The 269534-nt window shown below is 41.5% G+C and overlaps 2 protein-coding genes across 2 annotated transcripts; both read left to right on the top strand.

The window, feature by feature from the left end:
* Window positions 1-18840: 18840 nt before the first annotated feature.
* Window positions 18841-20792, top strand: VMO1 (vitelline membrane outer layer 1 homolog; the record flags this gene model as incomplete). The annotated part of the gene is made up of 3 exons (XM_082304973.1): window positions 18841-19011; window positions 19668-19762; window positions 20507-20792. The coding sequence occupies 3 exons, from the start codon at window positions 18841-18843 to the stop codon at window positions 20790-20792; spliced, it is 552 nt and encodes a 183-aa protein (XP_082161099.1).
* Window positions 20793-116290: 95498 nt separating this feature from the next.
* Window positions 116291-262805, top strand: GUCY1A2 (guanylate cyclase 1 soluble subunit alpha 2). Its single transcript, XM_082304504.1, has 6 exons — window positions 116291-116407; window positions 132698-133416; window positions 190682-191167; window positions 212735-212878; window positions 249056-249210; window positions 261989-262805. Exons 2-6 carry the CDS (start codon window positions 132715-132717, stop codon window positions 262194-262196), a joined length of 1695 nt encoding a protein of 564 aa, XP_082160630.1. The 5' UTR covers window positions 116291-116407; window positions 132698-132714; the 3' UTR covers window positions 262197-262805.
* Window positions 262806-269534: the final 6729 nt, after the last annotated feature.

Raw genomic sequence — 269534 nt, 5'->3', positions numbered from 1 at the left:
TTTATTAGATTAAGTATATTAAAATATTTATTAGATTACATATTATTACATGGATTATGTTCTACTGTGATCATAACCCTGTACTGAATTTCCCAGCTCTTCTACAAGTGACTAGCAGAATGGAAGCACTAAATAATCTTGAACCTTTATTAATAGAAGCTTGACTAGAGCTGCAGATAAGAAACTGTTGGACATCAAATTCCTGCTGCCTGGGGAGTCCTTTTCCTGACCAGTAATTTGAGCCTAGCAAAGGGTAAATATCTCCCAAGCAGCAGTGAAGAAAACAAACAAGGGAATAAATCCTGCCTAGCACTGACATGCAAGAAATACTATAGAGCCAGTTTTCTAGGGATACTCAGCACTTCCCTCTAGCTACAGCACAGCATTGTTTGTGGAGCTGGGTGAGCCCAAGGGGGCCTGCCAGAGCTCTGGCACGGGTCTGGCCTGGGCTGGGATTAGGAAACACTCTCTCAGACTGGCATCAGCTCTTTTCTAAGGTAGGGATAGGAGGTGAAAGGACAATTTGGGGTCAAAGAGGGGTAAGGAAAGAGAACAGAAATAGTGCTTTACTTGGGCTTAGTTTCTCTGCCATTGTCAGACCTGGAGTAATTATTTAAGTGAACGAGCAGGACTCGCACTGCCTGTGCATCCTGGAAAATGTTCACTTTCATGCAACGTTTTTGTGGGACTGGAAAGCCTCCCCACTGTGGGTGCCCGATGGTGCAGCAGCAGTGAAAACCTGATGTGGGAGCAGGGACACCAAATCTCCAATGCATCAGCAGCAGCCAGTGTGGCGGCAGCGGCTGGCTGATGCATCACTGCTGCTCTTCTCTGCAGAGGCGGATTATTTTCTGGTTAGGACTGTGTGAGATAAGTGCCAAGTAATAACGAGCCTCCTGGAAAATCCTTCTGCTGCCATTGACTGCGAGGGCTTACTTGTACATTTTGTGAAGCTGCTCTAAACCCAGAGAGCTCACGGGAAAAAGCTTCTTCAGACCTTGGAGCGAAGAACAAGGGGTCTGCTAGTACTCTGGACACTGTAGGATACTTGGCCACCCACAGCTACCTGCACAGGAACTGGTTGCAGGACATGTCAGGCAAAAGTAAAATAAGCCATTATCAAGAGCCATGATGGGCAAAATGGCTGTGGTCTCAGCGTGCCGGCCTGGTCCTGGAAAGCCAGGCTGGGAGCGTTGTGGTTGTTGCAGAGGGAAGAGTGGGATGGCTGGATGGTCGCTGCTGCTGGGGGAAAGTCTTTCTGCAATCGCTGCCTCCATGTTTCCCATCTCCTCCAGCAGCAACTGGAGAACTGCTCTGCCCCTCGCCTGTCCCATCCTGTCACCTCTTCCCCAACAGCAGAGTGTAAGGAATTGACAATTACGGCAGGGAAGAGAAGTGTGGCCCCAGTCAATGCTTCCAACCATCCATCTGCCCTGGCACCGGCAAGAATAACAAACCTTCACCCATTTCTCTCCCAGCTCTGTCTCTTTCTCCTAGTCTTCTTTTCCCGTGATAAACATGAGCACATACTATATCCTCCTCTTTGGGGTCTCAGAGTTGAACTTTGCTATGCTGCTAAGGAGATTTGAGGCAGCTCTGATTTGTTTTACCAATGCATGTTCATTTCTTGAAAAAGGATAAAAACTGAGGTTGATGATGATTATTAAACTCCAGGTTTATTATCACAACCTGCCTAGGAAAGATGCCTCCAACACCTGGGGGAAGTACTTTCCAAAGACAAGCACTTTAATGTATCAGATCAAGCATCACAGCATCTGAAGTCTGTCTGTGGTCATGCTTTTCCTTTCTTTCTTTCCCCCTTCTCCCATTTTTTATTATTCCTGACACACATGAAGAAGGCATTTTCAGGGGCAGACATTTGAATTCTGTGCTATCTCCAAGTGAAACTGAAAACCATGAAACACGTGTAGTTTCTATCTACCCTGCACTGCAGCTGTCCCGAGATGGTCTCAGCCAGCTGTTACTCAGCTCCTGGGAAAGGTGCTCTGCGGAGCCTCTTCAGCCATCATTTTCCCCGAGGTCCATCCAACGCCAGGTGCATTGACAGCTCTGCACTGGGAGCTGTGTTCTGCCATGTTGAGACAATAACCTCATCTGTGGATAAATCCTGCTGGTGTGGGCAAAGTCTCTCATGCTGGAGGTGAAAACAAGAAAGGAGAGGCAGCACTGTCTTGCAAACACCACCTACCCCAGGGACACAGAACTACACTAGGTATGGTTTCCCATTTTCCTGTCTCTTGCACTCCTATAGCACCCTCCCCAAGTGCTTTCCTTGTTCTCCTGGTAACCCAGACTGCTTCTTTGCTGATGCACTCTTGTATTGCTTTTCCTCCATCTGGTTCCCTGATGAACTCTATCTCTATTGCTCCCCTGGAGAGGTGAGGGATGTCTGCCTTTGCAGAGAAGGGGCACCATGCACATGTAAGTGCCTGTGACTGTATTTGAGCTGCTGTATGGCAGGAGAGAAGAAAACAAATTGCAACTCATAGCAATGACTCAATGACTTTCATACCTGTGTAGTAAAGACAGGTGTTCTTCACAGCTGTGTCATCACCTCTACTTTTGGTGGACTGAAGCTGGGAGGAAGCAAAGATCTAGTGACAGGAGACAAGACTGGAAGACAAGAAAAAATCACTTCAGTTTTATTCTGGGGTTCAATAAAATTCTGTGCATCCTTTGATTTAAATGAGCCTCTTAAAAAAATTCCATTAAAACTGAAGTTGACACACCACATGGTTTCATTACCAATCCACAAAGCTGACTGTTTCCTGCATATTTCCTTCTCGTCCAGGCTGTAAAGCTGAGGTCCTAGACCTCATCTGGAAAAAAATGAGGGGGCTGCCTTGCCCTTCTCCCCCTCTCATGGGTTTGTTGTCCCCAGGCTCCAGCAGTACATTCATTTCTTGCAGCAACACAGAGATCATAACAGCTCCAAGCAACATGGGAGGGGAGAACCTAGGCTTGGTTTGCATTAATTTATGCACTAAGGATTCCCTTTGTCTGAGGAGCTTTTCGCTAATAAAGCAGGAGCCAAGGTCTAATTGCATGATAAAATTGTGCAGATGTGGCCGTAGAAGAGACATACACTCTTAATAGAGTATTTTTCCACTGTGCCTTGTCCCAGTTTGGAGAAAAAAATAAAGCGTCTCCTTTTTTTTTTTCTTTTTGGGTTGTATAACTGCATCTCATGTAGGCATACAGTTAAACTGAAGAAGAACTCAGCCTCACTGGTGAAGCTATTACGGCCAAGCTGTTTGGACCTGTATTTCAAGAAACTCAGGGGCTTTGCGCTTCTATCATGGGTGAGGAAGGGACAAAAGGATCAAAGCACTGAGGAAATCCCCCAGAGCAAGTGTTACTCAAGTGAATTGTGTAGATACCATTTGTAGTGTTCAAAGCACCTCAAAGACCAAAGATGGTCTTTGAAGAGCAGGTAAAGATGAGGGGAAGAGAGCTTTTGAGAGGCCAACAGCTAGGGCATTTGTATGGGAAGTTAAGAGGGTTCATGCCTTCATGGATAGGGTTTCCCTATTTTTGTGAAAGATTTTCTGGGGAAATGTCTATAAATTTCCAAGAAATGGAGAAAATCCGTATTCCAGCTGCATAAAATTACTGAAAAACTGGACATGCAGGGGGAAATCGAGATATGTGATAGTTTTTGGCATGTGACCTGGGAAATGGTGAACTGCTGCTTTCACTGCAGGTGGTGCTACCTGTGGAAAATCATGTTCTGGGATCAAGGAGGGTTTTCAGAGGGAGTTAATGACATGTGGGTAGCTGGCATAGGATACCACTGGGAGTGGAGAAGACTTTTATCTTCAGTGCAAATCCAACGATATATCCACTAAAACGACAGTGGGGATTCCCCCAGTTTCCCCGAGAACCTCCTCATTAGGGACAGGGAAGACAAAAAAGTGTTCTTGTGCACCTGCTGTCTGGAAGCAGCAGGAGAAAAGGACACCAAGCCCCCGGGTGAGGGACGTGGTGAGTATCTGGGTTTGAGCTCTGGCCTGGTGATAGCACAGTCATTGCTCCTTGACATGTGACCTGAGCAGGTCTTCAATGACCTGTCCTTTCTGTCACTGAGACAAGGCTGTGGAAGGGTGGGCAGTTTGTATATCAGAGTTTTCCATTAGCAGCCTCCTCCAGTCATCCCACTGCCCCACAGCCCCCATGCAGAGCCCTGGGGGTCAGCTTCCTGCAGTTCTGAAGAGAGGGGTGAAAGCCAAGGTGACGTCAAAAGAACGGAGAATTAAGTACTTGGTGAATGAAACCTTCCTCCAAAGAATGTCTCTGTGGTTGTGAACCCTGGTGTGGTGCACACAGGCAGGTCCTGGTGGCAAGGTAAGCGCAGTTTCACAGAAAGTGGTGTATAGCTGCATTTTTCTCACTTTGAGGAAATAAGCCGTCTTTGTGATAGCACTTTTTTGCTGTTAAAATTGTATTTACCTTTTGCCAGCACAGGAGTACATCGCCTAGCTTCGGTAGACGACATGCCATAGTTAAATAATCTCATCTTGCCCAGCACTTAAGGCTTGTTCCTGGCAAAACTTTTCTTAGTTTCAAACTTTCCTTTCTTATATTGCTTCTAATTATTCACCACTATTAACAAGTTCAGATCTTTGCAGACAGTTATTCCATCTCCCCTCCAGGCATTGATTGTCTAGACCATAGTGTTTTATCTCTTTTAAACTCTTCCACCAAGCAAGATGCTGAGGGACTTCCAGCCCTGAGGACCTTGGGACCCTGACGCTAAACCTAACCTCACCCTAACTCTGCCATGGGGCAGAAAAATGGTGCTGCTCAAAAATGCATTAAGAGTAAGAGGCTTTACTTGTTCATTTATACAGTGTATTTCTCTTTCCTAATTTTCTCACGTTTTCTCTTCTTCTTGTGTGCACAGCCCAAGTGTTTGTGTGTACACTAATGCCTGTTAGAGGTCTCTTTGAATGCATTACTTCTTTTTTTTTACAAAATCCTCTTCCAGGGTTCTACGTAAAATAAATTTCAGTCTTTAAGAGGAACTGCAAGATATTTGGACCCAGCATGATGCTAACATTTTCTTCTAGGAAGAGTTATATGTGTTGTTGCTGTGTACTGGCTTGCTAGCAATGCCTGTTCAGATTTCCTACTGTTTGCTTCTGTCAGACTGATTTCAGTTGCTTGTAGCTTTTCCAGTCTATAACCATTTGTGCTGAAATTTTCCATTTGTGGTTGCAATGCCTGACTCAATGCAAAAGTTCTTCTGGAAAGTTTTCTGGAAGGATGATAAGGCTATGGCTTGAGGGAGATGGACAGAAAAAGGTACATACTAAAAATGGCAACTTACTTCTCCTACAGTAGCGATCCCCACTCAGATGGCAGAGGTCTGTGCCATGAATTTGCAAATTTCAACTCTATCGATACCACAGTGTGCATTGCTTGAGGGGTTTAGCTCCTTTTTAAAATTAGTTAGAATATTAGACACTCTAAGAGGTAAATTGGAAGCTCAAGAACTAGTGTAGCATGAGTACCCAATTATTCATTTGATTTAGTATTTTTACATAGTTAATTTAATACTGAGGACAAGATGGACTCAGCAGAGTGATGCAAGAAAATGTTTTTTGAAGGGACCAAATGTGGCAAGACAGGGACACAAAGACCCACTCCAAAAGGATCTGCTACATGGGAGTTTTATCTGAATGCAAAAAAAAGAAGGGACCACAGCATAGCAAATAACTGAGAAAGGGAGATTTTTCACCAAGCCACTCATCTTTTTTCTCTGAAATAAGAAACAAAGCAAGAATCCAGGACTGTAGCTGAAGGCCCAGGTGTGTTTGCTCAGTCAGGGTCACACAGTGGCAGCTGAGGACACTCAGACCTGCCCTTTGGCTGCAGCCCCCACAAACCGAAAGGAGTGAACAGAGTCACTGAGAAAGGGCTCCAGCCCAGAGGTGATGCCATAAAAAGAAAAAATAAGGTGTTTGCTTTCTTCTCTCTCTCTGAGACCATTCCCCCTACATCTACATGGCTGCTCCTGCATGGTGGTAGGGACTCACAGACCAACCTGCAGGCACTCTCCCTGGTATCCCATTTGTCCCTGTGCTGAACATGAGGGTCTCCCCCATGTCTAGCATATGTTATGGGGGATGAACACTGGGGGAAGAAATGGAGACAGCAGTGTCAAGGTTTCAAGTACATGCCAAGAGCAGCATGACTGTAAAGTGCATATAGGCAGGCTCTTTCAGGTTAGAGCAGTGAGATAAACAAGAAGAACAGGCACAGCCACAATGAGTCTTTCATGAGAAGAAACTCTTGGGGCTGTCTGAAAACCTGCATGTGGCAGCAAATGGAAAGAGTTAAGTGGGCTTCCTTCAGGGCTGCTGTAGGAGACATGCTGTGGGCAAGACCCTGTTCAGATCACCAGTTCTCTGTCAATGCTCCACTGCTAGAGTGGCAGGCTTTGGTGGGGACTAAACAAACTTACACTTGCTGGAGCATTTAACTCTTTTTTAATACATGCATATAAATTTACAAGCATGTATAAAGACAAGGTGTCACTCACGTGCACCTAGTCTCTCTGTGAGAAGTTCTCAGGGCAGGTGATTTTCGTTCATACCCACACAGAAATTTTAAGTCTATTCAGAGACTGGCAGTTCCCATCAGCATGGGATGTACCTCCGCTCTATGAGAGGTGACTCCAGCGAGGAGGGGATTAGGAAGCTTGTGCCTGTTGGCTTCAGCAAGGAGGAGAGTGATACAAACCTGCACTGGTCCAGTGCAACTTATAGTGGGTAGGGATGTGGCTAAGTGGCTTCTGCTAAAAAATATAAGATCATCTGAGACTTACAGAAGCAGTAGAGGACTCAGAGGAAACTGTGGAAGGGAGGAAGAACAGCTGTCCCGACTACGTTTCCCAAGTCTTCCTTTCCAATGAGTTTCAGTTGATTGTAGCTCATAAAGGCTTGTGGTGAAACTTCTTGTGCTGTGTATTTGTCCATAAACCTTCAGGTTCAGGCATGTCTGAGAAGGAGGCTAGGGAAAAATATGTTGTTTTGCACTGTTGTAAAAAGTCAACATTTCAGCAACATGTAGTGTTGGAACAATGTGAAGTCTGACAAAATATCCATCATACACATTCCCTCCCCACATCTCTTTATCATCCCTAATCAGTGTGAACATTAAATGTAACCAAAAAATGCATTTTGCACCTATGCAGATGAGCCTTGGCAGCAATTGCATTAAGTGGACTGGTTATTCCAGCTCTGCTGGGTATACTTCAGCCCCGAGCAGAGAAGGATTATTGCTGCAACAGCAGCTGTGTCCTGATGCACACCTTCCCCTGTCCTGGTGCTGGACAGAAAGCAGAGACACCCTGCCTTTTCCTGAAGCGCTACCTGTGCTGTACACAGACAGCATAATATCAGAAGATCCCAAATCAAATAAAGAGGGGCCAGAAACCAGATATGGGAAACGTGAAAAAAATAGGCATAAAAAATGGTCTGAAACTGGAGGCAGAAGCTGGGAGGAGGAAAAGCCATTGCCTTTTCTAGGGTGAAGGATTCCCTTGCGTCCAACATCTCTTCCACAGCAGCTCTTCTTCCCTCCCAATGGTTGCCTGCAAGTGAGCACCCCAGATTAGGAGATATGGGAGCTACAACAAACCATCAGAAGAGAAGCTTCCTCTTACCAGCAAGCACTTTGGTTCCACTGTCTCAGCCAGCATTGCCTTCTCCAGGTGGGCTTGCATGAATGCACATAGCTGAGGGAGGAGATGGGAGAGGGTCCTGTGGCTGCCAGAGCTCTATGGGCAGGTGGATGCTACTCTGTCCAGGGCTAGTAGCAGCTCCCCTGCCTTCTCCTTGTGGCTGTGCTGGCCTCCCCTTGCTTCTCTCCATGTTAATGGTCAGTACCTAGCTGCAAGGAGAGAGACATCCACCTCCTCTGCTTGCCTATCCACTACTCTTTCTACCTCCTGAGGACTTTCCTGCTCCCTGCAGCTCTCACCCACGGGAGTGGGAACTAGTGGGATGAGGCACATATGCACCTATTTATTGCGACACTTTTAATGATGCTCGGGTAATTGCTTCTCTTTTCCTTTTTTTTCCAAGGCTTTGGGCAAGGGACAAAGCAGAAAATGTTGCAAGGGGGACTGGATCTTGGCACCAGGGTCACATGCAGGGAGCCAGTGTCTGGATATGGCCAGTCTAGTATGACTGGGCAGCAAGACAGGGCCTGGGGACTGGAGCCTGAGCCCCCGCTGAGTGTGAATGCTGCCTAGGGCACCTCTATCATGCCTCCCTTGGTGGTTCAAGGTAGATCACTTCAGCCATTCACAGATGGTTTCCTAATCATTGGTTGTTTTCTGAGTTCTTTACACTTAGACACTAGGGTCTCAACTGCAGAACAGAGTTTTCTACAAGCAATTGTAGCTCTGCCTTGAATTTATTATATCCTATGTAATACCTGAAACCCTGAAATCTAGTCAAGGAAATCTGGCACTCAGAGTAAATAGGTTCTTTTTTCTTTAGTCTATGCACCTTGGTGCCTGGACTATTACATGGAGAAACGTCACTCCCTCATTTCACAAGAGAAACTAATGTTTGTGGAGCCCTTGGATACCTCAGTGAAGAACACTATGGAAACCCCCAAAACAAATAACTGGACCTTTCCAGATCAGCGTTTTAACAGAGTGTAAATAATACATAGATCATGCCCGAAACAGCTACGATTGTTTGCAGGTGGTGACCAACTCTTGCTCCTGACGTTTATGACAGAGGCGAGGCAACAGATGGAAGTTCAGATCAATGCACTTGCAGGAGTTGAAGCCAAGCAGATAGCAGGTTCAAAACCACAGAAGAAATACCTATTCATTACTCAGAAGGAATAGCCTTCATGTTTTCACTCTGAACTACACCCAGGTATAGGATATCTTGGATTAATCTGTGCCTAACCAACATTTCCCCTGTAGTCATCTGTTCCTGGCAGAGACCCCAGAGTAACTCACCAGCAAAGTTGCTGATCATGCGTGATGTGTGTTCTGGTTAGTCCAGAGCCTCCCACACGGTGTGAGTCAAGATCCCCAAGCAAAGCTGTTGGGTCCAGATCATTGCGGCTCACACCATTTCGTGACAAAGGAGAACTGAAGCTGTGTCAGGATCAGGGCTGCCTTCCAGGTCAGCAGTCCACTGGTCAATGGTGAGGGCTTTGGGACTGTGGTTTGAAGGTCTGAGCTTTTAAGGTGCTGCAAGCTTAAGCCCTTTAGCACTTGCTGAATTTTAAGAATATAAATGAAGTCCAGAAGATTAATTCTGTGCTTAAAGGCTTTTCTGGATCAATATACCTTGCAGCATCAATTCCAGAGGTGGATGGCTAACTGTAGACAACAGGGTCTGTTTCACAGAAAATTCTCTGGATCAGCATGATTGCCTGTGAAGAGCTCTTGGGAGGGAGAAGTCTTTTGCTTGAGTTGTCCTATCAGTGCAAATGTTCAGGCTGCAGTGGCCAGTGGTAATTCCCAATGACCATCAAGTATTTCTGCGCTGCTCCAGAGTGGAAAGGGATTGTAATTCCACATGTAGGTTTCCTGTAAGAACATTGTCTCTCTCCTATGAGTCTTCATCTTAGGGTGATGGTCTCAAAACTCTTTGTCAAAACATGCAGCCTAGTAGAGACCATTGCATTGCCTGGCTCTGGGCATAGGCCAGGGTGCAATCTGCTTGCATCTCAGAGTGGTGGCTAAAGTATTTTCAACCAACACCTGAACGACCTTAAGAGATATGAAATTTTGATATAAGAAAAAGGTCTTTACATATATTAAACACTTTTAGACATTTTGATGTCAAGGACATGCCCTCTCCTTTCTTTTCATCTTCTTCTTCCCCTGTGCTCAGGATCTGCTAATAAAGCCCTCTTTAAAGAAAAGGTATACTTTGAATGATCTGGTGTTTATCAAAATAGTCTACATATATTAAATTTTCTTTTCAGAGCTTTATGCACAGTTTCTTTCTTTCCTTTCCTCCTTCCTCCCTTCCTCCCCCAACCCTGAGTAGACTTCAGTCTGCTCTTTTTGGCTTGGCGTTACTGAGCTAGCACGCACAGCCACCCTGCCATGGCAGGCATGGCCAAAAACCCAGCCACAGCACATGCTGCCTTTTTCCGCGGGGCAGTTAAAGCGGGAGGAAAGGAACTGAAGAGGATGGTCAAGATCCACCAGTAGGAGCTTGGGGAAGGTGACCTCATCGAAGACATGGTATAGATGGACTTGGCAGTGATAGGTTAACGGTTGGACTCGATGATCTTAAGGGTCTTTTCCAACCTTGACGATTCTATGATTCTATGATTCTATGATCAGTGACACGAGCAGTTGTGAGGTCCCAGCTCTCTGCAGGGAACATTCTGGGACTGAAGTACCGTTTCTGGCATTGCTGTTAGCACCAGGCAGCTTTCCACGGCCAAGTGGTGGGGACTGGCTTGCCTCTGTAGTGCTGATTGATCTGCATCCCAGTGCGGAATACGCTGTAGCAGGTGGCAGCCTGTCCCCACCAAGGGAACCACTTGGTTTACTGGAGAAGAAAGCCCGGGTATGCGCTAGCATGTACACAGTATACAAAGCCAGTGGAGTAGGACCCTGACGGGGAGCAGGGGGATGGATCGCTTTGGACATATTGGATATGCCACAACACTCATTTTCAGGGGACTGAACAGCCTTGTGGGTGTGGTTAAGGCTAATCCTGAGAACTTTTCCCAATGCATTTTCAGAATAAGTTACTAGAGTTTTCATACGTGAAGTGATCTTTAGTTGAAGATATAGTCATAGATTTACAGTGGGTGTAAATTGACTTGGTCTCTGGCTGTCAGTAAATCGGCACTACAGGAAGGTCTGTCTCTTTTTTTTGTTAATTAACAATTGGAATCAATGGTAAAAAATGTCAAAAGCCTGATCCAATTGTAGAAACATATATTGAGCCATGTTCCACAGGAGACTGTTCTGGGTCTGGAATTACTCGATATTTTTATTAATGACTGGCATGGTAGAATAGAGAGTTTGCTTATTAAATTTATAGATGGCATCAACCTGGGAGATGCTGAAGACACTAGAGGATGGGGATAGAATTCAAAATAAGCACAGGTGCAAAGTATTACAGTGACATGAGAATAGCCACCTTCAAGGAGAGTTGAGAGAGAGTGACTGGTGAGGCAGCAGTTCTACACGAAGAGAGGTGCCGGTCCCACCCTTGCTATCTAATTGGGCTTTTTAACTAAATAATAAGCAAGTACAAAGCTTCCACCTTTCAAGTATCATGCTGCAATGGCAAGGTCTCTGTTGAAATGCTGTTCAAAACAGGTGTGACCAGCTGAGTACAGTCCAGAAGAGATCAGCAAAAATGATGAGAGGTCTAGAAAACACTGTATGCAGGATTAAACCTTCAGAAAGAGTCAAGTGTCACTACCAAACGAGACAATGTTTTAGTTTCTGTTGTCACCTGATGGTGTCCTGTACCCTGGGTAGAAATGGACTGAGTTGTCTGGTCTGGCTTTATCTGCAGGTCCCAGCTGTTCTCTTCACAGCTTCCCTCCACCTCCTTCCAGCACACCTGGGCTGCAGCCAGACAGCATCTCTCGCCATCCCAGCTGCATTGTACAATCCTGCCTGAGCAGATACTCCTACTGTTTTAGCTACTATTCTCTGGTCCTTATCTCTGAGCCTCCTTTCCTGCTGATTCTAGCCCCTAACACAGCCTTGAGGAAAAGAAGCGAATGTCTCAGTGCAAAAGGTGTAAATGGCCATGAGACATGAGCAAAACAATTTCTTCGTTACTGGCCATGGTCTCTGCTTTCTTTCTGCTCAACAGGCTTCTTAAGGATATTTGATTTGCTTGCTGGCCATCCTATGCAGGTGGAAATCACAATGAAAGCTCAATGACAAGTGGACCCTTTATGTTTTTTCTGTTCTTGTGTGGGCATGATGGACAGCAAGTAATACTGAAATTAATTTAGCATGAAGAAAAAGGGCAGGGAACCTCTGTAGCAATTCTGAGTGTAGAGGATCATAGCCGGAGCATGAAACAACAGTGTTACACTGTTGTGAAAATGACAGGAATTGTACTGGAATGCTTAAACAAAAGTGCAAACTTCCAGCCACTCTGAATAATCCTTCTTCTCTCCTTGGCATTTTGGTTTGTCTTAGCTGGGATATTGGGTACAGTTCTGGATGATGAAATTCAAGGAAGCTGCCGACCTGCTGACAGAGGAGAGCAAAAAAAAAAAAAAAATCCCCACACCAACCCCACAAACACCAGATCTAGAAAATGACATAAGCAGTAGGACTGAAAAACTGAGATTATTTAGTAGGAAGACAAGACTGAAGAGGGATGTGAAAATAGTCTTCATGTGTGTAAATGGTAGTGAAGGGAAGAAATGAATAAATTATACTATTATGAACAAGAAAAAACAGTAGTCTTTCTTACATTTCAGCAGACGTTAGGAGAGCCAGTCCAACAGTAAGGACAGCTGAGCACTAGGCTGTCTTGCTTAAGGGACCTGCGGTGTGTTTATCATTGAAAGTTTTTAAGGACAGGTTGGACAAACATCCTTCATCCTTCGGGAACACTTAGGTATGGACTAATCCTGCCTTAGGGCTGCAGGCATGGACAAGCTGTCTTGTTATGTTTCTTCAGGTTCTCTATCTCAGGTTCATTTATAGAGAGGATTGTTCTATGGCACTCACTGTCAAAAATAAACAGTTTTGGCATGCTGGCTCCCGGACAGGAATCGGGAACCAAAAGAAATGGAGACCTCCTACTGCAGGGCAATCAGGCTTTCACAAGAATGTGTTAAAACAATATTAATAATTGTAAACAAAAATGACAATGAGCAAATAAAGAATAAGGCTATAGGAAGAAGACGTACCTAATTCATAGATGAAGGAAGTTAGTTCTATTGATAATACAGAGATAAAAAATGTGAGAAACAGTAAAGATTGTAATTTCTGTGTTAAACACTAATGGAAGCTCAGCCTAGTAGATATGATAACTAAATTATCTAAGTTTCCAAGGAAAAGTTTTATATGAAAGTTGGGGGTCATGAGCAGGTGGGAAACTGCCTGAAAACAAGTTCACAACAAGAATAGCACCACCTTGGAGTGCAGGTCATCTTTATATCCCATCACTAATGCAAAACTGTCCCCTCCTACCTCTGAGAAACAGCTATACTTAGTCTGTTGTTTGCTGTAAAGCTTCTTTCTCTGCTCATGCATCTAGAAAATCCTGGCTCTTGTCTCACTTCTGACGTCTCTCACTTGCATTTTTCCTGCTATTCTATTTTCTATTAATATGAGTCAATTTAGCAAATGAGAAAATGAGGACCAGACAGCACATAATTTGATTACTCATGTTCTCCTAAACATTTGCCCGTATTACTGAAAACTAATTCTAATTCAGCACTACTGTTTTTAGCCTACTAAAGCCTAAAAAGAGACTGAGGTTATAAGACTAGTCCAGATGGGGATCATACCTCCCTGTAGTCAGCAGAGATGAATGGGTATTTTTAGGGAGAGTTTCATGTGAAGGTATCTGTTTCTCTCTGTTGTCGTCATATTGTCTCTCTCAGCAGCTATAAAGAGGGCCCGTGGTGATTATTTCAGATGGAGACGTCTGCACTGTAGATGTCTATGTTCATTCAGAGACCCACCTCTTGTTTCTAAATAATACAACCCTTTGCTTATTCGTACTTTTATAGAACAGAACAGATTCTTTATTGCCCTTTCATTTTTCTTTGGCAATAGGTGGGATTTCTGGGGTTGCTGACATACTGTTTCCATAAGATAGTGTGTTCTTTTGCAGGATGCTGTTACCTGTGGAGTGTCTCATCTTCATCCCGAGCTGCAGGTGAGGGAGGTTTGACAGAGTCAGGCTCTGTGATTTACACCTGATTTATACCTAATTGTAATGGCCAGTTTGGACATCAAAACTGCTGAGGGACATGGCTAATGAGAGCTGATGGGTGGCAACCAGTACCTTGATAACTGAGTGGAAGGAATATAAAATGGCCTGGAGCACACAGAAACACACAGTCATTCAGCCAAAACCATCCCTCTGTACTTACTGACTTCTTATTTGGTGGATGTTCTCCACCTCCACTCCTCTACTGAGTTCTTGGGCACTTGTTGCCTTCAACCCTTCCTACAGCTCACTCAAAACACATCACTGAGATTATCTTCATGGACATTTATCCTGACTTCTTGTTCCTGTTGACTTCTCTCTTACAGTTCACAGAATCACAGAGTCAGAGAATCGTTGAGGTTGAAGGGACCTCTGGAGGTCACCTGGTCCAACCACCTGCTCAAGCAGGGTTACCTAGAGCCAGTTGTTCAGGACCATGTCCAGATGGCTTTTGAATATCTCTGAGGATGGAGACTCCACAACCTCTCTGGGAACCTGTGCCAGTGCTCAGTCATCCTCACTGCAAATAAATGTTTCTTGATGTTCAGAGGGAACCTTCTGTGTTTCAGTTTGTGCCCATTGCCTCTGGTCCTGTCCCTGGGCACCACTGAAAAGAGCCTGGCTCTGTCCTCTTTGCACCTTCCCTTCAGGTATTTATAGACATTGATAAGATCCCCTCTGAGCCTCCTCTTCTCCAGGCTAAACAGTCCCTGCTCTCCTGGGCTTTTCTCATAGGAAACATGTTAATCATCTTTGTGGCCTTTCATTGGACTCTCTCCACCAAGTCCGTGTCTCTTTTGTACTGAGGAGCCCAGAACTGGACACAGTACTCCAGGTGTGGTCTCACCAGTGCTGAGTAAAGGGGAAGGATCACTTCCCTCGACCTGCTGCCAATACTTTGTCTAATGCAGCCCAGGATTCCATTTACCTTCTTGGCCACAAGGGCACATTACTGGCTCATGTTCAACCTGGTGTCCACCAGGACCCCCAGGTCCTTTCCTGCAAAGCTGCTTTCCAGATGGCTGTCCCCTAGCATGTCTTGGTACATGGGGTTGTTATTCCCCAGGTGCAGGACTTTGCACTGCTCCTTGCTGAATTTCGTGAGGTTCCTGTTGGCCCATTTCTCCAGCCTGCCCAGGTCCCTCTGGATGGCAGCATGACTGCCTGGCATTCAGCCATTCCTCCCAGTTTTGTGTTGTCAGCAAACTTGCTGAGTTTACACTCTGCCCCATCATCCAGATCATTAATGAAGATGTTAAAGGGACTGGACCCAGTTTTGACCCCTGGGGTACATTGCTAGTTACTGGCCTCCAACTAGACTTCATTCCACTGATCACCACTTTCTGGGTCCAGATGTTCAGTCAGTTTTCAATCCACCTGAGTTTCCTCCAGGTTTTATTCACTTGCAGAGAAAATTAACTCACCAGATGTTGCTTTCACCTCCCCAGCTCAGAGGACCTGCTGGCAGCTTAACAGATGATCTATGAGCAGATGTAGTCCCTGGACTTCAATCTAAGATGCAAGTTCTCTCCTTTTAGCACACAAAGAAGATTTCAAGTTAGAGGAAACCTTTTTTTAATTCCACAGACTGGAACAGAGAAGTTCTTGCTCGTATCTGACCAGCTGATTCAAGTGTGTTTCTGAGTTATGGACATCAGTGTACAAAGTTTGTCCTTTGTTTCTGTCCCTTGGAAAACCATCATACTAGACCCCTCCCTGCTCCTGGAAACTTGTGGTGTGAGCTGGATCCTGCAAAGAAGGGAGCAAGAATGTTCAAGACAGAGGGTAATATAAATAGCTGGAAGTTACAATGCAATGCTCATTTCTATTTCTATGTCTTGTTGATAAAAGAAACTTCAAACTTTTTCTAAATTAATATATTTAATCTTTTGCAGGGAATTCTACAAAACACATAGTAGAGAAGGTGATAGGAACTGATTTTCTTTTCCTGCCACAGAAATAATATTATTTACTAGGTTTTAAAAATGCCCGATCCTTACAGTTTTAAAGAATTAAAAAACCAGAAATGACCCTAGTGCATGACCTTCTACAGAACACAGACAAAGACTACCATACTGAAATATGTCAGGATCTCCACAGGCTTGTAGAGCTCCTGCCAGACCATCAGGAGCAGGATGGAGGTACGTGGGCTGTGAACGGAGAGCAGAGCCACTGGAGACTGAAAGAAGAGTGAGAAAATTGAAGCAGGTGTGGTCTTGCATGACTTCACAGTCTCTTGCTGTGCTTTTCAAAAGCTGTAGGAAGAGGCTGGGAAGCCTCTCAAGTGATCATTGTCCTTTGGGCAACAGAAGATACACATGAATACGAGAAAGTGAGAATATGAGAAAAACAACACACAACAGTGCCAAATAAAGTTTTTATCCCTAAGTGTGTGGTATTTTCAAGGGTAAAAATCAGAAATTAATTAATTTTCAATTTCATGTTAATGTCTCATTTTTTCAATAACATAAAATAAAGCAAACCGTGTATGGTATATATTTTTATACGTTATAGATAAAAATTTATTTTCCGTGTTCTATATAGATTTTAAATATGTCATAACATCAAAATAATAATTTTATAAAATTAATATACTACTTAATATTATATTAATCTGTTTATTTCAAAATTTTAGAAGTACTTATAAAAGCTGAAAAGTAGTGGCATAATTTTTACGCTCCTCTGCTTTCAAAAATAATTGTATTCAGCTGGATGAATAATGAAAGAATGAAATACCCTGTATCATCATCATTTTACTGTAGTCATGTTTTATTAATCAAATTCATCAGTTTGCCAAGTTTCTTTAAAACTGTATTCTGACATTATTTCAAGGATATTAAAAAACAGGAGAGAGAGCGAGAAAGTAGGGTACATGTGTCAGTAAGAGGTCCAGATCTCACCATTGTAGAGTTTTTTATTCTGATATTTTAGGTAAGCTGATCGTAGAAAGCTTTTCAAGGCATCCAAACAAAATTAGCACCATTACATGGTAACAAAAATCACTAGCAGCTCTGCTTTGTACATATTAAGTGCTATGTTAAGCCATGTACTCTGAAATCAAGTCCAAGGCATCTCACATTTGGTATCCCAGCTTACCAGGCAGTTTCTTTGGTTATGAATGGGGAAAATGATACTTCCCAAGCCCCAGAGTGATAGCGCTCATCCTGGGCTTGAGTTTTCTTAGGGGCCTCTGAAGTGCGCGTAGGAGTCATTTCTCATGGTGAAATCCTTGAAGGTGGCCCCATCGCTCTCCTGCCTCACCCCCCTCCCCTGTCACACTGTGGGCTTGCTGTGCCCTGAGATCCTCCCTCTGGGGCTGGGAAGAGATGGGAATCTCCTGATGGGAGCAGCGTCTGAGGGGAGGTGGGTCCTGCCAGGCTGTGGATCTGCATCGCTGCTGCCAGAGGTGAAGCAGCCAAGGGCGATGGTTTCTGGCCAGCAAAGGAGAAATTAATGTGGGGATCTTGCTTCTTCTTTTGCGGTGTTAACACCAGGTCCCAGCTTTTGTTTCTGACTCCTTCTGCTCCTCTTTCCATTCATGTGCAGCCAAGGGCAGGTCTGGGTGTCCCCGGCTGCCACCGTGTGACCCTGCCTGAGCAAACACACCTGGCTCGCCAGCTGTGATTGCATGGTCCTTGTAGGGGAAAGCATGTTTTCCCTGGGCTTTGACACCCCCTTGGAGAAGTAAGGTGAAAGTTCTGGTTTAAAAAGGAAAACAGGCTGTGCTTCCATCATGTGCTGTACTTTTTTGGTGCTTTCCACTGAAAGGCTCGTCCAGCTTCCCATCATCTCCATTTGCAGATATTGCCACCTGTACAGAGCACCAACAAGCAGATGGGGAGTACAGAGCCAAGGGTGGGAAAGGCAACGTCGCCTCTTAATGGGACAGGAACAGAGGGAGCAGAGCAGAGATTGGAACAGAAACCTAGAAGAGGGAAAATCTTTGTCTTCTCACAGATCAAGGTTTGGCACCCCATCTTGCTGTAAAGTCCTGAGGCTCAAGATACTTTCCTAAAATATATTCTCCTCTTTGCCTTCTGAACAGAGAAACAGCTTGCCAGATCCTGCAAGCCTGACTAAGGGCCCTAGGGACCGTTGGTTATCTGTATGTTAAGAGAGCCTCAACTCCTGGGTTTCAAATTCACTTCTCCCTGCATCGTGGCATCCTCAAAGACTGTGAACTCAAGTTCCGTGTCACCTTTCTGGAAAACTTGCCTTCCGCCTTCCCTCCCAATGGCATTTATCTCCGTGATCCCTGAGAATCACTGTGGGCATCCTGGCATGTCTGACTTCAGTTAAGCTTGTCACAAAGCAAAACACAATGTTTTTTACTGAGAAAAAAATAACAGTGAAAAAAAAGACATTGAAACCACAAATAACCTACACATATGTCAAGCTTACCAGAATCCTATTCAACAGAGGGTGCTGGGAGACACAAGGCTTGAGTTTACTTATACTTTGTTCCAGACCAGGTCCCTCATGTTTCTTCGTACAGTTTGACCTGTCTTGCCAGACATCCAGCAATAACTAAAACGGTTATGACAGTTTCTCTCAAAAGGCAAACATCCCCATGGCCAAGTATCTGCACAGCAGGAACTGATATTAAGCCTCTGCCATGAGCACAGCAAGGAGCACATTGGTCTTGGTGTAGCCCTTCAGTGATGGTGGATACACCTGCAGCCACAGCAGCTGCTGCATGTTGGCTGTTGAACTCCCAGGGGAGCTCCTCATGGGCACTGTGAGCAGGTCAGCCAGTGCTGTGTCACTGCCTGGGTGGAAACTATTGTTCCTATGGTGTTTGTCAATGGACTGGTGGGGAAAGGCAAGCTGCCTCGGCAGGGTATAAATTCCACTGTCCATATACCAGCTCTCCTTCAGCAGATGCAGAGTGCAAGAGATGAAGCTCCTCATGCCAGTTATCCTCATCCTGATCCTCTCCCTCTGCACCCCGGGCACAGGGACACGTGAATACACCTCTGTCCTCACTGTGCCCAATGGAGGCCACTGGGGCAAGTGGGGGAGGAGGCAATTTTGCCGCTATGGCTATGCCAATGGATTTGCGCTGAAGGTAAAATTCTCCCTATTTCCCACCATCTTCTGTCCCTGCACCCTGGTCTACAGCTCTCCACTTCCCATGAGGGTCTTCTCCAGAGTCCAAGGACTTGCTGCAGAGTTTTTCCTCTTCCTGAGTATGGTACTCTGTACATAAAACCATGAGTCTTCTGGAAAATTTAGCCTAGAAAATGTTGCCACTGCAGTTACACCAGTAAAGAAAAATATGATTTTTTTTTTTTTTTTAGGGCAAGAGGCCTCCCATTAGATACAGCAAAAACAGAGCTACTGCCAGAATTGTTTTGCTTTCAGTCTGGGTTGAGGTGTGCTGGCAGACGCACGGTCTGCATGTGGCTGATGTTGCTGGGAGAAGCCATGTCAGTGCCGACATCTGCTGCTGGAGTCAGGGAGAGAGGCAGCATCCTCCAGTGTCTCTCCTGGGACTCAGAGTCTCTGCCTTATGTGTTGGGTCAGAAACAGTTAGAAAACACAAAGAACATGTTAGAATGGTTATGTAGGTACGTTGCAGTTTCCCAGTGACAGACATCTTTTCCCATGTGCTTCCCAAGACATTTTCTCTTTCTTGTTACAGAAAGGAGTTGGGATTGTTTATGACTGGCACTTAAAGGACTTTTCCTGGGTCTTCTCCCCTTTGTGTGACTTCTGCTGCAGGTGGAGCCCTCCCAGTTTGGAAGAGATGACACAGCTCTGAACGGCATACGCCTGCATTGTCAAGATGACTCAGTCATCGAGTCCTTGGTGGGGGAGTAAGTAACATTGTGGTTTCTCCCCTCTTTGTCATGCACCAGCTCACAAAATACCCATAGGTGTCACCATTTGCAGGGGTCTCTTCTCTGACTTGCTTTGTCTGCATAGTGCTGTAGTATAAAGTAAAATAAAACAGGTGGTTGGGGTTTTTGTTCATTCATTTTTAGGGTAATTAAACATGGTTACTTCACATTACCTCCTTCTATTTGCTCTTGAAATTTCTGCAGAGCACTGTAAACACCCAAAGTATAGTCCTAGGGATAGAGTCCTTCTTTGGAAATCTGCAACACATGGGGGAAATGTGAGAAAAGGGTTTTTTAACCATAGATTTAGAAACTGTCTAGGTGAAGCCCTGGCCCTGCTGCAGTGAACAGCACTGCACCTCTGGATGGCAGAGTGCCTGCTCTCCCCACTGCCTGGTGTGTACCGGTCAGACAGGTCAGGGATGCATCATAAAACATGTGCGCAGGCTGTCCGTGGAGTTTCCGTTAGAACCAAAACTATCCAATCTCAGACTTCCTGGTGTTTTTCTGATGAGATACCAATAAAGAGAAAAGTACACCCCTGGAAGAGAAGGAAAAAAAAAAAAGGAGAAAGTAAGGGTCCCCAGACTGCAGCAGGATGTTGTGCTGGTCATTGCCGTGAGCAAAGAAGCGTTAAGCTTCAGGGCAGCATGACAAGGAGGAGGAGCACTTCCCCGCAGTTTGCAGAGCCCAGACATTTCTCTGTCTGATTTTTGTCAGGTGGGGTACCTGGACCAGCTTCCAAGTTTGCCCTGGAGGCTACTTGATCTCCTTCTCACTGAGAACAGAGGAGTCCCAAGGAGGAGGTGATGACACAGCAGCCAACAACATCCGGTTCAGATGCTCAGATAAAACTGTGCTAGTAGGTGATGGACTATCGTGGGGTAGATTTGGCCCATGGAGCAAAAGCTGCAATTTATGCGGTCTCCAGACCAAGGTAGAGCCCCCACAGGGGCTTCAGGATGACACAGCACTCAACAATGTGAAGTTCTTCTGCTGTAAATGAGCACTTGCTCCATCTTCATCACTGCCTACGCATCCCATATCCCGCAGCAAATGAAACACAAGTAAAGCTTGGCTCCAGCTTTGTACTGGGACATGCCTGTGACGTTTTGACTGCTTGCATCTTGCTGTACTGGCCAATGCCTTAGATGATGATGTCTTTTACAGTTACTGCTATGTTAGCATAGTTACTGAAGCGTATTATGTTCACAAGAATCATCACATCATGTAACTGCTGGTATATCACTGTGAAAACGCCCAACTTCTGACAGTTGCTCAGAGCTAAGGAACAGATTTCTCTACTTTTTTTTTTTCTCTGACTGGTGAGTTTCTTTCAGGTTTGCTCTGCCCATTTTTCCCTTGTTTGAAATAGTATTTGACCTGTTGACATGACAGCCAGGGAAGAATGGGTATCAGTTTGAATCTGCTTGAGGTTTCTGACCAAGGAGAAAATGACCAATTAGAGCTAAACGCGGTGAAACAGAAATTTGGGTGGGCTCATGGGAAGCATCAAAGGTTTGGTATCATTGCCCACTCCTAACTTTAATTGCCTCAAGACTTGTACATGTTTTTTTCCAAGCAATGTGTTAGCTCATACCTGAGCGCCTGCCTTAGAAAACATGGTTAGAAAGTGTGCTTACACTGAGCATTCATCTAAGTGTGGCTATGGTGCCACCTGGGTGAGCTGTAGCTCCCCAAACCTCCCTCATTGCTGCTTTGTAGTGTGCTCCACTGGCTCACCTAGCTATTAATGCAAAACTCATTTTCATGGGACTTGTTTCTTCATTTGTTGCCTCTGGGCTTCATGCTCTAAATAGAATGGGGAGAATCCAAACTAAAAATAAACTTTATGTCATTCATCCATTTTTTATGCTCCAATTTGCTGTATAAGCTTGAAGTTATTACCTTGTCCTGATATGCTAGATGTAAAGAATGTACTCTGGATTTGGGGAAAAATCATGCCTGGAGATCATTATTGTGCCCTAATGTCTGAGCCACTGGGCCCCTCTGGCAAGAGTTTGAGAAGACTTATTGCCTCTCTGAACACCTTTTAGGAAGTGTAGCTGTTGCTATTCCCTCAAAGCAACGCATTATGCATCTTTGTGTACTTGACACAAGGTAGGGGAATGGTGTTTTCATTCTCTAGGTGACTGGTTAGGCTGTGGGGGTGTCACGTCCAGCACCACAGCCACATGGAGCAGCCCAGAGCTGGTGGACGGACGTTCCTTCTGCCACTTCACATCCTCTGCTTAGCACATACATAGCAACCATCACCACTCTGGCTCTTCATCCCTGTGAAATTTTCTTCCTGTCACTTACCTCAAAAAATACTCGAATAATAACTGTATTTTCTTTTAAGAGAAAATGGAATATAGCAGGCAAAAGAATAGAACAAACATGATATGTACTTTGGTTAAAAGGGTTTTGATAAAAAAATCAGGGGTTTGCTTTTGAGTAGATCACTAGTCTGTCTAACTCTGTGTGCTGTCTCTGGTGGCAGTGCTCAGTATCTAATGCTTGCTGCAATAAAAAGTTTCTCTGAGTCAGGGAAGAGATGAGTATGAATTTCATTGGCAAAGCCAACAGCAATCACTGAATGTTTGGTGTTTGGTAATGTTCTCCAATGCTGCCCTTGGGGGCACACAGCAATTTCTCATGATGCTTGTGTCATTTTGCCTCCCAGTCCCCAATTTTTGACAACACAGGAATTTTCCAAGTGGTGGGTGATGAGCGGAGAAGCCAGCCATACAGAACTCAAGATTGATTGCATCTATTGCAACCAGGTGGAGAATCGAACATTTCTCTTGTCTCTGTCTGTACTGTACGGGGTATTACTTCCCATCTTCTGCTTCCTGAGGCACAGCTGGGGTAAATTGATGCATCTCCAATGACATCATTCAAAGTTACTTCAAGTGAAGCACTTACCAAAGCCTCAGTGGTGCAAGAAGAAATCTTAGAAAGATTCCTGGATTTGAATGATTTTATTTTTAAAAATTTAATATGAAACTTTCCAGCCAGACCTTCTGCTGCAAATTTGCATAGCTCTGATTTATTTAATCTCAGGATCTGATTGATTTCTTAACCTTTTAAGCTGTTTGTTTATAATTTGGTATTTTTTAAGTGATCCTTTAGTTGCTTTCTGTCCTCCTCTTGACTGCAGGCATTTTAAGCATGCAACAATTTTTTTAAAGAAATGCTTATTTTACAAAACCAGCCCAGTCAGCACTTGAATTACAAGGGATTATTAGCTTCAAGGAAGCATTTTGTAACTTTCATCTCCATTTGGGAGCTTCTGAAAAAAATCATTATTTGTCATATATTCAGCTCTCTGTAAACATTCAAATCCCCCAGCTCTAGTACTTAGTAGGAAAAAAAACCTCAAACCCTGAACTAGCAACCTTTTTCTAACAAGCTGAACTAAACTAAATTAAAACTAAATTCTGATGCTATCCCAGTTAACTGGGGTTAACAGTGACCACATAGAAACTTACGTTCCAAAATGACTGTGTTTTCAAAACCCACACGTGGACATATCTTAATTTGCATCTAGTTGCTTGACTTCCTCATTCTTATGAGATGGGGATCATTTCAGCTTGCAAACTGACCATCCAGTATAATCAGTGAGGTGATATTTCAGGACATAAAAATATAAACAATTGCGCTGATCTAAGCAAAACAGGCTTCATTGAATGAGTGAACAGGAATCACGGTGACATTATCTGCATCATCTTCCAAAGCCTGGGGAGTCCCTTTGCTCAGGCAGAGGCAGCTCCGCACACTTCACTAAAGTCTTAGAGGGCCAACTACTGGTCATCTTCCGCCAGAGCAAGTAGGACAAGCAAAAACAGTCAAGGATTTTATATTACAATATTGTATGATCAGTGTCACCAGCAAATGCAGCAACATGACATTTCAAGTGGTTTTTTCGCAGCATGTGAATAAGTTTTGTGTCTTGGAAAGATATGCTGTGTGAATCTAAAAGTTGTGTGTGCAGCCTGCTATGTGTGGGGAAATAGGTCTGGTAGTTTCTCTGTGCTCTAGGTAGAGCTGGTTTCTAAGAGAGTTAATTCTTGGAATGGCCATTATCGCTGAGCTGAAGTGCCTAAAAGAAGGAATTACTTTTCTTTTGAGGGATTTGTTCAAGAAGCAGTGCCTGTTTTCTTATGTGTGTGTATGTGTATATGTAGACAATTGAAAAACTTGAACTTCATGTCACACATTTCTTCTCCAGAGGGTAGGGCAAGCTGGAAGACTCTGAACATCTGCCTCTTCTCTGCAAATGAATGAGTCAGTTAAATTTTGAGGTTGCACTGGGGGAAGAATTATTCACATCATCAGCAAAACTGACCTTTTATGCTTCCTTGTTGTGCCGAGTGTAACATGGCTTCATATCGGTGTGTGAATAGACACTCTAAACAAGAGCTGTTCCAAGAAATGTTTGGAAAACAGAACACCGCCTCCTCTTCAAATACTTTCTCATGTATTTATCAGCAACTTCAAAATCAAATGGGAATGTTTTTGTCATCTGAATACTGATGAAATACTTCCAGCCGGTCCTCCTCTGATGGTCCGCTTGCAAAACATGAGTCATATGCAGAAATAATGGGGTGGGACTGCAATTTAGAAGCTCAAGCCGAGCAGGTCTTTGCCATTTGCTGCACTTGGGGTGGAGGAATCAAACTCTTTCAACTGAAACGAAGGTATAAAAGCATCACCAAAGTGTGCTGGAACTGATGTGGCTGAAACAGTGCACAGCTGGAAACTGTGAGCAGCTATATCTGCATGACTTCAAAAAGTCCCTGTGTGTCCCTGGCATGTCTAGGAGTCAGGAACATGTTGCCAAAGAACTGCCAGCCAGTTCCTGTGGAACGGCAATGGGACCGGTGGCAAGACCAAGGACCAAGCAAGAATTATCCCTCCATCTACTGATAATTTGGGGCTGGAGTATGAGTAGGCTTGGGGAAGGCAAAGAAGAGTTTTCCACCCATCCACGCACATGTGGCACAGCTACCAGGGAGGCTGGCAGAAGCAGCAGGTCTGGAGCTTTCCAGAAGTGATTTTAAAAAGCCAATTCTATTGAATAAGACTGAATCAGATGCAGAACAAACTTGCTGTTAGTGGTGCTCCAGTGAACCAAGCTTTGAGACTGCTTCTAGAAAGTTGACCTCAGAAATCTTAGCCTTTATGGCTGTGTTGTTCCTGCTGCAACAAGGAAAACAAATATTCCATCCATCACAGGTGTTCTGAAGCTGAAGTTATTAGTTTTTGTGAGATGCAGAGAAAATATCTGAAGATGCTTTAGCTACATATGATTGTTAATGCTATACACGATGGAGATGTGCACCATGCAGCTCATGCTCAATCTGCCATAGTTATCTTTGCTAGCCCTTAAAGCCAACCCTAATTAACTAGCATGATTGCCAGTGAGGAAACAACTGAAAACATCTGTTTTAGGATTTTCTGAGTATAATTATTTGGAAATGTTGCAACAGAATGTGAGCAGCAGAGAATATTAACCTATGGGTCATAAAAAGAAAAACAACAGGGCTTTCAAGAGGTGATTCTTGAAGGACTGAATTCTGGCTTCCATCCTCCCCCGCAACACTGAGCCTGTGGGTATGCCCTTGTCCCACAGAATTGCATATCTATAGTATTGTGCTTGAATCCTAAGTTTTTGTCTGAGAAGTTGTTGCATAGTCTGTACCTGCCTACTTTGTCTCCACCTCTGCAGAAATGGAGCCTCCCCGAGGCAGTCCAGGCTCTAGCAAGCGATGTTAGAAACTGTTGTCCTGGCAGGAAGAGGGGGTAGAAGGTACCTCCCCAGCTCAGTGAAAGCTGGGGAGAATGAATGAGCTGTCTGGCAGTTCAGAAACACAATTAATAGCAAGGTGGCAACACCAGATGTAAAGAAACCATATTTCTCTTGAGCACATAATGCGGAACCTTTCTGAGAGACTTTCGCTTTTGGTGCATGCTTCCTGTGCTTTCCATATCCTACCAGAGCAGAACTTGGTAGACCTCAATCACCTCATAGCACCTTACAACACAGACTGACTCTGTATAGCTTGCTAAGGTTTGATGGCTTCTGCAACAGTTCAGCTAGTTGGATGACATTTGGGTGCACTAACAACTGAGCCTCTCCAGCAAAGAGTAACAACTATTTCTTTTTGATCACTCAAAACCAGTTCAACGGCAGTGATGGAGTAGTTGCAGTTTGGTGCATTTCTTAATGAACATAAACCATCACAATGGACATCAATGGCCTCTTTAGTGCTATGCAGCAGAGAAAACAAGTGAAGGTGTTGCAAGAATATTTGCATGAGCTTATTAACTCAGTCTGTGGAAAAGAACATTTTCAGAGTAAACATGACAGTATGAGAAGTTAGGTTACTGCATGAGTCTTTTCAGCATCAGGCCCTGAACAGGTCTGAGATATCCCCTTTGTGTTTCTGCTGATCTCAGGTGGAGCATTCTGGGGCTGTTTTGTGAATGACTTAGAAGCGCATTGACAAAAATGTACGTGACTAGCTTTGTTAAAATCCAGAAAGGGCCACTCATACCCTAAAGGACAATGTCTCTCCATGTTATCAAAAAGTATTTTAACCCATTGCACTATTTCGAGTAGTAGGAGTAGATTAAAAAATTAATCTCCCAATCTGACGCTGTGTCTAGAATGCCTTTCAGTCCTTGCTCCAGCGATTTTTTTTATGTCAGTGAACTTTTTATGGTGAGATAACCAAAAGTAACTTAGAAAGCAACTTGCCTTCTCAGCTTTTGCCAATATTATGATTATCAAATAAGACCAGCTTTATTATTTCTAGTTTACTGCTATAGCATCCACAAAATGGCTGGGAGTGCTCTCTATGGGAAAACATGAAATATATTCTAAAAGTTGATTTGAATGTCTTCTTTTCTGAGGAGAAAATACAAAATAAATTCCGACTCCTGCCAGCTACAGTGTTTGTGCTTCACTGCAACAGCAGCTTCTGCGTTCTTACTGGGAAGACCAGTGTCAAGGGGACAAAGCTCTTCTTAATTTCAAAGGAAACTTGCATCTCAGGAAAAGTAGTAACTAAGTGAAGGAAATACCACTTCTGTTTCTAGGTGTTTGCAAACAAACAGCTGGGAACACTTCAGTGTTTTATGAAAAAAACATAACTATGTTTCTCCTCTGGGTCACACTGGAGTCAGTGAAGTTACACATGTATAAAATAGGGGATAAGTGAGAAAGACATAAACTTAGGAAATCATTACTGCATGATCTACCTGACGAAAAATTTCTTTTCAAGTCTAGCCAAATGACTGCAACTTTCCATGTGAGATTATAACACCTATGCTACCGTGCTAAGTAGTTATCCAGCAGTACCTGCTGAGTCTCACTCCTATTAGAGGTGTAAGAAATCCACTGGTGTCCTCCCAGACTTTAAAACTCAGTTGGAAGTTTATCAATGAGCTATCTCGGAGGTGGCTCACCTTGAATGAGATACAGTGTCACACTCTTGCTTGTTAATCAGGCTTTTATATAAGTGTTACGGTTTCCATAGAAACATAACTAAATCTTTCCTCCAGCATAATCCCAAAGGCTTTCACAGACCTGGAAAATATGCAGTGAATAGTCAAATCATTTTTTATGCTGACAAAAAGAATGCCACAGTTGTCACCCAGTCAAGTTTCTCATGTGGAGCAAAATAAGTTTAAATCCCACATCGCAGAATTGCCTTGCAGCATTCAGACATTTTCTGGAATCCCATTTCCCTGCAAGTTCAGTTTTATAAACCTCTAATGAAAACTTACAGAACTGCTTAAGCTATAGATGGGAAAGACCTTACTCATTTGTCTTCCCAAAGCATGTTGGTGATCACAAAACCCGTGAGAACAGAAACAATAATTATGCTGATGATCTCTTTCCCAGGTCTATATAGTTTCCAGTTGTGCCTTTTCTAGTCTTCTTCATGTCGAGTTTTAAATGTTCCCCTTAATTGTTGGGCCTCCCACCATGTAACAGGGATTTGCCAGGCAGAACCATTTCCCCTGACAGGCAGCCTACAGTGTCCGCTTGCGTAATTTCACCTCACTTCTCTTAGCAGTTTAGGACCCCATTTACTTTTCTAGGCCATGGCTGAAGATATTTCTTGATACTATTCTATAACAGAGATGAGGCTGATCTGTACTAATTCTTTAGTAGTTTGTGAGCATTTTAATACTTTCAACTAAAAGAGAGGCAGGCAATAAACTTGATCACTGGGCCCAGACTGTTAGCTCCTCCTTGGGTGAGTTTTTCCAGCCATCTTTTTTCTTTTCTCTTTTTTTTAGTGTTACAGATGTGGATAATATAAAAGAGTTTTTGGACTGTTTGTGGTCTGCATGTTTTGTTCTTTCAGTGCTGAGGTGTGCTGTTTCCATGCCAGCTGAATGGCCGAAAGAAAGAAAACCAAAAATGTTCAAGGTCTTTACTATCTTTGCACTTCCCTAGCTCATTTTTAATCTCGGTGATACCAAGGTATTGGGAGAGGTCCTTTATAAACTGTTTCCCATCTCTTTACCTCCCCAGTTAGTTTTTCTCTCTCCTGCTTTATGTCACTACAAAGGTAAAGAAAGTTCTTATACAATTTTTCCTGGCGTTGCTAATACAGTGCGCAGAAGATTGATTCTGGATGGGTAACTGGGAACATTTTACACCTTTTTTTTCTCACCATTAGAGCACAAACCCACTAGCGATCTCATCTAAACAGATTTGAATTAATGTTTAGGGTAAGATTTGCTGCAGTACTTTTGCTGGATGCATTAACAAGAATTTCTGTATTTTGAAGCTGAATTAGCAAGGCGGTTTGACTCAACTTTGAGATCCTGAGCTATTTGTCATGACTCCTTCCCGCTCTCCTTATACTTCCACAAGTTTTTTATTGAGTCCCTGCATACTCAGTAACTAATCTGTCATGAGCAGGCTTCAAATGCAGAGTTCATATCCAACAGAGTTTTCACAGATGGTCTGCAAGTATGTAAGGCCAGGAAATGTTGAGCTTGATGCTGTCTGTAACAAGAAGAACATAACAACTTTCTTTGCTCAGGCAAATCAGGCAAATCCCATCCTATGGGTAAAACCTGGGTTAAAAATAGGGAAAGTCCACAACATAAAATACTGAAAAAAATTCCATGTACTGTGTATAAGAATAACGGATTTTAGAAAACAGATCAGGCTGTGCAGTGGGACCCCTGATCTGTCTCCCAGGTCCTGGCAGTGGTCAAGGTGTTCTGTTGGTGCTGACTCCTGTGGTGGACTGTGGGTCCACATTGCACCAGAAAGATCTCTGGCAATGTCGTCCTTCTGGGTTTGTGCACTCAGTCTAGGGAATGTGCTCACTGGAGACTGCATTGTCCCTTCACTCACCCTTTTAGAGGCTCATGAAGGAAGAAGTTCCCATCCCATGAGACATGATTAAGGGAAACCAAAGTGAGATGGTTGTGCACTGTTTTAAAAGTCCATTCATACTCAGTTGGGTTCTGTTTCTTGTAGGAGATATATTCAGGTACTCCTGTCAGGGGGGCTAAATTCTGGCAATATTGAGGTACCTTCTGCCAGCTCTACCAGAGTCTGGTAGAAATTGAGGATTTTTCTTTGAAGCCAGCTACAATTCTCCCAAACCCCCAAGTATAATGACACCTTCCAGCCATCTCCAGTATACTGAAGAGCTACTTGATGATTGTCTCTGTCGAGTGTTTCTTTGGCATAGACAGACACGCGGCCACATTCAGAGCCAGTGGTGACACTAGCAAGGGGATACGGTGGAGGCTGAAGCGGAAAAGCCTGAGGCTGCAGAAGCAGAAAGGGATGAGTGTGCAGTGCAGGAGGGGGGCCTCGTCCTGCGATGGGACAAGAAGAGAAATACAAAATGGAGAGGAGGTGGAAAGGGGCTGCGTTCATGCAGAAGCTGCATTCATGTAAGTACATTTTCAGTCTAGCTCCTTTGCACACGGGGATGGCTGACATGGGGGGGGGTGGGGCTGTGAGGTGCTGTTTGCTGTGGCTGGATCCTGAGACTGCACAGCCATGGGGCAGGAGCTTGAAAAACCTTCTGATGTCTACTCAGGTAGGTATTTGGGACAACTCACCAGCCCTGAGCATAGAGTCCCTCTCCGTTTTCATGGACTGTGTTCCTGATCCACTGATCATTTCTGTACTATAAATTGTCATCCCTATTGCTCTCCAATTTCATTCAAGGGTAGAGAAACATCCTTTTACTTTCAGTCAAATACTTTGATTTCTGATATCTCAAGGATGTTGCTTCTGCCATGGTCCTTCTTCTGCCACACTGACTTGAGGCTCTTGGTGCTCAAATTGCAGTTGGTGCCTCCTGGCTCAGTCTCCTGTTCAGTCACCGGATGTACACACTAATCTGCTGGAGGAAGTAGCCTGTTTTTCTCTGTCACCTTGTGTGGATCATCGTATCGTTGCTAGTCTGGAGGTTTAAGGTTACTTTCAGCTTTGAGTAGGGGCACTACTTTGGCCAGGTGCTCAGCCCCGCTAGAGGTCAATGATAAGAAGACATGAGCGTCTTTTTATTCGAAATCAGGCTTTTTTTATTCATTGCAGTGAGAAGAGCATTTAACTGAGACAGGATTAGACTGTGGCTGTACTTTTCTGAATGTCCATAAGCAGACCAGCTACAGGCCTGTTCCCATTACCGCTATCTCCCGGTAGCAGTGCCTAGGGAACACGAATTATCTGCCATGTTGGTATTTTGGATACAATAAGTGCAATTAGTTGTGTGTTAGGTACAGTAAATGCCACATGAGGTAGTTGCTGCTTCACAGAGGCTGCAGTGCAGGTGGGCACCAGGGGATCCCTTAACGGCTGGGAAGGAGGATCTGGGGGCTTTAAGGAATGGGAGCTTTGGACTGCAATGAGAAACAGTGTGAGCATGGCACTTTTACCTAAATAAAACCTGCTGTCCTCATGCAATGAATGGATGACTTGTCTATTTATAGCAAGGCCTCACAATAGATTTCAAGTGCTGTGAAAATCTTAGACTGCCCATAACCCTTTATCATGATGACTGAACTCTATCTGCCATCAAAAATGCCTTATTTTCCTGCAAAAGTTTGCTCTTCTGCTTATTTGTACTTATGGAAAAAAAACACTCATATTTTAACTCAACTTTTCCTTGTTTAGCTTTCTTCTACTACTTCTTGTCTTGAGGCTCTGAATAACTCTTTTGCTTCTGAGACTATGTATACTGTTTTCTATGTATATTTTTTTCTATGTATATTGTTATCTTGCAGGTATATGCAGTCTATTATTATTGTTCCTTTTATTGCCAATATAAATTTAACTCCTTTGGTGTCTATATGATTTATTATTCTGTATATAAAGCCGTAAGAGCTATGTGGACTTGATTTCTCTTGACTTTGAATTTTAAAAATAGTTACAATATTTCAAACAATATTTCAAGCAACTCTAAAGCACAGAAACTAACCTCAGTTCAGTGCATGTAAAAATTTTGTGATACCTATCAATAGCCAATACCTATCAATACGAATCTAGAGGAGCTGGAAGTATGATCCTGTGAATTCAGATTTTTTTCCCAATCTGAATGGACAGGCACATAAAAGTTGAGCCTGGAAATAAGCATTTCCTTCTGGAATGATGGAGAGGGTCCTTTCAAACAGCCAGCCCAGAGGTTCTTAGAAAATATAAGACGCAGGCTGAGATGAGGATGGCTTATCAAGGATCTGTATTTAACCCTGCCTGCTGTTTTACTCTATTCAGGAATGTGAGCAGAGGGAGCTGAAACTCTACAGAATCCAGACGAAACTATTATGATTCATCTAATTAACACTGTATAAAGTTCCTTTTTTCTGAAGTTTTAAATATACAATGCTGTTGCAATTCAGTTAAGCAACTGAGCATAGGCTTAACGTAGGTGCATGAATAGTCCTGTCACTTTCAACACTTAAAATTAAACATGAGCAGGTGCTTTATTAGAATGGGCTAAATCTGCTTGCTAAAATTATTTATTGTGAATGAAAGGTATCTGAACTGCAGTGCCTTCAGCTGGAATATACCTGAGTGAATATGGACACCTGTAATCTATAGTCCATGTGCTCATGAGTGGCAATGTCCTTGTCTTCTCCTGTTACAGGAGCAGCATCTGAGATTTAGCAATAACCTCACTCTGGTTTTTCTCTGTTTAAAGGGGAAATGCAGCTCTTCCAACTTGGTGTTAGGTGATGTATTCCAGTGAGAGAGAGAGAGAAAAATCTCCTGAGGAGCTGATTTGGGGCTGCTGGCTGTGGGTGACCAAGGTGCATTGATGGGAACTGATGGCTTGGTTGCAGCACTCCAGACACCCTGTGCTTACCGTGCATGCTGTCCCTGCTGCAAAACAGATGGTCTAGTCCACAGTGAGGAGCCAGGCAGGTATCAGAGCCGGACACAAATCTCCCAGACTCCGCATACAGCTCTGCTTCACGTGTGAGCACAGCGCAGTTGTCAGCTCTCATTATATCCCCGTGAGTGAACTTCATGCCTTCCCAGCTCGACCGAAGCCAGACTGGTTGGTGGAGGCCCGAGGAGCAGCAGCTACTCTAGGGACCCTCTGTTTCCAGAGGGGAAAATCCCTCCCCAGTTTGCTGCCTGTCCCACACGCTTTCCCTGGCGCAGCGCAGGGGGGCAGGGAGAAGGGCTGTCCCTTATGTGCTCCTGGCACAGGGAGAGAAAGAGAGGAATGAGCAGTCCTTGTTAGAGCTGCCCTCCTTCATCCAGGCAGTGAGACCCAGCCCATCAGGAGGACCGAGCTGCAGCTTTGAGTTGCTGCAGAAATCATCAGGGGAGTTAGCTGGGCTTGAGAGGGAACACAGACACTGTCTTGAAGCTAAACCAGATGGAGAAGCATCTGTGAGATGAGCTATTGTTTCATGTCTCCGTGCCTACCTCCAAGTATAAGAGTTACTTCCTTAAACTTTGGGTTTTTTTTAATTAATTAGTTTTAATTGTAGTTTAAGATACCTTAATGTTAGAAAGTCCCAGGCAGGCTGGCAGTTGGTGCTGGTTTGCTCTGGCAAGGCCAGGGACCTCTAGGAGCTGGTTGGGATCTCCACAGGCACAACCTACGCATCTCTGCCAGGGTCATGCTCCAGTCAAGCTGCTGAGCTGCCAGATGAGGGGGCTGATGGAGGAGCTGAGCCCACTACACAGAATCATGTAGGATGAGCAGCAAACTGTCCCTTGAGACAAGACCCCAAGCCCTGTGTTGCATGGAAGGAGGGATGCCAAAGAACAATCCCTGAGCAAGTGGAGGATGGAGACTCCCATGGTGGGGATGACTGGATGCTTGTAAGCTATTGCAACAGGAGGTGCAGGTGGTGCAGAGGTGCAGGACCTGAACAGGTGAGCCCAGAAGATTGTGTTGGGGAAGGCATCTGGGCTGGTTGAGCCTGATCCATAACCTGGAGCCAGGAAGATGTGGGTGGCTGTGGTGGGAGACTCCCTCCTGTGGGTGACTGGGGCACCCTTGGCCTGCCAGGCTAGATGTCTCAGGAGGTTTGCTGCTTGGCCAGGGCTGTGTTATGGGATGTACTAAAGAGACTGACAAGACTTATCCAGCCCTCAGGCTACTACCCCTTGCTTGCTCATCCACATGGACACTAGTGATTCCTCTGGGAAGACCTTCAGTATATCAAGAGTGGCTATAGGGCTTTGGTGGAAAGGGCAAAGGTCACAGGGGCCCAAGAGGGCTTCTCCCCAGTCCTGCTGGTGGATGGGAGAGGCTCAGGTCAAAGTGGCTGCATCCTGTGGGTCAAGTTTCGGTTATGCAGCCAGTATCCAAGACAGGGTTTAAGCTCTGATAACTTTCTTTGAGGAATGAGGACAGCAGAGGGAAAGACAGGATCCTTCTGACAAAGTTGTACAAGAACTGTACCAGGAGGCTTGCTATCCTAGTAACTAGGGCTTTATACTGGGATGCCAGGGGATGGTGACCAAAGCCCAAAGAGAGGTGGAGGAATCCATGTATTTATCTCCATCTATTCACCTAAGACTACACATTAACTTTGTGCACACCAAGTTTTTTGGGATAACACAGGGTGCAAAGCTGCAAGGGCAGCACAAGCAGGTACAACTCTTCCCAGAGCCGCCTGCTAGCAGTGGTACAAACAGCTGTGTTCCCAGTTAGCTGTTCTCCCCTGACTCAGACAGGGACAGTTGTGCTGAGTTCCTTGTTATAGTTATATTGGGAAGCACAGGGGCTACGAATAGTAGGTAGACTTACCCTGAAATGCATAAAATACTTTTTCCTTCAGTCTTATTTCTTAAAATGTGCAATAGCATGCAGAAAGCTTGGAGATCTTTTGCCTTTGCAGTACCTGGGTGAGTACGCATGTATCTTACAGCCCTCGTGCTCCACACAGTGACTAACGGCTGGGCTGTTGCCTGTGTTGGCACACAGCAATCATCTCGATGACTCAGGGCTCTGAGGGAGAGAGTAAAGAGGGTACAGGGTGAGTGAGCCCATGGACGGCACATCTCAAACTCGAGTGATGGGTAAATGATTCCTTTTCAGTGAGTGCTTAAAAGGACTGGGAATACACTAAGCAGTGCTTCGTTTGTGGATCACCTGGAGGTAATTCTCAGGGTCTACAGGAGAAAAATACTGTAGGAAATCTCTGCTGAATTTGACACAGCACTTGGTGCCCTCGCAGTGATTGACAGAAAGAGCTTGAGGAGTCTGCTTAATAGATGTCCAGAGAAAGTATCCAAGCTTTAAAGCATCCCCAAACCAAGCTCTGACAAAAAGCTGACCCTTGGCTCACAGGCAGTCAGCAGAGAGGCACTTGGTGCCAAATCAAAAGTTGGTCATAAAAGCAATATTCACTTCAAGCCACAGCAACATGGTAAATAGTCTTCTAGGCTGCTCGTATATAGTTCTGAACATCTTTTCCCAAGATGTTGGACTTCTAGGGGCCTTTGCCCTTTAATATCAGCAGAGATTGGACTTCTTTGTGATTGTCGTTGCTACAAAGAAGGAAAGTATACATCCTTAGTGCTCTGGAAGTACTTGATATGTTATGTGTGCCCCAGTGTCTAGGGGTTTTAAGAAAGCTGGAACGTGCTGCAGGCAGTGAGGGGTCTGTTTTGATCTCAGTAGTAGGGACAGTGATCTTCCTTTCTAAGGTGGATCAAGAATTTCCCTTGTTGCTCCACTCTTTTCACATCTGAAGGTGCTGACCAGCAGTCGTCACCAGATTTTGAATGTCCCTGAAGTCCTATGACTTGGGAGAGCTGGTGGCATTACCTCACCTCCAGAGGAGATGAAGTGTCATCCAGCTTTGGCAGTTTGGGTCAGCCAAAGGATGAGATCTGACTTGCAGCTTACCCTGATTAATAGCTTTTTCCTGGGAGGGAGCTCTAAAACTTGGAAGAGAGTCAGTGGCCTTCGCATCTTGGTCTGCATGCTTCTGGTCTTTAGTAACTGCTGCTTATGGAGTTTTTTGATGCTTTTTCCTTTCTCTCACATCCCAGGAGGTGGCATGTCCTTGCAGTGATGCTAGAGAAGCACTTTCTTTCTGCTGAGCTCTCTGTTCCTTGTTTAATTTGGGTATTTATCCCATATGACAGTGGCTCTTGTTGTTTAATGCTGTCTAGCAGGAAATTGGGGGAAGGTTCATAAGGCCATGCCTCTGAGACATACTTTTCATCAGACATCTCACAAAGCCATCAGAGTCCCTGTCTGTGGCCTGCATTTATCTGCGTTCAGAGGGGATCCTGGCAGGCAGCACAGTTTCGCCAGGCTGGTGCATCCCTCTAGGTACAGCGGAGAGCCTGGGTCTCCATATCACTACCAGTTTGCTGCTGCTCCTTGCAGCATCACTGCCAGTATTGAAATCAAGGATGCAGCTTCCAGGGCTAATGGAAACAGGACACTTGTCATGTTTCTATATGAAATATACTCTAAAATTAAATTACATCATTGTGTTACTGTTCTTTATTTATCTCATGAAGCTTAGTCCCTCAAAGGACGATTATAATACAGACTGCATGCTATAAATACCTATGTGAAAAGAACTCAAGGTGTCCTTGGGAAGAGCATGGGTAACCAGGGAGGTTAAAATATAACTGCCTATTCACTCCTATTTTTCCTGCAGGAGGGTTCAGCTTTTATGCCATAATTTCTTCCACTGATTTGCTGGATACCATCAAACAAATTACCTCACTTCCCCCCATTGCCTGTCCATGTTTTTCCTGTATTGACCCTAGGCTATTTGAGATCAGGATGGTTTCTCACAGTGGGAAGATATATGATGGTGCCTTTGAGATGCCTGCAGCTCACAGAGATGTAGCCAGGTTAGCTTCATGTTAGGTAAGTCCAGTGCTACTAGGAGCAAAGCCACAGCAGCAGGAAGCTCATCAGAAGCGACAAAGACCACTTCAAAAGCTCATGCCGCCTCAGACGTGCTTCCCCTCAGCCCACCTCCAAAGCTGGGCAAACGCTTGGCTCTCCAGCCTGTGCCAAGCAGGAATATTGACTGCTGGAATATTTTGACATGTCAACAGCTAGTTGGGCTAAAGCAGACTCAAGCTTGACTAGAGAGCTCTAGGATTCGTTTCACCTAACCATAACCACGTACAAGTTAATAGAATAGAACAGAACAGAACAGAAGAGTTCAGTTGGAAGGGACCTACAATGATCATCTAGTCCAACTGCAAATGATGCCCAGTCGAAGCCAGGTGTCCAGGTTTCTCTCTCCTTCACCAAGACAGTCACCTCCATGTGATGGTTCAGATCCACTACTTTAGACACTGTCTTCTGTGTCTACAGATGGAGCCCAGACTTGTTACCTGGCTTTCAGGTGCCTACAGATAGCTGAGAAGAATGAAATCTTGTATGGATATTAGTCCCATAGTGTTGTTCTGCTTTCTCTGGAGCTTCCCACTGCTGCTCCAATTCTAGCACAAAGCAGTAGCTTTGGTATGTATATGCCAGCTCGGTGCCCGTGCCAAAATACTGCTTTCTCTGGGTGAGATATTTGTCAAATTCTGATCTAATGTCAGGATTTCTAATTGTCATTGACATTTTGAATAATCACATAAATTAACTGCTCTGAACATGATCTCAATAGGTGTGAAGCTGACATTGTGCAGTGGAGGTTGACTCATCACACATATTATGGGACAATGTTTTTCTATGAGTATTTCACCCTTGTGCACTTATTTGTCCTGTCAGTGAGACTGAGGCAATTTTAATAAGGCAATTGCATTTTATTTTGATACAAAGAGAATTTTATATTGCAGGCCAGATACTTGAAGGTGTCTGTTGCTCTTTGCTTATTTTCCTTCCATGGTTATTCTTTCAAGGACGACTTGAGGCAGGTAATATATTAATATATTTATTATGTCAAGAATGAAAGTGATTACAGTGTTGACAGCTCACGTACAGCTGTATTAGATATGGCAAACACTTCTTTCTTCTTGCTCTGAAGATTTCTGTGGCTGTATTTTCTCCAGTGTTTCCTCTGCAATTAATTATTAAATGACTTGTTTTTTAAAAAGCCTAATTCTTGACACTGTTGAGCATAAAGGAATGGAAGAAGATCCTTTTTGTCCTTTGTGAAGACATCAATGGGAATTTTATGTAAATAAATATATTGGAAAGCTGCCATGGGTTGCAAGGTGATGTAATACCTAATATATCAGCATGGACCTTGGAGTACATCAGGTTCTGCTTTGACTTGTTTTATGGTCAAGGGCTAACGACTTTGACTCAGGCCCTTGACTGCATTCAGGTGCCTACCTTTCACCAACAGAAATGCAATGGAGGAAGTGTGCGGGTGCTCCAGGCACACCCATGTGTCATTTTGTAGTTCTGTCTATCACAGTCTTGGAAGACAGCACCTAAGGGTTGTTTTTGCCGGAGAGCGATTTCTGCATCCATGCAGGCAAGGGGTGGGGACAGGAAAGGGGGTGTCCTGGTTTCAGCTGGGATAGAGTTAATTTTCTTCTTAGTAGCTGGTAGAGTGCTGTGTTTTGGATTTAGGATGAGAATAATGTTGATAAGACACTGATGTTTTGGTTCTTGCTGAGTAGAGTTTACACTAGTCAAGGACTTTTCAGCTTCTTGTGTTCTGCCAGATGCATAAGAAGCTGGGAGGGAGCATAGCTAGGACAGCTGACCCAGACTGGCCAAAGGGCTATTGCATACCATATGACATCATGCTCAGTATATAAGCTGGGGGAAGAAGAAGGAAGGGGGGGACGTTCGGAGTGATGGCGTTTGTCTTCCCAAGTAACCGTTACGCGTGATGGAGCCCTGCTTTCCTGGGGATGGCTGAACACCTGCCTGCCGATGGGAAGTAGTGAATGAATTCCTTGCTTTGCTTTGCTTGTGCGTGCGGCTTTTGCTTTCCCTATTAAACTGTCTTCATCTCAACCCATGAGTTTTCTCACTTTTACTCTTCCGATTCTCTCCCCCATCCCACCGGGGGGGAGTGAGCGAGCGGCTGTGTGGTGCTTAGTTGCTGGCTGGGGTTAAACCACGACAGTCCTTTTTGGAGCCCAACGTGGGGCTCGAAGGGTTCGAGATAACAACAGGTTTGATTGGAATGTGCTAGATTGAATTTATAGCTGTTAGTGCTGTTTAGGTATTAATCAGCAGGCTTCTGTACTTGCCATGGGGCTTGATTGCCTTACTGTATATTAGAGTATAGTGCTCGTTAGTGGCTGCTTTTTGCTTTTGCTACTTGCTGAACTGCTTATCATCTTACTGTGCTGTGCCTGGGAACATTTTGATAACAACAACGGCCATGCCCTAGGCTGGCAGATGGCCAGGGCATCGCTGCTGTTTCTGTGCTGCTGTACTGGACAGGCTGGAACTCCAGTGTGAACTCGAGTCAAAGGGACTGTGACCTGTGGATGAGTCCATGTGGGAGCAGGACACCCCGAAGCGCCTGTGGACGTGGATAAGCCCATACCAGAGCAGGTATGTCTCGAAGAGTCTGTGGCCATGGTTATGTCTGTGCTGCAGCAGGTATACTTCTTGAAGGGATTGTGGCCCAAGGATAAGTCCACGCTGGAGAGGGTACACCTCAAAGCATCTGTGGCTGTGGATAAGTCCGTGCTGCAGCAGGTACACCTTGAAGCATCAGTGGCTGTGCATGAGGTCATGCTGGAGCACCTCAAAGCGTGTGGCCATGGGTAAGGCCATGGTGGAGCAAGTTTACTTCTGAAGAGACTGTGGCTGCGGGTAAGGCCATGGTGGAGCAAGTTTACTTCTGAAGAGACTGTGGCTGCGGGCAAGGCCACGCTGGAGCAGGTACATCTCTGAAAGCATTGTGGCCCATGGAGAAGGTCATGTGGGAACAGGTGCACCTCTAAGTGACTGTGGCTGTGGATAAATCCATGCCACAGCAGGTATACCCCTGGAGAGACTGTGGCTCATAGACAAGGCTCCGCTTGGAGCAGGTAAACCCCTAAGGGACTACAGTCTGTGGATAAGTCCAAGCCGAAGCAGGGGCAAGGGGAGGAGTCCATTGCAGTGTTAAACCCAATGGTCTGGTCCAAAGGGGCCAGGGGTGGAGATTGTAATGGAAATACCTTTAAATTGTTGTAACCCGGGATTTGAGTTGCATGTTATGAGAATTACTATAACAGGAACCCCTAGTTGCTAGCCAGGCTAGGAGCAAGGGGAGGAGTTCATTGCAATGTTAATCCTGGCCCAAAGTGGCCAGGGGTGGAGATTGTAATGGAAATACCTTTAAATTGTTGTAACCCATGATCTGAGTTGCATGTTATAGGAATTACCATAGCAGGAACCACCTGAACAAATGGAGGAGAAGCCTTACAAGAAGCAGTGCAAGTGCAGCAGTGACCCGACCTGAGCTGGCTTTGGTGCCCAATAACTCCATGCAACACACCACCTCTCCTGTCCTGAGTGATCACCATCACCGATGGAGCCCAAAGTCACGGACTAAATGAACTCAATGGACATTATGTGGACATTTGTGGATGTTTATGGACATTTTACAGACATTTTACAGGAGTGGTCCATAGAATAAGTGGGGTGGTGGTTAATGAGGATGTATTGGATAATGTGGGACCTGAGCATGACGTAAATGGTATGGAATAAGGGGTGGATACTGTCCTGGTTTCAGCTGGGATAGAGTTAATTTTCTTCTTAGTAGCTGGTAGAGTGCTGTGTTTTGGATTTAGGATGAGAATAATGTTGATAAGACACTGATGTTTTGGTTCTTGCTGAGTAGAGTTTACACTAGTCAAGGACTTTTCAGCTTCTTGTGCTCTGCCAGATGCATAAGAAGCTGGGAGGGAGCATAGCTAGGACAGCTGACCCAGACTGGCCAAAGGGCTATTGCATACCATATGACATCATGCTCAGTATATAAGCTGGGGGAAGAAGAAGGAAGGGGGGGACGTTCGGAGTGATGGCGTTTGTCTTCCCAAGTAACCGTTACGCGTGATGGAGCCCTGCTTTCCTGGGGATGGCTGAACACCTGCCTGCCGATGGGAAGTAGTGAATGAATTCCTTGCTTTGCTTTGCTTGTGCGTGCGGCTTTTGCTTTCCCTATTAAACTGTCTTCATCTCAACCCATGAGTTTTCTCACTTTTACTCTTCCGATTCTCTCCCCCATCCCACCGGGGGGGAGTGAGCGAGCGGCTGTGTGGTGCTTAGTTGCTGGCTGGGGTTAAACCACGACAGGGGGTCTGTCTTGGCAGAGGGTTAGCGTCGCTAAACTAATTGGCTTAAATTTGTTGATGGCAGTTTTCAGATTTTTGGCACTGATAATCAAAAATGCCTATCACCTGGTGACCAAAAGCCAGTAGTAATGGCAAAACTTTGTATTATTGTCCAGACCTGATTCCCTTTGTTCTTCACTCCTGCTCCCTTTCTTTCCCATCCAGTAGCATGACTGGCATTAAGCTAGTTAATTGCTGGCATTGAATTCTCAGGACTGACCTTTAAAACTGATACTTTAGTGTAATGACTGTGAAATGAGTGAGATGGGTCGGTCATACCCCTCAGAGTTGTTAAATGGTTTTGATTGGCAACGTGGGAGCCAGGTAACACTTACTATGTCTTTACAACCGTGATGATAGAAAATTTTCTCTCTCTTACTCTCTTTAACAGAAATTTATGATTTTGCTGAATCTGATTTTCATGTATGACACATAAACAGATTATATTGACCAGGTAACAACCTGCAGTCTGCATGCATGACCATCCCCTTCCTCCTGCCTTACCAAGATGGATGGATATTCACAGAAAACACGGACTCCTTTGGACCCTGTGTGTGAATTCTGGGTTGGATAATGGGGGTTAAAATAGTGAAGTTCTTGAGCTGTTGCATGATTGGGATGTGTTTTCTTGAGATGATGACTGCTGAGATGGGGGTGACACATAGCAGAGTTGCAGTCTGCAGCATCACATTGTTTTTGCTAGAGCAGATGAGTTGCAGTGACATCCAAATGTTTTCTCATTTGACCTTACAAGTAATCCAGAAGCTTTGTAATTATTAACTGTAGCTTATTTCTCATTCAGAATAAGAATTGGAATATTATATTCCTTAGTAACTGCATTATATTCCCCTTTATTTGTAGAGTCTCAGCAGTGGTTTGATGACTAAGTTCATCTTTGTAGATTTTGCTCTGGAAGGATCCCAACTAAATTCAAGATTAGTTGCCTGGGAGACCAAATAATGCAATTCAGGATGCAATATGGTGCAGACTAGCTGCATGCTGCCTAGTATATGCCCAACTTTTTTCTACAGAAGACCTGGTTTCAGAAATTTCTGGATGCTTCCTGCTCTTACACTTGCTTTTTCCAATGGAATAGGAAGCTTTAATTGTATTTCAAGTCTCATCTGTTTGTTTGTTTAGTGTCTTGTCTCTAAGAAAGGTGATGAGGTTTTCTCCTACTACTGTATTTTTGTGTGTTTATGATTTGAATAGACACCTTCAGCAGTGTTATCAGCTTCTTTTTTAAATGTTCACATGAAGATTTCCAGTGCTGAGTACCATTGGAGCCAATGAAAGCGATGCAGCTCTGAAAAAATAACTCTTTAACACATTAACTGGACTAACTAGGTAAGTAGTATTACTCGTTACTTGTTACTTACTAATGTCCAGAAACACGAATAAGATCCATGCCACATTGCCTGGTAAAGGCACAGGTAGTTCCTGTCTTGAAGAACTTATTGTCAACAGATAAAACAAAAATGAATCACAATGATTTGGCTAACGTGAATTACAGATCAATGGAAGAGCTGGAATAAAGATAAAAATCCTTTGAGCTCCATAGTCCTCTCCTTCCATGCTGCCTATCTGCCTTTTCTGCAAGTAAATGTAGAATTAGTGAGTTTGGGATATTTCTTCCTTTTCTGTTATTCTCTGTAAACCATTCTAGGTCATTCAAATGTGTTGCTGGGAAGAAGAAACGTCCTGAAAATCAGCCTTACCTGCAGGAGCATCTCTGTGATGTGTTGGCTCTGCCAGGTTGTTGCCTGCACCCCCACGCACTGGCATTTTGAAGAGAGGAGCATTGGGTCCCCGATGCCAACAGCTGTCTCATTGTGCACTGATTCATTTGTCAGCAGTGACTCTGACTGCTGGAGCACAATTGTGACCTATGAGCTGCCTTGTCAATGCGTAAATGCTGGCTGTTTAAATTGACAGGAGATAAGCAGCAAGTATCTAACTTCGCAGCCCAGAGCAAGATTCCTCTCTATTGTGCTTCCAGCTGGGGCTGGGGGATCCTGAAAGAGGGTGTACAAACACAGTGTGCAAACAGAGCATGCTTTAAAATCCCTGACATGTCTTGAAATCGTCTGCTTTGTTTTATCTGATAGCATGAAGCATATGTGACGGACGCTGACAATTTACATGGCACATAACCTCTGCGAGTAGCGATCCTGCCAGGCTCACCTGTTAAACAATACCTAGGGAAGTATTGCAACAATTTCTCCTGAATATTGGCCACAAACATGCTTTATATTGCTGGTAGCTTCGGGGTCGTTTCACAGGTCTATATTTAGAGGATTGGGAAAATCTGTCCCGACTAAAAGCCAGGCTTAGTACGATAGAGTAACTCTTCTCAGGAAATATGCTCCTTTAGGTACTATTTCTTTTTGGATTTTACTTGGGTTTATTGTATTAGGTGAAAACAAACAACAGCTTTTTATTTCTATTTGTGTATCTGCATGCCCTTTACACGGTGTCTGAGTGATGCAGGAGCCTGGGATGTGTTGTCCCCACCTGGCCAAGAAGCTCCAGTGCTGCTAAGGTACAGTCACAACAAGAAGACATAATAAAAATGAACATATGCAGGATGAGCTGTGTGCCTAGGGTGAAACATGAAACCAAACGGCATCAACTGATGAAACCATCAACCCAAATCAGCAGCTGCTTGTGATCGGTGGTGACATGCTGAGGATCGCTATCACTGTCTGGCTACCAATACAGAGCTCCTTTGCAGAAGGATGCTGATGTGAAATAAGCCTGTAAGATATAACTGGAGGAAAAAGGTTGAAGGAATGAAAATTGTATGGAAATGCCCGATTAGGGCATGATGGGGCCTGATAAGCACTAAGCAAGGTTTTTATAGACTATGCTCTATGCCTAGCTCTGCAAAATGCACCATCGCTTACCTCTCATTTGTATGCAGAGTGCACTTCTTGGCCCTTTCTCCCTTAAATGAAGATCCAGCTTCCCTTCTGGTCCTTCCAGCTGAAAACACTAGTGAGAGAGATCTGCATTAACACTTGGTATCTGCTGTCAGTCTCCACTGTGTGTACAACCATGCCCGTGCCCCTCTCTTGCTCCTCCAGCAAGCTCTGGCTGCCGCACCACACTCCTGCCCCGAGAGCCTGCAAGGAGGCTCCTCTCCCGCCCCACTGCAGTGCCACCCACCTGCAGGGTTGCCGCTCTTCGCCTTTGCTCTTCGTCTTTCGTGCAATCATCTGCTCTACTCAGACCTCCCTGTACATTGAGACCAACAGGAAAAGCCCTGGCATCCATCAGACATCAAGGCATAGCCGCCATATCAGAGATGAAGATGTGGAGCAACCAAAAATATTCTGTGATACTCTGCTTGTGTTTCACAGCTCTGCTTCTCAGTTGTGGGTGTTTTACCAGCCATTACCCTGTCCACAAATTGTAATAGTGTATACTTATGTGTGTACTTTAACAGCTCAGTGTTTAATTTGTCTTAGTAAGCAAACATGCTCATCTTGTTTAAAATTAAAAATCTGGCTCAAAAAAAAATTAACTACATGAACATAGCAAAATATAGCAAAATCTTATGAAGTATTTCAGGGCTCTGTGGTATTCTGTCTGCAGCAGTTAAACAGTGCTCATGAAGAGCATGTGCGTTAAATGGACGAAGTGCCGGCTCACCAGTGGGCTGCGAGGGGCAGCAGGGAATGGGGAGCAACCACAGTGTGGGCTGCACCCAGTGGGATGCTCCACAGATCAGTACTGCACCCAACGTGCCGCGATGTTTTCGCCAGTGTTCTCAAAGCAAGTCTAAATGCACTGATGATAGAAAAGTTGCAGATGATGCTGGTGCGACACCAAGCAGTGGTAAGAGCTGAGCAGCCATTCAGAGCAATCTGGAGCATTTGGGTCTGCCCAGGAAAAACATTTTCTCTTGGTCTGTGCAGGACCAGCCTTTGAGGCTGGCCATGAGGCCAAAAGCACGGTCAGCCCACATGGCTGAGGCAGCTGTGGGTGCTTGGAGCAGGCTTGGGAAGGCTTGGTCGGTATTCGCCATGCAGGGAGTCCTGTCTACCTCCTGGGTGCTGGAGCGTGCAGAAAGGCAACGTCATGGAGATGCTGTCAAGCAGGCGGGATGGCCTGGGCTTCTTCCCACAAGGTCCCACTGAGAAGAAACCTTGCTGAGATACTGCAGGAGCAGAGAGGATTTGCAGGCAACCAGCATTTAATCGCCATTCAGGTTGTCCATGGAGGAAACATGAAAGGGAGATGGTGGTGCTTTGGTGTACTTCTCAGCTGAGCAGGGCCAAGGTTTTCACAGCAAACCCAGAGGTGAGGGACTGCAGCCTAGAAAGCAGGCACTCGAGAAAGGATTATGGTGACACATGGGTCCAGTGTCAGCCCTCTCTGAGACACTTTGAGAAAAAATGCATTTTCTGTGTGCCTCAAGAGAGGGGCAACAAGTAAGATTGGGCCGATGATTTTATCTCTGCACGGCATTGGGAGACCACAGTGAGGACCTGGGAATGGTTCAGGGAAGGGATTCAGGTGACTAGAAGCAGATTTATGCATCTGAGCCAGGCTTTCCTGCTTTCCTTTTAGTCACTAAAGGCACTTTTGGGGAGTGACATATTGCATCCTAATGTGGGCTTTATAAAGGATGTAGAAAGGCTGCTGAAGACACAGAAAAGACCCAAAAAAAGGATGTAATGTTTAGAGGAAACGCTGAAATGTGTGAGCTTCAAAGGTTTCGGTATGTTCAGACTGCCGGAAATAAAACCAAAACATCACTTGATTGTGACCTGGAAAACCTTGACAGGGAGAAAATATCAGTTAGCAAATGGCTCGTTAAGCTCAGGGCAGAAGAAGGTATAATGAGAACCAGTGGTTGGATGCTGAAGACGGAAAGTTTGAGTAAGGAAAAATAAGGCGCTAATATAAACTTGGCACAAGTAGCTATTAGAGCAGGCAGTCAGGGAAGAAGCAGGCTCTTCGCCTCCTGAGGACCCCCAGCAACACGAGGACACTTCTCTGGAAGACTCTGGTCAAACACAGATTGTTAGGCTTGAGGAGAAACACAAGAATATCATGTGGTAGCTGTGGCACCTGTGGTGAGGTGAGGGAACCTGCTGTTCTCTAAGGGGCTTAAACTCCTTGGATCAATGAGCGAAAGGATTAGGAACTCATTTCATCTTGCAGCAGCCATCGATTGTTTTTTGAAACTCCCCAATTTAGACACATGCATCAAGCAGAGGGACACAGAAAAAGGTTGGTTATGTACACTGCCTATCGCTGCACTGAGCTGGACTCCTACAGGAGTTACAGAAATGCAAAATCTAGTTATTAAGTTAAATCAGTCCCACTGAGGTGTCAATAGACAGACTGGTCCAGTTTTTCAGAAGGAAGACTTGCTGTAGGAGCTGCCATTTTCCTGCAAAAATAAACATCGTGTTCCAAGTATGCCTTTTGCAAACACTCATCCAACAAATATCTGCTCATATCAAGAAATGGTTTGAGTGGGAGATGCAGAAAATAGGGCAGCCTAATCAGAGGTAGGCTGAAATCAAGGTCACCATACCATATTCTGGGTTAAGATATAAAACAGCTATTCTCTGGGACATGAATACAGCATGTTTTTAGCATGCAGTTGATGCAGAATGATGCCGGCGTACCACAAACATTTGTACCCCATTGGTGGTGTCTCCCCTGTCCCTGCCTGCTGTCCCCGACCCTGCAACTCTCTGTGCTGAGCTCTGTGCCAGGCAAAGGCAGGGGCACTGCCTTGCTCATGCCTTGTGAGGGAGCTCAGCGGGGATTTACAGGAAGGACATAGGAGCGCTCTCAGCATTTGAGACTTTATATTTGCATTCTCAGCTTCACTCCAGCATTAACTTGTACCCTAGTTGAATAAACTAGTTTCAGCTTTATGCCAGTGGTTCCTCTACAATACCAAATCCAGGTAAGGACTTAAAATAACTGTGCGAAGAGACAAATCCGTGCATTCAAACATTCATTTGATGTTTGCCTTAGTTTTCTTGCTGACAAGATGTATGCAATAATTTAAGTATAACAAATAAATATCAAAATTTGTAGGGCCATAATGAAATGGTCTGACATTCTCTGGAGAAAAGCTAAGTTTTCTGTTTATTTTTTAAAGAAAATCAGCCAAGGATTTGGGGTGACCCAAGCCGCAAGTCCAGAAAATAAACTGCCAGGGTTATGCTATTAGCATGGATGCCAAGAGGCACTCTGCTCATCAGTTACACAGAGAATGAATGATTTCACATGCTAATGCCCTCTCTCCATCAGTGTCCTACAAACGGAGTCATAGCAGCATCTTGCAGTCTTGCTTGGATGCTTGCAATTGTGTAAAAATCACAGCAGAAATCCACACTAAATCCTCACCCTTGCCACCTGAGAAGAGGGTGGGTTTTAAAAAAAGACCCCAAACCACCTCTGAGCACAGCAGCCCCTGGAAGATGCACTGTCTTGGTGATGAATCATATTATTTCCAGATGGGTTCATGTCAATTTGAAAGAACATTTTAAGAAGACAGAACAGTTCCTCAGTAATTACAGCTACACCAGCTTAATTTACAAACTCATTTAAATCTGTTGACACAGGGTAATAGTGGTATTTAATCATGGTTCTGATATCAGATTTCTACTGCTCTGGTACACTTGGTGCCTTCCATTGCTAATTCTATCCTAAGCACCCTTCCTTTTTCAAAGATGTACAAAGGAAAAATTTCTCTGAGACTTGAGTGTCTGGCAATGCACCATGATGCAGGTTTCATTCTCCTGGAAGAACGAAAGGGTTGTGTCAAAAGCTTTGTATCTTCCAACAGCTTTTTGTTTTAGGAAATACTGAAGAAATGTATTTTAGGAAATGCTTTGGGAAGGGGAGGAGAGGGGAGGGGAGGGGAGGGGAGGGGAGGGGAGGGGAGGGAAGGGGAGGGGAGGGGAGGGGAGGGAAGGGGAGGGGAGGGGCAGGGAGGAGAGGAGAGGAGAGGAGAGGAGAGGAGAGGAGAGGAGAGGAGAGGAGAGGAGAGGAGAGGAGAAGAGAAGAGAAGAGAAGAGAAGAGAAGAGAAGAGAAGAGAAGAGAAGAGAAGAGAAGAGAAGAGAAGAGAAGAGAAGAGAAGAGAAGAGAAGAGAAGAGAAGAGAAGCGAAGCCTCTTTAACTGACAACTGCTCAGGAACTTAGACTTCTCATAAAATGCTGAGCCTCAGCTATACAAAAAACATAGACTCCCTGTCCCCACGGATCCAGAAGGGAGTTAGTTGTTCTTAGATACCCTTGAGAATCTGGGCCTGAAATTCTGATTTGAGAAACAAAAAAATAAAAACTCAGACTTTCTTTTGCATCACAGTTTGCCCATGGGGGAACCAGCAGATGCACTTTTGAGAGTAACAGAGCGCAGGCAGATATCTCAGTACTGAGATCCATAAGTCAACCACATCTGTTTTTGATGCTGTAGTTATTCAACACATTCTTCAAATTATTCATCAATTCCCCCAAAATAGAGCAAATTAAAATCTCTAAAACTCAAGCCCTAAATATGTTTGTTTTAAAAAGAACAACTACCATCACCACATAGAGTTGCTCTCCCTCCTGTAAGCAAGAATTCTTTTAGCAAGAGGAGTAATCAGGCAAAGTATACACGGCCTTGCTGCCCGTGATGAAAATATTAGCTAGCCCAGAGCGCCCACAGAGCTCTGCTGAGGCCATGGGCAATGCTGGGGCTCAAACTGGTGAGCCTGATGTCCAGGTGAGTTTGGCTCCCCAGGACACACAGGGAGCCCCAGGACCAGGAGGGAGGCAGGAGCAGGGGTCGGTGGTCGGATGTGCAGCACAGCCCTGGGATGCCTGCTGCTCCCCCAGACCCGCTCCAGGCAAACCCTGGGAGCCTGGTCACAGCCATATGTCCACATGGCTCCTGCACCCATTGCCAGCTGGAGGAGTCAGAGGTCTCTACCCACACCACTGGGCTGGAGCAGGGGTAGTGAAACCTTGCTGAGAATAATAGGAACAATAAAAAAATCACATACCTAAGAAATTAACTACATGATCTGAAATATTTTGAATACAATTAAATTTCACTTGGAGCTTTCCCTCACATCAGCCAAGCCAGCTATTAAATATTTTTTATGTGAACCTTAGGAAGATCTGATGCTCTAAACCATTAAATCCGAATATTATAATGTATTTCCCCCCATGCCCAGTATGAACACCTTATTAAACATGCTGCACCCACCACAAGCTATTTTTACCTTAGTGTTTTTGTCCAGTCCCCTAAACTATTGCAATCCATCTACTACTTAAATTTCCTGTAATGGAGTGTAAGATGCCTTCTGTGCAGCATGCTGAGTGAGTGATCAGAAGAATTGGATTTTTTCCTGCCTTTTCAACATTTTCATGCATTATGTTTAGTGACTCATGTGCTTCAGTTTTTTTTCCAGGTGTACTTCAGGGGAAAATGAAAATAACCCATCACCTCAGGAGAAACTGCAAGTTTTTGTTATTAGTCTAAACAAGATTTTCTGCTGCCGAAGATCCACTTAAAGCCATTCCTGTTCCCTGTATCCTCTGGGCAGGAAGTCTCTTCTCAGACTATTAATGGCTTGCTATTTTTTTCCTATGGAAAAACAATAAACAAAGAAACAAACAAAGGACTGTCATCAGCAATGCTGTTCATATTGCAAGTTCAATAGCCAGAGGAAGATTTTAATATGAAAATTTCTCTATAAATCTGTATATAAATCTATAGATTTTCATTCCTGTCAGCATAGCCATTTGCAGATCTGCATTAAACAATGAATTTCAATGCCGGTGCTGTAAAAGTGTCAGTCAGCAGCTCTGTTGCTTCTGGGTCTGATGGTAATAGATTGGCTAAGAAATCTGGACACGTTCATTTTGCCAAGGGATCGTGTGCTGCTGGAGGTAATGCACATCAGATGAGATGTCACACCCTCAGAAGAAGTGCAGAGGCGTTAAGACAAGCCAAATTCTGGGCTGTTTATATTCTCCTTTACCAATCAGGATGTCAGGATGGGGACTGAATTTATAAATACTGGAACAGGATTTGTTGCATGACAGAAGCTCTTGGAGAAAAGAAATAGGTTAGACTTTTTGCCTTATTATGTCCCAAAGAAAACTGATTATCTGTGTTCACAGTTTAAATTAAATAAATATGTTTGGACGTGGAACGATAGAGAGATTTCAGAAAAAAAAAGTGCTTCAAACATCACATGCTGAGGGTTGTAAGGAGGGAAGCAGAAAAGAGCAGCCAGCTGTGTTTTGTACTGCACAGGTTTCTGAATGCCTCAGAACAGCCCTGTGAAACTGCAAGTGTTTTAGAAACAACTGTCTCCAGTTAGCACTAGTTCTTGGCTCACATTTGAAAGCTGTTTTCGGGTCAGTGGTTAACTTCCCCAAAGGAGTGAGGGGAAAAAAATCTCTGCTGGAGAACTGGTGAGAGCCAGAGACATCGCTGTGATTTCATTGCAGCTGTGGGGGCACTAGTGGAACAGGGAAGGAGGACTGTGGCGGGACGTTGTTTTGGGTTTAGCCGTGGAAAGCATGTGTAGCAGCAATAAGATACAGTCTAATGTGCATCTCCTTAGCTTTTTGCCTTTCAGTCTTTTTGCCTATCATGATTTGACTAATCCTTTAAATATATTTTGTGTTCATTTCTCAAATAACCAGCAGACATATGGTGCTAATGAGAACTAGAGAGGGTTTGTTTTTTTAATGAACAAGAGCAGCTGGTAAGCAGAACGTAAAATTAAAAAAAGGAGGGAAAAAAATAAGCCCAGGGGGATAGATACAGTTATTAATCACAGCAGAATTCCTCATCTCTCTCCTCTGATGAGAAGAATCAGGTGGAGCGGGACACCGGTGACCTTGAGACAAGTACGTGACAGCCTGTTGCACTAGGTGAAAGATAAATGACTGTCTGATACACTTGACTGTGTCAAGGCTCTCCACGGCAGTAAAGATGCTCTGCCCTGTCCCCATGCAGGCAGCCTCGCTGGCGGCGCTCCCCCCAGCTGCCCAAACCTCTGTCACCGCATGGTCCTTCAGTCGGGAGGGAAGCCTGAGACACCTGTGTGGGTGCAATCTACAGTGGGCAGGCGAGCCCGGACCAGTAGCGACACATCTGAAAGGAAAATATTTGGAAAGGGGAGAAAATTGCTCCAGTACATCCGGGGTAAATTTGCTATTTCTGAGTGGTGCTGCATTGCTGGGAGGGTTTGTAGCAGATGCTCCAGCTTTCTTTAAATGACATCCACTTCATTTTCTGCTATTTAAATATGTCATCCTAACTAACCCAGAACAATAAGGGAACATTCCCGGGATGCACTGACTGAGAGGCTGTAAAGGCAGTCACTTTCCTAACACAAACTGCCATTCTGCCCAGTAGCCCAGAGTTTCTGCTGCACTACAGTGCTATTTTTTTTAAATCATAGAATGCTCTGCGATGGAAGGGGCCTTTAAAGGTCATCCAGTCCATCCCCCCTGCAATTGGCAGGGACATCTACAACTAGATCAGGTTGCTCAGAGCCCCATCCAACCTCTGCTTGAATGTTTTCAAGGATGGGGCATCTACCACCTCTCTGGGCAACTTGTTCCAGTGTTTCACTACCCTAATTGTAAAAAATTTTTGCCTTATATCTGGTCTGAATCTACCCTCTTTTAGTTTAAAACCATTACCCCTTGTCCTATTGCTATTGGCCCTGCTAAAAAGTCTGTCCCCATCTTTCTTATAAGCCCCCTTTAAGTACTGAAAGGCTGCAATAAGGTCCCCCTGCAGCCTTCTCTTCTCCAGGCTGAACAACACCCCAGCTCTCTCAGCCTTTCCTCATAGCAGAGGTGCTCCATCCCTCTGATCATTTTTGTGGCCCTCCTCTGGACCTGCTCCAACAGGTCCATGTCCTTCTTGTACTGAGGACCCCAGAGGTGGATGCAGTGCTCCAGGTGGGGTCTCACCAGGGCAAAGCAGAGGGGCAGAATCACCTCCCTTGACCTGCTGGCCACACTTCTTTTGATGCAGCCCAGGATATGGTTAGCTTTCTGGGCTGTTTTTTTTTTCTTTTTTTTTTTTCCTATTTGTATTGCAACAAATCAAGCCTATTTCATTTAATGACTTGAGGCAGACAGAGCCCGGCTAATGGCTTTAGTACTAACTTACCTGCACCATGAAATACATACTTTTCAAGACTGCTGTGAATCAGTCTGCCCCTTCCACTCAGCAGAACTTGTCTGCAATGCGTTAAAGCCTGTTCCCGCTAGAAACCTCCTGCTGTCAGGGTACCTCATACCCCCTCCTAGACAACACCTGAGTCGGGACTGAGGTTACTACAGGCATTACCCGTCCTGTGATGCAGGGAGCCCCAGGTTTTCAGGGCGCTGAGCACCTTCAGCTGCATTGGCTCCCCAGCCGTGGCTGTCCCTGTCTATCAGACCCCGCACTCTTTGCCAGAGAAAGACGTTCTCTTCGTAGGTGCGGCTAACTATTAAGGCAAGGCAGGTTGTCCTCTGGTATTTGCACATGTCTGGCCATAAAAGATAGAAATTATCTGGCCTAGTTTTAGATGCCCACATGTGACCCAGTCCATAGGTTTCTCCTATAGTCCAAGGACAGAGAAAGAAGGTGTGACTTGTCTCCTCCTGGTACAGACATGATACGCTGGACAGGTTAGTAGCTTTAGAAACCTTTCCCTTCTGTGGCCACATCAAGAAAAAGGACAGTCCCACCCCTCTGTGTGCTTACTGGAGGACCCTTTGATCCCAGTAACCATGAGGAGAAATACTATTGAGGTCCCCCTTCCCTGCTCCCCCTGGCAGGTTAAGGACATTTAGGGACACTGGTGGTGCTTTCAGAAGACAGTGCTGGTCCTTTTGGTGCTGGGAATGGTGGGGAGCACAGGCATGGTCCAGTGAAACCTTTAGCTAACCTTTATTTGAAAGGATTCAGTTCGCATCCACTGAGACCCACTTCATGATGTAAACCAAAGTGCGGGAAAAGGGGCGGCTGCAATGTGCAGCCTGATCTGAACTGAAGCACTGGTGTGGACACACCTGAAGAGCATTTCACGGGCTGCAGCATGAACACTACCCATTGCTGGTTTCTATGGCACTATCGATCTCACAATTATTATGCTGAGAGATAATGATGATTCTACACAACACAAAAGCAGCCTCTTTTCCAAAAAGCATCTTCTTTGGCAGATTCCTAATCCCTCTAACTTTGTCCAGTTCATGCTCTTAATTTTGAGAGTCAAACAGATGCTGCAGTAAAGTGACCGCTCTGAGCGGGAGTCTGTGCCATGTCTTTTCCTCCTTGAACAATGCAGGCACCTGTTACTCCTCCAAGGTTTACTGAAGGTTGCTTTTTCTTATTATTGAGTAAAATGTACATTGTTATAGCTACCAGGGCAGCAGACTGGTCATTGTAACAAAGGATTATGATTTCTTTACAAGGCGAGATAATAAGAATCTGGATATATGGGAGAAATCCCTTGTTTGAACATGTTATTTGCACCAGTAGCAGAGAGAATCCTCGCATCTGAATGACAGTAAGTGGCTTTTTCTGTTTAGTGAAATATAAAAAAAGCTGTCTAGATGAGCTGGATGAGTAATGGAAGTGCTCAAGCCCTCTAGGGACACTCTTGCTGTCTTGCGGGACTGGGCTTCTTGTGCATCTGGGAAAGGAAAAATTGAAAAGATAACAGTGGGAGATGATTGCTGCTGCTAACAGCAGTGAAGAATGAGTGCAGCTGTGTTGGGTTTTGCCCCCTGCATGGTAACAACCTTTCTAGGAACAAAGAGATGCTGTGTGCCATGGGATTTAATGGAAAAGGAGGGGCGTGAAACTTCAGGGGCATAGCTGAAGATGCTGGGTTCAGAGAGAGAAGGAAACTATTCCAAATCCATTTGCTTCTTACGTCAATCTGGAAAGCCTTTGGTGGACATAAGCATCAGGCATGCTGCAGCAGTGCAGCTTTGTGCCTTAAAAATGGTCTCCTGCTGTATGCTCAGCAGCAGCAGTCTCTTCAGGAAAAGGCTCCACATGGCAGACTCGCACGGGGCTGAAAAGTGCTGTTTGAGCCGTTTATGTTGTGAGATTCCCACTAGTTCATTGTGGGGGATGCAGATTTTCAAGATCTGGCTAAGGCAGCTCTATCTTATTCACTCCTCTGTGATGATTATAGTGATATTTTTTGCTACATACTGTGCTGAGAGAGAAAGGTCCCTTGGTGTGCCTGAATGTCTCACAGAGTAACGCAACACGGTGCTCCCTCCCGCCTCTCCCAGACCCCCCATCAATCTCTCAGCAGGGAGAAAAAAGCTCACGTAAAAGGGATGTTTACACTGATGTTATTCAAATGAGCAACGTACAAATAAATGATATTTAGGCATTGCCTTTGCTTCTCAATAAATTTCTCCAGGCAAAATTACCCACAATGGTACTTAAGCCTCCCTGGGGGGTCCATAGCTGTTGGCAGTATTTTCTTTCCTTCCTGCTACAGTTAGAGGAGAAAGAATATTCCTTAATGTACTAGCATAGCCCACAAACTTCCCAAGGCCCAGATGTGAAACACTTGTCTTAAGAAAAGCCAGGAGGAGGAAGAAACCTGAAAAACAGCAAAAAACATGCAAAGGGAGGCATTTGCAATTATACAAAGTTCATCCCTCGGATTTAAATGTTTCTGCAACTTGTTACAAAATTCAGCATTTGTAGGTAAGAATAAAAACTCACTGTATTGAACAGTTGCTGGATAACATGTTTGTGCAGAACAGAAATATTCTAGGGCCAAAAATCAGTACTCAGAGGGGACTGAATGGCTCAAGCTATGGGTTAGCATATGGAGGCTGCTACCAAGAGCTTAGCACTTTCAAATTCACCCAGGTCAGTAGAAACGGAAACTAATTTCCAACTAACGTCTTTTCTGAGGCCATTAGTTAGAACCTGTCAAGTTAATACGACCTCTCTTTCCAATTTCAAGAGGGTAAATGCTTCAATTTCCTATTTACAGGGTGTTTGGCACTGGGGCAAAAGCAGTCTTAGCTATTAGACTCAGAAAAAAACTAGCCACAGAAATAGAAACAGTTCCTCCGAGGCAGGGCAATTGCATATTGTAGGAAATTTGCACAGCCATGGATCATGCCTTGGAGAACAGTGTCAAGTGTAGTCAAACTTACATGAGCTTATGTGAGTACAGGGTTTGGTCTGCTTTGTGTGCACGTCAAAGTAAATGAGAGGTGTTGCAAAGCACAGTCAGTAGAGAGGTTGCTTATTTTGCTTTTGTATCTGCCTTGGTGAGGGGGACCCAGGAATGGTCTTCAGCCACACCACCTGAGCAAAGGACAGCACAGGCATCAAGTGCAGGTGACTGATTTGATTGGTTACAGGATAGAAAGGCAAGAGAATAATATTGACAAAAAAGGTTTTAAGGAAATGAAATGATTCCAGAAGAGCTTTGCTTTTCCTGATTAAAAACCCAAGGGCTGCTGAGCAGGGACTTACCTCAGTCATTCTTTTGCTCCAGTGTAGTCAGTGGTTGTACTCTTCATAGAAAAAAACTCACCAATAAACCCAGACTGTAGATTTGATGACAATTGTAATCTACCAGCCACTGATAGTTTCAGCATATGCTGGAGCCAGGGGATTGTATTTAACTCTAATTGGGAGCTGACAGGTGGTGAGCAGGTCTGTCTTTGCCTGCAGGAGAAAAGCTCCTTTCTGTCCTGCTGCAGCATGATTAATTTACCCTCCAAATAATACCTTCTGCTCAGAAGATCAGATGGAAAGTGTTGGTTGGGAGCAAATCCTTAGACCTGGAGGTCAGCTGTGCTATTGCCTGGGCAAGTCAGAAGTGCCAGAAACAGCAGAATTACAGATGCGACTCAGCTAGCGATGCTTTGGGAGGAAGCCCATTGCAGCAGGGCTGGCCGGCTGTCAGCCCCCATGACCTGCAGTACCACTGGGAATGGGAAGGGTGAAAGATCCCTCTCTGAGTTGCCCAGCTCCAGCAGGAAGATGGCCGTGCCAGGTACGGCTGAGCTCACAGGCAGTGGGTAAGAGGCCTGTCCTGGTCTGACGTGAGCGACCATGTCATTAGCTGTTGTGAGGCACATGTACTGCAGAGCACAGAAACCTGTGAGGCTGTACAAGACCTCACTAGAGTGTTTTCCTTCTCCTGCGGAGACTCAAGCCGGTACTTTCAGATCCAACGAGAGATTTATACACATTGGGTCACCTGGTTTCTCTATAAATAGATGAGTATAAACATATTAAACTCTCTTTGCATGCCCCACTCAGGAGAATACCATAACCAGACACTTCCAGGATCTATAAAGATTTAGAGATAGTGGTTGGTATTTCTTTTTGACTGCTGAGAAGCTGGTTACATTTCCATAGGGCTCTCATTGCCTCAAGCCTGACCTAACCGAGACAGTGGGCAGTCTATCCTGTAGCTGTTACTTGAGCCTTTTCATAAGTCTTTCTCATTTACTTTTGCACAGAGGAACTTCAAATCTTAGTGACCTACTTTCAGCTCTGTTTACCTGCAACAGCTGCGAAGTGGCCCATACCCTTGCGCCTCTGCGCTTCACTGGCTGAGATGAAGTCCTGCATGCGCGCTGAAGTGCACCGGGCCGTGCTCCCTGGGAGACCCCCCCGCTGGCTGCCAGCTTCCCCCTCCTCCCTGCGTGCTCCCGGCGGGAGGGGACACTGCAGCCACCACAGCGCGGTCCCCTGGCAAAGCACAGCCTGGATGGGATGAGGCTAATATCAGCTGGCTATATTAGCTTCTTTCCTGAGCACTAAGAAAAATTATCTTCCTTTCTTTGCAAGCTGACTGTATGTACTGTAGATTGTATCCATCATACTCTTGTCTGTATTACCTGCATTAATCTCGTACAGCGTGGGCTGAAAGTGTGCCCCTGAGACTAAGCATGTACGTAACTTTAACTACCAGCTGCCAACGTGGATGCAAAGTTATCTCTTCAAACTACGCAAAAAACCCTGTGGATAGTGACATTAAGTAGCTATCTTGTATGCAATGCAGGCATTACATTTGTGTTAGTGTGTTGACACATCATTATATTTCCCAACGAGGCAAATTAGAGCAATGATATGAAATTTTGTCTTGAGAGCCTGAGGATTTTTTATGGTTCTGGGAACCAGCATTAAGACAGACTGTAAAATGGGGTGTAAATATTATAACGATGAGTTATTACTTCCTGCTTACTAAGAAGCAACAGACATCACTGGTAGAAGCCAGCATATCACATATGGGTTACTTGTGTTATATTTTAACAACTTCTGCATGTACTGATTTCTTTTAGTTCGTAGGGACCAAAGATAATGTTATGAATACTCAAACTTACTTACATTTCATACATGGCAGCCATGGCTAACCATCTCCTCAGCTGGCTCCTTTGTCCTGCTCTTGCCATGAGGACACCCATATGGGATCTTCCTTTTCTATCTTGTTTTTCTCTTTTTTCTGCCACCAGTTTTGATGCCGCTGTGAATAAGCGCAATAAATCTTGCAACACATGTTTCAGGGTCTAGCTACATGGCACCCTGTGCCTACAAGGATGGATTCCCCGTGTCCTTCAGATTGCTGGGCAGATGATGTGTGTTGCCAGAGTCATTGTGGTATAACCTTCCTCCTCCTCAATGCCAAGAGCCAGAGGCATCGTTTTGTCTGTGGCACCGTAGCCTTTATCAAGAAAGGGGACTGGGATGGGGGAGGACTGCAGCCACCACCCCATGTTACCTTTTTTGGGCACCACCTCTCCCTGCTAGTGCTGTCATCAGCCCAGCTACTCTGATTAGCCAACAGGCATCCCGACTGACTTACTATAGCACACCCCACAGAAAGGACATTTCCACGTGAAAGCTGAACAAGCAAATGTAGAACTTAATATTTCACAGGAACCCTCATTCCCCGCATAGATACCTGCTTGGTTTTCGCTCTTCTTATTTTCAAAGAGGTATATTTAACCACGAAAATAATCAGGGTTTGGCCTCCTGATATCTCCTCCTACAAATTCACTATGTCATGGACATTTGTAGTTTCAGTGGCTATACGTAAGCTTCCATGTTGCTGGAGGCTGGTGCCTGCTCAGACTGCACCCCACCTCCGAGTCAGGGGAGGGGATGGGTGAGCACCACTGTGCCCTGGTTTTCGTACGGAGAAAGCCTGACTACAACAGCAGGGCACAATGCTATGTGCTCTTTGCTCACACAGGTGAGGCAACTGGGGATTATTTCCTTACATACATTTAATAACGTATACATCTAGCAGTAGCTGCTGTTCAGTCAATACTACTGATACCTAGTCTGACCTGCATACCATAGGACCCATCACCCTGCTTTGCACCCAGCAGGTTTGTGTTTGATCACAGTAGAACTTATATTTTGCCACAAATAATGTTACAAAAAGCCATCCAGTCTTCATGTGAAACTACAAAGGGGGAGAGAAAATACCATTTTCCTTGGTCATTTGTTCTGTTGGTTAACCATCTTTGTTCTTATAATTGTATGCCTTATTTCTAATTTAAATGCATCTGACTTCAGTTTCTAGCTGCTGCAACTCGTTTTTTTCTCTGCAAGATGAAGAAGACGTGGTACTGAAGATCTTCTCTGCAGTCAGGTCACCCTCCAACCTCCTCTTTGATACAGGAACCACAATGAGTGCTTTAAGCCTTGTGAGGTATTTTTCCTAGCCCTCAAATAATTTTAATTAATCTTTTTAAAAAATCTCTTGATTTTTTGTCAGATCCTTGAGTTGAGCAAACTATTCCAGTAGCAATTTCTGTAAACAGGAATGCTCTGAGCTGCCAGCTGCTGCTTGCTTCTCTGTGCTGCTGCTGCCATCCCCAGCAAGACCTCACTGGTCTCCAGCTTGTCCACTTTGACCCCTTGTCCCTTCTGTTTCAGAAACCGTGAAGACTGCATCTCTTGCTCCTAGCTACAGAGTTTGATGCTTGACTGTTCCCAACATGAATTTTTTTATTTCATTTACTGATAGTTTCAGGTGAAATCAGATAAACATCTCAAGAATAAGGCCTTGAAATCCAGGTTTCTCTTTGTGTCCTCTACCCTCATTACTGGGCTACAAAGGCTCCTCTTTGTTCATTTGCTTTCTGATTCTTCAAATCCTCACATCTGGTAGGACAGAGTCATCAAGAGGAGTGAAAAGTGATGGTGTGGCAGCCCTGATGCCATCCCAGGGGTTTGGGTACTCCCTTGGCAAGAGGGGGGTCAGCCTAAACTCATCCAGCCCGAGGAGGGCTCGAATTTGTGTCTCCCCCTCCCTGGGCAATTGCACTGACCACCAGCCTTTTCTATCACTTTCAGCTTAAAAACAAGGAACGAGGCAGTGCCATGTACCCAGCAGAAAGGTGACAACCTGGGAGCAGAAGTCTGTTTCGGAGGATGCATCTCAGGCTCCCTTAGGCACCCCGGTAGAGAGGCAACAGACTTAAATTTGTTTCAGACCAGACCTTAGCATTTGTGAAGAAAACATGGGGTATCTAAATCCCAGTTCTAGGTGCTTTCCTCTCCTCATCCCCTGCAGAGGAGTCTCAGGAGGCTAGTCCAGGTCTGTAACCCTGAGCCAGGTGGCCAGAGGTGCTATTTAAGCCCTTTCATGCAGCTGGAACTGAGGTCCCCACTTTAACACCCGGTTCCTTCTGTAAAACAGATCTGGCAATGTTTCCTCACCCCAGAGGAATGTTATTTTAAAGGACCTGAGATGTGCAGACAGGGTGAGTGCCAGTTGTATTTCTTAAATAGCATTTACTTCATATACAGAGAACTTTTCAGCAACAATATTAAAGTGTACTTAAATCCCCCCAAAATAGTAAGCATCTTCTCACTTGATACAATTATTAGTGATAATAAATCCTTAATTAATGGTAAATATAATTGCAAACCCAACACTAAATTCTTCTCTTGTGTGCATCTGTGTAGCTCTGGGGAGTAAAATGGTAGTTTAGTGTTGTGAATGAATAAAATTTGGCCCATAGTTATTTAATCTTGGGTTTGAAATGTCTTCTTCGATCTTTTGTTAGTTATTTTGTTGAGAGACAGGCAACTGCTCCAGAGGTGAAAATGGAAGGACACATGAGGGAACAAACAGTGGCCAATGGCCCACAGCATTCAAGCATTCATGCATTAAAGTATAATAGCCATTGTGCACACTGGCATGTCTCATAAACACCTTTGGATAGAACTGCTAAGGCAGATCACAGCAAACCCTGACAGGTGAACTGTTTGTGTTGTATGTTTTTTGCTTAAAAAAGCTGGAATTGTATAATTTGATTGCATAATGCAACAGCGCTTTGAAGTTTAGGATGCTGGATTGTGTTTTAGGAAAAATGAAACAAAGAGAATGCAGACCAGATTTCTGGATCATAGGGCATAAATGCAGCAGGTTTCAGCTGCGGATATAATTTTTTTCTTCTAATGACCAGCTATTAAGAGAGGTTCAACAGGAAGATCTTTCCTTTGAGTGCCAGCCAACATTTGTTTTCCTTGCCTTATAGTTCCATGAAAATTATTTTTTAAATCTAGACATTTAATACCAATACATGAAACACTGGTTCCCTGTCTCTCTTTTAAAAGCATTTTCTAGTGCTGTTCACATTTCTGACTCAGCCAAGGTCTTCTCAATGAAAAGCTAAAAGGAGACTGTATTGAATTAATCAGTTAGAAGCAGCCTGTAATGTGTACCCTAGAACTGTGATGTACACTGGGGCTGGTTATCAAAACCAGGTGAATGTGCTAGGTGAATGTGTGTCTGTTGTAAAGGAGATTGCTTATAAGGATTTGACTGGCCTGAATTAGGAAGTTATTTTATTTCAGGCACTGCAAGTTTTGTACAAGAAAATTTTCAGATTCTTTCCATCTGTGGTGGGTTGATTCTGGCTGGACGCCAGGTGCCCACCAAAGCTGCTCTATCACTTCCCCTCCTCAGCTGGACAGGGGAGAGAAAGTATAACAAAAGGCTCGTGGGTCGAGGTAAGGGCAGGGAGAGATCACTCACCAGTTACTGTCACGGGCAAAACAGATGCAACTTGGGGAAATCAGTTTAATTTATTATTGATCAAATTGGAGTAGGATAATAAGAAATAAAAACTAAATCTTAAACACCTTCCCCCCACCCCTCCCTTCTTCCTGGGCTCAACTTTACTCCCTATTTCCCTACCCCCTCCCTTCCAGCAGCGCAGAGGGACGGGGAATGGGGGTTGCAGTCAGTTCATCACGCACTGTCTGTGCTGCTCCTTCCTCCTCAGAAGAGGACTCCTCACACTCTTCCCCTGCTCCAGCGTGGGGTCCCTCCCATAGGAAAGAGTTCTCCACAAACTTCTCCAACGGGAGTCCTTCCCATGGGCTGCAGTTCTTCACGAACTGCTCCAGCGTGGGTCCCTTCCACGGGGTGCAGTCCTTCAGGAACAGACTGCTCCAGCGTGGGTCCCCCACGGGGTCACAAGCCCTGCCAGCAAACCTGCTCCAGCCTGGGCTCCTCTCTCCATGGCTCCACAGGTCCTTCCCGGAGCCTGCTCCAGCACGGGCTTCCCCTGGGGTCAGAGCTTCCTTCGGGCATCCACCTGCTCCTGTGTGGGGTCCTCCAGGGGCTGCAGGTGGATATCTGCTCCAGCGTTAACCTCCATGGGCTGCAGGGGGACAGCCTGCCTCACCGTGGTCTTCACCCCGGGCTGCAGGGGAATCTCTGCTCCAGTGCCTGGAGCTCCTCCTGCCCTCCTTCTTCACTGGCCTTGGTGTCTGCAGGGTTGTCCTTCTCACATATTCTCACTCCTCTCTCCAGCTGCAATTGCACAGGGTTTTTTTTTTTTTCCCCTTCTTAAATATGTTAATCCCAGAGGCGCTACCACTGTCGCTGATGGGCTCGGCCTTGGCCAGCAGCGGGTCCGTCTTGGAGCCGGCTGGCATTGGCTCTGTCAGACATAGGGGAAGCTTCCAGCACCTTCTCACAGAAGCCATCCCTGTAGCACGCCCCCCCCCCCCCCCCCGCCCCCCACTGGCATTACCAAAACCTTGCCACGCAAACCCAATACACCATTATTGTTAAATGAAGTGTGTTGCTTGTATAGCTGTATTACTCTCCTCTTTGGAAGCAAAAAAAAATAGTTATTCTTGAGCATTTCCTTTACCTTCCAAGCAGTACAACTGGACATTTAATGACCTGTAGATTATGGCCCGTGACAAGAAAACAGTCACTGACACCTAAAATTTATAAGAATGCTTCTAACAGAAAAGCAGAACAGAAAGTTCCAGGTTTTATTTTGCATGTCTTGTAATTCTAGAATACTGATCTCACCATTTATGGGCTGTCTGGCTCTTCACTCCTGATAATTTCCTAAGTGCACACAGAGGCAGAGCTAAATAAAAGTCAAAGTAATACCAAACAAAGAGATATTTGCCTTCAGCATTGCTTTTCTTTCTCCAAAATGAAAGCATTTAGTGAAAAATTCTCATTAATGCTGAAGACAATACTTCTGTTTATCACTTATTATGCAGAAGAGAAATTATTCAGCCTGTTCCTACTGAAAGCCAGAAGATTATATAAGGGTCACTGGATGTATAACACTATTTCTGACATGTTAGTGGGACCAGATGGACCTTTGACCTGATCTAGTGTGGAAGTTCTTGTATTTTTATTTAACCTAAAGATGCATTGAACAGAACAAGAATTGGGGGGGGGGGGGTTATTGTAGTTCTGCAGACTAAGAAATATATGTCCCAGCTGTTATGTCTTTATATCCTTTCATGAAATATGAATAAGAAATTGCTGTAACATACTTTAAAAGAACATATCTGCATATGTCCTTTGTACATTATACGAAAACAGGAAAAGCCATGCTTGAAAGAATATTTGCTTTTTGTATCCATTTGTCACTATTCATCATTCTCCTGTTGTGTCACGCAGAGAGCGTGGCTGGCATCACCTCACCTACGTGGTCAATCACACAATCCAAAAATCCATTGGCACACATCACAGATGATCAGCCGGCTAAAAATGACTCAGAAGTAATGGATTATATGGATTGCTTCGCAAAACTGCTAACTGAGATAAGGGCCAGATTCATTAGGAACATTTACTTATTGGTGTTGAAAAATCAGCTGGGGATTTTTGTGGTTTAAAATTATTGTGCCTGGGAAAAGCTTCCTCAGCTGCTGCATTTGGGTCACAGCAGACTGGATCCATATTCTCTTTAGTTTTTCCTCATTTGATTTGACTGTGGTTCATTTGCTCCTTTTGGCTTCTCTGCCCAGAACAGGCTCTTTGCCTCTCTCCTTCTCATGAGATGAGGGTTTGCAGCCCAGCAGCCCCAAACCACCTGTATTGAAGTTGTCTCCAGATTGCCAGTTTAAATACATATTTTTCCAAGAGATTCCACCATGAGCAGTCTGAATTTATGATTTTCTCTCCAGGGACAGCTGCATAAGAGCAAACTATGCCCAGGCTTTGTAAGATCTTTCAAAAAAACAGCCCCGCTTTTAACTCAGAGTTGTACAGATTGAGACACAGTTATAAAACACCTGTACACAGTTCAATGCCTCATTTCCCTCCTCCTTCATGAGTCCTCCAGGGAATAGGGTGTACTTCTTCAAGTCACACACGTGTCTCCTGCAGCCCATGTCCTCCCTCTTTAGCTGTTTCTGCAGTAAAAATGACCTCATTTCTGCCAAAGTGGATCCCTCAGCTCTTCTCTTCTACTCGACTTTCCTTGATGACTTGAAGCCCGTCTCAGTTACCATTTGTTGGGGACTCCTTTAATTTCCCTCATCAAGTGACCAGAACAGTCAGTTAGTGACTACCTAGTGAAAAGCCCATTCTTAGCAAGTTATACCCTGAACCATAACCTTTTTTTTTTTGCCTAAGGAAATGCCTCTTAAATAGGCAGTCTCCAAATTTCACTGACCCTTCTCTGCTGGTCCTAGCCAGGTGCAAACACTTCTTTTGTCACCTTTTGGGAATTTGCCTCTGTGTGAAGCACCCCATGGAGAACACACAGCATCCCCTGAAAAAGCTACTGTGTAAAATGCCAAGAATTCAGAAAATTCTTAATTTTTGGTAACTTTAGTGCTCTGTGTGTAGAGTCACAGTGTGTTTCAAGCAGCTGATTAAGACCCAGTCCTTTGAGACTGGTTGAAGTATCAATGTCTAAAGCTTGGTCTTTCTCAAGAGGAACAGCAACAGTTTTCAATTTTCAATCTCTGTGACAGTTTTCAGTGAAATCAGTGTGAATATGTTTTTGACTTTGCCTAAATCTGCCTTCACTCCTTCTTTTGTAAACACATGCCAAGAGCAGCTCAGGCTGGGTTTGATACAACATTTGTTTTTCTTCATTTACCTGTAACAGGATCAACTGCTCTAACATCCTTGATTTGCACATGACTGCTAACATTTGCTCTGCAAAAGGAAAGTTCTGGCCAAATGACACCTTTGCACCTTCCCACTGGCAAGCTTGGCCACCAAATACCTGTTTGTTTGGTATATGCCAGGTTATTTTGTTATAGATGTACGACTTTGTTTCTAAATCCTGACAAAATACCAGTTTCTTTTACTAAGCAGGCATAATTCTCTCATGCTTCAGCCTCATCCTTAGGCAAGCTGCTAATTAATTAATTAATTAATTAAGAAAAACACACAGAAAAGTAAGCAGTGTAGGAATGGGTGACATTCCCCAGCAATCTTAGCTTTTTCATACCACACAGACTTTCTTGTCTTTTTTTCTCAAATCAACTGCCAGAACTATTTCAGACGTCCCAGTAACCTTTGATATTCCCTACAGATCTTCCCATGTCATACAGAATCCAAAAGCAGTACTCTCAAAGAAATCAGAAACCTTGTTTTTTGCAAAAGCTCACTTCTTGATCTTCTCCAAGGGAATAGAGTATAACTGTAAGTCTCTATTCCAGATATAGCAAAGAGCAGCCACTGTGACTAAAAGGTACCAGATAAAAGAAACTTATTTTCTGTACCGCCTAATTTTATTTCTGTATCTGTACATTTATAAATTGTTAGTATCTGCACAACGTAAAAAGTGAATAAAAGGGATATGAGCTATATCTTTTTCTTGTCAGATTCAGCTCTTAGAAAAATGTGAGAGAGATCATGGTTCACCCAATAAAAGCTGAACAAGAGGTTTGGATTCCCTTGGATGTCTGCCAGTGGATATCGGCTGATTCGCTTTGGACAACACACCCATATAAAAAACCTCCTTCTTGCAGCAAATGCTTTGAGACTGTTGATACCCACAAAGTGGTCAGGACCTCAGCCATGCACCTCTCCTGAAGGATGGTCTCTTGTGTGGCACTGTAACTTCAAATGCTGTGTGGAAGCATTAGTTCATAGTGCCACCTACAGAATCAACACTTCCACTTGATAATGAATTAAGGGGACAATATGTGGATTGCCTCTCTTTCCTTTCTCTTTTAGGACCTGTAACTTCATTTAACATTATCAAGAAACTGTGAAACAAAAGCCTCAAACTTTAAGTGTTAAATTTACAAAGATTTTCAAGAAGGCAACGATACGATGCACCTGGGTATTTTTAAGCATCTTCCTTCATTCTAGGCTGTGATGAGAACATTCCTACCCTGGAAAGCAGAATAAAATTGCACACAAATTGAAGGTGGAAGGAAGAAAGGCCTGGGGCATTAATAAAAGGATAACCTTTAAGAGTGACATGTGGACACTGAATTACACAGGAAAACATATATAACTTATTAGGCCTAAAAATTCAGAATTTACTTTTCATATAGAAGGTAACCTTTTATTTTAAAAATATCAACTTGATGAATATACTACATTGTTTTCAACAGTGAAAGTGCACTTTCTATGAATGGAATCCTACCTGCACCAGCTGCTGTACAAGAACGTGTAAAGAAGCGATATGTACATCTGAACAGCTGCAGTCTAGAGCTGCAGTCTAAAGGATACCCATGACAAAAACTTCAGGGACCAGACTAGTCCTTGAAGGAGCTTGAACTGGCATTGGCACATATAACAATGAGAGCTATAGCGGAGAAAGCTATCCACGCAACATATTAGTGTGAAGATATCCTTTTGCATGGCTTACTTTCCTTAAGGTTAATGTATATATATAAAAAAAATTAAGAGAAGTAGACTGGACAGTAACGGGAAGTTTGGACTTCAGACATGTCTCAGGATTCCTCTTCTTTGTTAATTTATGCTTGCAAAAATATGCTCTGTGTGCCACTGCTACAAATATCAAGATCCATCAGCTGAGTTTGAGAGACTCACTGGCATCACCAACAGGACAGTCATATTTATGCCTTACGTGACCAGTTATTATTGTGTAAACTGGGAAAGAGATGTGGCTTTTTCCAAAGATAGGCTGATGCATGATAGAGAATGATTTCAATTTTGGGCATGTTCTCACAATGATTCTGTTTCCAGTGAAAACTTATACAGCAACAAGCACATGGAAATGATGTACAGTGAGGCAACACAAATTGCTTCCTGTTCCAGGCCAGGCCAGGTGCTGGAAAAGGGATAAGATCTGGTTCAGCTTTATTTACTCTTTACTTGCACACTGCACACCACTTCCTGGAGTTAGTCCTTGTCATGTGTTGGAGAAGTCCCATCTGTCTGTCCCAAGGCCATTTACCAACTTCTAGCATCCATGAATCTACAGAGTCCTGGGAGAACTAATTGACTACCTTTAAAGAGGACTAGTTGAAAACAATTACACGTGGAGTCATAGCATACAAGAGTTTGAGAGTTCCTGTTCCACCAAATTTTAGAGTTGGAGAACATTTTAAAGTGATTGTGGAAGCTCTAGCAGTGAATTAATCCATGTATGACTCCTTCCCCCATAGAGAGTAGTATTTGAGTGGGAAATTATTTAAAACAGGCAGAATAGAGTAGATGTTATCAGTCTGACTGTCATTCTGTTCAATTTGGGGAATCTTACTGCTCCCTAAGGAAAGAGAAATCACATTCCTTGACTCACACTGTGCTGGTAAGGGGTGGTATGTTCAAATTATGGGGAATATGGGTTGTATTGGGTAGATAGCAGGGAGAAGGAAGAGCTCCCTTAATTAGCATCCCACTTTCTGGAGTAGGTATAGGTACAAGCTGGGCTGAAAAATTCTGAAATAAGAAACAAAGAACAAAGAACTGGGAGCTAACTTTCTCACCTGCTCTGTGTGTAGCTACAAGCCGCATTTCTACCAGGTTATCAATTCTTGCACCTTTTATGTGTGACCTTTGTAGCAATAAAAGCCAAGATCAGTTCCTTTGGGTGGAACTACTTGGCTTAATATATGACAATATGTAAAATCAAAACACAGAAGGAAAGGCTGAATTAAAAATACCTTTTTAATGCTATAAACCAGAATTAAGTTGTATATCTCTTCTCATGTTTGCCCTTTAGTTTCTGATGCTCCTTAGATTTATGGTGGAATGCTGAGTGAAAATGATAAATGAGATATAGATACTAGAAAATGGAAATGTTGCTTGTCAGCCTGCATAATACGAGCAGCCACTCAGTCAGTGGAAGCAATTCCAGGTTTAAATGTACTTTCTGATGCTTCTTCTACCCCTACACCTTTTCTTTCATGCCTCTTTCTGAGATACTATCTTACCATGAGATACTTGCTGTGTATTTATGTCTATCTCTGTTGAAGGAAAAAATCTGTCAACCTGGTAGTAAGGTCTGTTGCGTTTGCTTTTGTCTCAATGTGAAAACATGTTGTTTGACCTTTTGCCAAGGAGAGTGGCACCTTCTTTTTATTCCAGCTTTCTTAACAGAACTGCAAAAAGCATTTAAAAGAGCCTTTTCACATTAAAAGGGCATTCTAAAGTATATAAAGGGTCTCAGTTTTGTCCTGGCTAAAAATGTGATATTATACCATGGGAAATGGTAACCTCCTGAAAAGAGGTTGTAGCGAGGTGGGAGTCCGTCTCTTCTCCCAAGTAACAAGCGATAGGACGAGAGGAGATGGCCTCAAGTTGCACCAGGGGAGGTTTAGATTGGATATTAGGAAAAATTTCTTCACTGAAAGGGTAGTCAGGCACTGGAACAGGCTGCCCAGGGAAGTGGTTGAGTCCCCATCCCTGGAGGTATTTAAAAGATGTGTAGATGCAGTGTTTAGGGACATGGTTCAGTGGTGGACTTGGCAGTGCTAGGTTAACAGTTGGACTTGATGATCTTAAAGGTCTTTTCCAACCTAAATGATTCTATGATTCTATGAAATGCCACCCAAATACTTGATATATTTGAAACCTATCAGTCGTCTTGTTCTCATCACTAAAGGCAAACAAACACAAACACACTTAAGCAGTGTATTTTCTTCCTGATGATATAGGGATAGATCAGAGAGACGTTGCTAAACTATTCTTTTTTTATTTTGGATTGTTAATTTTTCTCTGCTTCTTTAGCATGTAATCTAACAACTGTAGAGAGATCTGTGATATTTTTCCTGGACAGCCATATATTGGGTGACATTCATCTGACCAGAGGTTCACTTCTACAGGACAGGAATCTACATTTAAGTCTGAGGTATAGATTGCCTTTACTGTCAGGGGAGAAGAATGGACACTAATTTTATATACTTCGAGTGTAACTGAGCACAATAGATGTCTAGCACCATTGGAGATACCCTCGGCAAATCTCCCTGGCCTCCAGGTGCCATTTCAGCAGGATGTGTGTCCCACAGGTCCTACAACACATGTGCCAGCCTCATGTGGGTGTCTTGGCTGTTCTGGGACATCTACAGTGGTAGTTGGCATCTATGTTTAGGCCTTTATCTCATTTGATTATAGGTAGAGCGTGCAGTGAATAAGTAGAAACAGACATCTTTAGCGCGGACAGTCTTTAGTGTGATCACCCTTGATTTCCATGAGAAGTCCAAACACACGGAGTTTCTTTCTTGTCATTTCAGTGACTGTTTGAAACACTGATCCTTTCTTCTGATTATCTCTGTTTACTAGACCTGGTAACATCTGCTGGTCTTGATAGTGAAATGAAAATCTGGTTGTTGAGATGGAGCCTGTTATATAAAGTGTGCTGAGGGGGAGATATGAGCTGTGTTGGGTTGTGGACAGCCAGTAAAGTAGAACAGCTTGTCAAAGTGATGTGGAAAGGTACCCTGGAGAGCTGAAGAAGCCAACTTTATTCCTGTCAAAAAGTGGTAGAGACCCAGCTGCCATGGGCCAGAGGAGGGTGACTCAAGACTAATGCCTGGGTAAACTTAAGTCTGAACATGGGTGCAGCAATGGTACAGGCACAGAAGTGATACAGGAGATCCTTAGTTTGATTGCCCTAAGGGGCTCAGTTTAGCAAGTTTTTCACACTATGTAGTGATAGATCGTGTCTATCAACATCAGTAGAATTGCATCCTATACAAAATTCATCAGCAGACAATATTTCTTTCTGGATCAAGGAATGGCTTTCACTTGTGCAATTGCTTTCTGCATAGATCTTTTGCTCATGGTGGGGAAGGCAGAAAGGATCTCCCTGAGAGGGATCCAACCTGCCTTTTCCCCTTCACAGCAGACTGCTTTAACTACCAGACTATAAGCTCAGTTGCAAAAATTACTTTGCATCGCTCCCTGCAGATGTGTACTTCTCTATAGGAAAGCACTGCAGCTTAATTGGATCAAAACCTTGGAGCATGAAAGTAAGGATGGCTTTGTTGCTAAATAGTCAGATCATTAACATAGAGAGGAATCTTGAGCTATGTTTTTTTGCACTAAGGTGTCCTTGTGCAATTTACCCAGTAACTCTGTAAATGCATAATAATGTAATAGAAACTAAAAATTCCCTGGTGTAAAGATCAGCACTCACATCCCTCCACTCCTAGGTTAACGCCCATGAAGCTTTGGAGTCATGGAAGTGAAATTCAAACATACATCATGTAAGAACGGAGTGCCCTGATATGACAAGGATGGCCATGGCTTTGAGTGAGGAAGGCTAGGCTCAAGTGTCCTTTCTTTTTGAGCTGGAACACAGTTGCAGTGAAGGTCAACCACATCCTTAAGACATGTTTTAAGTGTCAGAACTAGGGGTGGATTTTTCTCATCTGTCCTGGTGAAGCTGTTCCAATTTACGTCAGTATTTAAATGCTTCTGGGGCCACAGAACAAACAAGAAGATTCAATTCTCTAAACTTCACAGATAGGGCACTCAGATGGGGGGAAAGGGAATAGTAACTTGTATTCACCGTGTATTCCAAGGGATCTGTCTATATACTAGACAGAACATCCCATAACATCTGTGGTTGAACATCCCATAATGTCTGTCTTCAGAAAGCTGATTCTCAGTGCAGCTGTTTCTCACAATTCATGAAGGAAGAAGTCTGGTGCTAATCTCAGCCAAGAAAAAAGAGTTGGATCAGTTATGTGGAATTCAGATAATTATACCCCAAACTTCCTGTGTATTCTAGATTCCAAAGGTCCCGAAATGTGAGGGTGTTTGTGAAAGAAAAGGGATTATAAAAGGATTTTTTTTTTTTTTTTTGGCAAAAAAGAAGTATTAAAACTCAACTAGTGCTCAGTTACTTATACACTCCTGAAAACTTGAAATATTTCATTTAAAAAATGTCATTTCCAAAATACTGACATTTCCAAAATATTTTCCTTCTTTTTTGGGGAAAAGAGGGCATGCAGAGGGGAGGGAAATGTGAAGAACATTCCACCCCACCCCCACTTTGCATATAATGCCATGTTGATGAAACCACAAAAATGCAATTTTGGTGAGTAACCTACTTATAGCTCTCTTCCTCCCCTCCCCTCCCCCCTCAAAGTTAAAGAATTGCACAAACTTATAGATAATGTTAGAAGATTATAATCAGGAATGCCAAACTAGACCTAAAAATAATGACATGACTTGCACTTAACGGGTTCCTCTTATTTGCCTCCAGGTTTTCTTTTATGAGTTTCTTTACAAAGAACTTGCCTTTGCTGGGACCGAGTTGACCAATGGCTCTTCAGATCCCATAAGAGTAGCCCCAGCACTTAAGCTAATGGGGAATTTGCATTATCTCTGTCTCAAAATACCATGGTGATGAGCACTGGGGAAATGACTATTAATCATTTGTCAGCAGCAGCAGCAATAGAATTTTTTTTTCATGCATTTAACCATATGAGGACAGGAACACAAAAGTACAAACTTCACCTGGACAGACTGCTCAGTCTTTTATATTGTTTCTCCCACAAATGTCTTGGGTGGTCACTGCTCTGACAGAGAGGAATTTGCTTTGGGGACTCACTGGTAGCAGTTGTGCCTGTGTGCAGGGTGGGTTAGGAGTGAGCAGTGTCGATGCTGGTGTGAGGATGGTGCCTGGGGAATGAGGGTGGCAACGACCTCTGCTTTCCAGGGGAAGGCAGGAGACCAGCTGGATGGTTGGAGGACAATAGGGTTGAATTGTTTGGGAGACCACTGGCAATACAAATCCTAAGCAGAGGACTAAACTCCCTCCAAAAAAAAGAGGGGCAAATAAAGGCAATTTAGACACCAGAGGAACACAGTGATAAAGGCTGATGTTCATGCGGTAATTCTTAGTAAATGTGAAAGAAGTATGAAGCAGGGGTGAAAAAGGCAAAGTTCTGAGAAAAATGACCAATTGTATCCTACAACAGTTATCTCCATGACTTGCAGTTTGGAGGTCTGGCACCGCTACAGCTTCACCCAAATCCCTGGCTGGATTTCATCTCCCATACATCAACACAGTCTCCCCCCTTGCTCATGAGAATAGCAGAGTTCTTTGTGATTCATGACTCCCTAGTCTACCCATATTTACTATACCTGCAAATAACCCTGAGCTGGTGATATTTTTCAGGATATTTTCCACTATGGAGCCATCAGAAACATTAATAAATGACATATTTCTTGTGTGACTTGATTTTCACGAAACCTCAATCAAACCTTCATAGAGGAGATTGAGGCAGAGGTGCACTGAGTACAATCACATGCTCTATCCAGACCACATAATTGGTAGGAACAGGGATTTCTGCAATGGTAGTTCACAAGAAGAAGGAAGTATGCCCAAACTCTTCTAACATATTTTTGGCCACTTGGAGCATCAAGCTGAGACCTTTCTTGAAAATGACCTTTTTTGTGCAGAAGTCATCATTTCCTACAGGCAGAGTGGCAACTCTTTTTAGTAGCATCCCTTACTGTTATTTATCAGGGATGCTTTTCTACCCATGTTTCCTTGAGGGCCTGCAGAGCTGTAAGCATCTGTGTGGGATATTTCTGAGTGGGATGCAACACTTCTCATGTTTCCTGAGCAGCAGCACTATGACACAGAAAAAAATACTGTGCTAAGGAAAGCTAAGAGGTCATCTGCTCCAGGCTCCTGCCCCAATGCATGTCTATCTGTGCCTAAACCCTGCCTGGCTGCTTGACTTCTGACCTACCTTTAAAAATCTTCCCTGATGGAGATTGCGGAGTCTCCCTAGACAGCCTATTCCAGTGCTTAACTAGAGTTAGGCATTTCTTACCTTGCTTTAGCAATAGGGTCTACCCACTATCTCATCTGCCCCAGGTATGGTGGAGCAGCCCTCACTGCTGATGCCCAGCGCCGGGTCTCCAGCCATAGCTCTCTGACCAGCTGGGGCTTTGTGATACGGGAGTGTAAGGCTTTTAAAATGACAGTTAAAAGAGTCCTAATCTTCCTCTCTGAATAAATGAGTAGGCCAAGTGAGTTGCTTAGCTGCCGTGAGCTCTGTCACCTCATTCCAGCGTGGATGACTAAGGAAGGAGTAAGGCAAAAATTCATACATATGAGAACGTATTTGTACTGTAACATAGGCATGAGCTCACCGTGATTTCCAGCCTGTGAGTAGCCGCTCACGTTGGGTCAAGGCGCACTAGCACTATTATTAACCATGGTGTTTTGCCTTTTCTGCATTTGTGTGGGAATGATTTGCAGGTTTAATGACGGACGCTCTCTCTCCCATGGGCTGAGCTCACCTAGTTGCAGACCTGACTAATGCAAGGCTTGTTGGTGACTGCAAGGTGTTACCTTTTTCCTTTTCTCAGCTGCTTGTTGTCTTCAAACTTGATCCTTGCAGCAAACCATTCACTTATCCTAAATTAGCAGTAAATTAATTTATATGCAGACATCATAAATCATCTTTTACAGTATTTTATTAGTCAAAATATGATTAATTAGATTTGAGTTCTTTTATTTCTGAGTAGTTTAAATACTTATGAACTAAAATTTAAATAATTATAGCCTTCTCAGAATATTTTTAAGAAAGATCTATCAAATATAAAGTTGAATTTTCAATGCCTCATTTAGCATGCTGCAAAGAAGAAAAAGAACGATATTAAAATATTTTGTACTGGAGGTTTAGAATTGAAAAGAGAGACCTAGAATTCTGATTACTAATTAAGTTCACATTTAACACAAATAAAACATGCAGGGTTGTAAGAAAGTTTGACAAAAAAAAGCCTACAGAGATCTGTACTTTTTGTGCTATAATTATATTGGTATTTTTATATTATTATAGTTATTATCTTGCCAATACCCATGACAAAAAACCACTATTAAATCCTCTGAAGTTGATAGTGGTTGCATATGTATGTCTGTGTGTGTGTAAAAATGTGAAGAGTTGTAAAAATATTGAACCAGGTTCTGATTTCACATAGTCCCAAATCCTTCAACCACTTAACCGTAGCTACTGCAGCACAAATTTCACCTTGTGTCTGTGAGCAATTCAACAGAGGTCAATTTGAGAAGAACCTCACTCAAGTCATGCATAGCTACTTACCCTTCAGCTTGCAGGACATCCACCGAAGTAATCTGCCAAGAGCAGGCAGGTGAATTATTGGTTGCAAACCCAAAGCCTGATATAGATGTTGAATACTGTAGTACTGTAAGGACGTTGGCTTGGCTTACAGTCCTCAACCCACTGACTGTGAGCAATGTGTCTCCTGAGAGATTCTTCAGCGTTGATCTTGGCTGCAGGAAATGAACAAGAGAGAATGAGGCTGGCAGAGCAAAGTCTGATATTGCTCACCGCTCCTTGCTTGCAAAATGTGTGCAGCCATGGGCAGGTGAAGCCTGGAGACTGCAGAAATAACCAAGTCATAACCTAGCTGGTTCCAACAAGGCTGTTCCAAGGTTACTTTGATTCAGCTGAGGTGAGAACTGAGCCCAGTATATCTTATGTGTTGCTATTCAACAGTCTCCATCATTCTTGTTATTGTTGACTTTTGTTAGTGTAGAAATGTTTAATTTACTAAACAGGATAAAATGGATTCTGAGGCAAGGCATGTCATCATTTTTCAGAATGGACTAACAGTAATTCTTGACAAATACACTTGGATTTTCCTAGAAAGGCCATTTTTCTATTCACATTTAGACAGCAGTATTAAAGTTCTTATTGAGAGCATCATCATGCATTTACAAAGATGCAATGACATGAATTAGGGATGAGGAATACTTTAACTGCATTAGTTGGATAGTGTTGATCAATTATTTGAACTAAAGTTAAAGGCTAACTGGAGTCTGGAGATTAATTTGGAAATGTTCTGTGTATTCTGTTTTCAGGCACCTTTACACATTCAAAGTGTGAATAAACATAGGCCAATCAAGAGGGAAAGCAGCAGCTTGGGGAAGACAAGTCTTTATGATATTTTAATATTAGCATTATACTTTCAGAATGAGGCTCCCACAGGGTGTATGCAAACCTGGTGGGATTTAGTTGAAGAGTTTGTGCATTCAGGTCAAGCCAGGTTTCATTTACATAAGATCTTCCACAGTAGCAGGCTTCATTTACTAAAATTGCAGGAGGGACTCCCCCTTTGCAAACCTGCTCTATCAGTCTCCGGTGAAGAAGCCAGCCACGCTCTACAGGCCTTTCTGCACATCAGGAGAGCAGGGAGGGACTGTAGTGAGGAGCCGATCGGAGTTAAAGGAACACAATAGCTGTTGTTGCTTTAAAAACAGAACTTCTTGGCAGCTGAGTCTCTATAAGCAACATGCAAAATAAGTGAGACTATGCTAATGAACAGTAACATTTTAGTTCTTTTGGTAACAGGGACTGTCCCTTACAGCCTGCACTTACTTTTATGCCTGTTTTGCAAACAAAAGGGAGAAAGTTCGGAAAGATCTAAGTAAGCGATGGGAGAAGCACTGCCTACAGCAGAGCATTTGCCTAGTCTGCTTTTCACTAATGGCCCAGAAACAGCAGTTCAAACTATGTCTTGGAAATAATCCTTTTATGGGATATGGGAAAAGACAAATTTTAAAGTATCTCAGCTTTTGCTTACCAATGGCTTCCGGCAAATTTTCTATCGTCTATGCTGATGCCCTTCCCTGCTTGACGCTGGGGCTTCCAGTTTGGTGGGACAAGGAAGTGCCTGCAAGATGCTGAGCCAGCTGGTTGGGTAGGTTGGAGTTGCAGTGATGTGGTAGCCACATATGTTTTTGCCAGCCCAAGGAACTGGGATTGCCTTTAGGAGGGCTTTGTGGCCATACACTGGTCCTGGCGAGCATAGAGAGAGTAGTCTAGATCACATTTGTAAGGTTACAGCGACTCAAAATTGGATTTGTTTCCAGACAAAAGCATCTAAATGCATCTCAGCTGGTACTAGGTGCCTATGTTTGGATAAATTAATTGACCTAGAGTGATTTAGAGTTTGATTCAGTTCCCTAAACATAGGCAATTCAGATAACTTAAGGTATCGGAGACATCCACATGAGGCTGACAGGTTCATCATATCCTTGTAGCAATGGGTAGCAAAGAGGTAACTTTCACTCCAAATGAGCCGGTCTTGCCTGGTTGTCAGGGAAGGCTTTGCACCAGCCCTGTCCCTGCTGCTGCTATAATTATAGGCATAGGACATGTCAGCCTGCCTAAGAATGAGAGTCATCCCTTACCCCCCAGAACATTTAGCTGTCCTGTCACAGGGCAGGAGCTCCAGGGGTTTTATGGAGCCCCCATGAGCACAAAAGCCATATTTCTGCACACTGATCATTTCTCGGTGGACTATGAGCTCAAGCATAATGTGCAAAGTTTGCTCTACCCTGCTGCCTTCATGCACGCCCCTAAGTCTCTATGTATTCCTAGCTTGTGGTCACTCCTGGCCCCTACACCAGCACCACAAGTAACTTTATGCCCGTAAGGGACATCAGCTACACCTATTGATCACATATAATACATTTAATATATCAGTACAACTTGGCCAGAAGGTAGGCTAAAGCCTCATGGGACGATCAAAGAAGTCAGCATTTTGGCATAGACTCCGTATTACAGTTAGCCACAGATTCACAGCAAGTAATAGTGTGAGCAGAAGGACAGAGGAGGGCTGACTTCTTACAAATCTGTGGTGACTAGCAATGTATGAGCCTCAGTGCTCCCATTGCCTCGGTCAGAGCACCAGCAAAGTGCCCTTCCTCTACCAAACTGCCTTTTTCATGAAATCTTTGAACCTTTCCGTTTCCTATTTGTCTAAAATTGGCCATTGGGTTCAGAGGTCATTGGGGAGACCTAGCGAGGTTCACACCCTCATGCAGACAGTGCAATAGCATATGCCATACCTTCCTTGAAAATCAGGCTAACAAAATGCTATTGCTGTAACAAGCAAAGCTCTCAGGCTGGTTGCCAGAGGGAAGATTCTAGTTTAAGACTTTTTCTTCCTTAGTGCTTGAATGAACGATTTTGGCAGCATGGTCTGTTTCCCAAGGTGTGAGAAGTCTGGGCAGCTTATTATTCTAAATGTCTTTGCTATGGACTGCTACCTGCCTGCTATTAAAATTTACTTGGAAGGAGAGACCAGCCCTCATATCATCTTTGCTCACTCATCCACCTATTCCAAACACAGCTCAGGGCATGAACTCCTGAGGCACTGGGGCTTTTGGTCTCGGGAAACCCAGAACAAATTCTCTTTGGCCAAATAATGTGCTTGGAAACAATGTTCCTGTCTTTGCAGTAGTAGTAAACAGCAAATCAGGGTATAAGACATTTTTCAGTTCTATGTGGCTAGCAGTTGGTAGATATCTCCACTTTGAAATCTGAAGGATCGGCCTGATTCATTCTGATTTCATTAATACTCTCGAAGAGACAGTGCCTGCCTGTCCATGTGGGCAGGTAACCTTCTGTCGCACTGCCACTATGGTCTGTGCTTCCTTTGCTCCTCTCGCCAAGAACCTCCTGCCCCAAGCCTTACTTTATAAGATGTTATTGCAGGGAGAATTAGCTGCAGAGCAGTTCCCCTGCTGGTACCAGAGCTCAGGCCAGCCACAGCCCTGTGGCACCATTTGAGGCTTCTCCTCCAGCAGAGGAAGCGTGTCCCCCCTTGTCATCCATGCTTTGCTGATGTGCCAGCACAAAAGTCAGATAAACAGCAGATGTTTGGGCTCTTAAAACACTCAGAGACCAGAGAAACGTGCCATTCTGGAGACTAGTCCATGGCTTGTAGGATCCGTAAGAGAAAAACTAGACCAAGAGTTGAATACTGGGGCTCAGATGCCTGGTGCCACGCTGACACTCACAAAACACATTTTCCATCTGAAGACATCCTGGAGGGATCTTTGCCAAAGCCATTAGCAGCAGAAGGGCACCAGGATTGCTTTGTTTCACCGAGATTGTCAGTACTTTTGGGTGGCGGGGTGGGGGCTTTCCCCCCCTCCCTGCAGCCCTTGGCAGGCAGAGCCCTCTTTCCTCCCCCTCGCATGCCTCTCTGCAGGGGTGAAGAGCCTGGGGTGATGGCAGGGGTAGGGGAGCGACAGGAGGATTTTGGGCAGGCAGCAGCAGCATCTCACTGCAAGGGGAGTCTGAGGTGGGAAGAGAGGGCAGGCACGAAGAGGACAGAAAATGAGCACAGAGGAGGAACTGCACAAGAGGAGGAAAAAGTGAACAGCTGGAAAGGAAAATGATCCTGGAGAGAACATTTCATCGATTTTTGCCCGGGGAAGAAGAATTCCCCCAGCACAGAGCAAAACTGGACAAGTGTAATGAGGAGCAGCTCGTGCGCGGTGGGCAGCGGGGCTGACCCAGCCTGTGGCGGGGCAGTGACCACCTGCTGGCCAGCCCTGATTTGTTCTCGTACTCTGTCAAATGGTACTTTAAATGTTTAGAGCAAGCCAGTGAATTGTTAAAGGTTACCTGGGGGCTTTTTACACTCAACTGTATGTACCACACAGGGAAGAGCTCTGCTTTCACCTGGCATACCCTTTCTCAAAAGCATAGCATCAGCCTAATGCACAGTTGTGAGCTGCAGGATGTCTCCCTCAATGTTATACATGTGCCCTTCTTAGCTCATTGCCAGTATAGTTTGCTGATTGCTGGTGGTGGCTGGTTGGCTTTTTTTTTTTTTTTTTTAATAATTCTGTGACAAAAAACAGATACAGGTGAAAGCTGCTGTGCAGAAAGCAGCCAAGCACAAAGGGGGAAAAACCGGCATCTCTTCCTGGTGGCAGGGAGTTTCACTGTGATTCATTGTGCCGCTGCTGCGTTCACTGCTCTCTGCTGTTTTTTTAACTGCTGCAGGCAAAAGCCAGATCAATCTGTTTTAGGTATTTGTTTTGTTGTCAGTACTCTGTGCTCTGTCAGTCGCAAAGGCAGGGGATGCTCACCCAGAGACAAACAGATGATGGCAATTCATGGTGTGCCAGATGGGGGTGTGTGATTCAATACTGAGTGAAACTGCTAACTAGAAAGGCCATCAAACAACACAGTATCTACATTTTCCATATGAATATGGTCTGTCAGATCTCTGCCAGCCACAGATATCCGCAAGCATGACATCACTTGCATTTTGGAGCACTTCTCTGCCCAAAGAGGTACCATTTTACGCCTGAGCATTTCTTGGAGACCAGCACATGCGTTATCTGTCTGACTGAAGCATGGGGGAAAACCCAGCAGGATTTTGGCACATGTGAACGACATCTCCTGTTTTGTCCAGGAAATTGCAACTGACTAGGAGAAATTATATTTCTGTTTTTGTGGTAGGAATTTATGAAGTTAAAAATTACCCTTCATCTTTAACACACCTACAAACTTTGGTAAAATATTTTTTTTCACACCGTAATCCTACATTGTAAAAGTCAGCCTGACTTCCTTCTAACATAGAAATAATGGGCTTGATTTGCTGTTCACACTGTTGTTGTATAAGAGCAAGTCCACTGTTACAGAGAGATTGCCCCCAGCTGACACTTGTGGAAAAGTGAGACAGCTGTGCCCAAGGGGTTGGAGTCAATGGGCTGCCATCATCTGAATCCTGTAAAAGACAGATTGCTTTGGTATGCCCCAACACTAAAGATGTGACCTCCCTGGCAGGGACCAGTTCACAAGTTCTTCCACCATTATGACTGCACGACCACTACCTTCTGTGCCCTCCCTGGGTCTTACTGCAGCAGCTCTCCAGCCCAGGAAGATGACAGGAACATGTGGTGGCCCTGGCACAACCATGGAAGCAGGTCTGGCCCTAGCGTGTGTTTGAGTTGTAGCTGGGGTTTCCATCAAGTAGGAAATACTTTCAGATCTGTTAATTTGGATATTGTGCCACTTGCCGTGGTTGTCCATGAAGGTACTTGCTGTGTGTCCTGTGATGCTGGAATGACAGTCTGACCAAACCCTGACTACCTTTCTACCTTTCTCATGGCAGTAGTCCCTTTGGACAACGGTCATTACAATTCATTAGTCACATTAATAAGGTTTGAAGCTTAGGCTTGTTGGTCTGGTTTTAATTAGGCTACAATACTTCATAGAATCATAGAATCATAGAATATCATGAGTTGGAAGGGACCCACAAGGACCATCGAGTCCAACTCCTGTCCCTGCATAGGACAACCCCAAAATTCACACCATGTGTCTGAGGGCATTGTCCAAATGCTTCTTGAATGTTGTCAGGCTTGGAGCTGTGACTACCTCCTGGGGGAGTCTGTTCCACCACCCTCTGGGTGAAGAACCTTTTCCTAATGTCCAACCTAAGCCTCCCCTGGATATCTTCCTGCCATTCCCTCGGGTCCTATCATTGGTCATCAGGGAGAAGAGATCAGTGCCTGCCCCTCCTCTTCCCCTTGTGAGGAAGCTGTAGACCACGATGAGGTCTCCCCTCAGTCTCCTCTTCTCCAGGCTGAACAGACCAAGTGACTTCAGCTGCTCCTTGTACAGCTTCCCCTCTAAACCCTTCACCATCTTTGTGGCTCTCCTCTGCACGCTCTCTAGTAGCTTCGTATCCTTTTTGTACTGTAGTGCCCAAAACTGCACACAGTACTCAAGATGAGGCCACACCAGTGCAGAATAGTAAGTAGTACTTACAGCTCGATGTGAATCTCTGAGATTCATCTTGGACTCTTAAATGGAAAGACATGATACACAGGTGCAAAATAATTCCTTTTTCATACACTCTGCAAAATCTCAGATTTTAAACCTATTACTGGATTGTGGGAGGAGAAAAGAAAACCTGTGGCTCCCTCTCTGCCCCCTCACCTCTTGCTTCTTTGTGGCGCTTCAATTATATTACAAAATCACTCCATTGCTCAGCCTTGATGCTCACAACACTCCTGTGAGTGGAAAGATTCCTTTTGCAAACATGCTTATCTCTGGCATTCCTTTGTCTTCCCCAACTCCGTTTATATACATGGAGTCTGATCCAGAAGACGATTCAAGTCCATGGGAATCTTTGCTTTGGATAAATTTCTGACCCAGCTTATAACTGAGGTGGCTCAAAATATAGTGACTTTAGAGCAGAAAAGACTTTGTGTCATGTGCTTATGTCATTCTAAGTGTCATGGTACAATAAAGTACCAAGGCAATAAAGCCTTGGTTGGGAATCTTACCTGCCACAATGACAGGAATAGCAATAGATACAATAAGAGAAAATTATAGAAAAAAAAACCAGAAAAATATTATTTCCCCCTTCCATTTCCCTTGAAGCTCTGTGGAAATAAAAGTAGTGCTGTCAGTCAGTGGCTGTGGTTTTGTTTCTATTTCTTCCCTGCCCCTGGTTTGGAAAGTCTCTTCTTTCCTCCTGAGGAATAGCCCTTCTGTTTCCTGGGGATGCTTACTTTCTTTTTCTCCTTCTCCTGCTACCCATCTCCACTGATTTAATTTTACACAATTTGTCATGCAGCCAAATACTCCCATAGTCAGATTTTGTCGTCTTGCTCACAAACCCTGCCTTTGCTTGTATGTAAGTATTCCCTTGTTCCCACTGACACAAAGGCTATTGCAGAACCATGACTTGCTTCTTTAGCTGTTTCTCTCTTTTTCTGAGGCTCCGTGACGGCTCCTCTGTGTGAGGGGAAATAATACCTGACAGGAAGGTTAATGTGAACCAAGGATAAGGGCTGTTCCATGATGCAACACCTTGGCTCAGCTGCTGGCATCTACCTGTGCTGAAGAAAGGGAAAGGAGCATCCTTTCCTCCCTTTCTTTGCCTGCTGATCCTTTGCTTGTGTCCTTACCTGATATTACCTGATATACCCTGTGTCACTAGGATAAAAGAGTAAATGGCTCTTTCTCAGCTTAGGGGAAAACCTAGCAAAGAGCATCGCCACTCCAGGGAGCTCTGTGGAGCTGCCTGGGAGAAGAGGAAGAGGACGGGACACTGAGGAACGACCTGGTATGTCAGGTTGTGGTGGAGGTCACAGGGCTGGGGGCTATCCCAGCCTCAGCTGCCTATCCCCAGTGTCCCCAGTGCATGGGAGTCTGGCTGAAGGCAGCTCCTGGTGACTGTCCGTCCTCCTGCCCACCTGCCCTGAGTAGCTGTGAGGGGCAGCGGCAGCAACGTGATGTGGAGGTCTCAGACTCAAGAGCTCCTTTTTGCCACAGGAAGGAACTTGTGCTCTGTCCTTTCAAAGCACATGAAATCAGCAGAAGGGAGCAGAAAAGCTTCTCCTGGTAGCTGGCTGTGGCACCCTGACCTTTCCAAAACAAGCTGTGTGGACCTCAGGCTGGTGAGGCTGAATGGTAATGGTGGTATTTTGCTCCAGAGATGCTGCTTCCCACCATTTATTATCTAATGACGAAGCAGCCTCAGATCAGTTACTGACCTGCTTTAAACGATGGGCAGTATTGTCATTACCAAGTGGTGATATTTGGACAAAACATTTTTTTCCCCAGTAGTTGTTAGAACTAGAAAACAGTGGGCCCGCTGCTGTTTGAGTACCTGACGCTTCAGTAAGCACAAACTGCAGTCGAGCGTGGGAGCACCCCTGCAGCCTTCCCTTTCACACTGTTCACCAGCCTCTGCATTTGAGTGTCACTGTTAAAATGCAACATCTACCAATGGTTGAAATATTTTAAAATATTTAGTATTCTTACAAAATGTCATTGTTTTCACTTACACAGAGATTTTAAATAAGATTGTGCCCCAAATCTTATCCTGTCTCAATATCAACCACAATAATTCTGTGTATTTGTAGTGCTTATATTAAACTCATTACAGGTGACTCATGGAGGCTTGGGTAGTTATATTTGGATTGATCTATAACATCTTCTCAGACATCGTAGTAATTTTTCAGGTTCTAATTTAGTATCTGACTGCAGTAAATATAACTTTTTATTACCTAATAAACATCCTTAATACAATCTATTTGGTGGAGGGGACCAAAATCCAGTCTGTGAGCTGCAATAAGAATCCACAGAGGACCTCCCACTGTCTTCATGAGGCGTGCATATAAAGATGAAGAGAAGGATCTTGTCTTTGCATAGGTGATTGGGGGCAGGATCATCTCATCTAATTACAGCTATATCTGTAGTACAAGCATTTACAATGAAACAAGTCACCCTAGGTTCCTTCCAGAGTCGATTGAGAGAAGTAGGTATTTTCAAGAAGTGATTCACTTGACCTATTTGTAGCCATCTATTTTAGGATGAAATGATCCCCCCCAAGTACCTATTTCTGTGCATTGACTGTAAAGAGCAATGTAGGTACTAGCTGAAAGGTAAATGCCTACATTGCAGGTTTTTGCTTTTGGCCAAATGAATCAGTGGATGTTTAGATTTTATCTTTAATTATTATTGGCTCACAGTCTTACTTTATAGTAATGAGTAGTTTGGGGGCAATATGCTCACACCAAGCAGTGCTCTGTTTCTGCCCATTTCGTCTCTGTCTTTCTTACCTTTGTTTTCTGTTTCTCTTTTCTCTTCCTTGTCTTTCTATGTCTCTTCCTTTTCTCTGCAGTAATTTCCAGTCCTTTCTTATTTTATTTCCTGAAATTGTTTCCAATGAGATAATTAATGTAAGTCCTTAAAATATTATTAAGACTTTGAAGGTAGTATGCCAGTAGGAGTAATGGGAAGTGGCGGAGTTCATAACTACTGTGTTGGTCAGGTTTCAAGGTTATCTTCACAGTCAGGAGGAATGGAAATATGCATTGTAAAATAAAAGCTTAAAATGTTCAGAATCTGAATGAGTCCCGTACATTACACTAAATGTGCCGCTTTCAGACAAAGGTATTCCAGGGAAGAGCTGCCTGGTGTGTTTGCTTGATAATGTCAATATTCTCAGTTGTTGAACATCGCATTTTACTCTTCTGTTTTTATGGTTCCTGTAGTTTGGATACATTTCTTCATTTGCCCTTTGTTGATCTGACTGATGAGGTTACATCCTGGCCTTGCTGAAACCCCTGGGAGTTGACTCTGGACCTAGATTTTAGCTGCTCTCTGCTTAGAGGAGACATATATTTTTAAACTCTATGGGAATGGGCCACATCGTGCCTTGTGCTGTCCTTCTCCTCTCTGCCAAGGACTCTCATCTGTGTGCTAAATAAGAGAGAGCAGAGGACAGAGCAGAGGGAAGAGGATTTAGTGGGAATGTATTTCATAGGATAACCAGGGTGTGCCACAGCTGTGGCTCCCCCAGCCAGCGCAGGGCCATTTTACCAATGTAATTTTCTCTTCTCAGAATGAAAGGTGAGGTCTGAAAAGGAGATTTCCTTTACTGTTGAAATTAGTAATTCTACCACTATAGGATCCTATAAAGACATGAAGGCTGTAGGTCTCACATTGGTGGGCAGCCCTTCTGGGAGAGGCGTACAATGTACAGGGTGTGAAATCATCTGATAGCCACAAAGGTGCAGAAAAGCTGCTGAGCAGGGACGGGCAGAAATCCTGATGTTTTCCCTACCTCCCCCAGAGCCACAGTGACATCCCTGCTTTCTCTCTGCTGCACCAAGCCTGGCAGTGTGAACCATCCAGCAGGACATCTGGGGCTGCAGCACCTGTAAGGGCGCTGCGTGGGCAGCTGGAAGGTGCTGGGTCCTGGGGCAGGCAAGGGTGGGCTTGTACCCCGGGAGTCCCACGAAAGCAGGAACAGCTCTACTTCTGCTGCTGACAACTGTGTCCGCAGCCCGGGGCTGTGATGCTGAGGTGAGCAGTGGTGGTCCCTGACATTTTGGGAGTGGGATCTCCTCTCTCCACCAACTCTACTCACTTCTCCAGGACTGGAGATGGATATTGCTGCCTCTGACTTTTTTCTTGCAAGCAGAGTGGCTTGTTGCTCTTCTCATTTCCACCAAGATTATGCAAAACCTTCATAGCATTAAGATGTTTATCACCTCACCTTTTAAAATCCTGTTGCTTTCATGTTTATGGTTCAGCTGTTCCCAGTAGAGCCTGATTTTCCTTCTGTTAGTCATCTTCATTTTCTTACCCAGAAAAAAGCACTAAAACCTCATAAATTCCAGTCCTCTAAAATAGTAAAACTCTATTATTAGTGTTGTCTTCAATGTAGAGTCTTATGCATGCATTATGCACATTGCTTTTTCGTCAACAGTAAAAGAACCCAAAAGATTTCAGAAGAAATGAGGAACACAAATCTTGTGGCCCTTTCTAAGTCAAATTCTCTTTTTAAGTCAAAGAAAATTAAGGAAGAATGTAGGAGTTGTAATGTTGATCGAAGTTTACTGTGACCCAGTTCTTTCCCAGAATTTGCTAGTAAAGTTAGGTTTTATACTGCTAAATTTCTTAATGTGGAATTATAAACAGCTACTCAGCTTCTGGGCAGGCCCATAAAAGATGATGGGTTTTTTACGGGAAGTAGAGATTTCCGTGGAGTGACTTCTCGTTTCATGTAAAGTCAGAATGTGGCATCTTCCAATAAAGTCCAAAGACAACATGAGAAGTTAACTACGGATTGGCAAGTTTTAGTTGGCAGAACTTTCTCCTTTGATAAGTCATATATCTATATTTGAATCTGTTACCTATCCATTTCTAATTTGCCCCTCATAACATCAAATCTGTCTCTCTGCCTGTCTCTAACACCTATATTTCTGTTCTACCAAAGCTGAAACTTCACTCAACACGGAGACCCCTCACAAGACTTTTCACACTATTTAAAACCCAATTACCCTGAAAATTCTTCTCTTCCCAGATATGTCTCAAGTGTTCAGATTATGATGAAATTGCTTTGCTGGATAATAACAGGTACATTTGCCTAATAGGAGAATAAGAGCTTTTGCTTCTGTTTTATCTGTACACTTATATGAGTCTGCTTGAATCAAAATGTTACTGTTTTCAATATTTAATGAGCTATATGTTGACTTTTTTATGAATAAGGGGGAGCGGAACAAGACAGGAAAGGATGGGAAAGAAGAAGAAGAGGAGAAAGAATTTTGAAACTTGAAATATTTAAGAATTGCTGGCAGCAGTGGACAGGGAGGAAGATTCCCCAGACACCGGCATAGTACTTTCATTACTTATTTCCTGGATTTCCTTAAAAAGTTGTTTATTTAGGAACTTATTTGGCAATAAGATCAGTGTTTCTTATTCATGCCTCTATAATTTGCCTTAGTGTAATTTCACATTTTTCTCTTTGATTTTCAAATCTTGTCTGCATTAAGCCATTTTAATGCTTTTGTGGTAAGTAAAAATTAATTTCTACTATATGATGAACTGCGTAGTTTAACACCACAGTGCCATGAGCTTTTTCCTACTTTTCACCTGCAATGAGTTCAAAGTGCTTCTCAAAATCTGGGGAAGGGTTCAACATTTGAGGTAGTATGGATGTTTTTAATGTTAACCTGCTTCTTTCTGCTGCAATGCATTTGCATTGCATTGCATTTGTATCCAAACAACAAAGAAATTGCTTTTTAACATTTTTAACATCTTGTTCATGTTGAGTCATGTAAAGCATTGAACTATTGTCAGCGGATGGAAAATATCATGCTATTTGAAGACAAACCACATGCATGAAGAAGAAACAGTGTCGTCAGTCTGAGATGATACAGCAGGCATACATTTCACTTCATGGTGAAAACAGAGCATGATATTTTACAGGAGCTTTGTATTGTGCACAGATTAGTACTAAAAATAGTTCAAACCAACTATATGAGCACTTTCACCTTTTTGGAATCAAATTCTCATTGCTTTACAGAAGGTATTTTTAACTTCTGTGGTTTAGCTTTAGCTGAATCTTATTAATGAAGAATGAAGTGAAAAACTGATATTATAGAAAACTTTACTAGTGGGTAATCTGAACTGCAGTGTTCACTCTTTTTGCAAACCAGGCACTTGGCTGCACCACTGCAGTGAGAGCTTAGGTCTACCTTGTCTTTTTAAGAGAAATATTCCATAAATCTGGTTTACCTATCAGCTTTAATTGCAAAATGTTAAATACCATTCTCTTAAGACTCAGTTCCATTGTTTCAGGCTCCTAATGGTACTTTTCTATAAAAATACTTTGCACATCTGTTTTATTTATCTAAAGAGTTATCTAATGTTTTTTAAAACATTATTCCTTTAGCAGCAAACGTTTTTGGTAGCTAGAATCTATTTTTGCATTGCTACAAGCAGTTAAATTCCTATTATAGCAGTATGTACCTTGCCTGTGGATTTTTTTCTCTTGTAAAAGATTTTGAAACACTTTCACCCAGGGCCTGATTCAGAGAAGTCCTGAGGATTTCCTGCAAGGTGCTGAGCACCTCAGCCAGTATCAGTAGGGATGAAAACTACTGGATTTGGCTCACGGTGCTTTTAAATTCACCGTGAAATAGCGGGTGCTTGTTCAAGCTTATTCACATTACAGACATTTGCTCTGTAATTGCTTTCAAATCGCCTTGAGAAGTTTGGAATGAAACATGCTACAAAAGTGAAATATTCATGTTATGGCAAACACATTGCAATCCCCCCCAGATGTGTGATTCCCTCACAGTAACCTACTTTTGTCAGACCTTTTTGCATAAAACATGTTGACATGAAAGAGGACTTGAGAATCAATTAGGAGTTTTTCATAGAGAAAAAGATTGGGCTTTTTTCCCTATATTTTCCTTTTTTTGGTTTTTTGTCTCCTCCCCCCACCCCCCGAACATTTTAGACAGGGTCCAACTCAAATTCTGAAGCTGAAATTACATATATGTATATATATCTGTTTCCAGTTGTGTTACCATTATAAAATATATTTATTTAAACACTCTCAGTGTGCAGCTTTCCCGTTAGTATTCACACTACTCTCTGCATAGAAATATTCCTGTGGGAACCGATGATCTGTTTTGCAAAGAACACAAGAAACCTTGGAATATGAAATTGTGCTATCCTGATGCTAAGTAACATCAACAAGAGTGACAGTGCTCTGAGTAGCACAAGCGCTCGTATTTGAAAGTTGTATTCCTTCACCAAAACAAAGTGACAGGAACTAAATGACAGGAAAATAATTTACCTTGGTATTTACCTGTAGCCTTGTTCTAAGGAGCCAAGCGAAAGCGAAGAATGAGGTAAAAAGAGCAATTAAGTTTTCAAGGACTAAAGATGTAAGAAAGAGAAGAATGGAAGGAACAGAGAAATGGATTCTGAACTGATGCTAAAACTTAAGTCACCATATTTTGCAACTCTTGCAAAAATTTCTCTAGAATATTAGGATTCTTTTACACAAGTAGCTAGAACATCAGCAGTTAGATAGCTGAACATCTGGAAAGGTTCCTGAACACTGCTAAGTGCTTGAAACCTCTATACAACACTAAGCAGAGACAGACTGAAGTTCACTTTGAAGATACAACCAGTGAAAGAGGCTGGGACCGTTGTACCAGCATTGTAAGGAGCGATGTACATTTAGAAACCTGCTTGCAGAAATCGCTTTCACAACAGGATCATTTGCCATCTCTGGGTGAAATAGAGTAGATTTTATTACAATAGATTTACAAAGATTTTTATTACAATAGGATCTTTCATTTGGACAACATCTTGGCTGACTCTGTGTTCAGTGAATAATATCCTGTAGGTAGATATTGTAGATATTTTTTATTTGCTCAGATACTATCTTAATGGTTTTGAATTATCTACATCTACAGGTATGAGCACACTCTCTCTCCCTGCCCCCCCCGCCGTTGCTGAAGCTATATATAAGTAAAACCTCTTCATTCTTTTTCTTTTTATTTTTAATTTTCCTTTTCTTTTTTCTTTTATTTTCTTTTCTTTTATTTCCTTGTTTTTTATTCCTTTTTTTTTTTATCCCTTCATGAGAGCAAGTCATTGCAGACAATTTGTTAACCAGTTCATCCATTATAGGATGCAAAGAAGCTTTCCAAGAGAAGTGTTCCCACTTGTTAAACAATATGAGGTCTCACTTTTAAACAAGTCTGGGTAAAATATTGTGTGATTTCCTGTCATTAAGATAAAAGAGAAAAAGGTAATCTAATCAGACAAGGTGCCAGTGTGAGTTAATCTTAGGCCAGTTGGTGAGAGAACATTAATGACAATGATTTACATTTTGGAATTGTTAAATTGGAAAACATCTGGTAGAAGTTTGTGAAGAGATGAACTATAATAGACGTGTAACATTTGTGGAAAGGACCAGCTTGCTCAGATGACACCAAAGAAGATGCAGTACAACACTAGGTACTATGTACACTGGCTTGGCCTCCTTTGGAAGAACCTGCTGTCACACTCCCAGCCAGGTCCTGGATGAGCTAGTCAAGAAAACCCTCCTCGTACAAGCTCTGCTGCAGGCTGGTCATTTCCCATATGCCGTGCAGCACTGCTTGCCTTGGCAGACTACTCCTCCATCAGGTCAGGTTCAAGCCTGGTAAAACCTGGTCAGTACTTTGTCACTACTGTAATTTTCCCAGGACCTACCTGCTAACTCCTTGCCTTTGCTTCCAGACCTGCTTCGATGTTCTCCTGGCCCATCCCCAGCCCAATGAACACCACAGTGCTGCCTGGTGTGCGAGAGACCGCCAAGGGGAATTCCTACAAGCGAGCCAGAGCCCTGGGACAGGAGGAGCACCCTGCCTCACGGGCACCAGCTCTGCTTTCCCTCAGGAGGTGAGGCAGTCCTAGCAGCCATTTGAGAAACTGGGGGGGTCCAGGTTTAATTCAGCCTCTGCCTAGGACACAAGAAGCTCTTAAAGTCTTTGCTATCTTGGGTTCTCGTGGTGTATGAAGAGTGCAGGGAGCTGCTCTAGAAGCGTAGAAAAATGTCTGTTTGAACTCCTACTACAATACAGAGGATGCTTGAAAGCAAATCGGCTTTAATCCCATATGTAGCTACCATTATATTTTCTTTGGATTAGTCTGATTGATGATATCCATATCCTTAAAAAAACTGCTTATAGCAGGAGGTCTATCTGGAATAAATATGGTTGCAAGAGTGAAAACAAAGTGGCTTCTGTAGAGAGCTGTTCTTCTATAAATAGTGGCTTGACTCAGCTGCAGAGAGTGCTGGAGTGAGGTAGCTCTAGGCTAGCATCTAGATGCCCATCAGCATCTTCTTGTTTTGGTGTTTTAAATAAATTTGTATGGGGTTTATAGGTAACTCTGAGGCAGAACTCATGGGGCCTCTGTTATCTATTAAATACTCAGGACATAGAAGAAATGCTGATCAAGAAAAGGTTCAATTTACTTCACCCAGTGTTGAATTCAGTAAACCTGGCTCTCTGTGCAAGCCAAATGGAAATAAGAGGTTTTGAGTGCTGTGCTATATTTTTTCTTTTACAATTTATAAATTTTTAAGTCCGAATGTTTAGCCATCTGTGTGTTCCTTCTAGACAATTAGTTGAAGCTGTATGCCATCAGAAGTTGTCCCTGAGATTTGCAATCTTAGTTTGACCTAATCATCTGAGTCAAAGAACTGTTATTTTGGCATTCTTTTTTTTTTCACTTCCTCAGCAGCTTCCTCCACCATTTTTTTTTTTTGTGAAATAATGATGTAAATGTAACATATCTCCTTCCACAGCCTTGACATTTTGTTTTGATACTTCTTTAGCAAGCCAAAAGAGTAACTTCAGGACCCTGAATTTTAGGAAAGCAAACTTCCAGCTCTTCAAGGAGTTAGTTAGTCAATAGGACCCCTTGGGAAACTGCCCTCAGGGACAAGGGACCAGAACAGAGCTGACAGATCTTTAAGGACACTTTCCATAGAGCACAAGAGCTCTCGATACTGAGGTGTAAGAAATCAGGCAAGGAAGGCAAGAGACAGGCATGGCTGAGTCAAGACCTCCTGGTCAAACTAAAGGGCAAGAAGGAAATGCACAGGCAGTGGAAGCAGGGACAGGTATCCTGGGAAGAGTATAGAGATGCTGCCCAGTTGTGTAGAGATGGGGTCAGGAAGGGTAAGGCGCGCCTGGAGCTGAACTTGGCAAGGGATGCAAAGAAAAATAAGAAGGGATTCTACAGGTATGTGAGCCAGAAAAGGAAGGTCAAAGAAAGTGTACCCCCCAATGAACAAGATTGGCAAACTGGTAACAACGGACAAGGAGAAGGCTGAGGTACTCAACAAATTCTTTGCCTCAGTTTTCACTGGCAACCTCTCTTCCCACACCTCTCGAGTGGATTGACTGCAAGGCAGGGACTGAGGGAGCAAAGTCCCTCCCACTGTAAGAGAAGATCAGGTCTGCGACCACCTGAGGAACCTGAACATACATAAGTCTATGGGACCTGACCAGTTGCATCCCGGAGTCCTGAGGGAATTGGCTGATGTAGTTATCAAGTCACTCTCCATGATATTTGACAAGTCATGGCAGTCAGGTGACTGGTCCCTAGTGACTGGAAAAAGGGAAACATTGCACCTATATTTAAAAAGGGTAGAAGGGAGGACCCTGGGAACTACTGACCTGTCAGCCTCACCTCTGTGCCTGGGAAGATCATAGAACAGATCCTCCTAGAAGCTATGCTAAGGCACAAGGAGGACAGGGAGGAGATTCAAGACAGCCAGCGTGGCTTCATCAAGGGCAAGTCCTGCCTGACCAAACTAGTGGCCTTCTAGGATGGAGTGACTACATCAGTGGACAAGGGAAGAGCTATGGATGTCTTCTATCTATCTGGGCTTCCTGGGCCTTTGACATGGTCCCCCACAACATCCTTCTTTCTAAATTGGAGAGAGATGGATTTGATGGATGGACTGTTCAGTGGATGAGGTTGGATGGTCGCATCCAGAGGGCAGTGGTCAACAAGTCAATGACCAGATGGAGATCGGTGACGAGCGGTGTCCCTCAGGGATCGTATTGGGACCAGTACTGTTTAATGTCTTCATCAATGGCATAGACAGTGGGATTGAGTGGTCCCTCAGCAAGTTTGCAGATGACACCAAGCTGTGTGGTGTGGTTGACACGCCTGAGGGATAGGATGCCATCCAGAGGGACCTGGACAAGCTCAAGAAGTGGGCCCATGTAAAACTCATGAGGTTCAACAAGGCCACATGTGGGGTCCTGCTCCTGCGTTGGGGCAACCCCCAGTATCAATACAGGCTGGGGGATGAAGGGATTGAGAGCAGCCCTGAGGAGAAGGACTTGGGGGTACTGATATGGGGTACTGGGCATGAGCCAGCAATGTGTTTTCGCAGCCCAGAAAGCTAACTGTATCCTGGGCTGCATCAAAAGAAGTGTGGCCAGCAGGTTGAGGGAGGTGATTCTGCCCCTCTACTCTGCTCTGGTGAGACCCCACCTGGAGCACTGCATCCAGCTGTGGGGTCCTCAGCACAGGAAAGACATGGACCTGTTAGAGTGGGTCCAGAGGAGGGCCACAAAAATGATTGGAGGGATGGAACACCTCTCCTATGAAGAAAGGCTGAGAGAGTTGGGACTATTCAGCCTGGAGAAGAGAAGGCTCCAGGGAATCCTTATTGCAGCCTTTCAGTACTTAAAGGGGGCCTACAAGAATGATGGGGACAAGCTTTTTAGCAGGGCATGTTGTGACAGGACAAGGGGTAATGGTTTTAAACTAAAAGAGGGTAGATTTAGACTAGGTATAAGGAAGAAATTTTTTACGATTAGGGTGGTGAAACACCGGAGGAGGTTGCCCAGAAAGTTGGTAGATGCCCCTTCCCTGGAAACATTCAAGGTCAGGTTGGATGGGGCTCTGAGCAACCTGATCTAGTTGGAGATGTCCCTGCTCATTGCAGGGGGCTTGGACTAGATGACCTTTAAAGGCCCCTTCCAACCAGAACTATTCTATGATTCTATGATCCTCTAAGCCGGTATAGTGAAATCCCTGAAATTACAAATGGATCTGATGCTGGCCATTCATATTTCAAACCAATTGATTCTGAATAAAATTGTCTCAAAGTTAAATTAGGCAACAAGGAATTCCTGATTCTGCTATTGATCTGCTATGTAGTGTGAGATTCATGATATCAGTCACTGGTGCTTTGCTTTTCTCAGCCACGAGAACAAAACCGTGCTGAGGGTCACAGATTAAAGACATTTTATGAGCATTAAGACCCAGATTCTGCTGCCTTCATTATGTAATATCTCATCTCGCAGTGCAAAATAGATTAATTACTCCTTCAGTAATACACCATGCAACATGATGGACTCAAACATCACCTGATTACTAGAACATCAACTTTGGCCAATAAGAATCTCCTGTATCTTGCACATAAACTTTATTTCTGAGTAGTTGAAACATAAAATTGATCTGTTCTTTAAGCCAATCGTAATTCAGCAGATCATTAATGACAAATGGCAGAATGCCCCAGCCATCCTTCCAGGCAATACTCCAGATGGAAGTCACTGGATAAAGAACAGGAAGGTTTGGCAGAATGTGAAAAAAGAATAAATTTGCTACACATCACCCATTTTGCCTGACTGCAATAAAGTAATTGTAATAGAATGTTGTCACAGAATAATGGTCTCCTGCTGCTTTAGAAATGCTTTGCAAAACAGATGTTTACTTTCTCAGTGGGAGACATTGATCCCGGGACAACAATCTTTTCTATTAAAGGAAAATTAAGTACTTATAAGTTCAGCAGTACTATAAAAAGATCATTATAAAAAGCCATATAATGTAATAGGTGAAATGATATGAAATATGTATGTGATGTATGTCATATATGCGACTAATCCCTAAGTGGGATTAATTCGAATAGCTTCTTCCGGCAGCTCTGCGACTAACATTTTCTCAACAAATGCAGACAGGACAATGCAATGCACTATGATGAAGTTGTTTTTGTTATTTTAATTTTCCAAGGCTCTGTGAACTGCAGAAAAACAGCATTTGTAAATAAAAATAATAACATCAAAACTCCAGCATACTCTCTGATGAGAAAAGCTTAGTTAATAACAAATAGGTAAAGATCATGAATAAATAACAATAAAGTAACATGTTGCAATTAATGCAAATTAAAGACCATGCATTTTCTGTCAGTGCTGAACTCAGTATTGTGAGTTTTGCTGACTGGAACCAAGAAAAAAATTTGAAAACAGAAAAAAATTTATAAAACATTTGTGCATTCAAAATAATTTTCTCAGAAGAGCAATTACACATTAGAGATTGTAAAAGAATTAAAAATACTCATATTTTTCTCTGAACTGTCTGCAATACATGTGGGACACATAAATTGCACTCTGCTGTAATATGATAGCAGAGTTACATAGGCACTGTTTTGGTGAACCTTACACATTTTTCAGATACTTCTGCTATTCATCCAATAATGTGCCAACTGCAAATTTTGGGCTGATGAGACATGTATGAAAGAAGAACATTTGTTCTCCTATGTGCTGTAACTGTCTATGTGTATGTGCTGTCAAAGGCATTTGACTGTCAGATGAAGCAACCCTCTGTGGTATTTAGCTTTTGCCAAGCTTGTAGCTGGATCAGGAGGAATAAAATGAGAATAATTAACCAGGGACTGAATGACTTGTTGGCCTCACCAGACTCACCTCCAGGACCTGCATCATCACGGATCTTCTGCTGTCCATTTCTGTTTAGCTCAACACATCTTGTGATGGTGTTTGGTACTTTTCCAGCTGGAGCCTCTATCCAATTCCGTGTATTTTATATCATGAATCCCAAACAGAGTTGCAGTATGCAGATTACCGACATCTTTGTAACCGGACCAGGCAGGTATCAGGCTTGCTTCCACAAATTTCAAAGCTCATAGCAGAGCAGAATAATCAGTGAACAGCGACACTGAGTCTGGGTTTACTCCAAGTGCTGCTTCAGCTGGAGCAATATGAGACTTGAAGCCCTAATTGCATTTTTTACTCTGAATGGTGAACTTCACTATCTAGATGCTGAAGGAAAATGTCTTTTACATTCTTGAGAAGACTTGGTTTGGTATACAAGTGCATTCAGTTATAATAATCCTGACCTCAGGAACAGTCACTGAAGCAAAGCATCTCCCTTCCCATTTCAGGGTCACCACATTACAGACATAAAAGGAATACAGCCCTGAGGGGCAGGAAGAAAGTAATCTTTAATGCTGCAAGGGGAACTCAAGAGCGGTGCTGTCAAATGCTAATGATAAGTTGCATTGGGAAGTGCTACTTTAAACCTTAAGAAAAAGAGGAAACTGAAGACTTAAAAAGTGTCAGTTTTGTCATCTTGAAACCATCTTCCCTTAGTGCTGAATAAAATGCGAATATGCCCACAAGCAAGTTGCTTACCCTACAGCTGAAGTACTGCACATGGAACCAGTTGACACTTCGGTATTTTAGCAGTTTAGACTTATAAATATGCATTTGCATTTCCAACGCTAAACTATGTGGCTCTTACCCAGTTGTCACTGTCACTGCATCAGGAAACCAGTGGAAGTTTGCTTCGCTGAGGACTGTATGATATCGTCTATATGAAGGAAATAAGTTTAATGGAAACTGAAGCATGTGAAGAAAGTTAACATCTTAACACAGAGTACCCTGTGCTAGGGATAGTGTTTGGCACCAAAGGACACCCTCCACACCCCTTAATTCCTGAATCTCCTCCGTGGTGGGAGCTTGGACTGAGGGCAGGCAGGGGCTTGTGCAGCAAATCTCAAAGAATCTGTTAAGATGAGGATTAATCTTTTAAAATGAGCATTTCTTTAGAGGAAAGAAGGAAAAGGCAGTCTTGTCTCTCTGCACTAAGGTACTGAGGAATATTGTTATTCACTAGAGAAGGAAAGACAGAGGAGGTCAACGGATCCGGAGGTTCATATGTGAATTAACTTTCAGGTGAAGTCATGTCTGATTCCTGCCCTAGGGCTGCTGAGGCCACCACCAGGACTGCAAAAAGAAAGTCTCTGCATCCCAAATGTAATATTTAATAAGACAACAGAAGGGAGTATGGACCACCCTGGCTTTATTATACATCCTTTCAAGCCACAGGCTTCAAGGCCCCGAAATCTAAAAAGTATGGCATGACAAAAGGAGATCTGTTGCTTCTCTTACTCCATATATATATTTCTATAGGAAAAAAAAAAAAAAAAAGAAAAGAAACAGAAACTGGGTGAGCCAAGAGAAAGAGGGATGATGACACTGGAAGCAAAGCCCTGGCGAGGGCTGTCGTGTCCTAGTTAGAAGCAGCATGCACACAGACCTGTGCCCCTTCTGAGAGCAGACACTGGGTTTGTGCTGCCTAAGGCCATGCTCAAAAGCTCCTTCATACCTCTGGAAATCTTCACGGTCTCTCCAATGGGTTCTTGTTTAGGCTGCACTCAGATATTTAACAGGATAAGGTTGTAAAACGTATGCCATAGTACAGAGGACATGTAAAGTAAACAAAAAGATTGCCTTTTAAAATAAGTTTTGTTTGAATGCAGATAAAGTAATGACAAGCTGTCTTCCTCGATGGTAGGATGAACGACTACAGCGGAGATCCCATTTCCCCTTTCTGCCAAGAAGGACTGCGCGGGGTTATCACCATTGCCATGAAACTCTCAAGGTGTCTTTAAACTGACTGCACGGGTAGGGAAAGTCGGGCGGGAGACCCCCTGCATGTTTTCAAGGGTGTCACCCTGTATCCAGGCTCCTCTGCTTTGTGTCCTCCACCCCCCCTCCTTTCTGCTTTTGCAAGGCTGTAGCACAGGGCTGCTACAGGGGGGATGAACTTAGTTTCTTCTTTTCTTTTTTGGACGTGACCCGCAATATTAGCGGGAGCAGTGCTCGCACAAAGCTGAGAACATTTGCCTCCCCAAACTGACGGCAGCACCTACCCTTCCCAGCTTTGAAAATGATTTCTTTCCTAAGCTCCGGCTTCCCCAATGCCAGCCAGGAAAGTTCGCTGGCGACGAGCGACCGGCAGGGAGACGAGGACCGACTCCCCCGGCCGCAGCGGCCGCAGCCTCCCCCGGCGCAGGGAGCTGTCCAGCACCAAGGCGGCCCGGCGGCCGCGGCACCGCGGGGCCGGGGCGGCGGCGGGAGGGCCCCGGGGCGCCCCCGACCCCTGCGCGGGCACCGCCGCTCCCCGCGGAGCCGTGCGGGGATACCGGCCCCTCTCCCCGCTCCCCCTGCGCCTGGCTCCAACGCGCAGGGCGGAGAGCGGAGCGCCCGCCCGGCCCCCAGCAGCCGGCAGCGGCGGGAGCGCGGGCTGCGCGCCGGCTCCCGGGCGCGTCCCGCTCCGCCGGTGCTGCGGGGCGGGGGCAGCATCCCCCGGCGCGGCGGAGCGGGGCCGGGCGGCGGCTGCGGGCCGCGGCGTGCGGGGCCGAGCGCGGCGGGCGGCGAGCGGGGCGGGGGCAGGCGCGGGGAGGAGGAGGAGGAGGAAGAGGAGGAGGAGGAGGGGGCAAGGGCTCCGAGCGACACGTGATTCCCGCGGAGCGGCGAGGGAGCCGGGGGAGGGGAGAGCGAGGGCGGGCGGCCGAGGCGGAGGAGGGCAGCCGCCGCCGCCGCCGCCGCCGCTTTAAAGCCTCCCGGCGCGGCGCCGCGCAGCACCCGCTCTCCCCCGGCCGGGCGCGGCGGAGCGCGGAGCCGGGCAGCGGCGCCGAGGGGCGCGGACAGCGCCGGCCCCGGCGCGGCGCCTCCGCCGCCGCCTCCCGCCCAGGGGCACCCGCGGCCATGCGAGGCGGCCGCCCCCGCGGCCCCGCCGTTCGGCGCTGCCCGCCGCGGCTGCCCGCCGCCCCGCGCTGAGGCGAGCCGCCGCCGCCGCCCCGCGGCACCATGTCCCGGCGCAAGATCTCCTCGGAGTCCTTCAGCTCGCTGGGCTCGGACTGCCCGGAGACCAGCCCCGAGGAGGAGGGCGAGTGTCCCCTGTCCCGCCTCTGCTGGAACGGCAGCCGCAGCCCCCCCGGCTCCGCCGACACCCCCTTCGCCGCCGCCGCCGCCGCCGCGGCCAGCGCCGGGGCGCGCCGAGCCCCGCGCCGCCGGCGGGTCAACCTGGACTCGCTGGGCGAGAGCATCCGCCGCCTGACGGCCCCCGCGGTGAGTGCTCCGCGCCCGGCCCCGGCCCCGGCCCCTCCGCGCCGCGCAGGGCCCCCGCGGCTCCCGGCGGCTGCTCCGCGGGGTCGGGTCTGTGTCGGGAGGGCGGCGGCGCTGCCCCGCGCCCTCCGCCCGGCCGCCCCCGCCGGAGCCCCCTGCCCCGCCGCGCCCGCCCCGGCTGCGGTTGCCAGCCCCGCAAACCTGCGGGAGCCAGGATCTCGGCAGCCCGGTGCTGGAAACCGGGCCGGGAGGCACGAGTACGCGCAGCTGCCGGTGCCGCTGGGTTTGTCGTTTCCGCCGAGCCCCTTTCTGACTTAAAAGAAAATCGTAAAATCATAAAGTGCTTATCACTGTCTGGTACTAGCAACATTTCTTTTATAAAAAGTTACATTTATACGGTGCATGGCATGCACATTCTTCCTCCAGCACAGAGGAGACGTGAACTTCCTACATTTGTAGGGCTTTTCCGTACTGAACAGGGTAAAAAAAAAGTTTCGTCTTTGTGTTCAGAAATATTTCAGCAACAGATTTCCCTGTGCCTGCCAGATGTGCTGACACTCCCGAGAGATCAGTTTCTTTAAAGTGTACTTTGAAATCCGTGACTTATGATTATCTGGATAGCTACACCTGCAGTTGAGAATCAGTGAGGCATTGTGTATGCTACAATAAGGAGTGAGTTTGGGTAGAACCCGTAACGTGCGCTGGTATCGCTTTGTAAGACTGAAATCAGTGGCTCAGGAGTTCTGGTAGATTCATGTAACATAGAAGGCTCTTCTCCAGCCTTTCTGTTGCGATTGTGCTGCGCGCCTATAAATACCTCTATGACCATCACTAAATTTTCCTCATAAAGTTTAAGCTGCAACTGGATGCTTGTTTGGCCTCTGGGATATTTTAACATCTTAAGGTATAAAACATTAATTGCAACAAGTAGTCTTAATCTATAAGATGACTATATCTGCTGTTGTGGCATTGGATCGTCTTTCTGCATATTGTTATCCAGCTTTGGAAATTCCTTACGAGTCTCATCACCACCAGCTATCAGTTTGCTTTGCTTTTACAATACTCTTTTCTGTTCACTGTTTCTTGGACTGGCTAGCTAGGAGTGGACAAGCCGTTTAATGGGAGAAGTTAGCAGTGCCTTACATAGCTAACAGTCGTCCAGTTTAAGTTAAGACTTGTCTTTCCCATTGATTTTTTCCCTCTCCACGGGGAACCTGATCTTGTAATGCTGATATTAATAGGTGATATCTCAGGTGACCTGTCTTGTTTTAGTACAAAAAAAAAAAAGAAGCTATTTAATTTGATAATAATACAACGGTATAATTAGAGCATGTGTTACCCAAAATATTTGAAGTATTCTGAAGTAGCTCAGTGCAGTATTTTTAGATAACCTTAGTATTTGTATTTTCCCAGCTTTGACTCTTACCTCCTGTATTGACTTGCTATAAAAGACAGTTATAGTTTTACAGCTTTGATGAATTATTGAATTTTTATTTTAAAAATAAGCACATTCTTTGAATTAAGAGACGAGGGAAACTTTGATAGATCCTATAGTCCTCTTTCCTTCCTGCTCTCAGAGAAATTTCATTTAAGAATGAAAAAATTCCGTCCAACCTGGTTCTGATGTCCCAAACGACACCTTCCATGGCTTCTGTAGGAGATAGGTATAGCAACTCTTATTGCTGAAAAACTGTGGTTTTAAAAGATTTTAATATGTGATACATATTGCTTAAAATTTCCCTTTTTATCTTGGCATCGTAGCTAGTGCTTCATTCCCATCTTACACATTTTGGCATAAATTAATGCAATTAAGTCTAAAAAATCATGTTGTCACAATCGTGGTATAAGAAAAGAATCAGGTCTCCTGTCTTTTCGTTTTTCACTCCGAGAAATCACTCTTCAGGTGCATTGTTATTTTGGTGCATTCTTTTCTCATTGAGGATCTGTTCTGAGATACTGAATAGATGCCTTCTTGCAACAAGTCAAGTTACCATATGTCTAACACTTTGAATCTGATTATTTTCGCACATCTGCTAATATAAATCAGGAATAACTTTAATTAGATGGAAAAAAAAAATACCTTGCCTATAAAATGAGTGTCAAATGAGACTCATTTCCATTATTTGTAAAATTAAAAGGCAAGTCTGAAGGGTGCATTGACACGTGTCCTTTCTGAAGAAAAAGCTTTAATGCTTTTACTGTAGATGTAGATATATTTTCATTCCATGATATTATAGATATGGGTGACTTAAATATATATAGGTATAGATATGGGTGTCTGTTAACTATATATATGTCTCTGTTAAGTATGTAAAGATATATTTATGTACATACAGGTGTGTGTGAATGTATATGCTATATATATTGCCTGCAATGGCTTAATGTTTTCCTTTCCAACATGAATGCAGCAGCGATTTGTCCCCATCCCAGTGCTGAACACTTTCAAAGTTGAAGGATGCTACAGGTTCCTCATGTTTATACTTAGCCTTAATTTTGTGCTTTCCTTTGGCAGTGGCTAGGACTGAAATACCGAGTAAAATATTTTTTTGTGTTTTGACTGAGGAAAAATTCTGTGTGTGTGTTTAATACTACTGTGGCATGCAGAGAGATCACTGGGGTGATGTTGTGTCGATGTGGCAGTAGCAGGGGCTACCGAGGGCTGCTCTGGGGATGTGGAGAGCCTTGAGCTGAGCAGGAGGGAGCATCCAACAGGCGAAGGAGCTGAGCAGGAGCTCTGTCCTTGGGGCAGAGCGGCAAGAAGGCTGTGCAAGCAGGCTAGGTCTTACGGGTGGCAGCGCAAAGATGTGTGTGAAAATATCAGTATCTCCTGTGCAATGTATTCATAAGTTGGTACAACTGTACTGTCAACGGAAAGAGATTCTGTAGAGTAAAATGCAGTAATGAAGTATTTGAGATATTTTATACTAAAATATAGTGAAAAGAAGTTACTGCATTTTGTATCACTTGTAATCTTGTAATTTTGTAATCTTGTTCTCAAGTTTAGCTGAGTGTGACTTTGCACAAATATTACTTTTTGTGGAACTGTGGGAAAAAAATTAAAAAGTGAACCTCCCTGGGTGGCAGTGTTTAATCCAACCCATTCTGGTTGCTCCTGGAGAACAGCTTCTAGCACTTTCCAGCACACATGATTTTCCAAGTTTTCTCTTCAGTACATTCTTAGAGATTTTCCTGCAACGGTTGTAGTAGAAGATGTAGGGTCTGATCCTCAATCAGCACAGGGTCATTTTACGTTCCTGTGGGTTTCTAAACGTTTGCTGACATGCCTAGATGGCTGAAGGATAGATGCTGTTCATCTGCAACTTGCTTCCCCCAAACCCTCTATTTTTTAACAGCCAGAAATAGGAGGATGATAGGGCTCACCTCCCACCAAAACAGCTGCATATTTTGGAGAAAAGTATGTGGTGATGAGGAAGATGAGCCCACCTCCATATGTACCCTCCTGTCAGCATTCGTGAGCAGGGTGTGCTGGGGAAGGTCGGGGAAGCAGGGTGCGCCAGGGAGGCAGAGCAGCGGCAATGCAAGAACAGAGGCAGCTTTTTGTCACAGCTGCACTCAAGAAACTAACTGTGCATACACTAAACACCACTTTGAGTTGCTGCCCTGTTGCCCCCCGAAGTACCATTTTGCTGAGTAAGCAGGAGCACTGACTGCAGGAGGGCTGAGGCTCTCCCAGCAGCCGAGCACAGCCGGGCGCCACAGCCCAAAGGGTTGGGGGAACCGTGCCCAGCCAGAGCTGTGTCCAGTGCCTGAGTGTGAAGATGATGTTTTGTGGGACCAAACATAGCTGCTTAGTGCAGTAAAGCCTGAACATTGCACACACTCAACTCTTGTGACTCCTTTACCTCACGAGGTCATGGCCAACAGTGCTCCATGATTATTGCCCCGTGTCTGGCTCTGCCCTCTCACAGCCTTCATCCCTGTGATGTCCTCACAAAGCTGAGCCCGTAATTGTGTAGGCAGCTCCTATCCACTCTAACATGTTCCTAAATCATGTTCCTGACTGGGCAAAGAGGTCCCTCTTGTCCTCCTTCATCTGAACCACCATCAAAGGATCTTTAGTTACCTACTCTATCAGAGAAATTTGGAGCTAGATCCAGCTGCTGTCAAAACTAATAGGTGCCCTTCTCACTGGGCTGGGTTCAGGTTTTTGGAGATAAATAATAAAATGGTAGGAACCTAGTAGGGACATTGATTTATGACCTTGTTTTTAAGAAATCAACTGCAATAATTGTATGTGCATCACAGCAAATTTAACGATATCTTTTTCCTGTGATTCCAGGTTTCTTGTTGTGTTCCATTTTATAGGATGAATTTTACACCCACAATGACATAAATTTTGATTAATTATAACTAGAGATGATGATACTATATGCTATTCATTATCAACATAAATTTTTCTGCCTTTAAGAACTCTGCTATGTGGGAATTATATCCTGGCATCACTGGGCACAGTTTTATTCTTTAGAAATGCCATTTAGTATCTTACTGAATTCCAGTTCCTTGCAGGAATTTTCACATTTGCTCCAGTTCTGTCTTGACTTGTGTCCAATACCAGGCTGAAAATAGAATCAAAATCAGAAAAAAATAATTTGTCAGTGATTTGGAAAGTCAAATACTCTGCTCCTATCTAAGGGGCATGGACTACTGTAAAGGAGCTGAGAGTGACTGGGCATGCATTCAGAGGAGACTGTGTACCCCGAAGCGCTGTACTGATCTTTCTGGAAAGAGAATTACAGCATGACACAGCATTAAAGTGACTTACATTTCCGTTTGATTTTATTTTCTGAATGGCCTGTGTAACACGTCTCTTGAACTATAAACATTGTTAAGTGAAAATCGCTTCTGATATACTTTTCTGTTCATTTGGAATTATTCCTGCTATTCTTTAAAGGCCCAGTTGAAGACGCATTGAAGTAAGAACTTTTTTTTCCTATTTAAGGTAGGAAGCTGCTACTGGCTGCTGCCAAATAGTTTGAATTTAAGAATTGTCTTTTTGAATACAGACTTTTTCCTGACAGTGGGAGAAAAGTGAACCTAAAGGCAGTCGTTTAGGTTAGCGCGTAGGCTATTACTTACGTCGCAGAACTGCTGTAACTTCAAATTGCTTAATTGCAAGTGAATCCTCCAGTGAGCGGAGGTGGGGCTTCAGTGGAAAAGTTGCAATATAGCAGCTCAAATCGAATCTGGCTCCATCATAAACTTCTACCACTTACTCTCAACGAATAACTACTCTTTTTAGTAGCAATAACAAGTTGTTGCCACTAGCAGGAGAGGTAACACATTGATTTTTACATGAGATTTTTGAAAAAATTTTGCACAAGCATTCTGAGCTCGTTATGACTCACATTAACCCATCAGGTATGTCTAAGCTTTACTGTTGTAGGAATAACTTCTGCCTGTCTTTCTGAATGAAGTAAGGTAATGTCAAATGATAACCATATCAACAGTCTGACGAGCTTATTCACGTAATAGCCCAGGCTGGATGAGCTTTACGTGAGTAACATCCTTCTCAGGAATGCGGGTGTGAAGGAAAAAAAGCATGAAAATGGTTAAGAAAGGCACATCCCATGAGAAACTCCTAATTTCTAATAGCAACAGGCAAACAGGATTAATTTTTTTAAAGTATGATAAAATCAGACTTTTGCCCAGTATCTTTCAACTTAACAGAGAGAAATGCCATTTATAGACAAGGTCACACAAGCAGTCTGTAGCCAGTCAATCTGCTATTTCATAGCGTGGAACAGAGCTGTGGTGTCTTAAACAGGAACATTCTGGAAAACGTTATCAATATGAGCATCACGGTGGGTTTTATTTGTTTGTCTTATTCAGTAGTTTCACATCTCATGCAAGGGAACTTCAGCCTCAGCAAATAAAATATTAAAAAAAATCAGTTTATCTGCACCGGAGGGCCTGCAGCATTGTATTGACCTTGATGAGATTTTATTTAGGATGAGTTTGAATATTTGACATCTAGTGCTTAGAGTGATCATAGTAGTAGTTGCTCTCTTAATGTTTGTATAGTTCTAGGCTGAAATCTTGTCTTTCTTACAGTGCTTAGAAAAAAATGTGTCTCGGAAACATTCATACCTTGCAGGTGTCTTTGCTGCCTGGAAGCAGAGAGCGTATCCCCGCTGGGGATGAGGCCTGCCCACAGGCAGATCTCAACCGCTGGCCGACAAACCAGAGCGTGGCAGCACCAGTGTTAATCCCAGAAAACTGATCTCAGTTGTTTTGTACTTCTCTGCCTCTCCCCTGGCTGAAGTGTCCAGGTGCAAATAATAGAGAAAGACGTAAAGTAGAGGGGAATGTTATGATCATCAATATATGGCCCCAAGTAGCAGTGTGCAGTCGTGGCTACATCAAAATGAGGGTGAACGTCCTTCATTTGCAACTGCTTGAGCAGAGGCAGTTACAACTGCATAGTCGTCCAGTGTACTCCTGGTGAAACTTATAATGTTAACACAGAGAAAAGCCCTCTCTTTCCTTCCACCACTTGTGTTAATGTTAAAGGCTGTTACAAAATGCTTTGGGTAAAATCAATTATTCCATCTCATATCCAAATTCTTTCCAGATATGTCTGCTTGCTAACTCTCAAACTAGGTTTCAAAATGAAGACAAAAAAAATCTGTGGTTTGTCTATAGGTCTCAAAGGGATAAGCATCTTTGCAGCTCTGCATATTAAATTAGGTCCAGTTATACTGAGGAAATTGTGTTTGCTCTATCCCAGCAGAAGAAATTCCTTGAGAAGGACTGATGTGTAAAGCCTTTTATTTCCTGTCTGTCTGCTCGAGTAGCACCGATGGTTTTATGTAGTAGATGTGAGTTGCATTAAAAGATGAACAGGTAGCATTAGCGGTAGATCATCTATTATATTCTCACCTACTGAATACATTCTTTCTGCAGCACTGCAGAAGAACAGATCTTCTATCCATTCCAGACATGGCTGAAATTCAAAGATGAACGAAGTGATCCCAGACGGTGTTATAATGGATAGCACCCTGAGATATTTATCCTTCACTGTCAAGGAGTTAGACTAGATGATCTAATAGGCAATTTCCAACTGTAATGTCTGTGATTCTTCTAGTTGAAAGGCAGCTGGGGATGCAGGAATTATAATTTCTAGTTATTATTTAGTTCTGTTTTATTTCTTCAGAATGTTTGCATTGTTATTGCCATGAAATTGTATGGGGTAAAATTCTTAGTCTCAATTTATTAAATTAAGGCATTTTCTGTGATGTGCACAAGTATTTCTCTGTGAAGAATACCCCAGTTTGCATGAACTGAGGAGCAGAATGGTCTCAGGTTTAGGTGCCGGGTGGTACCGAACTCTGGTCCCATCCAGATCATCGCAGGCTGTTGTAGGGCAGCTGATTTTGCCTTCTGCTATCAGTCATCCCACTCTGGATCCCCAAACAGTCCCCTCCTGGGGATTCTGCATTGTGTAGATGTGGTGCTTAGGGACATGGTTTAGTGGTGGACTTGGCAGTGCTAGGTTAACGATTGGACTTGATGATCTTAAAGGTCTTTTCCAACCTAAACGATTCTATGATTCCCCTCTTGATACCAAATCTGGTGCTAATCACGGAGGTCTGCAAACAGTTGGTGCTTTTATCTAAAACACAAACCTCTGGAATCAGGAAGCTGGTTTTCATGAAGAAAAAATACATTTTTAGCTTGTATAGTTACAGAGAAAAGAATGAGTGCACCCTAAAGGTTCAGAAGCTAGAGAGTAAAAATATATCTTTTCCCTGATTATGTTATCAAAAGCACTATTAAACCCCCAAAGATTATTATTTTTTTAAATTTTCAAATGGTTGCTTATGTTGGGGCTCTGCTTCTCCATTTCTGATTTCTGTCTGTGCCCTTTCATTCCATTCTTCAGCTCTTGGGAAGGGGCCAGGGAGGAATCCTGGCTGTGCAGGACCTGCAAGGACCTGCTAGGGAGCCTTCCTCCTTTCTGCATCATCAGAAAATTGTAGGATGCCAAAGGAGCCTTCCTTTTCTTTTTCAGTTCTGCTTTTCCCTAGTTGCAGCAATTTCATTGCTTATCTCCCCACTCCTGGCATTTGGGGATGTTGATAAATGTTTGTCTTCAGCTGGAGCCTTGATTCTTTGTTTACAGCCTCTTTAACATCAATATTTTGGTGACCAGAAGGACAGGAAAAGAACAGTTATCCACTGCTTTCATGATCATGGGATAAATATTAAAAAAAAACAGCCTGGATGTGAAAATTACTATTTTGCCATTTATTTCCTTCCGGATGGGCCAGGTACACACCTACTCATGTGTGCTTATAGATCTGTAATCCCCCATGCACATAGACTTGACTAAAATTCGTTCTGAAATACGAAAAAAGAAAGGTTTTTAATGAATGAACTATCACCAGCAGTGAAGTTGGCAATTAAAGTCTTACACATCTGCTGGGTTAGTGATTGCACACTACAAATTTGAAGCATGTAAAACTTCCAACATCAGAGTGCTGATTTGGCTGAGGTGTGTGGTAGCTTGCCTGTCCCATATGCAGAAGTGCGGATTCCTCTAGGAAGGACTTTGCAGCTCCCCAGGGCACAAGAGTCTGGAGGAGCCCCCTGACCCGATGGACTTCCCTGAAGAAATTCCAATAGAAGCAAAGTAGTTTCTAGCTGAGCCTATTGTGCTCTTCAGTGCTTCAACTTTCATGTTTAAAATTTTGAGCACTCAAGTTTTTAAGAGCATGACTGCTGAAGCACTTCTGAGGCTCCGCTAGGAGCCACTTAGCTTTTACCAGGAAAAGTCTTTGAAGCCTTGTTAGGGTTAAGGAGAAACTGTCTGTGTATCTGGCTGCTCTCTTGGCTCGGACCTCCCTGTTCTGTACAGGCCCTTTCTTCTCTAATTCTATCTGGTTATCTTAGGATGCAAAAGGAGTGGGATGGCGAATTTGAAACTGCATTTATGTAAATTTAGACTGTGTCATCTGGGATACTTTGTGCAGTTTTGTCACTCCAGGGTGGGGTTTGTCTGTCCTTACTTAAACATTTAAAAGATGTCTAAGTCTAAAGCAATCACTCAACATCTTTTCTAGACAAAAGAAAGAAATGGGCATTTCTAAAGACTGAGTCCTCAGGCATGTATTAGATGCCAACCATAAGATGAAACGAATCACTTTGGGTGCCTATAGCTGGGCAGATGAGCCCTACCATTTATTTCCGAAGCTATTGCAATCAAATGAAAGATGTTTCAGAGGCAACAGAAGTTAGCTAGGGAATAGGCTAGAGTTTCTGTCCTCTGAGAAGAGACTGGAAAGCTTACATTTGATTGCCTTAGGAAAGACATTTATAACAAGGGATGCAATTAAAGTGGAAGTCCTCTCCCCTTTGTCTCCAAAACTGGAGGCAATGAAGTTAAAAGAAAGGAAAATTAAACTGAAAAAAAATAAATTATACAATGTCTTTTTCAAAGGATGTTGTCTGAGTTAAAAAAAAAACAACCTAAAAAATTTCGAGATCATTTAGACAAATACCTTCATAAATATTTTCTTCAGTTAGTCTTAAAAGCGTCTTTGAGGAGCTATTAATTCTCTAGCTTCAGGTCTTGAGCCAGTTTCACACTACTGAAGAGCCAGGTGTGATCTAGCGATGAGGGCAGATTTCTCTACGAGTGCATCCTGCAAGCAGCAGCAGCTGGCGGAGTCACAGCGGCTGTCATGGCAGGGGTGCCGTGTTCAGGATCGCTGCTGGCTGCTGTGCAATGGCTGTGTGCTTTGGTTGCAGCACTGAGTTGCCAGGTGGAAGAGTTGTAGGAGATAGTGAGCAGGCTGTACGCATCAGGGAGGACAAACAGGTCCTTCCAGAGGCCCTGCAGAGTCAAGAACCTGAGCCCCATGTTGCAAGGCAGGAGGGAAAAATAGAGATAACCCTTGAGGGTCAAGGGTGGAAACTCCCGAGATGGAGGAGGCTGGAGGTTTGTTGTACTTTTGACAACACAACTAAGGCCCCTTTTCCACCTGTGGTTCAGCAGTTACAGAGCAGGTACAGTGCCCTGGGAAGAGGTGGGAGAGATGACCTCCCTTGCGATGAGGCATCAGAGCCAGCTGAGCCTCAGCCCTTAGAGGCTTCAAGAAGAGAAGGCTGGTAGGTATCAGAAACTCTCTTCTGAGGAGACAGAGGCACTCTGCTGCCTCAGGAGTTTTGCTGCTTTCCAAGAGCTCGGACGTAGTGTCACAAAGAGGCTGCCAAAACTTGTCTGTTTCTTGGACTATGACCCCTGCTGCTCATCCATGTGGGTGCCAATGATACAGCCAGGGGAGACTGAGTATATCAGGAGTGACTGCATGGCTTTGAGTGCAAGGGCAAAGGGTGTGGGTGCCCGGATGGTGACTCCTTGATCCTGCTGGTGAGGGGAAAGGCTCTGGGTGGAGAGGACACATCTATTAAGGCAGTCCCTGGCTGCGTGGCTGCTGTTGCTGGCAGGGCTTTGGTCTCCATGGGCACGGGGCACTCTGAGGAGCAAGGACTGCTGAGCAAGAATGGGATTCACCTGACAGTGAGGTGAGGGTGTCTTTGCTAACAGGCTTCACAACCTTGTGAGGAGGCTTTTAAACTGTCTTGTTGGGGAAGAGGTTTCATTCTCTGCAGAGAAGGGGGAGCAGTGAAGAAGTATCGGGAACAACAAGATGGGAGAGGCTCTTACGCTCACCTCATGAAAGCAGCATGACTGGGAGCCCATCTCAAGTGCCTGTACCCAAAATGCAGGCAGCATGGGGATAAAACAGGTGGCATTAGATATTCCCATGATGCCACTGAGCTTGGACCTCATGTAGGATTGCACACATCCTTATGTGGAATGGCTCTCAGGATGGGAGTGCTGCAGGAGAGGGACACAGGCTCTTCAGGAAGGACTGGCTGGGAAGGTGAGGAGCAGGAGCTGTGCTCTGTGCAAAGAGGTGGCAGCAGTGGGTGGGCAGTTCCCTTCGGACAGAGCAAGCTGGCCCAGAGCATGGGGGTCAGGAGCAGAGGACAGATGAGCAGGGGTGGTGTGGTGGTACGTCTGCTACCCTCTGGCTGGTCAAGAAGTGAAAGCAGAGGAAGCCTTTAGACAGTTGGAGGAAGCCTCAAAATGGCAGGCCCTGGTACTCATGGGGGGCTTCAGCCAACCCAAAACCTACTAGAAGGGCAATAGGTCTGAGCACAAACGATGCAGGTTTTTGAAGTGTGCTGAAGACAATTCTTAATGCAGGGGATCAGTGAACTGACAAGGGGGGATACTCTGCTGGAGCTATTGCTCACGAACAAGGAAGAACTGGTTGAAGGTATAAAGGCTGAGGGCAGCCCTGGCTACAGTGATTACGAGATGCTGGAGTTCAAAACACTGAGAGAAGTGGGAAAGACAAGTAAGTGGCATCACAACCTCACACTTCAGGAGAGCAGATTTTGGCTTTATAGATCTTCTTGGCAGGATCCAGTGGGCAACTAGCCTGTAGGGTAAAGGGGCACAAGAAGCTGGTTGATATTCATGGACTCTTTGACACCTTCCTCAAAGCACAAGGACAGTTCATTATGATGTGCAGACAGTCCAGCAAGCATGGAAGAAGGATAGTATGGATGAACAGGGACCTCAGCACAGAGCTCAAATGCAAAAAATGATGTCCACAGAAGGTGGAAGCAGGGATGGGGTGCCCTGGAGGGATATTGAGGCATCACCTGAACATGCAGGGATGGAGATAGGAAAGCCTCCCAGTCATGGCAATCAGGGGAGGTACTTGATGACTAGAAAAAGGCAAACATCACACCCAGCATCAAGAAGGACAAGGAGGATCCAGGGAACTACAGACCAATCAGCCTGACCTCAGTCCTTGAGAAAGTTATGGAGCAAATCTTTTTGGAAGCCTTTTCTTAGCACAAAAAAGGATAAGAAGATGGTGATTGGGAACAGCCAGGCCAAATTTTACCCCTATTATTCCCTTTAACACCCTTTACACACTTTTATGGCCTTTACCAAGGATAAATTGTGCCTGACCAACCTGATTGACTTCTGTAATGAGATGACTGGCTCAGTGGATGAAGGGATGTTGTGTACCTTGACTTTAGGAAAGTCTTTGGCATGGTCTCCCATAGTGTCATTAGAGCCAAATTGGTGAGATATGGACTGCTTAAGTGGATGATAAGATGGGTGGAATGTTTGCTGAACCTTAAGGCTCAAAAGGTGGCCATCAGAGTCACAAAGTTGAATTAGCAACCAGTTACCTCTGTATATCCGTCAGGGATTGATACTGGGGCCATCAGAGGACTACCAGGATGGTCAAGGTATGGAGCACGTGACATCTGAGGAGGGGCTGGGGGAGCTGCATCTGCTCAGCTTTAAAGAAGAGACAGCTTTGGGGGTATCTTGTTGCAGTCTGCAGCTACCTGATCAGGGTGTGTAGAGAAGATGGAACCAGATTCTTCACAGGGGTGCACAGCAGAAGGATGAGAGGCAAGAAACCTGGCAGATGGGAAGTTTCAAATGAGTATTAAAAAAAAAAAAATTGTCATGAGGATGTTCAAACAGTGGCACACATTGCCCAGAGAGGCTGTGGGATAGCCATCCTTTGAGACACTAAAAAATCATCTGGAGAAAGACCGGAGCAACCAGTTGTAACTCAAATCACACCATGATTCTGTGATTCTGATTTTTTACAATTTATTTTGACACGTTAGGGTTAGCCATGGCTTGATGTCTGGATTCAGAATTAATTCAGGGAAGTCCTGTGGCCTTTGCCATGCAAGAGATCAGTCTAAATACTTTCAGTTGTCCCTTCTACCTTATATTTCATTATTCCAGATGGAGCTTGGATATGATCTGTTATGGAAATTCTTGGATTAATTTACAGTTAACAATAGCAATACTGGCACGTCTTAATTTGAGTTGCCCTTAGAATTGTGAACTGATGTGACTATTTCTTTTGTAATGCGTATCAAATATTAGTAAATCATTCTAATAAAAATGAATTGTTAAAATTTATTGTTTTAGGTAATAGTCGCTATTTTACATTTATATTAAATCTTTCATTTTAAGTGGTCATGAAGCTTTAAGACCTCTCCAGTAAATAAGCGCCACTGGGTACCTGCATGGCATAGACGTACATTGTGGTAGAGAAGGTGCATTGTTATAGGCTGTCCTTCATCTCCCCGAATGGCAGAAGCTATGTTTCCTGGAGAGGCTACTAGAAGGAGGTTTAGCTCTTTTGCCTCCACCCAGTCTTGCCATTGGATGTAGAAAAGAGGTGGAAATGTTTTCCTGCCCACTCTTTCTCTCATAGGCAATGCTTAGTCAGTAGCGGAAGAAGTGGTACACCAAACTACCCTTGCAGGTAGCTATAAGCAGGTGTTGTATCTCTTCTCTCTGTTTTGTTTAGTCATGGTCATAGTTACAGAATTACATCTATAGCAAAATGACGTTCACCAGTGATGAAATACAGCAAACTGAGAAGGGGAGCACAGTGGCCTTTTAACCATGCGCAGTGACATGCAGTAATTATATTCTTGTCAGAAATGAAGAAAGACTTTGTGACTCCTCAGGTCAGTTTTCATGCAGGCTATGAGCACATTACATAGAGCTCTGTTTATGACCAGTGTTTCAATCGTAAATCCTATTTTTTTTGTCTGTACTTAATTTGTAAGATTTGATAGGAGATGCCGAAGAAAAGGAGTATGAGTTCATGGGATTGTATAAAATTGTCTGACAACAGCTAGTCAGATGATTTAGCTTTCAGAAGAGAGAGTTAACAGTACATGGGCTATTCTTTTTTTAATTCAGCACTGCAGGAGAAGGGATGGTTAAATCTTGAGGTATTCAAAAGGATATTTCCCTGGGTAAGGAGTGCAACATCTGTGCGTCAGGCATGAGAAAGGCAAAGACAGGCCATGGAGGATTGCTCAGGTGTCATAAGGTGCAAAACGTCTTGAGAGGACAAAAAGCTGTTTTCCTTCCTCTCTGCTGTGGTACCATTGCTGCCTTCCATATGCTTACTGTAAAAGCACTTTTGGAGAACCAGAAGGGAGATTTAATTTGACCAAACTTTCCTACCATTCCCTATTTCATGTCAGAGGAGTTGCTGGTGGAACACTGATGTTCTGTGTGTAGGGTGTGGGGCTGAGGGAAATGCTCTGTGGAGATGGGAGATGGCAGCTATCTTGACCTCTTTGCTTAAAGCCATTTTCCTTTGCCTCATTGCTAGCATGGGAAAAGACATCTTTTCTATATGTGAAGAATTAATTTTTCTGCCTGCTGGGCACAGGAAAGCTTCTGAATCTCTGTGACAACAGGCCATGAAATATATTTGTAGCCCATCAGGCTTAAAGACTTCAACACCTGCTGTACCACTGAGAAGGGGATGGTGTTTTGATATGTGATGGTTTCATTCATATGGTGCTTCCATTGTGTTTTGCAAGAGAACATGTAACTTCTAATGCCTTTTAGCACAGGAAACTTAGCTCCCACAGAGAAGAGAAGTAATTATCTGATACAGAATTAACAAAGAAGCGCTCTTTCAAGGTTTACATCTATTTTGAGCTTATTTTTGTTGAGTGCATGCATTTCTACACATTTGAATTCAAAAGGGTAGACACGTTCTTGTAGTTTGGTATTAAAAAAGAAATTTTTACAATTGCACAAACCTAGTGTAGCCTGGTATACGCGTTTTCATACCTGCTGCCATCAAAATGGATACCTCCTTCTGCAAACTCATGGACAATAGTAGGAAGAAAACTCAGCTCTTGAACTGCTGAATCTGTACAGCAGTAAGCAAAATGTGAGACTTTCAAAGATGATGGTGGTTTTAGAATGAAATTCCTCTAATTAAGGGGCATTTCAACTATTACTTTCCAAAACAATTAGATGTCTTTTCCAAAAGGTAGGGAAATACCAAATATCTCTAAAATTTGAGTGTCTGCTACTGCAAATCTGATCAAAATATCCCTGTGTGCCTCTGATCAGAAGAAAGACTTATAAATCCAAATTGGGTACCTTTGTCTGACCTCTCGCACCAGGACAAAATAGACAGGTGAAAAACCTCATATTTGGTACAAACCAGTCATTTTGGAAGAAAGATGTTTTGCCATAAGTGACTTGGAAAATTCCAAAGAAAATGACATGGATTTCACATTTGCTTTATTTACCCGAAGATCTCTCATGAATTATTTCAAAATAATAGGAACAGCAGCAGCAGCAGCAGTAGTAGTAGTAAGGAAAATAAACATATATATGTACATATGTATTTTGGTGAACACTGTAGTAGTAGTAATAATCCAAATAAACACATATGTGCACATATGCAGTTTGGTCAACACCTATTAAATAGCATAGAAATGCTTGAAGCATGTCATGATTTTCTTTTGATGAACTTGAGTTTCCTGATAATTTAAAAGATGACTGGAGAGTCATAGCTTGTCAGGGAAGTAAGCCAAAATAAATTGTATCTTTATAATAGTCTTTAGTACAAAATGCTCTAGGGAGCATGCAGAGTTTAAAACTCCAATGCCTTTTCCTGGTGATAGCTTCATCACAAAATAATAGCATTTTCTTGCAACTATTTTAAATTAATTATTTTAAAGTAATGAGATAATTGGTAGGTGATAGTTTTTGAGAGCTAGTAGTGAAGTGGCTCCTTTGTTATGCACAACTAGTCTTGTAAGCAGTATTAATTATGTCACATTATAAAATTCCTTCCTGTTTAAATGGTGAAGTAAGATATAAGGAATGAGTAATATTTCATATCCATTGCTATGATGGGCACCTAGCAGGTAGAAGATGAGGAGGACTAAGACTGGAGAAAAATAGTGTGTTAAAAGATAATGTTAATTAAACTGTACTGTACTTCCCTAAACTTATGATTTTTTTTATTATTCTTCCATAGCCTCAGACCATTCGGCAAACTCTTCAAAGGACACTGCAGTATTTTGAGCATCAAGTTATTGGGTAAGTGTTAATGTGAGGTAGTGAAAGGTGCATGGTAATGTTTTCCTTTATGCTTCCCAAGTCACAGCCTTGTTTGACAAGCTTTTTAATTTCTCGCACAAATTCTTGGAGATGCTCTGGAGTAACTATACATACTATGGACGTTAATGATAAACTGCTGTCCAGTCCTGCTTCCATGCAATCCCATGAGAGCATGACTGCTCCGTTAACAGTGATGCTTCCTATATAAGGAGAATAGGGAATCTTTTTGTAAAAGTATAAGATCTATTCCAATTTGCTTTTCACAGAGCCAGCTGAGAATGCTGAAAAAGTTATTTATGTAATGACCTGAGGTCCAAATCTTGCAAAATCCTGCATCAGTGCTTGTAACATACATGCACTGTTACATACTTGCAAGCTTTTGCAGAAGCAGGGCTGAAAGCCACCTCCTAAGAGTTCACTGAAAAAATTAATAGATGACTGAGGAGTAAAAAGAAACTAATAGCAACTATCATTGTGAAAACCTAAGACATTCTCACATTGATTAAAATAATCTCCTTTCAACCTTTTCCTTACCTGCACAAGTATTTTCCTTACCTCTGCAAGTATTTTATTGTCACATAACTTTTCCTAACCGAGTCAGAATACAGTGGCTGCATGTCTATAGCCATTAAATGGCTGTGCCATATGACAAATGAAGAATGCTGTCCTCCGAATTTAATTACACAGATGCAATGAAATTTTTTTCAAGCTGCGTTGAGGGTCTTTTTAGAATTTATGACATAGTTTCAAAGCTTGGTGCACTGGAGGGAATTGTCCTTGCCTATTTCTCAGTGTTTGGTTAAAATTCACAGGTAGCCCTAGCTTGGTGGGTGATACCTGCAATATTAGCAGTCTGGCTGGCACCTGAGTGCAGTGAGGGAGCCAGTCTCGGCAGGGAGTTGTGACGTCCACCATGGGGCAGGCAGGGAGGAGAAGCCTTCTGGCTGCTCATTTTTTCAGCTGCTGAAAAAAATTTCCTGAAGTCTTATGTTAGGAGACTTCAGAGGATGAGACAGTGCCTTGAGGAAAGCATGTGTGCAATAACAGTGCGGCTTTTTATTTATGGCCACATGTGGCTTAGATGTACTTCTTTTAATGGACAAAGTTTAAAACCAGGACACTCTGAAAACCTGTAATTTCTGTGACTTATGATATACCGACTCAGTTTTTTGAACATCAGTATGAGTTTGTTAAAGTAGCATCTGTCTCTAACAGATATCCTATATTTGTCCTGCCCCATGATCTTTACTTTTGGTACACACTGTGGTGGGTTGACCTTGGCCAGCTGCCAGACCCCCACCCAGCTGCTCCACTCCCTCACTTCCCCTCCTCAACAGGACAGGGGGGAAAACAAGATGAACAAAGCTTGTGGGTTGAGGTGAAGACCCTCCTGACTCCTCTACCTCCTCCCACTCTGAGTGGCACAGGGTAATGGGGATGGAGGTTGTGGTCAGTCCATAACAGCTCCTCTCTGCTGCTCCTTCCTCCTCACACTTATTCCCCTGCTCTTTGTGGGCTGTCCATGGGCTGCAGCTTCCTTCAGGGCACATCCCCCTGCACCGGCATGGGGTCCTCCACAGGCTGCAGTGTGGATATCTGCTGCACTGTGGTCCTCCATGGACAACCTGCTTCCCCATGGTCTTCTCCAGGGGCTGCAGGGGAATCTCTACCCCTGCACCTCCTCCCCTCCTTCACTGACCTTGGTGTTCATAAGTGTTGTTTCTCTCACTTCTTTTCCTCACCCCTTACACCACGATGAGATGTTTTGCCCTTTCTTAAATACATTTTCCCAGAGGTGCCAACTGCTTGGCTGTGGGGCTGAGCTGTGCCCTGTGGTGGGGCCATTGGAGACGGCTGGAACTGGCTGTGCTCAGCACAGGGCAGCTCTATCCTCTCCTCACAGAGGTCCCTGCAGCCCCCCGGGTGCTGACACCCAATACAACATAAATGTTCATCAAATCTCCCGTCCCAGTAAAGATCAGAGGTGAGGAGTGGCCATCGTGTCATTCTGGGAGTTGGTGATGCTGACTGAAGAGGCCTGGCCTCCTGGCGTGGTGGTGGGCTTGGGCTCTTGGTGAGCTCGGGCAGTGGGTCAGGATGTGGCCTCCTGCCAGGCTCATGGCCTGGCATCGCTGGAGACCTGGGAAGTGGTACAGGCCATGCAGCTTGCTGCAAAGCGCACAAGCAGCCCTGACCAGTGGGTTTTCCTTGTCTAAGATGAGCCTGCTCTTCCCAATATGCTTTACTCCATGTGGAGAACCAGTTTCCCTGTTGGGGGTAACCTGATGGGCAGCTCTGAATCCTTTCTAGTCCTTTTCCACAGGTGCTGGCAACCCAGGTGCTGAGATTTTGCAGGCATTAACCAGATGAAGAGTCCAATCCTTAAAACTGCTCTTCATGATTTATGAACTATAAACAAAGTATGAAAGCATACCAGAACTGTTAATACTCATTAGAAAAGCTTTTCTCTGTGCATTGAGCTAAATCAATTGTATATTTTGCCAAGTGCATTATCACTCTGCTGCATTTTCTTCACTTGTATTCCCTCTTCTGTTGTCATTATCACCTGCATAAAGCTTTGTTTTAAACATAGTTTGAGCTTTTGTTCTGTTCCTGTTGAATTAAGGAAAAACAATCCAGCAAAGCTAAATCAAATAGAATAATTTAGATGGTAGCTGCTTTCTTGCTGGTCAGAGCATAGCTCTGTATCTTTCATTAGTGACGGGATTCTTTTTAATTTTTCTTTAACAGACTATAGCACAAACTTTATTCTTGATAGCATAGTGAGTTGCAGCTTGATATCTTTCTGCTGAGATCTTTTCAGAAGATAATCCACAGAGAAAGCTAGGTTTTATACTTGCAGTGCTAATGTAATGTGATGTGGAAGATTTATTATTCTTATTAGATACGTGGCATTGCCTCATAAACATATTGCTTGGAATTTACTGTACAACTTTGTTATAGACAACACCCCAGTGGGAATGACATATAGGACAGTTATGTCTGATACCCTTCCCTCATCCCTTTGGTACTATTTTTTTCTTATGTCTTCATTCTCATTACAGGTAATATTCTGGATTCTAGTATAATACTTGAGATACCCAGGCTACTAATGCTGTGTCATCTGTGTGTGATAATGCACAAATGGAAAGGGGGTGATGGAGGGGAGAAGAAGGAATAGACAAGGGACACTAAAGGCATCCTTTACCACCACTTCTGAAAGACATTTGTTGACCTTGAGTTTGTATAAGGAGATGCTATAACTTTCTTACTTTCTTTACTGTAGTTACAGGGATGCAGAGAAGAACTTTCACAATATATCAAACAGATGCTCATATACAGACTGCTCTGGCAATGAAGAAACTGAAGATGTCTCAGGAATTCTCCAGTGTACAGCTAATGTTCTTGGTATGTATTTTTTCAAGGGAATTAGTTTCCTTTAGTTGGAAGGAAAGTTTACTGACCATCTTAATACCAACAATGAACCAAGGAATTTTTGCTCCAACAAAGGAAATTTAGGATGTAGGCAGCTACATAATCAGTGCACTGTTCTTACATTTGTCTCCTTTTCTACATGTATTTTGTGCCTTTTAGACAATCCAGACTGATTTTTCAGTGGAGTCAGTGGAGGCGTATTTTGCAATACCCAGGTTGATGTCAGTGATTAGAGAAGTCTCAAAGGCTTTGAGTCTAAATAGTTACCATATTTTTCTTTATTTGCATTTTTAAATAATTGAATGCTAACTCTCAGAAACAAATGCTAGGACAAATGCTGTCATTTGCCAGCTGCTGCTTTCATGGAGTTTGCAAATGGAGAGCTGTTGCGGTTGTTTCTCTGCGGGAAGGGCCCTGGGGGTCCTGGTGGCCAGCCAGTGGGACATGGGCCAGTGGCTAGTCCTGGCAGCAAAGGCGGCCAGTGGCAGAGATACAGATCAAAGGGACTCATTATCCCCCTCTACTCAGTACTTGTTAAACCACATCTGGATTACTGAATCCAATGTTGGGAGCCCAGAACCACAGAGAAGTTGATAAAACAGAGGGAGTTCTCTGGACAGGCTGGATCGATGGGCCGGGGTCAACTGTGTGAGGCCAAGTGCTGGGTCCTGCACTTGAGTCACAACAACCCCATGCAATGCTACAGGCTTGGGGAGGAGGGGCTGGAGAGCTGCCCAAAGGAAAAGGACCTGGGGGTGTTGGTTGACAGCCGCCTGAACATGAGCTGCCAGTGTGCCCAGGTGCCAAGAAGGCCAACAGCATCCTGGCATGTATCAGGAATAGTGTGGCCAGCAGGACCAGGGAGGTGATAGTGCCCCTGTACTCGGCACTGGTGAGGCCGCACCTCGAGTCCTGTGTTCAGTTTTGGGCACCTCACTCCAAGAAGGACATCGAGGTGCTGGAGCGTGTCCAAAGAAGGGCAACAAAGCTGGTAAAGGGTCTAGAGCACAAGTCTTATGAGGAGCAGCTGAGGGAGCTGGGGTTGTTTAGCCTGGAGAAGAGGAGGCTGAGGGGAGACCTTATTGCTCTCTACAACTACCTGAAAGGAGGTTGTAGTGAGGTGGGGGTCGGTCTTTTCTCCCAAGTAACAAGTGATAGGACAAGAGGAGATGGCCTCAAGTTGCGCCAGGGGAAGTTTAGGTTGGATATTAGGGGAAAACTTCTTCACCAAAAGGGTAGTCAGGCACTGGAACAGGCTGCCCAGGGAAGTGGTTGAGTCCCCATCCCTGGAGGTATTTAAAAGACAGGTAGATGTGGTGCTTAGGGACGTGGTTTAGTGGTGGACTTGGCAGTGTTAGGTTAAAGGCTGGACTGGATGATCTTAAGGGTCTTTTCCAACCTTAACGATTCTATGATTCTGTGATTCTATGGTGGGGGCTGGAGCACCTGCCCTGTGAGGAGAGGCTGGGGGAGCTGGGCTGGTTCAGCCTGGAGCGGAGATGGCTTCAAGAGGACCTAACAGCACACCCCAGTGCCTGTGGGGACATCCTCAAGGACAGGGAGCTGCGCTCTTTACAGTGGTGCAGGGTGGGATGGAAAGAGGTAGCAGGCGTAAGTTGAAACAGACTGGGTATTTTTCCCTGTGAAAACAGTCAGGCAGAGGCACAGGTAGCCCAGAGAGGCTGCCTGTGTGCAGCCTCTGCCCTTGGAGATTTTTAACCCCAACTGGGTAAAGCCATGAGCAACCTGGCCTGAATGACCAGGAAACTCATGGGGTCTCTCCCAGCTTGAAAGCCTCTCTGATTCTGGCCCCGCTAACAAGAAGGAGCGGTTGATACCATGATGACATTTTTGCTCGTTGAGTACTGAGCTTTTTTTTCTGAACTTTTCTATAGCATTCACAACACTTGGGGCTGTACTTTTTGTAATGTCGAAAGCCTCTTTGCTCTTCCATTGGAGGTCTCGGTAGGCTGCTGAAGTTGCAGTGGAAGGCACAAAAGATGGCATTCTAGTTCATAATAAGTTTCCTTTGAGCTGGTAATATACAGTATAAACCTGTGACATTTTTATGGGATTATGCAGTTAGAGAGACTTTCTTCAACAGGAGGCACAACACTAAAATCTGACCTTGTATGATAATTAAAGATGTGATTTACCTTCCATGTCCGGGGGATATGGTAAGGTGATATTCTGCCCACACTGGGATCTGGGCCATTGTATCCTGCTGAATTAAAATCCTTCTGGAGGTACATGGATTGCATGTCTGTCTTTTCTATCTCAAACTGTTAAACAGACTTGGTATGCTCTGTGAAACAGCTAACATGTTGTAGCTGAGAGATGACTCTGTTTCCCTGACAATCAAAATGCTTTTTTTTTTTGATGTCAGGTGCCTTGTTCTGCAAGATGCTAGGTGCTGTCAGGGAGGTTCTGAGTGCCTTTAACTGCTGCTGAAATCCCTGGGAAGAGATGGTACTTGGCACTCTGCAGGTTTGGGTCATGGAGAGAATTTAGAACAAATTAAATTGTAAATATGTCCAGTATTAGTTACCATTTTTTTAATTTGCATTTTTAAATAATTGAATGCTAGCTCTCAGAAACAAATGCTATGAGTGATAAGGCAGGACTCATGCAAAGCAATAACTTTTCATGTTATCGTGTTCATATTAATATTATAAAAAAAAAAATTAGACACTCAGTACTTATTTCACCATGACACAAATTATGTGTTCTAAGAAATAATTATGAATACTTTTTCATCTTCAGAGTGCTTTTAAATCAATATGTTAGTCTTGGTCCCTTAGCATGGCTGAGTGATGCGCAGCCTGTTCTTTCAGTGGTATCCTCACAGTGCATGTGTGTCGGGGGCAGATCGGACTGTTGGGATCACAGTGTAGGGGTAACATCTAAACATTACTGTCTTGGGGAATGATTAAAATGGAATTTGTCGAAAAGTTTGCAGACACATACTCCAGGAAAAGCTCACCTTTTAAAGAATGAATTTAAGTTGATAGGGAAGAAAAATTCAATGTGAGCAAAACACTAAGATAATTTAAAAGCAGTTCTTCTTTCCTTCTGCTTACCTGGGACAGGAACATAAGGAAATGAGCAGTAAAACCAGCTTCTTCATTTTAATTGTTGCGCCTATCATAACAGGTAAATAATTAATGGAGGCTGTGTAATTAATTCTCACATACGCAGTTATTTTTCTGGTTGAATAAGGATTAGTGAGAGCTGCTTCTATGCAAAAAGGACGTAACCACTGGGGTGTGTACCTAAAGCAATTGGCATTGCTGAGACAGGAGACAAGAATGAATCTGACTGTGATGGAGGCTAGAGAAACCATTGAACCAAATCTGGCTCTCAGTTTATTTATATGAGCGGTAACAGGGACTTGCTGTCTAGGGCTGGAAGAAGGTGTTTTCTTAAAGGTGCTTGGAAGCAACCTCCTGCTCTCTTACCTTAGATAATGCTGACATGATTCACCTCTCCTGACCCTCTAACTGCCTCTAAAATAGTCATTTGGCATTTCTTATTCATCAGAAAACAGCAAATGCTGAGATCATTAGTAAGCTTGGAAGACTATGAGCAGATGCTTCGCACCATGGTCTTGGTGCTTACACTGCTCACAGCAAAGTGCTGACTGCAAGCTGTATGCTCAGCTTGCTGCATGTGATTTATCATGTATGAATACTGGAATTTTCCTCCTGTGAAGACTTCACTAAAATGTGACACCATCTTCCTGCAGTGGAAGGACCTGATTCTCCTTGTCTCCCTGCTAAGTTGCTCCTGCTACAAGTCTAGACATCAATAGAGCTCTTCCTGCTTTAATCCACTGTAATTAAGGGAGCCATGTCCATCATGCTCACACACTGTAAACTGTTTTTGATGCCAGATCAATGGCACAGCTTTTCTTTGCAGTGACAGCTTCTGTGGCTGGAATATTTAATTTAACTTCGTATCCTTTTCAAAATAGTCCAGACTGCTTTCTTTAATTGGTGTGTGTACACTTTTACAGTGTCCTTCATAAGCATATCATCCCAAGGAAAAACAAGAGACAATATATTGAAAGTTGGGAAAAAGAGAAGAGAAATCCTAGCTTCCAAAGGGAGCCTTTATAAAGTTCCTAGTTTGAAATAAAGTATTTCAAAGAATAAGCACTGGTATGTTTTATCCTGTTGACACACATAATGCTTTTAGCTGGCTAGCTAAGCTGTGTTCAGAGCAGATTGGTGTTGTTACTTTGAACTTATTTTAGAAATAATGATAAGAAAAAGATTCCTATGATGAAGTATATTATGTGCATGACTACCACATTTCTTTATTAGGTGACTATAAATTTATACTGAGGTATGTTAGAGAGAAAGATTGTATCTGAAGGGATTTCTTATTTGACCTTGGGCACATTTTTATTCTTTCTGTGCCTCAATTTCCCATCTGTATAATGGAGATAACAGTTTGGTTTTGTTTTGTTTTTTTTTTTTTTTTTTTAATCCTTTAAACCATATGTCAGTGCTGTTCAGATTTTAACCTTCTCAAAGGAAAGACATTTTCATACCATTTGTACATTCAGCATTTTGAGCAATGACAGCCAAATCTTGTTTGGGACTGCTTTTGTCCCTGTAATCTAAAATAATTTGATTTCAAGTAAGATTAGAATATGCATTTTAATTTATTGCAGCTAGTCAGAGTAAAGCAGAAGACTTCCATGTAGTTGCAAATTAAAACTTTGACAAGAGGAAAATAAGGATGAAAACTTTTTAAAATTGTTAGTCTGTAATTCCTACTGTAAGGAATACATTTTGGGACATAAAGCCTTCATGACCTGTCCTGTGTATCCGTTTTGCAGATATTCCAAGCAAGTCTGTGCTACTGAGCTTTACAAAGCAACAGAGAAATGCCCAGTTTTCATTTTTCAACCCCACTGTGTACTTCTGATATATCACATGATGTTTTGCACATCCCACATGCACAAACTAGATAAAAATTGTACAGCCTTCACCTCATCTCCTCCAAACACTCTTTTCAAACATGCACGCAATTAATGTAGCCGTTGTGGGTGTGAACTGTTCTTCACTCTTATTTCAATCCTTCACAAAAAAAGAAAGGGAGTTTCATGAAGGGAGTTACCTGTTTTCCTTTAAATGTCACCAGTATTTCCTTTGGAGCCTCTTTGCAGCTTGCTGAGGAGCTCTGTAATCTGTCATAACTTTGATAGTAAAGCTAATGAAAAGTAACCTAAATTCATAAATATCTGTAAAAAAACCTGTTGTGCAAAATTTGCAAAGCAGAAGTAGATGTTCATACCCGATCTTTAACAACAGGGAAGAAATGTTGTCTTTGAAAGCGTATTTGTGTATTAGACTACAATATCTAAATTGTATGTACTGCAGCACCTGCAACAGCTTGGGCGTGCAGCCTGAAGTTACAGATGCACATGTAGCAGATATAGTTGTTTCAAGGAGGAGGCCTGGAGAAATAACTGCACCTATCTGCCTTTCCATTGCTTAAGATAGAGAAAAACATTTTCTTCCATTTTTTTTAATTCAAGAAATTAATTTATGCAACACAATTCTTTTTCATCTGTTATAAAAAAATCAGCTCCTAAAATCTTACTACAATTACCTTATTTCCCTGAAAAAATGCACAGCATACTTCAGTGACTGCTAAGTTAGCCCTGCATGCGGGCTTAAATGTGTTGCAGGAATTTTTCCTGTTAGGCATTCTTAACTCACAGGTTAATAATAACACTCGTTCTCTTGATTTTGCTTCTGAGAGTGGTGTGAGGACTTTGCTTCTCTGTCATTTCTAAGTGAATATCTTTTTGGGCATCTTCTGTTTGGAGGATGATAGGGCACAGTGACGAGGATTCCCAGGTCCCCCTGTGATAAGTTATGTGGAATCCCAGCCCAGAGCCCTGTCCTGTCAGGGAGATAAATCATGTTTCTGGATTCAACCTCCCTGAGACACTGAGGAGGAGGTAGAATCCATCGTTGGTGCAGGGGTTTAGAGAGCTCTTGCTCGGGGTGACATTTGCTTGTCACCACCAAGGAAGATGTGTGCTGTAGGCTGCTTTATATAGAGCAAATCACTTCATGCCTAAATATATCTTGCAGGGCTGTTCCTTCATTTAGTGCAAAGGGCATAATTCTATAAAAGTCATTTGTTCTCTGTACATTTGTCAAAGATTAAGATCTGTGTGTCCTTTATGTGAAACTAAGAAAATCTCAGCTCTTACCCATATTCTGTAGTTAAAGAGGAATAAATTTGGGATCATTCTGGTGAACTGTTTAATAGTAACAGCACATCCCTGCTGAGAAATACTAGATTTGAAGAGGCAGGAAATAGGTTGAAAAGGAGCTGCCAGGACAGATGTTAGCCTACAGTGAGATTAGACCAGGTAATGTAATTGGAAAAGATGGACAAGGGTTTAGCACACTGACTGCTTGGCAGGTATCTGAAAACTGTAAATGCTTATATACTTAAAGTACATAAATTACTATCACTTTCCCCTTCCTTTGAGCTAAGAACTGCAGATAGTCATTAGGATGCAACTAATTTAGGATACACAGCCTGATTTATAATTAAAGTTGTTGGTTTACAAATGGCATAAAAGGAAATGTTACATGGCCCAGAGGACTGGTGATACTAATGGATTTTAATAATACTTGGAACTCTATCCTGGGGGGGTCTAGAAGCTATACACACAGGACTCGTATTATTTATCAGATGTTACAGCGCACTGGCAATACAAAAGTAATCTAAAGAAAAATCACATAGTTCATATGATTTCAAAACTGAGATGAATACATCTAAATTAGAAAAGGACAAATGTTTATACCAAACGGCCTTAGACATCCCACTCTGCAAATCAGAGCTATTTATTGTTAGAAAGCAGCTGAACTATCAGTAGATAGTGAGCAGTTTGAAGTTATGATGTACAATAACATCTTGTAGAATTCTATCTATAAAGTAGAAGACATTCTGGGCATGATTCATTGACTAAATGTAGGTGTTTTTGCCATTATTTTAGGTGCTGTGGGGTACCTCGTGTGGCCTCTGTCAAACCTTCAAAAATGTGTAGGTCTCCTTTAAGTCCCATGTCCTGGCAGATGTAACTATCTGTTAGTTCTTTTGTAGATGTCTTGGATGTCTTATGAAGACTCAAGTAGCATAAGAGTTCTATATCTAGTCAGCCGAATTGAGCCCTTTATATGTGAGGAATTATGAGAGATGATTTTGCATTTAGTGGGAAATGGTTTTAGATTTCATTAGAATTTTATTCTTTCCAAGAAGTGAAGTTCTGCTCCCTATGTCAATTCAAAGACATACATGCTTATTTTAATGGAAAAGCAAATTAAAAAACTTTGTTCTTATTGCTGTTTGATCTCTAGAGTTAAGATGAAACGAAGTGGATCTGCCTTCTTTTTAGGAATCACCAACCTAGTGATTGCAGTTTTCGTTTAATAAACCCTGTGCAAATCTAAGAAGTGAGGTTTCCAAGATGTGATGGGAGACACAAAATGATGATAGTCTTGCTTCAGACAGCTTGGCTTTGCCTGTAGAACTGGCTGCTACTCTAAGCGCTATATGGAGGAAAAAAAGAACACTGCCTGTTCTGAATAGCTCAGCTGAGCTTCCTCTGTCAGTAGTTTGGAGCAGAATCTTTCACACGTATGCTGAGCGCAGGTGATCAGGTCCTCACCAAGAGGCAGTAATTGCAATGATATTTCTAAGCATCATTTGTCAGAGGAGACCCTCTCTTTAACAAGGAAAAAAATATGCCTCAATAAAATTGGATAAAACAAGTATTATAGGTGAACAAGTGTGAGGAATTCTTTTTAACAATAATTCTTATTTTTATTTTATTAAATCTTGGAAGATATGCAGGCCCCGTATGGCACTGTGAGACAAGTGTAGTAAAAATTTTACAATTGTGTCAAAACCATATGTAAAGGCATGAAATGGTGTTAATGTATTTATATAAAAACCGCTAAAAATGGTAATATAAAAATATCATCTGGATTCCCGGGATGATATAAATTCACCATCATAATGAAGTAAGATCAAAGTCCTTTATACAGTAATTAGATCCTGTACTAGGCTCACTTACAAGCCATTAGTTTCATCTAATGTACATTCAGCCTGTACACATCAAAACCTTTATTATTGAGAAAATAAACGTTGCTTTTCCTACTATCTTAAATTATGCTTTGGAATTCTGAGCTGCCACCTGGCTTTCTGTCCAAAAGACTGTTTAAGGAAAAGGTCTTACACCAAAAGTCTGCTAATCCAAAAACATTGAAGAGGTATTTGCTATAATTGAAGGTGGCAAATTCTGCTTCGGTCCACAGTATGAGTTCTGGAATTGCATATTGAATTGTACTATCCCCTTAATATTTGACATTTACAGATTCTTAATGGGTATCCCAGAAAAAAAGGTATTTTTCTATGCCAAAGGAGTCAGATGCTGGCCACTCTGCAACCATTGTCTCCATGGTTTACTTTAAGGAGGAACTGGATGGCTTGTAACTGCTTCTGCATGCTCTGCAAGTTAATGGATTGCTTTGACGTTTTTATCACATCATTCATCTTCTAGTTGTTTCTGAAGAGCCTACGATTTGTGATTTTCTTCATGGGAACAGATTCCTATCTAATTTCTCCACTTAGTAATGTACAAATACTTAGAAATACTGTATTAGTTCCTTGATGTTTTGTAGTAGGTTCACAGTTTACAGGAACTGCTGAAAAGAAAATGAAGAAGGACCTTTTACTAGCATGTTATTACAGGATGAAGTCATCTATTTCTGCTCGTGTTCAGTGAAATACTTAATTTGTACTTTGAGCCTATGCTTAAAGACTTTGGTAATTTTGGATCTGGCTCACAAGTACAGGATCTCTTCTCTAAATGTCTTTGAGACACATTTTCAAAGGATAATGATAGACCTTATATAGTACTTTTGTCATAGATCCCGAAGTGCTTCGTAATGGGGGCCCAGAGCAATACTGTCATTCTACGGTTGCTTTGCCTCAATTTCCTTCTACAACGTTGTCGTGGTTTAACCCCAGCCAGCAACTAAGCACCACACAGCCGCTCGCTCACTCCCCCCCGGTGGGATGGGGGAGAGAATCGGAAGAGTAAAAGTGAGAAAACTCATGGGTTGAGATGAAGACAGTTTAATAGGTAAAGCAAAAGCCACACGCACAAGCAAAGCAAAGCAAGGAATTCATTCACTACTTCCCAGCGGCAGGCAGGTGTTCAGCCATCTCCAGGAAAGCAGGGCTCCATCACGCGTAACGGTTACTTGGGAAGACAAACGCCATCACACCCAATGTCCCCCCCTTCCTTCTTCTTCCCCCAGCTTATATACTGAGCATGATGTCATATGGTATGGAATAGCCCTTTGGCCAGTCTGGGTCAGCTGTCCTAGCTATGCTCCCTCCCAGCTTCTTATGCACCTGGCAGAGCACAAGAAGCTAAAAAGTCCTTGACTAGTGTAAACTCTACTCAGCAAGAACCAAAACATCAGTGTCTTATCAACATTATTCTCATCCTAAATCCAAAACACAGCACTCTACCAGCTACTAAGAAGAAAATTAACTCTATCCCAGCTGAAACCAGGACAGTATCCACCCCTTATTCCATACCATTTACGTCATGCTCAGGTCCCACATTATCCAATACATCCTCATTAACCACCACCCCACTTATTCTATGGACCACTCCTGTAAAATGTCTGTAAAATGTCCATAAACATCCACAAATGTCCACATAATGTCCATTGGGTTCATTTAGTCCGTGACTGGGCTCCATCGGTGATGGTGATCACTCAGGACAGGAGAGGTGGTGTGTTGCGTGGAGTTACTGGGCACCAAAGCCAGCTCAGGTCGGGTCACTGCTGCACTTGCACTGCTTCTTGTAAGGCTTCTCCTCCATTTGTTCAGGTGGTTCCTGCTATGGTAATTCCTATAACATGCAACTCAGATCATGGGTTACAACAATTTAAAGGTATTTCCATTACAATATCCACCCCTGGCCACTTTGGGCCAGGATTAACATTGCAATGAACTCCTCCCCTTGCTCCTAGCCTGGCTAGCAACAAGGGGTTCCTGTTATAGTAATTCTCATAACATGCAACTCAAATCCTGGGTTACAACAATTTAAAGGTATTTCCATTACAATCTCCACCCCTGGCCCCTTTGGACCAGACCATTGGGTTTAACACTGCAATGGACTCCTCCCCTTGCCCCTGCTTCGGCTTGGACTTATCCACAGACTGTAGTCCCTTAGGGGTTTACCTGCTCCAAGCGGAGCCTTGTCTATGAGCCACAGTCTCTCCAGGGGTATACCTGCTGTGGCATGGATTTATCCACAGCCACAGTCACTTAGAGGTGCACCTGTTCCCACATGACCTTCTCCATGGGCCACAATGCTTTCAGAGATATACCTGCTCCAGCGTGGCCTTGCCCGCAGCCACAGTCTCTTCAGAAGTAAACTTGCTCCACCATGGCCTTACCCATGGCCACACGCTTTGAGGTGCTCCAGCATGACCTCATGCACAGCCACTGATGCTTCAAGGTGTACCTGCTGCAGCACGGACTTATCCACAGCCACAGATGCTTCGAGGTGTACCCTCTCCAGCGTGGACTTATCCTTGGGCCACAATCCCTTCAGAGGTATACCTGCTGTGGCACAGACATAACCATGGCCACAGACTCTTCGAGACATACCTGCTCTGGTATGGGCTTATCCACGTCCACAGGCGCTTTGGGGTGTCCTGCTCCCGCATGGACTCATCCACAGGTCACAGTCCCTTTGACTCGAGTTCACACTGGAGTTCCAGCCTGTCCAGTACAGCAGTGCAGAAACAGCAGCGATGCCCTGGCCATCTGCCAGCCCAGGGCATGGCCGTTGTTGTTATCAAAATGTTCCCAGGCACAGCACAGTAAGATGATAAGCAGATCAGCAAGTAGCAAAAGCAAAAAGCAGCCACTAACGAGCACTATACTCTAATATACAGTAAGGCAAGCAAGCCTCATGGCAAGTACAGAAGCCTGCTGATTAATACCTAAACAGCAGTAACAGCTATAAATTCAATCATCTAGCACATTCCAATTAAATCTGTCATTATCTCGAACCCTTCGAGCCCCACGTTGGGCGCCAAAAAGGACTGTCGTGGTTTAACCCCAGCCAGCAACTAAGCACCACACAGCCGCTCGCTCACTCCCCCCCGGTGGGATGGGGGAGAGAATCGGAAGAGTAAAAGTGAGAAAACTCATGGGTTGAGATGAAGACAGTTTAATAGGTAAAGCAAAAGCCACACGCACAAGCAAAGCAAAGCAAGGAATTCATTCACTACTTCCCAGCGGCAGGCAGGTGTTCAGCCATCTCCAGGAAAGCAGGGCTCCATCACGCGTAACGGTTACTTGGGAAGACAAACGCCATCACACCCAATGTCCCCCCCTTCCTTCTTCTTCCCCCAGCTTATATACTGAGCATGATGTCATATGGTATGGAATAGCCCTTTGGCCAGTCTGGGTCAGCTGTCCTAGCTATGCTCCCTCCCAGCTTCTTATGCACCTGGCAGAGCACAAGAAGCTAAAAAGTCCTTGACTAGTGTAAACTCTACTCAGCAAGAACCAAAACATCAGTGTCTTATCAACATTATTCTCATCCTAAATCCAAAACACAGCACTCTACCAGCTACTAAGAAGAAAATTAACTCTATCCCAGCTGAAACCAGGACAAACGTGCATATTTAATTTCTCTCCAGTATGGGCTGGAATAAAAATGGCATTGTAAGAAAAAGCAACGAAAAGCAACAAAAAGAAACTACTCAGGAAAAAAACTTAGTAGAGTTAAGACATGTGATTTGTACTCTTGAAGAAGTGGATTAAGTAGTAGGAACACAGTAGAGCACTTTCCAAGAAGAAAGTAAATTGAGACTGATAAATTTTTAGAATTTCATTCAGTATATTAGTAGAAGGTTGGTAAATAGCAGAAGCTCAAAATAACAAATGACTTCACTTGGGCCACAGCAGAGAGTGTTGGGTTGAATTTTCATTTATTTTGTATCACTACTGTTCAGTGAAGTGTCTTGGTGAAACTAAGGAAGACTTTTTCCTACTTACCGATTGCAAGCTAGTGCCCATTGGGAAGCTGTGTCTATGGTTGTCGGGGTCACGCATGAGACAATATGGGACCACAGTGGCCTCTGCGTTTGGGAGTGCTGGGCACGCATACAGATCTCAAATACTAGTTTTTTTCTGGGCAGCCGAATGAAAATTTTGATTAGAGGTCCATAGTGCAAAAGAAAGAATGGAAATGCCAGCTTTTCAGAAAGGAGTAGCAAATCATCGATTTTGATGAACAGAAGTTGACTCACATTTTCAGTGCCATCTTCAGTTCGAATTATTCCACTGCAAAATCAAAATGAAAACAAAATTAAGATGCAGAGAAAGAATTTAATGTGAGACGAGTTTGAAAAGATTAGACTGTTTATGCAGATGTATAACCTGAAGGTTATAAAGAAGAATATTTTGATGATTTTATTTGTCTTTTCTCAAAATAAAAGAAAAAACAAAGGAAACACTGAATATGTTGGAATTGGAAATCATACCAAATGTAATTTTTAAGGATAATAATTATACGTGGGAGTCTCCAAATGTAGTAAAGTATGCACTATAGAGACAATGAGTTCTGGGTATTTTTTTAAGCAGGTTTTTCTATATGTAATAAAACTATCTCCTGATCTGGTAGTTCTGTCTATTTCAGTAAATAAGCCAAATATCTATTGTAGCAGTTAGGGAGGAGCTTCCTCAAAACCATGTTTTTTCATGATTTTCCATCAGATTTTACAGTTTTTCTGTAGCATCTGATACCAGTCACTGCTGAGACAAGATCTCAGAGCAGCTGAATAGCGATCTGGTGCAGTTTGACATTTTCTCTCCTTGTGATGATGATGGCCATTTCTATTGTCTCTTGAAAGCTAAACATATCAGTATGTATAGAAGAAGGGGTAGGGAGAAACTCCACAGAAGATATTAAAAAGATTGGGATCATTTATATGGTAGAAAATGAAAAGGTAATGATGAAATATAGAGAAAGTTAATGTTAGGTAAGTGTGTGCTTCTGTTCATCATTTGTTTCAATAGGAGAGGCAGGTATAAGTCAGTAAAAATACAGATTAAGTATTTTGTGCAACTTCATGCAGATACATCACTGAAGCCACGACCTTTGTAGGAATACAGAAAAAAAATATAATATATATTTGTATAATAGGGATTTAAATAAAGATTTTTGATTTAAAGAAAAACCATCATGCTTCAGGCAAAAATTGACCTCTTATTGGTGAGGCTTAGGAAGAAACTTCCCCAATACACTTGTTTGTTTTAGGAGGTTGTTTGACTTTGTTTAATTTTCTCAGTATCTCATAGTGCCTATTATTAGAGAGAAGATTCCTGACTAAGACAGAAGAGCAGTTTGGTTGAGCTTGGGCATATCCATGTTTCTATTCTGAGCTAATCTAATTTTCTGCTGGTACTGTGTGTAACTCAATTCAAAGCTAAAATGTTTTTAAAAGTAGTGGCACAGCCTCAAGCCAGGTCCTTGACCTGAATTTCATAGTATAATTCATGTTTCTTGGAGTGAGTACATTGTGTCCAGATTGAACAGCCAGTCCTCCAGGGTGGACAAGACCAACCAAAGACAATGAGCAAAACCTTAGGCCGAATACTAAGATACAACTCCCGATAAAGATAATGAGGCAAGGCTTACGTATGTAGCAGTAAAGTACATGAGTGATCAGTTCTGCATATCCTATTTTCAGTTTGTGGTGCCAGGGCAACTGACTGTTTTACTGTAATTTTATACTTTAAAGACAGCCCACCTGTGCTATCGTTTTGGGCAGCTTCACGGGATGTCACATAGTTCTGTAACAGTATTTGGTCATTTCCACAAAGGTCCCAGGGGTTTCTGATACCGTCCTGTTCCCACAGTTTCACGGCCTCTGCAGTCTTACAGCCTTGGGTGCCCCTGCTAGACTGCTCGCTTTTACACACAGACTTCTAAAGCTATTCACAGTTCACTGTATAGAACAATGAGATTTGAAAGTATGCATGTGTGTTTGTGTATACATACGAATATGACAATTTCTTAGCTCCTTGCTATTAATATCCAGCTATGTCAATGTTATTGGTACGGGTGTCGTGGTTTAACCCCAGTTGGCAACTAAGCACCACACAGCCGCTCACTCACCCTCCCCCCAAATTTGGAATTTAATTCTTTTTGGGTTATAGTGACTACTTTTATGGACGAGATTGCAATACTAGTTATGCAGACGTAGTGGTAATGAGTCAGGAATTGGCACACTGTCCTCTGAGTCAGGATATTAGGGGGCATTGTGTACCAGAGGTACTTTCTTTTGGCTTAGCCGCAGATCTGACCATCTGTGGTCATAAAAGATCCTGGGAATATTTTTGTAATAACCTAGTTTAGTGACCAAATTTGATTATGAGTAATGGCATTTGAATGAACTTTCCCAAATTATTACTATTACTTCTTTCATAAAATATGCTTGGTCATGTTGTCATGTTCTCCTGTTTATATATGCAATTTTATGCATTTTAATCTGCTATTAATCATATCGAAGGTCCAAACAAAACTATTGTTGCAGGTAGTTTTGCAGAGCTGTGGAACGCTCAGATTCCTTGTGAATATTGATTGTTATAACTTTGCCTGTGTGCATAGGCAGTTCAGATGCTGCCTTGAGATGATCAAAGGTTATTGTCTGCAAACAACAGATGAATGACTTCTTCTGTCCCCTGTTACACCTCTTGGGCATGAAGGTCACTAATCACACTCTTCTTCCAAATTTAAAAGCCTACAAGCAATTTAAACAAACAATGAGAAGTTTGATGATCCACTGGGATCTTATCAATGTTATGAAGCATGCTGAATACATATTAAAATAAAGAGCCAGTAGTGCCCTTAGGAAATAAGTAACTGCCCTTCATTTCTGTTAGAATTCAAGATAAATTTTAAGGTGTTTGACTGTTTCACTGAAATTTGATGTATTTCAATACACTGGAGGAACTATGTTGTCAATTCCTATATTAATCCTTTGAAAACTCTTGCTGGATATTTTTAATTCGCATACAGCTGATTCATACTTCTTTTTCTTCTATTACAGCTTAGAACAATACAAACATATCTGATAAATTTTGTAACCCTATGTGATACAGGGATTATATACAGATGAGATTTAACAGAGCATGTCTTCCCTAAAATAAGTCAGAGGAAAATATTTAATAACCATCTCAAAATTATTTTTTCTAGGTTATCCTTAAAATGACAAATAACAAACTGGAGTAGGATTTGATAAACATTTGTATCCAGGGACTTCTGTCACTGGTATTTTTTCATCCCTTCAGCAACACCAGCCTTATCACCTCTGTAAATCAAAACCTTTTGAATTTCTGTGATGGAGACTTGAAGTGACGTTGTGAGATACCACAGAGCCGTCCCATCTACTAGCAGTTTAGATTGCTCTAAGAGGCGGGGTTGTTTTTTTTTAAAGATGGGTGAGTGTAGAAACCGAAAATAGAAAGCCTTTGCTCTCCTTTGCAGGCAACAAAAAAGAAGTAATTATTCCTTTGTATCTTCTGTCAGTGCCCAATAGCTATAATGAGAAAAGTATTTTGTCTGAAAAAAAATCCCAAAACCCACAGCTCTCCTGCCCCAGCTACTGAAGTGTCATCTGACTGCAGGGCTTTACATTGCTTACCAAAAGCCAAAGGCCCTAGCAGCTTATTCTTCAAGCTGGTAAGAGCTGGATCCCTTGCAGAGGCAGTGAACAGAGGGGCTACAAAAGCAGAAGCCTCGTTTGTGTCTAGGTCAGCAATGGAAGGGATGCAGCCATGGCTGGGTGCATTCACACAGCGGACTGCATGTGACATGCAAATGTCAGGGAAATTATCATGTGTTCTGGCTTCCAGCAGGGAAGGGGAGACAGGCAAGTGTAAATCCCACAAGTAGCTGGTTGGGACAGCGAGCTGAAAGCATGAGGACTTAAAATGACAGGCAAAAATGGCTTCTAGGGTTATTTGCAACCACCAGAGAAAACAGAAGTCCCGTGGGTAGGTATCCAGTGAAAAAGCCACTCTCACTGACCTGGAAAAACACTGGGCAAATAGAGAACAAAGGGAAAATGTGACACAGTAGCAATACTATGATGTTGTTAATATCAGTGTCTCATTGTCCTATAGGTTTGAAGTTTGAGGAAATGCAAGAAAAGTTTGGGGAGGAATTCTTCAATATCTGCTTTGATGAGAATGAAAGAGTTCTTCGAGCTGTAGGTGGGACCCTTCAAGACTTCTTCAATGGCTTTGATGCTTTGCTGGAGCACATTAGAACTTCATTTGGAAGACAGGCCACCCTGGAATCCCCTTCTTTCCTATGCAAAGAGCTCCCTGAAGGCAATCTCATGCTTCATTACTTTCACCCACATCAGATTGTGGGATTTGCAATGATGGGAATGATAAAGGCAGCAGCAAAGAAGATTTACCGCTTGGACGTGGAAGTAGAACAGGTCGCTAATGATAAGTTGTGTTCAGAGGGGACGAACCCAGGTAACTGCAGCTGTCTGACTTTCCTTATCAAAGAACATGAAAATGCAAATATCACAAAAGCACTTCCACCGGGAACTTCCCAGTCCCCCTTAGACCTGAGGATTAGCATCAACACCTTCTGCAGAGCTTTCCCCTTTCACCTGATGTTTGATCCAAACATGCTGGTTCTCCAGCTTGGAGAAGGTCTTAGGAAGCAGCTCAGATGTGACACTCATAAAACTCTGAAATTCCAAGACTGCTTCGACATAGTTTCTCCTAAAATCAGTGCCACATTTGAACGAGTTCTCCTGAGATTGTCTACGCCCTTTGTCATTCGGACCAAACTTGAAGACTCTGGCTCTGAAAATAAAGATAAGGTAAGAACATTAATTTGGAAGGGGATGTGTGTATATGTGTGTGATGGGAGAGGATTATTTATTCAGAGAGAAGCAGCTCAAGTCATGTGTACTCTGGAAGGCTCACTTACGCCTTGCAAACAGGGGCTAAGTGGTATTCCCCAGCCAAGTTAATATTTTCCTAAATTATTTATAAGCTTTGCCTGTGATGTTGTAGCAAATCGTGACGTTGCCATACAGAAAATTCTGTGCTGTGGAGTTGAATAGTGCAGTTTAAATCAAAAGGGTGAGGAATTTTACAAAATGCCCATATCTAATCCTTAATTTCACTCCAGCTATATTATGACAACAATAATAGTTATTAAGCCATTTACTAGGGAATAGCTTTCAGTATGTTTTCTGAAACACTCTCACTGCAGGGTTCTCACTGCCACTTTATTACATCCTACTTCCCTATTTTGAAATGCTGCTTTCCTCTGTGTTTCTTCTTATCTCTCACCCTGCACTCAAGGGAACGAGAGCTGTAAGTGGTACCAGGTATAACTTATGCCAGTTTTAATGCTTTCCAGTCATTTAAATAGGCACTTGTCCTCCTACACTGCCCCTTTCCTCAGTGTTTTAGGAGAGAGCTACCTTAACTAGTGAGCCCTATGTTGAGTTCAGTGCATCTCGGGTGAGTTAGGTGAGAACATGTCTTCTAGAGCGGACCTCTCCAAAGGCTGAATGGAGTTTGTCTTACTGAATATCCTTGAATTATGGGAAAGCTTTTTGGTGTGAAGTTGGGTTCCAGCTGTATGCACCAAATTACTTCTACTTAATGCTTACATTGAAAGCTTATGCGTGGGTGCCTTGGAAATACTGCTGCCCTAAGTGAAGGAATTACTGTTTTTCAGGGGTTTTAAGAGATAGCACCCAAGAACAGTCAATCTCAATCACACTGGATACTTAGACACCTAAGTTCTGCCTATGTGTGCCGCATTTACAGCTTAGGTAGTCTGGATATAGCTTGAGAAACTCAGCCTCTGTTTTGCTGCCTACACTGGGCCAGAGTTTCAGAAAGACTCCTGTGGTAGCTGCCTATCGAGTTCGGGGTTTTTTTCAAAATACAGCCACTTCCGACAGCAGCAATGTTTCCAGCTCCTCTTTGGCTTTGCTCTTTGGCACCAATAAACATGTTTCTGCTGCATTTTCCTGTGGAAACAACATGTTCCCCCAAGAGAAGCAAACTAGTGCTTCTCATTTTGTATGAATTGATGTAATTCAACCTATTTAACACCAAAAGGGAGTTTATTTTTCAGAATCTGTCTTCAAAGTCACCCTAGCCTTTAATTATGAAAAGGAAATGTGTGGAAAGTTTGGAGGTGTTGGCTCTGAGCTACCTTTCGGCACAATCGTTTCTCCTTTGAAAGAGGCTTGTGCCGTGCTCCTTCCTCGCTCGGAGCCTGCCCATCCCTCTCAGGCACCTTCCCCTGCCCTGGGACAGAGTCACAGCCCTTTGACCATCTTCTGCTCCTTGCGGATCTGCTGGAAATCACTCTGAAGAGGAAGAAGGTTTTGGCGGGGCGGGGGGGGGGGGGGGGCGGCAGCCTTTAAAACTTTGTTTGCTATCTAATTACCAGTTAAACAAAAAAACCATTCTCTTACCAGGGCAGGTTTCATACGCTTATGGCCTGCTGATAGGAGAGGTGGCAGGGAGTGGAGCTTGCTGGAGGCAGGTTTTAGCAGCCAGTTTGGGAAGCAACTCTCATTTCAAAAGCTTGTTCTGTACCACCAAGCTGTGCAGCTCTGAGTGCATCCTTGCATCATTGCTGTGGTTTGTACCACGTGTCATTACAGGTGGGTACCGAATCGAATAAGCGGTCACCCAGGGAGATTGACCCTATGTGTCTTAAAGTCATGTGTAGAGTCAGACCCTGAGGAACAAGTGTCAGCACTAGCACTGTAGTAGCAATTCAGATTTTCTTGAGAAGCAGGTAAAAGGGAATGGCAGTAAAGGAAATCCTTTGTCTGCCAGCAATTAGGAGAAAAATTGTGTCTTGAACAGTAAGGTGTAAATGAAAGAGAAAAGGGTGATGGTGAGGTGCAGGGGGCCTGAGGTAAATGTTGTGCTGCAGGCATGGGAGTTAATTTGAGAATGTCGGTTTAGCTGAAGAGGTATTTTCTTCTGACTCAACCATTTTATAAGCACTTTCCAAAAGTTTCTGTTTGTGAGTAGTTAAATGAAGCTTTGTGCGTAGTTAAACAAAGCTCAGCGTGTGATGCATTTTGCTAGATGTTCCCTTTTTTTCCAAAATGAAAGGTTGCACGGATTCAGAGGTTGTGGTTGTCTTGCTTACATAGATTTTGAGAGGAGTGACATGGCAATGCTGTTATGTTGTGCTCAATTCCTTAACATCTCCTGGATAAAAAAAGTAGACTGAGCCTTGCGAACTGCATGCTCTATTATTTTCCCAGAGCTCATGTCACTCATGTAGCTCCTTTTGGAATTCTTTTTGATTTGCCAACACTTGTTTGGAAGTTGAATGTTGGGCAGGTAGATCAGTGGCTGTAAGCATGACCCCGCTTAAACGTCAGCAGTTACTGACTTAGGTATTTCCCTATTTCTCTGTCACACACTCTGCAGTAACCTCAACAGTTTTCGGACTTGGTTACTTTAAATGGCAGTTGAAGGGATGTGACCCAGACAACTCTGCTGCAGTTTTGAAGCTGTTCAGATGTCTCAGTGGTTCCTCAAGAAATAAAAAATGTTTTCAAAGGCTTTGTGATGAACAGGGGACCTTTCAGCTGCTCTTCAAAACACTTTTATCTTCGTTTCAATACATAAATAAGATCTTTTTTCAGGCCTGCAGTGAGAAAGACAGAACAACAAAACAGTTTTCCTTTAGTCCTGACACCAGCTCTGTGTTCAGATAAAAGTGACAAATCATGACCTTTCCCTAACTCAGCACCCAGAAGCAAATTAAAAAAAAACAGCTGTCCTGACTTTCAGGGTGCTTAGTGCTCGTGCCATTTATGCAAAGGCTCATTTGTGTGCTTCGATTTACTATGATTTGAATCACTGGAATAAATGACTTGGCTTTATAACACTATCTTAATTTCTGATGTAAGGCCTATGAGGTTTGGGTGATAGGTAGCACTTCCTGCGGAGATGAATGTACGCCTTTGCAGAAGCACAGCTTCATGCATCAATGCATCAATATCTCAGCAAAGTTCTGTCAATTTGATACGGCACCAGCTGTTCCTTGGAGCATTTCCAGGATTCCATTGTTGTAGGGACCAAACAGGAAAAAGAACTCCCCCCCTGAAGAACATGGACTCTATAGCTTTTATCCCAATTTTCAACACCACCCATACTCTTGGGTCATAATTCTAATGTTTTGATGTTTGCTTGGCTGATATTTCAGTCTCCATTATGCAATGGACACACGTGGACAATGCAAGTATTTATTCCACAAAACAGTGAGCAATTGTATAAATTTATTAGGTTAGCAGTCTCACTGACTTTACCTGAACTTGTAAGTTTGTAACTAAATACACTTGTAAGTCTGTGGAGAATAAGAACCAAGTAGTACAAACTAATCCAGAATAAGACAGGATGTGGTGGTTTACTTCCATCCTTTCTTCCCTCCCTCCTTCTGTACTTCCATTTTATTTTCTGCAGTGATCAAGTTATCCACACTGATGCTTTGGGGTTTTTTTCTTGATTATTCTGCACATTCAGAATTGTCTACATGAACAATTATGACTGTCTTTAGATCAGGTTTCCTAGTGTACATACAGCTCTTCAGATGTATAAAAGCTGAATGTGATCAGACCCTGAGGTTTCCAGTTTTCCCATGCAGCTAAATTCTTGTTATTGTTTGTTGTTTATAGTATGGTACTACCCAGATGCTGAAGGGAGTATTAGGGCCCTGTTGCTCTACTTCTTGTACAAACATTCTGTTGTTTTTCATATTTCACACTAATTTTTATGGAGGGTTTTTTTTTTTTTTGTGTTTAACTGGAGAGCTTCACTTGCATGCAGTCAGATTTTCCAAATTTTGGGTATTATCCCTAAATAACAAGATCACAAACATTGCTGTTTCACCTCTCTAAGGAAACTGATTCTACACCTCTCTCTCTGGGAGCAATTATTTATTGCAACAATCAAAAATACATCTACTGTGGCAATTAACCATTTGGGATTAATTGCTTATAGCTTCACACATGGTTAATACAACTGTACTCCATAAGAGTTCAATGAAAGTTAGTGGAGTCACATATGGAATAAGATATAATTTACATTGAGAGGACTGGGTCTGAACTTGCCTGCTGGAGTGGTCTAAAGCCCCTGTCAAGCCCATCCACTGAGGTTTCCTTTCCATGACAGTGCTGGCATGCAAGGGAGCTGATGGTTGCACAGTGCCATGCAGAGGGGTAGGAGCTGCCTTCCTTTAGGCACCCCACAGTCCTTGGTGGTGGGTCCTCCTGGCCAAGCGGCTGTCTGGGAAGCACCACTACTCCCTCCCTGGCAGCACCTCCAGGTGTCCGCTCAAAGCAGATGGGGTGTTTGCAGCCAAGTCTCTCCCTGACTCTCTCACCTGTGCAGAGAGTGTGTTGACAGGACTGTTTCAGTGTTTTACTTGTGAGCAGTACTTAGACATCTGTGGTATCAACATTGCTGCCTCCCATCTGAACTTCTGCAGGACTTCCACTTTCTTACTTTTCCAATAGAAGTCAGTTCCTCATCTCTGGGAGTCACCATTGTTTGTAAGGCAGATCATATTTTACCATGTCTCTTTGTACATGCTATTTGTTTTCACAGAGCTCCCCAATGGATATTACCTGATTCTGCTGCCTCAGTGACTGCCTTTCTCAAGCAGCCTGGTAACTTCCCCCTCACCTTCATGGTGAGACCTTGCACAAATCTTTCTTTTGCTTGCCACCAAGGCCACATTTCAAGTTTTTGTTGAAAGTGCATCATAGGAATTTTTCACTATTTGTCTATTTTTTGCAGAGAACAAGACAAAATGCAGCTGATGATAACCCAGCAGTCAGGTGCGCATGTAGCATGAGTGCAGGTGGGCAGCCCTCCCACCATTTCTTGACCAGACAAGGGCTGGAAGCTCCTGATAGGTACTTCCTGAGTACAGTAATTTTTGACTATACTAATGAACAAGGCTGTCTGTGACATGATATAAATACTTGCCTCCTTGACAGTGTAGCAAGGTGACTGGAGCTGCTTCAATTTTTGGCTGTATGGGAAGACAAGGACTGACTCTTGGTTTTCCTCTCCTGGGTTACATCCTCCTCATAGAATCATAGAATCATAGAATCATAGAAACAGATAATCATTAAGGTTGGAAAAGACCCTTAAGATCATCGAGTCCAACCGTTAACCTAGCACTGCCAAGGCCACCACTAAACCATGTCCTCAAGCACCACATCTGCCTGTCTTTTAAATACCTCCAGGGATGGAGACTCAACCACTTCCCTGGGCAGCCTGTTCCAGTGCCTGACTACCCTCTCGGTGAAGAAGTTTTTCCCTAATATCCAACCTAAACTTCCCCTGGCGCAACTTGAGGCCATCTCCTCTTGTCCTATCACTTGTTACTTGGGAGAAAAGACCGACCCCAACCTCACTACAACCTCCTTTCAGGTAGTTGTGGAGAGTGATAAGGTCTCCCCTCAGCCTCCTCTTCTCCAGACTAAACAACCCCAGCTCCCTCAGCTGCTCCTCATAAGACTTGTGCTCCAGACCCTTCACCAGCTTCGTTGACCTTCTTTGGACATGCTCCAGCACCTCCATGTCCTTCTTGGAGTGAGGGGCCCAAAACTGAACACAGGACTCGAGGTGCGGCCTCACCAGTGCCGAATACAGGGGGATGATCACTTCCCTGGTCCTGCTGGCCACACTATTCCTGATACAAGCCAGGATGCTGTTGGCCTTCTTGGCCACCTGGGCACACTGCTGGCTCATGTTCAGGCGGCTGTCAGCCAACACCCCCAGGTTCTTTTCAGCCAGGCAGCTCTCTAGCCACTCCTCCCCAAGCCTGTAGCGTTGCATGGGGTTGCTGTGACCCAAGTGCAGGACCCGGCACTTGGCCTTGTTGAATGTCATACGGTTGGCCTTGGGCCATTGATCCAGCCTGTCCAGGTCCCTCTGTAGGGCCTTCCTACCCTCCAGCAGATCGACACTTCCACCCAACTTGGTCTCATCTGCAAACTTACTGAGGGTGCACTCAATCCCCTCATCCAGATCATCAATAAAGATGTTGAACAGGACCAGCCCCAATACTGAGCCCTGGGGAACATGTGCCAGTCCTGTCCCATCAGTGCTGAGCAGATTGAGAGGAGAAAGGGACGCCCTCGCGGGGACCTATCGCGTCCCCGGGCGTCGATCCAGACCCAGTCCTTTTGGCGCACAGATTGACAGGACGAGCTCTGCCACCACTGGTTTGTGGGTGCCTGTCTGAAACTGTGACTTGGCATGCAGTTGACAAGAAAGTTGAAAGTGAATCATGAAAGAAATTATTTGGTTCCCTGCCAGATACTGTGCAGCTGTATTTTCTTTGTAGTACTGCTCTCCTGCTCAGACTAACAGCCCTTTTCCACCTTGGAAATAAATCAGTTTTTATAAGGATACTCGCTGGCCTTTAACTTACTGTTAGACCTGCGAACACTTTAATACAGAGAACCTGAATAAGAATAAAGCTGGCACCTAAAACTGAATTTCTGAAGGTGGCCATAATTTTTCTGGTGGAATATATTCTCTTTGAGTATGCCATTTTATTAAAATCACAACTTCCCAGGGCAAATTTGGCAAAATTTACTTTTATTGTGTTAAAATGTTTTGTTCAATAATTTTGGATTTAAAATACTTTTTATTAGGAAAAAATTTTACATTTATATTATAATACAGCAACATTTAAAAAATATGACACATGTGATTTGACTAAAAGAACCCTCTGAAAATTTTATATTGCAAGAAGTTCCAAATACCGCATATAATTCAGATTTTCAAGAAACACCAGCTCTGTAATGATAAGACGTCCAGCAAAATGGTAGTGTCAGCTTTTTATAGCTCTATTGATTGTGCAGGCTGTCTGAGCCAGCGCCTCAGCTGTTGTCAGTGGGGAGGAGAGGTTTGTGGTAGATGAGCTAGACTGCACCCGCAGGAATTTGTCCCAGTGTACTGATTTAGATAAATGCAAAAATAAATAAAAATAAACCAGTCCAGAGCCAAGATTAAAAAAGTGTATCTAGAAAGTTAGATTCTAAAGTATATAGATAGGCATGTAGTAAATGGCCAGATTTTTAAGAATGCTAAATAGTAAACAACTGTTCATTTGAAAATGTAGGCTGATTCAGTGGAAGTTGGTGGGAATTTCCCCTGTTCATTTCCATTGTTTTGTTTAACCATGAAGTTATTCATCTAGTCCTTCTTCCGCGGTATGAGGAAGTACCATCTCTAGATTAAATATTTCCTTTCAGTCACTCAGCTGCGTGTTTGCCACGTATGATCAGATCAAAAGTCCATCCAGTCCAGCATGCTGACTCTTACAGTGACCAACAGACAATGCTTAATGAAAAATATAAGAAAAAGTTTAAGCCTGCAGTTCTATTTTCTGTAATACACCCTCCCAGCTTTTAGCTCTCCCAGAATGAAAGTGCATCCTCTTGCAGTGGCATTCAGGATGATAGCCCCCGCAGGACCACTCCTCCGTAATTTTCTCTAGCACCTTTTGAACCAGGGGAAGTTCATACTGTCGGTTTCTGTGGCATCCTGTGGACATAAGGTCCACTGTTTACTAGAAACTGTGAAGATGAGACCTCTCTGGTTGGTGGCCACTTGCAGCCACTTTCAGCCAGGCCTGTGGGGACATCGTGTGCAGAGTGGAGCAGCTGGCGAGGAAACCTGCTTACCCATTGCTTCAGCAGAGCACTTTCCTGTTGTGATTGTTGACCATTGGAAACTGTATAAAAATAACGCTTTTTCAAATCCAAGAAGTACATTGTCCCCTTTTTTATATTGAGAGTCTATTCTTTATCTGCTACTTTTAATTTTTATTCTGGACCAACTGAATGAAACGAGCAGTCCTGACACTTGAAACAAATTTAAAACCCACCACACACAATCTTGAAGTGTTTTGCTTTTGCTCTGTAACTGTGTTTTTCCTCCTCTCCTAATAAAATTCAAATGAAGTGGCCTGAAAGTCATTCTAGCATGAGGGACATCTGTCACTTGCGATCTAGAAATTCTGATTTTTCCCAGAGCTGATTTATTCACAGTCAGTCAGCCTTTGACACTAAACTCCCATTGCTTTGCAGGTTCCTGGAGCTCTCAGAATCAAATTGTGTCTTCTGGTTCTGCTAATGCTAATATCCCACCCGTTTGCTTGTCAAAATATGTTTGCACTTTGATGGTTTTCAAGATGAATTGGATTGGCTGGCTTGACTGCTTCTAGAGACTGTGATGGGTTATAAGAAACAACAGATGACGTGACTTTCTTATCTCACTAGTGGTTGTGCATCAGAGAACTTTAATAACACTGTGAAAGCGGCCCAGAATTTTTAATATTTCTTCTTTAAGACAGGCCAATGAAAATGTCATTTTAAAAATGTTTTCAGTGATGGGACTGTAGAAGAAGTGTAACAATCTAAAGATGAAATACTCCCTTTTCTTTTCCATTAGCTGAAAAACAAAGAGGCTGTTTGGAAATTATTTTGTTGAGTCAGGTGGCTATTAAACCAATTTGACTCCATGGTGAACTCTCTTAGGATTTGTATAATTTTTTATGATAAGGAAGCTGCTTGCACATGAAAATGTCCATCTTCCTCTATTTGACTGAAAGCTTTTGAACGGGTTTCTAAATTACACTATGTCATAATCGGAACAAAAAAGTGCGTTTCATTAATTTTTACATTACATAATGAGAATACTCAGGCACAACTTGGTTTGATTTTCAGGAATGCATTTTTTTCTACCTCTCTCTTCTAGTGACTGAAATTAAGTATTGGTTATTCACAATACATTTTTATCCTTTTCCTCATTTGCTCATGTGAGTTCTTGACTGACTGTACTTTTCATGGCATCACAGTCCTCTAATCTGAATAGGTGCGATGTCGAAAAAAATCCATTTCCTTGGGACGGTTGAATTAAAGTAGAAATATCCAGTCACTCTTTACCTTCCTCCATCCTGTTCTGGCACTTGCAACTAGACAAAGCACATAGTCAAGCTAAGGATTCTTTTCTGTGTCTCTTTGCAGAGGCCGAAGTGGCCTTAGAGAGAAGGGAAGGGGGAGAAGCCTGAGTGTCTCCCTGTGGGTTGAGAGGGTTTTGTGCATCAGCTCCCACAAGTGCATGGGTGGGAAGTCAGAGGCTGTGGGAACACCTGGGTGTGCCTCTGAGCATAAACGCGAAATTTACTGCTCTGAGGGGCAGCAAATGCAAGGCCTGGCACTACCTGTGTCGGCAGCTTTCAGTTGTAAGGTCACTTCTACCCAGCAAATGCCAAAACTTCCTGCTAACCCTGCTCCTGAAGCATGCTCCTTGCCTGAGAGCAAGCCTGAGTTCCTCCAGGTTACTTGCAGAGTGGCCCTGCATGGCCAAAGAGCCCAGGGAATGGAAAGGAAGCTTTCCACTTTTTCCCTCCGCCTTAAATTTTGTCTTGAAACCTCAAATTAGGGATTCCCTTCCTATTTGGTTTTGAGTGTAGCTTAGTAGTTTTGGACGAGTTTCTGACTGCTTGGCTTGGGTCCTCCGATCCTATCTCATAAATATCTAGTCTTTTGAGTTTATATTGTAGTTGACAGCATGGATTGACTCTAAATACATTTATTTACTCATGCTCACTGTGCATGCATCTTGTCTTAGATTCTGCATGCTTTATTTCCATGGAGGCAAACCTCTGAAGTTCTGAAACTGTCCATGAAATAGGAACTTTCTTGATGTTTTCCTGGGCTGTGGGCCCAGGCAGGCTAGAGAGCTGACAGAAAATTACTGTGCCTGGGATTTGTACCTGGTTTTGACCCCTTTTATATTCTGGGAATGTAGCTTAATCAGACATCATAAATTTTGGAGGTCGTAAGACTCAAGTCAAAAGGAATACTACTATGAAGTAACACCTAGCTTGTTTTTATGTTGCCCCACTAGTAATAATTAGCAGTAGTATGAAAGAGTAAGATAATAGTGATTTGTAAAAGTCAAAACTTACAAAAGTGACCTGCAAAAGCCAGGTGCTGATTTGCTAATACTTAGGTGCAGTGTTCCTATTATCTTTGAGCAGCAATGGCAACCTTAATGGATGCAGAGTGGAAAATGGCATGATGTGAATAAGTTTGATTAGGTTGCATTTTGCTGCCTTTTAGTCTTGCCAAGGGTGTGCGATATTTACCCTGCTTTTTTCTTCGGAGTCTTCTGAGAGCGGTGACTGACAGTCTCAATAACAGCAGATCACCTGTTACCAATCAGGCGGTCCAAGCTAACAGTTTTAATCATTGTTTTAGCACGTTTTGCAATGGTGAAATGGTGTGTTGAGGAGCCAGGAGTACTCGCTCAGGAAGGATGAGCCTTTCCTTTGCAATTCGTTACACCGCTGAGGATGGAGTCATCATTCAACTGTACAGCCCAGCCAGGGAGATCAGTGGCTGGGTAACTGTGGTTTTGCTGCTCTGGGAATACTCCTTCATCACGTGTGCTAAGACAGAATTTATCTTAGTAATCAATATGTTAGACATAGGAGTTACATAATCCACAAAAGTACTGCTTAGAGGGAACACAGGGATGTGCCCAGGTTCTTCTGCCTGTGCTAAGCCATCACAGGAAAAAAAAATCCAGTTTTATAATGTGCTTTCTTGAGGATTCCTCAAATTTTGTACTTTGTCTTGTTCGTCGTTTTTTTGAATATGCCTTTTATAACCATATATATTCACATTCCAGCTAAAACTATCGATGATACATTTCCTTTCAAAAAGCATATAACACCTGCCTCATATCATCATGATTAAAGAAAGTGAAATGAGTTAACCCATAAAATAATATTTATATTATTTGTTCCTGTCACTAACCTTTGGCTTTTATAAGTGAGGACTTAGAATGAGTATCTGAAAAAAGAATTAAATGTTCTTTTTCCACAGACCCAGGACAAGCATGTAAGATATTCCTAACACATAATTTTGCTCCTGTATTGGTTCAAAACAGAATAAACTTGTTCCTCTTTGCAGATTGCAAATGAATAATAAACATTTGGTACTTTAACACCTCAGAAAGATGTAAACATTTTAAAATTCAGTCCTAGGTGAAGACACATTTAAATATTATTTTGAACATTTTGACCAATGCAGTTTCTGTCTGCCTTGTGAGTTTTATGTATTTTATGATACTTGTTACTCTATTTCTTTCTTTCTAAGAACTGGAATTCATCTGCTTGTTCATACTGGACAGCAGCTTTTTCTGTAATGATTCTCACCCTACTGTGGGACCACTAGCAGAGCAGGGTCTATGCAATTATATCAGGAATATAAATGTATTTCATTTTTATTTTTGCATCCCCTTTCCTTTTCTTCGAAAATTTAGAAATTAAATCCTTTTTGCCCTACCTATATGTCCAAAGATGTTGTGCCTAGAAGGGACTCTTACGAACATATAGTTTGATCTGCATAAATAAGGATTTTAACTATTAATTGCTATGTCTTTCTGACAGCATTTTCCTAGGAATATTCCAGTCCTTCAGTGGATTGCTGTCGTGACTGGAGTTGGTAGGGTCTGATTAAGTCACATCTCAGTACTTCAGTCTAGTACCTCCCTCCTCAAACATTGAACTGGTAGCTTTAAAAATGTCTGTTCTGATGAAAATATAGGTCTAGGGGATCCTCCTTAAGACAGTGCAGATAATATTATCAATGTGTTTAAAAAAGATGGCTTACATTGACAGGTTGCAGAGATAACTGCTTCTGAAAATTCAACATAAAAGCTTAGAGCATAAAAGTGTTTGGCCTGTGCTGTGTTTGGGAGAATTTGAAGAATAACCCCAAATTTGCAAGCAATCTATTAATAAATCTATTTCTTAAGCAGGTATTTTAATGGGCAAAGATATTGAAATTTGGATAACTTCAGAGGCCTTTAGTGGTGGCTGTTGAAGGTCCAATAAGCCTGTTATGAAACAAAAGCAAAGGCATGCTCAATGGCTCGAGGAAGAAAGAAAAAACTGGGCAGACTAACTTCTTTTTCGTTCTGTGTGATGGGGGTAGGCTCCTCTGCAACACCTTGGCATGTTCTGCTGTTTTGGTTCTGTTTGAGAAGGGAAGATCTATGATGCTGAGACATGGGCCCCAGAATAGGCATGAGGTATGAATCAGGGGACGCAGTTATGTCCCCTTCTTCCACTGATGCCAAGGATCTTTGCCACTTAAATTAATCTTTTAATCCTGCCCCGCATAAAGAGTGTTGGATGATTTCAGTCATCAAGTAGCTTCTCCTTATCTGCATGGCTTCATGTAGAAAGGGATGATACTAAAACTGATCTCATATGATAAAGCACAGACTGATTTCTTGTATTAGTGTAAAACCTTCATGGGGAATGCCCAGTGAATTCTAAATTAATTATATTTTAAATGTTTTACTTACATATAGAAGAACTGCTGCAATTTTTTGTAAAACCCTTGGTGCTTTCTGCTTTGTTACCTCAAAGGCATCCAGCAGAGGGAATGTTTGAATGGATTAACAGAGCCTGGGGATAATTCTGGGCTGTGCTTGCTGTGGCTCAGAGTTCTTTGCAGTGCAGGCTTTTGGATGACTCCCCTGTGAAAGTACTTTCTGCCTCCATGGACATTGCACCTGGCAAAAGTCAGACAGAAGGAATGAAGATATCCCCTATTCCCAGAGTTCTGTCATGCCAATAAAGGAGAGCTACCAAGAAAAGAACAGAAGAGGCTATATTTATTTCAGCTCCAATGAAACCCACGGGGAAAAACACCAGTGCTTGGCAAATATTAAAGGAGATACTTCATATTGAAAGAACTTTGATTTTTCAGCTTCATTGAATTGTATTTAGTTTTTCATTTTAAAGGAAAAATATGCTATAAAAATACTGACTAGGGCAATGATGTCAGTGCTGTGCAGACAGGCAGTGTTGTTTAATTTTCATGTGAAAGCAGCATGGAACATATCATTAAAAGGGCATCAAATTTTCTCAGTCATCTCAGTGGACTGCTGATTCAGTCTATTTCCTCTTTGCTCAGGAAGGCTTCAAATTCAGTTATTGGAGAACTTCTGTTCTGTGTCTTGAATATTCAGTTTCTGGCATTTGTTCCTGGGAATATGGGGATAAAATAGCTGAGAATATTTTCTGTCAGCCAAAAATGCAGAAACATCTGAGATGTTTCCTAGCTATGTTCAGCAGCATCAGAGGGTCCTGAAAGGCTTTTGGAGCCATTTTGGGTGATGGGGAACTCCACAGAGAGTTCTGGGGACATGGGAATAACACTGACAAATCCATAAACAGTATTTAAAAATAACTGACTTATTTGCTCTGATTCTGTTTTTTCCCATAGTGTCATATAATCATATATGGGCTCACTGAATGTGACGAACACACCAGGGTACCATACCAGACTAGCAGGACTTGCAGGACCATCCTAGCAGCCCGCTGCTTGCACTGTCCAGTAATTCCAGGTTTTTTTAGTAGAATATTATGTGAAACAACTGTAACAATAAAAAAAAAAATAATTCTGTGAGTATTGGTGTAGGGAGGTGTGCCTGAGAGTATAAAAGCAAAGAGAAGTGCCAGCGGATGTGGTCAGGATCTCCTGACCCCTAACTGATAATACAAATCAACTTACAATTATAAATTAAGTATATCATGCTGATACTGTGGGACCAAAACCTGGTAGCTTTGCTCAGGATAAATAAGATGTTACTTCTTGATTTGTCTTACTAGTCATCATCAGCCCAGTTTCAACAGGATTACTTTGGGAGAAGGGTACTTATTTTGGGTAAGGAGACCAAAATAAAGTCTAATTTGACATTAAATGCAGAAAATAAATTTGGTGACTGCTCCTACAAATGTCTTGAGCATGAAACTCTTTTGGTAGCAGAAGCTGTCCATATGGCGTGTTCAGAAAATTAGACTTTTATTTCTAAATAGGAGGCGTTAACTTCGTCAATACTGTATTGCTGTATTTTTTTAGTTTAAAAGAGAGGCAATCATAAGTAATTATCTTCTTTTCTTTTTAGAAAAAAATCCTTTTTCTCTAAAAAATTAATTTACCATACAACAAACTGTGACTTAAAATATCGTATAAGCTTTATCTTTTTGTATGTGTTAATTTGATTGACATTTTAAGACTCGTTTCTATAGTCACTGTAGAAGTAGAGATTGTAGTATTCATTATGGGAAACGTCCACAAAATTACCAATGAATTAATAACAAGAACTGACTAACACATTGTTTTCTACCTATGTCAAAGCACAGCTCTACAAAATCATGAGGTGAAAGAATTGATTGACCACCCCTCAAGTGTTTATTTCTGGATTTGTTTTCAGCTACAAGTGGCTATTTGTAGGCCAAACCCTAGGCTCCTTTCACTGGCAGATCTTTACAGTGAAGTCGTCAGAGGCTGGTCTGAGTGACTGCTAGGTAAGAATATAAATTCTGTGTTAAGTCAAGGAGAATTTGATCCAGAAATGACTTAACTAAGAAAACAGGATAGATCCAAGATTTTGTGTTAAGATGTTTTAACCAAAATAGGTATATTAAAATTATTGTTAATATTATCTTAATGCAGGTCTCATTTTACAAAATCATAATATACAGGCAATTAACCTGCAATCTGCCAAGGGAAGCAATACCTGACTGAAGTGTATGAGATGAAATGGCAATATCTTGCAGAAAGTTTGATCTGTTGGTTTTTTTTGTGGCACAGATAAAAATGTCCTCTACAAAAAACTCTATCACCAAAAGCTCTTGGTGTTGAAAGAAGGTGTCTATATGGGAATAGTCTTGCTGGTTGAAACTTTGAAGGACACGTTAGCCCATTGCTCCTGTGTATTGAACTCTGCATTGGCAGGACTGGCCAGAAACATAGTGGGTGCACAGATAACTCCAAAATACCCTGTGAGGTATTTTGCTGGAAAATGTGGATGAGCTCCACCTCTAAACTTGTCCGGCCTGGCCAGCTGTGAACGAGGAGCCAAGTCACTGCTGCTAGTGCGACATGATGCCCGAGCCATGCTGGCGCCAGGTGCTGTTTGGCCAAGCAGTGCTGCAGCTTTCCCCGCCAGCGGGTCAACAGCCTATGCAGTATCAGCAGAAAAGCAACCTTGCAAGGGTCCCTAGGGCATGGAAATTACCTGAATTTCCCCCAGAGCATGAGCGGCTGGTTAAGAGCTAATGACCTTACAGAAGTATTGCTGTCTCCAGACTGATTATGGGATAGTTGGGATGTTGTAGATCTGGGTGAGCTCTTGTCTCTCAGCTGACAGCTCCGTTTCAGAGCTCAGGCTTCTTCGGTATCTCAGCTGAGTGAGGACCACTGCTGCATGCCTAAGTCTTGCAGCAGTGCTGTTGTTTTTTGAAATCGTTATATAAATGTTTTTGTTCAATTCAGCCGGTCCCAACCTTGTTGCAGCTGAGCATCACTGAGGCAAATCAGTTATATTCTGTATTAGTAAACAGCTAACACTACTTTCTATCAAAAGAAAGGGCTGTGATGGAGAATAAATATATGTTTTTATATACTGTTATAAATGAACTGTATCAATCAGTAAATGAGCTGACTATATGCAAAGCAAACAGCACATCTGTCTTGTCCCCTGAAGCGGTGCTGTGCCCTCTCTCTCACGCATTTTCATGCTCTCCTCTCCTGCATGACCACCTCCCTAAACCAGGACCCTGACTCTTCACTTGCTTTCTGCTCTCCACATCTGGTCCACTGCAACCCCATTCCTAGGTCCACAGCTGGAGTGTGGAGGTCACACCACATTATCACTGACTGTGTGTGGAATAGTGACCTGAGCACTGCCAGGAAACATTTGGAGGCTCTGCAAAGCAATTGTTTGTACTCTTAAATGGTGAGATGCTCCTTGGCATGATTTTGGCTAGTACCAGTTAGTAATCTCCCAAACATTTCCTGGCCCAGAGTCAAGAGTTACCCAGGAATCTGGATGTGACCGCTCTGTTTTGGAGGGTGAAGGAGGTCAGTTGTGTAGACCCACACAATTCCCTGCCCGTTGGTCACCACGCCAGAGGACGGTCCTGAACATTTTTACTTTATTTACAGAGTTCAGAGTGCAGGAGATCCTGCAGAAGCATGAGATGGTCACCCCAGAAGACCATGATCTGTAGCCCCCACTGTGCTCCTGCAGATGCAATAGGCAACCCTCCGTTGTGCAGGCAGGGATGCCTTTTCCATATGCCTGCCCCCCTGCAGGAACGCTGCTCTGTGCCCCTGGCACTGTACCTGCTGGGGACAACTGATACAGTGAGTTACTGACTCTCCTAGACATCACTTTTAGCTACCACACCAGGTGACTGTTGTTCTTGCTCCATTTCATATTCTAATCCCTTTCTTCCCAAACCATCTGTGCTGGTTTTGGCTGGGATATAGTTAGTTTTCTTCATAGTAGCTAGGATGGGGCTATGCTTTGGATTTGTGGTGGAAACAGTGTTGATAACGGAGGGATCTTTTTGTTATTGCTGAGCAGTGCTTACACAGATTCAAGGCCTTTTCTGCTTCTCACCCCACCTCACCAGTGAGTGGAGTCTTTATCTCAACCCACGAGTTTTCTCACTTTTACTCTTCTGATTCTCTCCCTCGTCCCACCGGAGGGGAGCGAGTGAGCAGCTGGGTGGGGCTTAGTTGCCAGCTGGGGTTAAACCATGACACCTGTGCTGCAGCTAGGCAGTGCTGGTTCTCATCCAGAGTTACAGATGTGTATTATGCTCTGTAACACCATTTTCCCATCAAAGTATTATGTTTCTTCCTAACAAAAGAAGTTTTAAAAGCACATAAAATGTTGTTTGTGGGCTTATGTCCTGTTTTGGATCCAATACCTGATTACTTTTCTCTAAGTCAGCAGTGAAACACCATTAAATCATTTGCGACATTCTCCAGGATTTGATTTGATCAATTAGTCTCTGACAATCTGTGTGCTGGAAACATTATCTAAGATAAGGTTTTCAGTTTGAAACTGTAGTCTGAAGATGAGATCCTTAATGTGAATGCAAGTGGACATGATGTTATGTGGGAGAGGCCCAAACAGTCCTCCAGCTAAGCTCCCTATGTATCTTTTCTATTTGCCTCTATTATTTGTACTTAAACATTACCCAAAAGAGTCTATAGTTCATGCCTGTATGTAGATATGTAGGGTGACGTAGTCCCTGCATCGGATTGCTCAGATTCTAAGCAGATAGGTACTATGTAGGAAAAAATACAAGAACATCCTAATATACCAAGATTGAGAACAGATATATGTTCAGTTTGCAGTTTAAGCTTAGTTTGCTACGATCCCATATATAACATAGCCATTTATGATTAAATTTTTGACATATGCTGTGTTACTCTGTTATTGTGTTTTAACGAATGCCACTGTCCTTACTTTCCTAGTAGTTTCTACCTGATTTTGTCCATGAGAGGAACCCCCAGAACTTAGGCCTGAGCCACCTTGCTCCCTCCTGGGGCTTACCTCTATATTGAAGAGGCCCGTAAGATGTAGGTCCTCTGGGCTTGTAGTTTAATGCCTTTAGCAAGGATGTGGCAGAAATGCAAGGAACATAAGCACAAGAGTTTCTCAAGACAAGGACTTTCTTTCTGATATCACTTAAGGACAACTGGATGTTTTTGAACAAAATATTCTGGAACATGTTCCTCTCTCTTTGTTTGACCACCTTCTAATCCCATTATCTATAACGCCTTCAGTTTATCCATATTTCATGAGCACTTTGGAGCGAGGGGAGTCCTCCCCTCTTTGTGGGCAAGGCTTTCTTGTGCAATGTGCTTTTCCTTGAGCAAAGCACAGCTGTGGTTCTTCAGGGTCTCCAGGTCCTTGCCTGGTGAACCCACTGAGAAGCCTCAACCCTTTAGCTATGTTAGCCCTGGTGTTTGAAAACAATTATGGCAGCAAGTCATCCAAATTAATGGACACACCACTGCAGATTTTTACCCCCGTGAATAGTCTTCACAGTAGCGGGTACTCAGGAGGCTTCTTTAAGCAGATGCATGCGTACTTTCCTACTTAGGGTCCTTTTCTGAAAGGAGAATTTATTGTAACACTTTTCCTGGCTATGCAATATTCAAACTTATGTCAGAAATAGCTAGCTGCCAGATTAGAGATGGCCTTATGCTTTCCTCTGTTAATTGCTTTCTACGGTGTATTATACAGCAAGCCTTAGTGGTTGCTGTTCAAACAGAGCTTTCCCACATGACTGGGGAAGCAGAAGGATTACATGTGGAGGAAAAACAGATTCCATTTTCTAAGAAGCTGAAGAGTTATTAACATTTTTAGCAAATCGGCATGTGTTTGTGGATTGTGTCTGCTGAAGCAAAAATTGTACAGATGATCAGCGTTTGATAACGTGTTATGGAATTAAAAAGAAGAGTGAGTTTCTGATTCCTGCGTAGATTAAAAAGCATGAGGCTTACTTCTTTGAAAGAAGTGCTGTATGAATCATAAAAAAATGCCTTGGGAGCTTAAGCTTAACAGATCTTTCCCTGTGTAATTCTTCAAGCATTTGTATTAAGTAGTAATCTACCTAAAGGCTGCCCGCTGCTTTCCCACTTGAGTTAGAGAAAAAGAACAGAAATAAGGCATTCTGCTGAGCAGGACTGATATCTCACAGCAGATTATAAAGGACTTGAGTAAACCTGTCTTTGCTTTAGCAGCAGTAAGACTGAGAAATGAGTTTAATTTGTAGGTTTATTCCCTTTGAAGAAATGTATCAGTAAAGGATAGCTGTCAATCTGCTAGTGCAGATCTGTGAGAAGAATCTAATAATATAACTCTCTGTTCTTGTTCGTGAAAATGATCTAGATTTAAAATAACCTCTCCCAGAGGAGTGGGAGGGGAAGGATTCTGTTAAACTGGGATCAGAAACATCCTGAAAAGTTTACCTGAGTGCCCTAGTTACTGGGACCCATTTACCATGAATATGTTTGTTACAGACATATTTTTGTAAAACATTGGGATTTGGGAAGAGCTAAAAAGCTACAGGAAACAAATGAGTTCTTATTTACACAAACAAGAGGCTGAGACAGACAGACAGAATCTTCTACTTGACACTGCACTTGCACAAGACCTTGGTGCACAAATGTTTAACTAACGCTGATCTTCATTGGAAGAGAAGTCCTGTCTCTGCTAAATTCAACAGGATTTGTGCAAATTACTATAAAAGAGGCAGGATTTTAGCCAAGGTGAAAACAGACAAAAATGTATTCCTTCAAGTAGCCTATTGCTGGAATGGCAGAAGCACCATACTGTAAAACTAAAATCAAATTGTAATTCAGAAAGTCTAATTTTCTGTGATCTTGCATTTTGTTTAAAAGAGAAAGAACAGTTATATGGTAGCCTTTCTTGTCTGCTTTGCACAGGAATCTGGAAGGAAGAGGTGAAGACATATCTTTTTACTTATGCAATACAATGTTGTTGATAATCCATCAATGTACTTACTTTTAAGAGTACCAGGTTGCTTAATTTTCTTTTTTATTTCTCATTGAAGGGTTTTCATTTTCTGCTTTAAAGATTTCTGCTAAGTAAACAGGAATACATAATAAAGTCGTCAGTACATGTTTTGATTATACCACTGTTGATATTTGGAAAGTCAGAATTTTCTTACTTTTGAATTTATTAATAATATAATATTTTAAAATGATCTCTTAATTGATCTAAAATATGGCACATGGCCATGTTTACTTTTAGAAAAGCATAATATCTGTTATCCTTGTTCATACTATGCTCTTTAGGTAATCATAACATGCACATGACAACACAGTGCACCTTCTGTGGATACGGTGATAATACTTGCACAAACTGCACACTGGACAGTGAGACCATATTTATAATTATTTCCATATGTTTGTATTAGGAAAAAGACCGATAAATGAAAAATAAATATAGATTTTAGGAGTTCACATTGCAAGGGTGTGTAGTGTACCTGTGTCCTGTTAGACATTTGCAAAATTTTACTTTTGAGATGTTTGCCTGACAGTGTCAAATAAAACAGTTCCTTTCTATGAATCCATCTCACTAAATAAAACCTTATTTATTTCCTGTACATTTGGAACATGAAAAGCAATTTGAGATACAGTGCATTAAAAGTGTTCTTTAGATGAAAGAAGATTACCTCCTAGTAATTTAGATTTTTGTTCAGGACAGTAGACCTTGGAAGAAGCACCCTTGAAGTGTAGAATTGCACTTGAAGTTCCATCATTACCTGGCAAATGAGACTGGTTTGCAATGCTATTATTATTGGCTAACATATTTCCCTAATGCTTTTACTAGATAGTTTTAATTAGAGATTTAAAATGTTTTTTTCTCTGTTATTTTTGAAAATACAAGTCTCTTGAGTCATATATATTCCATTTAATGCACGATTTTCTTGCAAAATGAAGTGTTCAAAATCTTCATAGAATTATGCGTAAATCATTAAGAGGCTGTATATATTAGACACTGCATAGTACTAAGTAGAGTGAAGCTATTCTGACTCTATCTTCAAATCTAAACCAAGATATAAACTAATGTTTTTTATATGAAAAGCAAGTCCTGAATCCTTTTTATGCATCTGAGTGGCAATCCTGCCATCTCCTGAATGAGGACCGGTGAGAGAAGAGCTCTAGCCCTTTGGGCTCGCTCGTGAAGCTCAGCACCTGGGCTCTCCTGGGGGATCCCTGTTCTGTAAGGCAGCCGGTGTGATGCGTTGTTGAGATTTCAGTGATACTTCACTCTGCGTGGCTACAGGCACCTGCTAGTGCACCACAAATTAGAAAGCTGAGGCTTTTGAATGTGAAATATTTTTCTTTTCGCTTCCTTACATCCATATTACAGGTCTGCCACAAGCTGCCTTATTGTGCTATGTATCTTAGAAGTTTCACTGACTCTTTAAGTAAAAAATTCATTGATGCTGTAAGTAGGAAGAGAAAAAGAAACAGAAAAATTATTTTAAAAGGATAAAGTTTTTCTCATATAATTTGATGACTGGAGTGAAGTTATAACATTTGACATTTTATGTGTTTTTTCAGTTATGATGTGACTGTCCAAATATTATTTGTTTATTAATGGACTCGTTCACAGGGAAGATAAGCTATAGTGAATGTTACCAGGGTTCAAGCAAGTTTATGTGTTTGGCCATTTCAGATATCCAATACGAACAAAATGTTTTCTTTGTTTTGGTATGAAATTGTTGGCTAAATACAACATCACATGATAAGCCATGCTATGTGTTGACATAAGGCCAAGCCAGCAGTCCTGATATCAGTTTCACAGTTGAAACCATTTATAGTTTGTTCTCAGATCCAGTCAACAAAGACCTTGAACTGAATCCATCCGCTGCGACAATAGAAAGTCCTTCCAATAAAAAATCCTCAAGAATATCTAAGAAAATATTATCATATTAAACCCAGTAAGACTTATATTTAAAAAAAAAAATCTGTAAGACTTAATGACAAGTATCAGAACCCTGCCCCTTGTTGTAAAGCAATGCTGGAACTAGGAAGCACAAGTGTAAAGTGGTAGCACATAAAGAAGCGCATCAGGCAAAGACAGACATGGCAATGGCAGAATGCATTTTGAACAGTAAGTGTAGCAGTGGCGGCTGTCCAGAGTCAGTCATTCTTTAGTACTCAATCTGTCAAGAGAAAAGGCAATAGAAAACTAAATAAAAATGTATCATAAAATTGTATCTAATGTTTTTGAAATCCAAAGCAGAAACAGTCTCTGTATTTTGCATTTGCAGGTTTGTCTGCAAGAGCAAGCCTTTAAAACCAGAAATGGCATCTGAAATCATGGTCAGCGTAGCAGCATGCTATGCTGTGTTCTTGCTCTAGGGTGAGGCACTGAGTATGTGGAGCGGCAGACACATACGTGCATCTTTTTTTGTCCCCTTTGACAATTTAGTTCATAATCCACTGTCTAGATTTACCCAGTCTAGATTTACCATTTCTACAGCATAAAACTGTTATCTTAACCCATGCTTAGCTTGTCTGGATCTTGCAATTTTCTTACTATCGTATCTTGTAACAGATGAAGAAGGTGAGGAAGCAGAAATAACTTTTTGCTCATGGATTAAGGGAGCTCATCTTTCAGTTTCAGCTGAGGATGCAAAGGGTGTGGGCTAATTCCAGCTCCTTCTAGGCTTTATGGGAAGGGACCTGCTGAGATATAGCCCCTATTAGCTCCTCCTCAGGTGAGTCTGTATTGTTCTCACAGTGAGGTTGAGTCTTAGAGGCACAAAAGAAATTCTACTTAAAACTATTACCAGGGTAAGTCTGAAGTGCTGGAACTGAAGTCTCTCCTTTAATTCTTTGTTCAAGTTGAATTGCTTTAATGAAATAAAGAATATTTGTGAGTGATAATTAATGACTGCATGGAGCATGATCCATTTCAGACAGAGTATGAAGGAACAAATGGAATTTAACATAAAAGTCTGACCTTTATATTTGACAGAGAAAAGAAGAAACTTAATATGGACTTCATATTGTTTGAGGCAGGATAATCTTTTTTCTGTTATATAGCACAACAAAGTACCAGTCTAATTAATTAGTTTCCTAGGCACACTAAAACATTAAAAATAACAAACTTGATGGATGAAACCACATCTCTACCAGAATCAAGGAGGGTGTCATCCAGGGACTTTGTTTTTCAGAATTTCCATCCTCATACCAAAATTTATAAATACTAGCAACGCAAGCTGTTTCTTGACTGCTGGTATCAGGAAGCAGCATTCTGGGGTGCTGAGTAAAGGAGCTCTCATTGGGGACGCCCATGAGAGTGATGCTATTCTGCTGAAGGCACCCATTCTGGTTTCATTTTACCACACATGCACCTGCATTTGAATCTGTTTTCAGAAGAGTATTTATGAGTCCGTCATGCCATCATCTCAGGAGCTCTACAGCCTAGCAACATTTAAAAAATGTCTCATTTTTCCTGCTCATCCCTTCACATTTTCAGGGTACTACCTTGCTCTTAGTAATGTCAGTTGATGTAGTAAGTGTTTTCCCTCTCTTCTTTCCAGGATATAAAGCGCTTAGCAGCTTTTCCATGGAAATCTTTATGATTTAAATTGTATTTAATGTTTTAGTGATGTCACTGTATTTCTCTTTTTGAGGGGAAAAAACAGCTTTTTGAAAACCTCAGAATTAATAATACTTCCTTTTAAAATCTGGAGTTTTGGTTTAGAGTTCCTCTGTAGCAAATTAGAGACTGATGGGACACATTAGAGACATTTGCTACTTTTCAGAGCAGCTCTGCCTAGTAAAATAGGCATTAGTCCCACTTGTACTTAACAAAGAAGTAATTTGGAAAGAGTAAATTAGTTCCTCACAGCTATGAGGTGAGTACATAACATATCTAAAAGATTGTAGCACTATGTTCAGTTAATTTCCTCATCCTTTTGGCTATATTCAACTATTTTAGTACCTTTATGTAGTCTGCCTATTACACCAACATGTAATTTACTCCTTCTCCAATGTTCTAGGTATTTTCGTTTTCCATTTCATCCTCTGTAACAATTCTTTCTGTTTCTTCAGTAGTTCTGTCTTTGCTAAAATGAATTTTTCATTTTGTGTTGATTGTTTTTCGTCATAATTCCAGTAACAGTGCATATTTTTAGGACCCCAAAGGGTGCAATTTCCTGTGATTGCAGCCAAATTTTTCATAAAATGATCAAGTGCCATTTTAAATTGGTTAGATTTTATTTTGCCACCAGTTCTCCTATTTGCAAGACTTTCCCAATACTTTACTCCCCTGATGGTTGGAGACATTCTCTAATTTCCTGTTTAAATGTATTTGTTGTTAGCTTGCGTGCATTTATTGTTGTGCAGAAAGTGTTGGAGGCACTCCTAAGCCACAGTATTCTACGTCCTGATGGTTAGGGAACTCTGTTATGAGATATGATGTATGAATGGCCATGCCCTAGGCAGAGAAAGATTTCGTTAATGTAAAAGGCTGTCAGATGACATATGAGACCAGTGGGAATGGCTGTTTTTTTTCTCCTGTTCTGTTTAATCATAGTTTAGCCTATACTTTTTTTGTATCACAACCCATTAAGCCTGTTGAAAGCACAAAGCTTTGAGATGACAGATACGGAAACTGAGGTTCGCTGCATGAGTTTGCCTTTCGAGATGCTTTGCTTTAAGTGTGTGACTGAGTATGTTGTTTCTTTGGCTGCTACCGCTGTGTTCTTTAAAAGCCATATTCCATGCATAGGTTTTTTTATTAATAGGAATTAGCTTAAACATTTTGCCCTGACAGTCTAAGTCTATGAGATTCAGGGTAGGTCAGAACCAAAAAGATTTGATTTGACCTGCTGTATATATGAGCTGAAAATCCCAGTTTGGATTTGTGATATAATTATCCACAAAATTAAAGGATTAGAATAGACCCATTTTCAACTCAAATAATAATAAAAATAAATCTTGGTGAATAAAACTAATTCCATATTTACAATCTGAAGAACAGGTTTTTGATTTTATATTGATTTAATACCAGGATGACTCTTGCTCATTTCAGAGCAATTACTCTGGTTTACATAAAATGTACATAATACTAAGATCAAGCCTTTAATAGAGGTCCTACTGCTGTCTCAGAAAATATTGCTGACTGAAAGTCACATAACTTTTGTTTTGATGTTTCCAAGGAAACACAGCTTGCTTCCACTGCCAGTTGGTTTCACCATGTGGGGAAGATATGTATTTTTTCTCATTGTGTAGTCCTCTGGATTTCTTTAAAATTTCCTTTTGTGATGACTGCATATTTCACTCTGCATCTGCAATGTCTTTGCATTGAATTGAACCATGCTTCCATTCTAATCTTGATTTACCCGTGTATCAGGCACCACACAGATTCAGCTGTCTTCCAGTCATAGCACATTGTAGCTGATTTTACATTTCAGTTTTTGTTAGCCCCCCCCCCCCCCCCCCCCCCCAATGCTTCCATCACTCAGGCTCTTTTGCTCCTACACGCTTCTGCAAAATGGTTCCTATGGTGACACTGCTAAATATCTTTCTGTGTGCCTTGGATTGCCCTCTGTCATCTTTGCCTTGGAAGAAAAGGTGGTATCATGATATGCCATCCACACTGCTTTTATAATAAGGGTAAACAACTTTTTTTTGGTATATATTTGTTTTACAGAGCATTTTCAGTACACTTTTTACTTATAGAGGATCTTAATTAAATAGCAGTATGCACAAATTCTCAATTCTTGTTCAGTTTCTGTTGCTCTGCCCGTATTTCTTCACCTCTGTAGAACTTGCTCTCTGCCTGCAACGCCTGACACGTCTAATGCAAAGGGCACCCTCTAGAAGATGGCCATGCTCTTGACTTTTAAAGTGCTTTCAAGGCTTTATCACAATTTGAGTAAATGGCTTCATGTTTGTGTGTGGTGCACTCATGCATATTTATGTTACTTTAAAGACCATAGTAAAAAGGTGCAAGGATCAGCTACATGATGTCATGAATCAGCTTCATGAAAACATTTCCATAAGGCAGCCAGTATTATTTACAGGGCATGCACTATGCCAACCTAACAGTTCACCTGCATACTCTTAGGAAATGTACAGTAGCTTGGACAGCTTTTACTGAGTGTGATACTGTAGAATCATTGCAAGGTAAAACATGTCCTGCAGTGTAGGTCATGGCATGTCAGCTGCTTTCTTCGTGGTAATTTTTTTCTATAGCCATTCCTATAACTGACTTGCCTCCAAAGCTAATGTTTCTGTGACTTCGTATGCATTTTAAAAGAGAGAATGAATTCTCCAGCAGGATAATAATGCGTCAGCTTTGTCTGCCTATAGATTGTTAAATAGAAGTGTGCCATAGCCCTGTAAAGTATTACAGGCTACTTTGGTTTCTCAGATGGAAAAGTTAATCTTTGTTGTATTTATACCAATTTGAGATTTTCCATTTTCTTTTCATTCATTCTTTTCAAAGGAAAATATTCTGGCAAGGTCTGCTTTATTTAGACATCTTTCGTACTTGATTTCTGTTGAAGATATATTGTGGTGCTACAGCATTGCACATGTAAATCACGATTCCTACTGACTCCTGCGTAAGAGCTTTGGAATAGTTTAAGTGCAGCACAGTTAACTTTTCAGTGAAAATTCTGTCTTGATTTGCTATTGAGAGGAATTTTTTCAGGGGTTTTTTTGTGTGTGTTTGTTGAAACTCAATACAGTAGATGAAATATGGAGAAGAATCTTAAAAGTAATGTGCAGATTATGCATTATAGAAATGAGTGATTAAATTGTGGTCTAGTTGGAAGAAGAGGCTCTGCATGAATACTGCTTTGGGAGTTTTGAACTGCTAGTGGCTTTCATAGATCAGTTGGACAAAGTGACGTCCTATCTCACTACATAATTGCCACTTTTGCAATCAATGTAAGGCTGATATTTTCTATTATTTCTGTGGTTCAAGAGTGAGAATTTAATACAAATAGGCACCTTGTCTATCTGTAACATAGGGAAAATCCTCTCCAAAAATACAGGGGAGTTGTCAAATTTCTCAAAGATTGTCATTGATTTGGTGTTTTTCAGCTGGATCTTTGCTGTAAATAAAGTCTATTAACCTAAATTCTTTGAAAATCGGAGTCAAAAGCTTAGAAGTAACATAGGTCCTTACTGCATCTTCAGTAATATTCTTAACAGTTCTTCATTTTTAACTTTATACTGCTAGTAAGTCTCACATATTTTTGCTTATAAAGGTTATCAGTAAGTGACTCTGGTCTGGAGTGCTTTTGTCTGTGATATGATAGAAATTTGAAAGCTAGAGCTTTGCATTGTTAACTACCAAAAATATAAATAATATTTGTATATTGTAAGAACAGTAGCTTGCTGTTGAGCAAATCCAAGATAACTATGCTCCCTAAAAGTTAGAAATACACCTAAAAATATCTCCTTGGGAAGAGGTAGATTTTATCTTATCTGTATACTGATAAAACAGATTCTGTTTTCATTTTGCCTCTTTTTTTTGTCCAGAAAGGTGGGTAATGATGGTATAAGGTAAGCAATCTCCTCACACTCCGTTCCTGTGTTTTCACCCAGCAGCGCATGTAGTACCCCGGATCTGGAATTGCAGGAAAATGTCTGTTCAGCCCTGGACTGTAGCACACACAGGGCATATATCTGCTGAAATCCACTACCAGCTGTCTGATTGACAAACACTTTTTTAAAGGATCTCTGCATTTCTTAATTTGGATGAATTGATGGAATGGCATAGCCACATGCCTGATAGAGACGCTAAATTTCAAATTTGTGCTCTTATGCACAAAAGTACTAGAAATCACCAGTGTAAGGGTTCTTATTTCCTACCTTATTAGGATTGATTTGCTTTAACCATGGGGATGTTTTATTTGTTTGTGTTTTTTTTTAAATGGCCCCAAACCATTCTGGTGCAAATTCTCTTATTCCATGACAGCCTGAGGGAGACACTGGAAATGGAAAATTTCAGCCTGAATGGTTCAAATACAACAAAATTATGAGCAATTGAAAGTGAGATCTGTTAACGGGAAACGTTTGTCACCTTTAGTGGTAAAAGAGCCTTGTAATATTGCTTGTGATGCAGATAGAACAGTTTTTAGTCATGGTATTTTTTAACTTTCTCAGGATGTGAAGGGTAATGCAACTGAAATGCTTAGATGGTATTGGCTTATGACAGTGAACAGTTCTTTACAGGTGCGGTTAATAAAGTAGATTATGGCCTTTGCCATCTGCCTAAGTTATGTTTATGAGACAAATGCTTTCCCTACGGTGTAGGGACACAGATGATTATGTGTTGATAGCTCAATGACATTTGAACATTCATACTTAAAACTCCTCACTTAAAAAAAAAAAGGCACCAGCAAAACAGCATATGCATGTATATTTAGTGTATTCACTGGAATGCCTTAATTTCTCAAGATATTCGGTAAGCCACATACCTGAGCCTGTGGTGGCTTTGTCAGTGCTTCTGACCTTAGCTTAAAATGTCTGTCTGGGATGGGAAAGATGGCTTAGAAGGTGATACTGAAGAGAAAAGAAGGCAAAAAACTTGAGTCCAAAGGTGATGACTCCATCCCTATTGCTCTCTTCCTGTGGGATTACTGTTTTTAGGAAAGACCCAAGAGCCAGAAGTTGTGAGTCTATTGTCTAATGCTAAGCGACATTACAGGGTGCCTCGTGTGAGGTGGGATGCACATTCTCTGAGCCTCTCTGAATTATGCAGCTGTCACAGAGGTCTCTGCAGTTGTGAGGTCTAGATTCCTGACAGTCCTTTCCAGTCCAGGGTTCCTGGGATTCCTCCCTCCCAATGAGGGTAATGCCAAAGTTGTCTTTAAATCTGTCTTCTAACTACCAAGAAGATGTCTGAAGATGTCTGAGTTATTGGAACATGAAGATTACCAGGCATTTGTATTTTCAGGTTGCATTGCCCGTTTTTCACGGGAATATACCTGTCTGAAGAACAGCAAGAGGTGTATTTCTGAATCATTTGTCTGTACGATATGACTGATTGATTTAATCCAGCATCTTGTCTCTCTCCATGACTGGCAGGCAGTTAAAAGGTGGAATGCACACTAACATATTTGGTGGGGAAATTTTTTCTGACTTTCTGTCTATCTAGTGTGAGGTGTGAAGGCTATCTTATATGGATTAACTTTGGGTGTTTTCATTATCCCTATAAAGGACTAAATGTTTTCTAACTCTTACTAAATCCTTTGCCTGGATGATTCTTTTCAATAGTTGAACAGGGTTATTTTCAGTGTTAAATAAAAAGAATATTCCCTCTCCTGCTTTTAATTCTCTTTCTTCTTGCATTGAATGTTGCCTTCCTCCTTCATTATGAGAGGGGATCATTAAACTTACAAGCTCAATACCTTTAATGTCTATAGTACTGATCCCCTCCAGACTTGCTGGCTGCTTACTTTATAGGTGTTAACTATAAGTTTTGTCATCTCAATATCACTGTGGGTTTTTTTCGTGTTTTTTTTAAGATCATTAAGGAAGAACCAAATGCAATTCCTTTAAATATCCTCATCTTAACAACTGTGCTTTGAAAAACTGGTCACTCTCTGTTCTCCATTCCTCTACCCTTACCCTACTTCTGAACTGACAGAATATTATCCTATACAACAGTTATTTTTCCTTATTATCTTCTTATGAAAACTTTGCCAAGGGCTTTCTAAGTGTTATACATGCTCTCGCCTTTTACTGAGTGTTCCTTTCAATAGGATTCCATTTTCCTTTCAAAAAGTTGTCCTGTTTACTTTTTATTATGCGTCTCAAGGTGTGCAGTAGTTCTATTTCACTCTATTATGAATGAACTGGTTAAGACTGAGGAAAAAGTTCTACTCACCTACAATTCATATGGTCAAACACAAAGCTTTTTAGCTGACTGAGCTGCTAAGGAATAAGGAGCAAAAAATTGCAATATCTTCTTGAACTCAGCTGAAAGTTGGTATCTTAAAAGCTTACAGACCCACTGACTGGGGACCTTCCCAGGCTGCTGGCTGTGGCTATTTAATCAGCCATTTTTTTCCAGTACCAGCTCTTCTGACATATCTTTCTCAGACTGTGCCTCTTTAATGAGAGCTTCTTAGCACCCTTTGTGTGAAGAAAATTACTACAAAGACATCATCTCACCTCCCTGAAAATGTCCTTACTCTCCTTGGTGAAGAGTTTTATATGTTTTACACCACATCCTGGTGTGGTAGACCTATGAATTCATTGCTTCTTCCACAAATAGAAGTGTGAGAGGATGAAGGAACTCACCTGCGTGATTTGCAAAGCTGCTTACCATCTGGTGTGGGCATACCTGGCTGTTGGTATGATGGTGGCAAGAACCCTTATCATGTCCGAGCTCGCCTGGGTCTCCTGTGGAGCTGCAGCAGGTGGAGCTGACATGCAGCATGTGTTCCAAAATCTAACTGCTTCAAAAATGGCAGTTCTTACATTTAGGAAAATGAACTATATGATGCGATTTTCTCCAGCAGCAGGGAACTGGGCAAAATTAAGTGGCAGATCCTTAATGACCTGTGAAGAAAACTAATGAAAGGGACTGAAAAGTGCACACAAAATGCCATGAGCATTTTATATCTATCTTCTCTGCCTTAGTGAAATGCACAGTGAGAATTAGACTGTCTTCGTTTAAGTCTGAGTCTTCATAATCATGCAAAAAAGCATATGAGACTGATGATGAATTATAACTACTGTTCTATAAATAATTTTTTTAAAATATAGATAGATTACTATTACTAAAAAATAAACCTGTATGCGATGTGGAAAAAATACTGCTGTGCCTCAACTTAATGCCTTGCCAAAGGTCTGTAATACTAAATATTGAATACTGGTTTTATAGTGGACTTCATTATAACACAGGAATTGCAGAGCTAGCTGGCTTTGAGGAGATAATAACAAATACTTTTATTTTTTGCAGCCATAAGAACATGGTGTGACAAATTGATACTTGACGTAAGGACCAAAACCTACATGCAATAAAACAGCTTTTTCAGAAGCTGTTGAGTTAAGAACAAAGACCAAACTGATATTTACAAGGACTTGTACTCCTAAAAAATTCAGATGGTTTTGAAAATCCTACCTGTAGTCTATGCTGTAAAACAAATAGAAATCAGTGATCACAGAAATGGATTGTTTTCTGAAGCAGTTACATATTTGCGATAGATAAGCAGCACTTGCTAATGGCAACTGACAGTGTGATTATTTGACAAACAGAAATGATGCAGGGCCTGATTCTCCACTGCTGCCTATCACTCATGGCCATTCAAGCCTGGGTAAAGTGACATTCAGTCTGTCAGGAGTGTGCTGCATTCATTTAGCATTTGAATGAGATGACTGCTGGAGTTTCTAGGCAAGGAAGAACTGAGGTCATGACAATTTCATAGCTGGTTTCCAAGTTTAGCTTTAGGTACATATGCTGGCATGTTGGCATAAATTTAAGCTGGCATAACTCAGGAGCCCTAAATTGCGTGCCAAAAAGGGCATGTCAGACAGATTGGCATACATGAAATTAGCTCCCAAGATTATTCATGAATTTTACTTTATCTAAACATTGGATTAGAAACAAATCCAGGCATGAGAGATAACTATGTCTACGCTAGCAAGCATTGTGGAGCACTGGGAACAGACCGGGGGGGCAAAACAGTAACTGTTGAGTACTTGGCACCTACGTTATTTGTATTTCTGTGGGTTTTACTGTGGACAGGCTCTAGTCTGGTCCTGTGGGCTGACTGCCCTTTGGAAGATGGAGTTCAGCAGGGAAACTCCTGGAGAGCAGTGAAGAATTACCTTCTTGAGGCATACGCATCTCTTGAGGTAGTATACAAGAAAACAGGCACCCAGGGATTGATTCAGTTGTCCACCCTGTGTCGTCGGGTATGACTGAGATGCCCTAAAGCACAAGAGAAGTCCTTATAGGGCTGGCAGGAAGTGTGGGAGAGCTGTGCTTTTTTGGAGCAGCAGTAGGAAGCCAAGAGTGATACCACAGAGCACCTCAAATGCCATTAATAAATGCCAATATGTCAGCCAGTGAATTTAATACCTACATTTTATGCTTTGTAGCACCATGCTTATTAGATATATAAATCCTTATTTGTATGTAACCCCAAAATTCATACCACTAGCAATGCTGCAAACAGTGGTCCTCCACTGTGAAATAATAAGACGGTACACTACCGTAACATTAAATAACACCTTGTCATGATGATGGATCACCATGCATTTGAATGAGTAGTTAGCAGGGATTTGTCATATTCATGACTGTTGAAGCATCCGTTTTACTTACTCCTTTTTCATCCTCTTTTGGTGGCCATTAGCTATTTGTTTGTTTGTTTGTTTTTTTAAAGGAAATCTCCCTCAGTAACTAAGTTATAAGTTTACAAAGACTTACTTCTTCACAGTAGCATAGTTTTAGTGCATGATTCTGAGTCTCATCTACATCTTTTTTTTCAGGTTGGCAGCAGTTTAGTGCTACTAACATTAAATAGAATACTAATGTTATTTAGAAAAGAGTTTATTCCATTATAAATATATTTTTTAACATAATAACATTAGTATTCTGTTAAAATTAGAGTACATTTGTTCCCATGCTATGACATTTATTTCATAATTCAACCAACAAGATACTGAGCAATGGCTTTTCAATGTTTGTGATCATCGAAAATTTAAGTATGAACATCATGAAAATTGAAGACGTCCTTGATGCTCTTTGGCTATACATTAGTGAAAGAAGAAGGCTGTGCAAAGTTTTTTAACATGCTGGATCTTGAGAATGTGTTTTCTAAGAGTGGAACATCCATTCATTTGCTTCAGTTGGCTTTTCCACAGTCTAGTATTGATTTTAGTCAAGTACTGCTACCCATCAGTAGACCAGTTAGATTTAAGTGCATTCTTGAAGCTTGACATATGCTTAAATGGTTCTCCGAAAAGGGATGAATCATCATGAATGCACCAAAATGCAAAGATTTGACCACTGATAATATTTCCTCGCTAAAGATATATTTGGTACAGGACGGAGGTGTGTGGACTCTTTCATCAACTGGACAGATCAGAACATGTTTAAATTATTTTCTACAGAAAAGATAATACAATTTTTGTTACGAGTAGCAAATGATAGACTCAAATTACTAGTCAATCATCTTTGTTATTAATGACAGAATCAAATAGTGCAGCATGTTTGGAAAGTGTCAGCTTGGCATGTTTCATTTTCTGTAAAGAGCAAAGAGAATGAGACACTTGTTTGCAGCATACTTCACTTCCACAGCAAATCCTAATAATGGTGACATTTAAAAATATATTTTTGCAATAACACCATTACAAAACCATCTAGGCTTGATAGGAGTAGCAGAGGTCATAATGAATCCTTATTGTTGTCTGTGGGAATATCAGATTTCTTTTAGAGGAGATGATAAACTGAAATACATTTGTTAAATGTACCATAAAAGCATTGTTACCCGAGGTTTTTAATTTTCCTTTTTAACAGCCAAGTTTGATGAATTGTCCTCATTAGCTCTGGAGAAATTAATATTAAAATTAGGTGGGACTCAAACGGAAAAAAATAGTGACATGCTCGGGAGCCATCCTCAATTTGTATGAGGAATTAGCAGATCTATCAGCTAGGAACAGGTATCATTTAATTATTTAATTTTGTTTACCTCACACCCAGGATCATAACTGGCTCATTAGTGAGATTAAAAAGAGCATATCTTTGCCAAAAATATGTAGTGACCCAAATCTCCACCTGTCGCATTGCGTGTCCTGTGCTTGTGATGCGTTTCCTCAGCTGTATGCTCACCTGAGAGCAGAGATAGCACCCAGAGCGAGTTCCTTGGTGCCCTGCGGTGTCCGTCGTCCCTGGCAGCCTGTGGTGTCCGTCGTCCCTGGTGCCCTGCGGTGTCCGTCGTGGGAGCGGGCTGGCTGCGCACGCAGGGAGATAGGAAAGTGGGGTCTGCCAGCCCTGACCTGCTCTGACCTGCTGGAGGGGACTGAAAACCCAAGCCTGATGTGAAAAGAGAAACGGGCAGTAAAGCATCTACCTTTTAGGTGATACATCCCTCTCTTCTCGAAGGGGGCTGAGAACAGGCCTGGGAGAGGTGCCTGGGCTCCCAGGAGGAGGCGGCAGAGAGCAGTCCAAGATGAGCCCTGTGTTGCTGTGAAGCAGTAGGAAATGCAGACTGCAAGTGAATTGCTGGAAATGCCTCATCTTTCTGGAACCCAGGGCATAAATCAGGGCACAAAGAGAAGACCCGGAGCCTGAACAGGATCTAGGAATCAGAATCCTCTCCCAAAGACAGATGTGAATGTAATACCTATGGGCTGCTGGGAGCTTGGGTCCACATCTATTCTTCTGGCAAGTGTATTTACAGCTAGACTACTATACAAAACACCGCATAACCACCTCCTCTGCTACCTTTTTAAATAGGAGTGTCTGTGAGGGAGAACTCAGTGCTGTCCATGACAGCAGGGTAGTTGAAGAGCACTCACCCTATGAGACTCTGTAGGGATGAAGGCTGGGCTTTGCTGCTTTGTTGCCTTCCATTATATCTTAGGTGGGGGGCTGGCTGCTATGGGCCATGCCGGAGCACCTCTGCGACCTGTACGCAGGCACCTACATGTGTTTAGGGCCAGCAGGGAGATGCTAAGGGAGCTTATGTGCCCCTGACCATGTGTGAGGCCTTTCAGGTCGCAGTTTAGGACATGTGCCGCAAGGCTGCTGAAGTCCTGTTTTACGTGTCTAAATCCTTTGGAGCTGGGTCTTAGTTCTCTCTGGCTAATCAGCAATAATAACTGAGATAAGAGAGATAATGATTTTGTGTACATCACTTCTCAAGCTACACTTTTTGTAGAATGGAGGGAAAATGTATGCTGATGAAAACCAACCTCCTGGTCAGTTCTGTAAATCAGTAACAACAGAACAACTAAGGGATGTTACAATAAAATCAGAATGTACTTTTTAATATAGTTCCCTTCATGCAGTCTGTACTGTAAATGGCAGGCTACTAAAAGACATTCTCCATGTTGTCATGCATTTTAACTCCCTAATTTGGCTATTCAATTTGAACTACAAATGCAACAGTCTCTGGATTTTTAAACCTCTTGGCTAATGGAATAGATGGCTTCAGCATTGTCCTAGGAGAAAAAGACATGCTACAGGCTGTGCCAAATTAACTTCATTTCTTCAATTTAAGGGGCACAGACTTGCTGCTGGATGAAAACTAGTATGAAATTGGACATGGTTGGCTAACAGTAATGATATAATTTCTCATTTTTGCTTAATTATGTCTGCTAAGTACAAATTTACCTTCAGAGTTCAGCCAAGAGGAAAAATATCGACAATATCAGCATCCGACAAAAAGTATATTTGTTCTTTTAGCAGTTCTTTTTCTTCATTAATTGTTTTTTACAGAGACTCAGTTTGAAGAAAGTTAATAGTTCCTTTTCTATGGCTGCAGGGGTTATATTTTATAATTTTCCTTTGAACATTTATAATCTTTTAATAGCTGGTTTTTTTCCAGACAACGTGACAATAATTACTAGATTAAAAAAAGAGCAATTTGATTGAACTTGAATGCTGGCTTGATCCTATTTCCATTGAAGTCAGAGAGACTTCTTCAGTAAGAAGAGAGTTGGAATTTGCTTCATGATTGTTTCTTTTCTCCTGCCAAATCCTCTTTTACTCATCCAAGACAGCGAAGAGTTCTGCTTTCAGTCACGGTGCTGTAAGTCTGGTGTAACTGCATTGACTCAATGGGCTTATTTTTATAAAGCTCAGTATAAATGAGAGAAGGATTTATCCCAGTTGGATTTATGCTTCTTGTTAGTGAGGCAATGTACTATATAATTGGCTCCATCAATAAGACTTTCCCAGTATTATCTTCTTTTTCAGTCTATGTATGGAAACAGATGGAATATATCATAGTCTCTAATAGACAGGAAAAGTACAGTATCCTGGAAAAAAAGTAGTTTTTATTTGGCTGGGGCTTTTCATCTTTTATCCTGAAATGTAAAAGTACCAACAAAGTGACATGTATTGCTATCCATTGCTTGTTTTTTATTGCTTAACTGTCCTAGATGTTGTGACTGCTGACAGAATCGTAACTGTTTGAAGGGTTGGATCCTAAAGTAAGAAGCACACAAGGTGCTGTTTATTATTTATAGCACCCACAAGATACCCACAAGAACCACAAGGTGCTATAGACGGAAGATCTAGAAACACATAATTTGAATCTTAGACAACTCACAGTTAATGGAAGTGAAGAATATGAAGGTAACAGCTTGAAGAACAGCAAAATCTGTCAAAATTCACATGCTCATAGCTGTATTGAGGGTGGGATTTTAGCTTGAAAAAGTTGTAGTTGAGATAACAAATGTTCTCTATAGTTATAAGAAAACAGGAAGGGAGAGGGTCTTTTCTAGACAGAGGGGAGAGTCTTAATACAAAATCTTGTAAGGGGCCTTTACATTGTTTAACTTTGTGGAAAAACAGTTTTGAGTGGGTGCTGTGATAATCTGGGAGCTCTCAGGAGATGTGAATTATTATATTTTAGAGCCAAGAACTTACTTGGCATGGATTTTTAATATGACCCTTGACATATTTATTTTTGCTGCAGTTTTTCCAAACAAGAAGGGACCATGCTTAGGCTGTGCTTAGAAATCAGGAATATATTCAAACAATAAAAGATGGAAAAAGATGATTTTGCTCTCATAAGTTCTGATATGCAAAATAGCTGAAGGTGGCACTGATTTATGTGCTTGGCTCCTCTTTTATATTTTGGCAGATTTCTGTATATATATATTTTAGCTGTCTGTTTTTCACCTGTATACACGTCTTGCAAGAATTCATGCAACATAAATTAAGCATGTATGTCCTGTCTGATACGTTATTTGTGAGGCAAGAGCCATTACACCTTGTCATATAGAGTGTCATATACACTTTCAGGAAGTTTAAATTATACATCTTTACAAAAGAAATACAAAATTTAATTCTGATTTGAGCATGCCATTTCAAACCACCTTGGTTCTCATTAGAGTTCTGATAATCTAATGTTAGATTCATTACCATCTAAAATTATTGCAATCTGCTGCCTTTTGTTTTGATTCAAAGTCCATAATTGTGCCACATGATGTCAGTAATTACTGAGGCTGCTTTAGGAAGATACGCAAAGATATGGCAAGAAAAGATGATCAAGCCAAGTTTAGATTTGTTATGTGGTTGTACATGTGCGTCAGAAACTACATTTTAGTAGTGTATCTGTTTACACTTGATATTGCGTAGGTTCCAGAAAAGGAGGAATTACGCTGGAAGATTAGCAAAACAAATTAAATATAGTCTTGAATCATCCAAGATTAAAAGGAAAGGACTCCTAGCCACATGAGGATGAAGCTTTTATTGTATTTAATCCTTTTTTACTCCAATTTCTTTTAAAGACAATATATGCTTTTCTCTATGTAGAACCTGCTCCTCTTCCATGGAAAACAGAATAAACCAAACACTCATACCTGCTGAAAATAAATAAATGTTGCTGACTCCAAATTATGTTACAGATTAGATAATTTAAAACAAATAAAAATACACTCTTTCTAATAGTAATCCATTTTTGTCTTCTCTTTGTAAATGAATAACACAGTCTTTCCACCCAAAGAGGAAGGATGAAGTGAATTTCATTTCTAGTCTTTTTTTTTTCATATACCTTATTATGAACATTTCACTAATGAAGTGAGATTCTACAAAGAATATAAATGTGAAATGCACATCCAGAATAGTTTACTGTAATAATGTACCATTACATCACAATCTGATCCATCATTAAAAAAATTATAGCTTTGAGGCAGCCTGAATCCACTAATGGGTCACAACATTGTGGGTAATGTTGTGTCTCTACTGTTTTTCATAAGGTTAAAAAAAAGTGGATATGAGAACCAAGATATGCAGGTGTGATGGTGGGTGCTGAACATGAAGTATTGGAAAGGCCCTAATTTTCATCCCATGAAGTATTATTTCTCTTAAAAAGTTCCAATCTTGGTGGCCAGAAGCAGTTGCTTTTGAGAATTTTGGTAATTTTTTCACTTTAGATTCTATTTTTTTTTCATTCTAGTACTCATGACCACCTTTCTCTTAGAAGCTTGTGTTCTTTTGGAGCCAGATGAGACTTTTTTTAGGGCAAATGAAAACAGAATCTCAGCTAGAGAAGCAATAGATCTTGTGTGCTTTAGTTTCTGATCCATCAAATTAAAGGACTTTCCACATTCTGTGATTGGAAGTAGAAAGAAGTAGGAGAATCCTGTAAAATGTTAGAGTTCTGAAATACATGTATATTTATCGGAGCACTTAAAATTAAGAAAAATTAAGGAAAATCAAACTGAAACTTGGCAAAAAAAGCTTTTCCTTTTGGCTTTTGCATGGAGAAAGGAAAAAGCTTCAAGTTTGATGGCAGTTAACAGAGTCAATTTGTGGAAGCAGCTATAAATCAAGTGCTGCTTTATTACACGGCTGCACATTTGGAATAAGTTGGATTACTGCAGTGGGCATTATTTTAAATTTATACTACTGAAAATGAGAACAAGATGTTTCCTGAGATGACCAGCCAAAGTCTAAGAGGAAAACCACAGTTTAGTAAGAAGAAAAAAAGGAAGAGAAAAAAAATCATGTTTAAATCAAATGTCAAGAGATTACAGTAAATAGACTAGGATTACTACTCTTATTTAGTCCTTAGTCTTATTTTGTTAGGTTTAAGTGCTACCATTTATTGTGAATGATATGAAAGAAGGAAAAAAGAATCAAAGCAGGCTGGAGACATGTATGATGACTGAACAGTGTTAGAAAAGCAAGCTTCCTTTCCAGATTAAAGATATTTTTGCCAGATGATACAGGCAGCACATTGTTGTTGATTACCAGTATAATGAGAGAGAAGATATTTGTAAATTGGCCTCTGATCACTTGGAGAATTCAGTAACCAAAGAGATGAAACTAGATTCTCTGAAGGCATTAGGAAACCCTTAATGCTACGGGCCAGAGTAAAAAGTCTTTACTCCCACTGTTGAACAAAAACAACAGTAATCCCATTGAAGAGTTCTCCATCTGGTTTTATAAGAAAGCGAAAGCAATTAGTGGCTAAATCATAACCAGATTACAGAACACCAAAAATTAGCTGCATTGAAGCAAAGCTGAGAACCTCTCACAGCAAAGCTGCTTAATCAAGAGAGAAGTTCTGGTTTTGCTGTCTCAGAGCTCCCAGTGTGACTTTGTCATTAGGATCCCAAAGTGGGGTATTTGGCTTTCTAGCTAGGACATTTTGAAGTCCTGATTTCTTCCTCCTCACCTCAAGCAGCAGTTTTTTAGACTTCCTCAAGATAGCTCTCAGAAAAAACCAACCAAACCAACGACAAGACCAAACAACCCCCCAAAAACACCTCCAAAAAACCCCCATACAACCAAGCACCTATCTTCACCCACAAAGTACATCAGCAGCCCTAGCGACTTAGTCTGGGGTGTCTGGTATTGGCCAATAGCAGATAGAGGGCAGGGGAGTAGAAGGACCATGGATTAGTCTAATACAGCAAATTTAGTACTGTAATTGTAGTGTTATCACAGTGCCAGTACAAAAGTACATTACCAACCTCTTTTTAAAAAGAATACATTGTATTCCAGGGTTGATGTATGAATAAGCATAGAAAAATCATTACTTCTGTGTCAGGAATTCAGCCTGGCTCCTCAGAAAGTGTGTAAAGCTGATGCAGCTTGTCAAAGGCAGGCTGTGCCTGGAACTGGCTGTTTAACGAGAGTGGTAGCACAGCAGCATCAGCATGAGAAAGCATGGCATGTAACATCTGCTGGACTAACTAAGAAAAATAGGGTCTGATGTTACCTGTGTAGGTGTGTAGCGGTCAGAATGAAGATGAAGAGGCGGAATCACTTTGGTGTTGCGTGATATAGCCAACGCAAATGAATCAGTTTCTGTTAGCAGCATGCCAGTTAGATTTGATAAAGAATATCCAGTGGAAATGTATGCCCAGAATTCATCTGAGACGAGTTTTTAGAAGTCTGCTGTTCTGCATCAGGAAGGAGATATTTCTGTTTTTCTTGGCCCAAATATCACAAAACGAGATTTGATTAAAGTATTTGCAACCTGAACCTCATTTCAATCTGATCGTATTGATATATCTGAAAATACAATTTTCTTAGCCTGTATGTGGTAAGAGATATGCCTTCAAGTAATACAATCTTACCACCATTCTTTGGCGATAACTGCTGAAGAGGAAACTGTTTCAGTTAATTACAGCTCAGGGTATAGTGCCCCATAGAGACAATGTGATCTTTTAATTACCTGTCTTTATTAGAAATAATCAAAACTTCAACTTCCTTAACCTGAGAGAATTCTGACATTTCACAATTTTTTTTTCTTCAAAAATTATAACTTTTTTTCCAAAATTTTGAGACAAATTTCAGAATATAGTATTTTTCTTTCAATAAGATTGAAAGGGTTTGTTTCAATAAAGCCATTCATTTTATATTTTATCACTTTATTTATACTCATGATGGAATTAAAGTGTTTTGAATTTGAATCCATCCACGTGGATACACATTTTGTTTTACCCTTTGGTTTAATTAATGTATACCCATGAAATACTTTGCTTTCCTTGAATCATCATTTCCTGACATAAAAAGATACTTCGCCAGGGTATTTTTGACCACCTACTATCACTGTTTTTTCTAAGTATTAAGGATATATCTACCCCAGTCTTATGTCGGGGGGGACTGTATTTGAGGGTGACTGAAGAGCTTGCTAAAGTCAGCATTGTTGGAACTGTGTGGCTACAACAGCTTTGAATATGAAACTGTCACCAAATATGAAAAAAAGTGAAGTTTAAAATATATTTCTCAGATATGTTGCCAAATTTCAATTCTCACTCCAGAAGAACTAATTTGCAGGTTGTTTTACTAATTAACCGCAATGTTAGAGTTATTTCTGGAAGATTTATTCTGTTACAAACGAAAATATTTGGAACAATCTTTCATCTCTAAAATTGTACATTTCTGGTGTGATCTGATTTTAATACAAAATCAGAAATTTTAACTTGTGTAACAAGAATATCCTGATATACCAGGTTAGAAGTTTAGGCACTGTGAGACAGTGATGCTGTTGTCATTTCTTCTTGTGTGAATCCAAGACAATTCTCCTGAGTTCGGTGATTTACACACATGAAACTCTGAGATTTGACTGAGCACGGCAGAATTTAGGCTTCTGGTGATCTGAAGTAAGCAAGACAGCTCTGGGTATATGGAAGCTGATCTCTGGAAAGCTTTCACAGAATAAGCTTTGATTTAATTTCTCAGTTGACTTCAGTTGTTAACTGCTTTTGTGAAATACGAGCATTAAGATGTTGTAAACCTTTGCAATAAGCAGAGACAGTGCATTTTATATATTGTCATCAATGTTCAAATAGTTTATAATTTCATAGTATAGAAAAGAAGCTGCAGTGGAGTTCTTTACATAGGAAAGTTGGCTGTTTAGCCATTTATTTCACCAGGTCAGGATTTTTACTCTGGGGACTTACATGTAATTGAAGTGCCTTGGTAATCTGTGGTCATTTAACATATTCCAGTTGGGTTATTGTGTGTGAAATACAAAGGTGTTTTAGATTGACTGAGCGGCCATCAACCAAAGAAGAAAGCAGAGAAAGAGATTTCATTCTTCCATCTTTTCACAGGTCACTAATACATCAAAATGAGTTTTGGTAAACAATGCCTTATTTTCTTGCCTGTTGAGCAAAGGGTGTTATTTCCTTTCACAAACATGTGTGGGAAGAAATTGGGGAAAATGGCTAGTTACACTGTTTAGCTATGACTGACAAATCACAAATGTCATCAGAGTTGTTTATGCCAGACTGTTTCCATTTATTATAATAAACTGACACAATGTATACTTGTAGTATATGTTGGTAGATATAACCTAGGATCTTTTGTTTCCTCCGATAAAAGATGAATGTATTTTGATTACTGGAGAAAGGAGGGGTTTTCCACTCATTTGTGACCCTCTGCCCTAGAGCATGCTGCTGTCAGAAACAGCCTCCCCATTAACTTCAGATTAGGCCTTTTCATTGCTACAGTTTAGGAGCATCCCTCCCGGAGAGCCATGCATTTTTAAAGCAGTTGGAAAACTTCTTTAAACAAAAGGTAACATACTGTCTTGTGAGAGAATTAGTGTCTTAACACAGAAATAAGCAGTCATCGGTCTGTTTTTCTGTGCCATTTCCCCTTACCTGAAGCTGGGTAATCATTTTCTCTCATTTCCTCGGTGAATACAAGAATAGTTTCTCCTTTTAAAGAAATCAACTGATCTGTGAATAAACCCATTGATTTAAATCAAAAGACTGTTGCAGTGTGATTAAGAACTGCTAAATTTTACTGTCCCCTTTTTTAGGTGATTATTCTTCTGATGGAATACTGTGCAAGAATAGATTATTTGGGAGAATTGTCTTATTTTTACATATTTTAACTTTATAAATCATATGATCATGCATGAGAAGCTGAGGTCCTATATTCTGTATTCCCAGCACATCAACCAGTGTCATTTGGAGGGTTAGAATTTTATTTCATAGAATCATCACCTTGATAATGCAACAACAATTAATATTCCTTAAAGTTCTCTATATACTCTTAATGCTTTAGTAAGAGATTATGAAAAATAATAAAATAAAAAAAATTAAACATTCTGGAGGACACCATGTCTAGCCAAATATTGCAAGTTATATTTGAAAACTAGGGAAGGATTTCTATTTTTTGTGTTTGTGTTAGTTCGAGTACCATGAAACATAAACAGATAACGCTCAGAGGATGGGATTTCCAGTGTAAATGTGTAGGAAAAATCTACATATTGTAGTGTACTACAGCCCTCTAGCAATATCTGGTATCGGTGCAAAACAATTTAAGACAAAACTGTGTATTACTAGGCCCAACATTGGCCTTATTGCTTATTGAATCCAAGTAGATCATGACTTCTGGTGAAGGAGGTGAGTGTTTATCAGTGTGTCTGTGCATGTAAATGAAGTAAGCCTATACTATGTAAGTTTACATGAGTCAATGACGGGCCATGTAAAGCAAACCCCAAATAAATAATGAAAATGCAGTGCAACTAATGAAAACACATGTGCCAGAAGTAGTAGGTACTACAGATGCCTAATGAAACTTAGCCTGATGGTGAATCACCACAGAAGGCTGCAGATTTCCAGGTAAAAACTGGAAAAACTAAGTTAAATTAATTTCCCTGAAGAAAGTCCATTTTCTTTTAAGCTCTTCTCATTTTTCATAAGAGATTCTGGGCAGGGTCATTTGTCTTTCAGGAGCTATTGAAGGAAGAGCATCAAGGAACCCCTGCTCCTCTAACCAAGGGTCAGGCTGGGTTCTTAATAACCCCAGCAGGGACTGGGAAGGGAAGGGGACAGCCCCTGGGGGGAAGCCTGCCGATGACACCGCAAAGCACACGCTGCTGGATTACAGCTAAGGACAGCGTTAGGGGGCTGTATTTCTACGATAACACCCTTGGATGTGGTGCCGGTTTCAAATGACGAGATGAGCGGGAGGCTCGTCAGCCCCTTCCATTTGCAGCAACAGCACTGCATCTAGTCTGGGTATGTCTGGAGAACTTTTGTCAAAGCCCCTTCCTGGCTAGTCCATGCCATGTAACTACCCACTGCCTTTGCAAATATAGCACACAGCTTCATATTTCTATCAGACAGCACAGAGGACTGCTAGTTGGGTTTAATCGCCTTTGTTGAGATGTGATATGAAATGAGGCTGCTGAATGTGGAGCAGTAATACCATCACTGCCCTGCTCTCAGCAGTGGCAGGATCATTTTAGCTCCTGGAGGAATTCCTTTCTGATTTTTCATGCACTGAGAAGGATCTTCTTACGATGTTTTGGTTTCAGGGTTTTTTTTGGCTTTTTTGTTGTTGTTGTTTTTGTATATTTACAGCAAAATACTCCAGGAACTGTTTAAAACTTCCCAGTCAATAGTGTGGGGGACTCAGCAGTCATGAATGAGAAGGAAAGTGCTTCTGGCTCTTCCAAAGGGAACAGATATACAAAGCGTAAAATTTTGAAAGGCATCTCGATCTTATTCTTAAAACTGACTTTTGAAATCAGAATTTTAAGCTTAAAGGACATAATACTCAAAGAATCATAGGAGTCAAAATGCTGAAAATTGGGCTGGTCATCAAATGCTCTGCCCTTTAAGGAATTCACAGCTCCAAATTAGCTGCAGGTCAGTATTTGCATAAATTGGATGAAGCTGGTCCTGTCGATGTATGTACAGATGGCTTTTCATTAGCTCTGCTCAGTCTCTCAGCCTGTCATGGGTAAGCTGGCCCTGATCCAAAAACAAGGTAGCTGTGTTAGCGTCATGCTGCGCCTGAGCAAATATTTTCTGCTTCTCAGCAGGCTGCTTCAGCCGAGGGCAGAGCACTGTGCTAGGGCAGCCCTGTGATTTCTGGGGCTGGGCTGGCTCGCGGTCTGCCTACCCACAGCAAGTACTGAGCAGTTGTGCAAACCTCCCCTGAGGTATCTGAGGACAGAAACCAGCAAGCTGAATGTGGAGCTTCCTAAGGCAGCAGTTTGCAACATTTTTAGACTGATCACTTCCCTTGTCCTTCTTTGCTGTGACAGCTGGGCCTCCCATTTGCATCCACACTCACACTTGCCCCATCCCACCACCTCCCTCCAGGCTTTGGTGGCCCCGAGGCAGCAATGCTGAGCAGCTAAGACCTTGGGGACAACTTCATATTTCTCTCTTGTCAGCCTGGGTCATTGAAGCAACTTGCTTTAACTGCTTTCTTCAGTTTGTGCTAGAATAGTCAAGGCAACAGAGACCATGATTTGGTTTTAAAATACCACCTTCCACCTAATTCTTTTAATTTCCTTTGTTATCATTTCAAGGAAAAATGAATTAATTGCAATAAAGAAAATGGAAGCTAAACAGATATTTTAATGCATACAGAAATGTCAATATTCACTACACCTGGCTGTTCCCTCTCACACTCTATATATGTTCTATTTAAAATTAAGTTAAAGGCATTTTGATGTTTTTGTTTGCTTTTCATTTCTTGATGGGTTGTAAAACATATACATTGTGGAATTTGTTAAAAATCACACCCTTAACCTGGGACTACTAAACCAGGCCAATGCATTCTTCCCAAATTCAGATCTTTAACATGGCCTGTAAGAGACTCCACATGAAGATTGTCTTTTACTGGTACATATCAAATATGGCAGCTAGCAGAAAGTTATGGATGAAAGGTCTCCTAATGCTGTAATGTATTGTGTTGAACAGACTGAAAGAAAGTCAACCTTTTTGAGAAAAATGTAGAATATTTAATTTTAAAAGCCTGGTCCAGTTCCCACTAAAACCAGCTGGATATATTTACAATGACGTCGGTGAGAGGTAGAATGGCTCTTTCTAATTGTATCTAACTTAAGAATGATTGGACTGGGAAAAGAAGAAATTTCTTCTCCTGGTGTTCTGAAAATTTATACTGCACCAAGAGATCAGAATTGATTAATCTTGATATCAAATTCTAATGATGGAGTCTTTTATCAAAGCTGTGAAAGTACTTGATATATGGGGTAATAAAGAGAAAAACAAAGTAAAAATACCAACAGAGGACTCCACATCTAATCAGTTTCCTTGGTGTGGTGCTGGCAGGAGTTTGGAGCAGATTTATATACTTAAGATGAAATAGGGAAAGAGTTGGAGCATATAAGTCCTAAAGGAGAAGAATGTCTGCAAGGTAGTTAGTGCATGGGCTAAGAGATCTTTTAATCACAGAAATTTTAAGATACCTAGGTTGGTGATGAAATGTCACATCTCCTAATGGTTGCTATATATATCCGTTCTGCACAGATCAAAGGGGAAAGCTGCTTCTACTGCTCATTGCCTGCTGTTCTCATGAATAAACATATATTCTCATTTAACCATTTCATTGCATTTTGATAAAAAAAAAAAATTCCACAAAGAAACAACCTAATCTGGATCTGGGAAAGAAAAATATTTAGCAAGAAATATCACAGAATGACTGAGAGTACTTTCTGCTAGGAGGTCGTTTCAGGCATCTGAGACAAATCATGTTCAAACGAGCTATTGCTAGGAGCTGAATACTGCTAGCGGAGGGATTAGGTGCAGGACTGATTTGTGCACCTGCACAAATCTTGCGGTGAATACAGTAGGAACTAATCAAAAAAGTAACAATATGGTGGAAAATGGGACCCTTTCCACTGCCTTCAGTATACTGGCACATCCCTCCGTAATCTTGCTTGGTTGACATTGATAGAAATAAATTAAAATATCTGTCTTTAACAAACTAACAAATAATATTTGTCAATTATAAAGGCCTTTACAGGCATGAGATCCATTAGAATTCTGATCACATGAACATTTCTTTTTAACCAGATAGATAGATAGTCTTTGTGATCTTGTGTCATTATCCTGAGTATTAAGTCAAGAATGTTACAGTGTAAGCTCAGTAGAAAAGCAAAGATGTGATTTGGTGTGTTTGCACAACATACAGCAAAAAAGGGCCCGGTTCAGAGTAGGGTCTCCAGAGGAGTTTCAGCCCCTACTATTTTTTTCCCGTGGCATAACTGCACACTGCTGTAAGGCAGCTGCACCACCAAAAAAAAGGTAAAGTCTAAATGTATGGAACAGGATGAATTCTAAGCTATAGGTAGGATTGAGCCCATCCTTTAGCATCTTTCAATCAGCTACTACTGTTGTTGCATAACTCAACTGTTCTTAAAATTTTTGTTAAATAATTCAAAACAAATTGAAAGATGTTTGATGCTGGGTTTTTGATGTAAACAAAAGGTGAAAATAAAATGACATGTTTGTTTTAAAACAACAAAATGTTGTAACTTAAAGGCAATCTTAAATTATTCTTATTAATTTATGTTGGACTTAAAGCATAAAAAGATCTCCCTGCAGATGCTTTGACTTTTTGTAAAATTGGGTCTAGTGGAATGTGCTGAGCATTACCTTGCTCTGCATGCTGGTCATTATGCTGTTTTCTAAGATAATTTCCAAAAAAGAAGAAGAGAAACAAGGTTTCAAAGATGTACTTGAGCAGACAAAGATACTTAATGATGGTACATTATCTTCTATTCAGAAGCGGAATTTTCTGCTTGTAATTCAGCATGTTCAGAGCTGTCTATGTAAAGGCTAACATGGTAAGGACCAGCCTGGGCACCATTAAAGCCAGTGGCGAGCCAGAGACTCGCCATTATGTGTGTTGAGCTTACCCCCATGGACATGCATCCAGCTGGGGGCTGGGCTGTGGCACAGGCCCTCGGATCTGCTTTTGGGGCAGGAGCCGTGGGCTCATCACATACTCCAGGAGTCAAGAACTGAAACCACAGTTTCATTTTTTCACAGATTCTTTCTTCCCTCTGCCCCCACCCCACCAAAAGCAAAATATGAGGCTCATAACTTTGCTACAAGATTTACAACATTTTCTTTTGACTAACTACATTGTCAGAGTCACGCAGAGAAGAAACATTTGGAAGTCAAGGAATGACTATTATAAATGATATTATAAAAGATAATGTATGTGAATGTTCTTAAAAAGTAAGCAGGTGCAGAAAAAGACATGAAAAGTATTGTATTAGGTCTATACCTATTAGTTTGTCATAATGATGGCAGGTAACTTAATTGTAACAAGCATAATTTTTACCTCTGTGAAGTTAGCAAACTGAATGCGCATTTGTGTCACCTTCCACCTCATTGCCTTATCAGGCTAATGGAGATTCATTTGAACTGAAGAACCAACTTTTCAGAGAGCTTTAATGACTTTCTCAAGTGCTACATTCTTGTTTTCTCATTCTCCATCCCTTTTTTAAAATAGAAAGAAAAATGCAATAAAAATAATCAATTTATTTTTCCCAGGAAAGACTTAAAATAAGTAGTGTTTAACATATTTTCATTGGAAATGTAGTGTAAAACTCTTCCATTTGTCTTATATAAACACAGAGAGAATATTAAATATGGGAAGTTTCCCTTACACTTTGATTAATTTATTGTAATCAGACTGTGGTGGGATCGTAAGTACAAAAACTGCATTTTGCTTTGGTTGTAATGCAAAATTAATACAAGTGTGTGGCTTGGGGACCTCCTGTTTGGAGCATGTTTATTGCTACCACCGTTCTCACAGTTCCTGTCAAGCAGCAGGGCTTCTGGTTTTCAGGAGTTTTTTAAAAAGGCTCTTGGCTGACTCAAAGTTATATGAAAAAATGGTGAAATACTCCGTAAACTGGAATATCCCCAGAATCTGCAACTTCTCAGGGCAGTTAATCCTCCTGCCCATTTTAAACTTCATGTCAAGAATATAAATCTCACAAAGAAGCTTCATGGGGCTCCTACAGTCTGTAACTTCAGGCACTGTGTACGGGTCTGAGAGGAGAAATCCTACAGTTTCTAAACCCCACCATCCATGAAGAAGCCAGGCCAGCTCCACCCAGTTGCCAGAAGCAATCTAATCAGAGCATTGGAGAGAAAGATCTTTGCCTAAACAAATGGGAGATTCTAAGAAAATTGTTTTCACTGCTCTGCTCCTGACCAATACAAACATGTTTTTTAACCCTGATGCTGTAAATTTGTGTTGTTGGAGTAAGGTGGATAGCTGTATATCTGCATAGGGTATGCTGGCTTTTAATGAAGCAACAGAGAGATATATTATTGATACCTAAAACTCTACCCTGCTAATCAGAATGTGTACATCCTAAAAGCAGTCTTAAGGGATTAAATAGATTTTGCAGTGAAAGGAAAAAACATAGAATCATAGAATCATAGCATATCTTGAGTTGAAAGGGACCCGTAAGGATCATCGAGTCCAACTCCCTGCTCTTCGCAGGACTACCTAAAACTAAACCGTATGACTAAGAGCGTCGTCCAGACACTCCTTGAACTCTGACAGGTGTTTTAGGTAAAATCTTTTCTGGGATGCTGTCAGGGTGCAGCGGGGGCCAGGGCTCCCTGGGTGCCAGGAGCTGTGGGGGTCCCCAGGGCAGACGGGCAGGGCCTGGCAGCCAGGGCCTGTCCCAACGGCCCAAGGCAGGAGCCGGGCAGCCTGGGGGCAGCCCCAGCACCTGGCGTTGGCACCTCCCCGGGGATGGGGATGGGCACAGGCCAAGACTGGGCTGGGCCTCGGGCCCGCGAGTGGCCCCGGCTCAGCGGGGCCTGTGGCCGGGCAGGGCAGGGCTCTGAGAGCTGCAGACCGGCCCTGCTGCAGCATCCCTGAGGCAGGGACTGACGGCCCCAGGGGCTGGCACGGGGTCCTGGGCTGTGGGCAGGGTGGGGGGAGCCTCGGGGGACTGGGCAGGGGCACTCAGGCGGATGGTGCCTTCGAGACCCTGACGGATCATTTTAAAGTATATGAAGGTATTTATTAATGAAAAAAGACCCAATCTAATCTCAGCATCTTGGCTTTAAAAGGCATTTTGAAATGATCTTGGAATCAGTGGTAGGTTTCTTCCTCTTGTTTTAGCAACTGTCTTTTGTTCCTCCGTGCCATGCAGCCAGGCACCAGCCCCTTGTCAGGCTGCTCTGCCTGTCTGCCATGTTGAGTTCACCCACTCCTCTGCTTGGGAGCATCCATGAGGGGAACTGGCTCAGGCACACGTAGGACTGAGTTACGGCTCTTTGGTACCTTGTGAAGAAAGGGGTTCTTTCGAAGGAGTCGTTTTACCATGATTTTTATGCCTCAGGGCTAGACTTATCTTGGTCTTATCCAAGGAGCAGTCTGGAGTACCATCTTAAAAGCCATTTCTATGTCTTGAAGCAAGAAAGGAGAAACTGTAAATCATCATGATCTTTTCAGATGTAATCTACTGTTTCCTTTTGTTTATCTGGTTGCTTTGACAGACTAATGTGCAAAGGATAGAGCCATCTCCTTTACCTCTTCCCCTTTCACATTTACTTACAGATGGCTCCATGCTTTGATTTGCCATGCATACTTTTGCTTCATGTGGTCCTATCTAACCCTAATTTGTTTGCTTTTAACCTGCCACACTCCTATTCTTTTGATATCAAGAAATTGCTTTGGAGGTCCAAGTTTACAACTGAAGGATTTTAATAGTTCTGTCATTATTACTCTCTCTTTTTAATGTTCTAGAACATGAATGTATTCCCACCAAAGTTTTGGATTTTCTAAAGGTGGGTTCCCTGCAATATTCATGCTGCTGTTCTATGTTTGTGAGGTATCTATGACATACAGAAAATGTTAAATTTGCTCACTTTTGTCTGGAGACTGTTGCACATTATGTAACACCCCAGGGATTTCTATAAATAACCAGAAATTTGTAACAGTCACTTTGCTGCTGTGTGGAATAATGTTCTTTTGACAATCCATTGAGCTGGAAATCCAAACTTGTAAGCAAATGTTGAGAGTTATACTTTCAGAAGAGTTCAAGCACGTCCTGAGTTGTGCTGAGCAAACACTGACTAGTTTATTCAATTGCATTAGGCATCGATTGAAAAAATATTTTTTCATTTCTGTGGAGATGATATATATTTCTCTGAGCTTTTTCAATAAAACATAGGTGTAATAGAAGCTGGTGTTTTATTGTGGTTGTTACATTGAATTTAGATGCTGTTTTTTTGGCTACAGATAAGATAGCAAATCAGGGCTTCATTTGAATACGAATTTTTCTTATTTGCATGAATCTTTCTCCACAGTTCTGCTGGCTGTAGCTCTGACTTACCCCACTCTGCAGGCAGAGCTGGAGTATTGGAGACGTTGTAATGGCTGTTCCTTTTTCTCTGTTTAGGGTCAGAGTTGTGTTCTGCCTGTGTTGGTGGTCAGCCAACCACAGAACAGAGTTAACTTTACAAGCATATTGAGTTTTTGTTTAACTAATTGAATTGAGATTTGGAGCATTTAAAATATAGAAATTTGTTAGACCAGTAGAGGATTTATACTTGTACTTCCCTCACTTTACTTATATAATGGTATTAAGGTGTCTTCAAATACACAAGAATATCTTTCCTGCTATGAAGTAAGTTTATACTAATAGGGGGTAGACTCATCTGACCAGTGTAGGCATCTATGTCCAAACCTTGTGCTCCCTTTACAACGGAGAAAAGTAGGTATTTGTACACATGGGACACGATTAATTTGACCCTGACTTAGATGTGTCGCATAGATCACAGGAATTTTATTCTAGAAGCATCTGTTTCTGTTGTTGCCTGTAAAAAGAGGAGTGACTAGTTTAGTTGTAAACTGAATGAAGTAAAGAATTCCACACTATCCACACTTATCCCAGAAGTTGTGTAGTTTTTGTTTGAAGACAAAATGATACCCTCCTACCTCTCCTTCCTGTTTCCACCTAGATTTCTGTTAAGTCACTGGTTCATCCCTTTGCTATGCAGCAGGATTGGTCACCAGCAGGTCTCACAGATCTCCAGTAATGGAGAAACCAGCTCCTCACCACTTAATGTTTGCATTCTCACTGTCCCTATAAATAGAAGAATATCCCACATGAAACTAATTTTTTCCAGTTTGAGCCTTTTACTTGTTCCTTTCACAGTCACAGAACAGTTGAGGTTGGAAAGGACCTCTGGAGGTCGTCTGGTTCAACTGCCTGCTCAAGCAGAGCCACCTAGAGCCAGTTGCCCAGGACCACATCCAGACGGCTTTTGAATATCTCCGAGGATGGAGACTCCACAACCTCCCTTGGCAACCTGTGAGAGTGCTCGGTCACCCTCAGTAAAAACAGTGTTTCCTGATGTTCAGAGTGAACCTCCTGTGTTTCAGCCTGTGCCCATTGCCTCTTGTCCTGTCTCTGGGCACCACTGAAAAGAGCCTGGCTCTGTCATCTTTGCATCCTCACTTCAGGTATTTACATTCATTGATAAGATCCCCCCTAAGCCTTCTCATCTCTAGACTGAACAGTCCCAACTCTCTCAGCCTTTCCTCAAAGGAGATATGCCCCAGTCCCTTAACCATCTTTGTGGCCCTTCACTGGATATTCTCCAGCATGTCCATGTCTTGAACTGAGGAGCCCAGAACTGGACACAGCACTCCAGGTGTGGCCTCACCAGTGCTGAGCAGAAGGGAAGGATCACGTCCCTCAACCTGCTGCAGCACTCCGCCTAATGGAGTCCAGAGTACTGTTAGCCTTTGACGCAAGAGTACATTGCTGGCTCATGTTCAACTTGGTGTCCACCAGCACTCCAGGTCCTTTTCTGCAAAGCCTTTCCCACTGGATTTGCAGAACAATCTGACTTCTTTGCATCAGCTCTTAGCGTATTTGAAGAGTTTCATATCCCCACCCCGCGATTTTTCTTCTTTGGGGTAAACTATAAAATCTTTTCAATTTTTTTTTCTAGGTCATCTTTTCTAGACCTTTCATCACATTTATTGCTCTTCACCAGAATGTCTCCAGTTGATCCACCTCTTTATTATACCAAACAGGAACAGATTCATCCATCTGGGGCCTGAACACTGGTGGTCGGAGAAGAGGGATTACTCCCTGTCTTTTGAAAGCTATATTCTTGTTTACATAGTCCTGTATAGTATTTTCTTTCTTAATGACTTGTTGGCTTACATTTATGTGTTCCCCTCTGTAGACGCTGGGCCATCTTCTTAGGAACTGTTATCTTGCCTGTATTTTTTGTATTTGATTATTTCTGCCTAAACATATTCGTTGCCCTTGTTTTGAATCCTGTTTTTAGCCCATTTCTCCAATTCAAGAGATTATTTTTTTTTAATTCCAGTGTCTTCCATCATACTTGCAGGTCTTCTAGATGTGTCATCTGGAAACATGACAAGCAGAGTCATAACATTTCTTTCTCAAAGTGACCTGTTGCCTTGTCCAGTGCTCACAAAATCCCCTAAGCCCCTAACTGGTCAAATACTTTGGAATATCTTGCTGTAAATGTCGCTGAGAAACTGCCATGTATCCTACAGGACATTGAGAGAAATGAATCCAGCTGTTTTAAAATTTAGGCTAGCAGCTGGCTCACCTTTCTAAAAGTCACCCTATACTCTCATCCTCAGTGTGCAGTGATGCTTTTTTTTCCTGAGCTTAGGTTATTTTCTTTGTACCTTGAAGTAATGATGGTATCCACGTTGATTTGTCATAAGCTGATTTTCCCCCAGTCTTCCCAGTCCTCTAAATATTTATGGACCTGTTAAAGAAGCACCTTTGTTTATTCTCATTGAATTTGTTCATTGTATGAAGTCAGGCATGCATTTGTAACTGTTTACAGCAGTGTGACCTAGCACTGTAAATTTCCTAACCTACTCCCAATAAAAAACCCTAAAAAAAGAAGGCTATAATCACAGTTCAGGAGGGATTATGTACTGATCAAAGTCAAAGCGGGAGCTCCATTAAAATTTGTGGATTGCACAGGCTTCAGAATACATGGCCTGGCCTAATGATGAAGAAAATTGTTTTTTAAACCCCCAATTCTTTCTCAAAAATACTGTCTCATATTTTCCTTAATATTTTCCAGAAGTTGTGTACACCTTCTCTCAGTCACTACTCCAAAACGCCTGTCTTTGCACAGAGAAGTATTGTCTTCCATTAGTACAACAAATGAGGCTTTTCCCCATGCTTTTCCTTAAAGACTAGGCAGTGGAGTTGGCATTTGATTCATAAGCTTTTGATCCATACTTAATCCTAGGGTGGCATGCATCCAGAGCATGCAGAGTGTTGGATATTGTGTACCGAATGAAGTAGCTGTTGGTGTACAGCACAGCAGGAGCCTCTCTCATGTTCTCAAACAGCAGCTTTAGAGTCTGTCAGTGTTCCCTGGGTGGGTGTTTGGGGAGAGAGGCTGAAAGAGTTCCTGAGAAGCAGGTTTCCTACCCTTTCTTTGCGGTGGGTTTGCAGTGAAAGTAAAATTCAGCGATAGGTTTTTTGGTTTTCATCCTAGAGCTACTTAGGCTGTGTCATCATTTCATGGCAACATAATCCTGTAAAATATGATGTGTAATTGCTCGTTTCAAAATGTTCTCTTACACCACTGTAGATCAGGAGAATGTCCTCTCAAAACAGTGGAATTATTCTCATTTTATTCAGTGAGAATATAATTAAAGAGACAGGAAAGAAAAGAAATGTAACAGTAATGAAATACAACTGATGACAGAAATGTTTCACTCTTTCCCTGCTTACAAGAAAGATATATGATGTAATCCTGATTGCCTGTAGGCTTACGGTCTAGGTGTAAAGCAGTCCAGCTCTGGGGAGATGCTCAGGAGTGTGACTTTCTATGGCAAGCTTCAGGCAAATCTGATGTCCCATTTCATTCAGTTATACTTTAAGATACAGAGAAGGATATAAGAGGCAAGAGAGTCCAAAGAAAAGAGATGGAGGTTATGCTGGATCACAGTTGCAGACCAAAGTCCTCTAGAAAGAGTCTGAATCATCTCAGAAACTTCTTTGGAAAGGAAAGGGCTTTGCAAAAACTGAGACGAGTGGTGCAGTCTTAGCTTTTCTCTGCTGTTGTGCTTTACAAGACCTGAGTGTTTCTCCGCAGGCAAGCCGAGGCAGCTTTGCTTCTGCTGTCCATTTCCTTGATTTGGCAACTTGAAGAGACTAGCAAGCTATTTTCTAAAAAAACTCTCAGTCATCAAGAGAGAGCAGGACATCAGAATCACTAGTATAACATGAAAAGAGTGATTGATAGGAAACATCAACAATTCCTGTTAAGCAGAGCAAATGATAATAATATTCAGAGGATAAAGTCAAAATAGCACTGAACCTTTGGCACTTTCAGGAAATTGAGCAGTTGTGTAGGGAGAATATCTTTGCAAAAGTTTCTAAAACTGCTCTAGGAACGCTTAACCTTGTTGAAGCAGGGGCTCAGCTCACTTGGGGAAAACAGGTTATTATCAGTTTAGGCATTTTACAGGGTTGTCTGTGTCTTCTATTGCTTCTCACACATAAGTCTTGAAGTGTGTTATAGGGTGGTCAATATTGTCATTCCTGCTGTGCTGAAAGGCCAAATAAGCACTCAGAGTTGATAATTTGCCTGGGGTTACCCAGAAGCAGAGCAGAGGACTCCAGAGTGCCTGTTTACTACATTATTCACTCGATCAGTGTTTCCTGAGAAGAATGCACCCGGGGAAGGTTGGCACAATATATTCACACGGACAGAGATCACATCAAAGAGTTTAACACCTCAAATTGACAAAGGCGAAGCAGGAGCACAGAGGGATGCATTAATTTTCTTCTAGTCTCACAGCAGGTTAACAGAAGAAGCATGGCTCCAAGCCAGGTGCCTCGCCTTGCTGGCGAGAAGCCCAGCCCCGGGCCAGGCTGGCTCAGCCAGGGTCTGTGGTCACACTCTCTATGCCTGAGCTGACACCCTATTTTCATCTGGAGGTGGAAGAGAGAAGTGATGATATGAGATACATTTATTTTGCACACCAGCGAAGTTCTAGGAACAGAAAACAGAAAAACTCTCTGGCAAAGGGGAACAAAATAAGAAGAGAATTTAGAAATGCCATACCCTGTATTTCTTATTTGGCAATTTGTACTTCAGAGTTAAAACAATTTCATATGTGCCCTTTGAAAGCGTGAGGCTGCATGCATGAAGAAAGTACCTATTTCCCTTATGTTTTGAGCAGGGAGCCATACGTTTTAAAAATTGAAAAGTACAATTAGTCTTGGAGAATTAGATCTGCCCATCTAGGTAGCTGGCTAGCTTTCTCACAGAGATGGCTGTCCCATAATGAAGCTGAGGGAACAAGGCTTAGAAATGTAAATATTAGTAGGTGTGCAGGAACATAAATTAGGAAAATTGACAATTTAAATTAGTTTCATTTACTTTCATTTGCTGAGTTCCCAGGCTGACATCAGAAGTTACATCTGTTGGGTTGCTAGAAGGGTAGGGTATGGAGGCAGAGGGACATGGGGACAGGATAGGCTCAGTCCCCATGTTGACTGTAGGATCTGCAATGACAGCATATTATGTGATGTGAGACATCCCTAATAGAAACAGGAGCTTCCCAGCATCTCCCCCAAACATGGAAAGTACCATGTGGGGGTAGCTGTCAGCTGAGCAGGAGCTTCCAGGCCTCTGGACACTTAAATCACATCATTATTACAGACACCTCTGGATTCTCTGATTAAGGTTTTCCTATTTTGCTTGGAAGGATTATGGATGGAAGGAGGATTATATGATAAAATGAATCATGTGAGAGTGAGGGAATGCCTACACGATGAAAGAAAGGGTGACTGGAGGAAACCTTTAATATCAGTGGATTGTGTGGAATAGAAAAATACAGATTTAAGGCATTATGGTGCCTAACACTGTGCTTAGATGCACAAGGTTTGTGTGTTGTGCCTGTTTTGACTATGAGATCCTTGGGGTAGGGACTGTGGGTTTTTTAGATTATCTAGCACAGTATTGCCCTGGTCTTTGTGCAGTCCTGAAATGAAAACATTAATGATGATTGTTTTTCATGGCAGAGGCTATGGCAGGCTGTATTTACAAAGAGATTCAGTTTATCTATCTGATTTAATTATTTTCTGCTTAAACAAAACATGTTCATCTTAGTTTTCTGTTTGGTTTTGTTTTGTTTTTTGTTTTTTTTTTTCAAATCCTATATTCAGGTGAGAAATGTCCCTTTGAAGTATTTGACAGTTACTTTTGTGTGACCGAGTAAGTTAATAAAAATCAGAATGTATGTAGCCCCAAATGTCAAATATGTCATTACAGTTGGTTTTCAATGTCCATTTCAGTCAGGTAGTTTTGTGCTTGACTGCCATCATAGAGCAAGAGGTAACAAGCCAGGGCCTCATTGGTATCAACCACTGGACAGCACTCAAAACATCTAGCCATTTAACAGGCAACTGCAAAATCTACAAACCAGTGTGACGAACCACCTGCTACTCCTTTCCTACTGTTCCTTCTTCTATTCTGCAAATACAAATTACATGAATCTATATCACCAAGAAATCTGCAGACTCTAATGGAATATCAGCCTTCAACTCTGCTGCATGTATGAGAAGGCAAATAAGAAACAGGAGCACTAGTACACTTTTTCCATGCCATTCATTATTTTATGGAGTTCTTTCTCACATCTGTTCTTATTTGATTCCTCTATAACATGGCCACATTTGACTTAGTAGCTGTTTTGCTGAAAAAGAATGGAAGGTATTTCACCATTTCACTAACCTGCTTTCAGATCATTGTCATTTCCCTTTAATTTTGTGCTTTTTATAATTTATAGCTAAATAACAGAGAAGGAGCTACTCTGGAATTTGCTTTTAAGGCCAGGTACATTCCAGGGGCAAAATTTAGAAACATTATTTACACACCATTCTAAGAAACACATGTTATCGTGGTTGCTTTCTTATTTAATTGGGTTGAAATAGAAGCCAACATCTGATTTGGGAATACTTTTGTGTCAGTATAGGCTATTTTCTGACTCACCTTGGTGAATAGACTATGTGAGTCTCATTGCTTGAATAGGTGAGTGTAAGAGGCTTCTGGATAAAAGGCTACAGTTTATGTTTATCATCATTTTAGCTGAAGAGGGAAGATGGGGAAAGTAGAATGGGAATCCACATCTATCAGCTAATTTTTCCTTTTCTAAACTCTTATTTTTATTTTACAGGTGATGGAAATTAAAGGACAAATGATTCATGTGCCAGAATCAAATTCGATTTTGTTTCTGGGTTCCCCCTGTGTGGACAAGCTGGATGAACTGATGGGCCGAGGCCTCCATCTTTCAGACATACCTATCCATGATGCTACTCGCGATGTCATATTGGTTGGGGAGCAAGCAAAGGCCCAGGATGGCTTGAAAAAACGAATGGATAAACTGAAGGCAACACTAGAATGCACACACCAAGCCCTGGAAGAGGAGAAAAAGAAAACAGTAGATCTCCTTATTTCTATTTTCCCTGAAGAAGTGGCTCAGCAGTTGTGGCAGGGGCAGCAGGTTCAGGCCAGGAAGTTTGATGATGTCACCATGCTTTTCTCAGACATTGTTGGCTTCACTGCCATCTGTGCGCAGTGCACACCCATGCAGGTCATCAGCATGCTGAATGAACTCTACACGCGATTTGACCATCAGTGTGGATTCCTGGACATCTACAAGGTAATAGCTCAAGTCCTAAGTTAGCAAAATCTAATTGAAACTAAGATAGAAAAAATCCCAGTAGCCATCTTCCTAAATTACAGACCTTCCCTATAAAACCAGAAAGGCAATATTTTTATTTTGTGCGAAAAAAATAAATCTGAAATATTCCCATTGAAAATCAAATACTTTGATGCTGAGCTGTTGTCGTGGTTCCCCCATAGGAATATATGCCTCATATTCCCATTTTCCTATAGGAACGTACACGTCCTCTATTATAGCGTGGTTTTCTTTAGGTGACACATCAGCCACAGTGTCCTAAGGGTGATGAAGTGCACAGTGATGATCCTAGCCCAAGCTGCAGGTCCTGGAAGGCACTCAAATACTTTCTGTTTCAGCTGAAACTTGAATGTTGGGGTTTAGGTGCTTATCTTTCCCCTGAAAGAATTCAAATTTTCCATAAAGAGCAAAGTACTGAAAAAACAGGAAGAGGACAGGAGATGCCCATTCATAGTAAACTGAATGAGTGGGACATGGCACTGGGGTGCCATGCTCCTTTGCTGCTCTGCAGAAAAGTGGATGTTGCATGTGGTGGTCCTGTCAGAGACTTCATCATCTTCACTTCTCTTCAGTGGATTTGGTGTCCAGTATGTATTTGAGAGAAAAAAGAGGGGAGGTAGAACTTAATAAATGCAGTTAAGATATTATCTGTGTAATTATGCTGTGAAATCTACAGAGAATATGTTTTGTATATGGAATACCTTTAATTTTGTGATAGGAAAAGCAGAGCAAATTTCTTTTTATAAATGAATGCACCAAAGGAAAAAAATGTAGTTGTAAAATTATATATTGATTTTGTTTTCTGTCTGAGGCTTGCAAACTAAACCACCAGCTTTCAACCTGTTTCAAATAGTATTTGTTGATAGGCTCTAGAGAAAAGGTCTTCACAAGAGTGCTGTCCCTTTAATTTTTACCCTCTCATACACTTTAAAAGGCATCCAAAAATATTAATTACCCACCTAAATAATAATTGTGGCTGAAAAGTTACAAAACATACCACAGATAGAACTGAACATGGTATAGATATAGGTTGGTAGGACAGTATACAGAAGGAAAAGATCACACTGTAAATAAGTTTTGTGCTCCTGGGCTAGGGGTTTATATTGCTAATCCTCAGAAGCCAAAGGCCATGTTGGGAGAGGACTGCAATGGAAGGTACCAACCCTCATATGAAAATTGTTATGGTAATATAGTCAGAAAAGATTGGAAGTTTGATCTCGGTTTATATTTATCTGATGTTACTGCACTGGATCTCGAGCCAGCTCTGAGAACGGGACTTGAGGAACTTCTGACCCACAGTCAAGAGTAATATCTAGTGACCCTGTTTCACATGCTTTATCTGGTACATGGGTGTAGTTAGTGTTTTCCCAGATGATTAATTTTAGTTAGCTGTTTTGAGGCATTCAGGACATTCTTTGTTGAAAACTATGGTTGCATGGGAATAGGAAATAAAGTATGTAAAACTCTATGACCTGTTTGGGAGGAAGGTTGGCTGAGTCCTGTGAGAACACTAAGAAGGAATATTTATACATAGGTCATGAATATTATATCATTTAGACCATGGCTTTCTGCCTTTCACCTAGCTTTGTGGCACTTCAGATAGAAAGATGTTACTGTATGGAAATACTCTCCTGACCAGTGAAATAAGGTGACAGCTCCTGAGATAGGCAAGGTAAGATTTATGCATTCAGAAAATGAATAAACAATCCAAAAAGTTAAGACCCCCATATAATTCTATGAGCAGAGGAATAAACAAAGCCTATTTTTCTATGGAAGGATGTTTTACACCTTTAACACCCCTTCTCCTCTGTTACTGCCTTAATACAGCAAGTTCTTTCTCAGATCCTTTCATCCTGGGTTTTCCTCCATCTCCCTACTCCCCCTGTCCCCTGAGCCTCCCTATACATCCCCTGCTTCCCTCCACAGCCCATCCATGAGCAAGGCAGTGTGCAGTGTGGCTATTTTGGAGCTGTATGTACCTTTTTTTTCTCCCCCCAAGTATTTATTTTTAATTTGTTTTTTAACCAGAAGTCTAAGGAAGTTACTGTGGGGTTAGGTGAAAATGACTCAGTTGAGCATTATAGAAAGACAAAACTCAGGCAATGAACCCTTTTTCTTTTCCTTGGAGAATCAGGCTTAAAATAAAATGACAATTCTTTTGAAAAAGCATTTGCATTTTAAAATAAAAATAGCTGATGTGTTTATATCTTTTTCATTTGTTTCAGATGATATTCTGGAAGCTAAGTTTATTGCTAGGAATGATCACCACCACAACAACTGTAATTTTAGAAGTTATTGTCAGGCAGTGAATTTTAGATAGGTAATCACCAGTATTTGTACCCACAGCCTGCCTCTAAGATATACTCCTGTAACTAGGCTACAGAAATTTATCATGGGACCTATGTATACATCAAAACAGATCAATTTTCAAATTTGCTTGTTTTTAAGCAACATGGCAAGAATAATTTGCAAAGATTATTTGGTGAGTACTTCTGAATACCAAATTCACTGTTTTGTAAACAGAAAATTAAGCAAAATTCATTAAATAAATTCCATGCTGTAAATTATTCACCCAGCTTTACTGTTACAGCATTTTGAATTCAGAACCTTGATGCTTCTTATCTTGGACTCAGACAATGAGTGTAATATTTTCAATTGTCTCATACTATTCATTCAGGGATGTTTACAGAGAAATATGGCACAGAAAGAACAAAGATCCTCGCATTTAACAAGTCAGACATAGAGGGCAAGCATAATGAGCTGTTGGATACAGAATAAGAAATGCTTGGACAGGGCTGAAGGGGGATGAATTAGACTTTGAAATTTCTTGGAAATGAAAGTAGCTATAACTGATGAGGTAGGGAAAGGATATCCAATGGATGGATGCATAGGTAAGAATGACACAGGCAGATGATAGGCTCAGAAAATGAACTTCACAAGAGCATTTTGAATGGATACCAAAGATGACAGATTACATTTGTCTAGGCTGAGGGAGAACACTGCAGTAACTGAGATGCATGGTGATACGAGCCTGGGTGACCATTTTAGCAATCTGGAAGAATCTGTGTTTTAGAGAGTGAAACTTTAGAAAGAATCTGCTTACATATAGCCTTGATGAAAAGATCAAGAGGGACACTCTTGGGGTCATCACAGAAAGGAGAAGATGTGAGAGAACTGAGACGTGGCAATGCATTTGGAAACTGGTGCTGCTGACTGTCTGAACTAATGATATTTGGCTTGGATTTGAGGAATGGGAGAAAAAGATGCTGTCGAGCAGGGATTGCAAATCAAAGCAATGTAGCTGCAGATGCTTGATAAGTTAGTGTCTGTGGACATGCAAATAGGAACATGGACTCCAGGAGCAGAAGTAAGGGAGGGAGATCTCAGTAAATTTTGAAAGCAGCTGCTTTGTGTAAAATATATACTGGTTGGCCTGACTGTCTGTTTTGACCTGTTTTTCTCTGTATGTTCCTGTTGTTTATGAGCCAAGTGCTGGGAAATGATGCTCCAGCTAAACCGTCTCTTTATCAAATAAGCTATTTAGATATGCTGCAGCCATGGCTGCTGGCATTTAAAACTTAACCCTGCAGACTGAAATCTTCCCTGCCTAAGATTCCTTCAGCTTCTGTTTCTCCCTCCAAGTAATACGTCTCTGACATAGGAACACTGTAAATATTTTTTCTTGTTGAGTCCTTTTGGCTGTGTAGGCCTGCTGTCTCAGCTCTTTCCCCCTCAGTTTCCTTTCTGAAACAATCCCATTTCCTTCCCTCGCCCTTAAACTACTGCATGGAGTAAAGGCAGCATGGATTGTGGGTGGTTTTTTGGCCATGCATGCACTGGCTGGGTGGCTATATATGCTGGCTGCATAACACCAAGCCAAATAGAGCAGAAGCTGGCCTGCTCTTGTAGGTTTTAGTTTCTTTGTCCTTTCTCTGGACAGTGCAGCATGTGTCCTTGAAGACATTTGCAGCTCTTCCCCTAACACTAAACTTCACTTTCTATGAAGTGCTGAGTTCCACTTCCCATGTCTGAGCAGAGAGTCCTAAATGTTTTTGACAACGAACTATTGTCAGCTGCCAAAATGTCTTTGCTATACATCTGTGTTGTAAAAATTTTAGTTGAAAGTTTATTGAGTATTTAGTGAATAAGACAATATAATTCCACAGGTTAATTTTATAGTTAGAATTCAAAACTTTGTTATGTGAATTTCTGCTTTCTCTTTGGTTTCATTATTTGGCTAAACTGACACTCTCTCTGAGTGGTGCCACACACATGCCTCAAAGTCCTTTACCAGCTTCCTTGGGGTTCTCTTTGGCTATTATTCCTGGCAACATTATTTCACTTACTTTACACTGAATGATATTTCATTTTTTCTGAATGATACAGTTAGTGTGTCAGATCTTAATTTTCTGATTTTATACACCTTACTCTGGCTACAGCCTTAATTTTTGCTTGTTGTAAAAACCTGGGACTAAAAAAGGATTGGAAGTCTGGACTGGTCTGCAATCATTCGAGACTGCTGCTCACCAGTTCTGAAAAATGTTGTTTATATTGCGGTTGTGATATAATGCTTTTAGGAACCTGATTTTAAACTCACATTTTCTAAAAATATCACTTTACATTTTTATACTGGTGGTTTAAATTGCAGAAATCAGTATTGATTTTACAGAAAATACCAGTACTTTCTCAGTGCCATGACTATCCCTCCCTGAGAACCGATATTTGTACATATTCGTATATATGTTCTTAAGCTTACTATCAGTGCTATAATAACTAAAGAATACTGCAATGACAGGAGTCATGAGCTTCAAACTATTCTGAGGTTTTCCAGGCTTTATATTGCATAAGTTAAAAACCATAGCCTCCAAGTTTTCATGTAAAATCTATGGCCACTATTTTTGTCTTCTTTGCATCACTTCTGCCATTTTAATCTTTTAAGTTCAGTGCAACTACATGACTGTTTTGAGGAGGTTTCAAATTCTTTTAGCTTCAGTTTAGGCATCTGCAGAATGAACATTATTATGTAATGCAATCAAAATATGTAAACAATACTGATACTCTTATATGATATATACTCTTATATAATATGCATAAAATACCATAACATAACATTGGCAGTGATAGGTTAACGGTTGGACTCGATGATCTTGAGGGTCTTTTCCAACCTTTACGATTCTATGATTCTATGATTCTATGATACCTTTTTTAAGATGAATAGGTGCAGTTTTGGGGATTATTGGTGTACTAGGTGTTGCTTCTTCCTGTTAGTTTGAAGTCAGTGGGTTTTAAATGTGTAATAGAAGAAAATGGTTAATAGAAGACAATTTCCATTGCCCAGGAGCTCGCTCCCTCTGTGGTGCCACCCAGCCTGCTAGAGCTGCCCTTCAGCACCCTGCTCTGTTCATGTCCCACCCCAGAGGGCTCCTGAACCTTCTTCCTTTTCTTCCTCTGAGCGGGCTATAGCACTGACTTTCTCCTTGAACTCTCTGGCTGTGCGTGGACTTACTTGCTGGCACACAGGTGTGTCTCACTCCAGTATGAAGTCAGGGCAAAGCTAGTGCACCTGTCTTTTTTGGGAACTCAGAAGTGTTCTTGGGTTAAGTTAAAAAAAAAAAAAAAGAAACACAATAGATTCCTTGGATTTTCCCTGAAGATCTGGTGTATCACCACCCAAGAGCTCCAGTATATTTTAAGACTTCCCATTACTTTAAGCATGTATTTTTCTGCAGCCTTGTGGAGGATTTACACTTTTGGTCTTTAGGGAGATGTGCAAATGAAGCAGACATGCAGGCTCCAGAAGAGTTATTCTTTATTTTATAAACATACAGACCTGCACAAAGCATTAAAACATCTGTGCATGTTCTCCTGCTTTAAGCAATTCATCATGCAAGAATCCTCTAAAGAGTCTAGGACTTCTGTTTCTGTATATAATTTCTTTTTCAGGAATACAATGCTTGTATATATTTCCTTCTCTTTTTCTCTTTTGTCTCTCTCCTTCCACTTTTCTCTTATCTGAAAAACACATGTTTGTTTATAAGTTTCCCACTCCATTTCTCTCGAGGTGCTTGGGAGCATTAGGGCCTATGTCCAACTTGCAGTTCCTGGAAGTGCTTCCCAAGTCCTCAGTTTGTGTGTGAACCCTGGCCATATCCTGACTTTTTATTTGGACAGGACCCAGAAGAGTATCCTCCTTTGGGGCTCCCTGCTCCATATTGAGGATCAAGCCCAGATATAGCTGTTGGACAGGAATGATGGATAAGAGCATGTCCTGTTGCAGCATACAGGTCTCTCTGATGCTGTTTTGTAAAACCCACCATTAATACTTAAATTCTTTATTTTCTTGTGTCAAGTTTTTCCACCTTCTAGATTTTAGTCCCTCTGAAGGAATGGAGAAAATGGATTTCACTTTCGACCAGCCTAGGCTATTTCCATTGAAACAGTTGAGTATTGTGTCAGATCTAGAGGATACATAGCACAACTGTGACAACATATGGCTGGCCCTTCATATACATGAGCATGCCAAGATGCAGTGTTTTCATTCATGCAAATAGCATTCATAACTGTATTTTAATTTCTTAAACAATTTAAATGAATGTGGGGGATACTTAGGTAAGTTAAGAGAAATTTAACTAATGCATGAATTTCAAGACAGGTAAATTAAAGCTTATGTAACCTTGAGGAAGACGATGTTGTTCAGTAGTAGTTTTAATACCAGGGATACCTATAGCAAATTAAGACCACTCTTACATCTGGAGAAGGGCAGTCACATTAAACTGAAATGTGTATCTTAAGTTATGCATGATTATTTTAATATTTGCTTATTTTGTTAAACAGTTCTTTACTTTGACATTGCAAATACCTCACATAAGGCAGAATGCCAGCTAGGACATTTTCTTTTCATTAGACATATTTGGTGTGATTTTTGCAATTTCATACTTGCCTACAGAAGAGAGAAATCATTTATACACTATGACTTCTGTATTCCATAACTGTTGTGTGCAAATCTGATGTTGACATCATGTAAACTGTAGGTCTTCTAGCATGTCTCTATTTTAACTAGTGAAAAAAACCCTTTTAAAATAATAGATAATAGGTCTACACAGCAAGTACTATTTGTCTCTTTTCCTTTAGCAAAGAAAACAGCACTCTGAATTAATGTGTAGATGAAAGAGTTCCTCCATATATTGGATACTGAAAGATTTATGCTTCAGACTGCTAAGTAGGTGCTATAGAAAGAGTTCGAAAACAGCTCTTCCTGCAAAATGGTCCTGAACTTGCCAGCATGTAGCATCATTAAACTTACTAAAAATAAAATGCCCTTAGGCCTGGTAAGAGCAATTGCTTCTTAATTAGGCTCTCGGGATAGGAGCTGGGATTTGTCGTGCGACATTTCTTTTAAAAAATTATCTTTACCAGATGAGCAGATTTCTGAACTTCATAGGTGGACACTTGGAATCCATTCCTGCTCACATGGGAGAGGTTTTCCATACACTGAACTATTTCCAAAAGCAGAATGCAGCATCATAAAACCATTGCAGAGTACTTTGAAACTTAGGCACAAGGTTTCACTGCTTAGGAGCTAATTTTGAAAAGTTGAGAGACCGAAGCTAAGAGAACCAAACACTAAGGTGGAAACTGAAGGAGACTCTTGGGTCCATTGAAGACAGTCTTATTCCCAAATCCTGTCTTGAAAACTTTTAAAACCTTTAAAAAACAGGAGGGTTTTTTATAGTATCCCAGAGATTTTGGGAATCTATAAATAAGATTGTATCGAACATGCAGAATTAATTTCTAGCAAAAAAAACCCAGATCTAAGTATTTTAAACTGACAGATCATAGAATCATAGAATCGTGAAGGTTGGAAAAGACGCTTAAGATCATCCAGTCCAACCGTTAACCTAGCACTGCCAAGTCCACCACTAAACCATGTCCCTAAGCACCACGTCTACCCGTCTTTTAAATACCTCCAGGGATGGAGACTCAACCACTTCCCTGGGCAGCCTGTTCCAGTGCCTGACTACCCTTTTGGTGAAGAAGTTTTTCCCTAATATCCAACCTAAACTTCCCCTGGCGCAGCTTGAGGCTGTTTCCTCTCATCCTATCACTTGTTACTAGGGAGAAGAGACTGATCCCCACCTTGCTACAACCTCCTTTCAGGTAGTTGTAGAGAGCAATAAGGTCTCCCCTCAGCCTCCTCTTCTCCAGACTAAACAACCCCAGCTCCCTCAGCTGCTCCTCGTAGGACTTGTTCTCTAGACCCTTCACCAACTTCGTTGCCCTCCTCTGGACACGCTCCAGCACCTCCATGTCCTTCTTGGAGTGAGGGGCCCAAAACTGAACACAGGACTCGAGGTGCGGCCTCACCAGTGCTGAATACAGGGGGATGATCCCTTCCCTGGTCCTGCTGGCCACACTATTCCTGATACAAGCCAGGATGCTGTTGGCCCTCTTGGCCACCTGGGCACACTGCTGGCTCATGTTCAGGCAGCTGTCAACCAACATCCCCAGGTCCTTTTCCTTTGGGCAGCTCTCCAGCCACTCCTCCCCAAGCCTGTAGCGTTGCATGGGGTTGTTGTGACCCAAGTGCAGGACCCGGCACTGAGCCTTGTTGAATCTCATGCACTTGGCCCCAGCCCAACGATCCAGCCTGTCCGGGTCCCTCTACAGGGCCTTCCTGCCCTCCAGCAGATCGACACTTCCACCCAACTTGGTCTCATCTGCAAACTTACTGAGGGTGCACTGAATCCCCTCATCCCAGATCATCAATGAAGATATTGAACAGGACCGGCCCCAACACTGAGCCCTGGGGAACACCACGTGTGACCGATGTTGTTAAGCTTCACAGCGTTGCACAATTCAACTGTGTTTCAAAGCTTTTCTGCCAAATCTGTGCAGTGGAAAAACATATAGAATACTTCAAAATTCAAACAGAACTAGGCGTAAATTTGTATTCACACAACATCAAGAAAACAAATGGGTTTTGTTTAATTTGAAAAAGGTCAGTATTCAGTCTTTTTTTGTAGACAGAAATGTAGGTCTAGGAGCTACCTCAGGATCAAGTATACTTAGGCCATGCTCAGTGGAGGCTCTTCTAAACTGCACTTACACCACCTCCAGAGAAAGAGCACACATACGTCACCTCTCAGTGGAATAACCTATCTAGTTTCTCTCCAGCATGTTTCTTTGACATTTCTTTCCTTCACAACTTCACATCTGCCTTCCCTCCACTGTGATTAATAACATCCCTGCCCTGCATGCCAAACTATGCATGCCAAGATACAGGACTTTTTGAGCTAAACAGGATCTTGCTGTTCTACTAACAAACAGTATCTCAGCACTAGCAGTCAACACACTCATGCAATCTTTTTACCTGTTTTGGGGTACTTTATGGGAGCAGGAACATGCACTCTGTAGCACACTTTCAAAGGCACAGGGTGAGTAGTGCATGAGAAGATAACAGCTCACCTAGAGTCTTCTGAGTTTCACAAACTAAGCCTTCCGAGTCTGTGGCCATCATGGCACACATAAACATGGTTTTCAGCCATTTCTCAGAAAAAGCATGTTGATAACAACATGGGAGGGGTCTTGTATATGAAATGACAGTCTGGGCATGGAAGCAGACAATTAAGCAAAGATATAGACATTTGTGTCCTGCTTTAGTAAATGGGTAAAACAATGAAGTTTCCAGAATTCAGGGTGGAATACAACATGCCCTGGAAGTTCATTTTTCTCTTCAGTGACTATAGAAAGAGTATAGATGAGTAGCTTAAATCAGAGACTTAATTTTTGTGTGACTGACGCTGGGTAGCGAGTCCTGTCCTGAATGGCAATATTGTCAGGTTATTACTGATTTGCAGAGATATATTTGGAGAAGGATTTGGGTAGAAGGAAATATGGGAGATGTCAATGATGTCTTGAGGTAGAATATGGATATCAAATAAATTGCTCCCTGTGATGAGTGCTGAGGTTGCTGACTTTTAAAATAAAACTAGAATGGAGAGATTCTCCCTTTTCTTCAGTCTTTGTCCCATACCAGTTAAAGAGGTAGCCTGTTTGCTGCTGAACTAGAAGTCATGGACAGGAATAATGAAGCCCAAATAATAAGTCTGAAGCACCACTTTGCCATATACCATAGCTTTTTCCTAATTTTCCTGCTGTACAACTTATGGCAGAAAACACATGAAAGAAAATCCCATTGAGAGATGCTAATAACTTCAAAGGTTTCTTACAGAGTTCTTGCAAGAATTTCATCTTAAGGCTGAATTTTGCTATATTCCTTTAGAGGGAAGACATTTCAGCTTTCATAAAAGAAATATATAATGTCGAGATACTATATAGTTCAGTGTCGCAGATGGAATGAAATGTAGATAAACAAGATAATGAAAATTTTGGGAAGGCATAGGTCTTTACTGCAGTACCTGAGAACATTTCCCAGCTTCCAGTTCCAGATCCATTCCCATCCTGAACCCTGGCTTCATGCTGGGATGAGACTTAAGAAACCACCTCCTTATATATGTATATGCTCCCGTGGAAATGCAACCGAGGTGTGCAAGAAGCTAAGATGTGCTCCAGTCAGTCCAGGTGGAGGAGTACATATGGAACTTACCCTAACAGACAGCCAGGGACATACCCTGACTTTGCTCCTTAAGAAACTATTTCCAGGTCTTCAAAACAAAATTAATAAGCTAGAAGTCATTGGTTTTGTTGTTAATGTAATCATAAGAATCACTAAAACTTCATATTCTGCAATAAATGCTGTTCTGAGCCTGGATTAATCTCTAAGAGTGGAAAGGAAGGTGACATATGGAGTGTAGAAAGGTTTTCCACTGGTTCACCTGAGTGTTGAGAGATCAGCTTTCCTGAAGGAGTTTGATTTCCCAGAACTTCCCCTGTCCCCCTTCTAAAATTCACCTGCCTCTGTGACCTTCCGGGTTGAGTCTGCCCTTCTGCCTCTTCACATGGTCTTGTTAATTCTTTCTCTTCTGTAATTGTGAGACAGAGGTGAAACTATACTATTTATAACATAGAACTAGTCATCTAGAGTATCCTCACAGTCAACAGAGGAACGTATGATTTTATAGGGTGAGTGTGAATTTTTTTTAGTGTGAGATTCATCTATTCCTGAAGGAGATGCTTAGCATAGGTCAGATGACTGCTAGAGTTCCCATTTCAGTCCATTGATTATGAAGGGAATTAAGAGTGAATAACTCATATTGAGATTACTATATGAGAGATGTCTCTGGTTAGGGGAGCTGAATCTCACGCATGTAGTCTACACCTTATCAACTTGCAGCCTATGTGCTTGAAATATTGCTTCTTCCCTGCTTGTGCCATGTACTTTTCATGTGCTTTATTTTTACAATTAATTAATCATGTGATATAGTTTAATGCCATGTTATGTTGTTTAATGCATAGAGTGTATTTTGATTGAGTAAAATGAAGTTTCACTGCATTTTAATTTCTCTCATACAATCAGCATCAACCCGAGTTCTCTCTTGCTTAATTTCATTGCTTTTTGTTATATTGGCACTGGAATAACTCCCATCACCACTGAGCATGAGAACTGTGCTGTCTCTCAATAGAGTCCCTTAGAATACTTTACTGATTAATTCAAAGCTTGACTTTCCGTGACTTTTGCAAATAGATATGATGATCTTCGTCCAAAGAACTGTGTATTGCTCACTCCCATTGAAACAATCAGTAACGTGGGATTGACTGTAAGAGGCAATGGAGTATTCAAGGGTCCTTGACATTAGTGCTGATTCTGTTCACTTTTAGCTAAGAAGAGAAATATTAACAGCATTTCATCAACCAAGGAAACTGAGGTGGTAATTTTACTGACGATCATTAGAGAAAGATAAAGAAAGGCTGACATTCTGGCAGATGCTAATCTGATGGGCAATCACCAGGGAACTGGTGCAACCAGGGAGTTGCAGCTCCAAACAATGCAACTCTGTGGCTCAACTGAGCAGTAAAGTTATGTATAATAAAATATACAGAAAAAAGCACCTTGCTTTCCAAAATTTATTTGCTTCCTGCCTTCCTGCTTTCCTTTTCTCTTCCTCTCCTCTCCTCTCCCCTGCCCTCCCCTTCCCTCCCCTCCATAGGAATATAGGTCACAAATCAGAAAAAAAGAAAACGTTTCATTATTGCCAATGGAGGAAAAACAATAATAATAATAATAATAATAATAATAATAATAATAATAATAATAATAATAATAATAATAATAGTAATAATAATAATAAATGCCATTACTTTAATGTTTCCTTGGGCAGTTTAAATATTATGTCATGAAAAGTTCAGAAAGTGTGGATAATTTTCAGCTTTAATTTTACCAGTGTAATTTGTGTAGCAGATTTTTCTTCTTGGAATTCAAAGATAAGAGTATTAGAGGGAAAAATCAGTAGCCACAGTATAACCTCAATTATCTAAATGTCAGGGGAGACAGAAAACATTTGGACAACTGAAATTTCACATAATTATCAATATAGCTAATAGATATATTGGGGGACGGGGTGTACCATATAGTTAAAAGTTTGGATTACAGTAGAAACTGCCATAACTAGTGCATTATAATGGCCCATGTTTGACGGTATTGGACGTGGGTACTTGAAGAAGTACAAGAAACCCCATGAACTACTTATGAAATGTCAGATACATATGGCAGACTTCTTTCTAGCATTTTCATTTTGAGATTTATGCCCTAAAATAGAAGGATTATGTTCTTTATCACTGTATTTGCTAAAGCATCTATTAAAATCCTCACTGTTTGCAGAACTGTTTGATTGTTCTTTAAAAAACTTGCAAAATTCTTTTTATCTGAGTAAGATCTTGTGGTCAATAACTTTCACAGGCTTCCCTCTTTCATAATCCATAAGGATGCTGATGTCATTTTTGTCACTTGCCCTCCCACCCTGCACTGCTGTGAAAAGCCCACCTCTGTCTCCTTGAGGACCTCCCACAGGCGCTGGGGACTGCTCTTAGGTCCCCCCAAAGCCATCTCTGCTCCAGGCTGAACAAGCTCAGCTCCCCCAGCCTCTCCTCACAGGGCAGGTGCTCCAGCTCCCACCATCTTGGTGGCCCCCCACTAGGCTGGATCCAGTTTATCAATCTCTGTCTTGTACTGAAGGGCCCAAAACTGGATGCGGTATCATAGAATCATAGAATCATAGAATGCTTTGGGATGGAAGGGACTTTTAAAGGTCATCCAGTCCATCCCGCCTGCAATTGGCAGGGACATCTACAACTCGATCAGGTTGCTGAGAGCCCCATCCAGCCTGGCCTTGAATGTTTCCAAGGATGGGGCATCTACCACCTCTCTGGGCAACCTGTTCCAGTGTTTCACTACCCTAACTGTAAAAAATTTCTTCCTTATATCTAGTCTGAAGTATCTATGTGTGTCTGAAGTATCTAGGTGTGGTCTAATGAGTGCTGAGCAGGGGGTGATAACCGCTTCCCCCAGTCTCTGTTCATACAGCCCAGGCTGTCATTGCCCACAGGCTGGCCCATGTGCTGCTTGCTGCCCACCAGGACCCCCAGGGGCTTTCCTGCAGAGCTGCTCCTCAGGAAGTTGGTGTCAGGCTGTATCAGTTCCAGGGAAATTCCTTCCCAAGGACAGGAGTTTGCACATGTCCTTGTTGAATTTCATGAGTTTCCTGCTGGCTGATTCGTCCTGGCTATCCATGTCCCTCAGGATGGCAGCCCTGCCCTAGAGCAAATTGACCAGTCCCCCCAGTTTGGTGTCAACTGCAGGCTTGATGAGAGTGCAAATAATGTTATTAGCAGGAAAAGAAGGACAGATTTTGTCAGAAAAGGCAGATACATTTACTCAGCAAAATTCTAGATAGTTTTTTTACATATTGTATTTTGAAAGGTGTTAACTAATCAGTACATATTGTGTGCACCTAGAACAATGTGTCTGTATTTGGGTAGGAGAGGGGAAACATGCATAGGCAACAGGTGAAAGGTATTTTAAGATGGAGAATAACATTCTTCTGTGCAGGGAAAAAAAAAAAAAAAAACCAGACCCAAACAAGAAAAGTTAGTTTTCTCAGTGAGAAAAGTTAAGTGAGGAAGGCGAAGAGCGTTAAACCGCCATTAGCTAAGCCATTACCCCTTTCCTTGCTGCTTATTTCTATTTTTTTCACTCTCAAGCTCTTTAAGAGGAAACCGATATCATTGCAACTGCTGTTTGTTATTATTTCAGTATTATAAAATGAAATTTTATAGAATATCGCCCAGCAGTAGGAGAGTTTCAGGCTATTGGCAGATTGCTCATAAGTGATAAGAAACAGTTTAGTAATAAGCTTCTCTTCAGCTAAATATAGCGTATACACTTTATATACTGTGGCTGTAAACAGGGTGCGGAGCATAGAGAAACTGTTTAATATTCCAAGTTTTCTTGCCAACTTAAAATTACAAGGATTATGAACCATACTTACTTAAGCAGAAACAAATATTTCTGGTGATTAAAATAACAGAAACACATGAGACCACGAGCAGGATTTGATGCATTTAGAAACTTAACTGAATTTGAAGAAATATCTGTTACTCTGTAAAAGGAGCATAGGAAATCAAGACATGGAAAGGGCTGAAGAACATCTGTGTTTAGTTACTCTATCGAAAGTCTATATGTGTGATACAGTTATATAGATAATCTATATATGTTAATAGAATAAACCAAATAAACTTTGAACAGCATAATGTATTTTTCCTCATACATGTACCACAGAAAGGTTTTCTTTTCTCAGGGAAGAGCAAAGGATGGTTATGCAGTACTTATGTATTTACTTTCCAAAGTAATCTTGTATTCTCTTGATGACCTGGGTATAACATCAAGGTATCCAGGAATGTCCTGTAGTTCTTCATCCTGAATTGCACTGTAAATTTTTTTCCAGTGCCTTGTGAGAAACAAGAATAATCTGTTCTTTCTGTGTATCTATATCTATATCTATCTATATATTTATATCTGTATCTGTATCTGTATCTGTATCTGTATCTGTATCTGTATCTGTATCTGTATCTATACATATCTCAGGAAGGTGCTGAAGGATAAATGTCCCTTGAATGGATTTGGCTTGAGAAGGGCTCCATTAGCAGTTAATTTTATCTCAGCAGGACAGCCAACTCAAACTAAAATCACTAGTGCAATCTGTATTAAGGACTTTTATTCATGGGTGACACTTTGAGTTAGAGACAATACTTTAACTGTGTTTATCTCTATAGTGAAGGCAATCCAACTTTTTTTATTTCCAATTTATTTACTTATTTTGCAAAAGAGCATTGAACAGTCCATAGAGACAGTGGCATAGATTATTTTAGGGTGAATGTCTACTAAATATTATAACCCTTAGGTGTGAGATAATAAATGCCTACACAGTCCTGTGAGTATTTTGGAGATGGTAACAATAGTACACAAGTCCCCTTCAGAGGGATCTACAAGGGATATGCTGTTAAGGGGAGATTTTCTTCCTGAAAGAAGACAACAATTTTTGAATTTTCAGACCCATTTTTTTGTACCTATTTAGTTTTAATTGTAAGCAAAGAAGCCTTCTTGATACGAGTATAATTTAATCCATTAAAAAAGGAACAAACAGCACACAGACTTATTTATGGCTCTCACATGAAAAAAAAATAATGAGTACTCCACTGTATCAGTTATAATACAAATTATCTATTAGGCTTTTACAGGAAACCTGCTGAGAGAAACAGGACTAAAACTAGAGCCTGTTCTCCCTCCCGCTACTTCTTTCAGTGGATTTAATATTTCTGATTGCTGTAGGAATTTCAGATTAGAATTGCTACAAGAGTGACCCCCCATGATTACATTTTATGTTTATTTCCAAGCTGTGTCCCAAGACTGTTGGGATTCCTGAATATTTTAGATGAAAATCTTTAAACTTGCCATTTCAAGTTTCACTTACAAAATGGTGTTTCCCCCCCTTGTGTGTAACCCTTTACAATGAAGTGTAACACTTCAGTTCCTCCATTACTTCTGGAAGTTCATATACATAATGACTGATGCATATTCATGCATTCACATGAAGAAGAGTACAGAAACAGGGATGTTACTTCAATACACCACATTTTCCCTTCTAAGCTGTCACTGAATCAACACCCTGACTTTATACTTGGGGAACATCATTCAGCTACTACTTCCAGTTTCTCAGTTAAGTGACATACATAACACAACACAAGGTTTAGCTACTGGTAGTTAGACGAGACCTGTTGGAGCTGCCCTGGGGACAGTCTATTAACCTCTGTTCTCTGGACACATTAGAATTGGAGAAATTATATTCTGTTAGATGCGCTACCAGATTCATCTGCAAGTCATAGTCTAAAACAGACATGAACAGACATGTCCATCTACCAAGGACAAACAGAAGCTGGGTACATAGAAAATGACTTCCCAAAAGTAGAAGATGATACTTCTGTTTGTTTCCTGCTTGTCGTGGTTTAACCCCAGCCAGCAACTCAGCACCACGGAGCCGCTCGCTCATTCCCCCCCGGTGGGATGGGGGAGAGAATCAGAAGGGTAAAAGGGAGAAAACTCGTGGGTTGAGATAAGAACAGTTTAATAATTGAAGTAAAATAAATTAGAACAGTTAAATAGACAAAGCAAAAACCGTGCACGCAAACAAAACAGAACAAGGAATTCATTCACTACTTCCCATCGGCAGGCAGGTGTTCAGCCATCCCCAGGAAAGCAGGGCTCCATCACGCGTAATGGTTACTTGGGAAGACAAACGCCATCACGCCCAATGTCCCCCCCCCTTCCTCCTTCTTCCCCCAGCTTATATATACTGAGCATGATGTCATATGGTATGGAATAGCCCTTGGGCCAGTCTGGGTCAGCTGTCCTGGCTGTGCCCCCTCCCAGCTTCTTGTGCACCCGGCAGAGCATGGGCAGTTGAAAAGTCCTTTACCACTGTGAGCGCCACTTAGCAACTACTTAGCAAGAACAAAACGTCAGTGTATCCTCGACATTGTTCTCATCCTAAACCCAAAACACAGCCCCATACCAGCTACCAAGACGAAAATTAACTCTATCCCAGCTGAAACCAGGACACTGCTGCAAGCCTTATGTGTTGTCACTCTACAGTATTCAGCAGTCTCAGGATATCTACCAAGAAGCTGTTTCTGACTTGTAAAGTACATACAACTACTTCAATTAATTATTAATCTTAATCTTTGATTTGTTGAGGGCCTGACTGAAAATCTTCTGGACATTTCCAATGACTTGATGCGGAGTTATAGAAGGCTCTAGAGAAAGCCTTTGTTTAGCAGTGTAAGTAGCTACAATGATTCTTGGCTGCTTTGTTTGTTAATAAAGAATGAAAATTATATTCTACATTTTTTATAGATTGGTGTAATTTTGAAATCTGAGTTCAACCTCACTTCGCTTCTATGGTGCTCTATATTAATTCCCAATTAATGAAAGCTCCAGTGGAGCTGGCCACAGTGACTGTAAATAAGTGAAAAGGGATGAAAAGTAGGTAAGAGTAAGTCAGGCTATCAGTGAGTGCCTAGAAATATTAAGAGCGGTAAGAAATGATTATTTAAGTAGAAAAAAAAGTACTAAGTCTTAATAAAGGTAAAACTGTCAATCATATGCAAAAAATGGCTGAAATATTAAAAACAGAATATATTTTGTTTTTTTAAAAGAAGCAGGATAATGTATTCCAGTCTTACAGTGATAGCAAAATACCTTTTCTTGTATGTGTATCTAGGAAGGATATAAAAATCAAATATACTGCTAATATTGCACTATAATAGTGACATTACAAACTTAAAACCTCAGAAGTTAGTTTATCACATGGCAGAGATTTCCTATGAAGTTTCATTACTGTATATCATCATCTTGAAGAGCATCAAACATCTGACTGTTGCTATTTTTAGCCACCTTGAGTGGTACCTTCCTTTTCTCTTAATCCTATTGACGTTTACTTGAATATGTATGGAGTAAGTTGCTCTCTGGTGTGCACAGTGATTTCAGGATCTACCCAGCAGATAGTTTGGAGTGAGCTATGAGCAGTGCTTTGTTTTTCTGGTCCGATTATTGCTTCTCAGCTGAGACAAGAGAAATCTCCTCCTTCCCCACGTGCGTCTGACTCACTGGTGGCCCAGCCTGAAATTCTGAAGTGCGATGTATCGCTCTCATTGCAGTTTCTATTTTAGTGTCCTCATATAACCTCATGCAGTTCAACAAGGCCAAGTGCAAGTTTGTGCACATGGGTTGCAGTAATCCCCAATATTAATACAGACTAGGGGATGAATGGATTGAGAGCAGCTCTGCAGAGGAGGACTTGGGGATATTGGTAGGTGAAAAATTAGACATGAGCCAGCAATTTGCACTCGCAGCCCAGAAAGCCAGTCATATCCTGGGCTGCATAAAAAAAAATGTGGCCAGCAGGTTGAGGGAGGTGATTCTTCCCCTCTACTCTGCTCTGGTGAAGCCCCATATGGAGTACTGCATCCAGTTCTGGGGTCCCCAGTACAAGAAAGACATGGACCTGTTAGAATGGATCCAGAGGAGGGCCACAAAATTGATCAGAGGGATGGAACACCTCTCCTATGAAGAAAGTCTGGGAGTTGTGGTTGTTCAGCCTGGAGAAGAGAAGGCTCCTGGAAGACCTTATTGTGGCCTGTCAATATATAAAGGGGGCTTATAAGAAAGATGGAGAGAGACATTTTACCAAGGCCTGTGGTTACAGGACAAGGGACAATGGTTATAAACTGAAAGTAGATTTAGACTGGATATAAAGAAGAAATTTTTTACAATGAAGGTGATGAGACACTGGAACAGGTTGCCCACAGAAGTTGTGAATGCCCCATCCCTGGAAGTGTTCAAGGCCAGGTTGGATGGGGCTTTGAGCAACCTGGTCTAGTGACAGATGTCCCTGCCCATTGCAAGGGGGTTGGACTAGATGATCTTTGAAAGTCCCCTCTAACCCAAACCATTCCATGATTCTGTGACTCCATATGAAAGGGCCAAATCAAAGTGCAACCTGAATTATAAGAACTCCTGGAGCTTTTTAAAAAAAGGAGTTGGGGAAAAAAAACTACAGATAATTGGAAAATTTGCCAAATCTGATTTTGAAGGAGGACTGAACCAAGGTTGAAGTTTGATGGAGACACTCAGCATGGAAATTTCAGCTTAAATGCTTAGTTGGGGAAAATCTTACTAGTGACTGAAAACAGGGTCACAGAATGGTAAATCATTAGACAACCTTATCAGTACTCATCACATCCAGTTTCAACTACCAGGTCAGTCTCAACAGTCCTAATCATTCCCCTGGTTCTCCAGTATTACTGTCAGAGGAACTTTATAAGGACAAGCAGTTTAGAGAGTATCCTACAATGGTATTATTATAATTTTTATTTTCAGAGTAAGATGAACATGAGACAGCTTCAGTCCCATTTTTCTGGTACTACACAGATATGTACAATGCAACTCTGATGATGCTACTCATTCAGTGACTGCAATTTAGCTGTTAAATTAGTTTACACAGCTATGGAAATTTCCAAAGGGGAAGATGCTAACAAAATAAGTAGGTTTGCCTGAACATTGCAGGAACCGTATATGATCCCAGATGTATACTTGCTTACAGTGGTGTAATGCAACTAACTTTAGTGGGAAAGTCATACTGAAATTAAATCATTCAACAATGATCAGAATTTGTATTACATTTTTGTATTTGATGTCATAGAATCAGCTCTTTTTGTAGTAACCCCTTTATTTCTATTTGAACTGGTTATGTTCATCCACAATTTTTAAGGATGACACTGTGCAGTTATTTGGATTTCTGCTAATTCTTCCTTCTGATTTAGAGAATTTTTTTCCATCTATTTCTTAGCCATCCAGAGTGTCTTTTTAACTTCTGGTACTTTTTCTTACTATGCTCGTGTATTTTCTTCCCTAGTTTCTACAGTTTTCACCAGCCATTGCCATAGACTTGCCCATCCATTTGTCTTTGGAAAGACAACCTCCTAAACTGCAGGGAGTTGGCAGTCTCTGCTTCCTGTGGACAGAGATCTTGAGATATGGCTTGGGTAAAACAGAGAGACAGACAGCGGTATTGATTGCTCCTATATGTTTGGTTTTTTTTTTTTTCTATGTACAGGCTCCTATATAGGAGCTTCCAAAAGTGACAAGAGAGCTCTAACAGCTGTCTCAGCTCTCAGCTCATGAGAAACCCTCAGCTTCTTATATATATCCTCCTGCACAATCAGTCGGAAAGGCTGAAGAGCCAAACTTGGCAATGGGCTTGTAGCAGTTTCTGTAAGTTTGATGATGGGAAGTATTTGCTCATACTGCTGTTCCAGATTCATGCTCTGGGAACATTTACATGTAGTGCTTACTTTTTGAGATACTGTTTCCAATTCAGTTTATCAGGACTGGAAATTAATCTGAGAAGGCCCAGGTCTACTAATATTAGTAGAATCCCTGCAGAGAGAATAATCAGCTGTATTTATTTCCTGAATGACTCCTTGCTCAGTGCATGCTTTCTTCTCACCCTAGTCTTTGCTGAAGCCTTTTCTGGCATTCCTGTAGTGTTGTGGACAGGGCAAAAGCCAGATTAGTTATGTAGCAAAAACCAAACTAACCCCTGAGGGCTGAGTCTGCTTGGGCATGTGTTAACAGCCTGCGCAGAGCACGTTGCAGATGTATGGGCAAGCAGACTGCAAAACACAATGCTGTCAATAAAGCTGCAGAACTTGAGGGCTTCAGTGTTTCTGAGGCCACCTTTATCCAGAGAGCTTCTGTAATTTCTTTTGCTCCCACTTCCTCCTGAGGGACAGCTTTAAAGAAAATCAAGGATAAGAGAGAGGTAAGGTCTGTCTGAAGACACCAGAGGGATCAGTCTGCTAAACTTGATGCCTGAAGGTAGGGAATTCACAGTCAGGTAGCCTGCATAGTAGAGAGAGGCAACAATTCTTATTTCAAAATAACAGAGACAGATGCAGTCAAAAGTCTGTAGCAACAGCATCTATTTGTAAATTATCCCTATACCAGGAAGAGCTACCTGCTAATGAGAAATTATAGACTCTTTATTGTTCTTTATGGTGATGTTTTGCTTTTTCTAATTCTCTTCCTGATATACTTTTCTAGCAGAGCAAATAATAATTATGAATTATTATCATGTTGCACTGTTTTTACCCAACAGCAAACTCAGCCAGGATAGTGTCAAACAAAGCTGCAAACAATTTCTCATTTAGGAAAATAGAGTTTTCTGTATTACTGCTATGGGAAAATGTTGTCATGTCTCAGCTGATGGCATACACTGTTCTAAATGTAATGATCTTCTTTGGTTATAATGGTGATGAACCACTATGCAATTGCTTGACAAGTTTTGACTGCACCTGTTTGCAAACTCAGGTAATTATGCTCCGTTGTCTAATTGCTTATTTTATGGATGTTTTGCTCACATGTTTTTAAGCAATGCTATTTGATTGCAGATAACTAATGGTAGAGATCTCTTCTCATTATCATACTTTAACATTTGATTTGTCTGATTGCTGCAGGTGGAAACAATAGGTGATGCGTACTGTGTTGCGGCAGGACTCCATAAGAAAAGTCTCAGTCATGCTAAAGCCATTGCCCTGATGGCACTGAAGATGATGGAGCTTTCAGAAGAGGTTCTCACTCCAGATGGGAGCCCTATTAAGGTAAGCCCTTTGCTCTTTATTTTCAGCTAGTCAGTGGTACGTGGACCTGATGAATTCCATCGTGTTCTGACAGTGGAAATCTGTTTATTGCTAGGAGAACTTAAAATTCCATCAATACAACACGGTCTTTTTTATGGACATATATTCCACAGGTGCCCATCAGCAATCATGTAAGCTATGCCTTACTTTAGTAAGGACAGTAGACTACACAGACTAGCTGTCGCCTTGCCATATGCATTGAATGCCTATTTGTGGCTGGAAGGCATTAGACGGACTCCTGGAGCCCTTCTTCCAATTCAGTTTAGTGTGAGAAGATGACAGTTCACACGATCCAGGATTGTCCCATGCTACAAGCCAAGGCGCCGTATGCAATGGCAATTGGGAAATTCGCTTCAGAAGTAGGCTCCTGATCTGAACTTCAGCACTAGTGTAGAGGCACTCAGAGAGTTCTGCGCCTCTAAGGGGTCACCAGTCTCTTTTCTGAATAGTTGTTGACCTGTGTAAAAGAAGAATGTGTAGACTGCCTGCTCTTTCTCAGTGTTAATGTCCTTCCTTCCCACATAATTCCAGTTCCTTCTCCTAGATTGGCAGGAGATGGAAAACCACATGTCCTTTTGTACCATTTTAAACTTCCACTGTTATTCTGCTCCTCTTGATCTTATGCCAACCTTGTAGCTGCTGGCATTTAGAATTGGTAATGTTCAGGTAGAAGATGGAGGTTCAGCAGGGAAGAAAAAACATGGAGATATATATGTGCCTTTCTTTTTCAAGGGTCAGATTACACATTGTTTTCATTATGTGTACTCACTTCTGTTTTTGGTTAAATTGTTCTTCCCATAATACAAACCTTTTGTTTTCAAAGAAAATAGGGGGATTATGTAGAACAATTATTCAACACTGTCTAAAGCCTATAACAAAAGCCATATGTAGCTGGATGAGAAGGCCGGACAGACTTCCCATGGGATGATTTAGATCATGGTTGAAATGCACTTTGTAAACTGCAATTCCTCATGTCTGTTAAAAAATGAGGGTTGCATCCGAAATGCTTCTTTCTTTTTTTCAAAAATTGAAAGACCTATTTTGAAGGTTTAAAACTTGACAGAGAGGAGGTAAAATTTTTAGAAATGTATTTAGGGATGTTGCTGTGATGCTCCTTGAGCAATAAAATTGTATACTTCCGAGTTCAAACTCTCTCTCTCTCTATTAGTTAGGTTATATCTTGAACTATATTCCTTGAACTCTTTGTGTATGGTGAATCAAGAGAGATTTAATCTGAAAGAATTGTTCTGCCCAGAAAGGAGAGTGTGGATGCAAGGCAACGAAGCTAGAAATTCCATGAAATATGGCAACACAATATTAAAATGAAAATATATTGAGTTCTGGATGAAATATTTTTATTTTTAGATATCAATGCTGCTGATGAATTTTTTTAAATGTCACAATAAAATATTTATTTGATTATTGAAAAATGTCCACATATTCAAAAGAATAACTTTCTGAAAAAAAAATCTTGGACTATGGATCTTGAAGAAAATTCTTGTAAAGCTTCATATGGACATTCATCGAATACAGAATAAGCATTAAAAGACAAATGTTGTCTGAAGATATCAGAAGACATAGCATTTTCAGTTTTGATATAAGACTGTTTCAAACAGGTATTAAATTAATCCTATTAAAATGGACTTTCTAGACTGTTTGATGATTTCTCTATTTTTCCAATTACTATAGCTGATTAATACATTCTAGCTACACTGTCACATGCTGGGAGAGCTGTCTTCCAGATCCTCTCCATCTTTTCTCTTTCTTTTGAGTGATTGCTGCAATTGTAGGGAAATTTTGAAGGTGTATGTTTTAGTCTGAGAGTCACAGTTTGTGACTGTTTTCATTACCACTGTCATTATTTTTCAGAAAATTCCTCATGATTTCAGTGGCTGCATAGGAAAACCTATAAAAGAAAGACTATAAGGACAGTGCAGAGGAAAAATGCTTGCATAAAATAAAATGCTAGGAATAACCAAACTTTCAAAAAGTGCTAATAAACCTCCTTTAGAATTCAGAAGAAAAAACTCAGTTCATTGTACTTAAACTGAAAGTAGAGGTACTGAGAAGCTCCTCAGTGGGTGTTAGTTGTGCTGTCTTCTGTTTTAGGTGTAATAGATTTCAGGGCAGGAGGGATGGCGATATCAACTAATCTCACCTCCTGGGTGACAAAAGTCATAGAATGTTGTTACCTTTGTGCCTAACCTGGTAAATCATGTTTAAAAAAGCTTCTTTCATAGAGGCATCTTGATTTGATTTTAAATATATTAAGATTAGGATTCCTCTCACATGGATGTCTACCCTGTAAAGCAATTGAAATAATGACTTTTGGAGAAGTCTACTTTAATTTGTCCTAGTTTAGGTGTCTACTCTACTATGAGATGAATCACACCCTAAAAATGTGTATTTTCTCAGTTGTCTGTAAGGGAAGTCTATGGACTTAGCTTAAATGTGGATGTCTACACTGTAAGCTTCTGCACTCTGTCAGATGAATCCTCCTACAAATGGCAAAGAATGCATAGTTTTTCTTAGTGGTTATGTCAATGATCATCACAGTTGAAAACATATGCATTATTTCTAAATTTAGTTGGAATGACTTTAGCTTTGAGCCAATGTTGAATTGGCTAGAGTGATCCCTATTTTTGTTAGCTGCCAGTTTTTCGCTTAAAAAAAAGTGAAGGTGCCCATTGTGCCACAGATTCCCATTAACAAATGCTTCATGTGCATTTGAAGGTCTTAAAGCTCCGTTAGGGGTAGTTCAGATTGGATGTTAGGAAAAAGTGGTCAAGCACTGGAAGAAGGTCCCCAGGGAAGTGGTCATGGACCCAAGCCTGTCGGTGTTCAAGTGTTTGGACAATGTTCTTAGATATATGGTTTAACTATTAGGTTGCCCTGTGCGGAGTCAGGAGCTGGACTTGACGGTCCTCATGGGTCCCTTCCAACTCAGGATTCTATGGTTCTGTAATCTACCTGAAGTTTAAGGAACCCCTAGGTATGTGTAACAGTTACTATGGACTCAGCTCAGAACCATTAGTAGGAGACTTACTGCATGACACATTTTACAATTAAGCTTTGCCATTAAAATATTTAAATATTCATTAACATTAGATACAAAGTACACAATGTAGGCTATAAGACATTTATAAGTGCCCTGACTTCTCGTGAATTTAATTGTACTATAATGTGGTTACTTTAAGCCAGTCCTATTGATATGGATGGCAAAACAAGTGCAGTAATTTGACTATATTTTGACCTTAATTCTTATCCGTGATTCATGTTACCAAGCATAAGTCACATTTCCTGAGTCCTTGCCAAGCATGTTGAATATAGAATGCTGACGCAGCTTTTTTTTTCTTGTATCAAAAAACCTACATCAGTATTTGAATATTTGAAAAAAACTTGAAATCTGAGGGCAGTTTTCCTCATGCCCAACTTTTGGTATCTTTGGAGCTTTCATGACTTGCTGTGACTAAATTCCAACTTTATTCTTCAGGATAGTCTAGCAGATATATTGAAAAAGTAAGAAAAATACTTCACTAAGTCTGAGACAATTTTTCAAAACATAATTCCTGAAAATAAGGGACCTTCTGATCTCAGGAGTAGACAACAGTGTTCTGTTTTCTCCACCCCCAAACTGGCTGATAAGCCTTGATTAAATAGGAAGAAATTGTTCTCTGCCATTTTATAGAATATGTGACACCTTGGTTATTTGAAGTTCGACTTGTGCTAGTAGGCTAACAATTACAGCACAGTTATTCTGTTCTGATTGTGTTTCCTACTAAGAAGCAAACAGGCTGAAGTCTGCTTGGTGTTTGCAGGGGATTTCTTTTCCAGGGGCATATCTCTTGTTTAAGCTCTCTGAGATCAGCACTGGAAACCGCGACTTTGTCAGTTACTCCCCAGGTTTGTGGGCACATTTAAGAGGCTACTTACTTAGGGGGTGACGTTTTTTCAGACAGAGTCATTATGAATCTGTGTGGGTTTTCCTGGTTGCAGAAATTTCAGTTCTAGGGAAACGTAACTGCCATTATGAAATGTAGTGCTTTTTATTTGATGAATACTCAATTAGATATGTCTGACTTTATGATTATGGCTTATGGAATATATATATTTTCTAAATTACTTTGATGGATATATTTTGTTGTCATCTCAGGACTCAATTCACCAGAATGTAAATATTTACTTTTTGTAGTGCTTGAAATGTTCATCCCTGTGACAGCAGCAGATGTCTTACTGAATGACACTTAGAGTCTCAGAGAGACACTCAGAAAGTTAGGAAGAAAAAGTAAATGAATGAATGCAAAAATACTGTATCATGTAAGTGGTAATTTAGGGTAGGATTTTCACCTATAAAGTGCATTAACCATCAAATGAAGTTTGGTGTCTGGCTACAGAGTTCTCATTTGAAAGTATTCATTGTAGCGATCACAAACCTACCTTGTTTGTGCAGCCATGTACAATTTATGAAAAATCTGCCCCTTGGAGCAATGCTCATGTGGCCAGTAAACAGTGATGGACCTCAGGATGGTGACAAGGTGTATGAAGCAGGTCTGGTTTATATGCAGATGATGCTCCCGCCCCCTGAGTCAGAGCTCATAGCATCCTGATGAGAGCACCATGATGTGCAGCTGGCACGCACTCAGGCGTTTGACGCTTCCAGCAGAGCCAAAGGCAGCAGCAATGCATAAGCAGGATGGAGACCCTGAGCCTGCACTCCTTATACCTGAGTGAATAGCCTGTGATTTGCAAGGTAATGAAAAAATGTTGTTTTGCAGAAAGAGAGAATGAGCTATATTATAGCAGCCTCCACAAATCCTATCAGTGTTGTAACACAGTCTGCTCTTTTCAAAAGAAATATTTGTAACAGAAATAGGCTGATATTTCTCCTGTGAGTGATGGAGAAGGCTTCAGGTCCCTGTATGATTTTTTTTTAACTCAATTCTATTTGAGGCAAAATCCCGTTACTTTAGCATGAGCTAAGGCCTTGGTACAAAAGAAGGATTTTTGGCTCAGACACTGCATGCAGAATTGGATATACATTTATATCCTTTCAGCAAAACACTTTTTAGTCCAGAAGCACTCTTTTGATTTAGGTTCTGTATGACTAATTATATGTAGTGCCCTCCGACTGCAGTTTGAAAATATTGATTTAAAATTGCCTCCTACATTTAAGTGAGTGTTACTTGAATTTAGGATATGGTTCATCTTTTACTACTTTTTTTTTAGGTAAAGTGGAAGTACATTAATTTTAATAGCTAGAGATAACGCTGTAAGAAGAATTCTCTAGAGCACTGACCTTTAGAGATAAAGGTCACTATGCAGATCTCATTTGATGTGTTAAAACCCATAGGATATTATCAGTGGCATCACTTTTTATCATGCTTCAAATCTTGCCTAATTAATTAATGTGCAGTGTATATCCCAAAGAGAGATAAACAGAAAGGCTGCCTTTTCAGTTTATTGTTAAAAAGGGCTGCTCTGGCAGAACATACCTAGTTTTGACTAATGAGATTTCCCAAGAGGTTATTCTCTAAGATTATCTGCTTATTTTTATAGTGTGTGAAGGTGGTCCTGATAGGGTTGTGAAGAGATACAGAACTGGGAACACACAGAGGAAAAGTAAATGATTTACATAGAGCTGCTGAGATTAACTACAATTATGTAGATCTGTTGTGTACCTGTCTAAAACATAAAGATTAGGCCCTACCACAGTAATTCGAAACATGTTATAAAATATGTTCCTCTACAGCAGAAAAATGTCATGTATCTTTCAAATGATTAAGTTGCAATAACATGAGAATTAGGCCTGTAAATACTGTAATCACAAACTGAAGCAAATACATACCCTCACCTTTCTTTTTGCTCACATGCTAATGACTAGTTCATTAAATAATCTAAATAGAGTAGTACAGAAAATTTCTAGCTGGTATTGGCTTCAATTCGATTGATTTATTCTCAGGTGGGGTAGGTGGGACCATGTATTTGCAAGGCACATAGTCTGATCCTCGGCTCAGTTATTTCTTTATTATCAAGATAGAGCGCTTGACACACTTGCAGCTTCTAACTTTCAGATGTGCGTCGCTAAACCTATTTTATTATTGGATTTATAAGCTGCACTCAAACAGTGTAGTCTGGTATTAGCACCATCAACACAAGAACCTGTCTTCATCTGTCAGCTAGAGAAAGAAGAACAGCCTGGCAGAGGGACCATTTCTTGTAAAGGGTGGGATTAACCTCATCTAATTTCAAGCACTGACAGTGTGGACAACTTGGGCACAGAACACAAGTAGGGTAAAAGTGCCAACATTGCTCGAATATATGCTTTTTTTTAGTTTCTAAAGGAAGCAGCCATTCCCAAACATGCAATGAGGGAGAGTAGTTTAGCAAATGTTGTCTGAGTAATCCTTTTCGGTGTTTCCTGCCTTGGTTTTAATTTAGATTGTGGAGCGCTAGTTTTGTAACAATTTAGTGGTCCTCACCAAATGTGCATCTTTACGTAATCAGTAAAAGGTTGTCTGTTTTGTTTTAAATTGTGAAAGGCTGACTGCTGATGCAGGCGTTCTCATCAGCCCTGTGTGAAAAGCTGCTGCGTTACTGCAATGCTCCTTGCTCCATCTGTGGTCTCCTAGCAACTTTGCCTTGTACTTAATGTCTGCATCAGACTCTGGAAGGTATATAATATCCTATTTCAGGCTGGATAACTTCAAATTAGAAATTTCCGTGTGTTCAAAAGGAACAGTTCCACAAAAGAAACACTTGCATTAAGAGACTTTTTTACTAAAAATGACCAACAAGACAGTAAGAGTTCGTAGTTTCACAGGCTTACCAACGTTAGGGCAGCACAACTCCTTTGGGGAGCATTCAGAGCTGCATGTCTCAGGGGGAAGCTTGGTACTTTTTCTTGAGAGCTGATGAACCAAAGTCAGCCCTGGTGACGGTTCCCTGGACTTGAGGAGAGTTCATGATACCATAACTCAGTTTGGCCCAGTGCCTTTGGAAATGCAAAATGAGAGGAGCTGATCTGTATCGAAGCACATCTCCCCAGGCATCTGGGAAATTGCAGATTTTGTTAGGCTATCCTAAGGGAAAATTCACTTTCCTCAGCCCTCCAGTCATTTTCATTCAAGTGCTTCCTTTTGTCTGATTTTAATAAAAATCTTTATCATTTGCTTTAAAAAAACAAAACCACAGTCGATATTTGCAACTTCTGTTCTTTTCAAGGGACCTTGTCATATCCAGTTATATTTTACATCCATTGCATGACAGTGTTACTGCATATGTGTTGCAATAATAACGGGAAGTGGGGTTTAATATGACTAGTGGGTGCACAACAGCAGCTTTGTGGAAGAGGCTGGTCTGAAAATTAGATTGATATTTATTCTACGGAAGACGAAATTTTCCCAAAGAGTTGGTTATTCTTTCAGGTGACGTGCGTTTCTGGTTTTAATCACGTACTTAGGTAAAGTCTGCAGTAGATGATAAATGTAGACTTCAAAGCTACCAGGGCTTGATCCTGCACAGGATAAGGGTCAGCCTGCTGTGTATGCAATTGCAGGGCACAGAGGCATGATATCAGGATTGGCAACCCAGTGTAAGGCCAACTCGAGTTAATTAATTAGAAGGCTGTGAAGATATTCTGTTTCTGACTGCTGAGAGGAAGAGACCTGAAAGATGAGCAGAGAGCTAATTAATAACTTGAGGATCACTGAGAAGAGGTTTTGTCTTTGGACCTGACCATTCTCCTCTCATGCCATGCTTTTTCTGACATTATTGTCTGTGAGTAAGAAGCACAAGTACCTTTCTGTCTATAATTGTCTCCATGGCAAAGATAAAGCATATTTGTAGAATCCAGGGTAGGTACCCAGGGCACCTTGGGGACTTTTCCATTGTTTATTAGTTCACACTGACTTCTACATGTTCTCAACTCTCTGTGACTCATAGTATTTAGATTTAGCTGAGTATAGAAATGCCTCTGTAATTCAGTCATATGTCCTGTTCCCTAAGGCAGACAAAAACCTTACTATGATGGCTGCACCTAGCTCGTAGCTTTGTCCTAGTGCCTCACAGTGAGCAGATACTTTTATTTCCTTCTCCAGGTGATATAAGTACATGCATAGGGAAAACCAGTGAGGGTTTCAAGATTTAGATTCCCACATGGGATTTGTGGCCACAGGATGTGCAGCTGGATTGTGGGGTTAGGTTTAAGGTCACAGTGTGACATCTCTCACTGGTCTGATTCTCACGGTTCAGCAGTTGTTCCAGTCACAAACGCCTCCAAGTAATACTCCAGATGTCTGGCTAGTAGTAGAGCTGGTTGGGAATTTTCCATGGAAAACTGTTTTTGGCTGAGAACACTGAATGATCAAAACAAAAAACTTCTATAGAAATGTCTTGCCACATTTTCATCAGGCAAATTTACCAGATTTTGGTAAATTTCTGATCAGAGAAAAACTTGCTCCAGAATAGTAAATAGATTAGTTACTAGGACAATCACCTGGGAAAAAAAAAGAAGACTTTAAACAGCATAAAGCATTGGAGTTGTGTCCTTTATAAAAAACCCTCCTGTATTCTTGGTTGTCTAGGATGGAAGATATCCTATGATACTGTTTTGCCCCTGGGCTTGGGTTGGGGCACTTTGGGCAGCTGCCAAAACCTCACATTCCTGTTTTGACTGTCCCAGTCAGTGGAGAACTTCCATGCTGAAGCTGAAACTTTCTATTATTATTATTGTCCTTCAGTCTTATGCAGACAAAAAGAAAGCAATAATAACAAGAAAAACAGCAACACAACCCACCAGGTGAATAAATAATTAAATCTGTGGTGTACACAGGAATTTCAGGAGGTTGACATTGTTACATCTCTACAAAGGGAAAAATGGACAAAAGTCTTTAGAAAATCAGAATTGCCATGTGTATAGTGATGTTACATATTTACATAAAAACCCCCAAAAACCTCATATAATTTAAAATTATCCATGAATATTTAGAGAATTGGGCTAGGGAAGCCAGGGTAGCTGAGTGAAGAACTTCTATTTCTCCTAAGTCCTAAATATCTGTTCTCTTCTTCCCTCAGTGTGTCTTCCTGTCATACAAAAACTAAAAGTCAGGTTTCCGCTATCAACTACAAGACTATTTTTCTTATCTCCTGAGATGGAGCAGTGATGGAAAACATTGCACAAAAGCTAAATAAAAGTATTATGAGATAATACACAAACCTACAAGGACTTACAGAAGATAAGCAGTAATACACTGAGAAATAAGCACAGATTTTGCATAAAAATAGTGATTCATTGGCTTTTATGCAGTCCAACCACATAAGCATGAATGGAAAATGCTGCTAGGCTTGAATTGCCACCTCACTGAGTTAATAGGCACAGGTGATCCCAGAGGCCTCTGAGTGGGACGTAGAGGGGAAAATGCCTTGCCCTTTGCAGCTGTAGAGGTGATTGCTACCTGAGCGTCTGTGTTTCCAGCTGCTGAGATGCTGTCAGGCAGCTGCTGCCCTGTGCTGCGTTGCTACAGCATCTGCCTCCTCTTTCAGTGACCGAGCTGTCTGCACCTGCTTTTTGGTCTGCCTGCTTTAAAATGAAGGAAGCCTCTTCTGGCCAGTGCTAATGATACTTATTTATTATTGTCGTCTCAGTTATGTACATTGGCTTTTCTACACTGGGCAATATTTGTGTTTCAGAACCACCATTACATCACTGATGTGCCTTCATTTTCTGTCTCTCTTCCAAGGTTCCAAACAGTGAAGTCCCCTAATCCAAATGTTTTACTTTATCTGGGGCGATAATGTGCCTTAAATTGCAGTTTTTAGCTGTGAATAGGGCATATCTGCCTCCTCCTTTGATCTGACCCTCCCCTAGAAGCAAGAGATGGTGTTGTACCTCCAGGAGCCCTCCAGTATTCAGAAACAATACATTCTCCTGGATAATGCAACTTGGGCATTCATGTGCTAGGTGACAGTGCTAGCATAGCTCCCTCTTCTTTCACCCTGATGCAGGCTGGAGAAAAAGATTGAAAAAAGGGCCTCTTTCCATCTCCTCCTTCTCCCCTCTCCTTTGTCTCCTACTGCATGAATAGTTTTGGATAAGGTGCACTGGAAATAAAAAAACAAAAAAAAATGGAACTGAGCTGCATGCACTTTTTTATACTGCATACCTTCTGTTACACATTTAAAGGGCATAGCACTCCTCTCCACAACCTATTAGTTATCTTGCCCCTTTAATATAATTTTATGCTCACTGTAGGAAAGAGCCCCCCAACACAAAGCTTTTCCGTGTCGCAAGGAAGAATGCCTCAGTAGTCCTTGACTTTTCTGACCCTGGATTGCAAGCAGAGCCTTGCACAGAGTCCCAGAAGACCCACCTGTGGGTTATCTCATGGAGGATGGTGTCTTTCTCAGCCCCATTGGGTAATCCTGTAGATACGTTAACCTTTATTCAGATCTGGTTCCATACTCTGGCATCCACAGTTGTGGTGGGTTAACCGTGGCTGGACGCCAGGTGCCCACCAAGCTGCTCTATCACTTCCCCTCCTCAGCTGGACAGGGGAGAGAAAATATAACGAAAGGCTCGTGGGTCAAGGTAAGGACAGGGAGAGATCATTCACTAATTACCATCACAGGCAAAACAGACTCAACTTGGGGAAATTAGTTTAATTTATTACCAATCAAATCAGAGTAAAGTAATGTGAAAATAAAAACTAAATCTTAAAACACCTTCCCCCCATCCCTCCCTTCTTCCCAGGCTTAACTTCACTCCTGATTTCTCTACCTCCTCCCCTCCAGCAGCGCAGAGGGACGGGGAATGGGGGTTGCGGTCAGTTCATCACACGTTGTCCCTTCTGCTCCTTCCTCCTCAGGGGAGAACTCCTCACACTCTTCCCCTGCTCTAGCGTGGGGTCCCTCCCACGGGAGACAGTCCTCCACAAACTTCTCCAACGTTGAGTCCTTCCCGTGAGCTGCAGTTCTTCATAAACTGCTCAAGCATGAGTCCCTTCCATGGGGTGCAGTCCTTCAGGAACAGACTGCTCCAGCGTGGGTCCCCTGCGGGGTCACAAGTCCTGCCAGGAAACCTGCTCCAACCTGGGCTCCTCTCTCCATGGCTCCACAGGTCCTGCCAGGAGCCTGCTCCAGCACAGGCTTCCCACAGGGTCAGAGCCTCTTTCGGGCATCCACCTGCTCCGGTGTGGGGTCCTCCAGGGGCTGCAGGTGGATATCTGCTCCAGCGTTAACCTCCATGGGCTGCAGGGGGACAGCCTGCCTCACCATGGTCTTCACCCCGGGCTGCAGGGGAATCTCTGCTCCAGTGCCTGGAGCTCCTCCTGCCCTCCTTCTTCACTGGCCTTGGTGTCTGCAGGGTTGTCCCTCTCACATATTCTCACTCCTCTCTCTGGCTGCAATTGCTGTTGTGCAGAAAATGTTTCCCCCTTCTTAAATATGTTACCCCAGAGGCGCTACCACCATTGCTGATGAGCTTGGCCTTGGCCAGCAGTGGGTCTGTCTTGGAGCCGGCTGGCATTGGCTCTGTCGGGCACAGGGGAATCTTCTAGCAGCTTCTCACAGAAGCCATCCCTGTAGCCCCCCTGCTACCAGAACCTTGCCATGCAAACGCAGTACAACAGTTACGGGATTTTTAGAGGCAGCTGCCAGCATCTCCTCTGCAAGATTAAGAAGAAAGTGTATTTGTTAATGGCAATTCTTTACTTTACCCCATTCCCTCCAACGTGCACACTTCTAAGAAAAGTCAAAGTCTGCGATTTTATGCACCAGTATCACATAACTGTTGTCATTATTCTGTGCTAAACAGTGAGTCATTACGCTGTGCTATATTTGAGTGAACAGTTCCGATGGGGGGTGGATGCTGGAGCATTATACTTGGCCTTCTGTTTGAAGCTGACAAGTTCAGCGACATTGTTCAACTGTTTCAGAATAGCTTAGTTCCCTAAGGAAGAATGTGTTTCCTGTCATAAATAAATCCATAAACTAAATGTTTAATGATATTTCAGCTTCCTTTCATATGAGACATAGAGTATTTTGGAAAAAAAATGCCAATACTTCAGAGAAACTTGCAACAGCCTCTTCTGTTCAAATATCTTCCTTAAATTTAAACTAGGGTAAAAGTCATTCAATGTAAATAATTATCTTCAGGGACTTCATATTGAATAACCTGAACTTTTTTTTTTAAAAAAACAAAACAATCTCCGTATTTTGGTATATCTCATATTTGGGTTTTAGTTTTGTTTAATATTTTAAAAAGAGAGATGAGGAGAGGCAAAGACATGAGTTTTGAATGGAGAAGAAGAGAAAACAAGGCACAAATAATCTAAGAAAGTTCAGTTAATTAAAGGGCTCTTTGGCTTCTTCCTCGCATGTGACCTATTTGATTTGAAAAGATATTGGAAAGAAAGGGGAAAGTGGTATAAAAAAAAAGTGGATTATGATGTATTGGGATTTCTTCCACCTGGCAGAACTTGCAGGGGCCCAAGTGATAATTATCCTGAAGAAAGACCTGATTTTTGTCTGGGTTTGAAGCTTTGTTACAGGAAAAATAATCAACCCTGAGAAGGAAGACGGGAAGCAAGGTATTTCTGAGATCCAATTTTTTCATGCAAAATCTCCACACTAGGAATCACAAGGCCCTGGATAATTTCTTATTGGGATATAGTTTTCCTGGAGTGAGCAAGGTAATTCTTGACATTTAGCTAGATATTCTAATACTGGTTAAAGCTTTCACCATTATCTTAAAATCTAAAATGACAAAACCTGATTAAAACAAAGCTTATCAAAAGTCATAGCATCATAGAACAGCCCAGGTTGGAAGGGACCTCGAAAGATCAGCTGGTCCAGCTTTTTGTGGGAGAAGAAGCCTGGATGAGATTATCTAGTGCCCTGTCCAGTCGTGTCTTGAAAACCTCCAGCCATGGGGACTCCAGCACGTCCCTGGGGAGGTTGTTCCAGTGATTGATTGTTCTCACTGTAAAAAATTTCTTTCTTATGTCAAGGTGAAACCTCTCCCAGTGCAAATTGTACCTGTTTCCCCATGTCCTCGCCATGTGGCTCCTTGTGAAGAGAGAGCCGCTGTCCTCTTTGTAGCTGCCCTTTAAGTACTGGAATACTGTGATGAGGTGCCCCCGAGCCTTCTCTTCTCCAGAGAGAAAAGACCTAACTCCTTCAGCCTTTCCTTATAGGGCAGGTTCTCCAGCCCTTTGATCATCTTCCTGGCCCTCTTTTGGACCCTTTCCAGTTTGCCTGCATCTTTTTGAATTGTGGGGGCCAGCACTGGACACAGTACTCCAGGAGCAGCCTGACAAGCGCTGAGTAGAGCGGGATGATCACATCTCCGTCTCTGCTAGTGATGCCCCTGCAGATGCAGCCCAGGATCCGATTTGCCTTTGTTGCTGCAGCGGCGCACTGCTGGCCCCTGTGCAGCTGCTGGTCCACCAGGACCCCCAGGTCCCTTTCAGCAAGGCTGCACCCCAGCCACACAGATCCCAGCCTGTACCGAGCTCTTGGGTTATGGTGTCCCAGGTAATGTGATGATGTATTTATATTGTTAAAATTTGATGTTCATCTGGGAGACATAACATGCTCTTTATAAAAGAGTAAATTTACAGTTGTCTGTGGAAGTAGAGACACCTCTTACATTAATTTTAATGAAAAGTGAGTAATTAAATCCTTATCTGCCTTTTTAAAAATGTATCTTTTCTGTCATCTTTCTGTAGAATACCTATCTTTCTTTCTATGACAGCTAACTTTGTAGAAGGTCCATTTATGCTACATTTTGAAAATGGATGAAAAAAAGTAATAAAAACCTTTACCAGAAGAAAAGGAATCCTAAGAATAGGGAGATTTTTAACTAACATTCAGTTCTAAAGTTCTTTGGGAAAGGAACTGACTGCTGTTGTTACTGGTTTACTACTGTTATTTCTGCAGGGTGGTCCTTTAGGAATCACTCTGTAGTCACAAACAACACTTTGCAGGATTAGAGTTATCATTTCTCTTGGGAGCATCAATGTGATTTATTTAAAGAAGCAGACTGTTACTAAACCTTACCTTAAAGAAGTCTTTTCTGATTTTTGACTAATCTACGACAGTGACAAGGACAAATACATAATATGAAATGACACAAATATTTCCCTGTTATTTAAAGTGCTTCTGTGTTTTTCTGGAGGAAAAAAAAAAAAAAAAAAAAAAAAAAGCCGTGATCTGAAGGTAGCCTGATTGTCAGAAAATAATTGACCTTTGTGGTCTGAAAATCAGGCATCTGTGGGACATCTCAAGTAGGACAATTAAAAGCACTACTCGCTCCAAACTTTAAAGTAGGTAGTCTATTCAAAAGTTGGTTTTATGGTCTCTGATTATAGGAGTTTGATCTTTTATTTATTTGTGATTTCTGTTTGGATCTTGTGTTTGTCTTTTTATCTTTTCCAGTTTACAGAGCTGGTTGTACAGGTCATCTTTACTAACTCGTTATTGCACTTTCTTTCCAATATTATGAAAAGGTCATCATCTCACAACACACTGGTTGCTTGAACTTAGAAAACAGCTTCATTATTCATATGTCTTTTTGACCGAAACTCCTATTCATTTGATCAGAGATAGTCCAGGGTTTATAGATAATGGAAACATTTCAGACTTAGTTAGCTAACTATACATCTGTGCATCTAAGTGGTTTGGGAGCTGAGCTCAAGTCCTTTGACTTGAGTAGAAAATCTTTTGCATTTATGTACCTTTTTTCAGCCTTTGGTTTTCTGAGGTGAAACTGTCATTTCTGACTATCAGTTTATAGAGGCTGAAAGGTATATATAGAAAGACTGAACTGTTTCTTCTCTATATCACAAATCTGTCTGTCTTCAAGAATTTGCTCGAAGTGGTACAACATCTTGTAAAACCAAAAGTGTGTGGAATGTCTCTGAGGCATTAAAATCAACACAAGCTGTAATTGCTCATCAGCTCTCTGGATTTCTCTTTTTATATATTTTACTTTCATGGAATGAATTTTCTAAAGAATGGAGGGCTCTGAAGGTCTAATGCAATCTGTGAGAGCTTTTGTTTATAGGACACTTGGCTTCCTGAAGTATTAAGTATGTTTTAAAAAATAAATTATATTTCAGTAGCAGCTGTTTCTTCAACTATTAATGCATATAAGGAATCTGTATTATATAAGAACTGGATCTGCCTTAGTTGTGTTGACTTACAAAGTGAAGGACTTGCACCTACCAAATTACTGCAGACCTTCAAATTTCTATACATTTAGCTGATGCTTGTGAGCCCTAAATTGGTCTATTTTTGACTCTCTAGAAAACTATGTCTGTCTGGACTTACTGAAATGAATACTAATAGCTATTCACCCTAGAAAATTAGTTAATAGCCAAGTTCACGTCCCACACACAATTATATTTAGTTTCAAGCAATAATAACAAAAACTCTGAATCATCAGAACAAACTGAAATCATTCCTTAAATATATACAAATATTCCATATATGTGTGCGTGTATGTGTGTATACACACACATATATTTTTGTGAACATCCAGATTCAGCAAACCCATTTGTGACTGATCTGCATACACATGAGCAGTTTGTAGCTTTACGGACTAAAAGTAAGAATGATCACTGAACGTGTAGTTTTGCTGTTTTTCAATAGTTCAGGTGTTTCATGATCATTATAAAAAAAGTTAAGTTCAAAATATGTTAGTGGAGCTACTTTTTTGAAAGAAGAACCAATAACATAAGTGTTCAAGAGAATGCGAGTTTAGGTAGTGATTTTCTTTTTTAACCCAGCTTTTGCGATAATCACAATTTCAACTTTAAAGCCTGTGGGAGCCTAAGAAATCCATACAGTTTCTGTAAACACATTGATGGATGTTTTCTAAGGATGCCACTTTAAATTCTTAGCTTATATGCACCAAGGCAACATGAAAATGTCTCCCCGATTAATGGCTGAGTCTTTCCCTTTTCCCTTTTCCTATATAAACTCTGAAACACTAATTTAATTTCAACACATACTAATTTTAACAGGGACAAGGTATTCTAAGCCCTGAAATTTTTTAGTGGGATAAAGACAGTTCCATTATTTCTAACTGCAATATATCAGTCTCCATTTCACTGGGCTATCTGTGAATAAGAACTTTCTCAAAGGTGAAATGAAAAGAATATGATGTGGAGTTCAAACTTAGATTTTTTATTTCTGTATGTGTTTACCACAAAACCTTACATCTCTTGAGAAGCTATTTGATATTCAAATATGCAGTCTCCCTTTTCTTAAACTTTCAGTGAGAACAAAGCATGATTACATTCTGTTTGGCACTGTCTGAAACCTTTTCTCTACTGTAATTAGAATAATTTTTTCATAGGCTTCAGTGAATCCTTCATTTAACCCCATTTGTCTCCAGGGTACCATTCCTTGCATACTGGGCTCTGTCTTCAAGAGTTATGCCTGCTTTCAGGGCCGCAGTACTGGACTAGGTGGTCATTTAGGCTGATACAGTATAGTTGTTCTTACATTCTTATCCAATTTATTGCCTGTTCCTAGTCACAGACCTCTGCAGCTAAATGTCAACTTCTTTTTTTGAAGGAATGGCACATTTAATAGCTAGGATAGCTCAGATAACAAAAACAACAAGAGTGCAAAAAATCCGTCTGCTATGACTGAGGTCATGGTAATCTATTTCAGTCTGGTTACCCTACAACATTTTAGGTGGCTTATATACTGCCATTTCCTCCCCAGCGGACTCATAGGGAGCTTGTGAAATTGCTAATTACAAACATATTGAGGAGACTATAACATCCTTCTTCTGTTCTCAGAGCTTTCATTATTTCTGAGCATTTGCCAAAGAATTTTAGCCTTTTTGTTTTTCATGAGCTCTTCCTTGATTTTTGCCATTTGTTGCATTGTGTGTATTGGTTACCTAAATTATGTGACATTCTTGCTCCCTGGAAAGAGGAAAAACTATCAGTGCATGAGAATGAATGGCAAATAGCTAAATAATAAAGCTTACTGTTGTTCACACATGAAGACTATTGTTTACAGGAGATGAGGTTAATTTTGCAAAGGTCTATTCCCCAGTGAACACAGTGCGTAAGTTTTTTGGTCTGATTGTTGACAACTAGAAAGAAATGAACAGCCATTCAGAATCAAAATGATTGTTTGCAAATGTATCTTTTGCAGAACCGTGAAAGGTTATTCTCGTAGTAGAACTGTCTCTCCAGTTATGTCTATGCATACTTACAGAGCCATGCTACAAACTGCAAACTGTAAGACAGTGCAGTTTCCAACCAAGTTTTCAGTGAGGCTAACCATGGCATCCTGGATAGTGGTAGTATAGGGCTCAACTTACCTTGACTTAGAAGTGTGAGTCAGGTATATAATCCTTTTTCTGTTTTTGACAGTTCTGTAAGTAGAGCCATCTGAGATTTCTTTTTTTCTTTGTTTTTGGTGAAATGTTTTGTGCATATGAAAACATAGCTGCTTTTAAACCAAGAATTCTTGTGAAATGTATTAGTTTTAATGATCTCTTAATAGAACAAAAAGTTCTATGGTTTAGGATGGCATTTGTGGAAAAGTAGAAAGGGATTAAGAGCAGGCAGTGGTTAAGTGGAGTGTAGAAACCAAGCTCAGTCCCTGTGGCTTACATTAGGCAAAGGTGAATGTTCCACACTCCAGGTGAGTGAGTACCATTGAGCCCAAAATAGCATAATGGCTGTACTTGAGCCTGTCATGGTTTTCTCATTTCATATTTTGAAAGACCTCAGTTTTGTTTCACAGAAAAGATGCTTAAAAACTGCAATTTATACAAAATTGAATGTTTTTCTTGCTAACCCTAACAACAAGCGTCATCATTGCACAGCCCACATAACACTAATATGAAAATGAAATCTAAGCTCTAAACAATGTTTTGCAAGAAGAATCAAAAGTTTTTTCCAAGAAAGTAGAAAGTGAGAAATAAATGCATGTTTTTGAACCTTATCTATGTTTAGTAGACATCCAAACCCCAAAATTACTTTATGAATGCCTCTGTTTGGAGCTATGACCAAATTGCAACAGGTGACTGCTTTTAGTTTGGTCTTCTGAAGACAGGAAAGCGATATGGAACCCTGACAGCTTCTTAAAAGTGCTTCTCTATACCCTCCCCTCCTTCTCCCCAAAAAAGGAAAAGGAGAAAAAAGCCAATAGGAAAAACTTGGTAGAAGTGATTGTACACCTCTGAACAGCAAATCCTTGTGCGTAAGAACAAAACAGCAGCTTTACAGGCTGTATAAAGCACTGAAATTTGTGGAAATTTTTGTGAGAGGTCTGTGATACCAGTTTTTCTGCTGTTTCCTTTCCAAGAACACCAACAAAGAGCAAATCTTGAACTGGACTTGTGGTTTCCTCAGCAGGATGTGGGAGTTATGCAGACATGAATATAGTTTATTTTGCCACCTAGATAAAGCATTCATTTTAATTCATTCTGTTTGCAAACATTTCTAAGTCCATCTCCTGATGTGTCTTGCACAGTAATGACAATGTTATGAATAATGCGCTCACATCCTGATGCAACTATTTCCTGAGTGTATTGCCAATTTAGTGGGACAAGGCTCCAAAATGAGAACGTGACTCATGTGTTCTCTCATTGCTTTGGACTAACAGAAGATGATACCTTTATAGCCCAATGCTGTTACAGGAATTATAGTTTTCCCACGTTTGCTGTGACGCATCTGGAATTCTCACCGGTGCATGAAAACCAGATATGCATCTTTGTCTGTCGCTGGCATGTCTCACTATGGGCTTAGCCTATCAAAACTTAACTTACACTGGTCACCCCTCTCCACACTCCTCCTCTCCCATTCCTTTGTTTTGTCTTATATTGAAATTTTACTTTTAAGGCATTTTCTATAAGCAAGATTCTCATTTACTCCACGTGATTATGCCTAGGCATATTGGTTATAGTCTTTAGGATTTGGTAGTTACAGCATTTAAAATCCCCATGGATTAATATGGATAAACAGACATTGTCATCCTTCCCATGAATGCCCTGAAAGAGGTCTGTGTTTTATCTTGTATCATGCCCTTAACTGCTGCAACCCCTCTTCCCTTCCCGATAGCTGTTCTTCTTAAAGCCAGGCATCCTAACCATCCCACAGTTTACTGCCCACTCACCATCTTGCATTGCCCTCTGCTGTCCTATCTTGCCTTTGACCCAAATACTTTTTCAGGCAGCCTTTGAGTCAGTGAGAGTTCATTAAAAAGTTTCAAACACTGTTCTGTGTGCAACCCAGGAGATCCGCTGCAGCATGCTGTCAGCTATCGGTGTCAGCACAGGGCTGACTGGGTGGAAATGTAGTCAGCCAAATCATGTGATTTGATGGTACCTTCTGTTTTAAACTCTATCGGACTGGACTGAGGTGACGTCAGAAGTACCACTTGTGACCTCCACAGAAATGGCACATTATCAAAACTGTTACTTTTAGAAATCATTTTTGGGGAGGGTTTCCAGATGTCTCCAGGCTAAGCAGAACTGGTTCCGGTCCTGTGAAAAATATTTAAAAATCCATTGTATGCCAATTTTCTAATGAATTAGTTTGTTTAAATAAAGTCAAGGACATGTAGAGGGGAGCAGTGACTCTTGCTGCTGAGTCAGAGGACAGTTTTATCATCACCTTGTTCTTACAGCCAGGATGGCAGACCGAGGAAAAAGGAGCTGCAGTCAAGTAAGCTGTCATTAATTAGTGCCTGAGGGTTACAACAAAAGCCTCTCTTCAGTCCAATGAACGTTTGAGGAACCCACCCACTGCATAGCTTTGAAAAATCTAGCAAAGAAAGAAGACCAGAAATATGCTGACAATTAAGGGAGAGGCAAATATCAGAGTTACCTGTTCCAGGTTTACACCAGTTAGTCCGAGCAGCCATAACAGTCTAGTGAGGGCATCACAGGACATGGGGCTCAGCAGAAGGTGATACATCTTTCACCTCAGAAGACCCGGAGTCACAACTGGTTGGAAGCAAGGAAAGCTGGAAAGGTGTCGCTCTGCACTTGTCGTGTTCTGATAATTTTTCATAGCTGTTGACAACTGCCATGGTTTGAGTCAGGGCAGTAGTCCTCATGGCCCCTTGAGCCCCATAGCAGTGCTGTACTTCTGTGGCTTTATTGGCTCAGATCTGAACAAGCTCGTCTTAACATAACTTGGAGTCTGTATGCCTCGCTGAAACTTACAGTGCAGGTAATAGCTTTAAAGATATTTCAAATAGAAAAACAGCCTTTCTTTGTTGGCAAAAATTAGAGATACAAAGAACTTGTGTTTGCTTGGCAACGTTTCCTCATGATTAATTCGAAAGTGTACTTCCTTGTTAACAGGATTTTCACACATAGACATAATTTTTAAAAAATCCGCATGGTTTTTGACGTACGCTGTTTTATGATTTAGACAGACATTAATGAAATGTACACTTTAAAGGAGAAAATTTACTTCCCTTTGCTCAAATTCGCATATTAAATTCAGCTACAAGAATTTGGATGGTTGCTGATGTGAAGAAAGCCCCTATTTATTTTTATAGGCAATAATTAATTGACTTCAGAGAAAAGGAAAGGAGTTTTCATTACCCTTCCCACATTTCTACAATGGGGAATGGTGTCTGTGGAACACGTAGTCTGAACTTTATTCATCTTTCCCATGGGGATTATTGGAAGTACATTAGGATTCTCTGAATTTGCTTACAAACCAAGATCAATTTCTAAGTAAGACTAAATGAAGAAAAATTTTGGTGAGTTATCAGACACAGTCCACTGTAGTAGCTGCTTTATAATGAACTTTTAGACACACCATAATGCAGTCTATTGTTGCAAGTATCTTTTGTACGCACACTGCCTACCTTTTATGAAGTAATTGGAATGTAACGTGCTACAGTTTTGAAATGTGTGAAGCCAAACCCTTAATGTGGGAAGCTTCTGGGATTAAACAGTTTTACAAGAAGAAATCTTAAATGTGTTTTGACTAATTTCATTCAAGGTTCATCTACATCATTTTTATATAAGTGAATCTCTTAATTTTATGGGCCTTTCCACTCTAATTAAAGATGTAATTGTTTTCATTTTACATTTCAGTCCTGAACATTTCTAATGGATAGACATAACCGTAACATTTTTACTTAGTAATGAATTTATTGTTATAAAATGTCAGTCGCTGATTAGAATTTTAGAAAGTAAATTTTTAAATGCATGATCACAGGTTTGGCTGGATCATGTTAGGTAATTAGTTTTGCTCTCTTAACCCCTGTCACTGATGTTCCAATAGGCGTGCCCACTCATCAAGTAGACCAGTGTAACAGAAGAGGATCAGCGGATTGATGGAGTTTGTGCTGAGGCCCTTACACCTACACCCAATGAATTTTGAGTTTTTCACTTGGACTGATTTTGTTTCTCAGACTGCATGCCTCCACCATATGTGATCTGAAAGACCAAATGTTGATTTGGACCCTGATATGCTCATAAGAGTCTGTCTTGACTTTGGTGTACGTCTTGAGCACAGCTACTGCTTTAATTTCCTCTGACAGGGGTCTGGTTCATGCAAACCAAAACCACTTTGTAAAGTGAAGCAATGTAGAATAAGTAGGGACAATTGGGGCATGTGCTTCAAAACTGCACTGTTTCTTTGAACCAAACGCACTGTAGGATGTAGGTTCATTTTACTTTGGAGGTTGCTGCCCTTTAGTGGCGTGATCGTTTCTCTTGTCCTCATGGATGCTGAATGTACCACTGCCAAAGTATTTCCCGTGAAAGGGTTTATTTTGATAGTTATCCACATGAAGCTTAACTGTGATCATCTGTGATGAGGAACAGACCAATGCCAAAATAACATGACTAGTTCAATGTATGATTGCAGTGTATTAACAGAACTGATAGTCACATTCCTGAAAGATGACTGTCTAAAAAAAATCATATTACTTTTTCTCCTTGTCAAGATTGCACTGATTTCCTATGCATGGTGTACTCGATACTGCAAAGTATGTCGTTAGACATAGATCGTCATGTTATTATTAAAAAAAAGTTAAAAATCCAAGTTTATATTGTAAGTAAAATTGGGTCAACATAGTTGCTGTACTCTCCGTTTTCATCTCTAGTAACTAGATTAATCTTATATCCTGATCTGATCAGAAGTTTTCTGCCAAAACAGGTTTTTGATTCCATGACACCGAAGATATTTTCCAGAAATGCAGGTTTCAAGAACTATAATGACAGCTTGCTTGATGACCAGTGGAGACTAAATGGTTTCTAAGGTTTCACACCCTTTGATCATCCCCAGTTCACCTATCAGATCTGGAGTCTACAGCCCCTGTTCATATGAGGAAGTTTTAGGCCTTAGGTCTCCCTGCTGTGCTCCCAGGTTGTTAGACCCAGCTCAGATGCTCCCTAGTGTCTCTGGAGCCACCCCTTTTGCCCAGTGAGAACCTGAGAAGGTACAAATCTTGTGAGGCCTGGTTCTGCTGAAGCTTCTGAGTTTGGGATCCTGGTCTCATCTGCTTTCCAAAATACTTAAATCATTATTTCTTAATATTTTCCCACCTGGATTCTGCTAAAAATGGTACATTTTTTCCTCAAAAGGAATGTGTTCTTCTTATTCTCACACCTGCTATTACCATAGAAATAGATGTTCCAATATTGGACATAACTGCATCTCAGTGACTGTTTTCAATTACTTTTGAGTATTACTTGTACTGGGTGCAGAGCACTAACTTCATTTTACATAGATTTGTTCAAGGAGATAAAGCAGATTCTCACAGCTCTTTTAGATGTCTTTTCAAAATCCTAAACCCTAGTTCAACCCAAGTTTTTGGATGAAATTTAAGTGAAATTCTAGAGAATGTGAACCGAGTTACACTTAATTTAAAACTGAAGTTCAAAATTCTGATTCTTTAAGTGGTTTCAGGCTTTTAAAAAATATTTCTCCTACCCCATCTGTTATTAAGAACGACAGGAAGACAGACTTTTCGGCAGTCATTTGAAACCCTCAAATGCATCACCACTTTCTAATTAGTTGTCCTTAAATGCAGTATGATGTTAGAGTTAAAAAAGGCATACATGTATCTTCCTGTCAACATCCTTACAATGTATTTTCAAGTGTTTTACTAGTGCCTTAAAGAAAAGACCTGTATAATGTAGCTTAGCACACTTGCCTCAGGACTCTGTTGCTGCCATTAATATAGTCTGTTTAGGCCTAGGGAAGCTGGATATTCATCTGTGTCTTCATTTCCATTTTATTATTTCTAGTTGTGTCCCCATCTGCCGTATCTCCCTCTTTGACATTGACAACTTGTAGATATTTGTAGATGATTATCATGTTCTCCCTATTGAGTTATACTTAGCCAAGCTGTGAATATTTACGGGCTTTTTAGTTTTCCCCCTTAAAGAAATCCTTTCAAGGATCTGAACAGATTGTTGATCTTTTCAGAAATCAGTCCTGTTGACAGTACCTAGGTTTTAACTTAATATTCTTGTGGCTGAACCAGAATTCTGTAGGAAGGAACTATTTAGAGTGACATATGATGTTCATAGCCCCAAATTACTTTTTTTATGTGACCAGATTGCATATTAACTCAAGTTCATTTTGGTCTTCACTCAGGAGACCTTACACAGAATTTTCCAATTTTCTCTCTTGAACTGTGTATTTTTAGTTTGGAGTATATTTCTAGATGCATTCATTTGTGTGATCAGTTAACTTCAAATGTTTGTTGTTTATTGCAGATCATTAACAAGCACAGTAAATAAAATTCAGTATAATTTATTTTTATTTACTAGGCATAAGTACAAGCAAGATAAAGTTCAAGCGTATTTCATCTACTTTTTTTTTATTTATCCACTTAATTTCAACTCAACTTAAATACAAATAAAAATTATTAAATTGACATGATTTAATCTTCACAAAACCACAGCCAGAGTCTCTGAAATGTCTAATTTCTTCCTCTCCACCTGTTTTCCCTTAAGTTATTAAGGCTAAAAAATAGACTTTGAAGCAATAATATCAAGAATAATTTTCTTTTTTTTCTCCTGTAGATAATCATAGCTATATTTAGCTTTCCAGTGTCATTTCTGTTGTTTATTGATTTCAAAAGAACTACTATTTTATTAGTAAAGGTTGGTAGCTAATTTGTTTGCTTGTCTTGGCTGCATGCTCTCCACAGATGACCTAGTAAATAAACACTATCTTCCAAAAAAGTCCATATTAATGGCAGAAATTTTAATGTTAATTTTTACAAACCCATTAATGTAAAGATCACTTTCCACTCATCCTTTTTTCTTCTATTTTCCTACTGTAGGGATAACACTTTATTTCAGGTGATTCAAATGGTTGCTGCTTCTTTCTGCTTTTCTGACATTGCCTTGATTATTCATCATCTGATAAAAGCTGAATTAATTTTTAAAGACAAAGATTTTTATTTTTGGTTAGCAATTTAAGGGAGAAAGATTGTTGGGTTCGTTGCTCTTTTTTTTTGTGGGAGAAGAATTTGTATATTTTGCTCCTGTTTTTCAATTATCCCAGTTACATATATGACCTGCATGTAGGGTATGAAAAGTGTATTGCACCAAAGAATAAAGGGACTCTTTCCGTGAAAACACATTTTGCGTGCATTTGGGAGGAAAGGAGTAAAGAATGGGACTAAAACGTAAAGGAGTTGTCAGCTACAAAGGTTGAACCAAGAGAGATGGCTTTGGGTGAAGAAGTTGACTGGAAAAGTTCCAAATAAAGCACCATCAGACAAAAGCAACAGCAGGAAAGAAGCAAGTAATGATAATGCTGGATAAGCAAAATCCAGGGTTAGGCATCTGTGTCCTTCAGCTGCCAAATTCACCCAATTAGCGGCATTAAAGGTTGGCTGGGCAGCAGTGACAAACAATGAAGTTATAGATATGCCATGCTATCATCTGCTACTGCATCCAAAACTAAATTAGTGTTTAATTTGTCTAGTGATTTTCAAAAGAACATGCAAGGATAATAGAGGCTTAAAGTCTCTTTTTCTTTTTTTGGTCTTTCTCACTCACACAAATAAAAGCACAAATATGCTTTTATTTGTCTGTGCATATGTTTGTGGATTAAGGAAAAATAAATTAGTTGCTAAAAGCTTGTGAAGAGGAGCAGAGGTCATCTTGACTAAGCATATTAACATGTTTGAATTTTTGTGTTTTCAAAATGCATAATGTATATAAAAGGAATTACTATAATTTATGTATTATGATTGCAATTTTTTACAGAATGCACAAGCTAAAACCAGATGTATGTGTTCCCATACTTTGTTCTTTATCAGTGTGTCTCTAAGGAGTGGATGAGTCTGAGACACAGAGGGAGAGATCACTGAATGAAAGAAAGTTGTTAGACTGAACATTGAAGTCTTTCCTTCCCATAAGTAATTCACCTTCATCTGAGAACAATTTATCTCCATTTGTTTGGATTTTGTTATATTCTTGACATCATTGGGTCTTCATTTGCTAATTGCTTTGAAGATAAGGTTGAAATCTTTCTAGGCATCAAACATTGGAACATTCAAAGTTATCCTAAATATTCTTTTTAAAATTGCAGTGCAGTTAACAATTTCATCTGAAGCAGTTGAAATAAACAGTAAAATAGTATCTCATTTCCATTCATGGCACATCTGACATGCAATAATCATCAGACATTGCTTGTAGATTTGCAGCTTAAATCTAGGAATAGAAAATGTTACATTTTACATGAGTTAGAGTGATTTTTCATTGATTTCTTAACCACTTTATTTACAAATTTCTTTTTTAACCTAGATTTTCAGTGAAGGTAACAGAGTCGTACAGAATACCCTCTGAGTTCTGACACTAGCTTTTGTTATACTTGTTTTGCGGTGTCAAGAAAGTTAGACTGACTTTCTGAAGTGCTGGCTATGGAGGAATCATGAGAGTCCATGAATGCTTTGCTCAAATCCTCAGTTCAGTGCAAAACATCACCCTTTCTCTTCATGCTCATTCCCTTTGTTGTATGAAGTAGTTTTTCTAAACTCAGTGGATATGCCTGTCTGAAAGACTTCAAAAAAATCGTTATATGCAAATGTGTGTTTTGATTTTACTGAGGAGGAAATTCACTTTCTCTGCATAAATCTGAAGCTCTGTGAAGTACGAAGGCCAATAAGTAGTGTTAATAAACCCCTTCCCAATTATAGCCGAGGTGAAGTCTTTGACTCGTTTGTAGGATCCATACAATCACAGAGTCTCTTTTCTTTTTGTATGCAGTTGCCATTGCCTGTTAGGCTAATCATTACCTGCCAGCTGTGAAGACTTGCTCCAGGCTTAAGAGGAGGGTAAATTCCATAAAAATTGTTGTTGTCATCTAGCTCTTATATTGTCTTGCATTAAGTCTGTAGAAATTGAAGTTCTTAAAAATAAACTGATGAACAAGCAAAGGAACACAGCGTCATTATCATTTTAGAGATGAGTGAGATGTGTAAGGATGGTTTAATACTGTGAGCTGTTCTAACATGGTATAAAGTATCTGTACGCCCCAGCTGTCATATGGAAACTTTCTGTACTTCACAAGCTAATTTATCCTTTAGCTAAGCATGAGAAAGAGTGGTTGTGTTGGACATTTAGTATTCAAATCTCTATGATGATGGCAGTGCCCTAAGTTTCTTCACAAGGAAGCAAACTATTTTTTAGCTATTATAACTTGGAACATTAAGCATTCCTTGTACACGGCTCGGGATGTTCTTAGCCTTTTATCTTTCCATGTGGTCATTCCTTGATTTACTGTATTTCAGAAGAGGGCACATGTTGACCTGTTTCCAGTATTTGTCTGTATTTAATTGGATATATTTTTTGTTAGATTGAGAGGTGCTAAAGGAACGAGTCTCTCCACATTTCCCAACTTATGAACAGGCATATTTGCAAAACCTGACCCATTGATTCTTTTGTCGTGTCTACTGCGTCCATATGGAGGAGGGGGATTAAGCAATTTTATATCTTGATTATGTTTGCCTTGGAGCTGATTGAAAGAAGAAGCTGGGAGATCCAGTAGAAACTACACACTTAAAAGGTATCTCCTCTTTGTGCAAAAAGTATTGAAACACCTTGCAGTGGTAAAGGTTTAAATGACATAGGCAACAATTCAGGTCTTTTTAACAGTGTAGAAACCTTTTGGAAGAATCTTGATACGGGTACATCATTATTGTACATAGGCTAGATCAGGTTGCTTCTAATACTAAAACTGTAAGATTCTTATACCTCAATGGTTTCTGTAGATTTTAAAGCTGTTATGCAGCAGATCCTTGTTGATTAGTTCCAAGCTCTTCCCAAAGCAGATCAACATGAATTTCATCTATGCATAAAAGCACCTACTATGATCAAAAGACAAAGCATGACTTTTCCATTGAAAGGTCATTTCATTTTACAGTTTCAAAGATTGCAGGCTAAATTCAAAGACCATTATGTTAAAATATCTGAATAAATTTCTGCTGTTCTACAAATAGAATGATCTGACGAGGTCCTAACCATCAACACCTGTTTCTTTGATCATTTATGCACAAGAGTGTAGCTCATTTTAAGCAAAGAAGATGAAAATGTGTCAACTTTGCCAGTCTGAGGGTTGGATTAATCTCACCTATCTTTAGCTGTCTGTGCACAAGGTGTCCACGCTAAACTTACCATTAAATATCCCTCTCTGTTCCACCAAGGGAGTTAGACACCTTCAGGAGTGATTGATCCAGTGCTTCCTACGTGCCAATTTTGGAAAGTGAAGAATTGCAGTCTTGAGGTTATTTACCTCCTTGGTTTAGAAGGAATCTAGAAATCTAACTTAAATGAGCCGCCTAACTTCTAGGTGGCTGAGATTAGGTGAAATCTACCTTAAATGGCAAAATTAGCAAAAGTATCAAAGACTGTTTCTTAAGGTTAAAACCCCTATGCCCAACTTTTTTTTTAGCATACAGGTTTTTTTGTTCCCTTAAATATTTTGAGCATGTGTCATTTATCCTTGTTAAAATATCACCCAGTCCATTCAGTATATGTCATATGATGGCACTGTGAGACAAAGATGTCCTCCTACACGAAGGATCAAACAGAACTTTCTGATGAATTTTTTTCTTTTTTGGGTGTCAGTGGAGAGGAGGCTGGGAAAAATCCTCCACTGCTATGTGGGCTTGCTTGAATGATTAGCTCTTTTTTCAATGCCTGAACACACAGATTCACATAGTAATTAAATTCCTGCTGTGGAAATTACTATTCAAAGAAAATAATAAAAAAATGTTTTTGAGTAAATGCTATGTCAGCAATGAAATGCAGCATTTTATTGGTGAGGGAGAAGCAGCTTATGAAGAAGCACATTAACATTAATGTCTCTGAATCTTAGGGGAAGGATAAAGGACTTATTCTTCTGTTCAGCAACTTTAGAAATTTCCATTTACACGGTTTATATCCCCCCTCCCCAGTAAATCATTTCAGGTCAGATGTTTTCTTACAGTCAACCCACATCCTCTTCTAACCTAGACACTGAGCAATGCCATAGTGAATTCATGTGATACCTCAGGACAGAATTTGCGCCAAAAAACCTTGCCCCAGTATAAACTTTCCTTTAGTGCTGGAACGAATGAGCCCCTGAAACTAGTCTGAATCTTTGGTTTTGATTTTTACTTCACCTAGTTCTACTTCATACTGCTGATGAAGACTCACAGGGGTATAATTTTTCATCATAGGGTATGAAATATAGAATCATGGAATAAAGGCAGTTGCAAGGAACCTGTGGAGGTCATCTAATCCAACCACTATTCAAAGCAGGGCTAACTTAGATCATAGTGGAAGAATTTAAGGGGAAAGGGAAAAGCAATTTCATCCTTCAAGTCTGAGGCTTCTTTATGTAGAAATGCTTCATAGCTCCTTGTTCCACATTCAGTAGAGATGTTTATATGCCAAGACCAGAGTCCAGGGATGTACATATGTAATGTGCATCACACTGGTTATAATTTAATTGTATGTCTTTTACACAAACCACATGATTACTTTTCCCAAGAACTATTTAAAACAGTTTTAGTGATCCCAATGAATTCGATCTTTGTTAGTTTATTATTGTCTTTTTCATTGTCCTTGTATAATTTTCTGTGTCTTTTTCTTCAGACAGGTTGAATAAGTCTAAGTCTATGAATAAGAAATCTAGGAAATTCTCATTAGAAAAAAGCTAAGTGTTAATTTCTCCAAATGTTGTTCAAATATGGGGGAAATATATCCTGTAGTTTAGTTCTGTAGAACACCTTGTGAAATTCAAAGTGATCTAAATTTTCTTCTGAGCAGGTCTGTTCCTTGGCAACAATTCTGTGGTGAGCTGTACTGTCATATGTCCCTTTCCAGAAAGACACTGTGATATTTTTAAATCTGTCTAAGAATACAGATAACCCACACACTAAAGCATATGTCAGGGCATAGCTGTCAGTCCTGTCAACTTGCAGTTCTTTGAAGGAGCAGAAAGGCACATTGACTCACCAGTGTGTGGCCCTGATTTTAGAGCTCTGAGCTCTGTAGAGTCTATTTTGCGTTAATACATTTTACAAATAGATGTCCCTGTGTAAGGCATATATTGAGATTCAGAGATAGCACTGTTGTAGAAGCTGCTACAAAATATTAGAGCAGATAATGTCTTAGACAATTTGGCACATTCAGTTTGAAAGGATCTGGCAGTGCATCACAGACTAATAGCTAAGACAGTCTGCAAGAGGTGACTTTCTTTTTTCTGAAGGGGACTACGAGGACAGAAGGAAGAAGGTCCTTACTGAAACACAGAGCATCACTTCATATGTTAGGGCATAAAGTGAGGAGTGCTTTATTATTTGTCTGAGAAATGGTAGTGTACAGATATCCACGTACATTATTGAAACTGATGTCCAAAGTCCTGACCCAACAGAACAGTTCCTATTGTATTTAAATATTTTCCTGACTTGAGACATCCATGTGCCTGGAAATATTTCCATACAGCTAATGCCCTGTATCAGCCCTGAGCTCTGCTACCAACTCAGCACAAAGTCTTGAGCAGCTGCCAGTCAGTCACATTATTAAGGCTTGAAATGCTCCAGGCTGCCTCAGTGGGGGATTACTTCTGCCTGTGGTTGCTTTCCAAACTGTGTCACCTACTTCCCAGCCTGCCCTCACTTCTTCAGCTCAGGGTCTGTGTAAGGCAGGCAGTTCTGTGAAAATGAATATCGGGTCCTTCTGGCTGCAGTTAATCTGTGAGGCAATTTAAGACTTCTCCTTCTAGCATGGGAGTATGTTTTTCAGAGTGTGAGATCTGTTTATTAAGGTCCTTCTCTTTGTGTGTGTGGTGGGAAGAATGTGTACAGCTACCACTCCCATGAAATATTATCGTAGTTCATATTTGAAGGAGCAGCTGTGAACAACAAACACCTTTGATCTACAAAAAGGATTTCTTTTGGCTCAGGAAATCCCTGAACTAAAAATTACTGGTTGAGGAAAGAGAATTTTGGGGATGAACATGTATTTTTGCCCTGTGCTTATCCAAAGACAGGTTACATGTACCTTTGGTTTGAATTGGAAAGTCTGCTTGCATGTTATAACATCAACTACTCTTTACTGGCAGACAAAAAGAAAGGTAGCCACAGACTCTTCTTTTTCCTATTCTGCCTTTCAATACTGTCCACAAAAAGCCTTTTCTTTTCAACTCAGGAATCATTCTTCACTGTCATGTCCTTATGCAATTCTTCGTGCTGTCATCTATCAGGAAAGATGTATCTGATATCTCCTTTCTCTTCACTCTGAATTAAAGATGGGTTATGCTTTTTAAAATAGATTTGTAAGCCCTTAACCAAGATTGCAGATACTTTTGCACAGCAACATGTACATAAGAAGCTTGAAGAATAATTAAAAAAACAGTTCATTTTCCTTTCAGGAATCATTAGTTTGAACCATTGTTTTGTGGTCTAATTAATAAAGGAAGTATTTTTAAGTCTTGTAATGCAGTGTCTCAGTTTTGACTGAAGGGAAATAGGGGTTTTAATGTGTTCTCTTGGTTATCAACATGCAAACATATATTGGTCAAAATCTTAGATTTTGAGGAGCTTTTGTAAAATGTTCTTGAGGAGATAAGTGCTACTTATCAGACTGTAAAATGGTGTCTTTCCACTTGCATTTTAATGTCAGAGTTTTTTTCCTTGAAAATTATGTGGGGAAATGAGAGGGAAAGGAGAATGCATTTTTCAGTGGGGTTTCAAAAGAGAAAAAGCTCAAGAGCTTTGAACTAAAGCAAATTACTGGATTTGCTTATTGTGAACGTACTGATTAACAGAAAAAGCTATTAAGGAATAAATTAGCAATGATGAAATTTACTTCAGGTATGCCACTGCATCCCTTTACTCTTTATAAAATATTTGTGCCTCTTCACCATAAAGTGAGTGTAGATGGGTTGTGAGTTTTCAGTGTTGCATTTACGTTCATCTCACTTGAAATAGGCTTTATTTTGATGGAAGATTACCATTTTCAGTATGGTGACTCAGAAGACATTGGGGCTGTTGGAAGTGATGGAAACTGCACAGCAGGTAAAACCAAACCAAATCAAAACCAAATCAAAACCAAACCCAGCACTTTTACCTATAAAAAAAGAAAAAACATGCTTTGGCAATGAGGAGTTGTAAAGGGGTAACACACAACTCTTCTAAGATTCAATACGTCAGAAAAGCACATTAACAGCATGTTCAGTTCAGAAAAACAAAATATTTATATGTTGATCATCCCTGTTCCTGTTTGTTCTTGACTTTTCTCTCTCAGTCCAGTCTGAACTGTCAATCCTCATTGATAACCACTTCTGGCACGTTTCCCCAGCAGATGATGACCATAGCTCCAGTGCTCCTTATCTTTCCTTATGAACCTTCTTTATCTATCACTGTTATACAAAACCACTATCCTTCCTGTCACTCAGGTGTTAGCCATTTCTTCTCCCTGTGCCTTATCCTGTAGGCAATATCCAAATACTGCTACATTTTCTTTAAAATTTTTGGAAGCTTCTTTTCCTTTCCACATAGCTATATCTTTCCTCTTGTCCTCCATCGATCAGTGCAGGCTGCTTTTCTTTTACGCCTCTGACACTCACGTCAGCTTTTCTCCACCACAGTATTACCACAGCTGCTGCAAAGATCAAATTAATTAATCTTTCTTCTCCCTGTCATTTTCCACTCTAAATATTTCCATTGCAGCCAGTTCAAGTTGTTCCTCTTTATCTAAAAGGCCTCTTACAGGTCTCTTGCTCTTTTTCACACCTGTTCATGTTTCATTCCCCATTGTGCTTTCCAATATTCTGCTCTAGAAATGTCTTTTGCCTTTGTCCATCTCTTCACTGTTCCTTAACTATGGAGGTCTGGTGTTTTCTGGTTGTTTTTTTTTTTTTTTCATGGCTGTCTTCTCTTTGTGATAGTTTCCAAAGAGGTGTCTTTCCATTTGTGTGCATAATGCCTCTGAACTTTTGGTCTCAGTTATATGGTGCCCTTTTATCATTAGCCAAATAATTAAGGACAGATAAAGGAGCAGTCAGCACAGGTGAAGAGCATGCATTTTATTAAAAATGCTCAATTTAAGTGTAAGATAGTTAATATACATATAATATATATTACACATATTTAAAGGACATAAATGAATAAATATAGTTATGATAGGAAAATAATGCATCCTAGTGTTGCCACCTAATTTGCATTTCATATGTTATTAATAATCTTTAATGGTAACAGTTCTGGGAAAGCACTGATAAGGGCTGCATATAAAATATAGCTTAGGAACTATAACTATACACGTATAACTGTTATTATTGTTCTAAGTCAAGTTCTCTAGGCAGACTTTATTTTGCTGCAAAGTTAATGTGAGAGGTTGATGTGCCCCAATAAGTGTCTTGTTGCTAATAATTTGATCACACATTTTCTTCCTTGGTAAAAAAAAGCCTTAAACTGTTGACACAACACTTTTCAACTCAGTGAGGAAAAAAACAGAATAACTTATCTGCAGATGAAATAAAATCTTGAAAAGACATTTTTATGAAAAGCATATTTCACTAAAAAGTAATGTATGACCAATATAAGGGTTATTCTTGGTATAAGAAGACACACTAAGGAATACTTCATGGCAATAGCATCAGTGTTGAAGGCTTTTTCTTGTAGAGAACCATATAATGAAGCATAAGTGGAACTTTACTGCAAGCGTAATTGGTGTAATTTTGTCTTGTATCAGGCATTTCTCTGTATGGTTTAATGAGAAAACCTACCTTAACTTTCTTGCACCCAATGAAAACTTCAGTTTTTGACACTCTCATCGTTAGCTATATGTAGTTTAACCTGTGTTTGTGAGAACACCTACCTTTTTTATTGTAGGAGCATGTTTTTTAAAAAAATGAAAGATACTACAGACCACAAAATGTTACGTACTCAGCCAAACCAAGGGTTTTTAAAATCTCTGTAGATACACACTATATTAAATAGAAAAGGTGTTTCCTTTCTTCTTCTGTCTCATCCCTTCTGAAAGTCAGGCAGTTCACAGAAGATCTAACTTATGTCCTCCCGAGAGAAATTTTACATATCCACTTATTTTTGCTCCCAGCCTCATTTTTTCTGTAGAAGTTGGCATGGCTTTAGCTTCATTCACCTAACCTTGCAATGGAAAATCTTTGATATTAAGAGTGCTATATCAGCTTGTATTTTTTTCAGCAAGTCTGACAGTGTAACGTCTGCAACTGGTTTCCTTGGTACATGCAGAAAAGTCATAACCACAAAGGCCATTTCCCCAGTGTCTTTATGAGACAATCATGAGAAAAAATCTTGAAAGCATTTACTGTGTGATTGAGTTTTGGCTTCTTCAAGAGACCCTAAACTTTTTCTACTGTGCGTTTGGAAATCCTGATGGATTTGGAAATCCTTTGGAAGTCCTCTGTCACTGAAACACTGAATGATAAACTGTGTGGACATGTAAAAAGAAGCACTTTAAGAGTGAAAGTAGAAAAACCAACAACAACGACTTTAGCTTTCACTGCACATATTGCAAAATAAATTTTATTTTCTTAGTATGTTTTTTGCTACTGGATTTTCCTTCAGCTCTAATGTATTCTCTCATCTCCACTTTCTAACAGCAAAACTAAGCTAGTACTTTTTCTTATAGTTTCAATCTGGCCTTCACATGTGATTGAATGTACCCTAGAAGAGGACACAGCAAGTGGTTTATTTGTGATTCTTAAATAAATGTGCAGAGTAGTAGTGGAAAAAATAAGTAGTATTATCTCAGTTCTTAAAATTGTGTACAAAATAACTAATCCTTCTCCCATCTCACAAAAACAAGACATTATAAATAAGTTTTTTTATTATTTATTGAAAGCTGACAGCATACTTGCTGTTGTGTGATCAAGACTTTCTGCTCGTAGTCTTTTGCTGAGGGCAGGTGCTGACCTCACTAATATGCATGAGGGCTGTTTGCTCACTTCTTGAGTGCAGGCGCACTTTTTTTCACTGGAAATGAACAATGGAGTTTAAATGTATGTTGTGGCAAAGGCAGGAAATCTTCATGCCCCAAAATATGACCAAAATAATGTGGGTGTGATGGGTTTGCACAGATGTTCACAGCCAAAGCAAGTTTGTGCGTGCTTCACAGCCAAACAGGATAGAGTATTTGAAGGATTTCAGTAGCTGCCTTCCAAACTGTAGTAAAAGTTTGAAAGCTCAGTTAAATTCAAGTGCTATACATTCACAGATTTTTTTTTTTTAAATCCTAGTCTGTAATTAACAGCATTATTGTGAAGATTGAAGGTTTTATGTTGCCTGTGGAAATGTTGTGAGTAGTATCACATTGAATGCAGAACGACATGTTCTTAGGTTATGCATGGCCTTAATGTATAGCAGATATAATGGTATACGAATTGTCTGTGACACATAAGAGAGGAACAAAGTAAAAGAGTGCTTAGCTGCATGGTAAAAGTCTTGGACACATGGGAAGAACGATAGTCAGTGAAATAATGTGGGGTGCCACATGTTCATAGAACTTTATGGACACCAAGGTTATAAAATGCTGGCATTTGTCTTAACATAAAAAAAAATGCTAACAATGATTTTTTATTTATATTTGAGTAAATATGTATTGTGTTATTAAAAAAATAGGGATTGACAGACAAAAGCACAGTGTGATAACTGTGAATTGAGTAAGTCAAAGGATCATATGGGGTATAGTATTAGTTAAGTCACTCATTCAGACCTCATTAGACCCTCTGTTTTAGTAGCTGCTATTTATTTTCTTTGTGTTATCTCATGTTTTGCAGCAGTCCAGTTGCTATGAGTAAGAGTATCCTCACAAGATATAAATATCTTCATTTTTTTAATGTTATAAAGTTAACAAGAGAAAAAGACTTTCCTGTTTGTAAAAATTATTTTCTTGGCCAACACAATGCAGAATAAATCTTCTCTATTTGATTATTCACTCTGAAAGAAACTTGGATGGTGACTCCAAGCTTTACAGATCAATGTAATTGCCACATCTCAGTCAGTTATAGGGGGTGATTGCTAGAATAGTCACATGGTTTCTTTTAATTTATTCCTCCTTATTTTGGGGGGGATACAATTATTTTTAAAATCATTGGTCCCTTAATCTTCAGTATCTTCACCGTTGCAATATCTCTCAGTGTGACAAAGACCTTAGACCTTGAGGAGTTTGGAAGAAAAAAATACAAAGAAGATAAAAGTACCATATTCATTCACTCCACTTTACTACTTTCTGCCAGTTTGAGAAAATTTGAGTCTTACTTTAATGCTTGTGTTAGAAGTGGTGGAAAAAATAACCCTCTGTAATGTATCTATTTGTGTAATTAGATGGCTGATATTGCAGTAACTCTTGGTCATCCCATCCTGTTCTTGATTCCTGTTTTGACTGTTGTATTCTCCAGTAAACATGCACAGAAGAAGAAAATAGTTTTAGTAAAAAGATAACCATGTTTTTGTTTTTCTTTTTTTAACTGCATCTGATTTAAGCTAGAGGAATGGGAGAGCCTGTTTTCTTCCACTTCACTCTTTTCTTCTTTGGTTTTTATTTCTTTGAAAGGGTTACTGTGACTGGCTTGTAAGTAAGTGCTAATGACATTACTGTGGGGACCACAAGAGAGACAGACTGACATGGATCTCATGTTTTTCCAGATGAGGATAGGCATTCACTCAGGATCAGTGCTGGCCGGCGTTGTTGGTGTAAGAATGCCACGTTATTGTCTCTTTGGGAACAATGTCACCCTTGCAAGCAAGTTCGAGTCAGGAAGTCACCCACGCCGCATCAATGTCAGTCCAACCACATACCAGTAAGTCCTGTTAGCCTATTCATACTGCTTTTATTTAAGCCTGTTTTGAGTTTGATCTTGTAACATGCTCTGTCCTCAACACATGAACTTCAACAGAAAGTCGGAAGGGCACCAGGAAAAGTGGAAAGATGTGTTGCATGGGGCTGTCAGTCTTTCGTTTGCCATCAGAATGTGCAAAGAAGTCAGGCAGTGGAGGCAAGGAAGCAGAACAGGAGAGCCAACCATTCCTGCCTAAAATAATGTGTAACAGAAGAAGTGGGAGATATCTCCCATAGCACCATAATTTTATGCACTATTACGGCTTTAGGCCAAGGATTTGGGCTCTACCCACTAGACACAGTTCATGGAGAGAAGCACATTCTATTGGCTCAGAAGAAAGTCTTTGGTTTTGCCAGCAAGGCCAAGCTTTCAAAGAGTTTTTATGCTTTCTTGAAGACAAAATTTCTTATGTAGTCCTGTAAAGAAACACTTGATTTTCTTAATGTAAGAAAAAAGATTGAAAATTGCAAAGCATTATCCTTAGCTCTTTGAAGAAATTATGCAAATAGAGAGAAGGCTTGATTAAACCTGGTAAGGAGGAACAGCTCCTAAATAAAAAAGGTGTTCCTTATTGTTCAAATTTGACAGCTTGACTATTAGAATTTCTGCTGCTTGGGTTACTACTGATGTACTCACTTTTTTGGCAGGAGATCTCAATCTTACTCTTTTTCCAACATTCTATATCTGAAGTAGTTCTCTGAAGTACAGTTTTGCTCAGGTTTTGGGACTGTTTCTCTGTGGTAAATCTGTACGTGACTGCTCAAACAATACTGCTTTTCTTTTTTTTTCCTTATACAGAACTGTGAAACTCAATATTTATTTTTCCCCATACCTATCTATGTAAATTAAAGTTTTGAATGGAATTTCTTCATCAAAGAATTGAAGCATCTGGTATGCTAAAATATAAATCAGTCAGAAGTTAAAGGTTAAAAGTAATTAAAACTAGTGAATAAAATGGCATTCATCTGAAGAGCCCATTCACTCGAGATCAGATTTATAGAATGGAGCAAGTGTAGCTAATTGAACAAGAGACAGAAAAACTGAATAGACTTTTGATCATAAAGTGCACAGAAGCAGGTTCATACAGTTGTCTGGTAACATGCAAGAGAAACACAGACCCAACCTCCTATCAGGTATGGAAAACCTGTTCATTTAAATAAAAAGAAATTCAGTAAATACATAGGAAATCGCTGTTTGGAACTTGATGTCACTTGAAAAGAAACTGTCTTTGGGACCTTCCAGGTACAATGTTTTAGCTTTGGTTTCTCCTATCCACAGTCGTCCACTGTGGGATAGGAGAAACCCTCTAAGACATTGCTTGAAAAGTGAACACAAGATTGTTCACCAATTGTGTTCTGGTTTTGAAAACTTATGCAGTAGCAGGGCCTTTGGTGTTTATTTTACACAAACGGAGGTAAGTGATTCTGGCAAAATGCAACCAAGGCCCAGTGACAGGGACCTGAACTTTTCTTGTGCAGGAACAGTTCTTATAAAGGGATGTTCTCTAACCTGAGAAGGTCTTTGAGATATTCTGAAAGTGCAGTCCATACTTTTTCAGAAGAGAGATCTTAGTGCTTCACAAATGTGGTTCAGGGATCTGATTCCACTCAGGGCTATGGTGTTGCTCAAGTTTGTGTCCCTGAGAACAGAAATTGGAAGCTAGACAGTTTCATATTATTTTAAGAAAAATACAGTTGGAAATATAAGTAGTGAGTGCTAGTGGGGCCAATGATGCACAAAACTCTTTTCTTGGCATGCTGAAGCCAGAGTCACTTTCAGTGTGCCAGTGCCAGTTCTGTTGGTTTTGGTTATGAGCTTGATACGGCACCTTTTCTGTGAGACAACAGATTTGTGGTCGTTGTTGAGCAACCTGATCTGAGTCGAATTTTCTCACCCTGTATATCTTCCAGGTTGAATCAAAAAGGGGTCTACAATTTTTTTCACTTCCCTTTAATCCTAGGAATCCAGTAGGAATAGGACCATTTCAGGATAGCCAGACTTTCACCTTATATGATCATCATGTCGGGGCTTATCTTCCAGAAAGTTACAAATTTAGACTGTTGCTTTCAAAAAGAGAAGATAATAGAAAAGTGACTGACGATGCAGTAATGCCAGAACATAAAAATGCAAAACAAAACACAACAAAATACAGAATTATTGGTATTTGTTATCTGCATTATTGTACTATGTAAAAAATCTTCTGCTATGTGCTGAACAAATTCAGGACTCGATTCAGAGAACTTCCAAGTGCAAGTAACAGGCTAGACACATGGTTACAGGTAAAGGAAGTAGAAATGGCAAAAAAATACATGTTGGAATGAAAGGCAGTTATTGAAGATGAATGGGTAAAAGTAATGATGAAAAGGCTAGGAACTAGTTTATTTTACATGCTTCAGAAATTATATGAGAAAATAAAATGAATGTGCGTGGGGTCACTTAGAAAGGCTATTTCAAACCATACCTTCTGGCATGGTTGAAAGCATGAGAACAGAGAGGGAAGAAGTCAAGAAATAACACGGCTGACACAGTGGCCAGGAGAGACTGCAATTACAAAATACTCTATAGGCCAGAATCATTCAGAGCTTCTGAAGGTGATCTGGGACGTTTGAACATAATATACTGGTGCTATCCAAATAAACAAGTAGTGATCTGATGCATCTGCATATAACTTTTCTTAAATATAATTTGCATGGATATATAATTTGCTGTGTACAAATAAAGTGATTCATTGCAAACTGAAATGTCTTTATAGTTGACCTTATATGGCATCAAATGCCTCTATTTGATAATACTGTACTGCTGTGTACTCAGATAATATTTTTATTATCTAAGAAGCAATGTTTTCCAAAGCAGATAATTCTGCAATCAGTATAAAAATAACAGAATTTTCAATTAATTAAAACTACTGGCATTTATCATTACATGTTTGTGTCTACCATGCCCCCGATGAAAATTCTGATACAAGTTTTGTGCTTACAAAGCATGCAGATACTGGAAACATGTTTAATACTTATCAGCTTTCATTTTACAGTACGTATTATGCATTAGAAAGCATCATCAGCATTCAAATTATAATCACACTTCAGAATGCCTATTATTGGTTTCAGATGCTTCCCTGCAAGCCCATAATCTGCCTATGTAAGAATCAGAGTCTAAAATTATAAGATGTGATGTTGCCTAGCAGCAGCAGTGAACCTGGGGCAGCCTTGCCAGTTCCACCTGCCTGGGCAGAGCTCTGCAGTTTGAAACAGCACCTTTTACAAAGGTGGCCTTTGAATCTATTGGGGATAAGAGCTCACTTCTGTTCAAAATATCTTAGAATCATAGAATGGTTTGGGTTGGAAGGGACCTTAAAGATCACCTGGTTCCAACCCTGCTGCCGCGGTCAGGGACACCTTCCACTAGACCAGGTTGCTCACAGCCCCATCGAACCTGGCCTTGCACACTTCCAGGGATGCGGCATCCACAGCTTCTCTGGGTAACCTGTTCCAGTGCCTCATCACCCTCATAATGAAGAATTTCTTCCTTATATCTAATCTGAATCTAGCCACTTTCAGTTTAAAGACACTACCCCTTGTTCTATCACTATGCTCCCTTGTAAAAAGTTCCTCTCCAGCTTTCTTGTAGACCCCCTTCAGGTACTGGAAGGCTGCTATAAGATCTCCCTGGAGCCTTCTCTTCTCCAGGCTGAACAACCCCAGCTCTCTCAGCCTGTCTTCATAGGAGAGGTGCTCCGGCCCTCTGATCATCTTTGTGTCCCTCCTCTGGACTCGCTCCAACAGGTCCATGTGTTTCTTATGTTGGGGGCCCCAGAGCTGAACGCAGTACTCCGGGGGGGTCTCATGAGAGCGGAGTAGGGGGGCAGAATCACCTCCCTTGACCTGCTGGTCACACTTCTTTACATGCAGCCCAGGATACAGTTGGCTTTCTGTGCTGTGAGCACACATTGCTGGGTCATGTTGAGCTTCTCATCAACCAACACCCCCAAGTCCTTTTCGTCAGGGCTGCTCTCAATCCATTCCCCACCCAGCCTGTATTTGTGCTTGGGATTGCCCTGACCCATGTGCAGGACCTTGCACTTGGCCTTGTTGAATTTCATGAGGTTCGCACGGGCCCACCTCTCAAGCCTGTCAAGGTCTCTCTGGATGGCACCCCTACCCGCCAGTGTGTCAACCACACCGCAACAGCCTGGTGTCATTGGCAAACTTGCTGAGGGCACACTCAATCCCACTGTCCATGTTGCCAACAAAGATGTTAAACAGCGCTAGTCCCAATACTGACCCCTGAGGAGCGCCAGTCGTCACTGGTCTCCACTTGGACATTGAGCTGTTGATCACAACTCTTTGAGTGCAGCCATGCAGCGAATTCCTTATCCACCCAGTTGTCCATCCATCAGATCCCTTTCTCTCCAATTTAGAGACAAGGATGCAGTGTGGGACAGTGTCAAATGCTTTGCACAAGTCCAAGTAGATGATGTCAGTTGCTCCTCCCTTACCCACCAATGCTGTAACCCCATCATAGAAGGCCACCAAATTTATCAGGCACGATTTGCCCTTAGTGAAGCCATGTTGGCTGGCACCAGTCACCCCCTTGTTTTCCAGGTACCTTAGCATAGTTTCCCAAAGGATCTGCTCCATGATCTTGCCGGGCAAGATCATGTTCTCTTGACTCAGGCAGGTCTTTTGACTGAAGGATTACAGGGGTTCATTTCATTTGCTTTGAATCACTGAGCATTGTAAAATGAAAGCACTGGAACAGCACTGATAAAACTTCCAGTGAAACACGTGGAAACTGGAGAGGGAGCAGAGGATCCCAGACTGATCCATGTTTAAACATGTGGCCAGGAAGAAACAGGAGAAGAATAACACATTCTCCGATCCTTCAGTAAAGTGGCAAATCCAGCTCAAGGTTTATTTAATTCATCAACATTATCCTGAATTGAATAAAATCACCCCATTTTCCATACTCAGGAAGGAAGCACAACGATATCTATGAGACTCTTCTTCAGCACAGAAGAGACATTAAATATTTTTTAATTCTTTGTTTCAGCCTTGAATAATGACGTTTATCAGATATTAATATAATATACGTACGTTCATCCTGTTTCCCTAATAGTATTACAATGTAATGCCTTGGGATCTCTAAGCACTTATCAAAAGCAGGTAAACGTAATTGTTGCTATTTGTCAAGTAACTGTATTTAAAAATGAATTATCTTTTTCCTCTTCTCTCCACCCCTGGTCTTTTCCAGCATGTATTTCCCTTACGGAGAAGGTGCTTCTGGCATCAAGTGTCAGGTACAGATAGTTTCCATTATCACATGCTGGGCAATACAACTGGGACCTGAGCTTAGGCAAAGATGAACAGCCTGTATCCCACATCCTTATCTGATTTAGGAGAGAGAGCAACCAAGCGTACCTCCTCATTGAGCTGGGTGAGGTCACTGCTGGGTCACCTGCCTAAATTGCCCCTCAGTCTTTAAAATAGATAAAAACTACAGAATTTGAATAGGATTTTAGCAGTTATCTTACAGAATGTTGTATGGAAGAAGTTATACTTTTAGATAATGAAGAAGGATGTATATACATCTCTATCAGGATTTTAAATTAAAATTATGCATTTCTAGAAACTCCTTACAGATTTTTATTTTCATCAAATTCTTTTTCCTACAGGTTATATCTATATCCACATCTACATCTATATCTATATTTTTCTGCCTCATATGGACAAACAAATGGGTTGGCTCTCCAAGAGCCTTTTCAGATTATTTTAAATTTTATTTCTGAGCATCCTTTAAAAAATGTTTCTTTTTACATTGGTCAATTCACCACATATGCTTTCATGAGACATATTGGTGGACAGGCAATTTAGTTATGGACAGAAAGGGAACACAGCTTATACATGGACACAAAAAATTGTTAGTCTAATTAAAAAGTATTAAAGTCTAGTCAAAATGCACTGGTTTATTCTTGTTTTTCTGTTCCTGGTGTCATCTGCTTCCATGAGGCTGCACCCCCGTAGTCACTGTGATTTGTGATCCTGGGGCCTCTGCTGTCTGCCCGTGCTTGTGCTTCGTGACACTACATTTTTATTAAAGATTCATAGATAGTTCATTCTACACAGAATAACTCCATGTTAGGTCACTGTCAATTAGTTAACAGTATATGTTACACCACAGTTCCACACAGCTAAACTAAAGCTGAAACATGTTTAGGCAATAGTCATCTGACTGCTAGGCAACTGCTAAAACTACAAAAAGCTCAAGCCTAGATAAATCCTGACAAGTCCTCAGGCCCGCACTGTTAGATCAGTGCAAAGCCTGGGGCCTTTTACTAGTGATGGCCCAATCCTATTCACTGAGCCTAATTCCCTAATGTCCCAAACAGAGAGCAGAGACCCACTACTCCTTCTGCTTAGGTGAGTGAGAAATAAAAGTATTAAAGGTCAGTGATAGACACTCACCGTGCTGAGCTGCATGTGATATACAATATATTGTATTAAAAAATCATGGCTGGTCCTTCGATCTGTAATGAAGGAAAAACACCAATACACAAACTTCCATAGTTTAAAAAATAATGAAGTACAATGTGAAATTAATTAGATCCAGACATGGTCAGGTTTTTTTCAGTCTCCTGGTCTTCCTCGCATATATAGTAAATGAGGGAGAAGTTCAAAGCTACTAAAATTTAGGACCAAGTGCACTACTTTTTGGCATTACAATAGCAAATTCGTATCTTTATACAGTATATTTTATGAGCAGCCTACCAGTATTTCTAATGAGTGCCATAATAATTTATCATCTGAATTCATATGGAAACAAATGAGCTTTTCTTTTGTTGATAGGTATCCCTGTGAAAGGTAATATTTATGGAAGACTGACCTGGCCACCTTGCTTTTCTTGGTGCATGCTATATTTAGGAAGGCAGTGCATATTTTCACTTATTGTAGTGCATTGTATTTCTTTGAGAAATATTGTTCAAATTTTCATCTATACAAAACAATTTTCCTAAAAGAAGTTTACATTGCAGTTCAGTTCGGAGTGGGTGCTTTTTTTAACTCTGATTCAGCAAATTGCCAAATCTTATCATAACATGACTTGTCTTTAGGGTACGTGGAAATTCATTATACAGAGGTTAAAATGTATATATAGGCAAAACCAAAGCTGAATAAATATTTGGCTGTTGTTAATACCTTACTTGAATATTACATTCCTGTTGCATAGTTTATTAAAGCAGCAAATACTAGAATTAATTTCATATCTAATTAGATGAGCATGTGTTTGAAAGTTATTATATAATACGTATTATATATACATATATATATCAGTTTATGGCACTTATCTCAGGAACTCTGATGTAAAGTATATCCACTGTACATTTTGTGGAGGGCCTGAGGAAGACAGAGGGGAGCAAACCGTGCAGGCAGGTGGAGATGCTGTACTTTGTTCTGGGAGGGCTGATACTCCTGAACTGCTCCTGCAGTCAGGGCACAACGAGTGGCAAGCCTGGCAAGCAAGAGGAGGAGCCTGGCCGAGGACGAGCTTCGTCACCGCTGCTTGCTCCTTGCTCTCTGTTGACTCTGGAAGGATTGGGCTTGACTGCATGGCCTGAAGGTGACTTCTAAGACAAGCCTGGTGCAAAGGGCGAGAGGAGACAGGCCCCTGAGCACTATAAACTATGCAGTGTTCCAGGCTCCTGCAGCTGAACAAACCTGCTGGCATTTTCTGGGATGTGCAAAGTTTGTAGCAACCTGTGCTAGCCGTGGCCAGCAAGCACTAGTCACAGCAGTGGGGAGGAGGTTTCAAAGGTTTCCAGACACTGTACGGGCAATGTGTCCTCTGAAGCCCTCACGGTGGAAAGTATTAGAGCATGCTGAAGCTAGGTGAGCACTTCCTCAGCACTGCTGTTTCTCAAAGCAGCTACAGTTGAGTTAGCACATGTGGTAATCATTTATTCCTTTAGCTGTGGAAATATAGTTCTCAGGGAAGATCATCTTTTCTATTTCCGAAGGAGTTGCTCTTTTGCGTTTCCAAAGGAGTTGCTACTCCAGGCTGCTAAGTGGCTGCTCCTCTCAATCTTATTCCTCTCTTTGGACAGATCCTTCAGTTTGTGACTGTATCTTGTTTGGGAATTAATGGAGCAGGTTAGCCCGCTTTTCACAAAAAAAAAAATCATAAAATGTTTGCAGCCGTCCTTCCTGCTGAGCCTGAGGACAAGCACAGTGGGTTTTTTGTATGAGTATTAATTAATCTTCACAGCTTCCAGTGATAAGTACAAAGGTCTGACATCTCTGAGAGATGGAGAGATACAGAGGTGAAATTGCTTTCCAATGGGCACAGGGAGAGTAAGACTCATTGTGGCAAGCATGCACTGAGCATAGAGGGCCTTGCAACAAATAATTCTGTAGTAACAAATCTTTGTTAGTTCATTTTCTGAATATAGGAACTCACTGATGTAGATGTGACTGTTTCTTGCCAAAATAGTTTGAAGTATAATTACCCTATCATTTTATCTATGCAAAAAAGAGCTACAGCTTTTAAAAGCTTCTTCAAGGTTCCCACTAAGTATGATCCCAATTTTCATTCACACACAGACCTCCTGACCTTGAAATGCTTCTTGTTTCCACCAGGAAATAGCCACATTTTCTGTTTCCAAACTGACACCTTTCTTTTTTTCTTTAAATGAAGGAAATGAAAATGAAAAAATAAATGGGATAATTCTCAGATACCATCTCTTTTTGTCTGAAAGCAACAGCATTTCCATCAGGGAAGGGACAGAACAAGAATTTAAACAGTTCTGGAAGATTTCAGATTAGGAAGGGAAGCTCTCAAAGTCAATCAACTACAAATCAGTGTTTAAGAAATTCTTCCTCCCCTGGAACATCAACAAAGAAGACAATCTGAGGGCAGCCCTAGTTCCAGGCAATTTATAGGAATGCTTGAGTAGCCTGACCCTCACATTTTAAGCACTGAATTGTAAATTATATATCCATCAACTTGAGTGGAACTCAGAATTTTGAACCTGTGAATAACCTACTATAAAAATATCCTTTGCAATAGTGCTCTTAAGGGAAATACACAGCAGTGATGCAGGAAATACAGCTGAGAGAAATCCTTTGGAATATTTTCAGACTAGTTGTTATATGCATATTCCTGAACTGCGGAGGCTGTGTAACTTCAACTTAAGCTCTGTGACTATGGGACAATCTGGGGACATTTTATGTAGAGTTTAAGCCACCATATAATTTCCTGAAGGCGAAGAATAGATTGTGCTCTCAGGATAGACAGTGCTTTCAAACCTTCAGACCAGGCAATCTGACTTGGTCACAACAAAATGCTCTGAGAATGGCCCACAAGGTGAGACAAACAACCAGAACTGGGTGCCAACAGCCAGGAAACCTTCCAGACCAGAAGGTTTTACACTGTCTCTTCCCCTGAGCCAGAGGGGAAACGCAAAAACTGATTTTGCACCTGGGACATGACAGCCCTGGATGTACACAGACTGGGAAATGAGAGGCTGGAGAGCAGCCCTGCAGAGAGGGATCTGGGGGTTCTGGTCGACGGCAAGTTGAACATGAGCCAACAGTGCGCCCTGGCAGCCAGGGGCGCCAACCGTGTCCTGGGGTGCGTCAAGCACTGTGTTGCTAGCCGGTCGAGGGAGGTGATGGTCCTGCTCTACTCGGCACTGGTGCGGCCTCATCTTGAGTGCTGTGTGCAGTTTTGGGCCCCACAGTACAAAAAAGATACGAAGCTACTAGAGAGCGTGCAGAGGAGAGCCACAAAGATGGTGAAGGGTTTAGAGGGGAAGCCGTATGAGGAGCGGCTGAAGTCACTTGGTCTGTTCAGCCTGGAGAAGAGAAGACTGAGGGGAGACCTCATCACGGTCTACAGCTTCCTCACAAGGGGAAGAGGAGGGGCAGGCACTGATCTCTTCTCCCTGATGACCAATGATAGGACCCGAGGGAACGGCAGGAAGATATCCAGGGGAGGCTTAGGTTGGACATTAGGAAAAGGTTCTTCACCCAGAGAGTGGTGGAGCACTGGAACAGGCTCCCCCGGGAGGCAGTCACGGTGCCAAGCCTGCCAACATTCAAGAAGCATTTGGACAATGCCCTCAGACATATGGTGTGAATTTTGGGGTTGTCCTATGCAGGGACAGGAGTTGGACTCAATGATCCTTGTGGGTCCCTTCCAACTCAGGACACTGTGTAGCTTGGCCTTGCCCATGCTGAGGATCTGCACTATTCATTTTGCTGCTTGGCAGAAGTATCTTTTGGGGTTCTTTGTACCCGTGAAAAGGAAGACACGAAACTTAGAAAGGGCTGTAATCTGGGCCATGGCCATCAACTGCTACTGTTTTCTTTTTAACATCATGAATGGCCTAAATATGAGAGGGAAGATTCCTGCAGAAAAATGTCCTCACTGATAACCACCAAGGATTAGCAGATAGCTTATTTCTTTAGTGTATACACAAAGCTGTAAGAAATCAGAGGCAATTTCTGAACCATGATCTCATTCTCAGCCTGGGAAACCAAGTGTCAGGACCAATAGATTTAAGTAATCTGAAGAACCTGTTCTTTAGGAGAATGCTAACAAGAGGCTATTTTTGTTGTGATTAAAGTCTTTCTAATAGTATTATTACAAGAGCCAGCAAATATTTTTTTTTCTTAAAAGTATAAACTAAAGTAAGTAGGATAGAATATGATCATAAGTAGCTTCCATTAGCATTTGGTAAAGGTTTCCTGCCATGCTTGCTTGGGAGCTGAAACGTTATCCCTATAAAGGTCAGCTAGACAATTTCTGACGATAAGAAACTGATTCAAACAGTGCAGCTAATATAGGGATGTGGAGTCTATCACAAGCTACAGTAGTGGAGGAATTTCCCAGGGACTAATTGGTTAGTCACCCATCACTCCTGGCACCTTTGATACTCTCAGAGCATTTCATTGCAACCAAGTTACAATTCACAAAACAGGTGAAAATAAGGCCTTTAATTAATGTCTTTCACTTTTGTTCTATGAGGAAAATAGTGTGAAATAGAAACTAAACTCAGTGCCAGCCCTGCACTGAATCAAAGAATATATATATATATTTTACAGTTTCAGACTTGTATAACTGTCATTACAATTAGATAATGTTAGGCTCTGAGAAGGAAAACATTGATTTTTAGCAATGCCAGATGCTCCATAGTGAATAGTCATTTTGGGGAAGAATGACTGCAGTGAAAGCTTAGAGATTTAGCTCATGGAGTTCTAAGAGTTCAACTGTTGCTTGCTGAAATCTAGTTTGGGAAGCAGCAAGTAGTTATTTCAGTGTATTAAGCCTGTAGTTTTAAACCACAAAATATTTACCTCAAGTATTGCACAGATAAAAAGTGAGAAGCTTCTCTGTAGAGTACTCTGCAAACTCTCATGCAGTTTAGAAAAGATTACAATATTTTGATCATAAAGTTGACAGTTTGGAAAATAGCTTATGACATTCAAACCACATGCCAAACAAAGACCACCATATAAGTTCAAAGGCAAGAACATTGTTGTATTTATAACCAACTCATTATTTAAAAGCTGTGAAAAAAAATACCTTTATATTTCAATGAGTTCACACAGATTGTCTCAGCCAAAACCCATGAAAAATATTCAGTAAAGGAAGTGCCATTACATGTGCTGAGAATCCTGGAAAATTCTCCTGGCAACAGGATTCCTTCGTTCATTTACTTCCCAGAAATCAGCTTTAGAGACATTAAATAAACAACCTATTACAAAATCCACTGAAGCTAATAAAGTTTTTTCCACTGATGTTTTTGAGCTTCAAATAAGATTAATTGAGAGAAAGAATAAATATCTTCCGAGGGGAAAAGACGAAGACTGCTTTCGTATATCCAGCTGTGCTCAGAATTTACCATTATCTCAAAACTGCTCTTTTCAATGCTGCAAGGGACTGAGTACCCCTAACTTAATTTGCTGGAAACAAAAAGAAAATGTGTATAGTTATTTTCTTTATTTTACAAGTCCAACTAGTTTCAGGTAAGATACTTGGTAAAGAGGCCCTAAACTTTCAGATGTAGCCAGACAGAGATTTCTCCACTATGGAGGAAGATGACAAATGGCAAAAGGCAGTACAGTCAGGTCTGTGATGTTGTACCACTTGTATGGGCATGCCTGGAGGATGGCTTCATGGCTCCTGTGAACTTGTATCCCTTTTTGACCCCAACCAGGTGGCGGAGATTAAACCCATGGGCACTTTTGAGGAATGATGTCAGATTTGATTCTAGTTTTTGTTGAAGCTGGATTTGCTGTATTTGAACCTAATTTATGAAATACAATACTACTGAGTATGAGAAGGGCACAAACTGACCCACCTGTGAGAGCTCATTCATTTCTGTACAACTGGCCAGACTGGAGTGTTTTAAGTGAGCCAAATGATATATAATGGATAATGATCGTTATGAATTTGGTTCCCTTTCTGGTACATGACTTTCTGAATGCTGACACTGATTTTCAGAGACTGTGTTTATTTGGGCTATCTCCTCAGCTGATCTCAATCAACAGAGCTCCTTGAAGTCGATGATGCTAAGTTAATAAATATCAGCTAAGGATCCCAGGTTAGGATTTTTGTAGATGTTACATAATACTTTTAACTAATTTTTTATCTGGAACAACATAGGATCGATCTCTTCCAAAGAGGTGTTTCTGGACTGTGTTTTATAGGTTTTTTTATCCCTCTGTTTTGTTTTTTTTCCTAGGCTTTTGAAAAAGGAAGAAAATTTTATTTTTATCCCTCGTTCCCGTGAAGAGCTTCCAGAAAACTTTCCAAAGGAAATTCCTGGGATCTGTTACTTCCTCGAGGTCAGCAGTGGTCAGAAGCCGCCAAAACCCTCCATCACATCTGCCAGAGTGAGAAAGGTTTCTTACAACATTGGCACCATGTTCCTCCGGGAGACTAGCCTATGAGGGCTGCTGCAGATCAAAGACTCGTCAAAAAAGCACAAGCCCAGAACTGGGTCATGACAGGGGAGTTGGAGGTTCTTTCTATTTCACTGCCTTGTTCTGAACAAGCAGTAAAAGCTCCATGTAATGTCAGGCAATAATCATTTTAAAAGGTCGGTGACTGCTGTCAGTAAACAAAGTGGAGATGATAGGGAAAAAAAAATTAAACAACGTACTTCCACTTCCAGAGGAAATTCTTTCATAAACTTCAGTCTGGCCCCTCTATGACAAACAAAAACAAACAAAACAAAACAAAAAAAAAAACAGCTGTCAAATTAGAGGTTGGTTTTGTTTTGTGCAGAAAGGATGATGGTTCTCTGTAGATTTGCACCAGCTAAGCAGAATTGAGAGTCAGTTCTGATTATGCATTCCTACGTTTAATGTGTTCTTCAGTAAGGTAATGATGTTTTTTAACTTTATGAACAAACATTTCATACATATACTGTAGACCTGTTGTAACCTTCCTGGCAGGAGGAATTATAATTCAATACAAATATTGTAGGAATTTTACCTATTTTTATACATATTTCACTTTCTGGACAATTACATTCCACATACTGTAAGCTGAGTGAGTTTAGATAGCTTTTCAGAAGAAGCTACTGTATATTTCATACATTCTACCTATCAAACCTTATTGTTATACAAATGGGAAGAAGTCATTTTTTTGACTTTTTTGGCAACAAAAATATCGCTATTTTACAGTAAAAAACACTTCGGTAAATCTCTTTACCTGAAGTTTATGCTAAAGCTTTAGATGAGCATTGTCTTGCTTATATAAAGTAATGTTCAGTATTTGTCCTACAGTGCTGTATGTCCAGTCCTTCCAGGACAATGCAAACAAAGTGTAGAAGATCAATGTGTTGACAAACAGAAAAGTTCTGTTCAGTGGGGCTTGTTTCCCACTAAATTATCAGAAGTCCTGGACTTTTTTAAAAAATTTGATCTTGTGAAAACTTACTCTGAGGAATTCCAGCAGATGCTGGAAGCTCTCTGGATACTGGTTTTCCACAATTTTTGAATAGGACATGTGCTCCTAATCCAGTTTGATTATTGAAAATCTTATCTGTTATTAATGATGCTCATCTGGAAATATCCTCTATTGCTGGATTGGCTGAAAGGTCCCCTGCTTTACCTAATGTAGACCAAAAAAACATTGAAAAGGGGAAGGCAATACTTTCCCAGGTTTAATGCAAATGGCAGTTCAAGATTTAGATAAATTCATGTCAATTTAAAAAAAAAAAGGCCAGTTCTTTGCTCTTGAAAATTAACATAGCTTTACTGTCTTCAATGAATCCAATGAACAAGATGTGGATCTGTCCCCTAATAGGCACATTTTCAGGCATTGTTTATTTCTCAGGTTTTCCTTTTAAGAAATAATGGCAGTCAGTTTTCCTCTGCAGGTGTACTTCCTTTAGGGTCGTACTGAAGTGGGCTGATGTTGTTCTGCTCTTGCAGATTGTTAGTTAACACTTGTGCAGTGATTCCAAAGTGGCTTAGCTTTACATGGGCCTGATCAAAGATAAGACTCTCAACAGCACGAGGAGGCATGAGAAGCTCTGCATAACCCAGACCAGAAATTAGAGTTTACTTATGGATTTAGTAGTCATAACTTGAGGCACCTTTTGAAAATAAGTAAATAACTTTCACCACATGTCCAAATTATCCATTTAGATCTTTCTGTGGAGGGAATGACAGTGCTGTATTTTCCCCTTGGACCAGTAGCCCATGTTAGAGTGGGAGCAAGTCAGTGTGGCACCGCTAGCCTGTGCTGAACATGTTTCAGGCTTCCTTTCCATGAAGCCTTTCTGGAAGAGAAAGGACTATGTTGAACCTATACAGACTTCAGCATGTAGAAGACATCTGAACTTGTTATGCAGGTGTGTTTTTTTTCTTTCCTGAAGAGGGTAGATGCATGGGAATTAGCCCACAAACTTACTTAAATGGAAATTCCCTCGCTTTCTAGAGGAACACTGATGTTAAAGATTCTTCCATTGATATTAGAGCATCCTTGGGATTGGAGGAGTTAATTTTTTATCTGCTTTGATAAACAGCATTTGCAGGTCTACTGCCTATCTGAAAAACGACTTAACAAAAACTGTTTGACCTTGAGGTTGCATAATTGCCATCCAAACTACAGATCTGAGAATTTTCTGCATAGGATGACAAATTTTAGCCTAGAGCCATTAGCTTGCACATAACAGGGGATGTGGCATGCATTTTTTCCCTGGGAACACCAGTGAGACATGCAGGAATCATAAATGGAGCAAAGTTCATGTTTCACCGCTGGAAGAGGAACACCACTTCCTAGCTAATCAAGCTGTGGTTTTGACGTTATTACCTGATTCCCTAGGGTGAATTTTTTTCAAATAGCTATCAATAGATTGAGATTTCATTCTGACTTCACTGGCACATCCTCATTGCTCAGTAGGTGCTGATGTCAGAGTGCCAATCTCTCTGGCCAAACTCTTTTTCTCTTCTCACCACCCATAGTCCTCTGTGAAGAGAACAAATATAGAGGTTCAGACCAAAAGCTTGTAGTTCAGTAACCTGTCTTTCACAGTTGCCAATAGGAAATGTCTAGGTTAATTCTGTGGCCTATCTTGGTAGATCTATGGAAACATTTTCATGAGAAATGATGGATAAATGCTAATTCTACTAGCAAATTGGAGAAGCAATCTAAAAAAAATTGTATCACCATCCTCATCCTCTCAAGTGCCTGTTTATTCTATAAGGAAATTTATAATTGCAGAAATCAGAGCAAAAACTGAAAATTGGTGTCAGCATCACCATGGAGACAGTGACAGTGTTTGCAAATAAATCATCTCGCTCCCCAAATTGGGGGTAGATTTACTGTGTAAGAATATACAGTCTCTGCTTTTTATAAGCTTCTGCAAAGGTAATGTGTCCAGAACCTCAGCACAGATGCTAAGTATTGTGTTATTTGTTTCTGTGTTATGACAAGGGAAATTAATAAGAAAGTGTGGGCTCTCTAGGGACATTTTTCTGTCTCAGTGTGAGAAAAGTGTAAACCAAATTCTCAGCACTCTTTAACTTAGTAGTTGCATCTGCTACCTTTAATATTAGGTTGCAAGTTTATTTCGTTGGACACCTTTATGAAGTGAAATGAAACTATCAAGGTTAATGCTGTGAAGTCAATTAGATGGTAGTCAGACTCAACATTTCTTCAACAATGCTTCCTTTTAGTTCCTTTTAGGAACATTTCTCATTTGCCTAGCATTGTCTTCATAAATAAAAAGGTTCTCAGGTTTTTATACCTTGGGATGATGAGGTGGAGAGGTTAGAGGTGCTGCAATGGATGCAGAAATCACATACTATAGTTGAAATTTTCTTCTAATATTTTCCTTCCTATAAAACAGGTGATCTTTTGTTCCTCTGATTAAGAATTTACACACCTGTGTTTCTTCACATAGCTGCAAGTAGCAACATCTGCTGTCTTGAGTTTCTGCATGAAACAAATCCACCCTCTCTGAAGATAGAGGGAGGAGATCTACTGCATATTGCCTGTACAGGGCAAAGGAAGGATGATGTGAGGACCCTAGCTGGGGTCATCGGTCTCTTGGCCACAAACTTGTTCTGTGCAGCTTCCCTCTGCTCCAGGCTCAGAGGAACCAGAGACCGTGGACTGACCACAAAGGCAGACCCAGTGGCCAACTTCTTGTACAAAATTCATGAGGCCTAAGTAAACAAAGGCAACAGTCATTCCCCCAGAGCACTTTTTACAGATCTTGTGCCAGATTTTTCCCTCTGCTTGAAGCTCCCAATCACACAGTCTCTTCTGTGATGCAGTGCATGGAGGTCAGGAACTCAGAGTAAGAAGGAAATGGTGATGGAGGTGGTAGAGTGGTGGATAAATTTTGTTCTACATCACTCTGGTAATATCTACCATTCAAAGACAAAAGCCACTGCATGGGAGAATTGCTGCTAGCCAGGACTCTCAAAGTGTGGTTTTCTTGCAGGATCCCACAGAATATTTCTTTTTTAATTCCAAAGAGCCAAAGTCATTAACTGTGGTTGTGGTTTTCACTTCACTGCTCATTCCCACATCCAGTTTCAGATTTGAGTCTGTTTTGAAAGGCATTTTGGAGCCTGGAAACATGCCTCTGCAAACAGAAAACCAAAGGTTTTAAGACCTTGGAAATTTTCTGTGGGAATTGCCTATTCCAAAGAAGGAATCCTTGCAGTTGAGTCATTAGCAGGTCCTACTGCGGTTCATATATGTGCATATGCCATTTCACAATGCTATCGCCTCCTGTGTTTATAGTGTTCCCTACCAAGCCCAGCAGAGGTATCCCGTGTATAACCACCTTTTCTCTGTTTTCCATTAACATCCCTCTTTCAATTTTTTTCTGTATAAAGCAAGCAGTGCAGAGCCATGACATGTTGCATACATTTAAAAGTATCATAGCACTGCACTTAAACTCTGCTAACTGATTTCACATTGCGTATTTCTTCCTCTGAATAGATCCTTCTCCCAGATGATTTAAAAATGAAGGAAAAAAAATACCACCCAAAATCGCTGTGTTGAATTGCAAATGAGTATGAAACCTGCATCAGTTGTTGGGGCAAGTTTAACTGCTGGACAGCTTTCAGATTCTTCAGCTGCCACAATCTGTTACACTTGCATGCTTCATGCAAACTGTCCTGCCAAGAAGTCTGTAATCCAACAGCAGCATTGCAAGCTTATGGCATTTTCTGGGTTTTCCTTTTCCAGTCTCAGGCCACTACCTCACTTCTGCTGACTGCTCAGAGCTCACTGAGGAGAGCTAACTCCCTGTCCTAATGCAGTCTCAGAGCTTCTGGCTTCATTTTTGAGTTCTGGTGATCTTTTGCAAAATTATACGTGTGATAGTGGAAATAGCAACATGCTTAAATTAGCAACAAAACAAGAAGCATAAAAAAGCTTGTCAAACTCAGAAACAGTTGGTTCCCTTCCTTCAAGGTAATGCATTATTCATAGCACTTTACTGGGATTGAGCGTGCCAGTGACAGTAGCGGCTGTGGATGAATTGAAGATGCTGAGTGTGCAGGAGACTCAACAGGCAGGAGTTGATCCTGTTCATAATTCCATCACCTTGCATGCTATTTCCTGCTCTGGGTCAGGCTTCTGCTCTTCAAAAGACCTCCACTTTCCTTCCTTTAGCACCCTGTATGTGACATGGCTAGTGCATAATTCCTATTATTGTTCTTATTAACATCTGTTGTTGACGTGGCTGCTTATACCTAAAGAATAACTGGGATTAAAGGGCTGATCTTACTCTTCTTTGCAGAAAAGACAAAACTGCTACAGTGACACAGCAGGCACTCACATCCTTAGAGAGGGAGAAGACCACAGTGCAAGTTGTCACTGATGGATTTGGGTGGAGAAACCAGTACATTAACAGTCCATGGCATGTTTTTAACTTTCCCAAGCACTAAATTTATCCGTGCAGCTAGGAGTTACTCCTTAACAATGTTATTAATTTGCAATGCATGAGCAACCTTACAGCAAAAATCTGTAAACTGTTTAGCCTCATATACATGATTGATCTTTTGTGGCTTGGCTATTAATCGTGCATGAAAGCAAGCAAAACAGTGAAAATGGGAAAAGTAGCAATTCAGTCATAGATGACAGATCATTCACCTCTGCAGATGCTTACTTGTTCCTGTGGCTTAGAAAGGTTGACCTCCAGTTATCTGTGGTCCAGGTTAGTATCACTGTGTCACTATAGCAACAAATTGGCCTCTGAAAAACAGCATGAGGCATCTCAGTCTGCTTCCCTGTGGGCTGGGGTTCACATTAGAGAGGCCAATACAGTAAGTGATGCAAAGTTGCAACTTTGCTGGCAGCCTTAACAAAAGGATCAGCGGAGGCAGATGTTAAACTGGCTGTTTGCTCCTGGGATTTTAGTTTCCAAAGGCAGAAGGAGGCTGAACATGTTTTATTTTGGACAAAAAGAGAAGACACAGGATTTCAGAGAAACAAGTATCTTCCCTGGTTTATGGCTAGCAGGGAGGCAGCGGAGCGAAAGGGCGTCAAGAGGGACACGCTGGCTGCCTCGGCTGCAGCAGCGCTCGCTTCTTCAGCTCTCTGGCCCACTTCGGCTTTAGCATTCCAAGAATCAAGTTTCCTCTGAAGACTGGGGGACAGGTGAGTGCTTCAGGCACTTGTCCCCTCTGCTCTAGATACAGCATGAGGCTGCCTGAATCCGTGAGTGTACTTAACTTTCTCAGTGACCACAGATGGCAAACTTAGACTAGACATCTATTTTATAAGATGGCCAAGGTAAGTGAGATCGATTCCACTGAATTAAGCTCTTTCCAGCCCAAGTGCTGTGTCTCAAATCTTTTAATCTGTGCTGCTTTTCGGAGTTTTGCATTGGCCAAAATAAATTGAATCAAACTAAGTGGCAGAGGGATGGATAAGCATATTCCAGGATAAATAAAGGTTTGATACAGTAGCCATGGTCACTGTCAAGAACAGGGGCTACTGCAGTTCTGGAAATCTCTTCCTTCTGATGTCCGAACCTTTTACATATGATATCAGCACTGCCAGTCACAACTCCTGGATGCCATTAGGACTGTGATTTAGGAAAGCTTTTGAGCTTTGAGATCCTAGCCCAATTATGCAGAACCTCTGTGCCATCTTCACCTGAACTATATGCCAGAATGCCTACATAAACCTTGTTAGTTGTCCTGTAGTAAAGATGGTAATAAAATATATAAATTCTAAAGAGCAGAGAGATAGTTGCCAGGTTATCATTACATATTTTTTTATGCTTTTGTGAATTTGTAGGCCCCAAATTAACTTTCCATTAGCAGAAGGTCTCACATTGAGCTACTTGTTTTCTAGATAATTATTCCCTAGCAATACTCTCTAATGACTACTCTTCAAGCAATAAGTAAAGCCATGCTAATCTATTCTGTGTGGATTCTTGTACAACACGTATCACGTTAACAAACTGCCTTTTAGCAGAACATTAAATGACAGAATAACACCCTGTCATGTATTGTTTGTCCTTCCATGCTCTTCCCAGGGGGAGGAGAGTATGTAGTGGAATCATGTGATTTTGTGAGGTGTTGTCTTTTTGATAGTTTTCTGAAAATATATGTTGCTACTTGCTTAAATAAGGAAGAGCAAAATGAGAACTATAGACCAGGATTAGAAAAGAGTTTTAGTTGTAAACAGATTATTTTAAAGACTGCCCACTGAGTAAGACTGGTCTCCCATCCTAGAACCAACAGTACCAGTAATATATATAAGATATACCCAGGAATGATAAAGATGAGCAATAAAACAGGCAG

This window comes from Platalea leucorodia (assembly GCF_965183815.1).
Source record: "Platalea leucorodia genome assembly, chromosome: 2".
Classification (NCBI taxonomy): Eukaryota; Metazoa; Chordata; class Aves; order Pelecaniformes; family Threskiornithidae; genus Platalea; species Platalea leucorodia.
This window is presented reverse-complemented; position numbering and strand designations above follow the sequence as displayed.

What these genes read in the sequence shown, in the direction of transcription:
- GUCY1A2 (XM_082304504.1), top strand. Translation starts at nt 132,715, where the DNA reads ATGCAAGAAAAGTTTGGGGAGGAATTCTTCAATATCTGCTTTGATGAG. An exon ending in GCTCTGAAAATAAAGATAAG is followed by an intron (nt 133,417 to 190,681) that starts GTAAGAACATTA and finishes TTTATTTTACAG; the next exon opens with GTGATGGAAATTAAAGGACA. An exon ending in GTCAGTCCAACCACATACCA is followed by an intron (nt 249,211 to 261,988) that starts GTAAGTCCTGTT and finishes TTTTTTTCCTAG; the next exon opens with GCTTTTGAAAAAGGAAGAAA.